This window comes from Amblyomma maculatum, chromosome 1 (assembly GCF_055883805.1).
Source record: "Amblyomma maculatum isolate TAMU_Amacu chromosome 1, ASM5588380v1, whole genome shotgun sequence".
NCBI classification, from domain to species: Eukaryota; Metazoa; Arthropoda; class Arachnida; order Ixodida; family Ixodidae; genus Amblyomma; species Amblyomma maculatum.
In genome coordinates this window covers 466,248,018-466,536,375 of record NC_139344.1, presented here as the reverse complement: position 1 = coordinate 466,536,375, position 288,358 = coordinate 466,248,018, and the positions used below count along the sequence as shown (strand labels likewise).

General features: G+C 47.3%; 2 protein-coding genes and 1 long non-coding RNA gene across 3 annotated transcripts; all 3 read left to right on the top strand.

The window, feature by feature from the left end:
• The first annotated feature begins 46,394 nt into the window (after positions 1-46,394).
• Positions 46,395-262,581, top strand: LOC146209871 (sodium-coupled monocarboxylate transporter 1-like). The gene is made up of 15 exons (XM_084581392.1): positions 46,395-46,736; positions 79,444-79,509; positions 81,165-81,216; positions 86,135-86,202; positions 116,915-117,072; positions 117,735-117,875; positions 150,815-150,944; positions 189,914-190,002; positions 195,866-195,975; positions 200,779-200,846; positions 201,619-201,705; positions 213,801-213,970; positions 222,181-222,284; positions 261,889-262,000; positions 262,266-262,581. The coding sequence occupies exons 1-15, from the start codon at positions 46,395-46,397 to the stop codon at positions 262,579-262,581; spliced, it is 2,013 nt and encodes a 670-aa protein (XP_084437518.1).
• On the top strand, positions 136,723-138,791 carry LOC146209873 (uncharacterized). Its single transcript, XR_014707700.1, has 3 exons — positions 136,723-136,875; positions 137,787-137,927; positions 138,663-138,791. It is a non-coding gene; the product is annotated as an uncharacterized LOC146209873 (long non-coding RNA).
• Positions 177,606-185,783, top strand: LOC146209872 (uncharacterized). Its single transcript, XM_084597731.1, has 2 exons — positions 177,606-178,529; positions 185,772-185,783. Exons 1-2 carry the CDS (start codon positions 177,606-177,608, stop codon positions 185,781-185,783), a joined length of 936 nt encoding a protein of 311 aa, XP_084453857.1.
• Positions 262,582-288,358: the final 25,777 nt, after the last annotated feature.

Below are 288,358 nucleotides of genomic sequence, written 5' to 3'. Positions count from 1 at the left end.
CGATATCCCCCCCCCCCGTCCTTCAGCAAATCTGTGGTTATCTGATCCTCTCCAGCTGATTTCCCCCTTTTCATAGTTTCTAGTGCTTTCTTGACCTCGTCCTTCGTCACTGGTGGAACGTCTGACTGTTTTTCCCTACCGCCAATCTCATTACGGTGCTGACTGTTTTGGCTACTGTAGAGATCTGTATAGAACTCCTCGGCTACCTTGACTATCTTGTCCATATTAGTGATGACGTTGCCCGCCTTGTCCCTTATCGCATACATCTGGCTTTTGCCTATGCCCAATTTCTTCTTTACCGCTTTAAGGCTTCCCCCGTTCTTTAAAGCATGCTCAATTTTCTCCATGGTATACTTCCTTATATCGGCCACCTTGTGCTTATTGATTAGCTTTGATATCTCGGCCAATTCGATCTGGTCTGTTGGATTGGAAGCTTTCATACTCTGGCGTTTCTTAATCAAATCTTTCGTCTCTTTAGACAGCTTACCGGTATCCTCTCTAACTATCCTACCGCCTACTTCTACCGCGCACTCAGTAATGATATCTCTGAAGTTATTGTTCCTTGCCTCTAGGGTAATGTCGCCATCCTCAGTTAGAGCTGAATACCTATTCTGTAGCGAGATCCTGAACCCTTCTGCCCTCCACCTCACCGCTAATTCGTTGATGGGTTCCTTTCTTACTAATCTATTGCGTTCCTTCTTCAGATTTAGGCTAATTCGGGACCTCACCATCCTGTGGTCACTACATCGCACTTTCCCGATTACCTCTACATCCTGCACAATGGCGGGGGTTGAACACGTTATGAAGTCGATTTCATTTTTAGTCTGTCTGTTAGGACTTTTCCATGTCCATTTCCGGTTCTTCCGTTTGCTGAAGAAGGTATTCATGATTCATGAGTTATTGCGCTCTGCAAACTCAACTAGTAACTCCCCCCTGCTATTCCTAGAACCAATGCCATAGTCGCCTACTGCCTTGTCCCCTGCCTGTTTTTTCCCTTCCTTGGCATTGAAGTCACCCATTAGTACAGTATACTGCGTCTTTACTTTTCGCATTGCCGATTCCACATCTTCATAGAAGCTTTCAACTGCCTGGTCATCATAACTACATGTAGGTGCATAGGCCTGTATAACCTTCAGTTTGTACCGCTTATTAAGCCTAATTACGATGCCTGCAAACCTCTCATTAATACTATAGAATTCGTCTATATTACCCGCTATATACTTATTGACAAGAAAACCTACTCCTAATTGTCGCCTCTCTGGTAAACCTCGATAACACAGTACATGCCCATCCTTCAGTACAGTATATGCCTCATTCGGCCTCCTAACCTCACTAAGCCCTATGACATCCCATTTCATGCCTTCTAGTTCCTCTAACAGCACTGCTAAACTAGCTTCACTAGCTAGGGTTCTAGCATTGGACGTTGCCAGGGTCAGTTTCCAATGGCGGCCTGTCCAGCGGAGCCAGGCTTTCTTAGCACCCCCTGCTGCGTCACAGGTCTGACCGCCGCCGTGGTCAGTTGTTCCGCAGCCGCTGGTGACTGAGGGCCGGGGTTTTATGGAGCTTATCATAGGAGGTTGTGGCCAATTACTGCACCAGGGTGGCCAACTCCTGTTCTGGTGAGGGAGTGCGTTGCCGGAGGTGTTCACCGGCATCAGGTCGCACCCCAAACCTGTATATGCAATTCCATCGACACGCGGACTTTTTTTTTTTTCATCCGGTGGAGAATTGCGCGGCACCGGGATTGGAACCCCGGTCCTCTTGCATGCGAGGCGGATGTTCTACCGCTACGCCACCACTGCCACCTACTTGTCGATCCTCATTAAAAAAAGTAATTTCTGGCAAAACCTAAAAAAAGTTTTCTTTGACGCCTATTTTTAATTTATACATAAATGATATCGTTAATCAATGTCCACGTGCTAGGTGTGTTATGTATGCAGACGACGTCTCACTGCTCTTCTCATCACGAGCATGTGAAGCTTTGATAAACGAGTAATTTAGAACACTAAGTACACTTCATCCGAGGTTCGTTGATAATCAGTTGAAAATTACTTACACTAAAACTAAGGCTATTATCACTAAACAAAAAAAATAAAAACATTATTATGCCATGCGATCCAGGTTTCGACCCAATAGAGGTTGTAGACAATGTTAAGATATTAGAGGTAATATCAACAGCCAGGTAAGCTGGGACAATCATGTTAACGCTGTCATCAGTAAGCTTTCCGGTCTCACAGGTATCATTAAGCGGTAACCTCACTTACTTCCATGCAAAGTTATACTTCTCCTTTAGAATTCACTTTTTTTGTCCCAAGCAAACAATGCGCACTTAGTTTGTCGGCAACTGCAGGTGCCAATAAAAATAAAATATACTTTGTACAGAAGAAAGCTTTGCGTGCAGTACTAAACGCAGATTCTGATGTGAACACATGCGATTTATTCCGCCAATTCAATAGCAGAAAGGTATCTGAAATGTATAATGGTAGGCTCGCTGAAATATATAAGAAGGATATAAGCAAAATTTGAGTTACTTGCGTGACACGTCTTTCGCTAATTGTAGAATTTTACCCTAGCAGGCACGGCGAACTGTGTCATATTCCAACATGCCGCACAATATACAATATATATACCTTAGCAAACATGTTATCCCGAATTTTGAACTAGTTCAATGCTGCAAAAGTTGATATATTTCGAGCATGCCGTAATGGTATACAAAATGTATGCGGCGCTTTTTAGATTTCACTATGCTTTCTTGGCTTATGTATCTTTTTCGTTTAATACAGTGTTGACTAGTTTTTTGTTAATGAAAGACTTGCTTTTCTGTGAACTGTACTTTTATTGCTTTTTCTTAATATTTTTTCTCTGCTCTTCATTTCCTTGCCATTTTTTTTCTGTTGTTAATTCTGTGTCAGCTGTTTTTTTTTACAACCTTATTTGCATTTCACAGTATTGCGTGTGTAAGTAATTTGAGTGTCGCCTGCTGCCATGCAATGTAGGAGCCCAGGGGCATGTCAAGGCACAATTTCTCGGTTTTTTGCTTCCGCCCTCACCGTGTTTACATGGGAAATAAATAAACTGAAAAACTGAAGACAAATAAAGCAGATAATGACTGTATTGGCCGGCAATGAGAAAGAAACGGGAGGGAAAGGTTAGCTTTCATGGTAGTAACACTACTACTGCGATGATAGTTGGAAAGCATGAAACGAAACCGCGGGTTTCAACGGAATTTGAGTACGAAATGACAGATTCGACCTCAGGGTTCCATACCGATGCCGCATAATCAAATTTAGGGCGGACCAATATTTTGTAAAGAAGTAAGTTTATTAAACTTGGTGCAGATAAGAAAATTTCTGCGAAGGTATCCAAGGACACGGTTGGCCTTATTTATTATGTAATCAACCAGGCTTTTCCAAGCAAAGTTAGAAGAGACGTGAACGCCAGATATTTATAAGATGACACCGTTTCAAAAGTGATGTCATTGATGTGGCAGATAGACTGTGTAGTAGATAGACGTGAAAGGAGACGAATACTTGCATTTTGTAATGTTTAGCTTCATATTCCACAGGTGACACGATTTCAGCACTTTGATAATTTCTGACTGAAAAACAGATACGTCATTATCATCAATAATTTCGCGGTAAATACACATTCATCGACAAAAAGACAAAAGGAAGACGATACAGTAGTGCGTAAGTCGTTTATATGAATGAGAAATAGGAGGGGCCCAAGAACAGATACCTCTGGTGTTTATACGAAGGAATAACGTTTATACGAAACATTCGTATAAACGTTATTGGCTGTTACGAACTGATTTCGGTTTGAAAGGAAAGAATGAAGCCATGCAACTAATGTGGAATCGATGTTAAGGCATTTATTTTAGGAAAACGAAGCTCACAAGAAACCTTTTCGAATGTTTTCGAAAAATCCATAAATGTGCAATCAGCCGGCGACCAAAAATCTAGAATGCAATTCAAGTCATTTGTGAAATATGACTTGCATTTCGCATGAAAAGGATTTACGGAAACTGTACTGGACATTATTGAAAAAGCGTTTGCAGTCTAAAAAGATAACAAAATGAGAACAGATGACATGTTTCATGATTTTGCATGGACTGATGGTGAGCGATACACGGCGAAAGTTATCAGGGCAATATGTTTATCGCCAGACTTCTGCAAAAGAATCACCTTCCCAATTTGCAGTTATTGGGAATAATAGAACCTATTTCCATAGACAGGTCAAATAGTTTGGTAAGGATCATTGAAGATTACATCTTTGTATAAAAAAGAAATTTGAAGTTAATGTTATCGACACCACAGCAAGAGGAAATCTTAAGGTCTTCAATTATTCTCAGAATACCAGTTGCGTCAAAAAGAATTGGATTCATGGGAAAAGCATCAAGAACAGGACACTCATGATTGATGCGGCAAATATTGCCAGAAAGAGCGCCAATAAAAAAACTATTAAGAATACTCGCACATTCGCTAGGTGAAAATGTAACACCATCAGTAAATTTAGGTAGTATTGATGAAGTATCTTTCTTGTTCACAGTGTTCCGAAACTGTTTAGGACTATTAACGAGCACAGCAGGCAAGGAGTGTTAAAAAAGAAGTGCTTAGTATATTTCAAAACTAGTTTGTATTCAGTGACCGCAGAAAGGTAAGCATTGCAACGTTTTTATCGAGTTCGATCATTTGGCCTAGTGAAACAAACGCCTTTTCTTGTTGGATGACCTTTTTAAAACGTTGCTAAAGCATGGATATTGGTTATTGCGCCACAAACGTCTTAGCGGCACAAATGCATTAGAGAGACAATCAACAGTGTCCCTAAATAATTGCCAGTTACTGTGGACAGAATGCATTTCTGTTTAAAAAAAGAGCTAGTTCATGATCAATGGCATCATAGTCGGCCCATTTGTAATTTCTAATAGACTTGAAATGGCTGCGGCGATTAGGAATATGAACTTTTACATTGAAGTGAAGCAAGAAGTGATCACTAAGACCAGGTAAATATGAGATAAACGAGATAAGATCCGGCGCGTTAGTTAGTACAAGGTCTGATACATTGAATGAGGATGGCGTGGCTCGAGTTGGTTTAGTAATCAACTGCAACATGTTGAAGTCGAAACAAATTAGCAAAAATGTATCGCATTCTGCAGAAAAAAGGCGAGGATAAGGCGGTATATTAGCCCACACCACACTGAGATAATTGAAGTCACCAGCTAGAAAAATTTGCGCACCCGGATAACGTTTTGAAACCATGTTAAGAGCATCATGCAAATAGTCAACGAAAGATGCGCATAAAGACGGGGAACGGTAGCATATTCCCAAGTTTTCTAAAATGGGCACAATGTTCAACCCAAGCAACTCTAAAGTGCTGTAAGAGTATTGGGAAAGACACGATATTATCTGCAATGGCTATAAGACAACTCTTCCACTTCTGTGATCTCTATCAGAACGATAAACATTGAAACGCTTCTTGCAATCAAACAGTTCCTTCCTCTCTACCTTAACAAAAAGCAAGGTTTCTGTCTATAATACAACAGTGGCATCATATGAATCAATGATAGAGTTTAGACCTTCCCGCGTAGGTACTGTTATCAGTTGTCGAAGTAAACTTCTATGAAAACTATTAGGGGGACACACTTAAGCTCAGCCCTTAAGGGTAGGACTCGATAGCAATTAACACGCGCGCAAGCACACGCACAACACGCGCACATGCACACGCGGATGACGTTTTTCGCTTTTATAAATATTGTAAGAATGGGGGGTTTATTCAGTAGACCAACAAGACTTGATCAGCAGGACTGAGCAGATCAGCGGCGAACACAGTCAGATCCAGCACACGCAGCGATCACGATGCCACTGACTGGCATGTTCCTTGTGCACTTCTTCCTCTTCACAATTACCCGCGGGACGAAGAGGAGACATCCTGGCGAATTACGGCGTGAGCAAGACGGCAGGGTCGTAATAGGGTTTGAGGCGCTGGACGTGAACAATCTCGCGTCCGCGCCGGCGTAGATCGTGGGACGGCGTAACAGGTTCCACCACGTAATTAACCGGAGAGGTGCGCTCCAGAACACGGTATGGGCCATGGTATTTAGCCAGAAATTTTGAAGATAGTCCAGGGGCGCTGGAAGGTATCCATTGCCACACAAGAGCGCCAGACGAGAAGTACAGTGTCGAGTGTTGGCTGTCATAGTTGGATTTATGGTGGTACTGGGTGTTAGCCGTGAATGCGCGGGCGATTTGTCGACAGTCTTCCGCATGCTGGGCTGCTTGAGACGCAGGTGTATACTCTGATATGTCTGGCTGATACGGGAGTATGGTGTCGATTGTAGCAGAGGGGTGACGGCCGTAGAGGTGAAAAAAAGGAGAGAAGCCAGTAGTAGACTGCGTTGCGGTATTGTATGCGTACGTGACATACGGAAGGACGAGGTCCCAGTTTGAGTGGTTGGAGGGACGTACATAGAGAGCATGTCGCCAAGGGTACGATTGAAACGCTCAGTGAGGCCATTAGTCTGGGGATGATATGCGGAGGTGGTTCTATGAATAATGTTGCACTTGGTGAGCAAGGCTTTCACAACGTCACTCAAGAAAACGCGTCCTCGGTCGCTGAGCAGCTCTCGAGGTGCGCCATGGCGAAGAACAAATCGCTGCAAAATGAAGGAAGCTACTTCTGACGCTGTGGCAGAAGGAAGTGCGGCGGTTTCTGCATACCTCGTCAGATGATCAACGGCTACGATAGCCCAGCGGTTGCCGGCCGCAGTATAGGGAAGCGGCCCGTACAAATCAATGCTGACGCGGTCGAAAGGACGTGGTGGGCTGGGTAACGGCAGCAACTCTCCAGCAGAACGTTGAGGAGATGGCTTGCGACGTTGACAGGTGAGGCATGAGCGAACGTACTTGAGTACAAAGGTGTACATACCCCGCCAGTAGTAACGCAGCTGGAGACGAGTGTATGTCTTGAAGACGCCCGCGTGACCGGATTGTGGGTCAGCGTGGAAATAGTCACAAATTTGCGAACGTAGCTGCCGGGGGATAACTAGCAACCACTTGCGGCCATCCGCGCAGTAGTTGCGGCGGTAGAGGAGGTTATCACGAATGGCGAAGTGGGAAGCATGGCGGCGGAGAGCACGCGATGGAGAAGCAGCTGTAGGATTGGAGGTAAAATCGAGGGTAGAGTTTATCCAAGGACCTTGCCGCTGCGCTGACGGCATGTCATTGATGTGAAGCGATGGCGGGGAATCGTCGGAAGGGGAAAGGCTCGCGACCTCAGCTGTAAGGGGGCAGCGGGAAAGTGCATCGGCGTCGTGATGTTTGCGGCCAGAGCGGTAAACAACGCGGACATCATATTCCTGAAGGCGAAGAGCCCATCTTGCCAGTTTGCCGGACGGGTCTTTCAGTGAGGAAAGCCAGCAAAGCGCATGGTGGTCCGTCACTACGTCAAAAGGGCGACCATAGAGGTAAGGGCGGAATTTAGTAAGAGCCCAAATAATCGCTAAGCATTCTTTTTCAGTGACAGACTAATTGGATTCAGCCTTCGTGAGTGTACGGCTAACATAGGCGACCACGTAATCAGTATGACCTGCTTTGCGCTGAGCGAGCACAGCGCCGAGACCAATACCACTGGCGTCTGTGTGGACCTCAGTAGGCGCTGTGGGGTCGAAGTGACGTAGGACAGGCGGTGCCGTGAGGATGTGTCGTAAAGCAGTGAAGGCATCGTCACACGCTGGAGACCACTACGAAAGGTCGGAACTGCCGGACAGAAGTTCTGTCAAGGGAGCAGCAATGGAAGCAAAATTCCTAATAAAGCGGCAAAAGTAAGAGCACAGCCCGAGGAAGCTACGTAGATCTTTGATGGAAGTCGGTTTGGGAAAGGCTGTTACGGCACGAAGTTTGGCAGGGTCTGGAGATACACCTTCTTTGGAAACAACGTGGCCGAGAATGGTGAGCTGGCGGGCGGCAAAACTACATTTTTTCAAATTCAGCTGCAGTCCGGCATCAGATAGGCAGGTCAAAACGTGCTTCAGACGGTAGAGGTGTGTGTCAAAGTCACGAGAAAAGACGACAATGTCATCGAGGTAGCAAAGGCATGTCTTCCACTTTAGGCCACGCAAAATGGTGTCCATCATCCGCTCAAATGTTGCCGGAGCATTACAAAGGCCAAACGGCATAACTGTGAACTCGTACAAGCCGTCGGGAGTTACAAAGGCGGTTTTGGGGCGATCAGCCGCTTCCAAGGGGACTTGCCAGTACCCGGAACGTAAATCTAGGGAAGAAAAGAGTTCGGCGCCTTGCAAACAATCGAGAGCGTCGTCGATGCGTGGGAGAGGATAGACGTCCTTTCGCGTAATCTTATTAAGGCGGCGATAATCGACACAGAAGCGGATAGAACCATCTTTCTTTTTTACAAGGACAACAGGTGAGGCCCAAGGGCTGCTTGAGGGCTGAATCACGCCATTCTGGATCATTAAGTCGACTTGCTCTTCAATAGCCTGGCGTTCGGTTGCAGACACACGATAGGGGCGCTGTCGTAGTGGTGCGTGGGTGCCGGTGTCGATGCGATGAGTGACTGTAGAAGTTTGACCCAAAGAACTTTGATGAGAGTCGAAGGAGGAGCGAAAGTGATGTAGTAGGTTCAAAAGTGAGTGCGCTGCTCTGGGGGAAGATCGGCATCGATGGAACGGAGGAACAAGTGTGTAGAGGGGGGAGCGGGCGCAGGTGAAGGGGTCTGAGCGCAGTCACGGCACTGTGCGGCACGTCGTCAGGTTCCTCAGAGATCAGAAGGGATGGGATTGGCTGGATACTTCCGAGGCATTCGCCATGGCGCAAAGCAGTAGGGGAGTTAAATGGGTTAGAGACCCATAACATGGAAAGGCCAGCGGAAATAGTGAGCACTGCGTAGGGCAATGGAAGACACTTGCGGCGCAGGAAAGTATGGGCTGGTGTGAAGAGAACGGTGTCATCGCTAATAGATGCACAAGCGACACGAACAAGCACTGAAGAGCAGGGAGGAAGGTCGATATCTTCGGCGACGAGGGCTGTAGCACTGGAATTTGATTGATCAGCGTCTGGTAAGGCATCGGGCATAGTCGAGAACCCCACTTCAGCTCGAGCACAATCAATAATAGCAGCATGGCGCGACAGGAAATCCCAGCCTAAAATTACAGAGTGCGAGCAACTTGGCAGCACGACGAACTCAATCGTATAAAGGGAATTCTGGATAACTACTCGAGCGGTGCACGCTGCTGAAGGCTTGATATGCTGAGCGCTGGCCGTTCGCAACGAAAGTCCCGCAATTGGCGTCTTCACTTTCTTTAAAGTGCGACATAGTTCTGCGTCCATTACCGAAATCGCAGCACCAGTGTCAATTAGAGCCATGACAGCAACACCCTCGACGAAAACTTCAATTAGGTTTGTCGGCGACAGATGAGGACTTGGGAAGTTCGACTGCGTCGCAGTTCTCGCCTCAGGAACTGCGGCCTCTAGTTTTCCTCATGTGAAGCGTTCTGTCGACGTCGCATCAGAGAGATAGAGCGGCGTCGCGGCGACGGTGAACGGCGGTCGGACATGGCTGAGCGGTCTGTGGAGAAATGAGGGCGGGCTGGAGGCTCAGTAGGCGAGGAATACTGAGGAGTCGGAGACCAGTATGCAGAACCATGAGTAGGTGGTGCCGACACCGGGAGACGGTTGCGGCAATAACGAGAAATGTGTCCAGCAAGCCCGCAAGTGTAACAAATTGGCCGGTTATCCGTCGTGCGCCAGGGATTACGTGGTCTTGGAGCCGGTCGCATAAACTGCGCAGGTTCTCGCGCAGGCGCAGGAGGCGGCTGAACGTAGGCAGGTGGCGGTGGAGCATATGTAGGCGGCGGTCGGGCCGCAACAGCCGCATATGTTAACGGCGCTGTAACAGGCATGGGTTGAGGGGCTGGAGGAAGAGATTCAGCTACCTGTTCTTGAATAATGTGGCGCAAACTGGGAGCTAGGTGCGGGGAAGGTTCTTGATGGCAGGATATAAGGGAGAGCTGTCGAGCAACTTCTTCCCTAATGAAGCTCTTAATTTGTGGCAGGAGAGTAGAATGTTCGCCTGCATCTGTCAGGCCAGCAAGGGACTCCGAGTGCATGGTGTTCGCGCGAGTTATGGCCCTTTGTTTTCGCAGTTCATCATAACTTTGACACAGTGTAACCACTTCCGCGACGGTGCGGATATCTCGAGCCGACAGCATCTGAAAGGCATCGTCATCGATGCCTTGCAGAATGTGCTTGATCTTCTCGGCCTCTGACATGTGTGGGTTAACGCGCTTGCACAAGTCGACGACGTCTTCGATATAGTTCGTGAAATTTTCGCCAACTTAATGAGACCGCGCACGCAAGCGCTGTTCAGCGCGGAGTTTCCTCACAGCTGGTCGGCCGAAAACTTCAGAGAAGCTAGCTTTAAACGCGGACCATGATGGAATGTCCGCTTCATGGTTTCGAAACCATAGGTTTGCTACGCCGATGAGATTGAAAATGACGTTGCTTAACTTTGTTTCCGCGTCCCATTTGTTGTAAACGCTCACTCGTTCATAGGATGTGAGCCAGTCCTCGACATCGTGGTCGTCAGTGCCGCTGAAGATGGCGGGGTCTCGCTGGCGGAGGGAGCCGGGACAGATGATGGCCGAGCCAACTTGTACGGCTTGGTGGTTGACGTCCTCAGGCATCGCAGGAGGTGGTAATGTACGGCTGCGGAGTTCCAGGGCGAGAGGATAGATCTTGACCGGCAGCTCCACCAAATGTAAGAATGGGGGGTTTATTCAGTAGACCAACAAGACTTGATCAGCAGGACTGAGCAGATCAGCGGCGAACACAGTCAGATCCAGCACACGCAGCGATCACGATGCCACTGACTGGCATGTTCCTTGTGCACTTCTTCCTCTTCACAATATTTATATTTTTTGATTGCCGTCCAAGAGATGAAATCCACTGTACGCTCGGTCACCGAATCTTGAAGCTTCATGCGTCCTAGTGCGCGTGCAGTGGAACGCACTGTTTTCGTTCTGTAGAGCCGCTAGAACTGCTGTTAGCGCGTCCAACCTTTAGCGCATTCTGTGCTGCTGGTGTGTGCAGACTAGATAGCACAGCGCGGATTGCATTCATTATGGACGTGAGAATGGCAATTACCTGTAGGTCTTGGCCATGTCCCACATCATGACTTTTCTCTAGCTCGGCAGTAGGTGCAGGAGATTCGGTTCGCGGCAGGTTTCCCGGCCCAGCGGACGCGGAAGGTTTTGGTAGCGGTAGCGGTAGCTCGAGGCCTTGCTATCAAAATTAACTGCTTTCTTAAATGATCTTCGGTGACGCGAACGACGCCGTCGCACCTCAGCAGCGGCCTCTCTGTGTGTAGATTGATCACGCACCATTTGCATCAGCACTGCCCGTTCTGTCTTTAAGCGGGGGCAGTCCTTTGAGGAGGAGTCATGACGGCCATGGCAGTTGACGCACTTCAGAACAATCGCCCGGCAAATGTCACCGCTATGCGACTCGGATCATCTAGGACACACGATGGAATTTTTTCAGGCCGCACTTACGTGCCCAATCTTCATACATTTTCTACATTGAAGCGGCTTGGGCACGAAAAGCCGGACCGGGTGTCGAAAATGTCCAACCTTCACATGCTATGTTATGCAGTCTCCCTTGAAAGTGAGCTGGATGCATTTCGATCTCCCGAGGCGCTGCACTTGCAGTATGGAGATGCTATTTGATGCTGGTTTGATTAAGATTGGTAGATCGGTGTCAGCGATGGCCTCGTCAACATTGTAGATGACGCCGGCTATAGTGCCGCTGTCCTGAAGGATATGGGAGCGCACAATGATGTCGCCGAGTTTGTTGATGGCGGTCAATCTCTCCAATGCGCTCCGCGTCATTACATCAATGGCAATTATGTTTTTGCAAGGATTCACTCTAACGTCTTTAATCTTTCCAAGGACGAGGCTTTCAAGGAACACAGACGTGACTTGCCTGTTGAGTTGGTTCAGATTGTCTGTTGGCGTCTCTGGCACAAACAAGAAAGTGTGTGTCGGAGGGCCTCACGTAGTGATGACCGTGGACGTGCTTGATGAGGACGAATCTTGTCGACGGTGCAGTCTTCGCTTTGCATTCTTACTAAGCACCGGCACGAACTCATCGTCGTCGGCAGAAGAGTCATCATTAGCAGGCGAGTACAGCATGGCGGCCTGGCTGCTTGCGTCACTCGAGTTGTTAGAGGCGCTTGCTCTGGGCGACCGCTGCCGACGCACCGGGTTCCACAGGAGTCCCATCAGTGTCCATTTGCATCGCCGTGCGAAAAGGGAGCGGCACCTCCCGGTTATGTCACAAATTCTAAAAAAACGTGCGTTAGGGTGTCTGAAAGCCCATTCATGATGAAAATAGCGCAAAAAGTACATGAAGGACGGAAGGACGACACGGACAAGCGCTTTCGTCCTTCCGTCCATCGTGTACGTTTTGCGCTAGTTTTCATCATGAACGTTCCCCAACTCGCCCAACGTTCGGCATTGCTTGAAAGCAATAAACGTAAGTGAGGTTGGAATGTTTGTGCGATACTTGCATGTATTGGCATTTTGAGATGTTTACCTCATCATCATCATCATCAGCCTGATTATACCCACTGCAGGGCGAAGGCCTCTCCAATATTTCTCCACTTAACCCGGCTCTGTGCTAGCTGCATCCACTTGACCCCTGCGAACTTCTTAATCTCATCCGCCCACCTTTCTGCCGCCCCCTGCTACGCTTTCCTTCCCTTGGAATCCAGTTTGTTACCCTCAGCGACCATCGGTTATCCTCTCTTCACACTACATGTCCTGCCCATGTCCATTTCTTCTTCTTAATTTCCACTAGAATGTCGGTAACTTGAGTTATTTCTCTGACCCACTCTGCACGCTTTCTATCTCTTAATGTTACCCGTACCATTTTTCGTTCCATAGCCCTCTGGGTTGTCCTCAACTTAAGTAGAACTCTCTTGGTTAGCCTCCACGTTTCAGGTCCATAGGTGAGTACAGGCAAGATGCAACTGTTGTATACTTTCCTCTTGAGCGATACCGGTAAGCTGCTAGTCATAATCTGCGAGTGCTTGCCAAATGCGCTCCATCCAAATCTTATTCTTCTTGTTATTTCCTTTTCATGGTCCGGATCTGCGGTTACTACCTGTCCTAAGTACACATATTCGCCTACTACTTCCAGTATTTCGCTACCTAATGTAAACTGCTGTTCCTTCCCGAGGCTGTTGAACATTACCTTAGTCTTCTGCATATTCATTTTCAAGCCTACCTTTCTACTTTTTCTGTCTAGGTGATCAATCATTATTTGCAGTTCATCCCCCGAGTTGCTTAGCAAGGCAATGTCATCAGCAAATCGCAGATTACAGAGGTATTCTCCTTCTACCCTTATCCCTAACTGCTCCCATTCCAAGTCTCTGAATACTTCCTCTAAACAAGCTGTGAATAGTACTGGGGAGATTGTGTCTCCTTGCCTAACACCTTTCTTTATGGGAATTTTGTTACTTTCTTTATGCAGAACTATGGTTCCTGTGCAGCCACTATATACGTATATCTTCCAGCACTTTCACGTACGGCTCGTCTACCCCCTGATTTTGCAATGCCTGCATCACCGCCGAGATTTCAACTGAGTCAAATGCTTTTTCGTAATCAATGAATGCTATGTATAAGGGCTGGTTATATTCCGAGAATTTCTCTATCACCTGGTTGATGGTATGGATATGATCGATAGTAGAGTACCGTTTCCGAAACCCTGCTTGATCCTTTGCTTGATTGCAGTCTAAGGTTGTCCTGATTCTATTAGCGATTACCTTAGTAAATACCTTATATGTAACAGACAGTAAGCTGATTGGTCTGTACTTTTTAAGGTCCTTAGAGTCCCCTTTCTTGTGAATGAGGATAATGTTTGCATTCTTCCATGGTTCCGGTACCGTCGATGACATTAGGCACTGCGTATACAGGGTAGCCAGTTTCTCTAGCACGATATCCCTCCGTCCTTTAGCAAATCTGTGGTTGTCTGATCCTCTCCAGCTGATTTCCCCCTTTTCATAGTTTCTAATGCTTTCTTGACCTCGTCCTTCGTCACTGGTGAAACGTCTGACTGTTTTTCCCTACCGCCAATCTCATTACGGTCCTGACTACTTTGGCTACTGTAGAGATATATATAGAACTCCTCGGCTACTTTGACTATCTTGTTCATATTAGTGATGACGTTGCCCGCCTTGTCCGTTATCGCATACATCTGTGTTTTGCCTATGCCCAATTTCTTCTTTACCGCTTTAAGGCTTCCCCCGTTCTTTACAGCATCCTCAATTTTCTCCATGTTATACTTCCTTATATCGGCCACCTTGCGCTTATTGATTAGCTTTGATATCTCGGCCAATTCGATCTGGTCTGTTGGACTGGAAGCTTTCATACTCTGGCGTTTCTTAATCAAACCTTTCGTCTCGTTAGACAGCTTACCGGTATCCTCTCTAACTATCCTACCGCCTACTTCTACCGCGCACTCAGTAATGATATCTCTGAAGTTATTGTTCCTTGCCTCTAGGGTAATGTCGCCATCCTCAGTTAGAGCTGAATTCCTATTTTTCAGCGAGATCCTGAACTCTTCTGCCCTCCCCCTCACCGCTAATTCGTTGATGGGTTGCTTTCTTACTAATCTGTTGCGTTCCTTCTTCAGATTTAGGCTAATTCGGGACCTCACCATCCTGTGGTCACTGCATCGCACTTCCCCGATTACCTCTACATCCTGCACAATGGCGGGGGTTGAACACATTATGAAGTCGATTTCATTTTTAGTCTCTCCGTTAGGACTTTTCCATGTCCATTTCCGGTTCTTCCGTTTGCTGAAGAAGGTATTCATGATTCGTAAGTTACTGCGCTCTGCAAACTCAACTAGTAACTCTCCCCTGCTATTCCTAGAACCAATGCCATAGACACCTACTGCCTTGTCTCCTGCCTGTTTTTTCCCTACCTTGGCATTGAAGTCGCCCATTAGTACAGTATACTGCGTCTTTACTTTTCGCATTGCCGATTCTACATCTTCATAGAAGCTTTCAACTGCCTGATCATAACTACATGTAGGTGCATAGGCCTGTACAACCTTCAGTTTATACCGCTTATTAAGCCTAATTACGATGCCTGCAATCCTCTGATTAGTACTATAGAATTCATCTATATTACCCGCTATGTATTTATTGACAAGGAAACCTACTCCTAGTTGTCGCCTCTCTGGTAAACCTCGATAACACAGTACATGCCCATCCTTCAGTACAGTATATGCCTCATTCGGCCTCCTAACCTCACTAAGCCCTATGACATCCCATTTCATGCCTTCTAGTTCCTCTAACAGCACTGCTAAACTAGCTTCACTAGCTAGGGTTCTAGTATTAAACGTTGCCAGGGTCAGTTTCCAATGGCGGCCTGCCCAGCGGAGCCAGGCTTTCTTAGCACCCCCTGCTGCGTCACAGGTCTGACCGCCGCCGTGGTCATTTGTTCCGCAGCCGCTGGTGACTGAGGGCCGGGGTTTGATGGAGCTTATCATAGGAGGTTGTGGCCAATTACTGCGCCAGGGTGGCCAACTCCTGTTCTGGTGAGGGAGTGCGTTGCCGGAGGTGTTCACCGGCATCAGGTCGCACCCCAAACCTGTTTATGCAATTCCATCGACACGCGGGTTTTTTTTTTTTGTTTTTTTTCATCCGGTGGAGAATTGCGTGGCACCGGTATTTGAACCCGGTCCTCTTGCATGCGGGGCAGATGTTCTACCGCTACGCCACCGCTGCACCTTTTTACCTGCATAATCCTAATCAGAGCACCATCGTTCAATTATGGTCAAGCCGTTCTGGAGTGAAAATTAATCCCTGTTAGTAGCAATGCGACAATAAAGAATGCTATCATCTGTAAAGAGGCGAATATTAGACGAAACACCATAGTGAAAACCATTTATGAAGATCGGAAAAAGAAGAGGGCCAAGGACCGACCCTTGGGGTACACCAGAGTGTACTTTAGCAGGGTCTGAAGGATGATTGTCGGTTATTGTGTACTGAGAACAATCTATTATAAAATTGTGAATCTATGCTAGCATTAGAGGGTCAATGGACAGATCGGAATATATTGACATAGAACGATGGTGGGGTACGCGATCGAAAGCCTTAGAAAGTCTAACGAAATGACGTCAGTTTGGTAGGAAGAGTCTAGATTTAAGTGAAGATCAGTAGTTTATTCAAAACGGTGAGTTTCCGTGGAGAGACTGGAGCGGAAACCATGCTGCTTAGTGAAAAATAAAGAGCTATGATCGAGATGCAATGCGACTCGCGAATAAATTACGTGTTTCAGAAGTTTACAGGCAATGTATGTCAGGAAAATGGAGTGAAAATTGGATAGATCATACCAGATACCAGCCTTGAACACTGCACAATGTTACTTATTTTCCAATCTTTAGGTAGTTCACCCGTTGATAGAGACTGTTGGAAGATTACTTTCGGGAATGCACTGGAAATGTCTTTAGTACCTTTAGGCAATTTTGCGGGTATCCCATCAGGCAAAGGTGCACTCGATGTTTTAAGATTATCGATTATTTTTACAATACTATCTGTTGTAAAGCAAAATTGAGGCATCTGAGAAAACTTTTAATCTGGAAATGGTCGCATGTCCAAGGGAGGTTCGTGTGTGAAAACGGATGAAAAATAATAATTCATGATGTCTGAATGGTCTTCAGCGATAACACATGATCCCGCTTGGTGGACAAAGTTAATGCTTTCTGAACGGCTGGTACTCAGGGTTCAGTAAGGTGCAAAATTTTTCTGGTTTGTGTGAATAATATTCAGAAGCTTCTAGTGGAAGAATTTTATTTTAGTGCTCCGTAGCAAACTTGTATATTGGCGAAGACATCTAAAACGCTTTTTTTTCATATTTGAAGGAAAATTTGAGCTTTTTGCCTCACGGGAGAGGCGTTTTTGTTTTTTGATAGTCTTCTTAGCGCACTAGTGTACCGCGGTCTTCGAGTATCACCATAAATACGAATGAGCAGAACAAAAGCAAGAAGAGATAAGAATTCCTTTCTGAACATACAGTGCCAAGCAGTTGAGGACAACAGCCAATTGAGGAACACAAGAGCTCTTTATAAGACAATCAAATATATCAAAGGAAGCTTCTATGTTAAGCTGGGCGTGATAAAGGACAAACGAGGCAGGGACCTCACTGTGAGCGTCAACAAGTGATAATAGTTTATTTTTATAAAGTAGCCAGTTTTCATCCACTGCCCGATTATTTGGCGATAATCGGAAGTGTGAATAAACTTGATTAGCCCGGTGTTGATCTTAGTGAAATTGGTTTTTTTTTAACTGCGCATGTATTTTATGGAAGGTTCACTGATAGGGACAGAAATCGAGAAATCGAAAAACAAGTTTTTATGATCCCTCAGGAAATCAACACTTCACGATGACTGAATGAATTTGGGATTTGAGGCAAAGATAAGGTCGAGAATATTTTGCTACGGGTTTTAGTTTTAACTGTTTGGACAAGGTTGATCGTAAGAGTCATATCAAGAAATTCGTTCGACTGATGAGAAGGTGCGTGCCGATTATTAAAATCAATGTCTGGGAAGTTGAAATTACCCCAAACCACGTGTTCTGCGTTTGGAAAGAGAAAATGCAAGTTCGAAAGGACACTGTGAAGCTCGTCAACCAAAGAATGATCACAATCAGGCGCGCCGTAGCAAGATGACTGTAATTGATGGCAGGGATATCTGGCTGCAATTATTTTGACATTCAATGAGGGTACACTACATTTAACAAAAACAAGCACTCTGCATCCCCTGCCCCCCTCCTTGTAAAGCCTATGAATGGTGAACACCACCATGAAGTATTTTGCGGTTTTCAATGCCTAAAATTAGCCATGATTCTGTAAAAATGGCAATGTTGGTGTTGTTGTCAAGCAGGAAGGATTCGATGCCTTCTCTTTTTGGTAAATAACTGCGGATGTTTGCGAGCATAACTGCCATGGGCTTATAAGCAGGCTTTTTATTCTGACCCGGTCAATAGAGAGGACGAGGGTAAAGCGTAGGCGTAGCATCCGGTGATAACCGCTATAACTTGGTGTCTTAAGTTTTTCTACAATGCCGAATCATATTCCGTTTGTTTTCGTCCATAAGAAGCTTATCGAATTGGATCTGGTACTTGCCATCTTGTTCCTGGGCAAAAGCGTACAGTTTATAACGGGCTAACCGAACACGTGCTGAGTAGTCTCCTCGAATTGAGAAGTCTGAATGTTCTAGCTTTTAGGTGGAGGACAAAATTTTTGTTTTGACTTTAAAGTTGCAAATCTAGCGATAATGGGCGGTTCTTTCCGAGTTTGAAATGGCCCACTCTGTGAGCGAGTTCAAGCGCACTCCCACTGATGTCTAGTTCCTTTGAGCAGACAAAGATTACATACGATTCCGATTGTGTCCATATTTCGTCACTGGCCTCAGGAATAACCAACAGCTGTATAAGCTATCTTGTAATATAATTTACTTAGCCAATGTTCAGCTAATAGAGATCGGCTGATGTATTCGCCGCTTTAACGGTCATCAACAAAGCAAAGATATGAAAAATGTAGTGCAGCTCTCTCCCGCATTTTGCGTAATACCTACATTGACCGCGTACCATAGCGCACAGTTTAACAAGCGGTAGCAGAGAAAAGAACATATGTTCGAAGGGAAACAAACAGCCTTCCCTGCATAAGCAGTAAGGCAGCCACAACCTGCCTAAACCGACTTCCTTAATATCCGCAGAAAAAAAATTATAGTGTTGACGGACACGCGCGCTCTTGCAGTCTGGCGGCAGTCACCGCAAATTCTAGCACAGACATATCTAAACATCTTAGACTTTTTGAAGTCAGTCGATGCCCTCAGAAGACAGCAGCGAGCAGGTCAGGACTGCAGTTTTTTAAAAAACCCTTAATGCGCAGTGTACACAACAGTGTACCAGAACAGAATTGATTTTACAGGGCTGCGCCTGCACCTTCTAGTGAGTGAATAATAAGGGGAAGGGTTCGGGAAATGCGCTTTGCCGTATCTAAAGGGGTCCGACGATATTTCCGCGAACTATTGTAGTCTTTATTAGTTGCTGCCAACAGCCTCTGGCATGCGGCTTTGTCGATTTTCGGTTAGTACCTAGAATAGTCTTGCTTGTACAGGCTAAGTACTGCCGAGACGCAGCTTAATTTCTTTTTTCAGCTGTTGATGATGATGATGCCTGGAACTGACGTAACTGCTCCAATATTATTCCATAGTGTTCTATGTTCCTTTGTTTGCATTATGTAGACCTGTTTGCACCTACTTTAAATTGAATGCTGCCGAATGCAGCTGGCATTCGTAATCTGAAGATCGCCGAGAACACTTGCTACTAGCGCCGCCGCTCAGGTAGTTCGTTTCCGGAAACAGGTAAGCTCAACAAATAGTTCGTTCAAGTGTAACGCAAGAGTCTTCGCTAACTGCCTTCTGAGTTGTCACCAACACGTGACATCTGGGGGAGTGTTGGCATTCATATTGTTACGGTACGCAGTGAAAGAGACGATGACGAAGTGCTGGGCTAGTGGAGAAAGACGACGCTACAATTGTAGTGTCAATCTCCCCTGAGTGTCACCACTTTTCATTTTATATTTCACTTATTCCCCGTTTTGTTTCCTTTGCTCTACCCCTCAAATCATTTTTTTTTGTGCAAGTATATTAAAAAAAAATTTCTTTGCTACCCAATTCTTGGCCGATCCCCCTCTGTGGGTATGTGCCATAAGTTATTTGGACAACAACAACAACAACAACAACGACGCTGCAGCTACGTCTGGTTCTCCTGTGAGTGTGTCCCTGACGGTGCACTGTTGCGGCTACGACGTACCAACGCCTCCTAACATCTGGACGTGCATTTTAACATCTTGGTGGAGCTGCTGGGTAAGACACCAATACCACAAGGTGGATCTCCGTAGTGGCCGCCAACTTGGTGCTAGCACTACGCAGTCCGACGCAGCTACCTCTACAGCGGCACAACCAGCGCCCACTGTCGTCTTTGCGCAGCCTCGTGATCCGGGAACCTTTTGCGGCACCGATGAGATCGACGTCGAAGACTGGCTCGCTATGTACGAGCGAGTCAGTAAGCACAACCGATGGAACGCAACGTTGATGCTTGCAAATGTCATTTTCTACCTGGCTGGTACGGCGCGCGTCTGGTTCGAGAAGCACGAAGAAGATCAAACATCCTGGGACATGTGCGAAGAAAAGCTTCGAGATCTCTTTGGCAAGCCGATCGGATGCAAGCTCGGCGCTAAAAAGGACCTGGCATCGCGAGCACAGTCGTCGACCGAATCATATCTGTCGTACATACAAGACGTACTAGCTCTATGCCGCAAAGTGAACAATGCCATGCCCGAGTGTGACAAGGTGGGTCACATCTTAAAGGGCATTGCTGACGACGCTTTCAACCTTCTATTTTGCAAAGATTGTACGACCGTTGACTCCGTCCTCGAGGTATGCCGGCGGTTTGAGCAAGATAAACATCGTCGTATTGCTCCTCGCTTCGACCGCTTGCCAAACACAGTTGCTACGTCTTCGTGCGAAGATCTGCCAACACTGCAGCAGCCGTCCCATGAGCCAAACTTGACCAGGATCGTTTGCAGAGAGCTGGAGGCAATGACCCCCGTCGCATTCACACCTCAGCCGGCGGATGCTACTATAGCACTGATCCAAGCTGTCGTTCGCCAAGAATTCGCGAACGTGGGCCTTAATGCGAGCGTAAACCTCAACTCTGGTGAGCCGTCCGCACAGCCATCTGTACAGGCCACCGTTCCGGCGGTAGCTGCTGCGGCTCCGACTGCGCCCTTTCCGATGCGATACCCCGAATCTACCCGACGCTACCGCAGCCCAGAAGAATGGCGGACCTTGGACAACCGACCTATCTCCTTCAACTGCTCACGTGCCGGCCACATTTCTCGCCATTGCCACAGCCGTTGGGTTCCGCCACCTCGACCTCGCTACTATCATGATCGCAGCACCGCCTACGGACCACACCCAACCTCTCTCTGTAATACGCCCTCTCGTGACTTTAACTCGCCATCCCCGCGCATGTCCAGCCGATCGCAGTCTCCCCAGACCCACCGTTCCCGCTCGCCCCTACCTCACCGTTCCTCGTCCCCTCACTTCTCTGGCCCGCTCCCGGAAAACTGATCAATGCAGCAGCTCCCGGAGGTGAAGCTGCATTGACGACCCGGCCCGAAAATCCTTTGCTGACCCTCGCTCATCGCCGCAACCTTCTAGATATCTGTGTAGATGGTGTGCCTGTTACCGCCCTCATTGACACTGGTGCCCAAATTTCCGTCCTCAGCTCTTCGTTTCGCCGCCGACTCAAAAGAGTTTTCACACCCGCCTCTTCATCAGCCGTTCGTGTCGCCGATGGAGGCGTCGCTGCCATCGTGGGACTTTGCACTGCGCGCGTGAGCATTTGTGGTCGAACTACCCCTGTGCTCTTCACTGTAATCGACCGCTGCCCTCATGATGTGATCCTCGGCATCGACTTCTTAATGGCGCACTCTGCCCAGATTGATTGTTCAAGTGGCCTCCTTCGCTTAGACCTGCCTTTCTGCTCCGACCGCACAAATATCAAGCCACGCCTCTCCTCCGTCGAGTTTGTTCGCCTACCGCCCGAAGCTGCCATGTATGTTCCTTTGGCCCCGTTTCCTGCTATTCCTGATGGTACATACGTCACTTGTCCAATCACCGATGTTGTTCTCCACCGTAACGTCATACTCCCTCACACTGTCCTGACCGTCACGGATAACAGAACCTGTCTTCCCGTCCTTAACCTTAGCCGCTCTGTCCAAGTTTTGCCCCATGGCATTGCACTCACTAACTTGCTTCCGTTGGCTGACTGCGAAGTTTCTGCCCTCAAGCCTGTGCCTCTGTCTGAACCCCCCGTATCAGCTCCTCGTTCGACCCTTTTTACTCCCATGATAGCACAGGATTTGACACCTCAGCAAGCCAGTGCTCTCTCCGACCTTTTGTTTTCGTACAGCGACATTTTTAATTTTGGCGACCGACCTTTGGCCCAGACATCTGTCGTTACCCATCGCATCAATACTGGTATGCCAGCCCTATTCACAGAAGGCGTTATCGAGTCTCTCTTGCTGAGCGCCACGTGATACAGAAGGAGGTAGACAAGACGTTTGCAAATAATATTATTGAGCCTTCCTGCAGTCCCTGGGCGTCTCCTGTCGTTTTAGTCAAAAAGAAAAAAACAAACTTGGAGATTCTGTGTAGATTACCGCCACCTCAATCAGATCACTAAAAAAGACGTTCATCCGCTCCCGAGAATTGACGACGCACTCGACTGCTGGCATGGTGCCAGCTATTTTTCCTCGATCGACATGCGTTCCGGCTGCTGGCAAATAGCTGTCGAAGAACGGGATCGAGAGAAAACCGCATTTGTCCCCCCTGACGGACTATACCAATTCAAGGTCATGCCATTTAGCCTCTGTAACGCTCCTGCGACCTTCGAGCGCATGATGGACTCGCTTCTCCGTGGCTTCAAGTGGACAACGTGCTTATGCTACTTGGATGACGTGGTCGTTTTCTCTCCCACGTTCACAAGTCACCTTGAATGGCTTTCTACGATACTGGCAGTCTTTCGCCGCGCCGGTATTCAACTCAACGCAAAAAAAAATGCAGCTTCGGCCGCCGCCAGATCAAAATCCTGGGACATTTGGTTGACGAAAATGGTGTGAGCCCGACCCTGATAAAGTTCGTGCAGTCCGCGAGTTCCCTACACCACGTAATACAAGTGATGTGCGAAGTTTTCTCGGGCTCTGCTCCTACTTCCGTCGCTTAATTGGGAACTTCGGTGACCTAGCACGTCCCCTTACCTCCCTTTCGCAGAAAAACGTGAATTTCTCGTGGAGCCGTGAACAAGCTCAGGCCTTCACAACGCTCATTTCCGCGCTCACCGCTCCTCCTGTACTGGCGCAGTTCGACCCGTCTGCGCCTACAGAACTGCGCACCGACGCTAGCGGACATGGTATTGGCGCCATCCTTGCCCAGTACCAGCACGGCCACTCTCGTGTGATTGCCTATGCCAGCCGCCTTCTATCTCAGTCCGAGAGCAATTATCCCATTACGGAGCGCGAATGCCTTGCACTTGTTTGGGCGTTGACTAAATTCCGCCCTTATTTGTTTGGGCGGCCCTTCAGCGTAGTGACGGACCATCATGCCTTGTGTTGGTTTTCATCACTTAAAGACCCTACTGGCCGCTTAGGCCGCTAGGCTTTGCGATTACAAGAATACACGTTTACTGTCGTGTACAAGTCAGGCCGCCTACATCAAGACGCCGACTGCTTGTCCCGCCACCCCGTTGACCCTTCTGAACTTCCTGACAATACTACTGACGACTGCGTTTTATCCATTTCAAACTTTCTCCACATCGGGGTCGAACAGAGTCGTGATCCTTCCCTGCGCCCCATTATTGATCACCTGCGCACCGACAGCACCGATCCGCCCATCAATATGTTTGTGCTGCTTAATAACACATTATACCGACGCAATATGCGCCCACATGGTGTAGACCTTTTGCTTGTTGTCCCGACACATCTACGCTCTGCTGTTCTTGCGCACTTTCATGATGCTCCTACAGCAGGGCACCTAGGAGTGTCCCGCACATACGACAATGTTCGACGGCGATTCTACTGGCCTGGCCTCTACCGCTCTGTTCGTCGCTGCGTCGCCGCCTGTGAGCTGTGCCAGCGCAGGAAGACCCCGTCTCTTCACCCTAGTGGGCCCCTGCAACCACTCACAGTTCCAACTGAGCCCTTTTCTCGAGTTGGTCTCGGCCTGCTGGGGCCATTTCCCACATTCACTTCAGGGAACAAATAGATTGCCGTAGCGACCGATTACGCCACCCGGTATGCCATAACCAGAGCTATCCCCACCTGCTGTGCCTCCGACGTTGCAGACTTTCTTTTGCATGACGTCATCTTGCTTCATGGTGCTCCTCGTCAACTGCTCATCGATCGCGGTCGCTGCTTCCTTTCTAAAGTTGTTAATGACCTTCTGCGCTCATGCGCTACGCGCCACAACTTCACAACGGCCTACCATCCACAAACGAACGGTCTTACTGAGCGCCTTATTCGTACCCTGACCGATATGAGGTCAATGTATGTTTCTGACCATCACCGTGACTGGGACATCTCTTTACCTTTCATAACATTCGCTTATAACTCCTCACGACATGATGCCGCCGGATACTCTCCCTCTTATCTACTCTTCGGCCGCGACCTTCTACTTCCCTTCGACACCTTACTGCCTCTTGACGACTCCTCCTGCAGTTACGCTTGTGATGCCATCGCCCGCACTGATGCCGCCCGTCATATTGCTCGAGACCGGCTTCGTGCGTCCCAGCGTTCTCAAAAGCACCGTTACGATCTCCAGCACCGTGACACTTACTACCCTCCTGGCTCCCTCGTACTTCTCTGGCTCCCTGCTCGACGTGTAGGCATGTGCGAGAAACTTCTGCCCCGCTACGTGGGCCCTTACCAGGTCTTGCGGCAACTTACCGACGTGACGTACGAGATTATCCCTGTGAACCGCCACTCTCCTGCAAACCATCATCCAGAAGTCGTGCATGTCGCCCGTCTCAAACCTTATATCTCGCGCTCACCTGTGTAGTCTACGCACCGGGACTGCGCTTCTTACGCGGGGGGGGGGGGGGGGGGGGAGGGGGGGTATTGTTACGGTACGCAGTGAAAGAGACGATGACGAAGTGCTGGGCTAGTGGAGAAAGACGACGCTGCAGCTACGTCTGGTTCTCCTGTGAGTGTGTCCCTGACGGTGAACTGTTGCGGCTACGACGTACCATCGCCTCCTAACATCTCGACGTGCCTCGTAACAATATTATGGACTTCCACTAGAAGTCGAGACAACAGCCTTCTTCCTGTGGGAGCGTAAGTCGAGGCTGCAAGTCACCGAGCGAGCTACCGAATTCAAGGTCTCCAGCCTAAAACATTGTATAATACCAGACCCCAAGCGACCTCCGAAAGAGCAGTAAACAAACATTGACGATGGCTTGTCCACAGTACCGGTTCTGTTTCCGATTCAGCAGCCCGGACAGCCAGAATTCAACGGCACCTCCGGAACAAGATCCAGAAGGATTTCTAGATCAATACGTATGAGTAGGGGTGATTAAAATCTGGGACAATCTATTGAAGCTACAGAACGCATCGCTCTTAGGATGACACTCTGTCATACATTCCAGTCGTGGACAACACTGCGCAGCAAGAAACCGCACAAGTGACGCCCTTTTCTCTACTGTAAGACTACGAGACAGTCGTAGTGTTGGAAGCCATGTTGTTACAGGACGATCATCGCCCCGAACATAGTAGAGGGGATTTAAACCTGCTTTCTGAAAAATCGCGAAGCATGCCTTAGTGCAAAAGTGGCTGCGAGATCGGGAAGTTCGGAATTTGTTCATGTTAAAAAATCAGCATTATAGGTGCTGTTATCACTTTTCAGCTACACAGCGGTTACCAAATGCTTATCAGTAATTGTTTCTATCACGTTGTCAGAGATTTTCACCGCTCCACCGTTTCACCAATAGCCATTAGACACGAGAAACGAAGCGACGCCGTGATTGACAAAGCTAAGCTGCCTAGGCAAATATACTTTATGTTTACTTCGCGGTTATTGCATTGCAGTCCCACGACTCGACAATAACGTGCTGAAGCGCCATCCTGTGGCATCAGTGCCTGAAATTCCGTACAAGTCATTCGCTTCCATCAATTGCCAAGAGAGGAATTTCTGTATGTCCAATCTTGGGAGTCACTGCAAAAAAGCTGAAAAGCATGCTCAGTTAAGCAATAAATACGACAATGTCAGTAATGAATCCTTGAAAATCGCTTACTGGTACGGTTGGAGTATCACGATAATAATAATGCACCGATGGTTCTGTTTTTAATTGGATAGCTAATAGCCCGAAAATGTTTTTATCTGACGCATTTCATGCTAGTCTTGGCGTCGTAAGCATGCGGGCAGATGTAAACACATGTGAGTAAGCATGAAAACTGTTTAACTATTGTGAATGTTTTGAAGCATCAGTTAAACCGTCTGCTGAGTTCGTAATAGACGGGCTGCATGACGACAGGAATACGTATACTCTCAAACTTGTTCGATACGTTTTGACAGTGCCATAATTCTTGTGTTGCTGTACTAGTCTGCCACAGGCGCAAAGTGCGCAGCGGTCAGGGAGAACAGTATAAGTGAACCCGCAGACCTAGGGCGATGTTCAGTACCCTATTCAGAACATTTTCCAAACATTTCACATTACCACATTGAATTATACATTTTTCCGAATAAAAACACAATATTTGAACACAGGAAAAGAAGCTTATGAGCGCTTCATATAATGTGAGTTCTCAAAGCGCGTTCGTATTTCGAGATTTTGTTATTAATGTCAATATGCAATTATTATACTAATGGGGTGCACTATGAGCAGCGAATAACGACATGCCATGAAAAAAAAAAACAAGAATTGCGTTCAATGGTGGAGAATGAGATTTTTGTTTTCCGGTGTGGCCCTTTAAAAAACGCCGGCTGTGTGGGATGCAGGAAGGGTTTCTAACTATACTATTTCCCATTACGCGAAAATTCATTTGTCGCCGTGATTGCTACATGGAACCAGCAAAAGATGGCTTCTTCAGATAGGCAGCCGGTACAGCAGGAGCAGGGAACGCAGCGCAAGTGCAATTCGCTATTGCAGCTGTCGGCGTAGTGAAACAGTATTTTTATTTATTTATTTATTTATTTACAATACTGCCAGTCTCTAGTTGAGACCATTGCAGGTGGGCATTGTATTCATAATATCGAAAAAATGATGATGACAAGAAATAAAGCAGCTCTACAAAGATACAGTATTAGGCAATTCTTAAAGCACAAAAAACTGAAAATGTGTTATCAAATTCGCACAAACAGCTCACAAAATAAAGAACACATACAGGTTCAAAAACGAAACAATGGGATAACAGGCTGTCGACTGCGTTAAACAAGCGAAAGAAAAAAGAAAGCGAAATTTGTAACCGAATAATGTCAGCTCACACCGTGGCCTGTAGTTTGGAACAAAAACTTGAAAATGAGTCAGCGTTATTAACAGATGAGTGCAGGCAATTCCATTCGCTTGTTGCCAACGGGAAGAAAGAATGTTTAAATGCATCACTGTGACATGAAAATTCGGTTAGCGTGAACGCGTGATGGTTTCTCAACTCTCGCTTATGTGACAATGAAACATACTGTGATAAGTCGATGTTAAAGGCGTTATGTAGTAGCTGATATAAGAATTTTAATCGCGCCAACTTTGCTCTTGCTGATAGCGTTTCGAGTCGAGATATTACAGCTAGTTCGGTTGGTGAATGCGTTCGCTTGTATTTGTTATGAATGAATCTTAGTGCTTTACGCTGTATTCTTTCAAGCCTCGAAATGTTAGTAAGAGACTGGGGAAACCAAACGGTGTTATCATATTCTAGTACTGGTCTAATAAAAGTCTTATAAGCTAAAAGTTTAATTCGTGCAGGGGCTAGGGGAATACATCTTCTAAGAAAAAATAACTTGCGCAATGCTGTAGCAGTGATGTTACTAATGTGTTCGTTCCATCTAAGGTCTGAAGTCTGTGTGACACCTAAAATTTGTGTTTGTTAACAAAGGTAAGTGGAATGTCATTCATTTTATACACGAAATTAGAAGGCTGTTTTTTCCTGGTTACTGCCATTGCTACGGATTTCTTTGTGTTGATTGACATCTGCCAGTATGGCGAGGTAAGGGCTTTGAAAGATGACCGGGACACCAACGGTGGATCGGGAGTAATGAAGAATAACAGAGTGATTGAAAACATGTCTGGTCGCGACGGCCGGAGGGACGTAGGTGGAGAGGAGGGAGGGGGGGGGGGGGGCAAAGCGGTTTTACGCTGGCGACGCACCGAATGGGTTTGATATGATAGGAGACAGGAGATTGTCAACGGGGTAGCACCGTCCTTCTGCCATGCAAGTTGTCTCTAGACAGTTATATGTGCGTGACGAAAGAAGCTATCGAGCTGCAAGGCGGCACGGGGCAGGTCTCGCTAGCTCAGACGAGGTAGCGATGACATTGAGAACCTAACGACTGCATTAATGCAGCCAGGGCTGCAAAGAGAGCAGTGCTCGCTGCCAAAATAGCGGTATCAGTGCGTCAAAACTGAACCTAATACGAGTACTGCCAGCAGCGGGAGACAGAGAGAAGGCGGCAAACGCGAGGCGAGGTCGAGGAGTACCGTAAACATGGAGGCAAAGGCTAAAGGCCAAAAATTAAGTTGATGAAGAACGCCGCCACGGAAGGTGCAGGCCAAACGCCGAAAGTGAGCAGAGGACGAAGAATACAAGCGAAAAATAAAAAAAAAAAAAGAATCTGTCTCGTGTAAATTTCCAGATGCATTGCGGCCGCAAAAATAATGCTTTCAGCTTCTCACACTTTAGCGGTTCTGAATGTGCCTACTAAATATTTTGATGCATAATACTTACTGCACAAGAAACCTTATCCGCGCTTGAAACCTTCGCCATGTATTTACGCTGGGTTTAGAAGGTACATTGATGTGTGCAAGCAACGAAATTTTTTTTTTTTCGAATAACTGGAAAGGTATTCTATTTGTTTTTCAGATAGGTTTGTGAAAATTATGCCTAAGTAACTGCCAAAACAAAGCTGTGATATTATTTTTCCAGGAAACTTTGTTATTCTTAAACTTCTTTCCAATATTCTTTTTTTTATTTTTGATGCTGTATTTGCCACATAATACCCGCTGCTTTCAGCCTTCCTTGTGTCCTCTTTACGCAGGAAACATTTCACAGCATGATGACCGGTGCGGGAACCCTGCTTTGTCTTTCCCTGTCGTGCATTCCCCGCAGTGTGCTGCGACATACCTATCTGAACGTCCTAAAGTATGTTATTTTCCTTTATCTGCAGTGTGCCCTAGGAGAGTCCATCAATGACCGTAGATTCTGGGCCGTCATCAAGAGCTGGTTCGTTGCTGCTCAGTTCGCAATGGGGCAGGAAAGAAAAAAATATTCGTCAAGCCAACAGAGAACTTTTACTTTAACTCAAATATAACAGAAAACCCAGAAAAAATAAAATGGTCTTTGAAATGTCTAACCGAAATACAAGAATTCATGAGAGGCACATTAAGGCCCTTGACGTGATCATAAAATGTATTGAATGAACCTGGAGATCTATATGCTAGTTATTTTGCCAAGTCTCGATTTATATTTATTGTTATTGTGGCTAGCTTCGAAACAAAAAACGCAGCCTTCTCTGTCGATGTTCAAGACGCCTGCCGAAGAAGGTGGCTTTCTTTGGGCCGCCGATTCCCCCTCACCCTAGCCGTCACGCAGCACAGGCCCTCATCAGGTAAAAAGGTCACAGTTCTAAGTCCTCACATCGCCACGTTCCAGGAAAGTGTTCCTCAAGGACGGCGCAGCGCCGACCGCGGATCATTCGCGTAACACGGCCGAAAGCGGCAACGAAGCAATGCGTCGTGCAATCAGCTAACGCTGACTGATCCGCTGACCTCTTAAACTCTACATATTTATTCCTTTCCACCATCGTCGACAAGCGCTTTCAGCTTGACGACGCCTTTAATTGCCATTTTTTAGGCGAAAACCTTTCTAGGCTCAAGGAACGAAATCCCATGCGCAAGATCTGTGCGCAGGATCTGCGCAAGGGATCTGTGCATTCCAGCTATGCGCTATTTCACATGCTTAACGGATGTATGAAGAGGGAAATTTGGAATGAAATCCATTGATGATGACTGTTAATGAATAGATGTATTCGATTGATATTGATGCAGTTAATGAATAATATAATGACAACAAAATGAGTAAAATGACTTCGGAACGACCAATATGTCAAGCGACAACTTGTAATGACCAGAACTTACTGGAAGTGAGTAAACATGATTCGCAGTCAGTAGTAATGACTGCAATGGCCTGACATGACTTGTCATGGACTACGAAACGACTGATATGCCGACGACGACTTGTAATGAACGCAACTGACTAGAAAGGAGTAATCATGCTTAGCTATGAGTGATAATAACTAAAATGACTAGGGACGACTAAGCATCCCTACGGAACGACTAGAATGTCAAACAATGACTTGTAATGTGATTAACTTACTAAAAGTTAACAAATATGCTCAGAGTTGAATGGCAATTACTAGGCATGACTTAGTATGAGTACGGAACAGCCAAGAAAACAGAAAGAGGTCACGAAAAAGAGTAAAACGATAACAGGCAACTAGTTAGAGGAGAAGAGAGAGAGGCAAATAGTAAGAGGAAGGGCAGGCTATCGCCGTTCTCCTCTTAAGAGATATCTTAGAGACCCTCTAATTGTTTTTGTTCCGAGGGAATGCTGGAACGCTACAGTGCGAAATTTAATTTTTCATCAGTGGCAGCAGTGTATGTATAGCACACACTCATAATATCTGTGCTATTTGTTGAAGCAAGTAAAAAGGTCTTGGCTTGACCTTGCCTCTTCGTCCTCTTTTCTTACCTTATTCAGGAATGTGATTCTTGGCGTGAAACATTGAAGGTAATGAAATCTCTACATTTTTTTAAAGTTACAAATGGCTGGGAGTATTCATCGTAATATGTTGAAAGGTTACGTAGGTTAACAGGCATATTTACAATACGAAATATTTTAACTACCCCACACGTCACAGCTACCGCTACACACGCATTTTTAGCACCAACAAAGGTGTACGCACAGCCGATGCTTGCCAGCTGCTGTGAGGACTGATTTACTGCTATAGGCAGAAAAAGCGGCTACGATGCCTCTCTTTTTTTACCGTCTCTCGCTGTTCGAACTAAACGGAAAAAACAAAACATGTCCTGAAGGGTTGGGGCGCCGCAAAACGATATGCGGCCAACCTGCCTCGAACTGGAACAGTAATGCAGAGCTCGACACGTCCTCGACAGTTGGAATAACGCAAACAAACCGGCCTGGAGTACAATTTTCTTTCTGAGGTGAGTACCACTATACCTACTTCGCTTGTTCGAAATATTAGCCGCAAAGACTGCTGTTCAAAACGTTATCACCGGCGTGAAAAGCCGCAATGCTTAGGGTGCGCCGTATGATTTGTCGTAATTCTCCATTACGCAAGTCTGGAAGTGTGGGGATTAGATCTGTGCAGACGCACACATACAATAATTAACACTGAGAGCTCCTAAGTGGAACGAATGCAACTGCAAGCGTGTCTGTACCTGGTCGAAGGAAGCTCGAGGACACGTATACGTACGGCACGGATTCTTTCTCGTGTCAATACCTAAACGCTTCAATGCAGCAGTGTACTAATTTGACGTTATTTGGACGCTCCTATGCCTACTCGTCCGATCGGGTATAGAGTAGTGAGGGAGAGTGTTGAATTATAATTTGCAATCGAATAGATGAATTTTCTTCTTCTGGATTTTCGTACGCTATCTCAGAGAAACGCCTCAGTAGCGGAAGAAAAAAACCCGCACCATTGTTTTCATGTAGAATAGTGTTTTCACTACTGTATCGTTTCAGAAGGGGGAAGGCAAATTCCCCCGAAATTACGAAGAAAGCCGTAAAGCCATGCCACTCTATGTCACCTGCACCGGTCTGCCTTTAAAAGAAACAGCCATCGAAGATAGCGGACGATCGGGCAGCGATGGTGGGAATTACGACTGAAGTCAAGATGGAATCGGTGATGTGGTGGCCAGGGCCAACATACCTCCGATACCTAAGTTAACAATGAACGAGACAGAAGTGAAGCAGGCAGCGTTCAGACAGCTTTCAAAGAAGCCATTAATATTTTCTTTTCTCCTGACGACACTCTTCGTCAAACAACTAGGACGTCTTCCAGTTGCCTTCCATGCTAAGCCGAGGAGCAGAGCACTCACAGGAAGTAATCAAGCGAGCAGCAGCCTTTTCACCTCTCTTCTGAACCCGTTTCGCACATGACGAGCGTTCTACCGCCTTTTTTTTCCCTTAGTACGCATCGCAGCCTTTTCTCTCGTCCATGCAGTATGTTTTGTTCACCCGACCGTAAACACGCGCAGGCTCTCCATGACGGGGCTGTGTTCATCCTCCTTCCCCTCCTCTCACCCTTCCGCACTAGGTAAGGTCAAAGGTAAAATCTGCTTTCGACATCGGGTTTTATTGCGAAGGCAATACTGGTCTAGGTTTCGAGCCTCCAGCGTAGCTCGGCGGTAGCCACGTCTTACCCACGTGACGCTGTGACGTCAAAGCCAACGTGACACTAGGGTGAGATACCAACTCAAGCGGTCGGCGTAGCGCGGCGGTAGCCACGCCTTACCCACATGACGCTGTGACTTCACACCCTTCGTGACACAAAAGCGAGAGATGGGCTCCCAACTCAAGCGGTCGGCCTGGCGCGGTCGTAGCCGCGGCTCAGTTAGCTGGAGCTGCCAACTTGGGTCTCTCGTTTCACATGTGACGGTTATGTCAGAATCAGCCTGCCAGGGCCCTGGCATTCACGTTACTCCTAGAGCCCAATAATTCACGTTCATACGCCTTGGTTAAAGTGGGGATGTATATGTGGGCTGGCTGGAGCTGCCAACTTGGGTCTCTCGTTTCACTTGTGACGGTTATGTCAGAATCAGCCTGCCAGGGCCCTGGTATTCACGTTACTCCTAGAGCCCATTAAGGCACGTTCATACGCCTTGGTTAAATAGGGGTTGTATATGTGGGCTAGCTGGAGCTGCCAACTTGGGTCTCTAGTTTTACATGTGACGGTTATATCAGAATCAGCCTGCCAGGACCCTGGCATTCACGTTAACGTTACTCCTAGAGCCCAATAAGGCACGTTCATGCGCCTTGATTAAAGAGGGGCTGTATATGTGGGCTGGCCGGAGCTGCCAACTTGGGTCTCTAGTTTTGCATGTGACGGTTATATCAGAATCAGCCTGCCAGGACCCTGGCATTCACGTTACACCTAGAGCCCAATAAGGCACGTTCATACGCCTTGGTTAAAGAGGGGATGTATATGTGGGCTAGCTGGAGCTGCCAACTTGGGTCTCTAGTTTTACATGTGACGGTTATATCAGAATCAGCCTGCCAGGACCCTGGCATTCACGTTCACGTTACTCCTAGAGCCCAATAAGGCACGTTCATACGCCTTGGTTAAAGAGGGGATGTATATGTGGGCTGGCTGGAGCTGCCAACTTGGGTCTCTCGTTTCACATGTGACGGTTATGTCAGAATCAACCTGCCAGGACCCTGGCATTCACATTACTCCTAGAGCCCAATAAGGCACGTTCATACGCCTTGGTTAAAGAGGGGATGTATATGTGGGCTGGCTGGAGCTGCCAACTTGGGTCTCTCGTTTCACTTGTGACGGTTATGTCAGAATCAGCCTGCCAGGGCCCTGGCATTCACGTTACTCCTAGAGCCCATTAAGGCACGTTCATACGCCTTGGTTAAATAGGGGATGTATATGTGGGCTGGCTGGAGCTGCTAACTTGGGTCTCTCGTTTCACACGTGACGGTTATATCAGAATCAGCCTGCCAGGACCCTGGCATTCACGTTACACCTAGAGCCCAATAAGGCACGTTCATATGCCTTGGTTAAAGAGGGGATGTATATGTGGGCTAGCTGGAGCTGCCAACTTGGGTCTCTAGTTTTACATGTGACGGTTATATCAGAATCAGCCTGCCAGGACCCTGGCCTTCACGTTAACGTTACTCCTAGAGCCCAATAAGGCACGTTCATACGCCTTGGTTAAAGAGGGGATGTATATGTGGGCTGGCTGGAGCTGCCAACTTGGGTCTCTCGTTTCACATGTGACGGTTATGTCAGAATCAGCCTGCCAGGGCCCTGGCATTCACCTTACTCCTAGAGCCCAATAAGGCACGTTCATGCGCCTTGATTAAAGAGGGGCTGTATATGTGGGCTGGCCGGAGCTGCCAACTTGGGTCTCTCGTTTCACATGTGACGATTACATCAGAATCAGCGTGCCATGATCCTGGCATTCACGTTACTCCTAGAGCCCAATAAGGCACGTTCATACGCCTTGGTTAAAGAGAGGCTGTATATGTGGGCTGGCTGAAGCTGCCAACTTGGGTCTCTCGTTTCACATGTGGTGGTTATGTCAGAATCAGCCTGCCAGGACCCTGGCATTCACGTTACTCCTAGAGCCTAATAAGGCACGTTCATACGCCTTGGTTAAAGAGGGGATGTATATGTGGGCTGGCTGGAGCTGCTAACTTGGGTCTCGTTTCACTTGTGACGGTTATGTAAGAATCAGCCTGCCAGGGCCCTGGCATTCACGTTACTCCTAGAGCCCAATAAGGCACGTTCATACGCCTTGGTTAAATAGGGGATGTATATGTGGGCTGGCTGGAGCTGCTAACTTGGGTCTCTCGTTTCACACGTGACGGTTATATCAGAATCAGCCTGCCAGGACCCTGGCATTCACGTTACACCTAGAGCCCAATAAGGCACGTTCATACGCCTTGGTTAAAGAGGGGATGTATATGTGGGCTAGCTGGAGCTGCCAACTTGGGTCTCTAGTTTTACATGTGACGGTTATATCAGAATCAGCCTGCCAGGACCCTGGCATTCACGTTCACGTTACTCCTAGAGCCCAATAAGGCACGTTCATACGCCTTGGTTAAAGAGGGGATGTATATGTGGGCTGGCTGGAGCTGCCAACTTGGGTCTCTCGTTTCACATGTGACGGTTATGTCAGAATCAGCCTGCCAGGGCCCTGGCATTCACGTTACTCCTAGAGCCCAATAAGGCACGTTCATGCGCCTTGATTAAAGAGGGGCTGTATATGTGGGCTGGCCGGAGCTGCCAACTTGGGTCTCTCGTTTCACATGTGACGGTTACATCAGAATCAGCGTGCCATGATCCTGGCATTCACGTTACTCCTAGAGCCCAATAAGGCACGTTCATACGCCTTGGTTAAAGAGGGGATGTATATGTGGGCTGGCCGGAGCTGCCAACTTGGGTCTCTCGTTTCACATGTGACGGTTATGTCAGAATCAGCCTGCCAGGACCCTGGCATTCACGTTAACGTTACTCCTAGAGCCCAATAAGGCACGTTCATGCGCCTTGATTAAAGAAGGGCTGTATATGTGGGCTGGCCGGAGCTGCCAACTTGGGTCTCTAGTTTTGCATGTGACGGTTATATCAGAATCAGCCTGCCAGGACCCTGGCATTCACGTTACACCTAGAGCCCAATAAGGCACGTTCATACGCCTTGGTTAAAGAGGGGATGTATATGTGGGCTAGCTGGAGCTGCCAACTTGGGTCTCTAGTTTTACATGTGACGGTTATATCAGAATCAGCCTGCCAGGACCCTGGCATTCACGTTCACGTTACTCCTAGAGCCCAATAAGGCACGTTCATACGCCTTGGTTAAAGAGGGGATGTATATGTGGGCTGGCTGGAGCTGCCAACTTGGGTCTCTCGTTTCACATGTGACGGTTATGTCAGAATCAACCTGCCAGGACCCTGGCATTCACTTTACTCCTAGAGCCCAATAAGGCACGTTCATACGCCTTGGTTAAAGAGGGGATGTATATGTGGGCTGGCTGGAGCTGCCAACTTGGGTCTCTCGTTTCACTTGTGACGGTTATGTCAGAATCAGCCTGCCAGGGCCCTGGCATTCACTTTACTCCTAGAGCCCATTAAGGCACGTTCATACGCCTTGGTTAAATAGGGGATGTATATGTGGGCTGGCTGGAGCTGCTAACTTGGGTCTCTCGTTTCACACGTGACGGTTATATCAGAATCAGCCTGCCAGGACCCTGGCATTCACGTTACACCTAGAGCCCAATAAGGCACGTTCATATGCCTTGGTTAAAGAGAGGATGTATATGTGGGCTAGCTGGAGCTGCCAACTTGGGTCTCTAGTTTTACATGTGACGGTTATATCAGAATCAGCCTGCCAGGACCCTGGCCTTCACGTTAACGTTACTCCTAGAGCCCAATAAGGCACGTTCATACGCCTTGGTTAAAGAGGGGATGTATATGTGGGCTGGCTGGAGCTGCCAACTTGGGTCTCTCGTTTCACATGTGACGGTTATGTCAGAATCAGCCTGCCAGGGCCCTGGCATTCACGTTACTCCTAGAGCCCAATAAGGCACGTTCATGCGCCTTGATTAAAGAGGGGCTGTATATGTGGGCTGGCCGGAGCTGCCAACTTGGGTCTCTCGTTTCACATGTGACGATTACATCAGAATCAGCGTGCCATGATCCTGGCATTCACGTTACTCCTAGAGCCCAATAAGGCACGTTCATACGCCTTGGTTAAAGAGAGGCTGTATATGTGGGCTGGCTGAAGCTGCCAACTTGGGTCTCTCGTTTCACATGTGGTGGTTATGTCAGAATCAGCCTGCCAGGACCCTGGCATTCACGTTACTCCTAGAGCCCAATAAGGCACGTTCATACGCCTTGGTTAAAGAGGGGATGTATATGTGGGCTGGCTGGAGCTGCTAACTTGGGTCTCTCGTTTCACTTGTGACGGTTATGTAAGAATCAGCCTGCCAGGGCCCTGGCATTCACGTTACTCCTAGAGCCCAATAAGGCACGTTCATACGCCTTGGTTAAATAGGGGATGTATATGTGGGCTGGCTGGAGCTGCTAACTTGGGTCTCTCGTTTCACACGTGACGGTTATATCAGAATCAGCCTGCCAGGACCCTGGCATTCACGTTACACCTAGAGCCCAATAAGGCACGTTCATACGCCTTGGTTAAAGAGGGGATGTATATGTGGGCTAGCTGGAGCTGCCAACTTGGGTCTCTAGTTTTACATGTGACGGTTATATCAGAATCAGCCTGTCAGGACCCTGGCATTCACGTTCACGTTACTCCTAGAGCCCAATAAGGCACGTTCATACGCCTTGGTTAAAGAGGGGATGTATATGTGGGCTGGCTGGAGCTGCCAACTTGGGTCTCTCGTTTCACATGACGGTTATGTCAGAATCAGCCTGCCAGGGCCCTGGCATTCACGTTACTCCTAGAGCCCAATAAGGCACGTTCATGCGCCTTGATTAAAGAGGGGCTGTATATGTGGGCTGGCCGGAGCTGCCAACTTGGGTCTCTCGTTTCACATGTGACGGTTACATCAGAATCAGCGTGCCATGATCCTGGCATTCACGTTACTCCTAGAGCCCAATAAGGCACGTTCATACGCCTTGGTTAAAGAGGGGCTGTATATGTGGGCTGGCTGAAGCTGCCAACTTGGGTCTCTCGTTTCACATGTGATGGTTATGTCAGAATCAGCCTGCCAGGACCCTGGCATTCACATTACTCCTAGAGCCCAATAAGGCACGTTCATACGCCTTGGTTAAAGTATATGTGTGCTGGCTGGAGCAGCCAACTGGGGTCTCTCGTTTCACATGTGACGGTTATGTCAGAATCAGCCTGCCAGGACCCTGGCATTCACGTTACCCCTATAGGCCACTAAGGCACGCTCATACGGCTTGGTTAAAGCGGGGATTTATATGTGGGCTGAGGAAGAAGAAAAAAAGGACGCTCGGTCACCCGCAGCTAATATTTTCGCTCAATATCTGGCTCAGCAGCGTTGAACTCTTACATTTTTTTAGGAGTTTGCGGGTAATAGTGCTGCAGCACTAAACTATATATTTCTGGCGCATCGGTGCCGCTCTGCTGGCTGTTTTTAGATTAATGTAATTTGACTCCTCCTTGTTGCACGCCTGTCGCTTAAACTACACCCGAGACGCTTTGCAACGCCATCCATCCGTGCAACCAGAGCTCAGATTTAACCGATGGTGGCTTCAATAAACTCTACAGGCAGTCTCTATTTCCCTCTTTCTGTGGAGCTGGAAGGACGGTTAGTGAATAAACTAGATGGACATTTTTCGGTGCTCATGGCAAAAAGCCACAATGGCTTGATTAGATGACCGCACGCATTCTTTGCAGCTGCCCAGGCAGCACATTTCATCGGCCCAATAATGGGGATTGATGGGGATTACTGGCCCACAAGTGGCCCAATGATGCCATTGAGCTACCAATAATGTGCAGCCACGCTATACCATAATCATTATTGGCCCAGTGAACTTCACCCATATCCGTTATTGGCATTCATTCGGCTAAGAGTGGTCAATAATGCCCATTCATATTGAACAGTTTGCCATTATTGTATACACAATGAGGCAGCCTGGTCATTATTGGCCAACCAGCTGCAATTGTTTGCCAATATTTTCCACACCATGGTATAACCTGGTAAATATTGTCCGGTCAATAACAACGGCTTCTCAATATTGAATATATCTAGGCATACAGTGGTCAATATTGTCCAACCAACTTTGGCGGCTTCCTAACATTGTAATATCTTGGTTTCTAGTGGTCGATATTGTCTAATGAGCCTTGATGGCTGACCAGCATTGCACATATCATGGCATAGCTTGGCTAATATTGTCCGGCCATTATGGTTGCCTCGTCAACATTGAATATATCTTGGCATACATTGGTCAATATTGCCCCACCAATTTGGTGGCATCCTAACATTGTATATATCTTGGATTATAGCGGTCAATATTGCCTAATGAGGTCTGATGGCTGGCCAGCATTGCACATATAATAGCATAAATAGGTTAATATTGTCCGGCCATTATTGTTGTCTTGTCAGCAATAAATAAATCATGGCATATATTGGTCAATAGTGACCCGCCTGTCATGGCGGCCTGCAACAATGTATACATATGCATTATATTGTTCAATATTGTTCGATGGACTCTGATGGCTAGCCAGCATTGCACCCTAATGGCATAGGTTGGGCAATAACGTTCTGCCAATATGATTGGCTTGTCAACATTGCATGTATCTTGACATAGATTGGTCAATATTGTCCAATCAGCTTTGATGGCATCCCAACATTGTATATATCGCGGTTTCTAGTGGTCGATATTGTCTAACGAGCTTTGATGGCTGGCCACTTTGCACATTTCAGGCTGCGGCGGCGCTAAAAAAACAGTAGAAGCAGCTCTGACCGACAGAGACATTTCTAATGCTTGCATCTCAATATGACAGTGTGTTGGGGCTAATTTCGTCGCAACTAAATTTTTCGCTGGCCCGGACGTCAGTTTACGTTCAACTGTAGAAGATATTCATATGCCATACGTAATTTGGGCCACCATATATATAATGTTTATTGGGATTAATGTATAGATTGTCCTAAAATTGTTTGGCTGAGCTGACCAGACAAAATGAACAGAAGTGCCCATCATGGAAAATGTAGAATATATTTTTCTGAATACATTTTTGCGATTCGGTAATTGTTGTGGGTGACCTGTGATTATACTTGACAATTTTGGTAGAGAACTCTTTTATTTACGACTTTAGGCACAATTAATTGTTATGTAAAATTCTGCATATAATATCTTCGAGACAATTCCTGCAGACTAGAGGCCCGGATGTCGATCACGCTTGGACGTAGCTAACACAGATAGTGTTCCAAACTTTAGCCAAGTGTTGAAAAAATTCTGACAGCACGTGGAATCTACACTGCAGAAATTAGCGAAGGCGAGATTAATGCTACTGCATACGGTGCATTACGTATCATTATCGTTATCAACTAAATGCAGCGTCATTACCATTGATTCTGTCATCATTGTCATTACCACTAATTGCAGCGTCATTCTCGTCGCTATCCTCACGGTAGACAATGAGAATTACGTATGGTGCTAGTTTCGCGATCCAGGGTTTAGCGCAGTTGGTTAAAGCGTTAACTAGGCTAGGAATTCGATTCCCGGTGGAGACGATTTGTTTTTCTGATCTCGTCAAATCAGGATGATTGAAAGTGATTGAAACATCAATGCACAGATCCGATGCACAGATATATCCATGCACAGATCTCGAACACATCTCGCGCACAACTCTCGCGCACGGGATTTCGTTCCATGGGCCTATTTATATGCATACGAGTACAAGCATACGCGCACGCTCGAGCACACATCTGATCTGACAAGCAAATATTTAATTGATGCGTGTCCTCGAAAAAAATCCTGCGCAGTCAAGAAACGCAAGGTACTCAAATGCAATGAACGCAACAGAACGTGTGAGTCGCTTGAACAAACACGTTTTGATTGTAAACGCAGAAATGATCGACGGTGAATCCACATCCTGTAAACGTTTGTCCATGATTGGAAACACGCACGCGTAGCACCATTATTTCCGCCTTTTTTTTTACGTGATGGAAAGAAACCCAACATGTTCAAGCTAAGCAGAGGTGGGAGAGATCGATCGCGCTAGCCGATCAAACACGCACTGCATGATTCGCCATTACCCTAGCTCTTTCCGGCATTCAGCATAAGCACCGACTATACCACGCCTCAGTACTAGCTGTTCTTATAGACAGATATGTTGGGCTGCTTTCAGGGCCTTCGAGTTCTAATATCTACTAAACACAAATTTGTACTGTACTTTTTGCGCTCTGCTGTGGGCTTCAGCAACAGACAAAGACTGAACGAGTTTGGCCATCGGTGCAGCAGCGCATAAAATATTTCAGCTGAAAGAAAAAATACAAGCAACATATATTCTACGTTATGTCTAGCTTATTCACTTGACAAGAAAACAAGTCTGAACTGTCCTGGAATGGTTCGTATTCTAATGCGACGTAAATCGCACACTGCCAAAAAGTAGTGTACATGTAAAAGATAATAAAAAAAAATCAACAGCACTGCATGGGGCAAGGCAAACGAAAAAAAAATAAAAATTTAAAACAATTACCTACAGTGTAATGAATGCGCGCACATGTGTCGCCAGCATATATGGTAACAAAATTGAAATTGCATAATAACGATGTTCTTTACGGCAGGTATTTTTGTTCGAAAGCTGTAATATATGGCTCATAATGATGCATTTGACCACAGCGTTTGACAGCGCTCTCCTAAACATTGTTCAGAAACTATTCTTCAAACATTCATTGCCTTATTATCCAACCATATAATCACCGCACCGAAGGCGTTTCCCTTCAGAGAACTAAATAATTCTATCCCATCATGTCAACCAGGCAGCTAATTGCAATTCATATATATTAAAAGTAATGTGAGTGCGTTACTTCAGCAGTTTTGAGGCATTTTTAGAGATCACCACTCTCGAAGAATTTAACACATGATTGAGAATTAGGGTTCCTTTGTGAAATATTCTGCTGCTTTCACAAGCGCTGCTTCCGCGGACTGAAAGATGATTCTACCGCGCTTCTTTCTGAGGACAACCTTGTCCCAAGTTCGTAGATATAGTTTCAATGTTGACCCTTGCTTTCTTTCTATTTTTTCATTACTGCAAATTTAGTTCTTCAGATCATAGCTCGTCGAGTATTTTGTATTTCTTGATATGCCCACGCTTAGTTCTACGCGGATTTTTTCTTGCTCTAAATGTCCACCTGATTTGAAAAAAATAAAAAATAAAAAGAATAACATGGGAATTTTTAACCTTGAAGTACTCGTAGTTATGGTCGTTTTCGCTTTTCTTTTCCTTAATAGGAATACAGCAAGTATACGGGCTGTTGCATCGCTCAGTTGCGCGTGATGACGTTTCAAGAGCACTCCGTCATGAACCGCGACCTGTGTGCCATCTTTAATAAAAAAAAAAATATGTCCATTTGTTCGAACCGAGGACGATTCCGGGAAAACTGAAGATTGTTTTACGCATGTGATTATTATTTGAAACTATGAGGTGAAAAGTATTTTGCATTAACAAAAAAATATAGCGAAATTATCATTCCACTGAAAATGTTACCGAGCCAACAGTCGAGACGACCAAAGAGCTCCGAACGCACTCCTCGTTGTTTTAGCGAAGCCAAGGGCAAAACTCTGCGCATTCCTCCTCACACGCTTGGCGCAAAGAACATATGGTTTCCATTCTCTCGTCCTTTTGTCGCCTCTCCGCCCGAGGGCCTTGACTAAAGCAATTCTCCAAACCGCTTTCAACTTCCCGTCTTGTAGCCTTTTCTCCCCGTTAAGCAGTCATCGCGGAAGGGCAGCGACCTTCACTGCCCTCTCTTTCCTCCCGGTTAGGCAGGCGTTGCTCACAATGCCCCCCACTCTACTCCCCCTCACTCTTCCCTTCCTTCCCGCCAACTTTCCTGGCCGGCAGCCTTCTGGGCTCACGTGGTCCTGCGGGACCTCTTTCATTTCTCTCACCCCCTTTCGAGCTTTATGCCTACTCTTTCGACAGATCTCAAGCAAAAAAAAAAAAAAAGAGGGAGAGAAAACACAACCATCCTTCTGCCCCCTTCCAACCGTGCCTCACAACTCGACACAAGCCGCTGATTCAGAGGCCTCTGGTCGGCCACACAATCCCCACCGGCTCGAGCTGCTCGAGCTCCCCCAGCTTTGGACAGCAGAACCGAAAAACCAAGCCTTCTGAAAGTTCCGATTCGTTTTAATGGCCATGCCTGAAAGAGGATATTTGTGAGTACCACCAGCATTTTTAAGTTGTTTGTTCATAACTGAGCTCTCTGAGATTATTTCTTGCTTTGTCTCCTTGTAAGATCGCTACTTTTTCTTACCAGGTGTATAAAGCATCAGATCCCTGGGATGTACTTTGCGTGGCAGCATTCATTTTGGATTGTTGCAACTGAGGTCTGCAAATCTGCGCTAGCCGTATGGTAAGATACTTTTTTTTTTTGCATTATTTGGTGCAGTATGTTGTCAGCCTTGATCATCATGTCAATAACCGATATGCTTGCGAGAACGGAAAGTCATTTATTTCGACCGCACCACGCCAGTCAGTTCTGAACTGTATTTTCAGCGCACTATTTTGTATGCATAAACTCTAGTAATAATGACAAAATTTACGGCGCAGAGGTGGCCAATTTGTACCGCAAAAGAAAAACGTGGTCCTGTAAAACATGACGTGTGTTTTGTGTGATTTTCAGGTTACAACTTCATCGCGCGTGTGTTGTGTGTCTGAAGTGGTCAGTTTCTTTTACAAACTATGTTCAAAACTCAGAGTTAAGCCTAGCTTTCTGAGACATGATTTTTAGTTGCGAGCGAATATTTAATATTGTAATTTGCCGTTGTGAATGCGCTATTGGAATGGTAAACGACGCGTAGCTTATTCACGTGTTTGATCTTTCTCTTGCGCTAATTCCGAGTAGTAGAAGTGTCATAAAATAGCCGCTTAAAATAGGTTATTTACAATTGCTACCATAGTTCTTATACTTTACCACACGTACAAACTTGTTCCCACAACAAACGTGATGCTAAGTTACGGAATTCTTTTTTTCAGTTCGAGTGTATCATACAAACCCCAAAGCATCTGTGTAGTACGTTGTTTTGGCTGCAGCTTTGACAACTTTTAAAACGTTCTGTTTGCAGTAATGATGCGGTGCACACTAAATTTAGCAGCCGCGGTCGGAGTGCGACTACCATTTTTTGTGTCTGTTTTTTTCCTTTGTAGTTTCTTTTTAGTTCTTGCGGCAATCTATTCAAAGGAAAGCTATTGATTTGAAGCTTCCAGTTATGACGGCGTCTTTCTTCTACAGGTGTTCGATCACAAAGGCACTACAAGTATAAGGGGGCAAGCACTGACTACCGTTTAACGAATAGATAACGGCAAATATCATTTTGTTTTATGTTTCCAGCGTCAACAACACATCCACATGGGAAGCCGTGCACTGCCAGATGTCGCAACCAATGTAGCCAAGTTAATATGGCCGGCGTCACTGAGCATGCAGCTTATTTCAACCTGAGTAAATCAGACAAGAAAGTTGCCTGAGGGCCAAAAGGTAGTGCTTTATTTTGCATTTTTACTCCATGGTCTAGCTGCGCTTCCACTTTCCAAAAATTTTCTGTCTTAATGGGATTTATGAATGTTGCTTTTATTTCCAGGTGCAATCTGCGAAAGGAAATACATTGTTATGCACGCTGTTCAAGTCCATATCTTTAAAGGCTGCATGGAGCTGCTGCCCCTACAACCGACCACAAAAGAAGCTGCGATGAACGTAGCGCCTTCCTCCAACCTGGGACCTGAGAACACCTTGCCAAGGGACGCAAAGACAGGAGGAGCGCTGAAGTCTAAGAGTTCTGCCTAAATGTTTCCATGCCCTGTAACACGTGCACACCTAATAAATCACCATGCAGTGAACCTTTCAGCTGTATTATTTTCTGTGCATGGATATCCTCAGTATGCTTTATTTAAATAAAAAGCTGCATGAAAAATATCTGCACTGCATAAGTAGGGGATGGCTTTGCAGGTGCCTATTAATCATAGCACGAAAAAGCAACTAGCCGGATTGCCAATCGCTCTGGCTGGATGCCAATAATGCAAAACCACTGGGCAAGATTGGATTGGAAATATTGGGTAGCCGATAAATCTGGCTGGATGCCAGTTGTGAATATCCAGTGAATAAGCATGGATACAAGATATTGGATGGCCAGTGAGCTTGGCGGGATGGCCGTAATATAACAACCAGTGAGTGAGCTTGGGTGGAAGATATTGAGTAGCCATTGAGTGCCGTTGAATGCCAGTAAACAAGGTAGTATGCCAATACTGGTTTTGATAGGAGAGCCGATCAAATTGGTTGGCATATATCTTGGCTCTTTGTGCGCCCCAATCAGACGCCAATATTGACCAATATTGGGACCAATATATCCCAATATTGGACCACTGGCGGTCCATTGACGGCGTGCTGCTTGGGTGTGTGACAAGCTATACATGCTCAACATGGATACATAAATCTTTAAAAGTACAGACAAGAAACGGGTAATAGAAGATGTCGCGGCATTTTTGAGCCATATGTAAGCAGACGTGTACAAGAGGAGAGAAAAACATAAACATAAAAGCACTTCGCACCGGGTTTTCAAGGAAACTTCGCAAATACTTGGGAGATGAGAGACAGTGGAGTGAGGTGTAGTGTCGGGCAATCTTGACATGGAATAGACAGACTACCTGTGCTGTCCGTCTCTTACGCTGTACAAACGTGATCCCCATATAAGCAGAGTATTATTTATATCCGCATCATTATTTTAGGTAAGAACACTGGGCACATGTATATACTGGCGTAGATTACACTGGAGAGACTAGAATCCGCATACGGAAGAGAATAAGATTAGCCCGAAATGTCCTCACAGAGCGCAGACTCAATGAAAGCCGTACCACAGAGCACAGCGGGGAAGTGTGGAAGAGTATTAGCGCGATGAATATTTTGGTGGAAGTGTCTTCTCGAAGGTAGACCTGGGAAAGAGTCGTCTGTCTTTCTTTTGCTTTTTTGGTATAAACACAGTCATCAAAGTATAAAAGCGACGCGGTAGCGCTTGATCTGAATGTAATAGTCAGATACAAACCAGTGATATGGTTTCTGCAGTTCAAATATTTTTTCCCCAATACTCTTAGTTCTTCCTCCAATGGGATCATGTCGAAGCGTACAGCCTTTGTAAAAAGTTCAGAGCTCATAGGGTTGGCTCTTAAGCCGTATATTATGACACTTTTCCGCGATTTACACGATGACATCTTTCCATCAGGACTTCCAAGATTGTTATAACAATCTTGAAAGTCCTGGCCATGGCCTCCAGCAATTTCGGAAACCTAGGATGCATTACGAGCGATACAGTATGGTTAAGAAGTAGACCCCCTGGGCTCTGAACTTTTGGCAAAGTCTGTAATTCTTTTTCTTTTCTATTTCATGCGAAAAAGAATTCTTGATGTTAGGGGAAGAATACTATCTAGAAAGTGACAAAAGCCGTTTCTGTTACTATGGAGCGCATAAAATGATACATCAGTGTATTATTTTAAGGATACTTGATACAGGCTTTACCAAGTTTGCTAACCTCTTCCCTGCAGCGCTGAGAAAAGAAAACAGAAAAAAATAACCGGGCGGGACGCTGAAGACAGTGAAATTTGGTAAGTAATCAAGAACTGACTAGAATTGCATCTGGCTGCTCCTTGTGCCGACACGCTTATTCTTGAACAATTCGGCACTGAGTAATACGATTCCCCTTATCGACTGAGTGGTCGATGGTTAAAACGGTTACGTTAAAGAACTGGAAAGATCCACACGGGATTATATCTTCACCCTCCATTACAACGCAGGTGCATCCTACACAGAGAGTAAACGCATTCGCGTAAGCCGGAACTTATCATTTCCATGTAACGTCCTCATCCGCACTGAGACATCCAGCGAACAAGGACGCCAGACGGCGCCCTCTATTCAGCGTATCAGCCTAGAATCTCACTGATCTTTCAGAGATGAGAGAAAATATTGCATGGCCTTTAAAAGTCCACGGTGGAAAGTTTTACGGCACATCTTTTCATTTGTCGCCCTTTCAGTGTTGACAATCGGGAAGGAGGAACAACTACAAGAGATTGAAAATACGTTGAAAATGGTTCGAGTTCTCGAATACATTTTATTTGCAAGGCTGGTTGTGGCGAATCTTTCGCTCGGCCTGTACTTCTCCTTCCGGAAGGCGAGTATCAGTGCCGGAAGTAGGGACACAGCAGAGGAAGTGTTCCTCGCCGGCCGGATGCTGAAGACACTTCCCCTCGCCGCATCCTCCGTGGCTTCGCTCTTCTCATCGACTGGGCTCGTAGGCCTCCCGGCTCACTACTACGCATACGGGTGGCACCTGGCCTGGGGATACTTGACATGCTTGGTGCTCCTGCCTTTCACCACCCACGTATTCGTGCCTGTGCTTTACCGTCTGCGCATCACATCGATATTTGAAGTGAGTATTTGGGAACAATATAACTAATGGCAACTTTCTTCTGAAATTTTATAATATGTCAGCTGATCTAGGTTGCGACTCTGAAGAGCTTTGTTAAACGCAGTTGAAAAACAGACGCACCGTGGGTTCTCGAAAGCTTCCTTAACCAACCTTCCACGGTAAACGGGACACAGTACACAGAGCCCGGAAAAATGGCGTACTGATAGTGGTACAATGAGCATGTAGAAAATATTCCCACACGCGGTATTGTTTTGCTATTTCTAACAGAGAGCTTCTCACGCATGTTTCGGTGTTATTCTGAAACTGACCATTAAATAATTAGCAGATGTTTGGCATAGTTAAACATGGTATTCAGCGAAAGCTTCACAACATGGTTACACTTGGTAGGACTTTTCATTTCAGGCTTGAGCAGTCGTTCTTCTCGCTGTTCCTGTGTCCCAGCAGCCCATTGACCTTGTCTGGCCTCGCTTTCTTTCGCCTGCATCTTCCAACAGTGAGCTATTTCAGCAAGAGCGCTAAGCGCAATGCCGTCTCCGGTGTCTCCCATGCCTAGCAGAGGAGTTGAGGCGCGACTACTAATAAACGATAATAAACGGCATTGTCTCGGATAGGTAAAGGCTGTGAATCGCTGCCGAACCACAAGAGGACCGTCCAACGAGTCAGCAACGAGAGGTCAAAGCTCAGCGAATGTGTTTCAATTTCATTTGTCATTAGTTTCTCCAATTCGGGCCGAAAAATTGCGAACCGCCATTGATCTTGTGTACCAAAGAGAGACCATCACGTCTTGATAATGTGTATCCAAAATTGAGGCAGCGGCAAACTACTTTACAGACCACCTATCTGTTTTCATGTCTATAAAGCCTAACATTGAATCCACGTGTGTTCTGCATGCATCAAAAACCGCGACTGTATCTCAATTGCTTAACCGTTGCTGCCTAGCCTATCGGATAGCCAAGTTCGACGAACCCAAACTAACCTTCTAACCTTTCGTTACTTAACTCCTGATTTAGCTGTGCTCAGCCACTGCAAATGTTTTCGCTCATGGTATACTGCTTTGGCCACGGTGAGCCGGCTGTCCTCGTATCCGGGACCGTTAGGGTATTGCGTAAAAATTGATGACAGGTCGTCCTCGTCGGCTAAAGCCAAACATCGGTTCTGAAGTAGTCACACTTTTCATTCATTCATGCCTTTTTCCTATTACCCTAAGCTTATTGCTGGGTTTAGTTTTAGTGGTACTTTGCCGTACCCTTTACACGTCTGTGGTGAATGGCCAGCTGGTAAATCCTACGGCCGCGCTGCCATGTTACCTGGCTGAGAATCTCTGCACCCTGTATGATGCCAGGCTTGTGCGCACAGGATAAAGTTATTGCTTCTCTATGCACCCTATTTCAAGCATTCACCCACACGGCGGGTATAACCATTGGATGAACAAGCTTATTTTGTTCTGAGAGAAACAATTGTGTGGTAATAATAAGGACATCGAATTGTCACGAGGTTTTGTTTTTGGAAAGTTGAGAGGATATATATAATGTTCAAGATAAAACCGAAAACCGAAACGAGATATCATAAGAAAAGAACTAGAGACGACAGATAGAAAATTTTATTTTGGAAATAAAAACGAAATGCTAGCACGTAAAGCATTGGAACTCCCAACTCTTAAGCGCCGTACTGCGGCATGCGTTCTTGCTAGACAACAAATCAGATGCACTTGTTCTGTATAATGCACAGTCTCATTATGTTTCTTTTCATAATTTGTTACTTTCAGCGACATAAATATTGCTGTGTTTTAACCCCGTTAAACACACGCCATGAAAGAGCTTCGTTTGGCTTGGTAACATTTCTTGTTAATCATCATCAAAATCGCTACTATTCAAATAATGAAAAATGCGCTGTCACTGCCATCGCTACTACCATTGGTATCACTATCACTAACGGCAGCGTCGTTCGCATCGCTGTACTATATATAGGCATCATCCATTATCCATAACTTTATCATCATATCATGGCTATTATCGTTATGGGGCGTTCCCAGGCGAAAATTTCCCATCAAAGTCAGGAGCAGCTCCAAGACACCAGTGCACACAGCAGCTTCAACTTGAGCGTCGTCGATTTTCCAGACAGCGTCCGAAACGTCGTGTCGTCTTCCGACACCCGAACCACAACCCCTCTTTGGACAAGCATACGCGCTCAAGGCGTGCAACGACAATTTAAATGGGTGAGGTAGGGATGTCGGAAATTGGTGACAAGTGGGTAGGGGTTGCAGATGGGAAATGAATATCCCGCTGGTGATTGTTGTAATGGCGTTTCTGGGCTGGCTGGGAAGCCGCCAAGCTATCCCGATCAATATTTCGGGCTGCGTCGGCGCGTTAATAGCATCAGAACTGCTGGCCCGGTCTTCAGTAGGCAGCGAACTGTCGAAAGACAGTAGAGAGTTGCGGCCAAAGGGGAGATAAAAGGCCGAATAGCTGGTTGTGTCTAGACGGAACGAATTGTACCCAAATGTTGCGAACGCCAAATTAATAACATCCCAGTCACGGTGGTGCTAAGAAACGTCCGATTAAGGCGTTTAGTAAGGCGATTCTTCTGCGGACGGTATGCCGTGGTGAAATTAAGGTCGGCAGAGCATGCAAAGAGCAAGTCGTTAGAACTTCAGAAATGAAGCAGAAGCCTCAGCCCTAAGCACGTGACGAGGAGCGCCATTAAGAAGGATGTCGTTGTGAAGAAGAAAATCAGCGACCTCGGTTGCACAGCTGGTCGGATAGCTCACGTGGTAGCGTAGCGGGTGGAGTAATCAGTGGCGATCGCAGTTGATCTGTTTCCGGAAGTCGATGTCGGAAAATGCCAGAGCAGGGCAAGACCAATGCCGGAAAATGGGCCAGGAAGAACTTCGATGGCTTGAAGACGTCAACTGGGCTGAAGGTAGGGCTTCCGACACTGTCACGGGTCACAAGCTACAACGTAGCGGTGAAAAGAGCGGCAAAGGCCTGCCAGAAAAACCACCGGAGCAAGCTGTGATGCGTGAGTGCCAGACCCAGGTGCCCTGCTTTAGGGGCGTCATGAAGTTCGGCCTAAACCGTCGAGTGGGGATGACTAGGGATGACGAGCAAGATGTCAGAATCATTTGGGCGCATGTTCTGTCCGAATAATGTATTATCATTGCGCAGCACGAACACGCTGACGGAAGGATTGGAGTCGTCAGTGCGGTGCTTGTCGATAATGGGTAATAGGAAAGGCCAATACACTGTTAGGCGCCGATGTGCAGAAGGTCCGTGATGGACAACACGTAGTCGTTAGCAGTAAGATCACGGAATTTAGGAGGATCGATGGGATGTTAAGATTCAGAGTCGTCATCTTGATGCAATTGGCCTGATTTGTAGACAATAATAAATCTGTATTCCTGTAAGCGCAAAACCCGGCGACATAGCGTGCTATAGGGTCTTTAAGTAACAACAAACATGAGGCATGGTGATTTGTCACTACATAGAAGAAGCTCCCAAACAAATACGGGCGGAATTTAGTCAACGCCCAAGCAAGATCGAGGCATACTATTTCGGTGATTGAATAGTTCTCGGATGGAGATATGAGGTGGCTGGCATAGACGATTCACAGGCGAGGTGCCATGCTGTGACTTGGCAAGAATAGCGCCAATACCATGACCCCTGGCGTCGTATCGAAGTTCAGTTCATGCCAAAGGTTTACAATGGACCTGGACAGGCGGAGCCACAAGGGCTGAAATCAGGGCTTGAAAGACGCAACCTTGATTAGAACGTAAGAGAAAGGCGCGTTCTTTCTGGGGAAAGTGTTGAGCGTGCGGGTAACGTCGGCGAAGTTCTACATGAAGCGTAGGAAACTGGAACGTAAGCTGAGAAATTTCCGCACATCATTTGTGGAACGCAGAGTAGGGAAATCACGGACGGCATAAACTTTACCAATGTCATGCATCAATCCTGTTTCGTCAGCTAAGTGGCTGATGGCTATTATCTGGCGTTGGCCGAAGCTGCCTTTTTTAATTCAACTGGTCACCAGCATGGCTGAAGACGGAAAGGATTGTAGAAAGACGGGCGAGAGGAGTTTCGAACGTCGGAGAGAATACTACAACGTCATCTAGGTAACATAAGCACGTGGTCCATTTGAAGCCACGCAGTAGAGAGTCCATCATACTATCGAAGGTCGCTGGAGCGTTGCAGAGACCAAAAGGCATAACTTAGAATTGGTATAGGTCTTCACGGGGAAACAAAGGCGGTTTTCTCGCGGTCACGTTCGTCTACAACTATTTTCCAGTATTCCGAACCTATATCAATTGATCAGAAATAGCTTAATCCTTGCAGGCAGTCCAGCACGTTGTCTATTTGGGGAAGAAGGTAAATGTCTTTCTTGGTGATTGTATTTAGGTTGTGGTAATCTTTATTTTTCACTAAGACGACAGGTGATGCCCATGGACAGCTGGAAGGCTTAATAATGTTGTTCGCCAGCATCTTGTCCATTCTGTCTGTATGATTTGGCACTCAAAAAGTGATACATGGTACGTCCGTTGGGGCAGAAATGCCGATGTGAATGCGGTGGCTCACAAAGGAAATTTAGGCAAGTGGACAGCTGCGGACATCGATGTCGTTGTAGAAATCCAACAGCTGAGAGAGGGCGCGGGCCTAGTCTGGTGGCAGGTCTGGAGCGATCATTGCATACGTAAGCTAGCAACGGGAATGGGGGTACATGACGATCAGGTTGGAGCTCAGATGCGACAGCAGAGCTTGACCAGAAGCTGGAGGTGGAAAGGAGCAGAAAAAGAAGAAAAAAGAAAAAGTGTAAGAAAAATGCGATGAAGAAGAACAAGTAAAAGAAGTAGAAGAGGAAGAAGACAGATAACTCGGTAGTTGGTAGAGGCGAACATCATCGATTGCTAGGAAAAAAGGTTCGTGCAAACGTTGTGACAGCGGCACAATAAATTCATGTGTCCCCGCAGATAAACTAACTCGCTGCAACACTCAAAACTTTTTGTCTACCACTAGGTTCAAGCCATGTTCAAACGCCCACAATTTTCTCCGGACGTCGATGACAGAGTGAACTGAATACAAACTTGAGCGCCAGTATCAATTAACGCAGTTATTGTACACCGTCCACATAAATATCGAGAAGGTAGCTTCGATCAGCCATGATCAGGAGAAAAGTTTAACAGTTTCGGTCGAGTTATCAATGCAGCGTCACCTGTGTGCGCTGAAGCAATTGTGTTGGTGTGCACTGGTGTCTCGGAGGTGTTCGTAGCTTTGAAGGGACACTCTTCGCTCGGGAACGCCCCGTAAAATAATTGTCCTCAGCAAGACAAGGGGAATTGCAATATCTTTTGCACCAGCCCTGCGTTGTGTACTGATTTGCGTTCTCCTCTGGGTATCACATTGATAGTGTTCGGTTTCCGGTGTAGAAAGAGTTTTCTTCACGGTCTTTCCCTAGGTTGGTCATATATATAGGTGAATCACCCAAGGGGGAGTAGATTTGCATTAAGGGAGTAGATACTGATTGATCCACCCAACATCCATCCTTAATGCTGCACTTCCAGCGGAAGGTAAAAGGCTAAGAATGGTGCGACACAATTTGGGTGGTGTATGGTCTTCGCCTATAGCCGCACCTTTCCCACTGGCTCAGTGCATGCAAGAGGGAACCGTCGTTAAAATTTCCCCGAGTGCGGGTCAATAAAGATTTCACTTCATAAAGGCTGTGCACGTGAGCGCGCATTTCCAATATTTTTTGAAGGTGACATCATCAGCCTGACCGGAACCAGTGCAGTGCAAAGGCTTCACCCATATGTCTCTATTACTTATATGAAGACTTCACCCCCTCTAGTACTTACAAAATGCCCGCCTTATCCGTCACAATTGAATATAACACGCCTACTAACGCTTTATTTTGTTGGCATTTTTATTCTAAAGTTTTCAAGACAAAGTTAATAATATTATTCTGTACAATTTTGCCGAGGTCAGGGCTGCAAGGTGTTTCCCTTCATTGCCATTATGCATTTGAAGCGAATGTTTGGGCGCCAAAATTGATGATTAGAGTGTGTTTCGAGTGCAGATAGAACGAAATGAATGACATTGAATGTTTAAATGACTCCAAGTTGTTAATACTGATGGTTAATGTCCATTTTATAGAACTTTATAATTTTCTAAATTATGGAAATCCGAGCGCTTTCTCGAGAAGCTCATCCTTGTGAGGCTAAAATTGTATAGAAATTAATTGCACATTTAACAATAATTTTCGTGAGATACTTATCAAAACAGAAGATCACTTCTCATCGTTTCGTTTTGTGTACGACAGTTTTTTTGGTAACATTTGTTCTGTTGCCCACCAAGGTTAGGATATGTGATGCTGATATTGGAACAATGATATATCAGTTGCAGAAATTTGTGAAACACTGATGACATTATTGAAGCACTTAGAACGAAGAGAATTCTAAACGTCGTGCGACTGTTTGATCTAGTTTCCTATACAGCCATCGTCACCTGCAAGAAGAGGTTTCAGGCCAAATCTCTCGCTGCGCACCTGCATGGCCAGCCAGTAATCTGCACTTTCCGGTGCACTGGCTTGTGCACAAGTGGTGAAGAGAAACACCCATTGCCTTAGGGCTTTTCCAGGAATAAAATAATGGAGCTATTGCTAGGGTGCATATGCAACGGCACTTCCTCGGCGCCTGAATTAGACTTGGACTTTCATATCCGGCGTTTTGTATTCATGGGAGAACCACTCAAGCATTAGTTTTGAGAATGCTGCCAAGGGGGGGGGGGGGGTTAGGAAAACGGGGCAAGCAGTGCGAGTAATGCCACACCACCTACCTAAAACTCAATAAAATATTTGCTTTTATTTTACCTTTGTTCTCATTTCTAAAGGGCTCATGAACGAACTTTCCCGCTCAGTGAGGTGGGCTAATTTTAAATTTCAATTCAGAAAACCCTAACTTTCAGCCACAGGCTAATTAGGACGAAAATCAAAGAACGGAATAAATCAGTTAATATCGTCACGACTCAAGTCACAGGGAGCCGTGAAGGTACACGTAGCCGAGGACCCGAGAATCAGGTTGGCTTCTAGTTCCGATCACAGAGTCCAGCACCAGGAAGTATCTTCCTGCTAAGGTGGCTTCATCGCTCCTCTGAAAATTCTTGCCGTTCCTGTAAGCACCTGTCCTGTCTCCAAAGAAGTAGATCTTCTATTTCCGAGGAAGCTCCAGACGTCCTCTCCGCGTCAGGTTGCGAGACCTCCGGCGCATGCTACTCATGCATGATTGCAGCTCAGGTCGGCACGGAGGCTAGGCCTAGTGCTGCCGCTGCCACGCTGGCAGAGGCAGCTTCGCCGGAGTTGCTCGCTGCAACTCCTGCCCTGCCGTCGACACCTCAACCTGACCATCGGCCTCAGGTCCAGCTTGGTGCTCCCGGTTCTTCAGCACCAGCGTCCATTCAGCCTTCCCAAAATGGACAACAGCCCGTAAGTGAACTGTTCTCTGGGCGGAGCACGGCTATGGCCACTCAGCTAACACGACGAGATGCACATCCAACAGTGCGTCCTGAGGAGACAAGCTCTTCAATGGACCTATCGGCTCCACCATCCGTATCAACGAGCACCCGTGCGCCTCACAAGCGTCCTTCGGAAGATAATCAACCGAATTCGTCCTCGGCAAGTGGTGGCTATCAAGGAAAGCGCTCCTGTTTAACTATCGAAAACCAGGTTGCACCTACACCGGGATCGTCATCTTATAAAGTGGCGATTAAATCTCTTGCCAACAAAAGCCTCACCGATATACCAAACAGGATCATCCAGGCCAACTTGGACGCGTGTCTCGGAACCAGAGGTTTTCGGGGCTTCACGGCAAGGAAGAAGTCAAACACTATAGCTGTGTGGCTCCCGACACTTACTGCGGTGGAACGTGTCCAAACGCTTAGTTACATTTCACTCACAAGTGAGATCTCAGTGCCTGTGCAAGTGTATCTAGTTGAAGGCTCCGACTTGCAGCGTTGCGTTGTTTACAACGTCGACATAAACGAAGATCAAACCACCCTTCAACGTGAGCTGTACTGCCCAACGCACCGAGTCATACAGGCCCGACACATAGGAAAGGGGCGTTCCTGCATGATCACCTTGCAAGGCCCTCCGACACTCCCAGCTTGTCTGTACTACTACGGCTGCATATTAAGGCCACGGCCGTATAAACCGAGTGTGGTTTACTGTTATAACTGTTTTCGGGCAGGGCACATGCGCAAATCTTGCCCCTTTGCTACTGCCGATGAAGGTGCGTCTGAAGGAAAAGTTACGTACCGATGCGGCCTCTGCAAATCGGACGACCACGAGATAACATCTCCAAGTTGTCCGACAAAGCAAAAGGCAACGCAGAAGGCTCGTCTTCGGAACACTAAGCGTTGGCCAATAGAGGACATGACGCCGGTGCAGACATCCAATCGCTTTGCAGCTCTTCAGTGGAATGATGACGAGTGGCCAGAGCTTCCTGAGCCCGCTTCGAATGCACCTCCAGCTAAGACAAAGTCTAATGATACGGTGCTCAAGAAACGCCGTCGACAACAGCCAATACAGCAGTGTACTGATCTACCAGACGACGATATGGCTGTAGTGGATGAGCAAATCAATCGTCTCTTAGCAGAGGTCTCTAAGCTCCGACAACACCGCGAAATGCTTGCTCGACGTCGGCGAGTTGCAGAAGTAACCGCCAAATCTAGTAATTGCCCAACACAACCGCCTTCATTCCGCGCAACAGGGCCATTTGCTGCCTCTTCCCAGTGTAGCACAACGCCCAATGATAACTCTGCAACATCGCTGCTCCGCTATATGGTCAACCAGTTATCCAACCTGACATCTGTGATACTACAGCGCTTGGACTAGCACACAAAAATGGCGAAATCCGGTCGTCCTGGTGTACTACAGTGGAACTGTAGAGGCATTTCCACGAAGGTTGCCGAGCTCAGGACCCGACTGCGATTTAACAAGCTTCGGGTGTGGGCTATGTTACTTCAGGAAACGAACGCCTTGCCATCTATTCCTGGCTTCAGCGGCTACGTGTCCCCTTCAATGACCGACCGTCGCGTGCAGACTGCTTCTCCCCCGGGAAAGGCGGCGATATATGTCGAAACGAGTATTCCTCATGTACGCCTTTCTCTCGAAAACTGGTGCACATCATACCAAGAGGTAGTAGCAGTTGCTGCGAAATTTCTGAAAGGAACAGTTGTTCTTGTTTCTTACTACGTTCGACCAGCTGGAGGCGCCTCTTCCCGTATTAATCTTGGCTGGTTATTAAGTGTTCGTCAGCAATACCCCGGGTGTCCAATTTTAGTCGGAGGCGACTTTAACGCCCCTCACCCAGATTGGGGGTATCCGACTGCAAGCCCTCGGGGTAGGCGTGTGCGGGACGCCTTCACTGATGCCCTGTTTGTTCTGCTTAATCACCCTGGGACAGCAACACGGCCTGTGCGTCACATACATAGTGCTGCTTATGCTCCAGACTTGACGTGGTGGTTGGGCGCAGGAACTCCCTCATGGCACATGGAGCCGGACTGCTGGGGAAGTGATCACCACCCTATCCTCATCGGTCTCCATCCCTCCCGCCTCCGCCCTTTACGCCGCAAATGTTCTGTGATAAACTGGGACAGCTTTCGCTCATGTCTCGACAGTATGTCTTCAGATTCGCCGTCACTCCTTGTTGACCGTATACAAAGAGCACTAAACAGCGCTACGACTACTACCTGGATTGATGTAGGTCGACCGGCACCAGATCTCGGCCTGCTTAACCTGTGGGCAGCCCGCCGTCAAGCTGAGCTGGCTGCTACACGAGACCCTACTTCGGGGCAGGCACGTACACGACTGAATTATCTCACCGCGAAGGCTCGGAGATATGAACGCGATCTATCGCGACGCCAGTGGCATGCATGGTGTGAACAATTTTCTGATAAATCATCGAATGCCTCACTATGGCGAACGTTTCGTGCAATGGAACATGGTCGTCGTTCTACTGACGCAGCAGCAACAGCATGCTTTGCGGCTAATCTGTCGCCGGGTGATTTCGCCAAAGAAGCTGCTCGAAAATTTTTCCCAAAATACGATATATTGCCTCCTTCAGCTGTAAACCTTAATTTGGCAGGTATCCCTGCAGACGCATGGAAATTACCATCTGCTGCCGACGCAGATGGAATTGCGAGCCCCTTTTCGATGTGCGAGCTGCTGGCTGCAATTGACGATGCGAAACGGAAAACAGCGCCCGGCCTGGACAAAATTCAGTATGAGGTTTACAAGAACCTCAGTACTGCTGCACTTCCTCAACTACTAGACACCATAAACAAAGTGTGGCTTGATGGTGTCGTACCCGAGAGCTGGAAAACCGCTGTCGTGATCCCTATTCCCAAACCTGGGAAGCCTCCAACGGACCTCGCCAACTTGCGACCAATCTCCTTAACATCAACGCTTTGCAAGCTTGCAGAGAAAATGCTAGCCACACGACTTTCTTGGTGGCTTGAACAGCACGGTTTTTATCACCCTGCTCAAATTGGATTTCGTCCATACATAGGTACAGAGGACGGGTTGGCTGTCTTGGCCTCAGCAGTTCTGTCATCTACCCGCAGCCGCGATGTACGTACCATATTAGCAATGGATGTTGAAAAGGCATATGACAACATCAGTCATGCTGCAATCCTGAATGCCATTGACATGCTCCATCTCCCTCCGAGAGTACGCACTTTTGTCGCATCATTTTTGGATGGACGAAAATTTGCAATACGTCTCAGCGGTGACACTGTTGGTTCATTCGTTTCACTACGTGGCGTGCCCCAGGGATCAGTATTGTCTCCGACGTTATTCAATATTACTTTCATCCCATTGGCGTGGCGCTTACATGATATCCCTGAAATCAAGTTTTTGCAGTACGCAGATGATATCACGGTATGGAGCACTCACCATGATCTTCTCACTCAAGAGGCCGCCCTTCAGTCAGCATTAGACGTAACCTCTGATTACGCCTCCTCCATTGGCCTTCAACTTTCTGTGTGTAAAACGTCATACACGTCAGTCGCCAACCGCTGGGGACGCCGTAAACTTGCCTCAAATCCAATTCGTCTCTCTCTATCAGGCACCCCAATACAAGAAAGTTCGAGCCTGAAAATTCTGGGCTTAACAATTCACCAATCAGGATCAGCGACTGCTTGGCTCTCTCAGGCAAAAAAGCAAGCACTTCAAACTATAAGTTTAATAAGAAGAATTGCACCTAAAACGGGTGGCGCTGGCTCGTCTGTTGCACGCCAGTTAGTGAGGGCGGTTCTGCAGCCCCGTATTGTTTATCAGGCCCAGTTCCAGCATCTTACAAGGGCACAATGGGATCGCCTTGAAGCCTTAAATCGAGAAGCTATGAGGACCATAACATGCCTTCCACGAATCACACCGGTCGTAGCGTTACAGGAGAATGCGCAGCTCAACACCATCGATGAATTGGTGCAGCAGCGCCGAGATGCTCGCAGACTCAAGGCCACTTTGTCACATTCCACGCAAGCACTGAGGGCGTATGCAACGTCACACATTATTCTTCAGCCACCTACGCCAGTTCTCCCTCCCTGGAAATTTATACAGTTAGGAGACAACAAGCCAACTGACATCCGCAGACCGACGTCTGCCAACTCTGCATCGTTGCTACGCCAGAGATTTGAAGAGCAAGATGCTAACCTGCCTCAGGATTCCGTAGTAGTGTACGTAGATGGAAGCCTGCAAGGCTGTGAAGCCAAAACGGCAATCCACTGTCCACGGAGGCCTAGCCTGAATCAGACAACTACGTTTCAGCTTTCGGAACCACTTACATCTTTCTGCGTTGAGCTTGTGGCAGTTCAAGAGGCACTCTGCTCCGTGACTTCTATAACCATGCTTCCTACAGCCCACATTGTAATCCGCACTGACGCACTTCAAGCAGTACGTCTGCTCCGACGTGTCAGCCGCTGCCCTAAAATTTGCCAGGACATCCACCAGCTTGCGGCGCGCATCCCACAGTCAATACGCATTGAGTGGGTCCCACGGGATCTGCTGCCTTCCCAAAGTCAAGCTGATTTTGCAACCCGCCTCGTGAACCAAGACGCATCAATCCCACAGCTTCTCGAAGTCGACGACGCTACCCTCCTTTTGTCAAGAAAGGAGCACCTCCGGCGCCGCACACGTGCACTTATCCCTCCGTGTGCGATATCCCTTCCCCGCGGTCTCACCCGTGCAGAGGAGGTTGCGCTTAGGAGGATCCGGGTCGGTGTTGCCCTTACACCAGCTGTAACTAGGACGTGGTCATACTTCCAACACTTATATCCTCGCCCAGGATGCCCGATCTGTAACAACGAAGATGTCGAGGCCGACATCCACCACTTGCTGTGGGACTGCCCAGCACTCAAGCCAACACGATTCCGGCACCTGAGAATAGCTGGCCTTTCAGCAACCAATCCTGCCTCATACGTCACTTGGACGCAGGGACCTCATCATCGCTCACTTCTGGACTTCATAAAATCAGCCAACCTTTTTCCATTCATTTAATCATTTATTCATCCTTCATCTCATAACCTACTGATGCCCTGAGGCAATAAATATCGACTTAAAAAAAAAAAAAAAAAAAAAAGAAGAGTCCAGCACCAGCGCGCCTCTCGAGCCAACAAACACTTCATCGTCGTCGGCACCAAGCACGGCAGTCGCGCGGCGCTAGGCACCTAGCAATATGAATGATATATTGCTTGAGGTGGCCAAATCGCAACTTTCGCCTGTAACAATCAAGATGCCACAGGCCTACAAGCCGTAGACCGACATCAAAGCCAATTTCTGACACATTGTTGTTCTGCAGGCATTCATTGGCAAATGCAATTGGTAGATAAAATTTTAGTGCAAAGCTTCTTGCATCAGGATGTGCTTCAGGAATCACATCAAAGCATTGTGGCAAATGCGCATCTGAGCCGAAGAATGGCTTCACATTCGCAAGCTCTCACGGCTCAAGTCTGCGTATTTTAAAGTGGATTTCTGGGTGGCAAGCACAAACGGATTAATTCTCGCCAAGCCCGCTATATCGATGAGCTCCGCTGTCTCCAAATACAACTTGTCCATATTTCTGAGCGTATATGCAGATGTGAATGCTGCACACGTCCGCTAACAAACCTTTTTTCGTAGCGCAATAAAAAAGCCTTCATTGGGTGACCAGAGATTGAATGATCACGAGAGATTATGGGATATTGATCGAACTGAATTGTAGGGCCCATGGACTTACAGTGCACCTAAACGGCGCCTGTAGATGAAATTGGCAGGATGATCTGGTTGCATGTTTTGATTAGGTGCTTGTGAGGTTGTGGGAAGGCATATATCGCCGGCTCTCTGTGGCACGTCCCCTCCTGGCTACGCCGTGGCTGCATGGGAGAGGCGCACAGCCTCTCCGATGGCTGTGGCTGTAGAAGCTCCGTTCTTTTGAACGTGTCCCCTGGCGCACCCGCCGATGCGGCTCGCGCTAGTATGTTCGCGCCGGGAACGCCCGGCCAGGTTCCGAAGCCCTTGCCCAGTGACAGTGGCTTCCAGGCCCAATCGCTCCGCCATGTAACAGGTGCGACCACCAATGCGGTTCGCCAAACGAGACTTAATACAGGCAAACCTGAATTACTCGTACAGCCATCGCCCGTCGGCGGCGGCTACTCCTCGTTCCTTTCACCGCTGTGTACGCAGGCTGGCCCGGTAGCCCAAATTGCGTTTACACCCGCCAATACGGCGAGTGCTCCCCGTCCTTTGACGGAGAGGCATGCAGCATATCCAGCATCCGGAGGTCCCGAGCTGCATAACAAGCTACCGTCCTTTGGCGAAGGCTTTATTCCTCCGGGCATTCAGTCGGGATGGCCCATTGACCCCGATTGGAAAACGCCCGCAATAGCGGCACGCGCATTACACCCGATGGCTGATGAGCATGCAAAATGTCACCCGGAGGAAGACGCCGCAAACGTCCTCGCATCGGCTTTGTAGCAGCTGTTGCAGCAGGCGCGCTCGCTTGGCCTTCGAATCGGCGTGTCGATACCGACATACAGCGGCTGCAGCGACACGCAGAGCGCTAATGATTTCCTGCTGGCCTTGTGCCGGTATGAGCTTGCGAGTGATCTGAGCGGGAGCGATATTCTAAGACGAGCTTTGCCAGTCACTCATGTAGATAAAGCCGCCCGGTGGTGCCGGTTGGTTGGCCACAAAGCGAGCACTAGCTATGTATGACTTTCAACGCTTGTTGAGGGAGGAGGTCCTTCCGCATGACTACAAGCAGCGAATGCGGCGATAACCGGAGCTGCGGACGCAGGCACCTGAAGAATGGCTTGTCGAGTTCGCACGAGCGATGCAGGAATCGTACGAGTACGACGAAACGGAAGCTTGGCATTCAGAGCGAGTGGAACGCGTTTTCCGCCATCGCCACACCACATTTGGCCTTAACTTGAGTAGCTGCCAATGCCGCGACTTGAACGAGCTTGCCATTGAAACTTGCCGAGTCCAGGCTCAGATTTCTGGGGCCCGTAAATACCTGCCCCCGCCACTGGCTCGAGAGTCCCTAAAGCCGAGGTGTGCCTGGAGCGGCGTCCAAACGGTAAGGAATGAGTGCACTCCTAAGGCAAGTGGGTTCACGAGCGAGCCGTTGCCGCTCGAAGTATTGGATCGCGCCCTGGATCCCCATGGGTACCGGTTGCGCAGTGCTGATTTCTACCCTCGTGAGTTCATCGGGGTTCAGCAGCGAAAGTCCGCACTTACTCAGAACGCACCCGCGGAGGGCCGCATACGGCCAGACGGTCGGGGTGCCTCTGAAAATGGCCGAGCATCGCAGCAACAAGCATGGCGATCGGTGTGCTGCTTTAGCTGTGGCCAAAGTAGTCACATAGCCAAACACTGCCCCTCGAGATCGGGAAACGAGGCAGGCCGCCGGTAGCAGCGCCGGCAAAGCTTAAAAAGCTTGAAAGCCTGTACCCGTCACGTCCGCATTCAAGGTTGGAAAGCCAGCTAACACGCCAACGCCTTTGGTGACCTCGCCATAGCGGAACCTACATTTACGGCGCTGCTTGACACGGGTGCAAGCATTTCGCTTACTGAAGACACGGTCGTTTCCCAGCTCCGACGGCGCTCCGTTCGGATGCGAAAGCGAAGAACGCCCCTCCTGCTCGCTAGCGGAGAGGTGCGCTCCTGCGGTGACATTCGCCTCGTAGTGCGCTTTGATAAGCGTGTACGCAGAATGCGTTTTGTTCACCTGCCTGGCCTGACAGTACCAATTATCTTAGGCCGAGAGTTCTTGGCTCTAACTGGAATGGTGATCGACATCGCCAATGGGGGTTATCGGAAGAGCCCGTGTGCCCCGCTCTGGCCATTCGCCGAACCGCCGGTTACTACGCCATCGTTGTTAACGCGCACAGCCGATCCCCTCGCAGACGGGAGGCATACTTCGCATGAGCGGCGCTCACCCCGCCAACCGAGCTCGGTTACGGCGGCCAGTCTCAATGCTCCCTCTCCACAGTCGGCGGAGAAAATGCATACAACCCCGGCCACTGCCGGCGGAGAGACAGTGGGTTTCCGTGTTATTTGCCGCGAACGGTAGCGGCAGCCTGTCAGCATGCTTTTCATCCGCAATCGGAAAAAAAATGCAGAGATTGCTGGCCGATGCCGGTGCGTTGACAGAGCCCCAATGTGACCGACTCTTGTCGTTGCTACACAACTTTGACGAGATGTTCACAGACCAGCCACGTTGTACCAATCTGGTGCAGCACTCATAAAAACAGGTGACGGGCTGCCCTGGAAATGTGACCCAAGGCCCGTCAGCACTGCTACAAGGCAAGAGATCGATGAGGCGCTACAGGAGTTGCTCGATGCTGGCCTTATATACCGTTCTGAAAGTCCATGGGGGTTCTCAGTGGCGCTTGTGCCAAAGAAAGATCTCTCTTGGCGCTTATGCGTGGGCTATCGGCGTCTGAATGAGGTCACGGAGAAAGTGCATATTCTTTTCCGAGAATAGACTTCCAATCTCGGCGGCGCTAAGTTCTTTTCGACACTTGACGCCAGCAAGGGGTATCTGCAGGTCGAAATGCGACCAGGCGATGAGTGCAAAGAGGCGATCTCATGTCACAGAGGACTTTTCCACTTCATGAGAATGCTCTTTGGATTGCCCGGCACTCCCAGCATATTCCAGAGGCTGATGGACCGCGTACCTAGCCATGCACGATGGCATCACGCCCTCGCCTACCTGGACGATGTGATCGTATATTCCCACAAATTCGAGGAACGCCTAGATCACCTCAGAGACGTTCTGGGAAAGCTCAGGTCCGCTGGCATCACGCTCAATCCCGCAACGGCGCAGATATGCCAGGCTCAGGTGAGCTTGCTTGGATATCGAGTTGAAAGGGGGCAGGTCTCTCCTAATCCAGAGAAACTTCGGGCGATCCTGGAGTTTCCCACGCCTACAAATGTCAGCGCTGATCGCCGATATCTCGGAATGGTGGAATACTACCGACAGTTTATTCCTAGCTGTGTGCGACTGCTAGCGCCCTTGGCACAATTGCTAAGAAAGTCTTCCCGTTGGGAATGGGGAGATCAGCAGGAAAGGAGCTTTTGACAGCTCTCGCACGCCATCGCTGAGACAGCAGCTCTAAAGCTGCCTGACTTAAAAAAGCCATTCGTTATCCAGACCGATGCCTGTGATATCGGAGTGGGCACTTTACTCCTCCCGATGGATGGGGATCAGCAGCGACCAGTGTCGTTTGCGAGCCGCGCACTGTCTCCGGCAGAACGCAATTACTCAGTGATGGAAAAGGAATGCTTGGCCATTATCTACGCACTCCATCGTTTCGAAGTGTATGTACAAAGAACAAGGTTCACGGTCGAGAACGACCACATGGCCTTGACATGGCTGAAACGCTTGCGTAAGCCCTGCGGTCGGCTTGCGCGGTGAGCCCTGACACTACAACGCGAGTTCGAAGTGCGTTACCGAAAAGAAACTGCCAGTGCATCGCGGACGCGTTGTCACAGGGCGCCGGTCATTGACGCCTAATCGGCAGGCGAAGACGAGGAGGAGATGGAAAGGCAGCTGTCTCCCCCTCTGCGGAGGGAGCGCGCAGCGGGGAGCGCCCCGCCTGCTGAGCCCCGAAAGCACTGGTCCCCCAGTGGTCCCCCTAGAGCAGTGGTCCCCCTAGAAGTTGCGTTCAGCAGAGAAGAGCTTCTCAGGGCTCCGCAGGAAGACGCGTGCTCTCAGGAGTCAATCAATTGACTTAGTGAGGAGACGGGTGCTCCGACAACTCAGGCCAATTTGCGCTGTGAAGCCACTGGTAGTGTGGTCGGCGCTAACTGTAGTGTAGCTGGTATTGCTATGAGTGAGTTGGAGAACTTTCTGCTGGACCGTAAGGAGCTTTGCTAAATTACGTGCCAGACAAAGAAGCCTGAAGTGAGTGCTTTAAAGTCGTGATTCCGCGCCAACTGCGCCGCTATGCGGCACTATAACGACGCCGACGGTCACGGGAGCGCCCCAAAGACATCGCGGAGTCTTTGTCGGTTCGATACCTGGCCCGAAATGAAGGCTGACGTATGTCGATACGCGAGAACATGTCACATCTGCTAAGAGAGAAAGCCTAGAGGTTGCAAACCACCTGGCTTACTCAAGTCCATCATAAGCACGAAGCCATCCTGGCGTGCGATTTGATGGGGCCGCTGCCGCGCAGCAAAGAGTAAAAATACGTGCTCGTCGTTACGTGCCATTTCAGCGCTTTCGCTGAATAGTACCCGCTGTGGAAATCTGCTGCCCGGGAGATGTTGGGAACGCTGTCGGAGGTGTTTTGTCATTTTTGCTTTCCAGAGCGACTGAGAACCGACAATGCAACATTTTAAAGTAAATGATGTTTCGTGATACGTCCGCGACAGTGGGTGTACGGACGCAGAAAGTCACGTGCTATCACCCACAGTCCAATTTGAGCGAGCGCCGAAATCGCGACATCAAGCCGCTCCTGGGCCCATATGCGCGGTCGCATAATTTTTGGAATGAGCACTTGGACGCCATATCCTTCGCTCTGCGCACGAGTGTAAATTTCTCGACCGGCTTCACGCCGGTTTTTATCATGTTTGTCAGGCAGCTGAACACGCCAACGGACACGGTCCTGACCCATAGGTTGGACGATGTTCGCAAGGCCTAGGGCAATGTCGACGACTATGCACAGCAGGAGGCGAGCCGCAGCCGTGAGAAGGTCCTTGAGTTCCAGTTGGGAGACACGGTTCTGATGCGAAATCTTGTTCTCAGCGATGCATCCGCGGGATTCGCGGCCGGCCTTGCGCCCCGATTGTTCAGGTCCCATGTGATCGCAGAGAAACAGTCGCGGCTGATTTAAGGCCGAATAAGCGAACCCATTCATGTGGGAGAGCTGAAGCAGTATTTCCAGAGAGATGCTCTGGAAGCCGAAACGCCTCTCGTTCAGGAGACCGCCGAGGTGGGCAATGCTGAGAGCAGTCTCTACCGGAATCGCTATAACAGCCGCAGCCAGCGAAATTGTTGAGGTCGCATGCGTGAAAGCGCACATGCAGGCCCCAAACGCGGTCCTTGTTTGCACGGTTCGCATCTGAGCCGTTGATATAGGAACACCAGACGCACGAGTTCGCGCGCGAGTGCATATAAGGAAAGACCGTCCTTTCCGCGAAGTTACATTGCGATTAGTAGGCGAAGTCGCCTAATGTCAACCACAAGGGCACGAGAGGTCTCATATTCATCTGGCGCGTGCCAGTACACAAGCCCGCAGTGCTCCTTTAAGCGGAGATTGTGCTGTGCACGAGCAGAGGGACCTAGCCCGTCGACTGGCCTTATTTAAGACACCGGCACTCCGGGCGCATGGGCCACGCTGTCTGCGCTGAGGCGGCGGGGAGCGGCAAACGGGATGTTTTGTCTACCAGCCCAATGGCTGCGCAGGCATACATTGGTCCCCGGAAAAGCTCAAATTCGAGCTCGTTATTGAAGAAGCTCGCATTCGAGCTAGAATGACTCACCAACGGGAAGGGGGGGGCGAAGAGATACCAGGGCACTTTGACCTCTCCCGCCGCCATCTGGGTTTTCTCGTACTCGAGTCCGCCTGTTCAGCCCTGGCTGGAAAAGATGAAGGAGCCCTGCCTCCTGCCCTGGTTGACAATCCCAAGGGCGTCGACGCTGCCTGAAGCGAGCGGCGCACTACGATTCCAGCTTTACAACTTCGCGCCTTCGCCCCGGCAGTACCGACCTCTGCCCCAGGTGCAGAGCCTGCCTCGCCAGGCACAGCCTAGTTCCAGCGGCATGGAACTGCTAAGAGCCAGAACAACGGCACTAAATGGTCGAGGCGACGCACGCTTGCAGACCCAGGCGGATGCCTCGATTGAGGTAGGAGGCGTGTGGGAAGGCATATATTGTCGGCTCTCTGTGACTGACTGATTTATAGGAAGGGCAAGGCATGGTAACACTCTCACTTGTTTTCTGTGGACACCTCGACCGCGCCGTAAGGGAAGGGAGAAAGGTGGTAGTGAAAGTGGAAAGAGACAGGAGCCGTAGTGGAGGGCTACGGAGTAATTTCGACCACCTGGGGATCTTTCAACGTGCGCTGACATCGCACAGCACACTGACTCCTCTTCGTTTTGCCTCCATCGAAACGTAGCCGCCGAGGTCGGGTTCGAACCCGGGTACTCCGGCACAGTAGTCGGGTGCCTTACCACTGCACCACCTCGGCGGGGCGCTCTCTGGGGGAGGGAGAGGCACACGGCCTCTGCTCTCCAGATCACGTGGCAGCCTCCTTCCCTCTCTGTTTTGACTGCTGTGGCGAGGAGGCGCGCGCTGTTTGTGTTGGCTGGGTGTGGCGTTTGCAGACGGGAGTGAATGAGTTAGTGCGCGTGCTGTGTGTGCACTGAGAGGAGTGCTGACTGGACGGACCATGCGATCGGACGCGTCTACAGCCAGAGGGACTGCTCAGGCACGGCAGCTCAATAGAAGCGCACCCAGTGCGTTTCCATCGAGCGGCCGTGGCTCCGGTAAGCCCAGCCGTTGCTTGATCGCGCGTGCGGCCGAGGAAGACCATTAAACGGTTAACCCTTTGGTCGTCGATGTTCGTGTTGTTCATTGGGGCTACCACTCTAGTCTGAGCTAGCGGAGCATTGTTTGCTCTGAGAGTGGAGCCGCAGTCCCGTAGAGAATCCCACATAGGCTTGCGCTGCTTACACCGAATAGTTCTTGTCTCATCGACAAGTTCTCTCTTCACGCTGTACCGCTGTGGCGAAGCCACTGTGCCTGGCGTGCGCTGACCAACTGACAACTACAATGGTGACATCCCACCGAAATCTTGGTTAATTTTGACCGCAACATATTGTTAAGGAAAGAACACAGTGGTAAACGCTAGTCCACTCTTAGACGCACACCACACACCGCACACCACAGAACGAAGTTAGCTAGGCCTGAGTGTCGTCTTCTTCACTACTTCGCATCAGCACGTCGTCGTCTTGATATACTGTGCTCCGTAACAGTTTTCCCCGCGCCGAAGAAGCACCGTCCCGGTGGGTCCTACACAGGAGAACTCGAATGATATGGTTTTAGACGGGCGACATGCACGAGTTCTGGATGAGGGGCTGTGGAAGGATTCTTGGGCTGTAAAGGGGCGATCTCATAGGTCACATCGGTGACTTGCCGCAAGATGGAGTAGGGGCCCACGTAACGAGGCAAAAGTTTTTCACACATACCGACACGGCAAGCCGGGTGCCAAAGAAGTACGAGGGAACCAGGAGGGTAGTGAACGTATCGGTGATAAAGGTCGCAACGACGTTTTTGAGAGCGCTGAGACGCTCCAAGACGCTCTCGAGCAATGTGGCGGGCAGCATCAGCGCGGGCGATGGCATCCGAAGCGTAGCTGCAGGAAGAGTCGTCAAGAGGCAGCAAGGTGTCGAATGGGAGTAAAGGGCCACGGCCGAAGAGTAGGTAAAAGGGAGAGTATCCGGCGGTGTCATGGCGTGAGGAGTTATAGGCGAACGTGACGAAAGGTAAGGAGACATCCCAGTCACGAGGATGATCGGACACATACATAGACAGCATGTTGGTCAGAGTGCGATTGAGGCGCTCAGTAAGACCATTCGTTTGCGGATGGTAGGCCGTGGTGAACTGGTGACGAGTAGCGCATGAGCGGAGAAGGTCATGAACCACTTGAGAGAGGAAACAGCGGCCACGATCTGTGAGCAGTTGACGTGGAGCGCCATGAATCAAGATGACATCATCAAGAAGAAAGTCGGCAATGTCGGAGGCGCAGCTGGTAGGGATAGCCCTGGTTACAGCATATCAGGTGGTATAATCAGTCGCCACAGCAATCCAGTTGTTTCCAAAAGTCGATGTCGGAAAAGGCCCAAGAAGATCGAGGCCCACACGAGAAAACGGCTCTGTCGGCACTGGAATTGTTTGCAGGGGCCCACTAGGTTGAAGCGAGGGTATCTTAAGACGCTGACACAGCTCACAAGCGGCGACGTAGCGACGGACAGAGGGGTAGAGACCAGGCCAGAAAAATCTGCGTCGCACACTGCCATACGTGCGTGTTACTCCCAAGTGCCCTGATGTAGGAACGTCGTGAAGTTGGGCGAGGACACTAGAGCGCAGATGAGCCGGAACGACCAGTGAAAGGTCCGCGCCATCTGGACGCATATTGCGTCTGTATAATGTCTCGCTGTGGAGTACAAACATGCTGGCCGAAGAATCGGGGATGTTGTGCAGCTGGTCAATAATTGGTTGCAGGGCAGGATCACGGCGCTGTTCGGAGGCGATATTGATAAAGTCCGAGATGGACAAAACATAGTCGTCAGCAGTATGGTCGGAAAAATCGGAAGGATCTACGGGATGGCGGGACAAGCAGTCAGCGTCTTGGTGTAAGTGGCCGGACTTGTACACCACAGTAAATTCATACTCTTGTATTCGTAAGGCCCAGCGACCTAAGCGGCAAGTGGGGTCCTTAAGTGAGGACAGCCAACACAAAGCATGATGATGGCTCAGAGGACGAAAGCAGGCGGCTAGCATAAGCAATGACGCGGGAGGAACCATGCTGGGACTGGGCAAGGATAGCACCAATGCCATGTCCGCTTGCGTCGGTGCGCAGTTCGATAGGTGCAGAAGGATCGAAGTGCGCCAGAACAGGTGGGGTGCTGAGGGCGGATACAAGTGTCGTGAAGGCATGCGCTTGGTCACAACCCCATGTGAAAGGTACGTTTTTTTTTGCAGAAGAAAGTTAAGTGGGCGAGCGATGTCGGCGAAGTTCCGAATGAAGCGGCGGAAGTAAGAACAAAGGCCAAGGTAGCTTCGCACGTCATTTGAGCTACGTGGGGTAGGGAAGTCGCGCACGGCTCGAACTTTGTCAGGGTCGGGCTGCACACCATTTGTGTCAACCAAATGACTCAAGACTTTGATTTGGCGCCGGCCGAAGCTGCATCTTTTGGCGTTCAATTGAAGACCGGCGCAGCGGAAAACGTCCAGGACCGTAGAAAGTCGATCAACGTGGGTTGCGAACGTGGAATAGAGAACGACGACGTCATCCAGGTAGCATAAACATGTTGTCCATTTAAAGCCACGGGGGAGTGAGTCCATCATGCGCTCGAATGTCCCAGGAACGTTACAGAGTCCAAATGGCATCACCATGAATTGATAGAGTCCGTCGGGGGTGACAAATACGGTTTTCTCGCGATCCCGTTCGTCGACTGCAATTTGCCAGTAGCCTGAACGCATGTCGATGGAAGAAAAATAGCTTGCACCATGCAAGCAGTCAAGCGCGTCATCAATTCGCGGCAGAGGGTAAACATCCTTCTTTGCTATTTGATTAAGGTGGCGATAGTCGACACAAAATCTCCAACTTCGGTCTTTCTTTTTGACCAATACGACAGGAGACGCCCAGGGACTGAAGGAAGGCTCAATAATATTTTGCACCAGCATCTTGTCCACTTCTTTCTGTATAACATGCCGCTCAGTAAGAGAAACACGATAAGGCCGTCTGTGGATGGGGTTGGCGTCACCCGTATTGATTCGATGGGTCACAACGGATGTTTGGCCCAATGGTCGGTCACCGAAATCAAATATATCACTGTACGACAGCAAAAGGTCGGAGAGAGCTCTGGCTTAGTCATCTGGCAGATCCGCGGCTATCATGCCTGAAAAGAGGTTTGAATGAGAAGAAGCCGACATATGCTGCTCCGACAGGTACTGAGGGGTTAGAGCCGCAACTTCACAGTCCGCCAAAGGAAACAGATCAGCGAGTGCGATACCATGGGGTAAAACTTGAGTGAACGGCTGAAGTTCAGTACGGGAAGATAGGTGCGGTTAGCAGTGACAATCACGACGGTATGGGGGAGTATGACGTTGTGACGGAGAACAACTTCAGTAATTGGGCAAGTGACGTATGTGCCGTCAGGAACTGCGGGGATCGGGGCCGGCGGGGCATAAATAGCAGCTTCTGGTGGTAGACGAACAAATTCGGCGGATCGAAGGCGGGGCTTGACACCGGTGTTTTCGGAGCAGTAGGGCAGGTCTAAGCGAAGAAGACCAGTTGAGCAATCGATCAGGGCAGAATGGGCCGTTAAAAAGTCGATGCCGAGGATCACGTCGTGAGGGCAGCAGTCGATAATAGTGAAGAGGACAGGGGTAGTGCGACCAGAAATACTCACGCGCGCAGTGCACAGTCCCACGACGGCAGCGACGCTTCCATCGGCAACGCGAACGGCGGATGAAGTGTCGGGTGTGACAACCGTTTTGAGACGGCGGTGAAAGGATGAGCTGAGGACTGAAATTTCGGCCCCAGTGTCAATGAGGGCAGTAACAGGGGCACCATTCACATAGATGCCTAGAAGGGTGCGGTGATGAGCGAGGGTCAGCAGAGGATTTTCGAGCAGGGTCGTCAATGCAGCGTCACCTCCGGGAGCTGCATTCGTTAGTTTTCCGGATGAGAGCCGGAGAAGTGGGGTGATGAGAAACGACGAGATTGGGGCGAGCGGGACCTCCGGGTCTGAGGAGACGGCGAGCGGCTGGGCATGCGCGGGGCTGGCGAGTTAGTCACGAGTGCGCTTATCACGGAAATAGGTTGGGTGTGAAACATATTCGGCGCTGCGATCAAAATAGTAGCAAAGTCGAGGTGGCGGAACCCAACGGCAATGGCGAGAAATGTGGCGGACACGTGAGCAGTTGAAGCAGATTGGTCGGTCATCCGAGGTTCGCCATTCGTCCGGGTTGCGGTAGCGGTAGGGATACCGCGTCTGAAAGGACGTGGTAGGACCCGCAGAAGCTACGACTGGAACATTAGGTTGAAGCGAGGGCTGTGCGGAAGGTTGGCCGGAGTAATCCCACGTTCGCGTTGACGACCACATTTGCGAACTCCTGGCGAACGACAGATTGGATTAAGGCTATAGTAGCATCCGCTGGTTGAGGAGCGAACGCAACGGGTGTCATAGCCTCTATCTCTCGACGAACAATCCTGGTCAAGTTGGAGGGATGAGATGGCTGCTGTAAGGTTGGACTATCTTCGCACGAGGACGTAGCAGCTGTGTTTGGCAAGTGTTCTAAGCGGTCGGTGAGTAATACGGCGGTGTTTTGCTTGTTGAAACTGGCGGCAAACTTGGATAACTGAGTCGACCGTTGGACAATCTTTGCAAAACAGCATATTATAAACATCGTCTGCAATTCCCTTTAATATGTGGCCCACCTTGTCTAATTCGGACATGGCGCTGTCCACGTTTCGGCATAGTGCTAGAATGTCTTGAATATAAGACAAGTACGATTCCGTCGGAAACTGGGCACGGGATGCTAGGTCTTTTTGTGCGCCAAGCTTGCGTCCGATGGGCTTGCCAAATAGGTCTCGAAGCTTCTTCTTGCACATCTCCCACGATGTGATATCGTCTTCATGCGTCTCGAACCAGACGCGCGCCGTACCTGTCAGATAGAAGATTACGTTGGCGACCATGAGGGTCGCATTCCAACGGTTGTGCTTGCTGACCCGCTAGTACATGGCGAGCCAGTCTTCTACGTCGATGTGGTCAGTGCCGCAAAAGGTGCCTGGATCGCGAGGCTGCGTCATGACGACGGTGGGAGCTGATGGTGCCGCTGGAGAAGGTGTCGCGTCGGAGTGCATAGTGATGGTACCAATCTGGCGGCCAATACGGAGATCCAGGTTTGGCGACTTACGTACTTCCAGCAATCCTCCACCAAATGTTAAGGAAAGAACACAGTTGTAAACGCTAGTTCACTCTTAGACGCACACCACACACCGCACACCACAGAACGAAGTTACCTAGGCCTGAGCGTCGTCTTCTTCACTAAGTACTTCACATCAGCACGTCGTCGTCTCGCTATACTGTGCTCCGTAACAATATTTTCACACGCACACAAATTGTCACGTGCGAGGCAGCGACCGTTGCGAAAGAAGTGGCTGTGGGTAAAAGAGGAGGCTGAGGAGTACGAGGGATGTTCTGTCTCGAGTTCATATCCCATCATCTGCGTTCATCTGTGAATAAACGCATCCCATCTGTAGCAATATTTGGTGGAAGTCGGATGGCTACGTCGCCCTAACTCCCCTGGGTGTTCGTCGCAGACGCCGTTTAGCTGATTTGCCACCTCTCCAGTCGGAAACCAACGTTACGTCAACTCAAGCTCATACACAATCTGCAGAACAACCGAGATCCTGGCCGCCCCCTCGGGAACTCTGCCCGTTTACAGGAGAATCTGATGATGTTGAAAACTGGCTGACTCATTGCCAACGAGTCAGCAAGTGCAATTGTTTTGAACCGATTGCTTAGTTCGGGAATGTCTTTTTTGCTCGCTAGGATCGCCTTTCTTTGGTTGTAAAATCACGCGGACACACTTATCACTTGGACCTGGTTCATGGATGAAATCACGAAGTGCTACGATACCACTACTGCCAATAAAAAGAGAGCAGAGCAGGCCTTTACAGAAAGAGCTCAGGCTCCAGGTGAGACATGCACGAAGTAAATAGAGGTCAGGATCAGACATTGTCGGCTTGTCAAGAGAAATATGTCTGAAGAGAATAAAGTAAGCCAGCTCTTGAATGGAATTGCGAAATAACTTTAGAACTTTGTCATCCCGAAATACAACTTGCCTCTACACCTCGTGTGATGGAGCATTGTCGCGCGTTTGAGGAACTTAGGTCAGGGCGAATTCCCCCAATTTTAGTCGGCTATCTAACTAACAAGTATCGCCAGCTTACACTTACCTGTTTCTGAAGACTTCGCCTAATGGTTCGGCAGATAGTGCACGAAGAGTTGACCTCAGGGCTGCAAGGTGCGGTCAATGATAAAGTGCACTACGCATGTTTGTCGCTCTAGCCAGGTATAGACCAGCCTACTACAAGGGCACAATGTACGTACAGTCGTGCGCAAAAGTGGAATATAACACTCAGCCGGTGGCGGAGCTCGAGAAAACTGCATGGCAACTTTATATTGCAACAGCTATCTAAGATCGAGGCGGTGCCCCATTTGCTTCACATGCATGCGTCGATGTCGCTGTTCATTAAACTGTCGCTAGTTGGCACTCCGATGCAGTTTTCCTGAGCGCTGTCACTGGCCGAGTGTTGTATACCAGTTCTGCTCTCGACTGTACAAACGACTAGCGGCAAACCAGCCATAGCGGACAGGATCGGCCTCTTCTTTCTGAAGTTTACGAATGCTGACATTGACGGTTCTCTATTCTTACGAACAATTTCTGTCTGAACCAACTCGACACATCCAAACGCATATTCTGGTTCGACGCGTAGTCATCCCTCCTATCCTTAAGGTAACAGAGAGGTGTTGGTCTGTTACATTTACGGACACATCTCCTGCTATTGCCGGCGTCGTCGAACAAGCCGTGCTTCCGCACGACGTTCATATCGATTTCAAGAATACGCGCCATGGTAGCCGCCTGCTTCTCTTCGCCAACCCTCTTTTTCCCATCCCGATTGCGCTGCGTCTTCTGCCTCTGAGCTCAGCATGACACCGCCTTCTATCCGGCCGCGGCGTTCACCGTTGTCTCGTCGCCGCCTCAGTCCACCATCCTTGGGAAACTAGCTGGTGAGACCGATGGTGTAAAGTTAGCCGACCGGTCAGCTTCGCCCGTACATCTTCCTATTGTCATGCTGAACAAGAATGCGCGCGTATAAACAATATTAGTACGACTAATTTGGTGGACAAAATTGCCACGGTGTCTATAGTGACACGTTCATTTCAAAATCGTTTCGGCCAGAAAGTTGTTTACGTGATACCGAGCGACCACATTTTGCAGCGTTGGGGTCCTAACTTTAAGTCCTGTCGGCGTTTGCCATGCCTTTGTTGAATTGTGTGGCAAAAGTGTCAGGACCGAATTAGTTTTGTTACCTGGCGCCATGCATGACTTAGTTCTAAACATCGACGTTTTGCGCGACTTTGGCGCAACAATCTATATAGAAGCCGGCGCAATTTGTGTGCGGCGACACATGCTGTCAGCCTTAGTCAAAATCCGTCTCCGAGTCGGGAAGATTTGGTTTTTCTCATGCAAGATGTGGTCTCGCCAGCTCAGACTGCCTCTTTTGTCAAGCTCAGTCTACCGGAATTCGACTGGGGCTTTGGCATCTTGTAATTGAACTGGACACCTGCGATATGTTGGAGAACAATGTGTTGGTCCCTCTAGTTGCCGACGCAGAAGACTGTTGTACGCACGTGTGGGCCCTGAACGTATTCGCACAGCCTTGTGCGCTTCCGGCTTGCTCTAAGCTCGCACGATTGCAACATTAAGTCACCGAAGCTGTCGCGGTCATTTCTGATTGCCCCTAAACTTCACCCGAGAAGCCGGATAATTGTGACTAGTTAAGACCGACAATTAGCAAGTTGCTGCCCTCAACCGATCGACGTGCACTGCCGGATGTTCTCGCGTTTCGTGCTTCTGTGTTTGACTTTACCAGCACAAGATTCTTCTTCTGTGCCTACTCTCGCTTGCAACATCCAATTAACACGAGAAATGCCAAACCTAGCCGACAGAAACCGTATCGAGTCTCTCAAGCCGAGCGCAAAACTATTCATAATTAAGTCCAAGAGATGCTGCAGAAAGAACTGATTCGGGAATGTTCCAGTCAGTGGGCCGCGGCCATAATGCAATGAGAAAAAGGACAATTCATGGCGATTTTGGATCAATTATCATCGCTTGAATGCGGGCAAGAAAAAGGACGTGTACTCAATGCCGCGCACTGACGAGGCTGTCGACTGTGCCCGCTTGACATCGTAATTCTCTTCGGTTCATCCCCGCTCCGCGAATTGGCAAACATCGATACGCCCGTACGACAAAGAAAAGACTACCTTAGTCACTCCTGACGGTTTGTATGAATTTAACATAATGCGGTTGTGCTTGTGTAATGTGCCTGCGCCGTTATAAAGTTTCAAGGATATGGTTCCTTATGGCATCAAATTGAATATTTGTATGTTTGGACGGAGTTTTTATTTTTTCAAGTCATTTGAAGATCACAATGAACGCCTTGGAATAGTGCTTGAGTGTATCAGCAAGGCTGTACTCATCATAAATACTAAGTCCCACTTTCAAGAACGAGAAACTATTGTCCTTGGCTACCTCGTGGATAAGTATGGCATTGGACCTCATTCGCAGAAGCTTGCTGCAGTGAGAGACTTTAGAAAGTCACGGAGTATCAGGAGTTTTCAGAGATTTCTAGGACAGTAGTTATATTTCTGCCGCCTTATCCCTGGCTCTGCGTGCCTTGGCATCCCCTAACTACCCTTCTACACAAGTACTCTCAGTTTGTTTTGGACACCTGACTGTGATTCGGTTTTCAACCAGCTGACATCGGCTCTCAACTCGGCACCCCTTTGCACCACTTTGATCCTGCTGCAGCCACGGAGATTCATACTGACGCTCTAGTAGCGTCAGCCTTGGGGCTGTGTTCGTACAGATTCATAGAGGTGTCAATCATGTAATTGCGTGCGCCAGCACTATCTTAACGACGTCTGCGAGCAATTGAATCGTAACTAAACTAATATGCCTAGCTGGGGTCTCGTGACCAATCATGGTTACTTATGCTAGATGATAGGTCTATGCGATCCATCTGGTCGTGTGGCGCGTTAGGCCTTACGCCTGTAGAAATATTACTTGTCTGTCACTTACAAAAGTGATCGTCGCCGTATTGATGCTGACTGCTTGTCGCGCCATCCGTTGGGAACAACTACCGGAGAGGCAGACTTCAAGGCATGTTTGGCCTTGCTTACCACACCATTTCCATACACAGAGACCTACCGTCGAGAGAAAATGACCTCACATTACAACCTTTCGTTGCTGCGGCCAACAAAGGAGCAGGTTCTACACCATTCATCATGCAAGGTGGGCTCATGTAAAAAACTATTCGGTTGATGGCGCAACCCTGCATTTGGTTGTCACAGAAAATTTCAACAATCAGGTGGTGCACGCTAAACTCAAGGACATCGCATCGGGTAACTTTGGGTTCTCACGTGAATTGCATAGACTTCGCCTTGCTTTTGCTGGTCGAAAATAAAAACACCACTCCACGTCTCCACCAATGTCAACGCCTCAAGTCCCGCACCACTCCTGCTGCAGGACTTCTCTATCCAGGAAGGCCGCCATCGGTGCCTTTTGAAAAGTTTTCATCGACTTGGTCAACCTATATTGCAAGTCTTCAGGAAGAAGCCGCTGCGATTATTTGACAAGATATTTGGAGCCTGAAGCGCTCGTATCCGCCAAGGCAAATGATATATCGCCGTTTACGTTGAACTCGATTGTTCTCTGTCATGGTGCTCCCCGAGCGACTGCGGATGGCAGTCCACTGCTGATATCGTAGATGAATTACTTTGGCTGTGCGGCTCCAGCTACCGTCACTTCACACCTTACCACCAACGGTCTAACTGGGCGCACAAGCTGCACCCTCACCAACATGCTGTACATGTTTGTCGTATTGGACCACCGGAACTGGGACACCGTATCGCCATTCGTGACATACGCGCATAACACCGTAAAACATTAGATCAGCACGTATTCCCCGTTCTATTTGCTATAAGTCAGAATGCCCCACACGTTTTAGATCCCATGTACCTCATCCGAACCCATTAAGACCCTTCATTATATCAAGGGGTATGCCGCGGTGAGGAAGATCGCCGCCTAGAAATCTTGCACACTTTGCCCTCATAGCTACACTCCAAGAAAGCTTTGACAAGCGCCATGTTGAGGCTACATACGATCCTGAAAGTTTCGTATGGATTTGAACACCTTTATTCAAGCGAGGGTTGCACAATACATTTTTGTTCAAGTCCGTACTGGCCTCTTCATCGTGACTGCTTAGCTTACCGAAGTGACCTATGTGATCTGTAGTTACGGCCAACAGTCGCCGCTCCTGCACCACCCAAGTAGCCCATGTGGTTCGTCTTAAGCGCTGCGCGCGTTGTACAATTTGCCTTGCTCGAGGATGAGTTTTGTCGGCAACGGGGGAAATTGTCACTCTCTTAGCAGCGACTAATATGAAAAAAGTGGAAGTTACTGGTTAGAAGAGGAATCTGAGGAAGTGCGAAGGACGTTAGCCTGGCTGCGTGATTTCGTTCTCTCAGCGATACGGTCCCGTTAATTCTTTCTCCTCACTGCTTATCTCTCAGAGAGTTTAACGGCGATTGTTGCTGAGAGGTTTCTCAGAAGGCAACCTAAAGGTAACATATGCACTCAATCAAGGCAGGAAAACGACTACAGTGAGGCTAAATGCATTGTGTCACATTTGCCATTCTTTCCGCTCCTAGCTCTGTTCACAGCTGGTTCTGCGTCTATTAATAATCGGAAACATCACATATTGCAACCCAATGGGGAATATATCCTAGGCATGATGTGAGTAAACTATTTCAGTGTTGTGAATTGTAAAAACAATTCAGAACAACCGGCACTTAGAGGAATCAATTAGATGTTTCAGTGTGGAAAGGGGTAGTGTTAAACCATTGCGCCACAGAAACGAACAGAACGGCGGGCTATAAATGCCTCTTAATCGTTTTCACCATTTTCCGCCATTTGTAGCCATGTGAAGCTGTGAAGATGACCCTACTGTTGTGAACGGAATACACGTCCTGGCAGCCTGTCTTGCCTCGAGTCTACCCCCCCCCCCCTCATCTGCCTTCATTTGTGAATAAGCGCGTCCCATCCGTAATAATATTGCCGCAATGTTAATTATTGGTGTCGCCGTGTGGTCGAGCTCGGGAAAGTAGCCCGAGTTCTACCATATGGGGGCCTCAGTAATTACCATTGCGGCAATAAATACAAAAGCCCTGCAACCCTTACTAGTTCCAGAGGTTTCACCATTTGATAATTTTAGCCGTTTTGGTTTTTTAGTCCATACGTTCTGGGAAATTTAGTCAATAAATTAAACGAAAACTCCAGCTTGACAGCGAGAGAAACTTCAACACATATGCTTGAAAACTGGTTGCACAAAGTAACGCTACTCTTTAAATCAAATTATCCTTTTAAATAGTACACGATTCGAACTCATCCTCGAATTTACCGGAACATACATGACAAAGATGGCGTCGAATCAGTAACGCCATTTGAAAATAGATCGCCACTTCCGTTGTAATATTCTCAACAAGGGACTACCTACTCTAAAAGCCCGAACTAAATCTATTTAGTCCGCTAAGTGCAGCCCGATGCTGCACGGTTCTCTGTACATTTTCCAAACATTGGTCTTGAGATTATATTGAAATTTTGCTTTAGACATGCAGCTGGACATCTACGAAGGCTGTGAAATGATATTGCATTTGAAGTATTTCCGCAACCCATACATTAATGCAGGATTTAATTACCGGCTACATTTTCAGCTCCAGCTTTCCGCCACAGTTCTGCACATCAAGACACAATGACATGCTGATGGGGCACAGTTACCATCAGATAATGTCGAGAAATTCTCGCTCTTTTTGGGCGCTTGAAAATGAGCTTACAAAAAGAAGGGCTTACAGTGGATTGGCTTTTTAATTTACCCTCAGAGTACTAATTTTGGGAATGCAAAAAGCACTTAATCATGCAAAGCCTTGAGTTCGGCGCTAAGAATTGCCGCCACTGCTCAATTTTCGGCACCTGTCGGACCAGTTGCGCCATCTTGCGCAGCAGTCGCGCCACACAATTTTGTTTAGATCGTGTTGATCGGACCAGAGTGTGCCTCCTGTCCAAACGTGGCCGCCTATAGTTCCTTCGTGTTAGTCGTATACAACAATAATCAGGTTCATCAGCTTGAACGACCATTTCTTTTATTACTTTTTCATATCTCACTCGTGCACTGCCAACTATGTAGATTATACGCTATGAGCTATGGTATTCTAATGAACCACTTCAAGCCACTACTCATAGTGCCTCTTGTATTGATTACGTCTTTGCACAGCACATCGATATAACAGACATGAATTATTTGTTACTTCACTTGCAACAGGCCGCTACTCGCTGTTTTGCGTGACTGCCCAGGAGCACACGTGTGACTAAAATTAAGTTTCCTCACAATATATACTTTGTGTGTGTGCACCGCCCATGGGTCAGCGCGCATACATCCCTACAATATAGTAATGTTGGCATACCACGTATTAGACGGCCAAGTGTATTATAGTTTAGTTCCATTAAAGGTATTTAAGTTTGAAGTATTTTTTCCTACTAGCTATTGTACTGTAGATGTATCGCGAAATATATTTTGATAGTGTTTCTCTTTTGCCGCAGTACATTCGGATGCGCTTCAACTCAAACATTTCTTTGACAGCGTGCCTGATCTACATATTCCTGACGGTAAGTAATGAAACAGCACAGAGTAATTTCATGCCAAATGACTGTTTAACTTTTTGAAGGTTACAATTTCACCTAGAGCCCTTAGGATGTTAGCATTCGAAAGACAATTCTGCTTTAAAGATAGCCAGAATACCAAGGCAAACAAATTACGCAAAGCATCTTATTAAATGATAATGTGTCGATGCGAACATGTGCGAGTTTGTCTAAGTATCCGCTTGCCAGGCTACCAAGCACCCCCCTCCCCCGCCAACAAGCTGCACATTACCTGAGATTTGATACGTGAAAGCACAATTGTACGGCATATGCCATGTATCTGTCAATGTAAACAGTAAACGAATTACAGTCATTACGTTTGTGCTATACAGATTACATAAAATGGCGCTCTGAGGCGAATACAGTACTGCACCGAGACGCTACACAATGACGCACCTTGTATCCTGAGCCACTTCGGGACGTGAAAACAGCAAAACTAAAAATCGAACATTCTTCACACGGGTAGTAGAATGAATATATAAATTTGTGGGCGGCATTTAACAGAACACGTTAAAGTTTTTCTCCGGCCTTGAAGCCGGAGAAGAATTGATGTAAGCTGCCGACCATGAGCAGAATAGCGGAAAAAAGTAGAGCATGGTAGGAAGCAGGGATGATCCCCCAACCAAAAAAATAATCTCCTCGAGTGCATATTACAATCGCAGAGCTCTTAGCGTCACAGGCAAACATACAAGGATATGAGAGCTAAAGGACTTCCAACAGTATCAGAACCGTATTAGGTGCTAGAATAGCATGTACTCCGTTCACCAGAGTTTTCGTTGTTGGAAAACGTCTGGAGGGGCCTAATATGGTTGAAGGTTATGACGACGTAAGTATAAAAACGCAGAGAGTTTTCGGCGATGTTCTTCAGAAAAAGAAGAATGCCAACTTTTAGAGCACAGGTACAGCTTCTCTTGACTCCTTTGTGCTCTATATATGTGCCAAAACAAGTACCAGCCCCAAGATTGGAGCTGTAAGTCCAACAATAGCTATGAGGTGTTCCACGAATATCGAAATCGTTTGCAGACATGATTCGACGAAGGATTCGTTCGTTAGACCTGAAAAAAGCTTCCTTCGGTCTTTTTTTCGATCATTTTTGCCAAATCAAGGCTTTGCAGCAGTCAGGGCAATGCTTGCAACTACTTACTAAACTGCGGCTACTGTGTTTTTGCCGAGACTAGACACCGCACTTCCCGCAGACTATGTCGATTTCCTGTTCTTGAGAAGAATATTGCAAACGAGACAAAGCCAGGTGTCCTTACACTCATGTGGACGAAAAAGATCTGGTTGCCAGAATATATCTGCAATTGTGTGTGTGTTCTTAAGAATTGCGTTTTTTCTCAGCTGATAACTTTCACTTTTGAAATTCTACTTCAACCACACTGTCATTACTTCACCATATCTACTTTTTCATTATTTGCCGAGTTAAAAAAGGAATTAAAAACAGCAATATCAGCAGGGAATCAGCAGGGAAGGCAGTCAGCCAAATTTTTGGCTGACTGCCTTCCCTGCTGATTCTACGAATAAATCGTGGATAGACATGGTAGACGTGAAATTGTTACAAAATTACATATTTATTACAGGAGTCCTGAACAAGTTTGTTTTGCGCTTTTTTTTTCTTTCAGCAAAGTGTCGGTGCAATCTCAATTTTTGCAGCATCACTCACCCTGGTCGCAGGTATAGTCGGTTTACGCTTTTGAAATTTCTTAAAGTTACATCCCTGAGCTGAATGTCAACTGCCTTGGAAGTAGATTTACCAGATGGCTGTCGGATGTGCCATTGAGAGTAGCACAGCGCAGCGAATGTCTGAGCTTTTCTTTTTCTTAGTGGAGGGGCCAACGGGACATTTTGGTGCAGATCTAAAAAAAAGCTGGTGAAAGATCTCTGGCAGAGTTAGGGATAATACTACAAAACTGGATTTCTGAATATTTCAATCGTGTTCACTTATTTTCTTCATCAATGAAAAGTACACATGCGAAAACACGAGAACATGCTTGAAAAGGCATTGAGACGCTCTTCATGCCGTGCATTTATTATTCATATACTAGTGCTCTATGAACTTCGGGAATTGTAATTTTATTGTAAGCTAGGTTATAGAAGTGTCACTGACAACTGTGTTTACCATCCAAAAAGTGCAGCACAGCATACCCGTTAAAAACGAACGCGTGTTCATGATTAAGTGCTCCAATTAGAAGAAAATGCAGAAGCTTTAAAACAGACTCTGTATGGAAGTCTTATTTTTAGTGCCATGAAGACAGAAGAGATTGTGCTATAGCAAACACAGAAGAAAGCTGGACCTATTGGCGTGTCGTGATTAATTAAAAAAAATAAACTAGCGCACGTACCCATTGAGATAGAGCACTTGAAAGAAAAAAACGACTGCTAAAATGCGCCCTCACGAACCGACTCAATACATCCCATCTACCACACCATATTATTATTGCCTACTCTAATTAAACGTATGTAAACCGGCTAAACGGACTCAGAGAACATCGACTCCGAGGCCATCGGCTCAGAGAGCATCAAGGATTTTCAATATATACTTGGTTCTATACACCCTCCTTTTTCACGATCGCGACGACGACAATCATGGGGGAGGGGGAGGTGGACGGTTGCTTACATTCAAGAAATTTAAAATGACGCCTCCCCCTCCCCTTGTTTTCGCGTCTATATTTATACGTGACAAGCGACAGCTAGTACTAATTATTTAGCAAATAAAGTTTGCAAACATCTTATGCAAACATAAATAAAGTTCGCTTAGACTTCAAGACTTCACCTATGGGGCTGAAACGTGGAGGCTAACGAATAGAGTTCTACTTAAGTTGAGGACAACGCAGAGGGCTAAGGAACGAAAAATGGTAGGGGTAACATTAAGAGACAAGATGCGTGCAGAGTGGGTCACAGAAATAACTGAAGTTACCGACATTCTAGCGGAAATTAAGAAGACATGGGCATGGGCAGGACATGTAGTGCGAAAAGAGGATAGCCGATGATCGCTTAGGGTAACAAACTGGATTCCAAGGAAAGGAAAGCGTAGCAGGGGACGACAGAAAGTTAGGTGGGCGGATGAGGTTAAGAAGTTCGCAGGGGTCAAGCGGATGCAGCTAACACAGAACCGGGCTAAGTGGAGAAATATGGGAGAGGCTTTCGCCCTTCAGTGGGCTGATGATGATGATGATGAGACTTCAAGCTGTAGGCGGCCCTTTACAAACTCATTCCGACTTCCGTTACGGCTGCGAAACAAGGGACGGCAAAACAAGAACGGACGCCCGTGATGCCTGTGAAGCTTGCCGAGCGCCGCCGATTGCAGGCGCACGGGATAACACGGTAAAAGAGGCATCAAGATCGCTTTCGGACTGTTTGCGGTAGACATTCTAGTTTGCGGCGTTAAGTGCAGTCATCATGCAGCGTCTGAACCAAAGAAGTGTAAAAAAAAACGCTTTAGCGAAGGGGACTCCCCTCAGCTGAAGCCGCGCGCCGCCATCTTGCCATAGGAAGCAAATGCGCCGGCTGCCGTGGTGCGTACTTCGTCCGATGAATTCTGAATGTTGCAGTGAAAAAATGGTTGCTCCGTGAGTTGCGGTGGGCTGTACAAATCGAGCGAAAAAGCGCTCCGGGATTACGTTTCACTTGCAAGTATAACTGTTTGAGCATCGCCTAGTCTGCCTCAACTTTTACATCTGACGGTCACAACGTTTTTCTAAACAGGTTTCCCAAAGACCCAAATGTGGGAATTATGTGGGATTGGGCTGTCCAGCGGGAAGGCTGACAGCCAAAAAACGTGAACATTTAGTTTTGACGCAATTCACGGTGGATTGCTTCCACCGGTCATTGTAGTCGATCATTGTAGTCAATACCACTCATCGCTAAGAATTTTTACTCGTTTCTGAACAGTCGCGGTGATTCCAAGTCGTCGTTTGACGTATTGGTCGTTTCGTCGTCATTAGCAGTCATGATGAGTCATAAGATTTATTTGTACTCATTGCCTCTACAATTTCAATTAAAACCTCTATTAATAATTGACTACCACCAACGGCCCCCATAACAATGGAAAATTCCGGTGGGGCAAAGTATCAAGTGCGGCGGGCGAGATGCGGCTCCCGTTTCTTGCCCATGGCAACCTGGCCGCAAGGCTTCACCTCCACCCACTGGTAGGTATAGGCGACCTCCGCTCCAGCAGATTTTTTTTTTAACCACAAAGCCACATGAAGCCGGAGCACACATCATGAACGCCGCGCCATCTTGGGACTTTACAGCTCTGGTTCGACGGCAGTCAGCAAGTAAACTTGGCTGACTTGGATACACGCACTTCGCTGCATAAAAGGGGTACTCAAATGGGCATGCGAACGCTTTTTGAAAGCAAAAATTGTGAGAATAAGGTGGTGCTTAAAATCGAGAGGTGTTCCACGAAAATGCGGTTTATCTCATTCTTCAGATGACAAAGCAAATTATTTTACAAACTGCAGGAAGCGCTAATGCACTTCCTTATTGGTGAGGGAAAGCAATGTTGAGGTAAGAAAGATGTTGTGTTGTGTTGTGTTTGTTGCGCCACATTTCTGAATACGAGGTAAGAAAGAGCAAGGAGACAACTCGAAGTGCATACGTGAGTGACATCAGTAGCCTTCGCCGACAAAGAAATTACTTTTCTAAACATCGCTGAGCACACATGCAAAGCAATTAACGCTTGGGTTATTTCTTGATCTATCACTTACCCATGTTTCCTCTGTATTAAATTTTTGTCTCTTCCCCTCTGAAGTGCCTGTATTGCCCAGAGGGTAAAAATTAATAAATAAATAAAATGCGAAGTGCGCGAGGTTAAGGCTGTCTGGCTTGCCGTGAATTGTTGCTGTGACGATTCGTAGAAGTGTAAGTTTTCTTTGTGTGAGGTTTTGTTGTTGGAAGTCGTTATCGGGCTTTTTAGAGGGATCCTCTTACGCGTTATTGCAGTTTGCAATGCACTAAATCAGTAACATATCAACTTGTGTCTCTTTCACCTCCCGTGAACCCGATAGCATGCAGCAGTAAACTATCATATTGTATAAAATCGTAATAAAGATATAATGCCGCTTTTAACGACGTCGTACGATGGTGCTTGCGTTGCATAGCGGTATAGCGTGCCTCAGTCGGGATCCGAGGGCCTCTGTTCAGTTCCAACTTCACCACTCGTAACACGTAATATCACGCAGGTCGTGTGGCTTTCTGGCATCAGGTAACACGTCGACCATTTTATGTCCGGGCCCATCATCTGACACTGTATGCGACTATGCGCGTGACTATTTTGCGCGGACAGCGCCGACGCCTATAGTTATCTGCACTATGAGAGTCTTAACGCTATCGTATTGCAAAAGTGTACTATCCCAGTGGAGCCAAGCAAGCACACGAAAGCACAAAAAGAAGGCAAGGAGACAAGAGAGTGCCATACTTGCAGCTAACCTTTGCCTCCTGGCCTCTGTCCTCTGCGCTGTTGTTCTTTACCTGTATGTCTGGTACACGATCACATAATAGTTTGGATCTCAACTGTACGCTTATAAAGATGTGCAAACGGGAAACCGAACCCGAAATTCTGTTACATCTAATTCGCACTTGGCCTCGTCTGAATCTTAGGACAGTAAACCACCGATAGTAGGCTGCTTGTGCTGCCAACTGAAGTCCGCCACTGATATCACAGTACATTACAAGGATCTTGTTACCATGTGCCCTGTATATGAAGAGAAAGTGTCAAAGCTATCAGAATTATTTATATGAGATCAGTTTAGTCTACGCTATGGAATCTAACTTGGAGCCTAATTCTATAGACCTAAAGAGCGTACATTTCTTAGAAACAGATTTAAAACTTTGTTTTCTGTCGCACGATTCCAATTCGATGCGAGCGCTTATTGTTGGCTTCTTGTAAGCAGGCTACCACTAGGTGCGCCACTTCCGCAAAAGCTGCTTTGGCTGGCTGAAACCACGACACAGTTATATTGTGAGGTGACACGTTCATGTCCGCGTTGAAAACGCAAAAACTGCGCTCCGATCGATTTTTGATTCGGTTGGCATTCTCCTTCTCTTTTAGTCGAATTAATTACCTAATATTCGCTACAAAACTTTGTTATGCTTCATCGAAGTTGCGGACCAGCACTTTTGGTGAATGCGTTGAAGATGATACTTACGCTTCCAATAATAGAAGAAAAGTTCGTTGCATCACTTGCAGCCATGGAGCGGGTGGAGCGTCACGCTAGTTACAACCAATGCAAGTTAGTTGGCGTTCCGCCTTCTGCAGCCCGCCGAGAGTGTTGTGCACAGCGTCGCCTCTGCAAGCTAAACAATGGTGAACCCAGGTATTCAAATCTGAGAAAGGATAAAACCTATTAGCGCAGCTAAGTTGCGTTTAGATGAACGAGGTAAATCGGCAGCCATTTTGCAAAGCATAGTACTGATGGAAGACTATAGAGGTTTTGTAATGTTTACCTGATTTTCTTTACTGTACAACCTGCGTGACTTCTTACACGTACAGCACATTACACCATGCATCGCGTTGACGAATTCCCTAGAGATGCTGAAATATGTGTTGAAAAATATCTTTGGACTTACGCAAAATTCTCACCTTTTGCAGCGTTTAAAGCACCCCTTTTCTGGTGTAACATGTTTATCGGACTCTCAGGAACTCTCTACACGACACTGGTAAGTGTTTGAAAAAAAAAAGAACTCTATTAGTTACCTGATCTACCGTTGGCTTTCACTGCATGTCACTGCACTTCATACTAATGACAGCATGTGGCCGCACTAGTTAAGGTTACGTGGTTACAAAAAGGTCAGCATATGGACGAGAACCAACAAAAACACAAACACTACTAGCCATTGGCATACGCAAGTGCATGCCATTTACCTGAAGCACACCTTCCGTTACAACCTCTTAGTGCACACGGGTTAAGCTTTTACACGCAGTTATGAAAAGTATTCGCGTGCAGTCGATAACGCGACGAAATTGCGTGAATGATTCAGTAGATTATTTCAGTACAGATCCTACCGCCAGGCCACGGTATATCGACCCGAGATATGTAGTAGACACTCACCAAACATTCAGGTTACATCTTCGGAAATACAGTCTAAATGCAGAGCAGGTAGCGTAGTACATACAGCTCCATTTCTTTTCTCGTTCATGATAAGAAATACGCATTGGGTCCTTGCAAGTGGCGCGTCTCCTAAGGCGTTCGATCACTTATCACTCGCGAAAACGAGTCAGTAGTACGGACATGGGCTAGCGGTGAGAACCATGCTGCATGTCGGGGACAAAAACGGACAAAGACCAGATCCGGAGGACTTGTCAGGAGACGGCGGCTTCGTTCCCCTGATCGCCGGCCGAGCGGCCACTCGCGGGTGTGTGTGCTTGTGCGCGCGTGTGTGTGTGCATGTGCACGCGCCGCAGGGCTTTTTCTGAAACGGCACGACTGCTCCTTGCTACTGGCGGCCGGTCGACCCTCAAAGCGTCCCACTCCACTGGCCCCGTCATAGACATAACCAATCTCGGCGGGCCTGAACCACATGTCGGCAGAAGGGGTTCTCGGAAACCCAATGGACACAACGATGGGCTGAACCTCGTCCATGCCACGGTGATAGGTTTCAGGCCTGGACATGTGGACCCGCTGGCGGCCTAACCAGACGCAGACGCCCGCCTGCAACCGCCTGCCCTGAAATTCGAGCCTACGAGGGGGCTGCGAGCCGGCACCAATAGGCGAGCAGATTCCTCTGTTACCGACACCGCCGAACGAGCGCCGCGACTGCCAGGCTCCAACTGCCTGTTATTTGTGATACGAAGAATAATACATCACAAAAACATAGGGTTACAATAAGAAGTTCACTAAAGATTCAGAAAAAATGCGAGGAAATTCAGAAGGAAACAATTAAATGAAAATAAAACGAAAATAATGAATAATTGCGTCTAACTTCTTGTCACATTGTCCGAACGAAGCAGTATCACCTCCTTGCTGTTGAGCGCCACGGATGGAACACTCACATATTCCCCTTCATCCCCCTAAATTATCTTGCATGCTTCGATAACTGTCTTTTAAAACTGTCTTTCGCGCATAAGAGTACCTTGGTTTCTGTGAACCTTGGTACACAATTGGTACCCAATGGGTACCCCTCAAATCCCGTTGATCGTCTTCCATTTTACAACGAGAGCAATGGGTCGCCAGGTATAACCATGGAGTGATGTAAACCGCAGAGCAAAGGCTTTTCAGTACGTTTGCAAGAGGGGCCCATACCAATCCGATAAAATACCAGAGGCAAACCACAAGGAGTAATCATTTCGCCTCTACTATTCAATATCGAAATGAAGTGGCTGGCAAGCGAGCTGGACAAAACTCCGAAAATTGGGTGTCTGATACGCTGATGAGATCATCGCCTGCACAGCTGTCACCCGCTAATATTTAGAAGGATTATTAACGATACGCCCTTAACGGTGCGCACATTCCCAGACACCCTTAGAGTGAATGGGGGTAGCTGTCCCGGTCGCAAAGGAGATGCCCTCGACTTTCGTGGCAAGCTCAGCGGGAATTCAACTATTTTGTAGTGACAGAAGGGGGTGGCCGTTTGGTGGCGAGCTTTCGGCGGTTCAAGCCAGAGTAAAGGTCGAAATCAGACGTAACAAACAAAACAAACTTTATACACAGCAAGAGACGATATAGAGGAATACACAAATACTGAAATTGCACAGACTAGAGGTTCACAGAAAAACAAACGCTAAGCATGCAACTACAGAGGTATTCCTTAACACAGAGGCTTCACAACACATATAAATCACGAAAGAGACATAACCAAACACCAAATTGTTCAAAAGGCACTGTTGTAGTGCGACGCCTCGAGAGTCACGATGTGGCCGCCATGCAAGATGAGCGCCGCTCCCTCGCAGGTCTGTGGGCTTGCCAGCAGCGGGTATCCCCGGGAAAGCAGTCGAAGCACTAGCGAACAAGCCTCAATCACTGACTGACTGACTGACTGACTGACTGACTGACTGACTGACTGACTGACTGACTGACTGACTGACTGACTGACTGACTGACTGACTGACTGACTGACTGACTGACTGACTGACTGACTGACTGACTGACTGACTGACTGACTGACTGACTGACTGACTGACTGACTGACTGACTGACTGACTGACTGACTGACTGACTGACTGACTGACTGACTGACTGACTGACTGACTGACTGACTGACTGACTGACTGACTGACTGACTGACTGACTGACTGACTGACTGACTGACTGACTGACTGACTGACTGACTGACTGACTGACTGACTGACTGACTGACTGACTGACTGACTGACTGACTGACTGACTGACTGACTGACTGACTGACTGACTGACTGACTGACTGACTGACTGACTGACTGACTGACTGACTGACTGACTGACTGACTGACTGACTGACTGACTGACTGACTGACTGACTGACTGACTGACTGACTGACTGACTGACTGACTGACTGACTGACTGACTGACTGACTGACTGACTGACTGACTGACTGACTGACTGACTGACTGACTGACTGACTGACTGACTGACTGACTGACTGACTGACTGACTGACTGACTGACTGACTGACTGACTGACTGACTGACTGACTGACTGACTGACTGACTGACTGACTGACTGACTGACTGACTGACTGACTGACTGACTGACTGACTGACTGACTGACTGACTGACTGACTGACTGACTGACTGACTGACTGACTGACTGACTGACTGACTGACTGACTGACTGACTGACTGACTGACTGACTGACTGACTGACTGACTGACTGACTGACTGACTGACTGACTGACTGACTGACTGACTGACTGACTGACTGACTGACTGACTGACTGACTGACTGACTGACTGACTGACTGACTGACTGACTGACTGACTGACTGAACTGAACTGAACTGAACTGAACTGACTGACTGACTGACTGACTGACTGACTGACTGACTGACTGACTGACTGACTCAAGCGACGCAGCCTCCATAAATAGGGCGCGCCGCGTCTCTGTTAAGGCGCGCTAAGGCTAGCGCGCACACACACTTAGCTTCGCTGGTTAGAGCGTTCCCTTTTCCTCCCGTCGAGCCGCGCGTCGTCATCAGCTAGGTCTCGTAGAATTTTCTGGAGACCTCTGGCATCTTCCAGACTGATGCGTCACCGTCATCGCCGGTTGATGAAAAAGAGGGCGACGGCGACGCGTACAGAGCTGCGGGTTCTCTCGCGCTAGAAAGGAGACTTTTCTCGAACATTGTAGATCCTTCGATGCGGTACAGTGCGGGCCTCGCGCCTCACCGGCTTGATAAAAATGTGCGCCGATTTCATGACAACAGCAAAAGGGGCCCTTTGGCCGGAATCTGGAAGCCCTAAAGAAGGTGATCGACAGGGTAGCTCAGCTTGCAAGCTTCCGCAGGTTGGAATGCTCTCCGAAGAAATTGGTAGTGATGAAAATCAACGGCGAAAGTCACATATCATCTGGAGAGGTTGACCTCTATCTTGCAGGCCATAGAATACCAGAGCTGGAGACTACCCGAGTCCTGTAAATGTGGATCGAATATTACACTCATATCTTCCAAACCTACTGGACAACCATCAAAGCAGCCGCAAGGATGATGGTTACACGCAACAAAACGGGCATGAGAGACAAATACAGTTATGACATAATTAATGAGTCACCTCACCAACAGCCACCTCAATCACCTCAACCATCCGAAATTCAGGACAATTGACAGCCTCCTCAGGGAAGCATATAAAACAACTCCCAGACTTCCAAAATATACATGCTCTGAGAGGGTCTTACGTTTTTGAATTTAAGATTTATTTTTGAATCTCAGGGAAGCACTATTCATCAGCCAAAAACAACGCTTTCTTGCGACCACGATGGGTAGAATGTTACCGTTTGATCTTCGCAAGTAGCAAGACCATCTAAGGTCACACGTTTTCACAACCACACGTCCGGGACAGTTTATCACTGTCGGCTGTACTGACCCATATGCACTACCCAAGACGTAAAAGCCGAAGGCACTGCAGGCGAGAGTAAAAGCTCAGAGAAAGAAACTGGACGAAAACCCGTACGTCCTGTATATGGACATTGGGACCTTACCCGAGCCAAACAGGTTTGCAGTGGTAGTTGTGAACTCGCAGCTCAACCCGCTCATACAAATACCAATCGGTGCGAATTACCAACAGGAGGCGAAGCCACTGCCGTAGTCCTGGTTGTTAGATATAGCGAAAAACAATACATCACCCCCCCCCCTATAATCAATGACTAACAGGCGGCTTGTATCTCAAGCAAGGCCGCGTTCGGGCGAGAATATCGGCTCTTTTCTGCTCCGTCGAATACAAACAAGATCATTATGCCATATGAATTCCTGGACACAAAAGCTCGAAGGACATGAGGTGGCCTATGCCCTTGCCCGAGAGTCAAGGGCATATACCTGGGAGGGTCAGCCTTACCTCATTTCTCTACACGGCATATGTGGAAATATTCTGAAACGTCAGACTCAGGTCAGAAGAAAATACCTCGTCCACACAAAAAACTGATAATTATCAGAGGCCAATGCATGGCGCCTGAGATTAAGGATACTTCCCACTCAGAGCAGCTCTATTATCTACTGATGTTGCGTCTGCCCTACTTTATTCCACATATCTTGGGAGTGTACAGCAAAACCACGAAACGTGCCGTACAGAGGAAACACGTAAGAGCAGTGGGAGGCGGCGCTTTCTTTCGAGTAATTGGTCAGTGATGCAGTGAAAGTGAGCACAGCTCTGGACTAAGGGAGCTGGCCAATTCGCGCGTCACTTCATGATTTACAATCCCCTACTCCCTTCGTAAAGCTTTAGTTCAACTCAGCGGGTGACCTGACGGCACACGCAACGAGGAGGCTGTCAGCCTAGGCCGTAAACCGCGCTTAGTATATCCATCTAAAACATTTTAAGGCGCCAAAATGCTCAACGGAGCAGTACACATATATTTGAAAACATTTTGGAGTCCACCCTACAAGCCATGCGTGAGTAAAGGACTAAAAAGACCACAAGCCACTCTACTATATCGCATTCGCAGGGGCTCTGCTTCTAGACCTGCGTGGATGCATAAGAATGGGTAAGCAAGTTCTCCGGTGTGTTCAACATATGTTGTTTGTGGGGATAAAACACTCTAAATTACCTTCTGTCAGGAAGCCGCCTTGCGTTCGGCAGGTACCAGGTTCGATCCCTGGTGCCGCCGGGAACCAACCGGTTTCTCAATGGGTGCAAGTTTTCCCCGGCCTGATGCTCGGCTCTTTGGAGCGAAATGTTTGGGAAAGGGGTCATAGGTCTCAAATAGTTGTTCCGATGTGGCAGTGATCAGTTCCGCCATCGGACAACAATAAGTCCGCCTTGCGCGGCAAAAGCTTATTATGTGGCCCTTTTTTTTCTCTCAACCCGACCTTTGCAGGTCATTAGTTTGTTCAAAGGTTTAAGCTCTCGAAGGAGCACAGCAGGGTTAGCAGAGCCTCTTCCAAACGCAGACCCCTGAGAGAGCCGGGCGCCGGGCCGAAGGACTCTTGTACCCATTTTACCGGTGGGTGTGCAGGCGGCGGGTTTTGAACTGACCACCTCCCGCAGCCGAGAAGGGCGCCCAAACCATTCGGCCACGACTGCGGTATATATATATATATATATATATATCTATATATATATATATATATATATATATATATATATATATATATATATATATATATATATATATATATATATATATATATATATATATATATATATATATATATATATATATATTCCAAGTTTATTTGGAGTCGACGTTTCGGCAGGAGCCCTGCCTTTCTAAAGACTGAGGGTACATGGTTCTTGTTTGTCTTGTTATAGTGTTGGCAAGAGGTGATACAAACAGAATATGGGCACATACAGGTGAACCGACTGGGCAAGCACAACACACACATACACTCACACGCGCGGAGAGCAGGGTAGGCCCAAAGGTTCATCCACCTAAGGCACCGGCCGCCGGGAGTCATCTGTATACAATACAGGCAGCCGCGAAACAACTTCGGAAAAGAAAAAAAAAGAACAGGTGGGGGAACGTGTTTGCTGCAAAGGGTGCAAAAATTTTGCGGTTCTCACTAAAAGATGGGAGCGCCAAGCGTGAAGGAGGTTTTTGTGAGAAGTGGTCGACTATCAATGTTTTTCTTTCCTTTTTCTCCTCCCTCTCCCTATCCCATTTTCGCTGTATCTGTTATCCTTCCCTCCTTTGCTCCGACCCGCAGCCCAACAGGATGAAAAGGAAAGAAAACACGACCGGGTAGACATTGCTGGTTAGAAGAACCTGACAGCAGCGAGTGAAGTTCGAGCCTGCTTAGAGCGGTAAACAATTTGCGACGAGAGATGAACCTCAAAGAAAGAAAAGAAAAAAAAAGAATCTGGGGGACAGAAGAATGATGAAATACTTTGGATTCTCGCTAAAAGATGTGAGCGCCAAGCATGAAGGAGGTTTTTACGAGAAGTGGGATATGGAGGGTATCAAAGAAGCGAAAAAAAGGGAGGGGGAAGATAACCCGAGGAAAACTGTTAAGGGACAATGATTGATATATGAGCTTAGCATTAAACGTGAAGGGCTCGTATAAAAGATATTGCCCCAATGTTTGCATTTATCCTATTATTAATTGTCCGAAAGTTATAAAGTATGACTCACGATGCTCCCGTTCTCGTGTATTATTGAATCCCTCCTGAAGAACTGTTAGTTTGACTGAGTCGAATGAGTGCTGTTTCTGGTTGATATGTTTTGAAAAAGGAAGGTTGGGCAGAGTGGGGACATGAGCACGGTGATTATTAAACCGCATTCGTAGAGAGGTAGCTGTCTGACCAATATACTGCATGCGGCATACACAGCATTCTAGGAGCTATAAAACGTTTGAGGCATCGCAATCAAATTTACCATCTGTTCTCCATTGGATTGGTAAAACGTTTATTCGGGGCCTGCAGTAGAACGCGCGCTCGCGCGCGCGAGCTTCGGACGGGACCTACGTCGTCCTCTGGGCACCGGCCGCGCGGCCTGGGTCCCCGCTCGCCGTGGCCTGCTCGCTGGTTCCCTGCCGGGCCAGCGCCTTGATGACCTGCTGGACGGCCCAGAGTTGTTCCTCTTGATTGTCGCTCCCTGTGGCTGCTTCCAGTCGCGGCGGGATCCTCCCAGACTTAGCTTCTTCCTGGTACTCGCTACAATTCCACAGCATGAGTGCGAAGCCGGCCGTCTCCGTTCGGCAGACTCTGCATTTGTCTGTCAGGTGCGTCTCGGGATACATTCTATGCATCAGCGACGGGCTGGGGAATGAGCCCCGTCTGTAGCTGTCTGAATAAAACGGCTTGCTCTCGACTGAGGCCCGAGCAAGGGCTATTCTCCAGTTAAAATTTGACGCTGTGCTTGTTGCGCAGCTTGATGTCTGCATGTGCCTGCACACCTGGCATCTACTCTTTTCGCGAGGCCGGCACTCCAACCGCGGGTTATTACTTATTTTTTAGTGAACTAGAATGTTGCGGATGTTTTTCGGTCGTCTGTAGACAACTTGGGGAGGAGTCGTGAAAATATTGGAGAGACGTTCGCTCTGTTCTAGAATGTTGAAATGTTTCTTTAGGATTTTGTTCACGTTGGGGGGGTTACTCGTGAAGGTGAGTACCAGGCTTGTTCGACGGTATATTTTTTCCTTTCGTGGACGTCCCTTCGGTATTTACTTTCGGTTGAGTTCATATGTCTTTTTTATGGCGTCGTCAACAATATCTGTCGGGTATCGTTGTTTAGTCAGCAAATCCCGCATACGGTTTGCGTTTCGTGTGAATTCCCGATCTTGGGAACAAATTCTTTTGAATCCATGAGCCTGAGAATATGGAATGCTTGTTTTTGAGTGATGAGGATGACAGCTTTGAAAATGTAAGTTTTGTTGCCGGTCCGTGGGTTTTCTGTATACGCTGATGGCAAGCGAACCTTCATGAAACGCTATTTCAATGCCCAGAAAATTAATATTGTATCGGGAATATGTATGCGTGAAGGATATGCTAGGATGGAGGAGATTGAAGTTTTCAATAAAATGTAAGAGTGATTGTTCTGTATCAGTCCAATTTAAGAAAATATCTTCCAAGTAGCTTTTGTATATGGTGGGCTTAATACGGGAAGTAAGTAAAAATTCAGATTCAATGCTATGCATGAAGATGTTAGCAAAAGTAGGGCCCATTTTTTACCCATGGCGGTGCCATTAATTTGTAAGTAGTGTTCAATGTCGAATACAAATTTGTATTTTTTATGCATTTTCGGAAGCATGTAGAATTTGCCCAGCGACGGGTACGAGGCGGTGGTGTGAGGGCTTTGCATAATCGCAGGGAGATGTCCCCACCTTTTGCGCTTAGCATTAAACTTGCAGGGCTCGTATGGAAGACATTGCCCCAATGTTTTCATTTATCCCATTAATAATTGTCCTAAACTTATAAATAAAGTATGACTCACGCTGCTCCCGTTCCCGTGTATTATTGAATCACCCCTGAAGATCTGTTAGTTTGACTGAGTTGAATGAGTGCTGTTTCTGGTTGATATGTTTTGAAAGAGGAAGGTTGGGCAGAGAGGGAACATGATCACGGTGATTATTAAACCGCATTCGTAGAGGGGTAGCTGTCTGACCAATATACTGCATGCGGCATACACAGCATTCTAGGAGCTATATAACGTTTGAGGCATCGCAATCAAATTTACCATCTGTTCTCCATTGAATTGGTAAAACGTTTATACTGCAGCATGCGGCATACACCGCATTCTACGAGATATATAACGTTAGAGGCATCGCAATAAAAGTTACCATCAATTCTCCCCTAAAACTTGACGCTGTGCTTGTTGCGCAGCGTGATGTCTGCATGCGCATGCACACCTGGCATCTACTCTTTCCGCGAGGCCTGCAACCCAACCGCGGGTTATTATCTATTTTTGACTAGTTTCGTCAATACCTCTAGGAATTCTGGAGTGGGGGATCCTTCCTTCCTATTCTGATTATAGGCCTCAATCAGAGCTTTGATTCCGTCGGAATGCGGGATATTATTATATAGGGAGACTACATTCAAGGTTTCAAGGAAGGCCCCCGGCGGAAGATTTAGACCAGCTATTTCGCGAAGGAAGTGGTTTGTATCACGTATGTGGGATGGGTGTGTTTCAGGTATGTGTCAAATTTCTGTGTCAATGTAACTGGAGATTGGTTCTGTGATTGTGCCGATGCCGGATACTATAGGGCGGCCAGGGTTGCCCCTTTTAAGAATTTTTGGAAGCATGTAGAATCGGCCCGGGGACGGGTGTGAAGCGGTCAGGGCTTTGCATAATCTCAGGGAGACGTCCTCACCTTTTGCGAGCTCATTTTGAGTCCCTGCTATGAAGTGTTGATGCTCTAGAGTGGGGTCCGCTTTTAGGTGTTTATACAATTTAGTGTTAGAGAGTTGTCTAATGCCTTCCTCAATATACTTGTCCTTGTCCATGACACGTTCCTTTTCACGTTCCTTTTTGGAAAGGTTTTGCTTCCCTGGTTTGTAGTCCTTATAAGCTCTGTTTACATCGTTCTGGACGGCACTAACGTACATGTCCAAATGTTTGTCTGTCCCCGTGTTCGGAGTCCGCTGGTGATTTTAAGGCTGAATTCTCTGCCATGTGCCGTGCTCTGTGTCCCTTCGAAGAAGTATTCTCTGAGTCTCAGAGTTCGCGCAAAGTTGTCAAGGTCCTTCAATACCGAAAATGGATTAAAATTTCCAGTAGTAAGGCAAAATGTAAGTCCTTTTGAGAGTACAGATCGTTCCTCTGCCATAAGGGGGGTGGATGAAAGGTTTATAATATTGTCTTTGGGATCAAAGCCTGAGATTTCAACCAGAGGGTAATCATGCGTAACTGCTGTTTTCGAGCTTGCTTCCGGTATTGGTAGGTTTGTGATCATAATGTGGGGAACACCGTCATAACACCATAACGACGTAATCAGAGCTTATAAGGACTACACACCAGGGAAGCAAAACCTTTCCAAAAAGGAACGTGACGCATTGAAGACGCTCAGTGGACGGAAAGATGTGGTCACAAAACCAGCAGATATAGGAGGCGGCATAGTGATCATGGACAAGGACAAGTATATTGAGGAAGGCATTAGACAGCTCTCTAACACTAAATTCTATAAACACCTAAAAGCGGACCTAACTCTAGAGCATCAAAACTTCATAGCAGGGACTCTAAATGAGCTCGCAAAAGGTGATGATATCTCCCTGCGAATATGGAAAGCCCTGAACGCCTCACACCCGTCGCCGGGCCGACTTTACATGCTTCCGAAATTTCTTAAAAGGGGTAACCCTGGCCGCCCTATAGTATCTGGCATCGGCACAATCACAGAACCAATCTCCAGTTACATTAACACATTAATTGGACACATACCTGAAACACACCCATCCCACATACGTGACACAAACCACTTCCTTCGCTAAATAGCAGGTCGAAATCTTCCTCAGGGGGCCTTCCTTGTAACCTTAGATGTAGTCCCCCTATATACAAATATCCAGCATTCCGACGGAATCAAAGCTCTGATTGAGGCCTATAATCTAAATAGGAAGGAATGATCCCCCCTCCTGAAGTCTTAGAGCTACTGACGAAACTAGTACCATAATACAGCTTTGAATTCGACAGTGAACACTACTTACAAATTAACGGCACCGTCTTGGGTACAAGAATGGCCCCTACGTATGCGAACATCTTCATGCATAGCATTGAATCTGAATTTTTACTTACTTCCCTTATTAAGCCCACCCTATACAAACGCTACTTGGATGATATTTTCTTAATTTCGACTGATACAGAACAATCACTTTTACATTTCATTGAAAACTTTACAATACAATAATACAATAATAAGTTTATTTCCAGGTTCAACTGGAGGGTTTCGCGGATAAAAGCTGCCTTCGCAGCTTGACAGTGTCCAGGAAACCCTTACAAGCAGCAGCAGACGAGTGGTGAAGGAAATCTCCAAATCTGTCATATATACAGTAGTCACATTCAATAACAAAACATTGAATACACACGGAAATTCACAATGAGCTTTAAAATAAATGGCACAAAGAGAAAAACAGTTGAAATGCGCAGCTTTTAAGGGAAAAATGTAAACTGGGCAAACATTCAGCAATCTACAAACAGAAGCATAAAATCACATTTGAACAAAATATTTGCGCAGCTCGGCTTTTGTGTATCCTATTGTATTTTGATAAGTGTTTAAAACATGGGGCAGGTTGTAAGACAGCATTTGTAATTTATAATCAGTGCGAAAACGTGGTACATTCCATGCATTAGTACTTCTTGTGTGCATGTTAGCACGATGCGTCTCCAAAGATGCTAAGGAAGAATAATATTCGGCAACAGATGCCTTCGAAAAATACATGATTTGTAGTAACCTATAATTATACAATTGATCAACACGGATAATACTATGAGCTTGGAATGCATATTTGGAGGTGGTCGCATAATCAACATTAGCTATTATTCTAACAATTTTCTTTTGCAATACGAGAAGCTTATTTATGTTTGTCTTGGTCATTGTGGCCCACACTAAACTACAGTAGTTAAGGTGAGAAAAAAATAATGCGTAATAAACTTGTAGTTTACACTTCATAGGTAGAGTTGCACGACATCGCGAGAGGGCTCCACAGGCAGAAGAGAGTTTTTTGCAGATATGTTCAACGTGAGCATTCCAGTTTAAATGAGATGAAAAATATACACCAAGGGATTTATGTTCCTCAACAATTTCTATTTGTTGGTTTTCAAACTTCAGTACACAGTTTGGTGTTGTCGGCTTATTTCTTGCGCGAAATATTACAGCCTTCGATTTTGTAGGATTTATCTTTAATTTGTTCATCATTGACTACTTAGATAATCTATCCAGTAGGTCGTTACCTTTCGCTATTACATCATTGAGATTATGGCCTGAAGGAAGTAATGTGCTATCATCGGCGTAAATTACAAAATGAATAGAAGGATCTATAGTTACAATGTCATTTATATAGGTATTAAACAAAAGGGGTCCAAGTACGCTCCCTTGCGGGACACCACAGCTAATAGGTAAAGGGGATGAAAGTTCATCATTTACAGATACTGACTGGCTTCTGTTTTGGAGGTAATCTTCAAGCAGTCTGAGTGGTTTACCACGGATTCCGTACATTTGAAGTTTACAAGCAAGGATCGCATGATTTAAGCAGTCAAATGCCTTACTAAAATCAAGGAAAAGGCCCACCGTATACAAGTTGTCATTAATATTGTTCAAGATAATTTCTTTCATTGCTATTAAGGCTGTTTCTGTTGATTTGCCTGTTCTGAAACCAAACTGCGACTCAGATATTACCTTATGTTTATCAAAAAACTTCGTTATTCTTGAAGAGATAACCTTTTCCAGTCCCTTAGAAAACACAGGGAGCACCGAAATCGGCCTATAGTTTCCTGGTAAGTTTCGGTCGCCCCCTTTATAAATTACCGACACTTTTGCAGTTTTCATTCCGTTGGGAAAAACCCCGGATTCAAGTGCCAGATTATAGATATGAGAAAGCAGGGGACAAATTATAGATATGACATATTTCAACGGTGTAATCTGCATGGCGTTTATATCTAAGGCTTTGCTATTACTAATTCCCATATACACGTTGTAAACTTCACTTGCATCAGTTGGCTCGAAGAATATAGTTTCGCTAACCTGACTAGGATAACCGGCGATAAGGGTGCCTGTCAGATCTTGAGATGAAGTAACACTATTAAGAAAATGTTTGTTGAAGTGTTGTGCGAGTGCTCTTCCCCTTACTTCGTTTCCACTGACAAGCATCGTTTTCGTAGCATGGTTATTTACACGGCGACCAAGGACATCATTTAAAGCTTTCCAGGTAATATCAGGTCTACTTGAACTGACGTTAGAAAAGAGCCGCTGATAATAGATATTTTTAGCTTTCCGTAGCTCCGCGTTCAGTCGGTTCCTTAACTTTTTGAAAGAAAGCAGCGCATCTTCTGTGCGTGTTCGAAGGAACATTTGATACCGACAATTTTTGTCCTTTATCATTTTGAACAATTTTTTTGTAACCCATGGCTTTCTTATCTTTTTGGGAGGGGTGTGTACTTCCAGCGGAAAGTGCTTCGAATAAAAACGAAGGAAATGGTGAAAAAATAGGTCGTACGCATCAGTGACGCTCGTTTTCTGCAACACACAAGACCAGTCAAAGTTCATAATATCGTGCTTAAAAGCTTCCAATGAGCTATCGTTGATGCGTTGCACACGTATGGACTGTTTCGCAATGTTTCGCTTAACATGCTCATTCCTAAAAACGACAAATACCGGACAGTGATCACTTACATCAGAAGCAATTGTACCGCAACAGAGTACACTGGTTTCAATATCCGTAATTAATAAATCAAGTGCAGTCGCACTAGTGCACGTGACACGTGTTGGTGTTTCTATTAAGTTTACAAAACCGCAGGACATAAGTTTCATGTTAAAATCACGTACAGTAGCATTCTGGTCAAGCATATTGATATTAAAATCACCACTGCACAAAAGCGAGCATTTGTTCAGTGACGCATATTCTAGAATCTGGTCAAAATAATCCGTAAAAGCCTTCATGTTGCCATTTGGGGGGCGATATACAACAGAGATCACTTGGTTTCGATTTTGCAGTGTTAAAACTTCATAATCTTCTGTAACCTCACTAAGATTAGGCAGAATGTGGCATCTTTTGCACGCGAGAGTATAGATAGCGACACCGCCGCCTCGTTTATTTGGTCTGTTAAGGAAGAAGGTTTCGTAACCGGGTAATTCCAACATCTTGCAGCCAGATTGATACCATGTTTCAGTGAGCATCAAAACCGTAAATTCAAAAGTGAACTGTCTTAACAAGAACGTGATTTCTTCTTCCTTGTTTCCTACTGAGCGGGCATTAAAGTGCAGGGCAGTTTCACACCTTCGGTCCTTTAGTTTCACCTGTTGTGGTAGTGCAAGTTCATGATAGGCCATTTTGTTTTTAATTGTTACGGATTACCAAGCAGAAGGACGCCCCATTTCAATTGCTAGGTGAGCTATGAATATCGCCTGTTTCTAACTCAGCACGACTGCTTTCCGACGAGAAGATCTTGATAAGGTCTTTCTCGCTGGTTATCGGCATAACCGCCGAGCCATCAGATTGCCTCATGAAAATTTTTCCATTTTGCGACCAGACAGACTTCCAATGATGCTCATACTTTTTTTTAACAGCGTATGCAAGCAGTTTCTTTTGTGCCGGGCAAAGGTGTTCGTTTACGTATATAGGGTCCGAAGTTTCTATCCCAACATCAGTGTTTGTCAGCCTCATTTTTTTGGCTTTCTGAAGTACCTTGTCGCGTTTGGCTTGAGACCGGAACTTAACCACAATATTCGACTTGTCTGCCTTACGTGTCGGCACTCTATGACAGGCTTCAATATCCCGTTCTTCAATAGGCTCACTAATTGCAGTTCCTATTTTTGAGACTATGTCAAACACATACTCGCTGACATTTTTGTTGACTCCTTGAATTTCTAGGTTGGCTCTTCTCGAGTATTGCTCAGAAAGAGTAAGTCGCTTCTCCAAGTCAACCATTTTACCTTCCAGACTCGTGTGCAATGACTGAAGGGTCTCATTTTCTTCAGCAAGGTTCTTGTTTTTAGCGATCTCTGCATTTAGCTTTTCCTCAAGCTCTCTGATAGAGTCATGTGCGAACTCGATGCTTTTAATTAAGCCTTGTTTTTCACTCTTCAGTTCTCTAATTTCGTTACGCATTTCTCGCTCCATCGATTCACGAAATGTTTTGATTTCAGCTTTAATTTCTTCTCGTAGCTTTGCGATATCAGCTTTAAACTCATCTTTCACTTTTACCGCCTCTTTCCCAGTCATTTTTGAAAATATGTCTCTCTGCAAAACACTCGATAGGCCTCAGCAAACAGACGGAGAACAGCACAAGTTTACAAAGCACTTTCCCTTAAAACCACTTTCACTTGAAAGCAAATAAAATGAACTGAAATGAAAACGCTTGGCAGCAGCGACGAGGGGCCAACAATAATGCTTAAGATCAATGTGTTGTTTTCACTAACCTGCGATGAATGCAGAAGTAGATTAGGACGTTTCCAACGCACTCGTCGCTACTGCCAAGTGCCGCGAACGTCGATGAAGGTGTTCCTTTTGTAGTGGCTGAGGTCACGTGGAAGCAAACGTAGCAGGTCACAACGCAGCCGACAACGACGCCTCCTTGAACCGGGTGGTGACCAGCGTAATCCGCGTTTTCACGATGGCGGCTTCCAGATGAAACAGTGTTGGCGCCTAGTACGGCTGCGCAGGTGTGCCCTGCGATGAATGCAGAAGTAGATTAGGACGTTTCCAACGCACTCGTCGCTACTGCCAAGTGCCGCGAACGTCGATGAAGGTGTTCCTTTTGTAGTGGCTGAGGTCACGTGGAAGCAAACGTAGCAGGTCACAACGCAGCCGACAACGACGCCTCCTTGAACCGGGTGGTGACCAGCGTAATCCGCGTTTTCACGATGGCGGCTTCCAGATGAAACAGTGTTGGCGCCTAGTACGGCTGCGCAGGTGTGCCCTGCGATGAATGCAGAAGTAGATTAGGACGTTTCCAACGCACTCGTCGCTACTGCCAAGTCAAATCTCCTCCATCCTAGTATATCCTTCAAGCACACATATTTCCGAAACGAAATTGATTTTCGGGACGTTGAAATTGCGGTTCATGAAGGTTCGATTACCACCAGCGTATACAGAAAACCTGCGGACCGGCAACAATACTTACATTTTCATAGCTGTCATCCTCATTACTCAAAAACAAGCATTCCATTTTTTCAGGCTCATCGATTACAAAGAATTTGTTCCCAAGATCAGGACTTCGCACGAAACGGAAGCGTATGCGGGAAGTCCTGACTAAACAACGATACCCGCCAGATATTGTTGGCGACGCCATAAAAAAGACATATGAACTCACCCGAGAGGAAATACTGGAGGGACGTCCACGAAAGGAAAAAATAGACCGCCGAGCAAGCCTGGTACTCTTCTTCACGAGTAACCCCCCCAACGTGAAAAAAATCCTAAAGAAACTTTTCAACATTCTAGAACAGAGCGAACGCCTTTACAATATAACCTAGACTGGAATAGCAGAAATTTACCCGCGAAAGTTAATATATAGAAGACTAAGGTAAACTTAAGCAGCCTCGGGAAAGAACAGCAGGTCGCAATAGGAGCGAAGTACTGGAAGTGGTATTCGAATATGTCTCTTAGGAAGGTAGTAACCGCCGATCCAGACAATGGAAGGATAATAATTAGGATAATCAGATTGGGGTTGAGCGCATTTGGCATGTATTCACAGATTGTGACTAGAAGCTTACCGGTATCGCCCAAGAGGAAAGTAGTTGCATCTTGCATCTTACCTGTAGTTGCATCTTGCATCTTAACAGTTGCATCTTACCTGTACTCACCTATGGTGCTGAAACGTGGAAATGGTTCTACTTAAGTTGAGGACAACGCAGAGGGCTGTGAAACAAAAAATAGTGGGCGAAGCCTTAGGAGACGAAACGTGCAGAGTGGGTCAGAGAAATAACTCAAGTTACATTCTAGTGGAAATCAGGACCTGTAGTGCGAAGAGACGACAGCCGATGGTTGCTCGAGTACCAAACTGGATTCGAAGGGAAGGAAACCCAGCAGGGGGCGGCAGAAAGTTAGGTGGGCGGATGAGTTTAAAACGTTGGCAGCGGTCAAGTGGATGGAGCTAGTACATGACCGGGCTAATTGGAAGAATATGGGAGAAGTTTTTGCCCTGCAGTGGTCCGGTTGAGGATGATAATGATTAGTTTGTCTGATGGCGGTAGCCATATGAAATTTCAATATACAGAAAGATACACTCGATTATATACGAAGACACATGTCCCTGTCCCGAGGGGAATCCCGCACAGCCTGTGAAGCCTTTCTGTGCAGAGATAACCCTCAAGAGCAGCGAAAACTGGTGAACAAGGCTGAAACTGCGCTAAAGGTGAATGTACTTCCGGACTAGAAGATCCACTTATCAGGGCTCCAAAATAGTCTTTTGTTAATAAAAGAGTTTTGTGCATTCATCGATGGGCCTCTCAGAGAACATCGATGCATTGCCCATAATCTCCTACGCCACGCTGGAGATGTGGGAGCCTACGCAGGTGATTTGACGCTCCGAAGACCAGCTTTGACTAAACGAAGGAACCAGCCGAGCAGCAAACGCAGTGGTTGTCTTGTGCTGAGGACGCATCCACGAGACCTCTCAATGCTTTTGAAGTTAAAAATTCCTGTCTCTCTCTCTCTCTATGATCTGTTTGATAGTATATATCATTGATAATAGTGAACCTTTTGAGAGAACCGGCTGCATATTTGGGCTGATTGAAGCCTAAGGTTGTCCTACCTCTATTAGCTAAATTATTTGAATGACCTGATCACCCTGCACGCAAGTAATGGTAAGCTTATGCATCTTCTTAAAGACTTCAACGTCGCCTTTCACATCGGTAACGATCCTTCAATGACTCCGGTACTGTGAAGGTCGTTAGGCGTTGCATATAACTGGTTGCCGGTTTTCCTAGCGCAATCTCTCTGCCATAGTTAAAATAATCTACAATAATTTCATCCTTCCCAGCCAACCGCACCCTTTAAATGCATTTAAGGGTTGATAGAAAATACTCAGGGATTTTCTCTTAAACCTTATCTCCTTGTTCCCGAACCTATAAAATCTTTCCTTAAATAAGCGGTGCATAACACTAGAGAGATCCTCTATCCCTGCATTTTACTATTAGTTGCAGAGATTTGGTTACGTTCTTTATGAAGAAGTATGACAGCTTTGCAGCCACTACATATATCTTACAATAGTTTCAGTATGGCTCTCCTTGCCCCGACTCGGCAGTACATGCCTGGATGCTTGGAGTGGACTCAGTCAAATGTTTTCTTGTAATCAATGCAGGTTTGTTTTGGGCATTTCTCTATCTTCGTAGATAGGGTGTATATGTATATTCTAGTGTAGACTGACCATTACGGAAGCCTGCCTGGTCGTTTAGTTGATTGAAACATATGAGTGTTCTCTTTTTCTATTAGTGATTGCATTAGTAAATACTTTGTAAGTAGCGGATGGTAAATTTTTCTCGCCTAAGTTTGCATGTCCTCGGATTTAGATATGAATTTAGATGATATTAGCGCTGCTTCATCATTCAACAAATCGTGAGGTCATAAGGTGTTGCGTATGAAGAATGGTGGCTTTTCCTAGCAGATTCCCTACACGCGTACTTCAGCAGATCTTTTTTACCTGGTGGTTACCAGCCTCTTTGCCAAGTTCTAAGGTTTTCCTGATTTGCTCTGTGGTAGTGGTTGGATATCTTACTCCTCTCCACTATCACTACTTTAATTGTCATCCGGACATTTTGCCCAATGCATTCATCAGTCTAGAACTTCTGGACGAGGTTGACTATGTTATCTATATTCGTAATGATAATGCGTGCTTTGTTTCAGATCTCGTATATCTCATTTTTGTTTCCACTTCATCATTTTCAAGCTACCTGTATTCTCCAAAGGTGCAGAGCCTGCAATATGCCAGAGTTAAAGCACGATATATCTGCTTTGGTTTCAGTTCTTCTATTTGAGCTTATCCATTTCCACTTCCAATTCTTCCGTACGCTAAAAAAGATACTGTTCCTTTGCGATTTACGTCATTCTGCTATCTCTGCCAGTAACTGACGCCTAATATTTCTATGGCCTATAATATAGTCGCTCAATTCAGGGCTTACCAACTTCTTACTTGCCTTTGCAATGTAGTCCATCAGTGGTGTATACTCTGTGTTAAAGCATAGAGCACTGTACGGGTACCAACTTTATTTATGATTCCCAATAAGCGCAATACGTCTCTGCCCTCTACTTGTTAATTTTTATTTGTCGCTAGCAGCTGCCGACCGCGGCCCGAACAGTATATTCGTAGCGCACAGAAGAATATTTTGCTATTGTTTGGTCACTATCAGTATCGCAAGAAGCAGCTTTGTCACTTTCATTGTTGCGCAAGATGCGCCTAGAGTTGTCTTCGATGATTGCAGCCAAGCTCAACTTCCTTTTTAATGCTCTAAACTCTTCTAATGCTTTCTGTCAGTTGGTCGAGATCGTTCTTCAAATACTTAAATTAAGCGCTGCTGGATGCAGTGAACATTCGTAATTCGATGAACGCCTAGAGCAATTGCTGCTATCGTCATCTGCGAGCGCATAATTCTTTGTGGGGAGAAGTCTTCTAAATAAAGCGCTTATGTAAGTGCAAACCCAGTCTCTTCGTTAGTTGCATTCGGCATTGTCGCCACCTACCGACAAGAAACTGTCCAGTGTACGTAGCCACACGCTTCAAGCGCTGCCGCCATATAATTGGCGGCTCCACTCCTGTTCTCAATTACCCTCCTCCACTCCACTGGACCTCTGGAGGAAGCCTTGGCATTGGCAATGTACCTGCCCATAGAAACACTTCCTGCTGTCATCCAGCCGCCCCGATTTTCGCACATTTGTGAAGGCTCGCCGGGCGAAGATGCCGAGGACTGGCTCAATCATTATAAACGTCTATAGCAGTCTTTAGCCATTGTGACGGTGTTTCGAAACTCCAGAAGAAATTTTTTTCAGTTGAAGGGGCGTATTGTGCGTGATATGAAACCCATGACTATAACCTAGCAAATGACAAGAGTTGAGGGAGAGCTAGGACCGGCGTTTACGAGCGTCATGATAATAGGAGGAGACTGAACGCTTTTGCGATATACGATCCAGCTCCAAACCAATCTATCTTCAGTCATGTTGAAAACGTAGGGGCCTCCTTTCTCCCTTTGACGCTTAAAAAAGCGATAAAGGAAACGTCACATTTTATTGCGAGATGTTAGAGAGCCACTTTTCTTAGGACGCCTGAGAAACCTGCTACAATGTATGGTCAGCATTGTTCAAGGATCGCTCATCATGGAGAAGACCATATAAGCCAGAGTGCGCCAGTACAATTCACCTTCTAAAGTATCCACAACAAGCCACTGCGACCGCATGTCGAAAATTGGACTATCAATGGTTCTGTTTTCGCGAAGCCCGCTGAAACATCTTAAATTGTCCCGATCGTTCGGGAAAGCGACTTGAGAGGATACGTAGCAGCGGTTCCACGTAGCAAGTTTTCACTAATGCTTATATCAACCATGTCTAGCAAATTTATCCATCCTCAAGATATTAGTAGACTTGTTGGACGGAAAAGCATAAACATGCGCTTGAAACTGCTGCACTGAAATTTCAGATCTATCGAATCAAAATGCGATGGTATATCTGCTTTAATGAAGAACTGCAACTTCCGTATTGATGTCATTTATTTTACTGAGACCTGGTATAATCAAAAGATCGGCTGTTTGGGCTTCCTGGTTATCACCACATCTATTTCATTCGTGAAGGAAAAATTTGCCGACGAATACGTTATTTCCTAATGCGACATTTGAGCGCCGCTCATCAGCCGTATCGCCTTTTTCGATAGATTGAGGCAGAGATTTCGAGCAAGGTTTACAGGCAACTATTTTATTTTTCGCACATATTCCTTCAAAAAACACTCCACTAACAGTTCGTGACTGTCATGAACGAAACTTTGTGTTCGGCGAAATAAAGAGAATAATTTGGTTATCGAGAGACCAAGATGCTGTGTTGGGCGAGTTGGTACTTAATCATTCTTAATTTAAACAGGGAGGCAGCGTGTAGGCCCATGCTTTTTTCAAAACACGAGCTAAGAGTGCACAAAACCCTGAGCCGGTACAAAATGTCGTCTACGTCGACGCCGCAGAAGACGCTGAAGACCCTAGCAAATATTCGATATGTGGAGTCACACAGCCCAATACTAACCCAGCGAGACTCGTTATGGCAGAGACTGTTTCCACATCCAGACCCCTAGTGGCGGAGGAGGCCGCCATCGCCGCGGCCATCGCTTTTACTAATGCAACACTCATAGTAGGCGACTCCAAACTGGCAATCAATAACTTTTCTAGAGGTAAAGTCTCTAAACCCGCCCCACAAATACTCAGTGAAATGAGAGAATCTCCTCTCGAGAGAGATATCGAATTAATATGGACCCCAGCTCATGCTGGGAATCCGGGAAATGAGGCTGCCCACCAGTACACGCGAGAATTATCCGGCCGAGCGGTGGCGCAAAATCAGGAACCGCAACCCTTCGGTGAGCCAGCCGTATCATACCACGAACTCACTGCACATTACAAAGAAATGAGAACACTCCCACCGCCCCATAAAACACTAACCATATAACAAGTAATATGGAGACAGCTACAGACGGAGACCCTCGCCAATCCAAACTACGTATCAAAATTCATAAATACGGATATGAATCCCTTCTGTCGGTTTTGCGGGGAGAAAGACAACTTCGAGCATATGATCTGGGCGTGCAAAGCCCATAAGCCTCCCTCAGAACTTTTGCCCGATCCCTCTAAAGAAGCTTGGGACAAGCTAAGGCCCAGCGAGGACCCTGGCATTCAGTTCAAGGCCGTCGAATGGGCCAAGTTGCCAAAAGTCTCCACGGCCGGCGGCACGCTAGCTGACTTTTCCTATTCCTGCCACTAATTGTGAATAAAGTTTGATCAGCCTCGGCCTCTGTGAGTGTATGAATTCTCGGTTACTGCACATGTTACCCTTGAGCGCGGTGCGGCCGGTCGAATTATTCATGAATTATTAATTTATGTGTGGTCCCGTCTTCCACTTGAGCTCTAAAGCGTGAATTTCATAAATGGTTCACAGGTATAGAAAGCGCAGTATCTGTCACACTTGTTTCTGTGGACACCTGAATTGCGCCATAATGAAAGGAAGGAAGGTTGGAGTGAAAGTGGAGCTTGTTACGAGGGAAAAAACCGATGGCGAAGACGACGCGAAACCGAGGAACAGGCGCCAAAAAGCCGCACAGAGGAGCGGATGTGTCCATACAAACCTTGCCATCTATTGTGCTCCAAGTGCTGTGCTTGTCCGTTCTGTTGTGCCTGGAGCAGTGCGCGCTAATGAATAGGCCCGCACCCCTCTTCGCGCTTTGCCGGGAGGACTCGCCGCCTGCCAGCGCTCAGCGGGACGCCCCCCACGGCGGGCTCCCTCACTCTCCTCTAGTTCTGGGAAACAAGCCCCATCCCCATCTCCGGCCTCCGTTCCCTCTGTTCTTCGCCCGCAGTTCGGCCTACACCTCGGCCGACGCTGGTCGCACCCTCGTATCTAGTGAATAAACGAAGTTAACAGTTTAACAGTAGCGCGCCCGTCTTTTCTACATCGACGACGCGCAAACACGACAGTGGCGACGAGGAAGTGGATTCGACCCGCGCTAATCAACGCTATTGACAAGCCACGGCTACGCGAGGGTTAATACCAGAATTCAACGGTTCATCTTGGTCATCGTGGGTTGGACGCCTCCAGTTCTACTTCGAGGCTAACAACATCACAGACCCAGCCTTGAAGAGGGCCAACCTGCTAACGCAGTGTGGGGAGCAGACTTTTGACACTGTCTGCGCCCTTATTCAGTCAAGCACACCGGCGGAAGTGCATTACGAAGAAATCGTTGCAGCACTGCAAAAGCACTACGACCCGAGGCCATCTGAAGTTTACAGCCGAGCCCGCTTCCAGCGACGAGATCAGCTAGAAGGCGAAACTGTGAGCGCCTACGTAGCAGCGCTCAAGAAGCTTGTAGCTGACTGCAATTTTGGGACGCTGACCAAAGCCAGGACAGCTACCGGGCAGCATGAAGACACAGCATCTGCTAACACCCCCATGCTTCCATTGGACGTCATGTTATGTGACAGATTTGTGTGCGGACTGAGTGACGAGCCACAACATCAGCGCCTGTTCGCTGAGAGGGACCTTACGTTTAAAAAAGCTTACGACATCGCCGTGCGAGCGGGGAGCGCCGGTCACCAGCAGAGAGAGATGCGCCGGAACACCGAGCCGGTACATCAAACAAGCAACCAGGTACGCAAACCTTCTGTTGTTGCAAAACCGGCCAAAAATGTACCACGCTGCTGGCGGTGTGACAGCCATCCCAACGCCCAGGGATGCCGATTCCAGTCAGCCACGTGTAATTATTGCCACAAGCAAGGGCATATTGAGAAAGCATGCATTACGAAGCGGAAGCTTGACAAGATAAAGTTGCCTTCTCAGCCTAACCACAGGGTAGACGCCTCAGAGAATAGGACGCCATCTGATGCCCACAGAGCAACATCAGCAGCATCATCAGTGTTGTACGACTTGAACACCGTGAATCTCGGCACGCGTCCGAAGATTTTTACCGAAGTTTCAGTAAATCACAAAATGATTAAGTTCGAGGTGGACTCAGGCGCAGCCTGCACTCTGATCAGGGAGGACACATTCCGAACTTCGTGGCCATCAGACGCACCACCCTTGCAACAAGACGACACGCACCTGCGAACGTGATCAGGACAAAACTTGCCGCTATTGGGCTCTGCCAACGTGCGAGTTTGTTACAACGGCCAGACTCATACGCTACCTCTCCTTGTTGTGAAGGGCTCATGATCAAACCTTCTAGAGAGAAACTGGTTTTCTCCATTAGGGGTGACGATATGCGGCATACACCAAACGCCGAGCCACAAAATCATTGAGCATTTGCAGGAGAAATACGAAAGAGTATTCTTTGAAGAGATTCCAGGAAATTAAGGGCCACCAGTCACACTGGAGTTGTTAAGCGGCGTGCAACCGAAGTTTTTTAAGGCCAGGCCGGTACCCTTAGCTCTCAGAGCTTCCGTTGAAAGGGAGTTGTACAAACTGGAGCAGCAAGGTGTCATCGAGCCGACACAACATTCGCAATGGGCCACACCACTGGTTGTAGTTCGCAAGAAGAACGGAACCATGCGCCTCTGCGGAGACTACCGGCGCACCGTAAATCTTGCGACTAAAGCGTCGTCTTACCCTTTGCCGACACCTGGAGAAGTGTTCAGTGTACTACGCGGCGCAAGAGTCTTCAGCACTTTAGACCTCACCCATGCCTATCAACAACTGAAGGTGAGCGAACCGACGTCATAATTACAATCAACACACTGAAAGGCCTGTACAAGGTCAAGAGATTGCCCATTGGCGTAGCTGCAGCCCCGGCCATATTTCAGAAGTTCATAGAGACAGTACTTCAAGAAATCCCAGGAATTTGTGCGTACCTAGACGATGTCATAATCAGTGGCGCGCCCACGGAGGAGCATGCAGAATGCCTGGAGCACGTTCTTGAAAGGCTAGCGAACGCAAATTTCCGTTTAAGCAAAGAAAAATGCTGTTTTGCGGTGTCAGATGTGCGATTTCTGGGGGCACCGAATTGATGCAGAAGGCATCCACCCGACCGAAGACAAAGTGCGAGCGATCATCGAAGTACGGGCACCAGCAAACAAGCCGGAGCAACAGGCGTTTCTCGGACTCTTAACATTCTACGACCGTTTCTTAGAACAAAGAGCTACTATGGCCAACGGCTTATACCAGCTGCTCCGGAAAGATGTCTTCAGAAGGTGAAGACCTTCTGAAGACATCTTTCCGGAGCAGCTGGCCAACACCTCTGTTGGACTTTGCCTCACAATCTAACCTCATCGAAGTCCTTGTGGGTGGTGTTCCTGACTCTGTCCTTATTGACACTGCTGCCCAACTCTCGGTTCTAAGTTCCTCGTTTCGTCATCGCCTGAAGAAACTCTTGACGCCAGCAGTTTCGCCCACCGTTCGTGTCGAGCCCTGCTGCCGTGCTTGGCATGTGTACCACCCGCGTAATCATTGCTGGTCGTCACATATCAGTCTTATTCACCGTGCTTCAGGAATGCCCCCATGACCTGACCCTTGGCCTTGACTTCTTGACCGCTCACTCAGCCTTCATAGATGGCTCAATATGAATTCTATGACAGAACCCTCCCCTCTGCACTGAAGACCTCTCCACGTCACCTCGCCTCCGCGCAGAAAAATTTTCCCGCCCGCCTCCTGAATCTGTTTACATTCCGATGTGCCCTTTTTTTGCACGTGCCCGATGCAGACTACCTGGTGTGCCAAATTACAGACGTCGTCCTGCAGTGTCACGTAATCCTCCCACATCTTATCGTACACGTATCTCTGAGTCGCACCACTCTCCCAGTCCTCAACTTCAGTTTGTCGACCCAAGTCCTCTCCGACGAAATTTCATTAGCTGAATTTCCCGCTGAGCAATTATGAAGCTTCATCCCTAACTACCGACCCTCCCTCTGCACCTTGTGCAGCCCCTACCGCTCCTATGTCATCTAATTACCACCGTGAGCCTGTTTCTAGCATGATAGCGGCCGACCTGAAATCCGATTCAGCCGGCCCGCTCTACAAGCTGTTGCTTTTATATAGCGACATTTTTATATTTTTGACCCGATCTTAGGCGAAAAGTCTATTTTAACCCACCGCATCGACACCGGCGATGCTCTTCCTGTTCACAAGCGACCATACTGCGTCTCTCTTTCCGACCGCCAGGTGATCCAACGTGAAGTCGACAAGATGCTGGCCGACGGCATCATTGAACCTTCAAACAGTCCCTGGGCGTCACCTGTTGTGCTAGTCCAGAAGAAAAATGGGAGCTGGAGATTCTGCGTCGACTATTGCCACCTCTACAAGTTGGCCAGTAAAGACGTCTACCCTCTTCCGCGCATCGACGATACATTTGATTGCTTACATGGTGCCAGCTACTTTTCCTCCATCGACCTTCGCTCTGGCTACTGGCAAATCATCGCCGATGAACGAGACCGCAAACAAACGGCATTTATTACTCGTGACGGCCTCTACAAATTTAAAGTCATGCCTTTTGGCCTATGTAACGCCCCTGCAACTTTCTAAAGGATGATGGACTCGTTGCTGCGCGACTTCAAGTGGACGAATTGCGTTTGTTACTTAGACGACATCATTGTTTTTCGTCCACTTTTGACAGCCACCTCTCTGCTTTTTGCCATTCTCGAGCTATACCACCGCGCCGGCCTTCTACTCAACTCCAAGAAATGCAGTTTCGGCAATCGGGAAATCACAGTTCAAGGCCACTTAGTGAATGTTGCTGGTGTTCATTCTGACTCCAATAAGATTCGCACAGTTCGTACTTCTCCTACACCCCATTTCAGTCCTTTCGTCCAGAACTTCGCAGCCCTTGCTCGCCCTCTCCCCGCCCAACTGAAAAAAGATGCACCTTTCTCTTGGGGCCCTGACCAAGCTGCAGCTTTCTCGGAACTTATCGCTACTTTCACTAATTCACCCGTCTTGGCCCATTTCAACCCTTCGGCCCCTGCCGAACTCCGCGCTGGCGCCAGTGGTCACGCCATTGGAGCTAGCTCCTAGCTCAGCAACACCATGGCTGCACCAGAGCGATTGCGTACGCCAGCCGCCTACTATCTAGGGCAGAACCAAATTACTCCATCACAGAGGGGGCGCCTAGCTCCTGTTTGGGCTATTGCGAACTTCTGCTCCTGTTTGTTTAGGCGACCCTTTACTGTTACCACGGACCACCATGCCTTGTGCTGGCTATCTTCACTCAAAGACCCTACATGACGTTTGGGACGCTGGGTGTTAAGGTAGCAAGCATCCACCTTTTCCGTGGTTTAAAAGTCTGTCGGCTTCACCAAGATGCAGACTGCTTGTCCCACCCCCGCCACCCTGTCGATCCTACCAGCTGTACGGCCTCTGACATTGACGCATGCGTCCAATCTTTATCGTATCGGCCTTTCCCCACATATCCGACGAACAACTCTTGGACTTCGCGCTCCGGTCTATCATCGACCGTCTGACCACAGGGCAGTCTCATCCTACCCTCGCCATGTTCCCACTACAAGGGGACGCACTATAACGCCTCAATATGCAACTTGATGGCGCTGAGCTCTTGCTCGTCGTTCCGAAACATCTGCGCTTCGCCATCCTGGAACAATTTCATGATGCTCCTACCGCTGGACATCTTGGCTTGTCCCGCACGTATGGCAGCGTGCGCCGACATTTTTACTGGCCGGGTCTCTATCGCTGAGTTCATCATTAGGTGGCCGCATGTGAGCTATGCCAGCGTGGGAAAAAACCATCTGTATTGCCATCAGGACACCTGCAGCCAATCTCCATCCTAACTGACAAGTTTTTCCGCGTTGTTGTTTATTTGCTCGGACCCTTCCCGGTCTCTGCTTCGGGCAACAAATGAATCGCCGTAACCACCGACTATGCTACGCGTTACGCTATTACCCGAGCGATCCCGAATAGCTGCGCTACAGACGTCGCTGATTTCCTCCTACAAAACGTTTTCTACAACACGGTTTTTCCCGTGAACTACTCACGGATCGTGGTCGCTGCTTCCTCTCTCCAGGGTGGTTGATGAGCTACTTCGTGTGTGCACCGTCCCCCACACATTTACCCCGCCTATCATCCTCAGGCCAACGGCCTCACAGAACGCCTCAACAGTACGCTCACAGAGAAGTTATCATTGTACGTCTCCGGCGACCATCGCGATTGGGAGATTAATCTATCCTTTGTACCATTCGCTTTTAACTCTTCTCCTCATGGTACCGCTGGCTACTCTCGTTTTTATCTGCTCTTTGGACAACGTCCATTACTCCCCTTTGATACATCGCTGCCCACTACTAACGCCGCCACTAGTACTTACGCTCGTGATGCCATCACCTGTGCTAATGATGCTCGCCCCATTGCTCGCGAGAGGCTCTTTGCCTCCCAAGGGTTCCAGAAATCCCATTAGGATGTCGTCACCACGATGTGCTATACGCCCCAGGCTCTCTCGTGCTGCTCTGGCTCCCATCCCGCCGGATGGGCTTGCGAGAAAAACTTCTACCACGCTGCACAGACCCCTACCATATCTTGCGCCGAGTCACTGACGTCACATACAAAATCGAACCTTTCAACCCGAAGTCTTCTGCACCACGAGCTTCCCACATTGTGCATGCGACACGACTCAAGCCGTATTATTCACGCCCTGCTTCGTTTACCTAGAACGCACTGGGACTGTGTTTCTGCGGCGGGGGTAATGTTATGTGATGCACCGTGCTGGCATTCAGTGATGAACGAGGTGTCAGGGTGTGTGGACGAAGACGACGCTGAGTGTTGACTTGTGCGGTTAAGCGGTACCCATCGATTTCAGAGTGGTATTGCCCATCGGTGGGTGATTTCCACTCGTAACCCTATAAACTGGAACCATATCGTTTCCGTGGAACATGCTCACAACTCATCCGATCATGTTTATCTCCCGCTCTCAAAACGTCGAGATTAATGAACACAAATCCCCTACACAAGCCCCACAAGGTAGCATTCTGAGTCCTGTCCTTTCTTTATTTGCTAATTGATCAATCATGCGGCTTTGTACCGGAAGCGATCTGGAATGTATTTTACCCCATGCAAGCTTAGTTTGCTTTAAAGTGCAGAAATGGGCCCAGAATAATGCTTTATTAATAAATGACTAAAAAACAAAATCGGTTCTATTTCGTGCAGTAGGGAAATCAGTTGAAGTGCCTGATAGCATTATTGTTGGTTCATACGTTAATTCATAGATTGATATGGTATAATACAAACTTGGCGTTGTTTTTCGGAATACATGCTTTGGAGCGCACACTTTGACCATGTTTACTCCAAAATGCGAAAACGGGTAGAAATCCTGAATAGAAATAGCCATTTATTTCCAGCAAAAATTAAAAGCTATTATATAACGCCTTGTTGCAGTGCCATCTTAGCTACTGGACACTGGTATGGAGAGAAACCACTTCAAAACATTCGAAATGACTAATTTTACCGCAATACTTCTGTTGGAGCAATAGAAAATGTAGCGTTTAAGAGCATACTGAACTTCTTTTCCAGAAAAATAAAATAGTAAAAGCTGTCAATAAGTACAAGTAAAAAATTGTAAGAAATTACTCTAGCGCAGTACAAGAAAATCTCAATTCTTTTAACACTAGCTAATCTACACAAACAGCATTATACGTACCCTCACGGTCGTCAACCACCATGGAAAATTTCTTGCGCACTAACTATGGCCATTACCGAATTGCTCACACAATTCCAAACACACTAAACGACTTCACAAAAAAAGACATAGCCGTAATGAAACGCAGCAAAAGCATATCTTTGAAATATTTCTTAAACAGCTTGCCTCAAAAATAAAAATTATCTAACCTGTATTTTTTTACTCATTGATGATCAGACTACAGTATTGCCGCGAACTGTTTAAACCTTTATTTGTTCCTGTTCGACAGCCGCTGGCATAAGGCCTTATCATTGTTATTCTGGCACACTTATCAATTTATTACACCGTGTTTGTTCATGCTCGTTGTCGCGATACGACGCGTTATCAATTTCTTTGTCGCGAACGATGCGCCCAGATCTGTCTCGAAGATTCCGATCACTCGCGTATGTTTCTGCAATGTTCCAGGTTGTGCTGCTATAGCAGTTTGCGGCATTATCTAGATTGCTCTCACCAGCCTTTAAATTGAGCGTTGACGAGTGCGATGGGCATTCTTTGTTCGTCGATCGACGAGCACGATTGTTGCTATCGCCGCCTCCGAGTTGCTTAGTTCTTTTGCAGGCGCAAGTCAGCCCAACAAAGAGTTTCTTCAGTGCAATCACCAACTCTTTATTTGTGTCATCGACCTTGTCACCACCACGTGACAATAATTGTTTTACTCATTGTATAACGTGCAATGTGTATTTTACGTACAATTATATAATATTTGTATGTTGTATATGTGTATGAAAGTGTAATATGATTTTTCTTTCTATTATCATTTAAGAAAATATACCAAACAGCGTGTCACTGTTGCCTGGGTAGCCGGAGCGTTGTCGGGTTGCTGCTCTTCGGTCTTTCTCCCGTCCCCATTTTTCACCATGTTCCCTTCGTAAAAATAAAATGTGTGTGAAAAAATGGTGATACCCTCATTGCACATATAGGGCATCTGTGCTGAAAATTGCACTTACAACAAAAATTGAAAAACTGAATACGCGCAATATATGAAGCATGAGATGTATGCAATGAACAAAAATCACGTGCTTAAGGCTATCAATCTGCCTCCGCGATAGTCTCGCGTGCGGAAACGGCACCTCACAGTCATCAAGCATAATCAATGAATCGCTAACACACACACACAAGTGTCTTTTTCTTAATAACATACGCCTCGCACATATCTCGTGTACGACGTCATTATGCCTGTGCAAAATCTTTCTCTCGTCTAGAAGCGGAGCGAAGTTGCCCTTCATGAAGTTGCCATTCATGCCACTCGAATAGTCTCATTTGAAGTGATATTGTGCGTGCCGCGTGCATTTGTCTCTTAATATTTCTCTCCAATTAGGGTGGCCTACGAGGTGTTGTTTGGACCGACTGTATGCAGTTCTTCTTCATTCTGTTCGCGCCAACTACCGTAGTGTCCAAGATTGTGGTTGATTCCCTGTCAGCGAACGCGACCGTGCCGCCTTTCAGTGGCTCCGACTTGAGAAACTATATAGGAAAGTAAGTATTTCTTTTTAAAGTTAGAGATGTACTGCTATATGAGGCAGCAGATGGCAGCACATAAAAATCTGAACTCGAAGTAATGCATATTTCCTAGATCAAGACAGGTCATTGTTTTATCGATAAAATCAATGTGTGCTTTTTAGCTCATTGTGCTTCACTGTGTGGTTTTAGACCTAGAAAACGTTCAGGGTAAATACAAAAATCAAATCTCAAAGGAACATTTCTTTAAAATCACCCTAAAAGATGGCATTACAGTATTTCTCATCTTAGAATCAAATATGTACGCAGCTTTGGAAAGGCATCGTATATATCTTTCGCCATTGTTCAGCATTTTTTGTTTAAGAGCAAAAGTGAAGGAAAAAATGAAATGCTTGATACGTATGTACTGTATTAGCAGACAATTTGCGTTAAAAATGTATTTTAGGCTTCGCACAGTGAGTGACAGAGAGCTGATAAATATAACGTTTCTGGCGCCAACCAGAGAGAGGTCGGAGAGGCACAAATATGCATATATGGGGTGATGTTTTTCTTTCGGAAATTGCAGAGAAAATATCATTTCATTAATTGCTCCTAATGGAAAACAATACAAAGTGGAAAAACCTAATATGTGTTATAAAACTGCAAACTTACTTCGTACAAAATATTCAAATTTTTTATAGCTATAGCTTCGACCTAACGAATGACGAGACCATTTGGGCCTGCTTTGTGGGTGCGAGTGCTTTGTCAATCTACCGAATCTGCTTGGACCAAGTCGTCGCCCAGAGGCTCCTGGCGTGCCGGACACTGGAACAAGCTAGAAGGTAATAGCTCTCCTACACATGTATTCCTTTGTTTGCATGTGATAGGCCACATAAACCTCATTCCAAATCAATGTTCTCTAGCCGTCATTCGGTACATCTGGTTCAATAGAAGCACCACTTTCCGATGTTAACTGACAGAAAACATAAAGTTCCTTCTCTTTCTGTTCACGCAAGTGTTCCCAAGGGTGAAGTTGCTGGTTATAATGAAAGTCTAGCTGGCGTTGCAGTTTGAAGCTTTATGCTGAAAATCAAGGAACATTCTGGTCAGCCGTTTGATCAGCCTGTTGAAACTCCAAAGCGACTCAGACGATCAGGGACGCCGAACAGGAGGGCTATGTACTATTCGTTCGCATGGGGTCATTTAACGCACACTTACATCGCATAATTCATTGGTGCCTTGGGTTCCGCCTGCACAAAGCGCGGTCACCGCGACCTGGATCACATCCAGCTACCGAGGCTCAATACATTAAAATGTCAAATTTACTTTGGGCGCGAAAAACACCACAAGACGCAATTTTTTTTCTCTTCGTTAGGCCAAAGAGGGAGCTGCAGTTGGATGCGGAGCGTAAGGCCGAAAATACCATTGGGTTTTATGTGCGCCTTGGCATCTATGAGGTTTGAGTGGAGAGAATCCCTTCAAAACTTTTAAAAGCACTGATCAAGATGTGCGGGAACAGCTTTCACTCGCAAGGCAGCGTTTGGAGAAGAGGAATGCGATATCATTAAAAATTAGTGAGGCGCGGCAATTTTTACTGCATTAAAGGAGGATAACGCATGCTTGAGAGGGGGTTTATTATAAAAGTGGTTGTTTCAGGAACATGCATGCATGGTACAAACTATGCCTACTTTGACGTAATGTGAAGTACAGTATGATAAACTGTCATGGGAACACCATGTTACTCACGTTGTCAAACAACTGGCTAGAGTAGTGGGCATGATTCGTTGCAGATGGCACACTCTTTCGACGTCACTCAAACTAACTCTTTATAACGCACTTTTTTATTCTCACGTAACTTATTGTCATCTTGTATTGGGAACTGCAACACATTCTTGTCTTCACAAAATACACATGTTGCAGAAAAGGGTCCTTCGCTACACCTTCAATGTTAGCTATGGGTCACCCAGCAAAGGTCTCTTTCTTGCAGCCGGTGTGGTCCAAATCTATGAATTATATCGATACCGGTTGAGCATTTCTTACAAAACAGAAATAAAAAATGGTACGAACTATATTCGAGGATTGGCAAACTTGCAAGCGAAAACCACAAATTACCCTTTCAGACAACCCGAACAATGGATGGTGCCAACAGCACGCCTACACTCCGGACAAGAACGTTCGCAATCCACACTCCCTTCCCTTCTGAACGCTTGTACATCTGCACATTTTGACTTATTCACTTGTACTCATAAGGTATCGCGTAGGATGTATATAGAAGGTAGCTCCGAACAATTTTCATCCTCAGTTGTGCCAAAATAAGTCTTTGCTTCCGTATCTTATATTTTACGTATGAGAGTGTGATATGTAATGACAATCTTTTTATCCTTGTGTTTACTCAGTACGCTTGAAGTGCTCTTGCGATGTATAGCATTACATTTTTGTTCTTTTGTTTCGTTTATACAACACCAGAAGTTGAGTCGTTCTTTTGTCTTCTGCTGTTGTCTGTAAATGGGGGCTGCGGCTTTGTCAAGCTGTATTTTTACAGCTTTTTCTGCAGCTCCTCTGTCCATATATCTTTGAGGCAGAAATAGAGTTTATTAATATTATTAAAGAAGATAAAGATACGATTTGTATTATGATAACAAAGACGCGCCACAATAGTAGAACCGATCAACGAGAAAAGAAAAATACCGTCGTCGCTCCGCACATGCATAGTACGAGCCATATTCCGAAAAAGATTGAAAGCAGGATTGGTGTCAGAGTTGTCTTCTCAGTGCCTGTTAAGCTTGGTAGATTATGTGCAAAGCTACAATCCGAAAAGGTGTCACCGAAGGGCTGCTACATAAAACACCATGAACCTTTTGTACCATGCGAGGTGGGAGTGGTTTACAGTATTTCACTATCTTTCGGCGAGAAATAAATTGGGCATATTGGAAGGTGTTTTAATGAGCAGCAGTTGCTTGAGCATCATAACAATTTGGAAAAATTTGCCATAAAAGGGCACACTGATGCGCATTGCAGAGGATGCAAAGCTTGTGCTCCCATATTTTGTGATGCACGTGTCATCCGTAAGCACAAAGATAAAGATACCAGAAAGATCCCTGAAGCATGTCTAACTGAAAAAACAGGTGAACATTGCGTCAGCACGTCTTCTAAATCACTGACGGAGAAAGGAATTTTGTGCCTGGTCCGAGCGCATACATTGATATCACAAGCTTGTCGTCACAGAGTAATGCCAAATGTTTCTTTTTCTTAGGGGGGGGGGGGGCTGTTCTCAACTCGCACCTTGCTATAAGAGGCGAGCTCGAGCAATAAACTTCAGTTGCAGTAGCGCCTTGTGCATGTTTATTTCTTTAATTCGTCCTGTTCATTTTGCGCCGTGTATCTACTCTTACGAAAACAAAAGGGTTCTACTTAAGTTGGGGACAACACATAGGGCTATGCAACACAAAATGCTAGTGGTAACGTTAAGAGATGGGAAGCGTGGAGAGTGGATTAGAGAAATAACTCAAGTTATTGACATTCTAGTAGAAAGCAAGAAGAAAACATGGTATGGGCAAGACATGTAGTGCGAAGAGCGAATAACAGATGGTCGCTTAGGGTAACAAACTAGATTCCAAAGGAAGCAACGTGCAGCGGGGTCGGCACAAAATTAGGAGGGCGAATGAGGTTAAGAAGTTGGCAGGGGTCAAGTGGATGCCGCTAGCACTGAACGGGGTGAAATGGAGGAATATTGGAGAGGCCTTGGCTCTGGAGTAGGTATAGTCCGGCTGGTGATGAATGATGAATGTGCTTTTATTAAGTATAATTAGGCCAACAGTCAAGCTGCGAACTGTGGCGCCAGGAGCGTGAGCACCAATTGGGGAACACGCGCGGTCGCCGTCACAGAGGACGAGGACAGGGGGGGGGGGGGGGTATACGCTGCGGCGAACAATGGGGGAAGAAGCTTCCAACAGCTTTGCGTGACCAAAGGCTGGTCACTTGACGCCATCGCTATGGGTTGTGACAATAAAAAGACGTGATACCCCTCTGGCATTTTTTTTTTCATGTTTTATATTAGCGGGCTTCGGGTGTCCGGCGGTTAAAGGCTGAGACATGAGCGAACATGATCGGGCCGCTGACTTGAAACTAGCTCAAAGCAGGTATATTACCATAAATATCATACCAACTAGTTAGGATGCGACTACGGAGCTCACAGTCACTGAGGTATACGGTTCCATTTGGGGAAAAATAGTGTATTGAAATGGAACGAAATTTGGAAGGCCAGAACTCGATTTCAGAATTTTCAATTACCTTCATGCTGTGTAAAAATAAAAAAATGTCGAGGACACTTTGACCACTAAAGTGATGAAGGCGACAACGGGAGTGTTACATTCTGCTACGCGACTGTTGCGCATGTAGCGATGAATGCTGCTACGAGTAAAGCGAGCGACTACTCTTTCGTATTCAGCGAGCGCATTTATTCAGTGAATTCTGCTTGGCAGCGACGAGATCGGGCGCCTTGTATATTCGAAGTTGTTCTATGTTTACCGTTGTGTGGTTGATTTTACCGAGTGGGCGGCATCAATTAGAAATTAGTTAATTAGTTTCGCAACTGACCCCGATTATAAATAATTATACATTACTTAGTAATTAGCAGTAGTGATTAGTTAATTAGTCGTTAATTATAAATTTATCATTGATTGGCATATGGCGATATAATGCATGCATTCGCGCATACAGTCGTGGGGCTCTGTGATTGGTCGAGACCTCCATGACGTCATGCCGTCTCGAGTAATCAGAGCCGCCACAAAAGAGTGACACTTTTGCTGACGTCACCGGTGAGGCAATAATGGCTTTCGCCTTAATAAGCATTTCCTCTCTCGAACTATTCATTTCTGTTTCTTCTTTGACGCATACATAATGTATTCTCTGGTGGGAGATCTTGATATTCCCGCCTATAAGCGTACATTTTGCGGTCAATCGTTTTCTAATAATGATATGTTTGCTTCTTAAGTAAGGTGCTCTCGTGACAGCACCTCATCCTGAGTGGCTGTAATGGATTAGCTCGAACGTAAATGATTGGGCCGCTAACTTGGAACTAGCATTAAAACATCAAGACACCGAGTTACGTCCTTCACTACTTTCGTGAGCTGAAAGCAGTTATATTAGCATAAATATTATACCAAGTAGTTAGCATGCAACTACGGAGCGCACAGTTACTTAGTTAAGGCTCCTTTTGGGGAAAAATACTGCACCGAAATGAAACGAAATTGCGAAGGCCAGGACTTGATTTCAAAATTTTCAATTGTTTTCATGCGGTGTAAACAAATAAACATCTCCTCTCTCAAACTATTTCTGTTTCTGCTTGGACGCATACATGATATATTCTCTCGTGGGGGATTTTGATATTCCCGCCTGTAAGCGTACATATTGTGGTCAATTATTTTATAATGATGATATGTTTGCTTCTTAAGTTAGATGCTCCGGTTACAGCACCCTCTTCCTGAGCGGCTGTAATAGATTAGCTAGGAAGCAATCTTAAAGTGAGCGCTGTAGTCAGAAGATGAGCTAATGTATACGTACAAGATCGGATGAGCAGCGACGGCGCTGGCGACTGCCCTACACAGCTGTGAAGAGAAACTTGCTTGTATCGCAGTTATCCTACCAGCATCTCGGTACGGGTCAGCGAACCTCAATAAGGGTTAATTTTGGCATTCCGTTATTCGTGCGCCTATTATTTAAAAAAGCAATAAATTTGAGTACGCTTTCTTGACGCTAGCGCAAGGAATCCACGGACAGCTTGCGGAAGGCGTGGCCGGCGCGGCATGTGGAGGCAATGCTGCATTCGGACAATGTTTGAGCGCGCTGTTGCCGCCCGAGCAGCACGGCAGTCCAGACATTTAGTTATAAATGACTAATGAAAATGCAGCTTCATTCTACCGGTCATATTCATTTCGTTTGCTGTACCTAATTGGTATTTGTTGATATAGCCGAGAAGGGCGGCGGGCTGTATAACAGTGAGCCGCTAATCGCGTTTTAATTCGGTATTCTCGGTTAAGTGTAACGACGGTGAATACAGCCGTGCAACAATGGTATTAACCTGATTAAGTGCTGGAACAATGACATAACAACCCGGACTTCAGTTGTGCTGATATCCCAATTGGCCGCAATCGCTGCCAATATTCTATTATTGTCATCAGCATGCAAATAATCGGTGCAAAACACAGCTGATTCCAAAGGCAAGATTTTTTTTTCTTTTCATGACAGAGGCCCACAGCACCGAAAATTCCTAACCTCTGGGAGACTATAAAGCACCATGTCGCCTGGACCACCAAAGTTCGCACAACAAAAAGCCGGGCTGATAGCCACCAGTTGCTTCACGCACTCACAGGAATGCTTGTTTTCTAACGACAAAAAAAAAAAAAAACAATTTTCGAACATTGAACGACGTTCATTTTACAACCGAGCAAAACAGGCTCACTAGTCGGAGAGCGTCGACCTGCGCGGAGCGCCACTCCGCAACAGCTGTGTATCTGCTGTTTGACCTCATGCGATCTTTGAACACGCGAAACCTTCAGCTCTGAATCATAGAACTGGAGAAAATAAACGGCACCAGCAGCAGACTGCGCTGATCCGCAGATCCCTAAAGCGCGGGATGGAGCGAAGCAGGCGTGCAAAACGCGGGGCCGGCGTTCTCAAATTGACGTCACAGCCGCTTGTTTCTCAGCTTCTACGCCCCGCCTCCGCCACTCCCGGCAGCGACGAGGGCGTGACCGCGGCGAGGTTTTAGCAAGCGAATTCTGTTTTTCTTACCAATAGAATAGAAAAAAAATTGACACACATGATTAACAATACTCCTTCTTTCCAACCATCGAATTTCATGCAATTTGAAAACCGCTTCAGCTTCCCTTGAACGGCGGGCGGACGCAATGATGTCAAACGTTTTTTTGCAGTATTTGTGCTGATTATCGCGTTCGTTAAATCAGACAACTTCGTAACAGAATACAAAACAGCATCCGTTTATGTTTGGTTACAGCAGACGACTGACGCCCCAGGCGTCTCTCCGCGGTTTTGTCTTTGAAGCCTTCTCGTCTTAAGATGTCTGCGGACTCGGAGCTGTCGTGTTTCGGTATCGGTTTCGCAACACATTCCCCTTGAAAATTACTTGTCATTTTTCTTCGTTTACGTGATCTCCGGGGGGTACAAGAGTTGGATTGGTCGCTTGAGCGATGATCCTCCAGGTAGCTTCAGCAGGTACGATCTCTACTTTCCGTCTCTTCCGGGAAAGTGTTTCTCAATTCTTGCAATCTTTCATTGTTGCCGTGGCTGCAGGCCATCACGAAGAAGTATCAGAGCCCCTTAAGTGTTTTTCCTTGGCATTCGTTCTTCTTTTGCTCATTTCGCAGTTCCTCGAGGTACTCTCTTGTCCATTTGAGCCAGAAGGCTTCTGTCGTCTGTGAACTGATACGTTGACCTCATCTGTTTCGATTTTCCCCACGCTAGGCCGTGATGTGAGGCGTCTTCCGGCCAAGAAGAAAGAAGTTTAAAGGGGTTCCGGTTCTCCGGGTTCGTCGTAGACGTGAGTTAAAGCTCGCGAATTTAAAACGGCTTCAATTTTTGCCAGTACAGTGGTTAGTTCATCGAAGGTCAGAAACTCGGATCCGATCACTTTCTTGATCGAAAGTTTGGCTGATCCGACGAGGTGCTCATAAAGGCCCCCCTTCCATGAGGCGCGCTCCACTACGAACTTCCATTCGATTCGTTCTTTTAGGACGTAGTAAAGAACCTCTGGTTTTCGGATAGAGCTCCACAGACAAAGGAGATCTCTGTTGACCTGCTTAAAGGAAACGCGTTGTAACTTATATGACCCAAGGTACACCTCTTCTTGAGATGAAACGCCTGAGGGTCATCAGAAAATACTCTGCGGACATATATTTTGCGAGCTCTAGGTGCACCGCTCTTGTTACAGCGCAGGGGAACAGTGTGATGTAGGACTTGCGCAGCGAGTTTCCTCCTTTCACCAGAAGTGGTCCCGCGAAGTCAACTCCTGTTACTCCAAGTGGCTGAGCCTCGTTCACTCGATCAGTTGGAAGCGGTGCTGTCACTTCAGCGGCTGGACGGGCATTGTAGTGCTGACAAGTTATGCACCCTTTGATGATTCTTTACACTAGCTGACGGGCTCGCACATCATAATACCTCTCTCACAACTGTACCAGAGTATCCCTTGCTCCACCGTAAAACACTTGCTGATGTGCTTGACGCACGAGTACTGCCTGTCGATGTCGGCTTTACAGTACAAAGGTCCCGGGTTTGGGTGGGGGGGGGGGGGGGATGTGTTGCGAATCATTGCGACGGCTCTCCTACAGTCCAGTGCAGGGCTATCATCGAGTCAGTCCAGAAATACGACTTCTGCGGTGGCTCTTTTAGGCTCTTCAGAATGTATTGAATCAGTCTGGCAGCCAAGAGGCACGGCATCGGTTCGAGTTTTGGAAGAGTCACTTGCTTAATCGAGGCGACCCTTGACTTGCTGATTAGGATGCTCGAAGTTGTAATTCCATCCGCATCTGTTACGCAAATGTAGGCCACTGCTCCGTATGCCACAGGGCTGGCGTCAGCAAACACGTGTAGGACTGTTTTGGTGGTAGGCTCGACAGTGTCGGATTTGTAGCACCGCTGCACTTAAACTCTTTCCAATTCGTTGAGTTCCTCACACCGCTGCACCCACTTAGTGTCCAGATCAGTCAGTAGGATATGATCCTATTCAACATTTCTCTGCCACAGCTCCTGGAATAAAGCCTTAACTCTGACGATGAATGGAGCTAGCCATCCAAGTGGGTCATAGAGTTTCGGCGTATTCTTGAGCACATACATTTTGGTGCTTGTATCTAGCTCGGGTGATCGCTGGCCATTGGGGTGAATGTCAGGTTATCTGTGCTTGGTTTCCGTGTCAATCCCAGCACTTTGAGAACTCCTGGGAGGTACCCGAGGTGCCTTGCTTCGCAGTCATCCGCCACAAAGCGCTCGTTCAATGCCGGATTGTTGCATGCCCACTTGGGCAATTTCATAGATGTCGCGCTGAATATTGTATTCGCTTCTTCATAGATCTTCAGCGCTTCGTCTTCGTTTTCTGCTCCCGTTAAGAGGTCATCCACATTCAAGCACTGCGCAGGTAGCGAAGCACTCTCCAGATAGCCTCGTTCCATTATCTTAAAATGATGCTGGAAAGTCGCTGTCAACAAGAAAGGACTTTCGGTGGTGCCGAAGGGAACTCGCTTCATTCGCCGAGTCTGTATCTCGCCTGTTGCTCCATTTGCATTCGGTTTTGCTTGGTTCCACCGAAAGCGCAATGCATTTCTGTCGTTCTCTCTGATCTCGATTTGCAAAAATGCATTTTCAATGTCGGCTACCAAAGCTATTCTGTAGCTTCTGAAATTTAGTAACAGTGCTACAAAGTCGGCTGTCAAATTCGGACCACTTTCGAAGTTTGACTCAGGGATTTTGCATTCTGTCCATGCGATGAACCGTCAAAAACTGCTAGCAATCTCGTTGTATTACTAGTTTCCCGAAAAACCGGCTGATGGGGCATGTAGTAGATAAGATTTCCCTCTTCCTCTTTTTCTACTATGGGTTCAACTATGCCTTCCATGCAATACTGTCTGATGACAGCGTCACACTTCTCCAAGAGATGAGTTTTTCGAAGGCGGTTTGTCAGTTGTGACAAGCGTTTCTCAGCAACTTCCTTGCTGTCACCTAAATCTATATTCTCCTTTCATGGAAGGGCTACCTCGTATCTAGAGCCACTGCGCCTGATATTCCCTTCGAAAAATCAAGCAGCTTGTGCTCCGCACAGCTGTCATTATCCGTGACTCCGATCGACTTGAGAGTCCAGAATCGTTCCAAGCAGTTTGCAGTTTCTCTCTCGGCAAGTGATACGTGAAAAGCAGTGATTTGCATGCATTGCGAGTCACAAGTCTTGTACCCTATACTTGGCCCTGAATGCACCACCCAAAGGGTGTCTCCACTGCTCGCAGTTTCCCGTTGAGCTTCTTCCCTTACAAAAATGGTCGTGAACAGTCTTTAGAATCTGTATTAACACCTTATTGACTCTATCAATATTGTACGTACTTTTAATCTGTATGAACATGCGTAAATACGAAGTTCATACACGGTTACTTTTGTGTATTTCAATCAGTTCATATAAAGTTTGTACATAGCAAGTTGTTAGGTAAATATACTTCTCTGTATATACTCCTATCAATATACAGCAGGGGCATAGCCAGGGCTCTGTTTCGATGTCAGAAACCCTTCCGAAAGCTTTTGAACTCCTTCTTTCGGCCTTTTTTGCAATTTTTTTTATCGATGCCGTATAACGCCCTCGAAAATTATTTCTGGTTATACCACTCATACACATCTATTAAAATATATTGAAGCAATTTGGCATGTCAGAAAAAATGTTCAGATCGAAAGTATATAGTATTAACTGACTGAGTGCATGCTATTCATTGCAACTCATATTTAAATAACCTTTTTATTATGAATAGCATCTGTTAAAAAAGAAATGGAAACGGAAAATTGATACGATCAATTTGCATGAATTATAGATAAAAACGTATAAGGTTATATTTTGAAAATTTAACTGGTTACAATTTCGCTCTTTCTCCATCGTGCATTTCTTAGTCAAGCGTCCGCTGTTGTTGAGGACGCACTGAGTCCTTTTATCGAGCTCGCTCGCACAATTAAATACAAAAACATCACAAATGGAAGGTAAACGCACCGCGCCGCCGACTTTACAGTGGAGAGTGCGCGCTGTGGGTGTTGTCGGGTTACATCACGCGATGCTGAGACGCACGCCCTGGACTCTCGGATCCACGTAGCTCATCCCTCAGAAGCTATATGGGCGAAACTTTAGAATTATATATTGGCATACACACAATGATTGGGTATATGCACATGTACAGTAAGCTACCGAACGAGCCCCCCCCCCCTTCTCCGCTTTCCTTCTCACGCGCCGAAATTACTGGAAAATGGAGGGTGCATTTCCCTAGCAAGGACCAAATTTTCATCCGAAAAAAAAAATGAATTTGTATTTTTTTTTTTTCTTTATCGACCCGATCGTGTTTAGAAGTGTGCTCCCAGACGCATCCGAGCCACCCCGCTGTGCATACGCCCCTGTCCACCACTTATGAAAACAAATCGGCGCCCGCCGCTGACATTTTCTCTCGCCGCGCTCAGTATGTTAGCGATTGTCTTATTCTCTTATTCACTTCTGCGCCGCCGCTTCCGTCAAGGCAGCGGCCATATCTTCGCCCATCTGTTCCTGACCGCGCGCATCGTATGTTTCGCTCGCGGAGGTTATCCGACACCACCCAGCAGCCTTTGGACATGTGCGTCAACCGAGCGAGCGCTCTACAGGTTCTGCTTTTGTTTGTTATGTTTTTGCTGGAGGTGGTGTCTGGGTGAGGTGCGAGCTTAGGGCAAGGGTAGGGTAAGGAAGCGCGCTAATGGTAAGGGAAGATGGGGGGGGGGAAGAGAAGGCGCGGTGGCTGGGGAGGGGGGGGCGGCGAACTAACACACATAACGGCACAGAATGCGCCAGCAGAAAAACGCATATTCGCTCGCAGCCTTCGCACAGCGTTCATGCAGCCTCGTGAACTATATCAGCGCGCAACCTGCGGTCCGCGGCACCGACCTCTGTAAATCAATTAAGCGCCCTTACGGCACAATTAACACGCACTTGACCCGAACCACGGAATATCGACCAGCTGTAGCTGAACATATTCATCCTTCCGCTGTGATCCATTGGGAACGTTATGCTAGTTCTAGTCGCAACCACCCTCTCGAGAGGTTGGCTGCAAGCTGTCCTTCAAATCCAATGCGCGTGAAGGATGCAAGGAGGCGCTTGGCCATCAGAGCGCGGCTTCGAGCTGGAGGAGGGGGGGCGTCTAGTCGCCCTGCGAGCAAAGCACACAGCAGTGCACACGCACGCACGCATTCTTTTTTTTTTTCCCCTAGAAGTGCGGGAGGTATGAAAGGAGAAGCGGGCAGGCTAGCCAACGTAGACAGCGCGTGGTATCAAACCTGTGACGGCTTCATTTACGCGCCCTTTAATCAATCAATCAATCAATTTTTTGTTTTCAAATCCAGAGGACGGGGGGGGGGGGGGGGGGACACTGCTTGAGAGTGCCGAGGACCCTCGCAAACATCAGCAGGTGACAGCTCAACAGGAAGCTAGTTTACATGGAACACATTACTGGCATAAACATTGTAGACATTACAGAGATGAACAGCAGCAAAAGCAAAAGAAGGAAAGAAAAGGAAAACAGACATGTGTTCACCGAATAACAGCGCAATTTCACGGTATTACCGCAGTGATGTCATCAATACAGCAAAAAGGATGGGTTTAAAGTTTCACAAAATATTCACAGAGCAAAGTTGTCTCCGAGTAACAGTAACGAAATCAGCAATCAGTTTTTCGTGTTTATTTAGCACAAATGTATGATGCTCTCAGTCTTGAGAGCTATTTCTTTTTCGCCTCTGCAAAGCTGCATGTGTGTGAGCGCGCGTGCGTGCAAATAACTCATGCGCAGGCACTCAATATGTGCGGCTCCGCATACGGTAAGAACTCAAGTTTTCATTACAATGAAGGAAGCAAACACACGATCGCTGAAGGGGGCTCGCCACTCCGAGTCTCTGCGTCGCCTCGAATACCAGCCACCCCACAAAACCACCGGAAGAAAAAGAACGAAAGCACAAGACTGACGCTCGCTCGGCGTTCCACTAATCCCGCCTTTCGTGTGAGCAGCGCGGCGCGACAGCGCGACTGGAAAAAAAAAAAAAAGAAAGCGAACTCGACAAGACACGTGATGGAGCAGCGCGGCGTGGTAGCGCGACTGGAAAAAAAAGAAAGAAAGAAAGAAAGCGAACTCCACAAAACACGTGATGCAGCTTCATGTGTCACGTGATTGCGCACCGAAGATCTGCAAAAACTCCCGTGACTGAGAGGCGGCGTTTGGCTGTTTGGCGACGTCGAGCGTGGAAAATAGTTCTTTCTGCCAGAAATCTTCAATGTAAGTTGACAAACTTTTTCATTCCTTTCTTATAAACGCTTTGCGCATACTCGCGGAAAGTTCTGTGTTTCAGAAGTGAGCAGTTTTTACATTACAAGCGTTTACCCATTTTTTACTTTGCTGCATACTGCACGACCAATGCTCTAGGAAGATTTTTTATTGTTTAGCGTTTTTATCACCTAGTTAAGTTTTAAAAAGTGATCCTCGATTGTCCGCGGCCTCTTTCCGATCATTTTGCAACATAGTTCAGATCTTTAAGGCGTTTTTTTTTTTTTGCGGAGTTATTACTAATTCTTCAAAGGCAAACAACCGCTTGGCCTCGCAGCCATAACCGTCAAATTTCAAATATTGAGAGAGGCCTTGTACTGCGTAAAAGCTATGTAGACGTATAAAACCTGTCATTTTTAAATTCCATCAGATGTGTGCGATCGCTCGCCACCTATCTGTTTTATTTATAGCGTTTCTTCGTTGAGCTATTTGCACATGGAGCCGGTTAAAGCGCTAACCGCATGAGGCGACAATTCGCGGCGACATGCCGCGCGACGCCGTCGCGCGACGGGTTGAGGGCCGCCAAAGCATTGCCGCTCGTCGCCGTCGCTCGGTTTCTGGGTTTTTAGAAAATTTCGCGTGTCGCCCGGAAGCAGCTCGCGAGGCAGCCAATCGCAGAGGGCTTTAGGGTGCTCAACTTCCGTTCTGGCTTTCTTTTTCTTTTTATTGCGTGTGAAGTTAGTTTTCCTAGTCCGGTTTGGGCGAAGAACCTGGTGCCTTCACGCGCTCACTTCGTCTGATCCGTGTATATATAAGTGCTACGAGATAATTCAGTAAAAAGCCTGGATGGGTAATAAAAGAAAGAAAAAGGTTAGCGTGGCTTGATATTGTTAATTTCCGAAAGGAGCAGGAGAAAGTCGCTGCTTGCAATGCAAGTCGGCATCGCAGTGTATAGTAACGCACAGCTGCGCTGTGACCCTTTAAAATACGATGCGTTACAAGAAATTTCATCAGTGTTTTATCGTACTTCATGCTGTTTAGTGTTAAAAATGGGATATAGCGTGATTGCATTCCCCTTGACCGAATGACGAGGCGGCGGTAACAGAGCACGCTGAAAACGCGCCTCTGTCGCTGAGCGCCGTCGCTCCGTGCGGTATGCACCAGCGACAACGACAGGCGTTGGCGGCGGCGTCGCGCGACGGATCGCTAGGGGTTGTCGCCTCATGCGGTTACCGCTTTATTGGAACAGTCCATAAGCAACGACTTTCCGCGTAAAATTAGGTGTTTAAGCTTTCCTTTAGAGTAAGCACAGATGGGGGGGGGGGGTGATATATAATTTTATTTATAACAATTCGCAGACTTCAAGGCAGTAATAGTTATATTTATATCCTTAGTAGGTAAGTACATATTATTTTAGTACAGGCCCAGTGTTCTTTTTAACGGAGGCGTGGCAAGTTATGTGGGTCAAGCTAACAATTGGCTGTGAATTAAGCGATTAGAGCTTTCAAACTTAGTCTTCTGTTTTGTTTAATTTCTAAGAACCTTTAAGCTTCACAGAGAAACAGCATATTTTGAAAAGTGAATTTCAACTATGGAAGTTCTTCGTTTATTAAAGTTTGACATTGCTGACAAGGGTCAAAATTGAAACAGATGATAGGATCGAGTTTTTTGGTAACTTATGGCATGTGACCTAGAGCTGCTAGGAATTCATTTTCTGAGACAGCTTTTCTTTAGGAGTGTAGGGAAAGTAATGGTATGTTATGGGTTTTGAGAAGCATGGATTTAATGAAGTCTTTCTTTTACTGCGTTTACGGCTTGTTTGGCAATAATGCTTGCAGTCCAGCTGATGCAATTGTATTGTCACACTGCTTTTGCAGCAGATTTCATCTGCCATCGAGGGAGTGCTGCCTGAATATGAAGCAGATAGCGTCATGAATCTGTTGAGGCAGTTTATTCTATCAGCCATGGGTGCCCTGCCATAAAGCATCCTTCCTGTAAATAAGACATTGAATTGGTAGGTATCACATGCTGATGTTTTTTGTATTCATGTGTTTGCTTTATAACTAAAATTTTTACTGGTTCATGCTTTGCATTTATTGTTTTCTTTTGAGAGTATAAAGGGCGGACGTGTAACAGGCTTCATTAAAGCAAAGCTTGAAACCAGCTCGGTGTTGTTATATGATTCTTGCTGTGTTTTTAGCGCAAGACTGACATGTTGGTGAATCTTGCTCATAGTCTGCACTAAAGAAAATTTTTCATGGCCTCTTCAGAGCTTTAAAACAGGAGATATACTTAGCTGTTTTATTGCAGTAGTACCTACTATTTCTAGTTGAGGCAAAATTGAGTAAACCTGTGTTTTAATAGCTCAGTGACAAACATGGTTTCATAATATAGCTGACTGCACTGTGCATATGTGTGCATGTTCATGCTGACATTCAGTTACTGTTTATTTAGACTGCCTCAGCATATGTACACATACAGTGATGTTTCACTTGAACAAAGTTCAAGGGACCTTAGGAAAAAGTTTGTTGAAATGAAAGTTCATTGGACTGAAATAAATGCGTGGAAGATTGTTTCCATTAGCTTCAAGAAATATCCAGTTCAGTCGTGTCCGACTCTTCGTGACCCTATGGACCATGTCACGCCACGCTTTCCGGTCTCTCACTATCTTTCTAACATCACATAACTTCATCTGCAGTGCCTCGAGGATACCATCTAACCATCGCTTTCGCTGCCTACCCCTTCTCCAGCGATCCTCAACCTTTCCCAACATCAAATCTTTCTCCAGCAACTCCTCTCTTCTCATCAGATGACCAAAGTAGCTGAGCTTTAACTTTAGAATTTGACCCTCCAATGAGCAGTCGGGGTTTATGGTCGACAATATCGACTGATTTGATCTTCTGGCAGTCCAAGGAACTCTCAAGAGTCTTCGCCAGCACCACAGTTCAAACACGTCAATTCTTCGGCGGTCAGCCTTTTTCACAGTCCAACTCTCGCATCCATACATCACAACTGGAAAGACCATAGCACGAGTTATACGGATCTTGGTTGGCAGACTAATGTCTCTGCTCTTTACTAGGCGGTCAAGGCTAACCATTGCTCTCTTTCCCAGAAGCAGGCGTCTCCTAATTTCATTGCTACAGTCTCCTTCCGAGGTAATCTTGGAGCCCAAGAAGAGAAAATCTGTCACAGATTTTTAGGTTGTTCAAATCTTATCTGAGCCCATTTATTTGTCACTGCGCTGATTTGCAAGTGAAGAATGCGTAACCTTTTGCAGCACTTTTGAAAGGACTACAGTGGTTCTGAACTCAATTACTGTGCAAGCTCCTGAGAATCTTGCCTATCACAACGGCCTGCTGAGGAGACAAGGCTTTCATTTTCTCCAAGCAGATCATGGTTAACCAAAATGCACACATTTGCAATTCTTGGAGCTAAAGTGCCTGGTAGGGCTGAAGATCTGGCTTTGACTGGCTATGACTGTACAGCTAATTAAGCGTGCAGACAGCTATGGATTCATCTGGTTACAAGCTAGTTTAGACAGCCAATTCACTTTAAAGCTAAATAACGGCCACTTTTCTTCACGCGATAATGAAGAGTGGTTCTTAACATAAAAATATGCTACAAAGAGTGCAGACTGTGCTTTTTTAAGCGCTCAGTATGACTTTGAAGACACAGGATAGCACCGCGAAAAATGTTCGTTGAACTGAAATGAGCAATAACTGAAGTTTGTTAAAATGAAGTGCGTTTGCATAGTGTTCAATAGAGCTTCAGTGGGGGGATTTAATAAAGTTCGTACAACTGAATACATCGTCGAAGTGACGTTCGTTCAAGTGGTATTCTGTTTTTCTGTGACTAAATGAGAACATTTACTTTGCTCAAAGCAACATATACACAAATATTTACTTTCTTGCTAGTCACCAAGATTTGCAATTAACTTCCGAACTCATTTTATTCACAGCCTAAATTAATGCATCGTTAACCCTAGAGCCAAATAGTTACTAGCAATAACAAAAGTAATATGTTGATATTTATCTGTTGGAGAACATTTTCTGTTTAATTGTTTTGTGTATTTTTGAGTTCTGCAAGCATGAGGAGGCTTGTTACAGAAGGGGTGGGCTGCAAGACGAAGGGAAGTATTAGTGTGGCGGCCCTTTTGTGTTTATGAAATAATAACGCATTCTAACATGTAAAACGAAGGCTTTTACAACCTGCTAAAAATCTTCTTTTTAAATTGCATGTTTGGGTTCTGCCTGGATAAACATAGATGGCAGAGAGAGATCTTTCTGCCATGGGGTGTGAACTGTAATTTGTGCAGAAAGCCAGAGGCTGTCGAACATGTGTTTATAGATTGTTGTGATTGGGTTTTTGGGGGCAATATCCTACAGTGAACTTTGCTCAAAGATGTCCCTTTAAACCCCCATGGAATTTGGTTCTCAGGTGTTGAAAATTACAACAGTGTTCTGTAAGATATGATAAGGCTATTAAGCTTGCATAGCGCATGGAAGCGCCGAATGGCTGTTCGCCATGCTGATCTTTATTATCAGACCTATCCAAGAGTATAATGAGGGTTTTGTCCGACAGATGATGCTTTGAAAGCTCAGCCATGTGTACCTGTGTTTATCAATGTATTTGAAAAAGTGATCAGTTTGAATGGGATAATTAGAGGTATTGTATCTAAACTAGCTCTCGGCCAGCCTGTAGTGCTTGTGAAAAGGCAACAGTGACAAGAAGGGTGTTTTGCTAGAGCTTTTAAAGCTCTTAAATCTGTGCAGCTCTGCTTTAGTACATGCATTGTCTCCTGTACATGGCTAGTTAGATGATTTCTGTTCATTTTATTACAAAAAGTCATTCTAAATCTTTAGATAAGCTTGCTCACCTCTATTGTTTGTTTGCATTGTGTTCACGCATGCTATAGCTGGAAATGATGCAGTATTAGTTACAAGTAAATAAATAAAAGGAGCAGCAACTACATTTCCTTCGTCTGCACATTTTTAAGAGAAACATACATGGGCTTATTAGATTTTAGTGTTATTTGCAACTGTGTTTGATAGTGAAAGATCTTCCTGTCATTGCATAGAAATCTTTCAGAAACTTCTGAAATAGTTTGATACCTGGTGATGTGGAGGTTGACTTCCCAGACAGTAATGTATTCATATAGTTCATACTGCACCAGCCAAAAGATGAGACACAGCAAAGAGGAGGACAGGACAAGGCTGGACTATCAACTGAATGTTATTGATAAGAAGAAAACAACGAAGACTCCTTCCGAATAGCTCGCGCACAACCCAACCGGTGGAATGGCAGGAAATTGGGAAGAAGATGATGAAGAAGAAAATTCAAAGCCAATTCCAAGTCAAGGCCTAACTAACGACTTTTCTAATAGATGAAATTCCTTACAATGAAGGCTAACCGACGCCTTAGCCACACACTTGTCCTCGGCTTTAGCAATGTAAAATGCTTCAACCAACTCTGCAGAGTTGATTACCATTGCTGTAAAGTACATCCGTATTATTGAAGTCAGATGCACAAAGGGACGGGTCATGCTCCGACTTACACTCCCGGGATTGCACATGTAGCGCAAGATTAGAACTCTCCTTCCCTCCCAGAGAATTGGAGTGCTCCGTCAGGCGCACATTTAGACATCTGCCTGTCTGCCCGTTGTATTTACAGCGAGAAACAAGATAGGAGCCTTGTGCGCTAGAGTTAGAAAGGGGCTCGACAGTGTACCTCGTGATAGTTTTCGTTGTGCAGTGTCACATAAGAAAAAGTTCACCACCTGCAGAAAGAATGCGGTCTACCACGTTCCGCTGAATTGTGGCCGGTGCTACTACGGGCAGACAGGCAGATGTCTAAACGTGCGCCTGACTGAGCACTCCAATTCTCTGGGAGGGAAGGCGAGTTCTAATCTAGCGCTACATGTGCAATCCCGAGAGTGTAAGTCGGAGCATGACCCGTCCCTTTGTGCGCCTGACTTCAATAATACGGGTGTAGTTTACAGCAATGGTAATCAACTCTGCAGAGAGTTCGTTGAAGCATTTTACATTGCTAAAGCCGAGGACAAGTGTGTGGCTAAGGCGTCTGTTAGCCTTCATTGTAAGGAACTTCATCTATTAGAAAAGTCGTTAGTTAGGCCTTGACTATGAATTGGCTTTGAATTTTCTTCATCTTCTTCCCAATTTCCTGCCATTCCACCGGTTGGGTTGTGCGCAAGCTATTCGGAAGGAGTCTTCGTTGTTTTCTTCTTATCAATAACATTCAGTTGATAGTCCAGCCTTGTCCTGTCCTCCTCTTTGCTGTGTCTCGTCTTTTGGCTGGTGCAGTATGAACCCATACCAACGTGCCCAGTCGTCAACCTTGTTGTATTCCTATAGTACCGTATGCATGCACAACAGATAAACGTAACCCCTAGCATATATCACTGAATCTTCCACTCTAGAAGAGAATTTTGTGCACAAGCATTTTATTGTAGTTTGCCTCTGTGGAGCATTGTATTTCTAATTATGTGCTTTTCTTTTTATGCTGTTACTCAGCAACATATAAAGTATTCCTTGTTTGTTTCTGTTACTTGTGCATTTGACTTTTCCTTTTTTTTATTGTTCGAAATAACTTTCTTCCTGCTGTTCTGACTAGTGTTTTCGTTGCATATGCAGTCCTCTTGATGCTTCATCGAGCCATATCTGGAGACTCCCTGTTGCCGTGGTCTGTGCCGACAAGTAAAAACTAGGCAACCTGACTTCCGGGACAAGTAGCAGTGGGACGTAGCTGCATGGTTTCTTCAGCATCCATGTGGATTTCTTATAAAAGACAGGTATTTCTCCTATATTTGGCTTTCATATGTCATCAAGATTTTACCTTGGTGACAAGCTCTTGAAGGAAAGGATGGACATTTATGGCACTTTCTAATTTCTTACTCTCAATACACTATTACGACTTGTTAACTGCATATGTAGCAAAAATTATGTGTGACTGCATATTCCAGCAGTAAGCTGCATGATTTTTTAAGGATGAAATAATTTAGCTCCTATTGTCGGTAGCCTACTATTGACGAGCCAAAGCAGGCAATATTAAGTACCAAAAAGTGATTATGCGGGGCCGGGTGGGTTTTAATGAGACAAGCTGTCCACGTTTTAAGCCTTTGTACAGGGCCAACGTGTCTCCCTGAATGTGTCTGGGACACATGCAAGTCTTGTATCCTCAAAAGGACGTTGTCAAAATTTAAATAAAAGTAGCGCCAACCTATTTTGAGTACGACCAGTTCAGCAGTAAGCTCAAAATTGAAGCAAAAAGGCATTCATGTCCTGTGCAATGTCAGTGCACGTTAAAGAGCCCCAGCTCGTCAAACGCTCTGAAGTCCTCCCCTACAGCATCTCTCATAGCCTGGGTTGCCTTGGGATGTTAAACCACATAAACCAAACCAGTCATTTTTTACCACCCCATCTGACTTGTCTTTCCACGTATCTCCAAAAGATAGTGCCTACATAAGACTTGCCACTATTCCTGAGATTACCTAGATTATTATGTATTTATGTATTTTATGATTATGTAATTTTCCTCAGTGGAGCATTGCGTTTTCAATTCTGGGCTTTTCATGCTGTCACTCAGCAACCATATAAAATACTCCTCCTATGTTTCTTATACTTGTGAATTTGACTTTTCCTTTATTATTCAAAAAATCTTTCTTCCTGCTGTTCTGACTAGTGTTCTCATATGTACATGCAGTCCTCTTGTTACTTCATTCGACCATATCTGGAGACACCCTGTTGCCGTGGTCTGTGCCGACAAGTAACAAGGCAACCTGACTTCCTGGACAAGTAGCAGTGGGACGTAGCAGCATTCATGTGGACTTTTTATAAAAGAAAGGTATTCTAAATTTTGCTTTCATATGTGACAAAGATTTTACCTTGGTGACAAGCTCTTGAAAGGAAAAGATGGGCATGAGTGGCACTTTCTTATTTTCTTACTCTCTGGGAATACACTATTGAGACTTGTTACCTGCATATGTAGCAAAAAGTATGTGTGACTGCATATTGTAGGCTAACTATAATATACTTCATCATTCCCTATTATCGCTCTTGTATTCCCCTAGGTGCTTGGTGTAGCTGGTCTCCTTCAGTAATTACTTATCTGTGTGCGTCATCTGCTATGGCAAACATAGCCATCACTCAGGAAAAATGGGAGCAAACAGGCATAGTGGCATCACTTGCTGGTAGCATGCACCAAAATGTATGTATACATACTGATACGTTGCCGCTCAACATGTGTGTTTGCTTGATGTAGCAAATGGCAGAGGAGAGAGTTTATCTGATGACCAAGCATACTGGCGTGTAAATTTCACTCCTTTGTTTCCTGGGCCCCTATTGTGATAAACTAATGTCGAATGATATAGAGGATCAAAAGGAATACAACTAAACACAGCAATAGTCTCTATCTCCTGAGGGTGCTTTGCAGGTACTAGTTTGTACAGAAAGTGGTTGGAAACCAGTTAGCATATTTTGAGGAAAAACAGGCATCTGAGTGAAGAGAGATGTGTGTGATGCTAGCACAAAGCGTGCGAAATTGGCAGAAAAATTTTGAGCATGTATATTTCTTTTCTAGGTGACACCATGATAAATTTTGATATGGCTGTTACATCAAACACACAATGTCGTTGCCGTCGGAAACCAAGTGTTTATGTGTCAAGGGTTTGTGCAATAAATGAAGGTATGAATTTGCATCTGTTTCTTTCGCCACTCTCACTTTTCACGAAATATTACATGCATGTGAATAGCGAGTAAAATACACGTTAATATTGGACACTTGAAATATAGTTAGCATAACACAAGGTATTAATACTTTGTATGAACACGATTCTTTAAAATAACGGTGGCCAATCATCGGAACACAGTCGTTACAGTGTCCATATACGCTATCAATAGGCTAATCATAAATACGTTCTATGTAAATACATTCTATTCAATCACGGTGGCCAATTATCGGAAGGGAGATCATACATAGATCATACGTGTTCTAAATACTTTCTTTTGATGGTCGATAGCGTCTATGATCATATTGTCTAAAGACATCGCATAAAGTGATCATAGACATTTTTGTAAGGGTTGCTTCTTCCCGTTACAAGTTCCCAGTAGTGCTCTGAGCCGATAAGCTGGTCTACGTCACCTCTTTCGTTATCGCAAGTCATGTCAGCAGCAGTCAGGGATCCAAGCAATTCTTTAATCTTGAGGTCAGGGATCGGGATCCTTTGCTCACAGATTATGTTTGTCTCAAGAACTTGGATCTGATACAGCTTCTTATTGCGCGCGGTTAGCGACACCAGTACTCTGTTAAAATCTCGTTCTGACTGGTGTCCGCCGAACACACCAATTCTTAGCGTTACTTTTCCAACAATTTTACAACCGAGGTTCGCTGATATGAATGACCGTTGGCTTCCGCTGTCATAGAGAGCACGCAAGTACAGAGCTTTACGTTTGCCGGCACACAATATTGTTGCGGTTTGTAGCAGTACTTCTCACTTTTTAGGCTCTTCTCACGTAGACTGCAAGTTCGCGGGGACAGCCGTCACATCGTTCACATTTGCCTCGGCTTTCGGATGGGTGATTTCCAGATCACACATGGTGGCAGCGTGTCGTCCTGCACAAATTGTGCATCTAATCATGCTTCTGCCCTCGTTAGCACGGTGATTCGGTTTCACGCATTGAAAGCTACGCCTTCCCGATCGTATCGTTTTCTTCTTTTCTTCTAATGGAATGCTAACACAGCAAGCGGCAGTTTCGTGGTTATTCTCCTTGCAAAAGAAACTACAATTTGGTTTTGCCGTTTGGTGAAGTGGAGCTGGTGATGATTTATATTTCGTTACAGGGCTGTTCTTGTTACTCTCTGCTGGGCTGAACATCTTTGGCTTTGACACCTGCTGTTTCCTGGTCATACTTTGCTGCGTAACCAGGTTTTCGCGGCTTTGCACTTCTATACTCAGAAAGTCAGCGAGCTTGGTAAGTAATGACAGCGTACCTTTTGAAGCTGTTTCTCTTTCTGTTGACTCTCCCGGTGCGTCGTCGTCCCGCACCGGAATTCTTCCTCCGGCAGGGCTCTGTGTTAAGGTTTCCGACGCCTCCTCCTTCGCCACGGTCCGACAGAAGTCGGGCAATAATTCTTTCTGCAGAGCGCGCTGTACAGCGGGGAAGAGTAGTGTTCCGTACGTTTCGTGCTCCTGGCCAAGCGCCTGCAGGCCGCGGATCCGAGAGACGAGGGTATCGTATAACCTCCGGAGGGAGCGTATGTTTACGGCGCTCCGCACAGGCTCGAGGTCCAAGAGCGCACGCATGTGCTCTTGAACGATGGCGTTCGCTTTTCCGAAACGTCTGGTGAGCAGCAATATGGCGTCGTCATAGCACTACGCTGTGGGAGGGAGGCCCTGTATCGTTCTCGCTGCTTCGCCTGTCACCACCGATTTTAGGTATCCGAATTTATCCAAGGTCTTCAGACAGTCGTTTTTGTGGATCATTTGTTTAACTGCTCCCAAACGTTTTGCCATGACACTTCTTTGCCGTCAAATTTTATGAGTTCTAACCTTGGAAGTTTCACCTGGCAGGCCCCGTTCGTCGTGGCTGCGCCGTTGGGTGGTGATGCTTCTTTCGGCTGCCTGTTTCCTTGAATTTCTTTAATTTCCTCTAGGAGCTTCGCGATGTAAGTAACGACCCCGTCGTAATACTCGATAGATTCCTCGTAGTCCTGCTGAGCGTCTTTCTATGGCACTAGAGTCTCGACAGAGGCGGTAACTTCGTTCAGCTGGGTGTGCAGAGCGCTAAGTCTCGCAACAAAACACTGAGTTTTTTAACATTGTCCATGCGGCTCTTCATGCAAGAGTCAATATCGGAAAAGAGGCGGGTCACGTGAGACCGAAGAGCCGTTCTCTTCGCTTTGTGTCGTTCCATGTCGCTGCACTCTTGTAGCACTGAGTGGCGGCTTCGGGGTAGAAATTGGCTTCTTCTTTGTTATTAGTCGCCTCCAGGACTAGCAGTTGTCTTCGTAAGGTCACGGCGTGCATCCCGGGTTTCGGCACCAACTTTACTTTATGTCGAGTTCGTTAAATCAGACAACTTCGTAAGAGAGCACAAACGACATCCTTTTATGTTTGGTTACAGCAGACGACTGACGCCCCAAGCGCCGCTCCGTGGTTTTGTCTTTGAAGCAAAATCGTCTTGACTTGTCTGTCGGCTCGGGGCAGTCGTGTTTCGGTTACGGTTTCGCAACACTAGTAGGACGTTGTCGTTTGCCGCCACGACGAAGTTTGCGCGCGTCTTTACTCTCTGCGTGCTGCTTGCGCCCGTTCACCTCATTCCATGGTGGCGTGGTGAGCGAGGAGGCAGCGAACAGAGGCGCGACGGCTACGCCACCAGACGAATCGGGCCGAATTTCAGCGGGAAGACTGCAATTTTCCACCGCTGTCTTGACAGCCAAAAGGCAGGCGAGCCTGGGGAATAAAGGGAAAACCTTTAGTCAAATTGCACTCCGTCCGCGCACAAACACACACACACACACACACAAATATATATATATATATATATATATATATATATATATATATATATATATATATATATATTATCACTCACAATTTAAATCTGTACATGTTCTTTTTTTTTCGAGAACCGCCAGCATGCGTCCGTATTACTCTAATCCTGTCATGCTTATCAATTCTGCGTTCTTTGTTTGATCATGCTCATCGCGAGACGCAGCTTTATCAGTTTCTTTGTCGGGTAAGATACTACAAGATGTTTCTCGAAGGTTCCAACCACTCGAGTGTATTTCTAAAATGTTCTAGGTTGTACTAGTCACAATTCGCGTTTTTATCCCGATCTTTCTTTGCAACCCTTTAATGAAGCGCTAACGCGTGAAACAGGCATTCGTAGATCGACGACCGCTGAGCAAGATTGTTGCTATCGCTGGAGCCGAATTGTTCAGTTCTTTCGCGGACGCAAGACAGCCCCAATAAAATCTTCATTTCAGTGAAGATCAAGCCTCCTCATTTGTTGTCGATGGCATTTACACCACCACGTGACACTGGTGGAAATGCTAAATCCTGACACCGTGACGTATCGCGGAGATTGCCCTGTCGAGGAGAAAGCTCCCTTGGTTTTGGTTCAACCCCGTCAGCCCCCCTCCTTCCAAGGACGACCGGACGAACATGCGGAAGACTGGGTCGACCTGTTCAATCGCGTGGCAAAATTCAACACCTGGATCAACGAAGCCAAACTAAGGCAAGTCGACTTTGCTGGTTATGGATCTACCCGTATATGGTCCGAAAATCACGCGGCAGCTTTGCAGGATTGGGAGAATTTCAAAAAAGAATTTTTTGCTGCCTTTGCCAGATCCGAAAGGAAAGAGCCCAGGCACTCCTTCAATCAAGACTTTCAACTCCAAACTTAGTCTCCCCTGCTCTACGTTGAGGAGATGAAGCACCTGTTTCACCGCACCGCCCTAACATAACCGTAGGGGAGGTGAGAGTTCTGATGAGAGGCGTTAAAGAGTCGCTTTTTGCAGGACTTGTCAGAAATTCACGAAGAACCGTGGCCGAACTTGAAAGCGAAGCGTCCAATATAGTGAAATCGATAGACACCCGGATGCGCCATTATAACCGACCACTACAGTAGGCCTGCGCAAGCCAATACAGCAGCCTATCCGCGTGCGGAGTCAGCCTTCGAGACATCATACGCGAAGTCGGCCGTGAAGCACTTCGCCGACCACTACTACCACCTCAACAGCACCAGTTGGCGACTCTTGCGGACATCGTCCGAGAGGAGGTACAGCAGGCCCTTGGTATGCCAAACGAGATAGCCGCTCTTGAGAAATCACCAGCCGTGAGCTACGCCGGCGCGTTACGTAGCTCGCTTCCGAGTCGTGCGACACCAGGCCCCCTTCGCTTCAATTCTGTTTCTTGGCTCCCGGCCGCCAAGCCTACGAGCAACGTCGAAGCCCGAGGAAATGCGACCGCTGGAGGACTTCCAAAAACCACCCACTGTGCTTCCATTGCGCTTAGACAGGACACATTCTACACCACTGCCATTACAGACGACTCGGCTTGCGCGGTTTCGCCATCGAATCAACTCGATTCCGTCCTGGCAAGCGACCGCAGAAAATCGACTGCCTTCTTGCGAAGGGTTGAGCACATGGCACCAATACGTATGTCCCGCTTCCCTTCGCGGTAAAACGCCCGATTTGTGTCGTCAGGCCATGATTAAGTGCAAGGAAGGGCCCCTAGCCCCCGTAAAACGCCCGAGGTGTGTCGTCAGGTCGCGGTTAAGTGCTAGGAAGGTCCCCTAGCCACCTTAGGGGAAACTAAAAAGAGCACCCTTTGGAGGTGAGGTTGCTTCACGACGAAAACACGAAGATCCTGCGCCGACGACGATGAGTGACGACGACATAGCCATCAATTGGCCGCTGCACACGACGACAACGTCGACGAGAACACGTCTAGACTCTAAGGTGACGCCGCTGCCCAGCGAAGTGACAACGATGTGCACCGGCCGCGACCTTAACAAACGACGAAGCCGAGATGAAAGACCGAAGCCAACATGCCATACGGGGGCACGAACAAGTGATCTCTAAATAGCTATCGGCGGTCGAATGGTTATCGCCTTAGTGGTAGCCCCAGTGCTAACGCCAATACCTCAAAGACCCCAGGAGTACGGGGTTTTACATGAGGGGTAGGCTTGACAGTATTGTCGAGATTAACAAAAAAGTTTTCAATGGCGGTTCTGAAATGGCTTAGGTTAGAGTGAGCGACGATGTCAGCGGGAACATCGTTCCAGTCGATGGCTGTCCTTACAAAAAATGAGTTGAGGTGCGTTGTCGTTCGGGCATGTGGCGGATAAACAGCCAAGGTGTGGCTGATGCGACTGGATGTTCGATGAATCGGCATGATGACTGCTCTGCTAGGTGATAAGGCATGATAAAATTTATGAAATAAACAAAATCTAGATATTTTACGGCGTGCTTGCAAGCTTGGGAGACCGGCATTAGCTTTTAGATTAGTGGCGCTAGTATTACGAGAATAGTCAGCGAAGATAAATCTAGCTGCACGGTTTTGTGTTAATTCAATGGTAGATATCAAGTTTTGAAAATGCGGGTCCCACAATGCGCATGCGTACTCCAATTTGGGCCTTATAAGGGTTACATAAGCTAGATGTTTAACAGAAGAAGGTGCCTGAGCTAGGTTACGCCGAAGAAAGCCAAGTGTGCGATTGGCATCAGTAACGGATGTAACGTAAAATGCCATGTAAGGTCACTGGAAATTGTGACACCTAAATATTACAAAAAAGATACCAAGGAGATATTAGTTCCGTTTATTAAGTAGTTGTAGAAATAATCGGCACATCACGTTAAGTAGTCCGTCGCCACTACTATCCATCTGTGCTCTGATGCGGACGTTGGGAAAGGGCCCAGAAGATCCATACCCACTTGCTGGAAAGGGGCTGTTGGCGGAGGCATCGGCTGAAGGAGCCCTGCAGGCTCCAGCGGAGGTGTCTTTCGCCGTTGGCAATCTCGGCATGTTCTCACGTAGTGCTGGACTGAAGGCAGCAACTTAGGCCAATAGTACTTTTGTCGAATGCGTGCTAATGTTCGCGTGACTCCTAAATGACCAGCCGAAGACTCATCGTGGCATGCGCGCAAGATTTCTGACCGGAGGTCGGATGGCACAACGAGAAGAAAGGATTCCTTGTTTGCTGAGAATTTCTCTTATATAGGACGCAATTGCAAATGCTGTAGGAGGATAAACCCCGTGCGAAAGCACGTGGGACAGCTACATCAAGGCCTTCGAGATGCTCAATAAGCGAGTGTAAACCGGGGTCAGCCCGCTGACGCTGGGACACGTCGGTGGTCGTGACGACAGCAAGAAACGGGAAGTCATCGTCTTCTCAGTCGGGAGGGGCAGCATCAACTGGTGCACGAGACAGGCAATCGGCGTCACTGTGCTTACGGCCGCTCGTGTATACAACCATAATGTCATATTCTTGGAGACGAAGGCTCCACCTTCCAAGCTGTCCAGAGGGGTCTTTGAGGTGGGCTAGCCAGCATAACGAATGGTGGTTGCTCACAGCCCTAAAAGGGTGGCCGTTAAGATAGGGTCGGAACTTAGTTATCGCCCAAACCACCGCGAGACATTTCTTTTCCGTGGTTGAAGTTTGCCTCTGCTTTTGAAAGAGAGCGACTCGCGTAAGCGACAACTTTCTCAGTGCCATTTTGCCACTGAAGAACGGCACCGAGTCCAATATTACTGGCATCGGTATGAATATCCGTAGCAGCTTTTTCATCAAAATGGGCAAGTATCGGAGCGGCCTGCAGTCGTCGGCGTAATTCGTTGAAGGCATCCGCTTGATTATCTTGCCACGCAAAAGGAACATTGCCTCGGGTAAGAAGCGTAATGGGCTCGGCAATTGCTGAAAAATTCTCGACGAAACGCCTGTAATAGGCAAAAAGTCCCAAAAACCTTCTAACGGACTTTTTGTGGGTTGGGCGCTGGAAAGTTTCCACAGCAGCAGTCTTGTAGGGATCCGATTTCACGCCCTCAGCACTAATAGCATGGCCAAGAAAGCGGAGCTCTTGGAGTCCGAAATGGCATTTCTGGGGTTTTATCGTCAGTTTGGCTGAACGCAGCACCTATAGTACCATTCGGAGCCGGTCGAGGTGCTCCTCAAAATTAGCCGCGAAAATGACATCGTCAAGATACACTAGGCACGCTTGCCACTTCAGTCCAGAGAGAACGGTGCCCATCATTCGTTGGAAGGTTGCTGGCGCAGAACATAGACCGAAAGGAAGCACTTTAAATTCATACAGGCCGTCAGGGGTGACGAACGCTGTTTTCTCTCGGTACCTTTCATCCACTTCTATCTGCCAGTAGCCACTCTTGAGGTCAAGCGATGAGAAATATTTGGCATTGCGTAACCGGTCCAATGCGTCGTCGATACGTAGGTGCGGGTATACGTCCCGTTTCGTTACCTGATTTAACTTAGGACAATCGACGCAAAAACACAAGCTGTAGTCTTTTTTTTTCACCAACACTACAGGCGAAGCCCAGGGGCTTCACGTCGTTGGTAAGCATTTCTTGCACCTGGTTCCGAATAGCCTCTCGTTCCGTTGGCGACACGCGGTATGGGTGTTGTGAAATCGGCTTGGTCTCCGCGTCAACCATAATGTGGTCTTTGGCTACTAGGGTGCGCCCAACTTTCGAAGACGATGCAAAGGATCCAGCAAAATCCTGAAGCAGCTCTAAGAGTCGCAGCCGCTAAACCACCGACAGATTAGGATTAATGTCCACAGTTAATAAAATGTCGGGTGCATCGCATCCGGCTGGCGACGGGGGCGCCAGAGTACAGACGTTCGCTGGCTCAATAAAGTCGGCAACATACGCAATGGCCGTTCCTTTCGCGTGCTGAAACTCGGTCCCAGAATTTATAATCCATAGCTTCGCACAACCGTCTCGCAAGCGAACCAGTTCTCTTGCAGCGCAGATCCCTTTCTCAAGAAGCAGGCCCACGTTCCTCTCTGCCAGTACGCCGCGGTCGCATGGCGAGTCACGTTCTACCAAGACCATAATGCTGCTCCTTGGCGGGACCGTAACGTCAGCAGCTATAATACGTAGAGCGGGCGTTGATGAATCGTCCACGCTAGATCTCACAATGGCTTGGCTCGGGAAAACGTCACACGTGATTCTCGCAAATTAATTATCGCACCGTTAGCCTGTAAGACGTCCATGCTGAGTATGACGTCTCGCGAACAGTGGGTAAGTACAACAAAGTAGACAAATCCGCCAATTGCAACTCTCGCAAAGCATCTTCCAGCCGGGGTAATAAGGTGTCCCCCTGCAGTGCAGCTCTGATGCGCAGTCCATTCGTTTAAAACTTTCTTCAATTTTCTGGCTAAACCACTGCTCATAACTGAATAGTCCGCTTCCCTATCAATTAATGCTGTAATGAGAAAATCGTCGATAGAAACCGGTATGTCCGAAGTTGCGCACTCAGGTTCATCGTCACATGACGCCGTCTGATAGCCGTTATCTTGTGCTAAACTTGATGGAGGATGTTCGACACTTCGCTCGTCAGCGGCCTCACCTCCGCAGGTCGCTGTTCCTAGTTTTCCCGACTGCTCAGGGAGCGGGGGCTCGGCGAGCGGCCAGTGCGGTATGTACATGGACGTGGACTTGGAGAACGACAACGGGAAGAGGTAATGACGCGGGACCCGGATTGTGGGACGTCTGGAGGATTCGTATGCGTCGCCAGGTACTCCTAGATTGCGGGTGGTCGTTCATCACTCCGAGGACATCGTGCACACGGATGAAAGCCACGAAGTCCGGCGCGGCGGTACGGACAGAACCTCAACATGTGACCGGCCTCACCACAGTGGTAACAAAGGGGCCGATTGTCAGGGGCACGCCAGACGTCAGTCCTTTGAAACCGTGCCTCACCTAGAAGAGGAGAACGGCGCGGGCTTGGATCGCGAGTAGGGGTGTCCACTCTGGCTCTGGGAGAATCGTACCCACTATGATGCTGGTTGGGATGAGGCACAGTGGGATTCACTCTTGGAGGATCTCAGAGGGTATGCTGCTGAAGCACGGACGCGTACGTTGGCACACTCGGTGGCGTTGGGTGCGCACCAGGCACAGACGGTTCCGGGATGGCTTGCCTAACTTCTTCGCGAACGTCCTCCGCGAGTGATGGAAGCTTCGACGACGACGTTAGACCCTGTAGCTGAATGTGTCTCAGCTCTTCTCTGACCACAAATAGAATAAGCTCCCTTAAAGCATCATCAGAACCGTTGAAGCCGGAGCCATAGACGACCGGTGACATGGCGGACACGTTACGGTTATAGTGCTGAGCCCTGTGTCGAAGTGTTTGTTCTATCATGGTGGCCTCCGTTAGAAAATATGATGCTATGTCAGGTGGATTGCGCACAAGCCCAGCAAATATTTCTTGTTTCACCCCGCGCGTTAGGTGGCGCACTTTCTTCTCCTCTGACATATTTGGATCAGCACGCCTAAAAAGGCGGAACATGTCCTCGTAGTACATTCCAATACTTTCTTTAGGGGCTTGGACGCGAGATTGCAGCGCCGACTCCGCACGCTCTCTTCGGTCGTTGGCGGTGTTAGGTAGCCAAGAACTGGCAACGGAAAAGGCCCCATGATGCCAATGTCGTTTCGTGGTTAACGAACCACGTCCGCGCTGAATCTTCGAGAGCAAAGTACACATTATAAAGCTTCCTTTGCTCATCCCAGCCGTTGTAATTGGCGACCCGTTAGAATTGGTCCAGCCAGTCTTCAGCGTCCTCATAAAGCTCGCCATGGAAGGAAGGTGGCGTTCGAGACTGGAGGACAACAACCTGGGGTGAAGATATTGTTAGCCGCGATGTTTGCATTAGATCTATGCATGTTGGCGACAGGCGTGCAGGAAAGGGGCCCGAACTCTGGCGACTGACCTCGAAGGCGGCGGCTGCAACTGCGATGGACCGGTGCCAAAACCGTGGAGGCTCTCGGTTGCCCTGAGGGGGGGGGGAACTCAGCAAAAATTGAAATCGTACCCGGCTGCTCCACCAGAAAATTGTAAACTTGTAAATTGTAAACTAATTGTAAACTAATTAACAGGCTAAAGGCTACAGGTATTGAGACTTACGTAATAGACTGGATAGCTGCGTATCTTTCAAACTGCACACAGTATGTTAAAATAGGTGAATGTGAATCTGAAGAATTAGATGTCTACTCCGGGGTTCCGAAGGGGTCAGTGCTGGGTCCCATTCTCTTCTTAATATTTGTTAATGAAATTCATTCTCATGTCGAACCTAATATAATGGTAAGGATGTTTGCAGATGACTGCGTCATCTACACTACAGTGCGCACTATTAACGACCAGATACGCCTTAATTCTTCCTTAACTAATATTTCCAGGTGGTGCCAAGAATGGGGAATGGAAATAAACATGAAAAAAACCGCTTCCATGAGTAAAACCCGAAAACGGGTGCCCTTAAAGTTTACTTATGATCTAATGGGAGTTCAAGTAGCAGAAGTCGACAGAGTTAAATATTTAGGGATTACCATCACAAACACAATGAAATGGGATGCACACATCAACGAAACGTGCATTAAGGCATACAGACAGCTTGCATTCCTTCGGAGGAAACTTGCACGAGAGCCAGCTAAAGTAAAGCTAGCAAGTTATAAGTCCCTCATACGACCAATCCTTGAGTACGGCAGTATAATTTGGAATCCACATCAAGCATACCTTAACAATCAATTAGAAGCGATGCAAAACAAAGCCCTTCGGTTTATTTTTTCGCAGTACTCGCGGCATGTCTCGGCAACCGCGCTGCGCAACAAAGCAGACGTCCAAACAATTTGAACAGCCGGCGACGCATTGCTTCTTTAAAATTTTTTTACCTTCTCTATCATGACTGTATTAATATCAACAAACAAGAATACTTAAAACCATCATACAAACATTCAGCCAGAACAAACCATGACAGGACGATCAGGCCATTTATCACCCGCTGTAACACGTTTAAACATTCCTTCTTTCCGTCCATCATAGAAGTCTGGAATAATCTGCCACTCGACATTGTCTCCTCCACATCTGCAAATGAATTCATCACCAAGGTGGAAATATTTTTTGCCCAGCAAACTGCAACAATGTGAGCAGAGGCATTTATGCGGATTGCCCTAGCAAATCACGGAGTGCTTTGAGTGTATTTCATGTGCATAGATTGTCGGTACGAAAATGTTCCTTGTTGTCCAATGTTCCTTGTTATTCCCTCGTTGTTGTTTTTTTTTTGTCTTCTAGGATATATTGTACACTGTCTGTGAAATTGTGACTTTTTTTTGTCCACTCCTGTATAAGCCTGTCAAAAGGCTTGCAGTATAAATAAATAAATAAATAAATAAATAAAATGTAACGAGTGATCATTGATCGGAACAGTTCCACGCACTACACTCAGTTTGGTCCTCTTTGTCCTCTTTTCAGAGAGGCACGCGGCAATATATATATTGTCATTCCTTGACTAAGGCCGGGCCTCGGCCGAAACGTCGGAAATAAACCATTGTTTTCGTTTTTGCGCCTCTACTTCATCTTAAACATAAGTCTAGATCCCGGAAGACGTTTATGAAACGTATATATACATATATATATATATATATATATGGTGTGTCCAATTCTATATTTTTTCAAGGGTCTACAAACTCCGGTGACACACAGAGCAGTCATATCAATTACAGCTGTTCATAGTCACCTATGCTAATCTGAAGTATGCTTTTCGTTCACTAACGTTAATAATTAGAAAATATTAATAAGCCATTTTTAATCATTGGTGTGAAAGAAAAAGTGTCAATGCAAAAGGTGCAGATCTGAAGCTAGCACTCTGTTAATTTATTTCTGTCAAGTTTCGTATAATACTTCAATTTAAAGGAGCTCTATGCACTGCTAAGAAAGTTCAGTGGGAAGACCACACTTTCAATGAAATACATCTGCGTTAGTGCTAATAAAGTATGTGTAAGCTCGGTGATATCCGTGCAGCTTACCAAATTCCTTGCGCAGCTACTACCATTTCAGGTAGTCTGTAGAAACAAATTCTGGAGGCAAAACAGAACTGGCAATATCAAGCTGGAGCAGTGCGTTTCGTACGTAGTAATTTAAGGATAGCTGGCATTGCAGTTACAAAGTAAGCCTCAAAGTAAGCGCCTCGCTCATGCACCTATTTCGTTTTCATTCCAGAACTGCTTGTACTAGCACAGTGCTGCTTTTTATGGTGTATTTGACTGGGCTGTTCTTAGGAATAGCTCTCACGCTCTGGTTCCGTGGCTGTGACCCTGAGTTATTGGGAACTATTCAGAGTATTGACCAGGTAAGCTTCACCTCACGATACGCTTATTTTTATGCATGATAAATGCATAAATGTGAAGTAATTTGCTGTTTCTGGCTCAAACAGGGAATAATGGCGAATATAAATATCGATATGGGGAACTTACAAACCACAAAGTTTATTCATGCATTTCACGTATTGTCTGTAGATACGCGTTCTACATTAACGGCTCTCCCTGACCTAATATATTACAACGCACCTGATATCTCTTGTGTTTGTCGTTTGCGCTGTTTTTCCATCCAATAAGACTTCAAAATGGCCAATCATTTGCAGTGACATCAAAAAAAGCTATGTTATCAGAAATACTGAGAACACTGCGAAATCTACACTGCAGCAATGCGAACGTCTAAGCGGTGCTGGTGCACACAGTACACCCTTTTACTCTCACCATTATCAACTAAATGCACTGCCATTATCATTTCTAATGTAATCATTTCCATTGCCACTAAATCCAGCGTCATGGTCATCGCTACTATCATCCTCACGATAGACAAGCAGAATTATGATGTACTACGTTTTACGATCCCACGCGTGGCGCAGTTGGTCAAAGCGCTCAGCTGGGGATCGAATAAGGTGATTATTAGATTCCCGGTGGATACAGGATTTATTTATTTTCAGCTATTTTCCTCACGGTAGACAACAAAAATTTTGAAGTGAGTTTTACTATTCCGGGCGTGACGGAATTGGTTAAAGCGCTCAAAAAGGTATCCTAGGGATCGAGGTTCAATTCCCAATTGAGACCGGATTATTGTCTTTCTGATGACGTCATCATAACATTATTCGATTGAAAGCTACAGTGTGACCGAACGTACAAACGCCGACAATATCAGCCAATAATCTATTTCGCCTTAATAAATGGAGAATATCCCGTACACTGTCGTTATGACTGCAGAAAAATATCTGGAACCTCGTATGCGATACAACTGTTGCCGCAACATGCTGCTGTCTTAAATAAAGGCTCTAGGCCGGAGACCCCAGGAGAGGAGGACGAGACCGCTGACACGGATCTAGTCCAAAAAAGAACATTATGAAGTGGCTTCACGTACCACCGCCAGCCGCCATCTTATTTTCTTTTTCCAGTGTCCGTGCATGCCTATGCTCTTGGCGCCGCCAGAGGAGGGCGTTGCAGGGCCCCCGCCTAGACTGTCAGTCGAAAGAAAACTGAAGGCCGGCCGCGCAGGAGGAGCCACGGGAAGTCGGAAACAGCGGACGGTAGGGTTGTAGGTGGCATATGGCACTGAACGATATTCGTCTGTGGTCTCCAGGTACGCCGGCTTAAGACGGTACGAGCTGACGTTTATGGATGGTCATTCTGCAGCAGAGTGGCAGTTTTCTTGGTGCGGAATGACCCGCTGCAGGTTGAGGTTAGCAGTCGTCGGATATCATCCCGTCGAAGAAAGAAGCGAGGAAGCGATGAAATCGGGGTGTACAAAAATGACATTCTGGCGGGAAGGGCGAGGCAAAACAGGCATGAGGTCGTTAACACGATCCACACGAAGCTGCAGGTACAGCAGCCCAAAGTTTTAACTGGTGCGTTGGTTTGGTTGGTTTGTGGGGTTTAACGTCCCAAAGCAACTCAGGCTATGAGAGACGCCGTAGTGGAGGACTCCGGAAATTTCGACCACCTGGGGTTCTTTAGCGTGCACTGACATCGCACAGCACACGGACGCCTTGCTTTTCGCCTCCACCGAAAAGCTGCCGCCGAGGCCGGGATGCGTGCGTGTGAACTGGTGCGTGTGACGGCCGCGCACGCCAATGCACATTTGGGCGGCAGTACAATTTAAGCTGGTTGGTAGCTACGCTGATGTGAAGAAGTGCCTAGGGAGACGCAGGGAAGTATCGCACATCAGCTCCGCTGTACAGAACTGTAGATCTGCTCAAAGGACAGCCCTTTAGCCCAGCAAACACAAGCGGCAAGACGCCAAACCAGTTCGAGCAACTGAGCCTGTCAGCTAGGGCGGCCTTCAATTAATGAAGACGTACCACCACGCTGTTGACGAAGGGTAGGACGCAGTGGTACGGCAATTCCTGCGCCGAGGTTTCGGTAGAGGGAATCAAACAGTGTGGGTTTAAACTGGCGCCCACGGTCTGTTGTGATGTTGCGGGGAAAACCAAAATGGGATACTCACGTAGAAACAAAGGTGTGCGAAGCTGCTTCAGCGGGGATATCACTGATACGAACAGCCTTTGGCCAATGTGTGAAATCGTCCACCATGGTGTGTAGATAACGATGACATTGATAAATAGGCAGAAAACCCATCATGTTGAGATGAACGTGTTTAACGCACGATCGCGTGGAAGGGAGGCCTGATGAGGCGTCTTGGTATGACAGGAAACGTTTGTCACCTGGCAAGGGAGACTGCGCGTCCGCGCTCGCCCATCACCGTTAATACCGGGTCAGGCACTGAGCTGGATGAGAAATCTCTCGACAGCCCGAACGCCTGGATATAAAATGGCGCGTAGTAATGAAGCTTGGACAAAGGGGAGGGGACTCTACTAAGTGGTCGCATCATAATGTTCAGGCGAACACGCATGGGACACAAAAAAAATTTGCCCACAATGACGTTACCGCCTAATACGAAATTTGAGCGCAGCTAATCAGCTGTTTCACCTTCTCGATAGATTGAGGCAAAGACTTCAAGCAAGACACGTATGTACAATTACTGACTTTTTTATTTTTCACATGTATTCTTTCAAGAAACACTCCACTAAGAGTGCTTGGCTGTCATAAATGAATCGTTGTGGTTGGAGAAATGAAGAAAGCAATTGAGTTATCGGGAGGTTGCGGGAGGTTGCGGGAGGCCGCGCGTGGACCCATAGGAACGTTGCACGACGAACAGATATCAGCGACTCACTGATGTCGCTGACCCCGCTAGCGAGTGAAGCGAGTGAGAATGGGATCCACGCACCATGATTCGCTGATGGCCAGCTGGCATTTCGGCAAACGGAGAGCACCCTTGCCGCCACGCAGGTGGCAGAGGGCGGACCCCCTCCTCCTCTTTCTGCATAGCAGCGACGGTGTTCTACACAGTCACGTTGTCTTGACTCGCTAGCGGCGTCAGCGGCATCAGTCAGTCACTGCTATATATCTGTTCGCCGCGCAGGCAGCGAACCAACCCCCCTCCCCCTTCTCCTTTCCTTGTGTTCTCCGGTCGCTGCGCGCACCCCCCCCCCCCCAGCCCTCTCTTCCTTGGAGGCTCCGGTTGCTGAAGCGCAGGCTCGAACTGGGGGGCTGGAAGGGGGCGGAGCTGGTTACGAGGCCGACGCGGCCGACGACGACGTCGACGACGCGAAACCCAGGAACGGGCGCCAAAGATCTGCGCTCTAAAAGCAGGTGAAGAAGCAGGGGTTCAGCATGCTGTCATCCTGCTATGTGGACGAGAATGCCGCCTAATCGATGGCTCAAGATGGAGAGTCAACCGCAGTTATGCGAGATGCGCAAAACGCCGCCACCTGTCGTCAAAACAGCAAAGCGTAGGTGGGCTCGGTCGGGCGCTGTTCATGTCAGCGTCTATGCGCGCGCGTCGTGTTTTTGATTTTGGTCGCGGTTTAACAGGTATAACGCCGTTGTCAACATTCAGCAATGTTTGGGAAAAATTGCTGCGTAGTTGTTTTTTCGAGAACACAAAACCTTGCCAGGAACACGTTTGTATAAGTTTCCAATTATGCTTCACGAGAACGACAACGGCCGTGAATCGCGGCTGTTCGACGCAGGAAGCAAGCAATTCCACCGAATGATATTTGTTCAGGTTAATGTCCTTTTTACGACGCGCTGCTACACGACCTAAGCTAATGCCATTTCCAAATCATGCTGCGATTGATATGCAAATGCTGGTGCGCCGTCAATATGTTGCGAAGATGCCTGCGCTGTAAACGAAGGCAGCCTTTAGATTGACATTCATGTCTTGTATGCCTTGTAACCAACCTATTAGGAGTATCAGTTACGAAGTTAGCGGCAGCGACGGCGGCGTTTGTTTACGCAAGGGAACGGAAGGTGCGTACGTCTGCGCTCGACTGCGAAGCGCGTATGAATTTAAACAACATAAACTTCGCGCAATAAAGCAAGTGTAAAGAGCAACACATAAAAGATGCAGTATCTAGTGTACTGTCCTACAGCACTTTTATAGAAACTCAGAGTATCGCCCTACGGCGCAGCATACTACAGCCCCGTTGACTCCCGTACGTTTTCGCCAGATCGTTCGCTCGGCGTGTTAAGGGCTGTCGAAAAATTCCCGAGCTTGCCCTCATCAAGAAAGCATACGGCAAATTCGTAACGCTGGCCACATCGGATACCGCGAGCTCACCGTAACGACGCTACCCGCGAAAGCGGCCTACGACGGAGCCTTGGCCGTGTGCTAGGCCCTAGTCGTCGCTAGGCCTAAACGGTTTCGCATTAAAGCCGTAGCTGGAAGCGCTTTGGAAATAGTATATTTCATATTCGTAAAACTGCCTTAGTATCAGTTCAATTGTCTCACAAATTGTCTTACAGTAAAAGGAGGGTGCAACTTCAGCGACAGCGTGCAGTGGTGCTAGGGAACGAAATCGAATGAGCTGCGTCTCATTAGCGGTAGCTGCTAATTTGAGCAGAAATTTGTTTGTATTGCGTTTATCACTTCTTCCAAAATCTCGTTACATAATATAGATCCTGAGTAAAAATCATTTTTTTTAAATTCCTTCGTCAAATTAAGCGCGTATTATTTAAAATAAACACAGTTGGCGAAAGAAATCCGCCGTGCCGGCGGCTCGGCGTCGACGGACCGCGGCGGACCGAGCTAGCTGTTCCACCTGCGCTGAGTGCGGTGGCTACGGGTTGGCTGGCAGCGGCGAGTGCGTTTTTTTTTTTTTTTTTTACTATGCTATTTGGCATTTTTCACATAGACGACCAGGTGTAAAATTATAGGAGCACAGTAGTATTTATTGCAGGTGGCACCACATGTCCACTATTATACAGTACGATGCCCTTGCGCACATTGTCAACGCGGAAGTGCCCGCGAGACGCGCACTAACGGCAGATCGCTCACGCGCACTGCGGCCACGCTTGCCGCATGAGACCCGCCTCGTGTTCCAACGGCCGCCGCTACGCGGCTTTCTGCGAGCCAGCGGCGCTGTTATCGGTTCTTTTCATGTCCTGATAACTAGGTCATCGGATTATCGGTCCCCGATAACTAGATGAGATGAACCTCATGCTAGCTTGGCATTAACATACGCTCCGCTAACGATGCTGATTGCCCTAAACGTAGTGAAGAGCATAGCTTACTACATGTAATAAAAGAGAAGCGGTGCTCAAAAGAAGGTGCATATGATCTTCTTAATCGGAAAAACGATTCATGCGCTAGGCATGCACGAGCTTTTTTGTTGACTTTAAGTCCTATTAGACCGCCTGAACTGTTACCACTGTAGCAAAAGCTTTCAGTAGTGTGATCGAACGAATGGTGAACACCTTTTCTTAGCCGCTGGCTCAAGTGGTTGCCATCCAATCTGTGTCACTATCGCCGTCATTTTCGGCAACATCTACATCTGTTTCAGGTTGTACAGCTGGTGTTAACCCTTCAACCCTACTGATATTTCCCAGGTGCCACCTAACATCTTATTTCCAGGAGTTTAGAAGCACATCAGCATTACAGATGTTGAAATGTCGTGTCCTGCGCAGAAGCGCCTTGCTTCCTCCCCACCGTCTAAATATAGTCCCCCAAGGGCGAATGATAAAAAAGCCCCCCCCCCCCCCCCCCAATCTTCTCCCCCAGACTGATATCCTAAAAGAGGCGGTTTCTCTCTCTATAATTGGACAATAATCATGGCAGGTATCAAATTCTTATAGTGAAATTGCCCCTGAGTACGTTATTCTAGACCGGCCCTACAACTCCTTATTCACAAACATAATCCTGATATTGGGCTTCTACAAGAAACGTGGTTACAACCCTGTAAATTATTTTAAATAAGAAATTTTCAAGTCTTCAGAGCAGATCGAAAATCTAAAATATATGTGATCAGGCATCTACCCTAAGAACATTGTACACCATGCATGCCTGAAAACTTTCACTGATTCGTATTTTACTTCCGCAGTGGGCTGATATAACAGTGGCTAATGTCTTTTTCCTTCAGCGTTACTCAGCGCAGACTTTGGCTTAGTCGCTGGCCAAAGCAGCGTAGTAATCGCAAAGCGTAGCAACATAGGAAGTCGGACGTATTCCTGTGGCCAGCTACTTTGGTCGTGGCTGTCTACAAATAATATGCTCTGTTGTGATTCCAATAGAAATTGCCTTCATGAGAGGGACCCGCTGAGTCATTGACCGAATATTAGTAGCAGCTAAGCTAGAGGTAAGGGATTGGTCTACAGATGATTCTGCCACTTCAAGTGATCACTTTACTATATTATTCACTATCCGGTTATCTCTGCTTCGAAACAGCGTTGTCACCCTAAAGTCTGTGAACCGAATTGTTTATAAAAGTGTTATGTCTGCCTCACTTGCCTGTATAGGAAGTACAAACCTTAATGTAAGGACTCAGCAGACAGTGCGAAATGCAGTAGATAACTCAAAATTCATTCTGCGCCAGCAGCCTCAAACGAACAGCTATCGCCTAGGTGGACCGAAGAATGTGAGAAAACCCATCCTCAGGAAATCTGCCTGGAGAAGGCTATGCCACAACCAGGGTTCAAATAATTGGTTAAATTATCAACTCGTTTCGTCATAGTCCAAACAAATAATTGCACAAGCTAAAAGGGATACCACTATAATTTAGGTGGATATTTTTCAAATACTTTTAATCACAAGGTTTCTATATATTCATAGAACGTGACAAAAGTTCCGCAGTCTCCCATCTCACTAAACGTTCAGTGTATTCGCCGTAAAAATGTAAGGAAGCCTTGGAGTGTATTACTCAGTGATTGGATCTATGATTTCAGACATGCTTAGAAATGTCTCTTCACACATTGTTTCACTATGTTTGTGTTACACTAAATTTGACAAGTCAGAGCTGATATAGTCCTGGCAACAATGCATCCTGCAGCAGGAGGCCAAGATCATGTCATAGCTGATATGAATAAAATTTTAGGCTAGGATATCACATGTGACCTGCTAGCTATATTTAATACTTCGTTAGAAAACAAATAAATTCCAAGCATTTAGAAACTGACAAAATTATTTTATTTTTGAAATATTCAGGAAACCGTTACGTCTTAGATAATATTTAGTCAATTGCATTTACTTCAAATTTAGTCAAATAATAAAACAAATGGTGCATAGTTACCTAACAAACATGTTTATGTTTATGATATAGCTTCGGAAGCCAATACAGATTGACTTTCGAAGCGGTTGCTCTCTATTCTACGCTGAAGTGGATCTAGACAGCAGAGTCCATCTCTCGCTTAGCAAAAGGGAGGTTTCAGCTTGGGTGAAATTTGATGTCGAAAAAGCCTACGACACCGTAGAACATACTATTTTACTTAACAGACTAGCTCAATGCACCCTTCAGCTTACATTTATGCATAGATAAGGGAATTTATTGATGATGTATATTTTTGCTGGACACAAGGAACCCTCTGTTCTAATGCATATCGTCAACCGAGAGGTGTGCCGGAAGGATAGGTACATCCACAACTAAACTACTTTTTCGCATTTTGATCAGACACATCCCCATTAGTCCAAATATTACACCTTGTGTGTACGAAGATATAGCTTTTCTCGCCTCGGCTAGGAATAATCATTCCCTTTACCTAATTCGAATGCATTTAAAGCCCGGTTGGATGGTATTGCTTTTCTCTCAATGTAAACAAATGGGGTGAACTGGTATTTTCACCGTCGACTCCTTTGCACATATCACTAGTCCGTAGCTCCCACAAGCTTACACCGGTGTATTCGGTTAAATATCTTGATATGCTTACCAACCAGCATCATATTGGAGCAATGTGTTTAAAGGAGATCGAGCTCTAGGCAGGCTCAAATGAATTTCCAATAAACATTAGGGATGCGTTGAGACACATAATTGCTGCTGTGCAAACCCTATGTGACACCTATACGTAAATTTTGATGTGCTGTTCTCTGGTAGCGCGAACTACAAGGTTCAACCACTAGTCTTACGGAAAATGCGCACTCTACGCATATGCATTGGTCTACATAATATGTTTCAAATGAAATGTTTTATTTGAAAGCCTGAATCCCTGATTTAAATTCCCGCTTCCATCTACTCATGGTGACCATTTTCATCAGGTCGTTTGACCCGGTTACTGATGTCGATACACTGTTTTTGTGTTTCAATCGTCCTTATTCTTTTGCAATCATTGGACACAGTATTAAATGCCACAAGTTACAAGAAGGCAGAACTTGTTTTACTCCGATTCGATTTAAGTTCCGTTCAGTGCAGAGGGTTGATGACTTCTAAGTGACATTGGAATTTATTTATGATTGCCTTTTCCCCTCTGCTGCGAAGCACATGTCCGCAAACTTTTTAATGGTCTTCTTTCCGAACATATAAACCAATAACCTCGCCATGCTGTTCAATCAACAGATGCTACCCTCAGCTACGAAAAAGCGGCAGTCGGCATTTTTTAGAGTATTCGGTTTGGGATTATTCTGTTCGCCTCCCTGATTACATTCTATAGTCCTTATGGAATATTTGGCTGATTACAAACTTTCATGTCAAGGGTCTCGTGTCATCATCCTCGTTGATCGTTTATCAGTTTTAGTCTTGCTTGACACTTCACGAAAACATCATTTCAGCCGTTTCTTTGATTTTGTTTTTTGCATGCACTGTCAGGAGGTCCGTTGTGCCTGAGCCCCGCCCAGCAGGTGTTCAATAAAATGAGGTGGCTGATTTCTTACGAACATCACCTCTTAATGCGTTAGTGACGTATGTATCTCTTCGATATTTTAAGCCTGCTGGCAATATCCAGGTTTCAGCGATTCCAGCTCATATCAACCAGTTACTTAATACTGCCTATTATCAATAGCTAGCATATAAGTGGAATGTCCTGGCATGTAATGTTCGGATGTCCGAGGTTTCAATAACGCCGATATGATGCATTTCCAGCTTGAATTTAAATCTGTGAAAATGTGTGTAGACACAAATACACCAATGTGGCTCATGCGGGGAAGTTTATTGTATAGATCATTTCCTCCTCTTATGCCAGAAGTCCGCACGTCAGGGAAACTTACCTGGAGGTCTTTCTCTCCAGGTTAGGTCTCCCTTTGCCTACCAGTGTTACTACCTCTATGTATTTTCCCACTCCCCTCTGTAATGCTGATAAATAAATAAATAACAGCCTCCTCCCCCGCCAGAAGAGTCACGGAGGGCGGCAGTCTCAGCTGCTGCATGAAGAGACGACTTAATGGCCTGCACATGAACGCTTCAAGCTCGCTGCTGCTTGTCGCGTTGTCTTGATTGTCGTAGGCCAAATTGCTTGAGCTGTCTCTGAAACTCAACCACATGTCTAAGCAAGCACTCGGCTCCCGTCTGAAGAGACCAGGTGAAAAGGAAACTGCCATCGTTGTCCGAGAAAAGCCCACACTCAAGACGTTCAGGACCCACGTATGCCTAGAAAACCAAACGTGCTGCTTTACATAGTCACACATTTACAAGCGCACGAAAAAAAGAAAGAACCTGAGTATCAATTTGGATACATGGTGAGGAGCACCTCGGACCGCTTAGAAACAGCGGCTAAGCGCGTCCGCATTCCCATCTAACCTCCCCTTTTTGTATGTTATTTCAAAATTGTACTGCTGTAAAATCAAGCTCCACCTCAGAAGGCGACTGTTCTTCGATGTCGCAGTTTGCAGCCAAGCCAGGCGACAATGGTCCGTCTCTACGGTGAATTTGGCCTCTCCAAGATAGCACTGCAATTTTTGAATGGCCCATACAATGCAAGCGCACTCTTTCTCTGGCGCGCAATAAGCCCTCTCTAGAACTCAGTTTTCTGCTCAGGTAGAGCACGGGGTGCTCATTACCGTCGTCATCTCTCTGGCAGAGAACAGCACCTAGCCCTCGATCACTTGCATCATACTGGACCGTGAATTCTCGGTCATAGTCTGGAGCTCGCAATACCGGACGGCCCATCATCAGCACAGCCTTCAGGTTTACGAAGGAGGCTTCCTTTTGTTCGTCCCAGACTACATTTGTCGGTTCTGTCTTGCGGAGAGCGTCGGTCAGAGGGCTAGCTAAAGCTGAATAGTTAGAGATGTAGTGATTGTAGTATCCCGTCAGCCCCAGCAATGCCCGAATTTCCGTCTTCGTGTTCGGCCGCGGGTAGTCTGCTACCGCAGAAATCTTAATCTCGCTGGGTTTCCTGAAACCTTGACCTACATTGTGACCAAAATAGTCCACGGTCGCCCTTGCCAGGCAACATTTCTCAGCCTTTACGGTTAGCCCAGCTTGACGCAAAAGGCTCAGTACAGCTCTTAGATGTACCATATGGTCCGCCCATGAGTCGGAAAAAACCGCAATGTCATCTAAATAAGGCACCGCGAATGTTTCACACCCGTATCCATGAGTCGGGAAAAACAAAATGGAGCAATTTTGAGCCCGAAACTCATCATTGTTGGCTGGTAGCTGCCCGTCGGAGTGACGAAAGACGCGTATCTGCTGGCGCGTTCAGTGAGCGGTACTTGCCAGTATCCTCGAGTAAGGTCCAGCGTAGTCACATAAGCCGCTCTACTGACCTGTTATACTCTCTCCTCGATATTCGGAATAGGATACACTTGATCCCTGGTGAGAGAATTCAGCTTTCGGTAGTCTACCACAGGCCTAGGGTCTTTACCTGGAGCTTCTACTAAGATCATAGGCGAAGCATAATCGCTTTCCGAGTATTTTATTACTCCCAATTCCAGCATGCGAGTTACTTCCCTATCCAGAATTTCTCTTTCCTTTGGAGAAAATCGGTAGCACCTTGATCGCACTGGCACGTCTGAAGTCAGCTCAATATCGTGCTCAGTCAAATCAGTCCTGCCTGGCCTGTCCACGAAGCAGGCCGCAAACTCTGTTATTATTTCGCCCGGATCGGACAGCTGGGATTTCTTTAGTTCTCCTCTCTGCTCCGTCTTTTTGAGAAGCTCCTGAGCTTTGCTTTCTTTTCCGCTGAGGCAAATCAAGTTGTCCCCCATATCCTCGGGAAGGTTTAACGTTAGATTTACCACGGCTTCCCTGTGCACATAAGGCTTCATAAGATTGCAATGATAAATGCGCACTTCTTTACGCCTAGCGGGGATTTTCACTGCGTAGTTAGTGTTAGAAAGCTTTGCAACGACTTCAGCAGGTCCTTCCCACTGTACTTCGAGCTTATTCTGCCTTGAACTTCTCAGCAACATCACCTGGCCCCCGATACGAAACGTCCTTCGACGGGCTGACGTGTCATAGTACACTTTGGAACGAGCCTGGGCTGACTTCATGCTGGCCTCAACAAGTTCCTTAGTGTTATGTAAGCGATTCAAGAGGTTCAGAATGAATTCTACTACTGTTGGGTCTTCTCCGCGCCCCTCCCAGGCTTCGCGCCAAATTCGCAAAGGTGAGCGCAGTGACCTTCCGTACACCAACTCGGCTGGGCTAAATCCAGTGGATTCGTGCGGCACTGACCGCAAAGCGAAAAGTGCTGCAGGCAGGCAGGTATCCCATTCGCGCTTATTTTCATAGCACAGTCCCCTCAGGACTCGTTTGAGAACAGAATGCCATCTTTCTACGCTCTTGCTCTGCGGATGGTGGATCGAGCTATGCACTACCTTAATGCCGCATCGCTCGAGAAATGAGGTGGTGAGGACACTTGTGAAAACGCTACCCTGATCACTTTGGACCTCGGAAGGGAATCCAACTCGGTCAAACACTGACAGCAGCGAATCCACTACACTCTCGGACGTCACCTCGCGCACCGGAACAGCTTCTGGAAACTTTGTGGCGGGGCATAACATAGTGAGGATATAACGGTACCCTGACTCTGTCACAGGAAGTGGCCCAATTACATCTATTACTAACCGGTGAAACGGCTCGGTAATGATTGGTACTAACACCATCGGAGCTTTCCACTTATCTTGCGCCTTTTCAACCCGCTGGCACGTGTCGCATGACCGTACAAAATTTTCCGTGTCCTTAAAACATCCAGGCCAATAGTATTCTTGCAACAGTCTCTGCTTTGTTTTCCTTGTTCCAAGGTGACATGACCACGAGCTGCCATGGGAAAGTCGCAGTAAGTCTTCGCGGTACTTTTGGGGAACGACTAATTGGTCCCGCTCTACTCCGCGCTTATCCTTGAATAAGCGATACAGCACTCCCTTTCTCATCTCGAAAGAAATATTCTTTGCTGTCTTAGTGGCGCGGTGTCGCTCCCTTATCTCCTGTATCTTGGGATTATTGGCTTGCTCTATAGCTAAGTCCTCTCGGGTTCCACTTAAAAGTCTCGTGAGATTACTAGACACTGGCGGCAAGAGGTTACTCTCAAGAACGTCCTCATTCCGCGTCTCATCAAGCTCACTTTCAAGTTGACTTATTTGAGATGCCTCGCTCTCAAAGTTTTCTGACCCGCTATCTTCCGCATCGACCACTGTTTTAACTGCCGTTTCCTCCGCTGTGGATTTTTCTGGACTGAGCAGTGTAGCTAGTTCTCGCGCCTTTGAACGTGTTAAGGATTGCACAACTCTGTCTCCGAAAAGGATGCCCCTCTTTCGCAGTAGCATGTCCGATTTGTTGGAAAACAAATACGGATAGCACTTAGGAAGCTTTCCTGAAACGGCAGCCTCGGTTGTTAACTCGCCGAAAGGGGCCCTCGATGACCACGTTCGCGATTGGCAAGCACACACTCTGTTCCTCCACTACCTGGCGGATCCCCGCACACTGTCCTGTATAGTCGGAAGGCGACACATACGCCGGATGGACAACATCCATCGTTGCGGCCGAATCGCGCAGTACCTTGCAAGGCTTCCCGTTGACTACTAGGTCATGCAGGTAGGGTTCCAAAAGCTGCATATTTTCATCGCAGTCACTGACATACTAGAAAGCAATCTTTTCTTTCCGGCAGTTGACGGCAATGTGACCCTGCTCATTACACCTAAAGCATGTGAGCGGCTTCCTAGCCTCAAGCTTATTCTTTGTGTTCTGCGCGTTGGTCACTTCCCCACTTTTCTCACTGCCGTCCTTTTTAGGGAGTTTGCCTGAAGAAGCCTTCCTTTCTTCGTTTCCAACTCTAGCAAAGTGCCTGTCCTGACGGTTATTCACACTCAACCTGGGATTGCGGGGCCTATCCACTGCTGGGTTGCTGAATTGTCGGCGCGAAGCATACTCCTCAATGAGTTCGGCAGCTTCAGTTGCCGACCTAATGTCGCCTCGGTCCTGTAACCAATTTCTTTCTTTTTCTGGGAGGCAGTTGTAAAACTGCTCCAAAAGAATTCGCTCGACTACAGCGTCCCTATCACTGTAGGAATCTGTCTCTTTAGCCACTCGCCCAAATTGACTCTTAAATTGTACAGGAATTCAGGGCAACTCTCGTCCCTGGACTTAGTAGCGTTCCGAAAACGTTGTCTGAACGCCTCGGCGCTAAGCCTATACTTTCTCAGAAGGCAAGCTTTGACCTTCTTGTAGTTGTCCGCGTCCTCCTTGCTTAGCCGCGTGACAACCTCCGCTGCCTCACAGGGCAGAACCGTCAATAATCTCTCAGACCAAGTGTCTCGCTGGAAGGACAGTTTTTCGCAGGTTCGCTTAAAGTTAGCCAGATACAGACCGATATCCCCTGAGATCACATATGGCTGCATGTACTTGACATCTTGAAATCTGCCTCCTTATTGAGAAGAGGTACCGCTAGCTGGGGTCAATTGCCCGACCTCTTGCTCAACTAGTTCAATTTCTTGCTCCAGCCTTTTTGCTTCTCTCTCAATTTCACGCCTCTTTTCCTCTTTTTCCCGCCCTTTCTGCTGTCTGAGTTGCTCCTCCTTTTTCTGTCCGATGAGGTTCCATGCTTCACTGATCTCCTCATCATCGGTTCCAAAATCAGTGGTTGCCTTTATAATCAAGGGTTTTCGTGCCAAACCACTTGTATCAATTCCCAATTCCTCACACAGTAGCAACAGTTCTGGTTTTGCATCCTTTGTAGGTCCATGATCGCTCCGAGTGTCGGCTACTTCCAAAACAACTGTGCAAACTACCAAACCTAAAGGCGTTTCAACACTCTTTACCAGTTCTAAAAGCTAAGCCTGTTCTAGAACCTGGTCCACATCAGAAGAAAAGCCAAGCACTTACCCACACATGCGATCGATGTTCCGAGCTGCTCCCTTTTAGGCCGATTGCTGCTCCTGCTTGTTGCTTGAGATGCCACCTCCGATCACCAGATGTTGTAGATTGTAGATTCTGATCCACCTCCGATCACCAGATGTTGTGGCTTATAGCTTCAGATCCCAACGCTGGTCACCAATTGTCGTGACGCTGGGGCTAAGTCGACCCGGCCTTCACTTGGTAGCATGCAGAGACTCCGGGATGAAGAAGGATTGAATCTTCGAAGTTGGTAAAATATATACAAGCAGGTTTAATGGCACTTTGAGAAAATTTATTTACATGAAAGAGAAGGGTATATCAGGAAAATGGCAAGCATTAAGAGTTCATAGCGAGAAGCGTCTGGATGAGCCGTTTACCCAGGGCTCAGAGCCTCATTTCGTGCTCTGCAACGTCCCTAAAACCCCCTATGTCCAGCCCCTCTCTGAAGATGCTGACCAACCAGTTCCAGGGCACGCCCCTCAGATATCGGCAAAAAATCGAACACATCACTGCACTGATGGTCTGATGCACTGACTGGTCCGGTATTGTTTCGTTGGGCGTGGTCACTTGTTGGCGGGTAGAGCTTGGGAACGGCGAAGAGGTACATTTCTATTCTTCAGCAAAGATCCGAGATGGTGGTTCCGGCAAGTGTATTTCCTTCTCAGAATCTGAAGTGCACGTGCGCGCCACATACTGCTCCCAGTATTGTCCCTTTCCGACAATTTTCAAATCTTTCCTGCATTCCCGGGAATTCCTCTAATGGCTATATTCGTCATGCTCCTTTCTTGTCCTGTTCGTCAGCGGACGTGTCACTCTGTCGTCTCCTTTGGACAATAGGCATTCCTCACTTGACAATAGCGCTTCTCGACGGGAAGGGTGAACAATTGAACAAAAGTACATCCGGCTATTTCTCACAGGGCGACGTTTCTTTGTATTTTCCTTGACGTACCCTTGACATGGCCAATTTGGCATTTGCAGGGTCTCGACAAAGCAAAACAGGCTCACACAAAAGGATTCATGGAAACAAGCTCACTTAGAGCCCTTGCACCAACAGCACATATCCACAGCACATATCCATGCCCACAAGCGAACAATAGAGCGCGCAAGTGCGGACCTTGCACGGTCATAACACCGTGTTTTACTTTTCGAAGGCCGCCAGTTCCCGCTCCATTCCTGGGTCGCACACCACTCATCACATTGACATCGGATATGCGCACGCTATTGCAAAAAACCGTACCATGTGGCGCCGTCCGAACGTAAGGTCATCAATGAGGAAGTTTGTAAAAGTTTGAAACGGGATGTCATTCAGGAGTCGTGCCGTTCTTCGGCGACTTCAGCAATTCTGGTGCGAAAGAATGATTGCACACTGCGATTTTGTGTAGGTTAGCGCCGCCCGAATTCAGTCACTAAAAGGTCGTGTACCCCTGCCCCTCATTGATAATGCCATTGAATGTTTGTGCACTGCAACATATGTTCCATCTGCCGTGCTGCGGTCGGAATGCTTGCAGATCCAAATACCCTTCGATTTGTATAATGCGCCTGCGAGAATTGAAGGATTCATGGATGCTATACTACGTGGACAAAAATAGGAGTTTTGTCCGTGCTATATGGATTTTGTAGTTAGTTTTGGCCGGGCATTCAAAGAGCACATCCACCTAGTGCTAGTGCTAGACTGCTTGCGCCAATATGGTCTCGTTCTTATTTTTTGTTTGTTTAATATACCGTAAGCATTAGAGAGAACCACTACACGAGTGCATGATCGTTATCAATTAAAAGTTATTCCTTCACAGTGACATCTGTATTAGGGGTAAAAGAAGAAAAATAGCAATCGGTAGAAGTAAAGGCCCGTTCATGGTGCTCTTGTTCCCTCGTTCAGGCCTCTAGGTGCTCTTTTCCAGCCGCTGCATAGTTCTGTGTAACAACTGTTGCGCATCTGATGGAGGTGCACGGTAAGCGTCCCGAACTGCGTACGCCTGCAAGGTAAAACAACTTGTCCTTCAGCGCCCAAGCCGCCGCCTCCGCAGTCAGTCGCCTGAATTCGGTGCTCACCACCCCGACGGGGACAACGAAGCCTCAACCGACGGTCCCACCAGGAATGACCACAGATAGCAGGTCCCCGGCGCCCATCCTCTACCACTTGCCGCGAACACCGCCATCATTCCACGGCGGCGTGTACGAAGATGCGGAAGACTGGTTGGACACCTTCTAGCGAGTCGCCCGCTACAACTGCTGGAGCGACAACCGTGAGCTCCATAACGTGTATTTTGCGCTGGAACACTGAGATAGGACTTCGTTCCTGAACCACGAAAACAGCTTGTCCACCTTGGAAACATTTCACTGAAATCTGGCTACGTTCCCCAAAGCACGCCGCCAGAAGAAACCTGAAGCGTCGCTTCATTCCCATAACCAGTTCCCATATCCGCATGTATGCGGAGGACATGACACGCCTTTTCAAGCGTGCCGAGCCCTCCATGGGGAAAGAGCGGAGAAGAAGCTTCGCCACCTCATTCGTGGGGTCAAGCAGGAGCTTGTTGCCGGTCTTGTGCGCAGTTGACCGCGTACTGATGTGGAGTTCCTCACTGGGGCAACCACCATGGAGACTACGCTCCTGCAGTGAGCCCGGCAATAGAATCGGGATGTAAGCACGCTTGGGCCCGCTGTTTCTTTGATTCCGCTCAGGAGTGATGTGGCCGTCTTACATGACCTGATAATGTATATCTTCAGGGAGAAATCGAAAGCCTTCCAGCCGCCATACAGCGCGCCTTCCATTACATCGCTGTCTGAAATCGCCAGGGACGAGGTGCGCCTGGCAGCGAAGCAACAACAAGTCTCTGAGGTTCGTAGGCAGCTGGACCTTAGACCTACGTACGCATCTGCTCTCCGCCAGGCACCAGCATCAGGCTACGACGTGAATACCGTGACTCAAGCAGTGCAGCAGCTTAGTCGTTCCCGTATGCTTGCTCAGCCTGTCTATCAACAACCACGGAAACGTAAATTGTGGTATGCACCGCACCGTGCGCGCCTCTGCTATCGCTGGGCTGAAGAGAGTCATCTTTAGGGGGCGTGCCTGCCCGTACCGCCTAGTGCGGCTGTATAGTTTCGCGCCCGACGACTTTTGTCCACGGAATGGTGAACGACTACTCGAGATCGAAGCTCGTCTGTCGGCCCGTCAGAGCTGTGGGACATACGACCGCTATGACTCCCGATCGTTGTCCCTTCTGCGTCACCGTCCCCCAAGCTATAGCCAAGCCGCCAGCTAACCTTAGCGGCGTTTCCCCAGTCCATGCTGGGAAACCTAATAACAGTGGTCTCCGAAGGCAAGACCGCTACCGTCAGTAAAACTGAAGGTCCTCCACCGCCGCTACACCGATACCATGATTTTTCACGGGGGCAGGGCAGCGACAGCATCCGATGCGCTACCTCTTATTTGTGAGTGACAATTGACGGAACCGACGCGGTCGCTTTACTTTATACTAGTGCAGACTATTCAGTGATGAGCCATGCCCTCGCCCAGAAATTGAGCAAAGTTTTGACGCCATATTCGAGACCTAGTGTTTGGATGGGTTGAAGTCACCTTACTACCCCAGCCAGCCGAAAGGTGCACAGCCCGAATCGGTATCCGTAGTTTCGTCTACATCCGTGAATTCGTCCTATTGTGCGAGTGTTCGACAGATTTGATCTATCGCCTCACTTTACTGCAGGCGAACGGTGCTGTCATCGACCTACCCGAAGCGCAAATCACGTTTTCAACGAAGCAAGCTGTTATCCACAGTGACACAGCAGATCCAGGAATGAATGTTCTGGGAATTGTCGAAGATGACTTAATGACGCCACTGTGGTCCAGGGTGCTGGTCTTAGTGAGGAAGGACTCGTTTCGCTACTACGAAGGTATTGCGGACAATCACCATTCACTGTTCGTGAAGGTAGCGGCTATCGCATGCTGTCTTGTCAAACTGAATGGTGGCTGTACGAGTGTTTCCTTGCCGAATTTCACCACCTCACAAACGCAATGGCTGTCGCCTTCTTCCACGACATAAATGGGCTGCCGGATCTGTGCTCCGTGGAGACGAATCTTCAAGACGGTGCCGCACTATGCAACGCCGCTAAGAAGGATAAAATCAACACAACCTGAACTTGTCATCTCATCAGCAGAATCTTCTGTTGCCCCTGCTAGCTGATTTTGAAGATTATTTCGTGACGAGTTCCAAGGTATGAATTACGCCTGTAGCCAAGCATCGCATCGTCACCGTTTCGGCCATGCCACAAGTTTACCGGCGTGAATACCTATTTTCGCCTAAAGGACGTAATGTTAGACTCGTGGTGTAATCTTGGATGCTTTTTCTCTCCGCTCTTCTATCGGAACTTAACAGCGCATCGGGCGATGCTCCCGAGGAAGGGCAGTGACACGTATATTCAAGGTAGAAGAAACATCGCAATCGGTTAAGTAGAGGACGTAGGAGTGTAGCCTGTTGCTGGTGCCCTTGTTCCCTCGCTCAGCGTTTTCGGTGTCCTCGTCAAGTCACTGCAGTAGTTATTCTGTGTAACAACAAAAATAAATCAATGCAATCATCTGTGTGCATCGGAAAATTGCTATGCGCTGCAGAACACTTGTTACATATGCATTTAGGAAAAAAAAACGAAAAATATTCCAGGACAATGAATCTTAGAAAACACGAGCTTTCAACCAATTTGTAAAGACGCTTATGGAGGAATACAATGACAGACTGTGGTAGTGCATCCCATTCAATAAATACTCGCGGAAAAAAGCTGCACTTTAATGCATCATCGCGAGTAACCGGTGGCTGTATGTACGAACTGCGCCTATGTCTAGAGTGTGGATCCGGTGATAAAGTATAGCATTACGATAAATTATTTTAACCTGGCTGTGAATATTAAACATGATTTTTAATCTCAACTAGAGACTGCCAGTATTGTAAATAAATACTTTAAGAATTGCCTAATACTGTATTTTTGAAAAGCTTCTTTAATTCTTGTCATCATCATTTTGTCGATATTATGAATGTAATGCCCACCTGCTATGGTCTCAACTAGAGACTGGCAGTATTGTAAATAAATAAAAATCTCTCAAACTTGGTCCGTAGTGCCAGAAGAGTTAGGTTTGCATGCTTGCGCAGTTCACTTGGAGAATGCGCACGCTGATATTTGTTAAATACGTGTCTAGAAGCCTGCTGCTGAACTCTATTCAATATATGGGGATTCGTGGCAGGGCCCTATACTATCTTTGCATATTCAAAAGTTGGTCTTATCATTTTATTGCGAGTCGTTTAACTTCACCTTAGGGGGTCGCACTGTAAAATGTTCTCCTGAGGCTCCATAGAAATTTATTTGCCCTACTGCAATCTAATTTATGTTGGCGTTCCACGTCAGGTCTGGATTAAATATTATATGTAAACGTATATGTTCTGTTGCCATTTTTATTTCGTGTGCACCAATGCAGTATTTATAATTCAAGACCAACTTCTTTCTTGTTATAGTCATGCAATCCGTTACAATGTTTAAATTCATTTGCCGCTGATTACACCAGTTGAGAACCGGTCCAATTTTTTCTCCAAGATAAGCTTATCTTGGAGAAATGACCCGCCTCTTGCGCCGCGCCGATCCGTACATGATCGAATAAAAACAGGGACATTTTTGACGCGAGGTATTTAAGACTCGCTTCTTGGTGTGTCGTCAGAGATCGGCCGAATATTTTGGCCGAATTAGGTATGGAAGCTTTTACCATCGAGAAGACAATGAAAGCTTACATGCGGCGCTTACATCGATCACTTGAAGCAGTGCATAGAAGCCTCTGCGATGGCACAACTGCAAGCGGATATATTCCGTGGGACCTTATATGTGAAGTCGTCCGAGAACTTTGCCGTCTATTACGATGACCCACAAAGCCTCAAGTAGGCATTCTTACTCACATTCTCCACGAACAGTACAGAAGGCGCTTGGTGCGATACCGACACCGACGACCGCTCTTCAAGGTTCACCGACCGTAATGCCGCCGCAATACATCATTAGGTCGGCCTGAGTCGTGGCGTGATCTTTTCAGCCACCCTCGATGCGAACAGCTGCTCATGAACGCTGCCTTTGGCTCTCGTCCATCAGGAATATGAACGACCTACCAGGGCGGAGAAATTCATTGCCTTGAAGACTTCAAACAATCGGCCGCTACGCATCCTCTGCGGTGAAGCCGGTCACATTCTACGCCACTGCTCATATAGACGTATCGGCCATCACAATTTCGCAGTAGAAGCCCACGACGTCATCCATGGTGAACGACCACAAGAAATAGACATCTCTCGGAGCCTAGGAGTTTGTTTCATTGAGCGGTCTGTACAGGTTCCTATGACGGTACACTCCCCGATTTGCATCACCGGGTCGCAACTACGATATAAGTCTGCGAGGAATATCCCCTACCCACCTTCAGGGAAACCGCAGAGAGCAACCTTAGCAGGTTAGGTTACTACACGGCAAAAATTAGGGTCCTCCGCAGCCGACCACGTACGAGCGACGATGCTGCACCCATTGCAGTGCCTTACCACACGATGACAACACGACCAGACTCCAAGCCGACACCGCTGGCCAGCGAAGTGACAATGGTGTATTCCGCGCGATGTTAGTGCACATAACCGAGATCGACATTAAGGCCCATGCGCAATGCTAGATCGCGAAAAAGCGACCCTGAAGTTGTGGTCGACGGTGGCACAATTGCTGCCTTAGTAGACACCGAAGTTGACTAATCAGTCATCGTTGGACCTGTTGCCATAAAGCTCAGGAAAGCAACAAGGGCTCTTAGATTCGCACTACGGGTGCTAACCCCATCACTCCGTCGGGGCGATGCACTGCAAGTGACCTTAAATGGACATACTTACCGTACAACCTTCGGGGTCCTACAAGAGAGTTCGTGCGATGTGATTTCGCGCATGCAATTTTTGAATGAACATCGGGCATCGACTTTCACCAAAGATCGTTAAGCTTTCTATAAATAAAGCCATATCAGCAAGTATGCCGCATCACTTACTCTAAACGTCCTCGACGAAGAGTTGAGTGTACCGTCCCAATCAGGCGTCGTTGTCGTCGTGGGCACCGAAGACACCGAAGTCATCCAAGTCGACATTGAAGGAAACACACATTTGCTACTGGATCGAGGTCTAAGAATTGCAAGAGGCATCGCACTTTTGATGAAAGAACACGTTTCGGTGCTGGCAATGAACTTCACATATCAGGTGGGGAAAAAACTGCGAACATTTTCTCTTGTTCTGACAGATATTTTGTGCGGTTTTTGACAACGGAGCTTTCTGTAGGGACATCCGATTTTTCTGTAGTTACAACAGAGAAAGTACTACAAACAACCCTAAGCTACTACAGAGAACACTACATAGCTGTAGAGATGTACCATAGAACTGCAGAAAACTCTGATGCTTACGGCAGAACTAAAGAATATTTTGTCGTATTTTCGACTCAGTTCTGTGCCTTTTTTTTTCGACTGGGTAGAAAAGCGCGTCTAAACAAGGGCGTTCGCTTTCTTCGAAAATTTAACAAACATCCGAGACGTCTTCGCCCTTCCCGACGAGCCCAGAAACGAACATGACCAAGGCATTCAGCCCCCCTCCGATGTCAATCCAGCACTACCCAAAGGAGACAAAACAGATAGAGAATCCTTCAAAGCCAGACTGAGCGCTTTCATCAGCATGGAAAGTGCGACCAACTACGCTGACCAAGCAGCGCATCGTCAAGGAACGCAGCCAACATTTCGCCGAAGCCGCTGCCATGTAATGCAGCGAGAATGCCAAGTCATCCGTGAGAAAGTTGACTAAATGCTTCCTGACGACGTGATTCAGCCTTCTAAGAGCCGCTGGGCAGCACCAATCGATATTTTCAAGAAGGCGGCGCACTTTTGCGTCAATTACCGGCGCTTGAGCAGCGTAATTATAAATTACGCCTACCCTCCCCCAGCCCTCCTCCTCGGCGACACACTGGACTTGTTATAAAGATATTGAGTTCGCTGAAAAAGATATCCAGAAGACCGTATTCGTCACACCGGACAGCCTATTCAATTCAGAGTAATGCCATGCGGCCTCCGCTCCACACCAGCGATGTTTAAAGTAATGGGTAGTGTTCTGTTGGGCTTTGGGGCAGATTTGTAAAGTATAAATAAACGACGTCGATTTCTTCTTCTCATGCTACGAAGACCATCTGAAAAGGCTTCCGACCATCTGGAGGCAGTCATGTAATTAGGAAGAAAAACACTTTATTTTGCGATGTTTATTACCTCGGGGCATAAAAGGATATGTTATGATGGATGAAGGTTATGGTCAAATAGAGAAAAATGTTACCTGATGTAACAAAGCCCAGGAGTGAACAATGATGCGTTCCCTGCGCCAAAGCGCTATATAACGACGCATAGAGAAGGGGGGGGGGGGGGGGGGGGGAGTTCAGCTGCCACAAGGGCCCGGATCCGCGTCGGCTGCAGCGCTGGAATTCCCGCTGCAAGTAGTGGATATCAGCTTCAGCATCTCGGGACTTGGACGGGGCATCCAGGGTGGAGATACAAATATCGATACTGAGGCCAATTTCGAGTATTGCAGGTGTTAGGGAAACACCAACTCTTATTCTCTGATGCGCGACTTCCTGTGTAAGGGTTAGATCACGGGGAAGGCTTACCGTACAGGAAGGTACGAGAGCACGCTCTCCTTTCATGTTAAAAGAACGGTAGGATTATCAGTTTAGGAGCTTTGGCGACAGCAAGCTTGGTGTGGAAAGGCGTATCGGAGAATCCGCACGGCTTTGACAGCTCAGAAGGTTAGGCGGAATCTATTCGATAGGAATTGGCTGCGAAATGGGTGCCAGTAGACAGTGTTTATTTTGGCATATTTCTGTGCAGCTACTGACTCGTCTAAGTAGATGTGCTACCTGAAGGGCATAGGTCTGTATGACAATAATGGCAGTGTGACGCATGGGAATAGCGGTCATGGAGCGAAGTGCCTCTTGAACAGCAAGCAGCTCCGCACAAAAAGAAAATGAAGTTTCCGGAATTGAAAACTTTGTCTTATGCAGTGCACACTTGCAAGGACAGTAACCTGGATACTTGCATAAAAGTAAATTACGACGGAACCTTGTGACAATCGGGCGTCTTGTTTCATAATACGGTCGTGAAATTAGCACGTCGATTTCTGTGCTTTGTGGCCAAAAATGCGGTGGCTTCGTGGCACCCAGCTTCATAAAACTCCGAAGAGGAAGAACTGACAGGGGCGACGGTAGTAGGGAATGCGAAAAAGCATAAGCCCTGAGAGCGCATTTCCTGAGAGAAGGTACGTGGCGTCATCCTTGTGAGCATCACGTCAATGCTGTAACGCTTTCCTGTTGTATTTGAGTGAGCTTTTTCTTGAAGCGCCGCAATTCAGGAATAAAACTTCGCCTACAAGGAGCTGCTGCTCATGGGTCATATCGTACGCAAGGAAGGCGTTTGCCCAGACCCGCAGACAACGAATGCGATAGCGCAGTTTGCACAGCCTGGGGACACGAACGATTTACGCCAATTCATTCGTCTCGGCGCGTACTATCCGAGATTTGTCGAGAACCCGCGGATCGCCGAGTCGTTGGCGCAACTTACAAAAGCTGGCGTGCCTTTTAAATGGGACGCGCCGTAAGCAAAAGCCTCCGACTAACTTTAAGCGCCACCTTCACTTCCCTCCTGTCTTAATCCACTTTGATGAAAACGTTGAGACTGAAATTCCCACTGACGAAAGCAGTGTGTTCAATGTAGTGCAGGGCAGGGAAACGTCATCGCGCGCGCTGGCAGGTCCCTTTCAAAAGCCGAAGCCAATTGCTCAGCGACCCAGAAGCTGTGCTTCGCGATCATCTTGGTACCTTATATGGTCAATCATTTATTGTTGTCGGTGATCACAGTGAGCTCTACTAGCTGGCCAACTGAAATACCTCCCCGGCTACATTCACTGATACACCCAATGTCTTCTAGAGTTTGATATATTAGGGGTCTACATGTGTGGTCACAAGGTTTCTAAAGCTAAAGGCTTATCCCGAGCTCCCGTCGACGCTCCCCTGAAACAGGATGACGACAACGCCTTCTTGGGACAGATAAGCTCCAACAGTTTTGTAAAAACCAGTGATCACAGCTTCAGTTGAAAGATCCAGCCGATTACATGTAGGAAGGCTTCTTCCCCTCCAGATGCGTTCAGGCGTCATTGCTTGTCGTTCGCCTTAAGCATTGTGATCCTCATGAGGAAGTTCGTTCAAATCAGGGCCGCACCACCTTCTGTGGTGCGGCCATCAAATTCAAATTAATTTGTTTCTGCTTTATAAAGTTACAGACAGATGAGGCGCTGACCAAGCTGTCAGATACAGCTTAAGCCTCAGCCCACTTTCTCTTGGCAGCGGCTTGCAGGAATGGTTATAAAATAAAGCAATCATGCAGCGTAATAAACAGATATACAATTTTGAACAGATGAAGAGGAATACGAAAAATTGCACAAAACTAAGTCATATCACAATATGCAAATGCGGATGCAGCAAAAAGAAATAGGAGATAGAAAAAAATCATATTAACGTACATACACGCAAAGATTTGGACACGAACTGAACAGGTCAAAATTATTATATCCATACTCATTCAAATGGATGGTAGAGTGAACTGCAGGTGTTGTCTAACCAAGTTTATTCAAAGGCAGTCGGTACTACACAAGTCTCTGCACGCCTTGTCGTGTCGCTTTTTTTCTAGGGCATATATTTCTGCAAGGTGGTGTACATAGTTTGTATTTTTTCTGCTTCTATTTTAAAATGGGTACTCAAACGATAATTATACAGGTCGTTGATCGTTAGCACACCACATTTTAATAAAGAGACCCGCGCTTGATGAGCACCAGGGGACATTCTGAGCGTGATGAAGGAACTTTTTCTGAAGAATATAGATATGCTGAAGACAGTTACCGGTGGCAGTGCCCCACACTAACTGGCAATAATGCAAAATAGGAGTAGAAGAGAGAATCGTAAAGAAGCAACTTCATTAGCCTTAAAATAATATTCTGACGGATGAGATGGTTTTAATACAGGTGCACGGACGCACACGGCTCAGAAAAAACTCGGATCAGTCTGCACGCGCCTCGCTTCCTTCACTTCTTCTGCTGCTTCTACTGTTTCTCAGTGCGCCGCTACGCGGCGTAACGATTCCCCCCGATTCGTCCTCGAGAAAATTAGGGTAGATCGAAGATGGCAGCGCTTCATGCGAGCCACGTGAACAACTTGTGTCTTGCGGGATCGGCGGTTATCCGTCGTGACTTTGGCGATAACGTAATTCACGTCATTCAGTTGGTGGGGCCATCGTACTTGCAGAAGAACTCCTCATATCATCCTTGCTTGCGAATAGGAGTCCAAAGCCAGACGTAGTCTCCAGGGTAGTAAGCAAATGCACGATGATGCAGATCGTAGTGTTCTTTCGAGCGGTTTTGAGAAGCCAGTGTGCGTAAGCGGTTTATACGACGGGCTTCTTCGGCACGGCATAGTATCTGGGAAACAGATGCATCGTCGTTGGGGGAAAATGGGAAGATGGTGTCTACGAAAACGTGGGGAGTTCTTGCATAGCGTAAATAGAAAGGAGAATAGCCCGTAACTTTATGATCTGCAGTGTTATAATCGTACGTCACATACGGTAGCACTGAATCCCAGTTGCGATGGTCAGACGAGATGTACATGGACAGCATGGTTGTCAAGGTGCAAGGTTGGTGCGCTCGGTGAGACCGTTGGTCTTCGGATGATACGGTGTTGAGTGTCGGTAGTGTGGACCACAAAGACGGAGCATTTCTTCCACGACATCAGCAGTGAATTCCCGACCACGATCACCTATAATAACACGGGGTGCGCCATGGCGAAGAATAACGGAATACAAAAGAAACGACGAAACATCAGCAGCTTTTGCGGTAGCGAGAGCAGGGGTCTCCGCGTATCTAGTAAGATAGTCAACGCAGACGATAACCCAGCGGCAGCCCTCCACAGTTTTTGGAAAAGGATGGAGCAGGTCAATTCCAATCTTTTCAAAAGGTGAGGTAGGTGGCTTGACGGGTTGTAAGGTCCGGCCAGCGTTGTGTTGCGTGCTTTAAGTCGTTGGCATTTTTCACATGTGGCGACGTATTGCCTGGTGGTCTTTATAAATTTGTGGCCAATAAAAACGCTGGCGAATTCGGTGCAGGGTACGACAGAAGCCTATACTTCCAGAGGTAATATTGTAGCATACGTTGACGACAAAGAAGCGCAGAAGTGTGAGAGGAAGAAGAAGTGTGCTAACCTCGAGCCTGAACTCTGACGCTGTTCGTAGAACCTTTGCCACGCCTTGGACCTCGGACGCAACTGTAAGGGTCGCTGTTTACGCGACATCTGGTGGAGCTGCCGGGTACGATTTTCATGAGCCGGACGCCCCCTACAAGCCCAGGACGCACCCCTAAGGTGGAGTCCCCAGTACACCAGAGCAGCCGCCGACTGCAAGGTCTGCCTCCCGAGTGTGGTCCTCTCCCTGACCACAGACCAACAAGGAGCGTTTCTGTCAGCGCGATGAATCCCCAGGTATCAACAACTCCTGTCCTGCTCCACCACCAGCGGGATCCACCACACTTCCACGGCCTGCCCCTTGAGGACGCTGAAGACTGGCTGGAGCAGTTCGACCGGGTAGCTGCCTTCAATGCCTGGAACGCTCACTCGAAGCTTCGCCACGTCTACTTCGCATTGGAGGATTCTGCGAGGACGTGGTTCGAAAATCAAGAAGCCGGACTCCGAACGTGGGACACATTCAAGGCAGAATTCTTGCGTATGTTTACCAACACGCTTCGCAAGGAAAAAGCGCAACTGCTTTTAAATAGCCGTATACAACATCCGAATGAAACTGTTACGGCCTACGCCGAAGAGATGAAGCGACTTTTTCGACGCGCGGACCCAACCATGTCGGAAGAGAAAAAAGTGCGCCTTTTGATGCAAGGTGTTAAAGAGCAGTTATTTGCAGGCCTGGTGAGAAGTCCACCAACAACTGTCGCCGAATTCATAAGTGAGGCGTCTACCATCGAGAAGGCACTTGACATGTGCGCCCGGCAATACCAGCGCACTACAGTGTCTATGAACGCCGCGAGTGCAGGTGAAGCCATACAGTTTTCGTCAGAATCGTTGCGTAATACGATCCGGGCGATAGTCCGGGAAGGGGTGGCCAAATACATGCGGATTCTTCCACAGCCACAGGTTGCCACAGTTTCCGATATCATCCGTGAGGAAGTACAACAGGCGCTGGCTGTTCCCGCACCCGTCACCGTGCCCGCACCCGTCGCCGCGCCTGAACCCGTCGTAGCTACACCGCTGCCCCAGACCCTGAGCTACGCCGCGGTCACCAGCCGCTACCTGCCGCCTTCGACAGCATCCTACGAGCCTCGCGCACCGGTCGCCCATGTTCCCCATGGTCGCCCCATTCACGGCCGAGCGTACGCCGCCGAAGGACCGATATCTGGCGAACGCCCGATCACCAACCGTTGTGCTACCATTGCGGCGAAGCTGGACACCTGTGTCGCCGCTGCCCCTACAGGGAACTCGGCCTCCGTGGGTTTTCTTTTGATGCCCGTCGTCCGTTGCCTGGCCAGCAGCCACGCGAAATCGCAGAATACATTTCGCGTTCCAACACAGGCCCAAGCCGCCTCCGATCGCCGTCGCCTCGCCGTTACAGCTCTCCTGGACGCCAGGAGCAACTCCAAAGTCCCCATAGAGGAAACTACATGCATCAGCCTCTGGAGGTGCGGCTGCTACAGTGTGAAAATTTCAAGATCCTCCACAGACCCACGACAGTTCTTTACTGCAAACTACAGTTCGTTACTTACGGCCACGAGCAGAATCGACGCCGCTACGAAATTTCGCTGATCCTCAACGTAACCACGACGCCGACATTCGCCCCACCACTCCTTCAGAGCATCGAAGTCGAGACCGAACCCCACGAAGCTGTCGCCGCCCGACACAACAAACTGCCGACTTGCAGATCTCCATTGATGGCGTAGACGTCACTGCTCTAGTCGACACTGGCGCTGATTATTCAATTCTAAGTGCACACTTCGCCAAAGCTCTCAGAAAGGTCACAACATCATGGGGTGGCCCGCAAATACGCACAGCTGGCGGACATTTAATTATGCCCACGGGAGCGTGCACGTCGAGGATCACTGTACAAGGGCAAACCTTTCTGGCGACGTTCATCGTATTGGCTCAGTGTTCCCGTGACGTCATCCTCGGTATGGACCTTTTAACCGAAAATGGCGCCATTATCGATCTGCAGAATAAGTCCGTAAGATTTTCAGTTGAGAATGCTATCGAATCCAACAGCATGCTCCCCGCTGCACTCCACATTATTGATGACCATGTTAGTGTGCCCCCACGTTCAAGCATCATGGTCTCCGTGGGTTCTCTGCCAATGCAAGATACAGAAGGTGTCGTCGAGACAAAACAGAAATTGCTTATTGAAAGAGGCATCGCCGTTGCCAGGGCAGTTGTTTTTGTCGAAAATGGTAAAGTTGATGTTCTTCTCATGAACTTCAGCAATGAATATCAACATCTGAACAGAGGGACAACTATCGCATATCTCGACGCCATAACTGACACTAGTTATGAATGCAATTTCACCAGCGCTTCAGCAACAGAACCCTCCGACAATACTGAACCTCTGTACGATATAAACCCGGCCTTACCTCGAAAGTATCAAGAGAAACTACGGCACCTGCTCCGTCGCTACTCTAGTGCATTTGCCAGATCATCACGCGTCGGTCGAACCCACCTTGCAAAGCACCGCGTCATTACAGACGAAGCTGTTCGACCACTCCGCCAGTCGCCTTATCGAGTTTCCCCTAAAGAACGTACTGCCATCCGAGACCAAGTGAAGGAAATGCTCGATAACGCTGTCATTCGCCCTTCCCGCAACCCCTGGGCTGCACCTGTGGTACTTGTGAAGAAAAAAGATGGCACACTTCGTTTCTGCGTAGACTATCGCCGACTGAACAACGTTACGAAAAAAGATGTTTACCCTTTGCCCAGAATAGATGACGCCTTAGATCGTCTGTGCAACACAAGATACTTCTCCTCCATGGATCTCAAGTCTGGATACTGGCAGATAGAGGTCGATGAGAGGGACCGCGAAAAGACTGCTTTCATTACACCTGACGGGCTATACGAATTCCAGGTCATGCCCTTCGGCCTTTGCTCCGCGCCCGCAACCTTTCAGAGACTCATGGACAGCGTTCTTGGAGATCTGAAGTGGACGACATGTCTTGTATACTTGGACGACGTAATTGTATTTGCCCTGAATTTCGAGGAGCACCTCCGTCGCCTAGACGCAGTACTAGACGCTATCCAAACGTCGGGCTTTACTCTGAAAGCCGAAAAATGCCATTTTGCTTATGAAGAGCTGAAGTTTTTGGGCCATGTCGTGAACCAAGCGGGAGTTCTGCCGGATCCTGAAAAAACAGTTGCCATCGCCAATTTTCCGACGCCGCGGGACCAGAAAGAGTTGCGACGCTTTCTTGGGCTATGTGCATATTATTGACGTTTCGTGAAAAACTTTTCTAAAATAGCCGCCCCCCTTACACTTCTTACTAAGGCTGATATGCCGTTCACATGGGGCGACCAGCAAATGGATGCATTTCAGGAGCTTCAACGTCGCCTGCAGTCACCTCCAGTTCTAGCACATTTCGATGAAACCGCAGACACCGAACTCCACACGGATGCAAGCGATGTTGGTTTGGGCGCTGTCCTAGTACAGATACGGAATAGTGAACAACGTGTGATCGCCTATGCTAGTCGGGCTTTGTCTAGGGCTGAGACAAACTACTTTGCCACTGAAAAGGAATGCCTGGCCATCGTGTGGTCTATTTCGAAGTTTCGACCATGCCTGTACGGCAGACCCTTCATCCATCACGCGGTTTGTTGGCTGAAAAGCATTAAAGACCCTTCTGCGCGTCTCGCCAGGTGGAGCCTACGACTTCAAGAATACGACATCACTGTAACCTACAGGTCAGGTCGTAAGCATTTAGACGCTGACTGCCTGTCTCGTGCTCCTGTACAACCAGCTTCGGACGCCTCAGGTGACGACGACGCATTTCTGAGTGCAATTAGTTCAGACAATTTTGCCGATGACCAACGGAATGATCCTGAACTTCGCCAGGTAATCGACTTTCTTCAAGGTGCTGGTAGCATGGTCCCTAACCCTTTCCGTCATACTTTGTCTTCTCTGTGTCTCCGTGATGGCGTTCTCGTCAAGAAGAATTTTACAGCCAACAGTCGCCAATACCTCCTCGTTGTACCAGCAAGCTTAAGGGATGAGATTTTTCAAGCCTGCCACGACGAACCCACATCCGGCCACCTGGGAGTCACTCGAACGATATCCAGAATTAAAGAACGGTATTAATGGCCTCGTTTGTCAAGCGATGTAACGCATTATGTTCGAACTTGCCGTGACTGCCAACGTCGAAAGGTTCCGCCTCTGAGACCAGCCGGTCTTTTAAAGCCCATTACGCCACCGTCCAGACCATTCCAGCTAATAGGGATGGACTTGCTCGGACCGTTCCCTACTTCCACCTGTGGGAACAGGCATATTATAGTAGCTACTGACTACCTGACCCGCTGCGCAGAAACCGCTGCTCTTGCTTGTGCTACCGCTTTTGAAGTTGCGAAATTTTTTGTTCTTCAAATTGTCCTGAGACATGGCGCACCAGAAGTACTCATTACTGACAGAGGAGCTGCATTTTCTGCAGAGCTCATCCAGCATATCCTTGTTCTTAGTCGTACCAATCATCGTCGCACGACTGCATACCACCCGCAAACAAACGGCCTGACAGAACGTTTGAACAAGACCATTGCCGATATGTTTTAAATGTATGTGGACGTCCATCACAAGACATGGGACGAAGTATTGCCGTATGTAACATTTGCATACAATACCGCCGTTCAGGAAACTACCAACATGACTCCATTCAGCCTAGTTTACGGCCGACAAGTGACGACCACGCTCGACGCCATGCTGGCCCACATAGACGAAAGTCCAAATGATGATGTCGCCTCTTTTCTACAGCGCGCCCAAGAGGCCCGCCAACTTGCACGGGTAAGAATACAGCAGCAGCAAGGCCGAGATGCACAACGCTACAACCTGCGGCGGCGGACTGCAGACTATCTGCCAGGTGACCTTGTCTGGGTTTGGTACCCCATTCGACGACGCGGACTCAGCCAAAAACTCTTCCGCCGTTATTTCGGCCCCTACCGCGTTCTTCGACGCGTTAGTGAACTGGACTATGAAGTCGTTCCGCACGAGGAACCAGAGCCCCGGCGTCCCAAGCGCTCTGAAGTGGTCCACGTGGTCCGCTTGAAGCCTTTTCATGCCAGATAGCAGCCCCTTTTACTCTGTCCCTCTTTCAATCTAGCATCGGGCGATGCTTTTCGCACGGGGAGTGGGGGGGGGGGGGGGGCTAATGTAGCATGCGTTGACGACAAAGAAGCGCAGAAGTGTGAGAGGAAGAAGAAGTGTGCTAACCTCGAGCCTGAACTCTGACGCTGTTCGTAGAACCTTTGCCACGCCTTGGACCTCGGACGCAACTGTAAGGGTCGCTGTTTACGCGACAATATCATCGTGCATGGCATGCAAAACTTGTGCACGGAGACTTTTTGGGACGACCAAAAGAATGGCAGCACCGTCAACTGAGTAGTTCTTCTTGAACAAAACACCATCTTCGATGGTAAACTGCGTTGACTCCGCTCTTCCTTCTGCCTCTTGTATAAGAGGCTGTTGCGACTGGTCGTTGCGTTTTTGTTGCCTAAAGGTCGCCATACTAAAAAACGTCGACGCTATTGATGCTAAACACCCGTCGAAGCCGTCTTCATCATTAACGGAAGTCGGCAATGGGTGCCGCGACAAGCAGTCTGCATCACTGTGACGTCGTCCACTCTAGTACGAGACACCAAAGTTGTATTCTTGCAGGCGTAATGCCCAGCGCGCCAGACGACCAGATGGATCGCGAAGTCCGATGAGCCAGCTAAGCGAATGGTGGTCAGTAACTATGGTGAAGTGGCGTCTATATAGGTATGGTCGGAACTTGTGCACAGTGAACACAACTGCGAGGCACTCCAATTCGGTAATTATGTAGTTCCGTTCACATTTTGTCAACGGGCGGCTGGCATATGCAACAATAGTGTTCAGCCCCACTATGCAGCTGCACAAGCACCGCCCCAAGACCGACACCACAGGCGTCAGTGTGGACCTCAGTCACAGCAGAAGGGTCGAAGTGGCGCAGCAGTGGTGCTGAAGTTGGAGAAGACTTGAGCCGATTGAAAGAGGATTCGAACTCTGGGGTCCACACAAATTGCGAATCGTTGTGCAGTAGAGAAGTAAGGGGGTGGGCAAGTTGCGCAAAACCAGCAATGAAGCGACGAAAATAAGGAGAGAGGCCAAGAAAGCTCCGAAGACCTTTCAGGGTGCGTGGAGTTTCCAAGTTGCGTACTGCAGCAATCTTCTGCGGATCCGGCCTGATACCATCCTCGTTGACGAAGAACCCAAGAACTAAAGTTTGTCGCTCTCCAAAATGGCACTTCTTCGGATTCACAATGAGGCCCGCTTTGCCAATGCTTTCAAGAACTTTATGGAGCCTCTCACTGTGCTCTTGGAAGGTCTTTCCAAAAATGATAAAATTATCAAAGTAACACATGCATATTTGCCATTTGAGGCCACGAAGGATAGTGTCCATAAATCGCTCGAATGTCGCGGGAGCGTTGCATGATCCAAAGGGCATTACATTAAATTCATATAAGCCATCTGGTGTTACAACAGCAGTCTTCTCACGGTCGGATGGATGTAGAGGCATTTGCCAATAACCAGATCGCAAATCAACCGAGGAGAAATATGACGCCGAATGCAGACCGTCGACAGCGTCCTCAATGCGAGGTAACGGTTATACATACGTCTTTCTTTGTTACCGCATTCAAACGACGGTGGTCTACACAAAATCGCCAAGAATTGTCTTTTTTTCGCACCATGATCACAGGTGCGGCCCACGCACTGGAATATTCTCGGATTATTCCTTTTTGCAGCATTTCATCCACCTGTTCTTGAGTTATCTTGCGCTCTGCCGGGGAGACTCTGTAAGGTTTTTGGCGAATAGGGGGTGCGCTTCCTGTGTTAATTTTGTGGTGTTGCCGAGAAGCTGGGAAATGACTACCCGATCCATTTGATGCAAAGTCGAACACTTGGGCATGAGTTGTCAAAATGTCTTGCAGAATACGACGTTCACTAGATGGGAGCGATTTGTTGACCTTGCCCTCAAACTCAGCACAATATTCAGACTTGTCTTTCGCGCCTCTTCTGCAATCGGAAATAATTCCAACGGTATGAGTCACATAATTCTCAAATCTCGCGAGTGTCAAACCAGAAGGAAGACGAACAGGCTCTTCTGACACGTTCACAGCCCAGTGCTATGCGCCACCATCCTCCGCCTCCACGACGGAGCGTGGCACCAAAACATTTTTTTTCGCCCCAATCGAGACATCTGGCTCGACGACTATTGAATGTTTACCCATGAAGGATTCAGATGACTTCGCGGGAAGAAACGTCGCCGTAATCGCAGGCAGCAGCACATCTTCCTTCAAGGCGAGAACTCCTTGATGACTCCGAGACATCTTATCTACTAATGCGGGAATAATGTTCGGCTGCAAACAAATTTCACCGGCACTAAAGTCTAAACTCGCACCACACTCGCGCAAAAAGTCAACACCCAAGATAACGTCATGCGTTCCACGTCTCAATACAACGAATTCTGTCCTATAGCACTCGTCACCAATTACCACTGAAACTGAGCACAGGCCAACCGGAACTAAAGTTTCACTCCCAACTCCACAAAACGTAGTGTTTTTCTCCCACACGAACATAACTTTCTGTCGAAGGAGGTTCTTAAATGAAAGGCTCATAACTGACACAGCGGCACCAGGGTCAACCAAAGCATCCGTTTTAACATTGTCTACACACACTGACACTTTGTTCTCTAGCATGACGATAGGCAGATGTATGCGTGGAATTGACCATCCGGCGACCTTACCTCCATCGGTCGCACAACCTAGTTTCCCAGCGGTGGAGAAACAAAGCGGCGACGTGGGGATGGCGAACGGGGTTGTCGCTGCGGTGGGGGAGTGATGCTGCGATCGGACACAGGGGAGTCATTCCGTGCGTGGCGTTGAGGGGAAGAGGGCCGATAGAAGGTAGCGGGTGGCTGCTGCTCCCACTGGGCACCATTCGTGAAGCGCGGTGCTCGTTGGACAGGAGGTCGAGTAAATTGACGACGCGGGCAAAAGCGGAAGATGTGTCCGCTGCCCCCCCAGCTGTAACATACGGGTGGCTAACGGCTCTGGTAGTTCACTTCCGGATTCCTTGGAGGCCGAGATGGGGCTACAGAAGCGCGACGAGGAGCACCACGAGGCACTTCATCCGGATGGGCTGGACGCTGCTGGAAATAAGGGTGCGATGTTGGTTGCGGGGTCCGCTCCACGCCGTTGTTGTAAGATGGCCGTTATTTTGTGCAGCCCATGGCGTAGGTTGTTCCCATACTGACCTCGATGTCGGGTGGTAGGATACATCGAAATTTGTACGTTGCTGCTGAATATCCAGCTCCTCGCGTATAATCCTCCTGACCATAGAAGCGATGTCTTCAGCCTCCGGAATGTCGATACCGGAAACAGTTGTCACATTTGAAAGACGGCCAAATTTGGGCGCTATGCGACGTGCCTTTAACGCCTGAAATGCCCGGCACTGCTTGATGACATCTGCAACTGTGGCAAGGGCGTCCCGCGAAATAAGGAAGTTGTACACATCCTCAGCAATTCCCTTGAGAAAGTGCCCTACCTTGTCTTCTGACATCTGCCGGTTTACAATGCGACAAAGTTTCAATATTTCTTCGATATAACGTGTGCATGTGTCACCGGGCAGCTTGGCTCTCTGGGAAAGTTAATGCTCAGCGCGTTCCTTCTTCGCAAGGGTATCCCCAAAGGACTTCGTAATTTCTTCAACAAATCGGTCCCAGGTCGTCAGGATTTCTTCGTGGTTATCAAACCACGTCAGAGCCGTGCCAGCGAGGAAGAAGACAACATTTTACAGACGTGCGATCGAATTCCAGCGGTTGTACTTGCTGCATCTTTCGTAATGTCGGAGCCATTCCCCAGCGTCATCTTCGTGCTCACCGTGAAACGTACGCGGCTCTCGCTGGTGGGGAAAGGCCATCGTCTCTTCTGAGTCTGCGTCGTGCGGGTAGTAGCCATTGAAATGTACTGTTGAGGAGATAAATGTGGCAAACCTGCTACACGTCGGCTGCGACGAGGTACTGGCGGATCCAGAACGTCTTTACCAGCGCCTAGCACCAAATGTGACGGATGAGATGGTTTTAATACAGGTGAACGGACGCACACGGCTCAGAAAAACCCGGAACAGTCTGCGCGCCTCGCTTCCTCAGCTTCTTCTTCTGCTGCTTCTACTGCTTCTCAGTGCGCCGCTACGCGGCGCAACAATATATTGTAGTCTACTCCAGTTATTTGACCCAATATTCTTCAAAACGATCGATTTGATGTTTCCAAGACATACTGGAGGAAAAACAGCTCTGAAGCATAGAAATTGTTCAACCTAGTTCTTACATTGTGATTTAGGTTTAATTTCAAGAGAGCAAGGAATACCTTTGTTTTAGGGAAGACATATAACAGCCTGTGTCTTTTTCTTGTTTTTTATGAGCATACATTTAGATTCTGACAATTTCTGTAACTCACTCAAGGTGTCATTGCATTCATTAACCAGAAGATGGAGATTATTTCCAGTGAAAATGATGTTGGTATAATCTGTGTAGATAATAAATTTTGCTTTCGTGTTAATGTTTGAAATGTCATTGAGATACATATTAAACAGTAGTGGCCCTAGTATACTGCTTTGTGGTTCTCTAGAAGTAAAATGATTCAGTTCTGATTTTATATTTTTTATATAAACAGCCTGCTTCGTGTGCACAATATATGATTTCAGGAGCATTTGAGCCTCTCAGCGAATACTATAACATTATGAGTTCTTTAGTAGTACACTGTGACTCGATCACTAATCAAATGCGTTTGAGAAGTCCGCAAAGACACCTATAATGAAAGCTTTCTTCTCAAACTTTGTTAATATATACTTTTGTATGAATAGAGCGAACTCGGCAGATTTATTTTTACGAAACCCCATCTGATTTGGAAAGAGAACATCATGCTTATTAATAAAGCGAGACTACTTTTATATGAAAGTTTTCTAAAGCTTTCGAGAAAATTGAGAGTATAAATACTGGTTTGCAATTTAATTGATCATTGCGGTCTCCCTTCTTAAACAGCACCGCTATTCTGGCTATTTGCATTTCATCAGGAAATACACCGGTAGTAAAATGTAAATTAAATATGTCTGCAAGAACAGGGGCAATAACTCCTACGACATGCTTCAGCGGCCTGACTTTTATACCAGCAGTATCACATGTATGACTATGAGATCGGGAAGAAAATTTTTAATACTTTGCACGATGAGCGCGCATCAGGGTGTCTCGAGTTGGCGTTCACGTTGCAGTGACTCCAAAAGTACTACTGAGTATGATTACCAGACGGCGTTGCATATAACATGAAAACTTGCCATTAGTGTCAGCTAGCAACGCACGACATCGCCATCGGGCCAGCTGAGCTACATAACCCGATACCTCCACCGACCATGCCCTTTCAACAAATTGGAATAAATCTCCTCGGCACCTTTACAACTTCTACGGGTAAGAAGAAGATCATTGTGTCCACTGACTCTCTTATCCGCTATGTTGAAGCGAAAGCCCTCTCTCATGGTAGCGCGACAGAAGTCACCACGTTATTTGTCGAACAAATTCTCTTGCGGCACGGTGCTGCAGCAGTGGTCATCACGGAGAGGGGAACAGCATTTACGGCGGAGCTGACGCAAGGCATCTTGCACTTCAGGCACATAAGCCACCGAAGAACAAAAGGTACTATCTGCACACAAACTCACTCAGCGCCTCCGCTTTATAGCGTCGGCGGGCGCTATATTCTGAACAAAGCTAGCACTGACATGCTTGCCATGTGCGTGGACGCCAAACATGAGACATGGGCTAACATACTGTCATACATGATCATCCCCTATAACACCGCCGTCCAGGAGACAAGATTGTCGATATCTTTTCATCTTGTAAACTGAAGGGAGCTCACCACGGCAATGCATGACGCGATGCTACGGTACGGGGCAGAAGAGGGCAGCGTCGACATCACCGTCTACCTTCCCAGTGCTGCGGAGGACCGACGATCGCCCAGCTGCGCATTGAAGTTCACTACTGAACCGGCGGCCGACTGTACAGTTTACGGCGACACAACGCTGAGTCCAAGCCGGGAGACCAAGTCTCAATTTGGAGCTATTGTGGACTCAGTGGACAGCTCCTGCATTGTTACTTCTGCCCATACAAAGTCAGTTGACGCATCGGGCAAGCGGAGTTCGAAGTCATCAACGAAGATACGACTACATCCCAGTGACGTGTGTGCTGCCAGAATAAGTTCTAAGCCCTATTACTCGTTAAAGGCAGTTGATGTTAGAAATTCTATTGTTTAAGCTTTCCTTTTGATTGCTTCGGGAAGTATTGAGATGATGAATTTTAAGAGCGGATTTCAACAGCACCTGGCATGCTGCCTTGTCACTGTGACTACAGCGCACAGTGACTTGTGCCCTCGTTTAATCCTGCTTGGAGTCGCGAAACATGGCTTTATCATATTCTTTTTAGCGTGAAGTGTGCAGAGATTAGTATCAAAGGATGGCAGATACGTGCAATTGATTCCGTAATATTCTAGAGTATTGCAATATCCATAAGCTGATTTATCTCGATGTTTCTGCGTCGCTTGCGGTGTCGTTTGCTACTATTGTACGAGTCAATAATCTCACATTTTCTCACACAGTCTCATTCAATTCACATAAGAAATCACAATCAAGTCGCATATTATTGCGTAAGATCGCATAGTTTCTTGCGCATTAACATAAATTATGGATGATATTTTATGATAATGATGTGCACCGTAAGAGAGTCTATGTGATTTGATGAGATTGTGTGAGGTTGTTGACCCGTAGAACGTTTAGTTTTTCATTGCCGCTGCCGAGTTTCTTCGTTCTTTTGTAAACGCAAGTCAGCCCAATATAGAGATTATGCTTGTCTGTGGCATATTCACCTGAAAGTGACATGTCTATTGAGACCTGAAATTGCAGCTTTTCATTGCGTTGTATCGCGTATGACTTCCATCAATCTGATGTGTCAACTGTTTATCAGTCAGTGATGGAAGGCATGTACAGGTGAACTCATGACCCCCTCTGGCTGGATCGCTGGATAAAGATAATCGCCATGCTGGAGAAGGTGTAAGGCAAAATACATTTATTCTCCGCACAATAGCGGCAATACCCATGTAGGACCTGCACGAGGAATGATTGTTGTAACACACGTATCTGAATAAATTTTTCAATAGGCGGCAAAGTACGCTAAAAGAACTGCGGAATTATTGAGGGAAGAAAAGAGGCAAAAATTCATGACGTAACGATTGATTAGCGAGCTATTTCGCCGTTTTCCGCTTCTCGCCAATTTTCTTTATAAGGAAGTTATTTATAAAACGTTTTTTGTCGTCTAATTTTATTTCAGATTCTGCCACACTATGTCAATACGCATCTCGTACATGTGCCCGGATTTACAGGGTTTTTTCTGGCTGGGGTCGTATGCGCAGCGACAAGGTATGCATTCTTTTGCATGTGTCCCTATATTGCTGTAGCAATATTTGGGGATTAAATTAATTAGATGGTCAAGATTTAGGTTTTTATTAGCTTAATTGGTAAAGCAAGTGGAGCACTGGCAAAGACGAGCCTAATATAAGCGTATATGCACCAATCGAGCACGGATAAATTCATTATTAATAAGCTTCATCCGAGTTTTATTTTCTGCAAGGTCTAATGCCAGTACGCAAACTAGCCAGAAGTGACGTGCCTTTGAATCACGCTGGTGCATTTCTCGTCGCATCGTTTACGGCGACTCACAGAATCTCCAATGCGCACGCGCAGCAGACGACAGAGCAGTGAGTGAATATTCTCCCTGCGAACGGGCTTTTTGGATGCATGATGGGCTGACTTTTAAAGGCTCAAACTTTGCAAAAGTCTGTCCTATGCTTCCTTATGGTAAGTTCTTTTAGTCCCACAACGACAGCATCTTACTCGCAATTTTAAAAAAGCGTAGTCAAAGGTTTGCTGCAGTGAAGAATCTACTACAAAGGAACACCTAACGCAAAAAATTAGAGGGACGCCTAAACCTCGCTCTGTATGTAGATGCGACAGGCCTTTAATTTTGACTTTCTGAAATAAAATACCAGTTGCTGGTCAGGGCCTGTGCTTTGTTGCTTTCGTTTTCCCAGCGCTGTTTCCACCATGAGTTCTGGTTTAGTTTATTCATGTGAAGTAAGGTTCGTCCGGTAAAAATTGGGATGTAGCCCCGGGAACACCAAAAAAGAGGTAATATTTTGAACTAATGAAGAGCTAGCAACCAGCATTACGGGAGTGTCAACAAAAAAATATAAAAACGCAGGGAGAGTTAATGTTCGTGCCAGCTGGCGAACTCTCCCCTTCAGCTGTGCCGGCGTCATGTCAAGAGGCGTTTAACCGCGCAGCTTCTCATAGTTCTGATGTGTGTTCCTTCCGTGATCTGCTGTCTGATCCCTTGCCTAAACAAAGTACTGCAATTAGATCTGGTCGGCACATGAATTACTGCCGAAAGAATATGTGAATATTTTACGCCGACGAAAGGCTGAACACCTTCCAGGTTTTAAGGGTAAACTGGTCCATGCTTGGATTATTCTACGCAATGAATAGAAGCAGAGTAATTGTCAAACAAAAAGTTATCTTATGCTTCGCATATTCTTATCGAATTTCGGTTTAAACGGTCATATATTTTTACGACTGAAATCTACTCTTGTAACCGCTTAGATCATGTTCAACTTTTCACCCGAACAGTTACGCGTATCTTATGGATGCGCTCCCGCTGAAGAATAAAAATAAATTTCATACTTTTAGCCAGTATTTCCATCCCAGGAAAATGTGCGCTAAGCCACTTGTCTTTAAAAGCCGAGCACTTTTGCTCAAGACCCCTGCAATACTTCAGCGATATACCTAATCCACTATGAGGTAAGCTACAAAATGACCAGTGTGGCTGCCCACCATATCAGGCTCAAGCTAACTGCAAATAACGACCTGTCCGGCCAGTAGCTTACGGAACCTCCATTGATAATTATAAAACCAAACGTCTGCGTTGATCTTTCGGAAAATGGAGGGAAGAGAAAATCCGGCTTTACAATTGATTTTGTTACGAGTAGCATTTGTTGCTTATCAAAATCAATCATATCACTTCTTCGCAAGGTAACATACTATTCGGCCGATTATTTCTCGCTAGGATTCATCGACGCAAACCTCGCTCAGTGCGCTCCAGACCTGGATGCGCCCATACTCAGCTGAGCGATACCCGCCTATGCTTCTAATAACGCTCCCGCAGGTGATTCAGGAGAATAGAGAGTTTTAGAATAGGGGCCCCCAAGGAGCTTGGGCCGTCGAAATGCGCATGCGCAGAACGTAAGCCGCGCTTGGGGCGGCCCCTATTTTTCGGAAATAGCGTTCGCCCCAAGCCGCCGTTGGGTCGCTTGGGTTACGGCAACATGGCGGCGTTCGGCCAAGCGGCTCCATGGTGTCACGCGTTCATGGAAAACGAAAGGCCAACGAAGCTTATACTATGTCTCATGATGCCCGCACAACCAAATTTTAGCGATAAAACGCACTATATTTTCAGATTGCTTCCGGATTTACCGAGCTGCTTGGCTTAGCGAGTTCGCCTCCTTTGGTTGCCATGGGACCAGACGCCGGAAAGCGCGGAAGTTTCAAATGAGGTTTCCCGGTCTCGGCCTGGATTTACAATTGGCCGATTTCGTGTTGTCTGACGAAAACGGTTTATATAACCGGTAGTCTTAAGATAGCGTTTGCACAATAATAGTAGTTTTTGACGAATAAGATAGCGTTGTTGGCTTTTATATATTAAAATGCTTTTCCTTGCCTACCGTCGTGGCGCTGCAATCGACGAAAGCAGGCCCGGCTCCGCTGCTTCAGGAAAACCCCTATTCTAAACGTCATCGCTCGGCAAGCACGTTGCGCTGCCGCGCACTATTTCCTTGGAGGCCCCGAGCCTTGGGTCCCCCTATTCTGAAACTCCCTAATGCCAGGAAGGTGCCCTGCGGGAAAAGGCCTCGCAAACCCGTTACAAACTTTTGTCCAACAGGCGGTCTGTTTTAAACACCTGATCGGTCGCAAAGAATCATAAGCGCGTGTGTCTGATGAAGTGTGCAATGTTAAGCGTCAAAGCAGTATCGTGTACCCTCGCGCAAGAAAATGAGACACTCAATCGGATCCGACTGCTCCTCCTCCAAGTACCACCGATCGTCAATGCTGTCCGCAACCAATGGCGAGATTTTACTCCGTGAAGTCACCAAATCAGCGCTTTACGCAATATAAATGAGTCTGGACCGTCATTAAAAACTGAAATTGCGGGCAGAAGTATAAAAGCCCTTAGGTCCCTTCTCAACATCGAATAAACGCGGCTATTAGGAATGGTGACTGGGAAGACTATTTTGCGCGCGAAAGTGTACGAAGCTGCGTCATGGTTGGGTCATGGCTTTTTGACAAAGCCCCGTGGAAGCCTCATTAAGAACCAGCTCATTCCATTTGACTGGGGTTTTGTGCTGCAAGCTTTTGCCCTGCGAGCTTTTAGCATTGCTAGAAATAACAGAAAATGACATCGTCGCAGTTACAAGTGTCTGTGCATCCGAACGCACGCAGAGCCGCGTTTTTTCGGGTGCACATGACTAAGTTAACATGCTTTGTACGTCCGCAGCGCAACCAAGGCAAGGAAGAGCGCACGCCGAAATCTGGCAATGAATGCCGTTTAGTGTTCTCAGGACGTCAAATGAGCGCGATTTCTCTCCTTGCTTTCCTTTTCTGCAGCAGACCCGCGGGGCCTCGGGGCGATTATGCCGGTGTATTACGCACAGCCGAACAAGTAGTTTCACAGATGTAAGCAATAAATACTCAACTTCAAATATCATGGCTGTCAGCCAATTTGTGTCCCTTTAATTGAACAGATAATTTTAATGTATTTATGGCAGAAAAGAAAGACCTCAGCTCGTTTAGTACAGATCGAGCAATAAAATAGGGAGTTTTAGAATAGGGGGACCAAAGGCTTGGGGCCCCCAAGAAAATAGCCTGCCGCGGCGCAACGTGCTGGCTGAGCGGTGAGATTTAGAATAGGGGTTTTTCCGACGTAGCGGAGCCGGGCTTGAATTCGTATATTGCAGTGAACCGACGGTAAACCATGGAAAAGCATTTAAATATACATGAAAAAGTGAATATTGTAAAAAACTATATTGCAACTACCAGTTATATAAACCGTTTTCATCAGACAAGAAGAAATCGGCCGATAGTCAAACCAGGCTGAGCCGGGAAACCTCATTTGAACCTTCTGCGCTTTCAGACATCTGGTCTTAGGACATAGGTTCTTGCGTCGCCACTGTTCTTAGTAACATATTTTTAGCCGCCATTGACCGTTCCTTAAACGACGAGTTTACAAGTCTGGGGGTATGTAAGTGTTTTAGATATGTGGACGATTTTTTTATTGTTTTATCCAAACAAATAACATTGACCCACACTAATTCAGTGAGTAGGATTTTAACTGCCTTTAGACAGTGTGGGCGAGGTTTGACCTTTACGCATGAACTTCCTTCTAATGGGTCGCTGAAAGTTTTAGATATTAACCTTAACCTCGGCGCACAACACGCCTGCTGGTACTACGCACCACGAGCAAAGAGAGAGTTGCTTCCGTTTGATTCCGCGCATTCGAAGGTAGTCAAAAGAGCAATTGCAAGCTCGTGTCTGGAATCCGCACTTACCAAGTCATGCCCGCATGCAATGCATATAAGTTTTAATAATCAAATTGAAAGGCTGCTTTCAGCCGGCTTCCCCTGCGACGCCATATCAGCCGTGGCCGAGAATCTTCTCATGAAGATAAAAAGTAGTCGAAGAAGTGTGGATGAGCCGCTTCCAAAAAAGAAGATCGTGGTGGTGCCATATATTCACAAAGTGGCGCACAATGTAAAAAAAGTGGCCAAGAGGCATGGCGTCCCTGTTGTTTTTTCTGCCCCACGGGAACTCGCAGCCTTGTGCCCGAGAACCGGGAACCAAGGAGCTAGAGGCAGTGGATGCGACATAAAGCATGCCGAAAAGTATGTAAAATGTGCCACTGGAGTGGTATATGAAATCCCACTCAAGTGTGGAGGCGCCTACGTGGGCCAGACAGGCCGATGCGTGAATGAACGCGCAGGGGAACATGCCCGGTCCATTCGGAATGAAGAAGGAGCAAACTTGCCTGCTCATTGCCTTGCTTGCAGTGGATGCGAGCCTTTGCTTAAAAAGATTCTAGGAAGAAGTAAAAATAAAACAGCGCGGGAGCTTTTGGAGGCCTATCACATAAAAGAAAACGGTGATAAGTGTGTAAGTGACACTTCTGTCAAACTGTATAACAAAGAAAACCATTTTCTGCGCACCTGTTGTTGACCAGGAGTTGATTGGCTGTACCCCCCTCTCTCATTCCCCTTGTTCTTTTGCTGTTATTCTGACTATATAAGACACTTTCACACAAATAAACTCAGTTGATAGTTTGCGCTCTGTCTGTCTCCTTGGCGTTTTCCTGTGGTTGTCTTTTTATAGCGCATTTTGGTTCCTTTAAAGCAATGCACCAACTCGCCCAACAAGAAGTTCTTCTAAACTACCTGGTCCCCAAGGTATGGCAACCAAACTAGGCGAACTCGCTAAGCCTAGCAGCTCGGTAAATCCAGAAGAAATGAGCAAAAATGGAACGTTTTGTCGATAAAATTTGGTGGTGCCGGCATCATGAGACATAACACCAGCTTTGCTGGCTTTTCGTTTACCGAGAACGCGTGAGACCGTAAGCGGTAACGGAATGTGTGCCGAGGCGAGCGGCCGCCGCTTGGCCGGACGCCGCCATGTTGCCATAACCCAAGCGACCCTAAGTGACTTGGGCGAAAACTATTCTCGAAGAATAGGGGCACCCCAAGCGTTAACCCAAGACCGCAAGCGTGCCTTATGTTCTGCGCATGCTCATTTCGACGCCCCAAGGGCCCCCTATTCTACATCTCTCTATTATCTCAAGGAACGAAGATTTCCAGTAAAGTTTGGCACTGAAAAATACGTAATTCCAACGCAGTCATCATCACTATAGTACCGTACATGACCGCACCTCTTTAAAATATCAGTTTTTTTTTACCTGCACAGTGTGGTTTATTCGTCTAGAGCTGCTCATGGAGTTTCTTGTGTTTTGCGCCCCTCGAATGTGTCAGTGCATAAAAAACACCATTCTTTTCGGATCGCCTGATGTCATCTTCCACCGCCGTTCACCTCAGCTGAGCAAGATTGAATTTCAGTGCTTTTAATGAAGTTATATATTTTATGTGCTTTCTTCCTAAGAGTTTGAATGTCATTTTCTAATCTTCCTTAGCACAGTATCGTCTACAATCAACTCACAGGCTGCGATCCTGTATGTGGACGTTATTGTTCCCCGGTTCAAAGGCGCGCAACAACATGTATTGTGGATAACACGTGGCACAGGTAAAAACAACGAGCTCACGTAATAATGGCCTCTTTTCTATATTTTCCTGTGGATATTTATCTTGTTTCTTTCCGCGCTCCCGAATTGCTCTTCGTATCCCTATAATATTTCGAAAGCGTTTACGTCCTAGAAATTTTATATTAACTTTGATTCCTTTCGCTGAACATCCCTGAAGTTTGTGAAAATTTACCCTTTCTTTGATCCAACATAAATCCGAAAGACGCTTGGTGTTGGCTCCGAGCGATTGAAAGATTTGTTGCTGATTCACTGAATAAATTCGTAATTATCATCATACCGCGCAATCTGGATATTATAATGATTATAGCCATCTGATCATCAGTTTTACTGACAAGGCTTGGAACGCAGACCAGAATAACTTTAAGTAATTGAGAAAGCACTTCAGAAAGCAAATAAACTAAACAATCTTACGGGGAAAGTAAGCGCAAACAAAGAGACAAACACAAGAGAGGAGACAAGACAACGCGCTTTGTCTTGTCTCCTCTCTTGTGTTTGTCTCTTTGTTTGCGCTTACTTTCCCCGTACGATCATGAACCAACTAGCCCAGCAACAAGTTCTAGTTAAACTAAACAATCTAAAATAAAAAATGAGTCAGAGAAAAAAAAATTACCGACGATTACGTTACTTCCTAATGCGAAATTTGAGCGCAGCAAATAAGCTGTTTCACCTTTTCGATAGATTGAGGCAATTCCGCCGCCACCGATCTGGCTCTCTGATTGCCACCGCACAGGGGTTGCATTGGAGGAGGAGCGAAGAATGGAATTAAGTTCGAGCCGGCGCTTTGACAACCGGAGACTCGCAGGAAGAGGGGGGAGGGGGGCGGCGTGTACACCCAGCGGCAAACGATGGGGGCAGGAGCGCGCGCAGCAAGCGGCAAACGCGATAAAGGGAGGAGGGAAGAGATAGCAGCGACTGACTGATGCTGCTGACGCCGATAGTGTCAACCCCAGCTGCGGAGTTGGTTTCAGGGACAACGCCGCCGATGCCGACGCAAACAATATGATACCCTCGCTTCCGCAGCGCCAAGAACCAGGTCTAGCCGTGGGAAGGTGGTCACGTATTCGTCCATGTGCCGGGGCCCACGTGAAATAACCGGCGTGTCGGCAACTGAAGAGCACCCTATCCGCCACACAGGAACAGGGGGGGGGGGGGTGACCCTCCCCTCCTCTTTCTGCATGGCGGCGACGGTGTTCTATGCAGTCACGTTATCTTGGCTCTCTAGCGGCGTCAGCGGCATCCAGCGGTATCAGTCGGTCGCTGCTAGCGCTCGGGGGTTGAAAGGGGGGCAAAGCTGGTTACGAGGCCGACGACGACGCCGACGCCGACGCGAAACCCAGGAACGGACGGAGCTGCGCTCTAAAAACACGTAAATGTAGCAGAAATTGTGGACAGCGCAGAATTCGCGTTTTCCACGGGTTCCTTCGCTATTTTCGCTCACCTCAACTGAAAAGACATATATTCTTTCACGTTGCCTTGATTATCAGGCTACCCCAGTTTATAAAAAAGCCTCTCCCAGTAGACCCTATATTATTAGCGCTACTGTGTCAATGCTACTTTTCTTCGAAAAAACCCGGGAACGGCATTGTCCTTTAAAGCTTGTGAGAGAAAAATGCCGAGTAAGCCTTTGACATATGCGGCAGTTTTCAAGGGGTGGCCTGTTGGGGCACCTATTGGTCGGCCTGTTGTCTGACGTCCCAAGTGCATGCGCTGACAGCCCTGGATGCTCCTTTTTATTCAGCCCAGTCTTCCTAGCCGAAACTTCTTCCGAGGTGGGCGTTACGAATGTCCAGGGTCTCGAGTCTACGTTTAGCAGTAGGCGCAATTTGCCAAGCCATCATCGTCTACCGCGTCACCTCGGCTTTTCTAACCTCGTCGGTTAGCTACTTTCTAGCAAGAATAACCCCGAGTTGCGAACGCTTACGTCGACCTCCTGCAGTGCGGAGATTTCTCTCCGCAGCACCGGCATACTACAGCACCTCAGCGGCTACGCTATCAAAAAAGGAATTGGTAAGCCTAAGCTTAACAGCTTAGCACATCAATCAGGTGAGCTGGTTCGCTTTTGGAGGCGAAATATAATTTTTAGCGATAGAAAGCTCCGGATTTCTATGCCTTCCTCTCCATCCCTCCTCTTTCCCACACATTAACGAAGTTAAGCAGTGTGAAAAGCATTTGTGGCCCGGTGATACGACGCGGCTGCTCAGCGGATTGTGTTACGGGCTTCACCAGTGGAAACCCTCGGTACGACCTCCCTATTAACGTACAAGGCTAACGGAATAATTGAGTGATTACTCTTACGCATCAACCCGATCAGAGCAGTATGGATACCAAGTAAAGCAACGCAGCGTTTTAACATAAGCGCAGAAGTTGAAAAAGCTTCATATCATTTCGTGTAGCCATATAGTTGCCATCGAGTGGATGGTAACGAGTTATTCTTGAGTACAAATTCCCACCTTGCAGATTTCCTTATAACAAATTTGGCAGTACATTGTGCGAACTCCACGGCATGTGAGCCGCGGCTGAGTCACATAAGGATCCTGGGAAGGGGCCACTATCAGACAGAGCGTGAACGTTTAGAGCCTTTGAGATTATTAAAATGAGAGATACGCGCGTGGGTGATACGTCGGCGAAACTCTGGAAGGCAGAAATCGAATTTTTTTAGCGCATTTTGTAACTGCTTCCGTTTTTGTATTATGCCTCTGTCTTTCTGTTATTGATATGTACTGCGCATATCTCCCTTTCCACATACAGTCGTGCCTCGTAATTTGAACACTTTGGTTTCCGCAAAAAACTGTCCATAAAGCTAGTCGTCTGTAATAACGCATCAAAACGTTTTTTGAAAACAAAAATACATTAAGGATAAGGTCTGCTTTAGACCATAACGTAGGCCAGCGAAGGTTCCACTATAGGAGCTACTACCACATTATCCGAGGCGCCTTTATGCTTCAAATGCGATGCAAGTGAAAGTATTTTGATGGAGCTGCGTATTGTTCTTGATGGCGTTTCATTAATAAATTACTTGACTTCTACTTTTCATCTCCCATGAACCCCTGCTACGTATCAGCATTCAGTCGGCTCAAAGTAGCTGAATCTTGCTTTCTACAAAGTACAAGCGGCTATCAAAGTTTTGTTCAAGTGAACTCATGCAATACAAAAAATCGCAACGCGCATCGACAGCGCAACTTCGCAGTGTAAAATATGAAATCACAAGCGAAAAGGGCAATCGATCAGTCGTGGGCACTACGTTAATGTTGTGCCTATCAACAAAATGTAGAAAAGAAATTATTTTCAAGCAGTGTAACGATTTGGTTTTCATAATTGTCCATATTTACGCCACAAAAATACATGAACTCTAATGGTATATGTGCCTGTTCTGCTTGTTCATTGTCTGGACAACGAGTTTCAATATTAACCAGAAGTAAATGCATAGAAAATGTTTGGTCCACAGAAACACTGTCCACAATTCGAGTCGTCCATATTCACGGATAACTGGGGTCGTATTAACGATGCACGACTGTATATTTGCCGCGGTTGTTGGAAATAAAGGGTTGGTGTAGTGGTTACGGCGCTCAAGAACTGTTCCCAAGGACGCGAGATCGAATCTCGGTCTCGGCGGCAGCTTTTTGCTGTGCGATGTCAGTGCACGTTAAAGAACCCCAGGTGCTCGAAATTTCCGGAGTCCTCCCCTACGGCGTCTCTCATAGCCTGAATTGCTTTGGGACGTTAAACCCCACAAACCAAACCAAACCAGATGATACTTAGCGCGTTCCTGTGTTATTTTTCGATTGTGTGTGTGTCTTCCTGCGCGCTGTTACCTCTACTCAAGTTGCAATGCACCATCTAGCCCATCTTCAAGTTTTGTTAGACAATTGCAGCCGCGACGCTAAGCGCCGAGGGATGCGCAGCATAGATTCAGTTGCAACCTTGAGTTAGTTGAAGGTTAGCAATGTTAGGGACCAAGAAGTGCATTTTGTTTGGGGTCAGGCCATGACTAAAAGCTTCCGTGGAGACAGTAAAGACTGCTTACGTGTTGGAAGGAGAAGGAGTTACATTCTGCTTCACCCTGTTTCTTAGAATACACTTTTTTTGCAATATTATTCCTCTATGTGGTTAGTTGCTCTCATGAAGACAGGGAAATATCGAGAACTTCCAGCTTCTCTGCAAAAGTAAGCAGCAGAATTTCTTCAGAGCCTCAACTGCCGCTCTCATCACACGCTGAGCTTCAGCTTCCATCTGCGTGCCTCGCCCTCTTTCTCAGTACTCTCTGGCAGCGACATCCCAACCTCTCTACTCTGGGGCGCCCTTGGCCTTCACAGTGCGGCTCTGCGCTGACGCCACACCACGTGATCATCGTGTTGCGCGCTTAAACTTCATGCAAGACGGGTGGCTCATTCGGCCTCAAGCCTCATTACACTTTGCGGCGCTGTCACTCTGCTCTGCCGGACGGCGGAGGGACGAGTCTTTTTGTGACCACCGCTCGAAAGAACACCTATGCTCCTGCGCACAATTTCGCCTGAAGAGCATAGTAAAGGTTTCGCGCTAAATACGATACGATAAGCTTTATTTTCCATCAAAGATACGATTGTCTCTCAAGCGATTATTCATAGGTTGGATTGCGATGAGGATGAGGGATCACCTTAACTGTCTTAAATACCCTTATTTAAAAAGAAAAATGAAACTCTTGCAAATATGCATGTTGGAGTATCAGGACATACAGCTGACAGTCAAGGTGACCACTTTAATTTCGTGATGAATAAACGATTCTTACTTTTGCAACCATTTTCCAGCTCTATTTCTGGGTATCACAGTGACAATATACAGCACGCTCTGCGAATACATGGGCTCGTTGACGAGAGTGAGTACCCTTGCCTTTTCATGTAGTCGATGTATACACACCGTGCACAAGAGGCAAAATATTATTATTATTGTAATCTTTGCTGATAGTATTATTAGAACCCATTATTAAAACGTTCTCATAATTCAACGCATCTGCCGCACACGTTCAAATGCAGTGAGTAACGGCAAGCTACTGGCAGGTGTTCATAAATAAAACACACCAGGATTGAGAATCATGATGTTTGCCTAATAGACAGTGCTCTTTGTGAGAAGACCTCAGGAGTCTTCTTTTTTTGTCGCCGTGAAAAAAATGTGCACTTATTTCGCTCATTCTCTTCCTCTTTTTCTCAAGGACGAAGTAGGCACTAGTGCGCAACCAATAATGACTGTTTTTATTTTATTCTGAATCACTGAAAACTTTTATAATCCACGGCACCAGTTCTGAGATACAAAATCATTAGAAACAAGGAGGATTGTTTGGGATCCTTGAAGTAGAGGCACGCGATATTTGAAATACACGAACACATGCTCGCGCATAATTCTTCTACTCATATTGCACTTCATGCTACGTATAAATACCGGCAGCAAACCTATTCTTCAAAAGGAGTAGATGTTGCCACTATACGCAGAAGGCTAGAAGTCAGAGACCTAAAAAGAGACAGGACAATTTCACTTCCCCGACGTTTGCTACTTACCATTAATATGCTTGTTTTGGCACTGATACTGCCATATCACATTGTATTCCGTTATCCAGAACTATTTAATAATCCTCAAATAATTTTTACTTTTAGATTTATTTGATGGTGTACAACGGAATCACGGCTGCATTCGTAGGCCTCTGCCTTCTGGCAGTGCTATTTCCTTTCGTCCACTCAAAGGTACGTCGGCAGGTGCACTATCATGTTTGCTGTTTGTCGCAATATACTTTTCCGAATCGTTACCTAAAGCGGTAGTGTTAAAGCAATTACTGTTCTACAAATATGAACGGTAACAAATTACTAGAGAGCCTTGCAATATTCCGGAACAGAGACATGACGAGACAATAACGTGCTGGACCGCTGCTGTAATGTCTGTTTTGCTTCCTGAGGAATCACTGTGGAAGTTTTGTATATAAAAATAAATACCTAGCAAAATAAATATTCTGCTCTTATTCCTGATATTGTACGCTCTTCAACTGCAGAAGGGTTTATGCCGTTGTCGTGTGATTGTGTGCGCCTTTTTTATGCATTGTAGTTTATTCAGTTGCGTGTTTCATCATGTTTGTTGACCAACTAGTTTAACGTTCTACTGTAAAATTGATACCACTGTACGCTATGTGCTATCAATTGTCTTTACGTATAAATACGCAGTAGCAAAGAACAAGCCCTTATACATACTCGCTACATCCGCTCGAAAATTGGCATTTAATGTGGCGGGCACCCAAGTAATAGAGGAAATAAGCTAGGTTGTGCCTCGAAGACTGAACCCAGACAGCACAAAGCTTGGGCCCAGTGTTGGTACTACGTCGGTAAAGCATGGTCCTACATTGACCCCAAAATTGCCAACACCATACTTAAACTGGGTCCAAGATTTGTGCTGTTGTGGAAAATTCTAATTTGAAGCTTCCTTCTGCCACCTGTTTGTTTCAACAGCACTCTTCGCTTTGTTTTCTATACACGGGTAATCGCTCATTCTTATACATACTTGTCAAAATTGAAAAATATATCATTGGCAACATTTTGCTACCTCTTGGCTTCTTAGGTGCAGACAGTCGCTTCATAACTACACAGTAAAATTAGTTATGGTGCCTTTATCTGACGATTTCTCTTAAGTTTTCTGAAATTTTATTTAAATGATTCTTACGACGCCTAGAGCAAACAAACATACATGGTCGTAGAAGTCAAGGCAACACTACACACGAGATATTATGTGCTCGGTGTGCTCCAGTGTTTTAATATTGCCAGGGGAGGGGGGGGGGGGAGGGCTCGGAGTGAAAAACGACGTTGAAGTGAATCGGCTCCGGACTCGCAGGACGTACCTAAACCTTGGACCGTGTAATTCTACCCGTACCGGCTCTGTTAACCTAGCCCCAGTCGCCAACACCGTGACAAATCTGGTGGAGGTCAGGTCTGATGTCCCGTACTCCCACGCTAAGCAGGAGTGCTGGTCATATATTCGAGGAAACGCCCGTTCACCGCACTAGCCGCAGGTAACGAGGCCTACCACCTGAGTTTTCCCTCTCGGGCATGACTACCAGTAGCCACGACGTCGTCGTAATGCCTGGCGCGACCCCCACCTACGTCACGTTGCAGAACCCCCGCGTCCCAAAGACCTTTCACGGGAACACCTATGAAGACGTCGACGACTGGTTGCAGCACTACGAAAGGGTAGCTACCTTCAACCTCTGGGATGACGCCGCCCGGCTTCGCAACGTCTACTTCAGCCTTGAAGATGGCGCTCGGACATGGTTCGAGAACCATGAAGACCAGCTGTCATCCTGGAGTGAGTTCAAGCGTCATCTTGCGGCTGCTTACGGTAGCTCAGATCGCCGCGAACGGGCCGAACGCGGTCTCCAATCTCGGGTTCAAATGCCCAGCGAGACGGTCGCGGCATATATCGAAGACATGACACACCTCTTCAAGCGGGCAGACCCTACAATGTCCGAGGACAAAAAGCTGCGCTACCTTATGCTTAGCGTTAAAGAGCAGCTTTTTGCTGGCCTGGTGCGCAGCCCACCGAAAACTGTCGCAGAATTCCTTGCGGAAACAACCAGAATAGAAAGAGTGCTTCAGCAGCGAGCTTCGGCACAGAATCGTACCGTCCACACCACCTCCGTCTCTGCCGAGTTACCATCATATGGCATGGACACATCAGCGCTACGGGAGCTCATACGCTCCGTTGTGCGCGACAAACTCCGGCTGATGTATGGCACACCTCAACCAGCTCCTTCCTCCATTGCCAGCGTTGTCCGCGACGAGGTGCAGCGAGCGCTCCGGCCTCCATTTCCAATCGGTGAACCTCGCCCTACTCCTCCTCTTACTCCACCAGAGTGTCACCGCCCTACATACTCCCAGGTGCTGCAATACTCTCCGCCCTCGTCGCCGTCGCTGATTCCTCCGAACGTAGCTGGGCCGAAAACAGCAGCCCCCGTGATCGAGTACGTCACAGATTCTCGACCACCTACACGGAAAGCAGACGAGTGGCGTACCCCCGACCGACGGCCGTTATGCTTTCACTGCGGCGAACCGGGTCATGTCTATCGGCGCTGTCCCTACTGTCGACTAGGTCTCGAAGGGTTTTCCGCCGATTCTCCGCGGCCTCACTACGGCGAACGGCCTCGAGCCGTTGAAGATTTCGTCAATGATCAGCGCCGGATCGTTCGGTCTCGTCGGCGGCCATCTAGATCACCGTCACCTAGGTCTCGCCCGTCGCCATCCGCTACGAGTTCCTCATGGGCAGCGCAGGGCCGCTCGCCCAGTCTCCAGAGGGAAAACTGAAACCAGCGACCTTCGGGGGTAGGCTCGCTGGACATCGCGACGCGGGAGACCCGCTATTGATGCGGACACGGAAAGACTACGCATCGACATTGGAAAAGTCAGCGGTTACCGATCATAACACCACCTCGACGCCACCCCGATGCAGCTGCAACGACGACGAATTGCCGGTGGAACTGACGACGAAACGACGCACCCGCAACGACGACGAATTGCCGGTGGAACAAACGACGCAACCACGCACCCGCAACGACGACGAATCGCCGGTGGTACATATGACGCAACAACGCACCCGCACCGACGACGAACTGCCGGTGGGACGGACGCTGCAACACCTGCAACGACGACGAATTGCAGGTGATGCAGACCCCGTACGCCGACGCAGAGCACTCAAAGACTCAGAAGCCTGACATTCGCGAGCAGATTTCGTTGGACATACCCGTAGTACTGGATGGTCGCCATGTTCGAGCTCTGTTGGATACTTGCGCTGATTATTCTATTTTGAACAGCCAGTTTGCCGCAGTTCTCAAGAAGGTTTTGACTCCATGGGCTGGCACAAACGTTCGCACCGCGGGTGGTCATCTGATTACTCCTCTGGGCATGTGCACGGACAGAGTTCAAATTCAAGAATCAACATTTGTGGTAAGCTGCCTTGTTCTGAGAAGCTGTTCGCGTGACCTGATTCTTGGCGTAGATTTTCTTCGTGAATATGGCGCAATTATTGACCTCCGGAATTCTAAGCTCTCGTTTTCTACTGAGAAAGCAGTGGCCCTCAGCGGTGCAAAACGACCACTCATTGTGCTTCGAGTTTATGAGGACAGTGTCACTCTGCCACCCCGAACCAGCACCTTCGTTAATGTCAAATGCAATGCCCTTAACGATGGTGACGAAATAGCCGAAACTAACGTATCGTTACTGTTGACAGAAGGAGTCTGTGTGGCCCGCAAGTTGATACATCTTCACCGTGGTCAGTCCAAGGTATTTGTTACAAATTTTTCGCATGAGTATCGGCACCTTTTTCGTGACACTTCCGTAGCTTTCTCCGAACGCATCTCTGATGTCTCCGAGTGCTTGTCCACAAAAACCGTGCCACCGCCCACATCTCTCGACAATCTCGATGTCAGGTCAGAGCTATCGGTCAGCCAGCGTGACCAGCTGTTTTCATTGTTACTCGAATTCAAAGACTGTTTTGCATCGTCGTCGAAAGTGAATCAAACTCCCATCGCCAAGCACCAGATCGTGACGTTCGATAATGTGTGCCCAATCCGCCAGCACCCCTACCGCGTCTCTTCGACCGAGCGCGATGTTATTAGGTCACAAGTTAAGGAAATGCTCGAAGATGATGTTATCCAGCCTTCCAATAGCCCGTGGTCCTCCCCGGTCGTTCTAGTTAAAAAGAAAGACGGCACGTTACGTTTTTGCGTCGATTACCCCAAACTGAACGCCGTAATCAAGAAGGATGTCTACCCCTTGCCGCGGATTGACGACTCTCTCGACCGCCTTCGGCGTGCTAAGTATTTTTCGTCCATCGATCTAAAAAGTGGCTGCTGGCAGATTGAGGTCGATGAGCAAGAGTGTGAGAAGACGGCCTTCGTCACACCCGACGGCCTTTACGAATTTAAAGTTCTACCTTTCGTCCTGTGTTCCGCGCCGGCCACATTTCAGCGGATGATGGACACTGTCCTCGCCGGCCTTAAATGGCAGTGTTGTCTAGTCTACCTAGATGACGTGGTGGTCTTCGCAGAATCATTTGCACAACATCTTAAGCGCCTGCGGTCAGTACTCGAAGCCCTTCGATCCGCTAACTTGACACTTAAGCCACAGAAATGCCACTTTGGCTACCGAGAGCTTAAATTTCTCGGTCATGTCGTCAGCGCCGCCGGCGTGAAGCCCGACCCTGACAAGATTGCTGCTGTTGCGGAATTTCCGATTCCACGTGACAAGAAAGCTGTTCACTGATTTCTCGGCTTGTGCAGTTGCTACCGGCGTTTTATCGATAACTTCGCTGATCTCGTTGAACCGCTGACTCAGCTCACCCGGGGAGACACCCCTTTTGTTTGGACTCACGAACAAGAAGCTGCTTTTGCCGAGCTGCGTCTCCGTCTCCAATCGCCGCCTGTTTTAGCCCATTACACACAGACGCCAGTAACATTGGCCTTGGTGCGGTTCTCTTGCAACGTCAAGAGGGTGTTGAACGAGTCATCCCCTATGCCAGCCGTACTTTATCCCGCGCCGAGACGAACTATTCAACTACTGAAAAGGAATGCCTCGCCATTATTTGGGCTGCTCGAAATTTCGCCCCTACCTTTATGGTCGCCCATTTAAAGTGGTCACTGACCACCATTCTTTGTGTTGGCTGGCCAACCTGCGCGACCCATGCGGCCGCCTGGCGCGATGGAGCCTTCGCCTACAGTAGTTCGATCTCACTATTGTTTATAAGTCCGGACATAAGCATGAAGATGCTGACACGCTCTCCCGCGCGCCTGTCAAGCTCGCTTCACCAGACACGGATGACGCTGGCAGTTTCCTCGGAGCTGTTGATGCTTCAGATATGTCACATCAGCAGCGTGCCGATCCAAATTTACGATCACTGATTGATTATTCAGAAGGTCAGCCAGCCACCATACCTAAGTGCTTTTTTCGGAGCCTCTCAACTTTCTGCCTAAGAGGTGGTGTGCTTTATAAGCAGAACTCTAGATCCGAGTCAAGAACCTACCTCCTCGTGGTATCCACAGCTCTGAGAGAGGAAATCCTTTCCGCGTGCCACGATGAACCAACATCTGGCCACTTGGGCTATTCTCGCACACTTGCTAGGATACGACAGGTATTATACTGGCCCTACCTTGCCACTTTTGTTAAGCGCTATGTGAAGAGCTGTCGGCAATGTCAGCGTCGGAAGGTTCCGCAATCAAAGCCTGCGGGCCTCCTCATGCCCATAATACCACCACGAGCACCATTTGATCAAGTCGGCATGGACCTTCTCGATCCTTTCCCTCGGTCCTCTGGTGGCAACCGTTGGATAATCATCGCCACAGGCTATCTGACTCGCTATGCCGAGACCAAAGCGTTCTGAAGTTGCCCATTTCTTTGTACACCAGATCATACAACGGCACGGTGCTCCTATAAACCTGTATTATTACTGATAGAGGGACTGCCTTTACTTTAAAAATGATGGGCGAAGTCTTTCATCTCAGCGGTATGGCGCATCGAAAAGCTACTGCTTACCATCCGCAGACCAATGGGCTGACGGAAAGGCTTAATAAGACCATCGCGGATATGCTGGCGATGTACGTCGACGCCCAGCACAAGACTTGGGATGCGATCGTACTATATGTGACGTTCGCATACAATACGGCAGTCCAAGAGACTGCACGTTTCACGCCGTTTCGCCTCGTTTACGGCAGGGAGGTTCGGACGATGCTGGACGCAATGCTCCTTTACCAAACAGATACCGAACTTTGTTCTGACGCCGAGCAGTTTGCCCAAGATGCTGAGCAAGCACGCCAACTAGCACGCGTCCACATCACCCAGCAACAGGACAGGGATTCACGCCGGTACAACCTCCGCCACAGACAAGCTTCCTACAATACCGGGGACCAGGTGTGGGTGTGGACTCCTGTTCAATGCCGCGGCCTTTCAGACAAGCTAATTTGCCGCTACTTCGGACCGTATAAAATCGTGCGACGCATCAGTAACGTCAATTACGAGGTGCTCCCAGATGGATCAGAGCACACAGGCCGTCGGCTACCTCGCCCAGAGACAGATCATGTCTTGCGATTGAAGCCGTACTTTGCACGGTGACTGACAAACTACATCTACAAACTTTTATTCTTGAGGGGGGGGGAGGTTGCTTTTGTACGCTTGTGTGCACATGGAACTGTGTGCGTTACGCTTAAGGAGGGAGGATTGTCAGGGGGTGCTCGGAGTGAAAAACGACGTTGAAGTGAATCGGCTCCGGACTCGCAGGACGTACCTAAACCTTGGACCGTGTAATTCTACCCGTACCGACTCTGTTAACCTAGCCCCAGTCGCCAACATCGTGACAATATTCTCTACATCTTCCCGGAACATTTCGTTGCGCTTCGAACACTGGCGGAGGCTACACTCCAGCAGGAATTCCTACACCACTGGGCATCATTTTGCCTGTAAGTGTATGGACATAGAAGATAGAACAGCACCCTCGGAGCAAAATACAGGGGAGAAGCGACTCCATTGGCAATAACACGTGATTAGTTCTTCATCCCGTTGAGGTCCGTAGCTTGTTGCATGTAGCAACGTAGAGGTCATACCAAGGAAGACAGGAATATAGCATCCTTGAGCCGCGCTGCGGAGTGCATGCAGTCATTCTATGTGTATAAAGATATGTCCGTCGTACCTATTTGATTCTCGATAAAGGTACGGTAGACGTCAATATTGGCCCATAGCTAAAGTTACGTTCAACATAAGTCCGCGTTCTGTTTTCTTAATACATGAAGGTCGATAAGCTTTCGCTACTCTCAAGGACGTGCTTATTAAGAAGCGTTCGCCCATTTTGAATTAGTTTCAATCTCACAATAACGCAAGTGCTTGTCTTTATATGCATGATTGTGTCTGGCGAGCACAGCTATCATGCACACAGGTTGCATGCAAGCGATGGCGGCAGGTGAGGCGATGTACAATATGTACACAAGCAGGGGATATGGCTATATGCAAATTCCCCACCAGATTTCGCTTCGCACTAAACTCTCACATCGATCTACCTGCAATGTAATCACTATATACTTAGCATTTACATTGTCTTTGCTCCTGCACCGACCTCTGCAGGTCGCCACATAGCGCGCACGCACACCAGTGTGCAGAACACCTGTTCGTCGCGTATGATATGCTATATGCACATGCTATGCTAGTTTTTCTTTACATCCAGATGGACGGGAGAGAACGTTTCTCAAGAAACCCTCCTTTCAGATTATATCCCACAGCCATGGCTAAAGGCATGTTGATTCTGCTAGAGGCCTGCGCTGGTACAGAAGCGATCACCATGCACCAAGCAGGCGATCCTGCCAACCATACAAGGGGACTGCACTGCATGACAATAATGTATATACACCGGAAAACCAGAACGGCGCCCGACTCGGTTCCCTAAGAAGTGCGATTTGAAGAGGGTATTCAGGGGAGGTCTCGACAATTAAATCATCAGCCTGCAACCTCATTTGTCTTCTCGTTAAGATTCGCGTGCATGGCGTTTAAACCCCCGTATGTTCGAGGTTAGGGTCAAGCAATCGATCAGCCCAGCTTCATCATCAGCCTGACTATACCTACTGCTGGGCGAAGGCCTCTCCCATATTTCTCCAATTAACCCAGTTCTGTACTAGCTGCATCCACTTGACCGCTGCGAACTTCTTAACCTCATCCGCCCACCTAACGTTCTGCCGCCCCCTGCTACGCTATCCTTCCCTTGGAATCCCATTTGTTACCCTAAGCGACCATCGACTATCCTCTCTTCGCACTACATGTCCTGCCCAAGCCCATTTCTTCTTCTTGGTTTCCACTATAATGTCGGTAACTTAGTTATTTCTCTGACCCACTCTGCACGCTTCCTATCTCTTAATGTTACCCCTACCATTTTTCGCTCCATAGCCCTCTGCGTTGTCCTCAACTTAAGTAGAACCCTCTTGGTTAGCTTCCACGTTTCAGCCCCTAGGTGAGTACAGGTAAGATGCAACTGTTGTATACTTTCCTCTTGAGCGATGCCAATAAGCTGCTAGTCATAATCTGCGAGTGCTTGCAAATTGCGCTCCATACCAATCTCATTCTTGTTATTTCCTTTTCATGGTCCGGATCTGCGGTTACTACCTGTCCTAAGTTGATATATTCGCCCTCTACTTCCAATGGTTCGCTACCAAACGTAAACTGCTGTTCCTTCCCGAGGCTGTTGAACATTACCTTAGTCTTCTGCTATTAATTTTCAAGCCTACCCTTCTGCTTTTCCTGTCTAGGTCATCCATCATTATCTGCAGTTCATCCCCCGAGTTATTTATCAAGGCAATGTCATCATCAAATCGCAAATTACTCAGGTATTCTCCATCTACCCTTATCCCTAACTGCCCCCATCCCAAGTCTCTGATTACTTCCTCTAAGCAAGCTGTGAATAGTACTGGGGAGATCATGTCTCCTTGCCTCACACCTTTCTTTATGGAAATTGCGTTACTTTCTTTATGCAGAAGAATGGTTGATGTGCAGCCACTATATATATCTTCCAGCACTTTCATGTACGGCTTGTCTACCCCCTGATTCCGCAATGCCTGCATCCCCACCGAGGTTTCTACTGAGTCAAATGCGTTTTCGTAATCAATGAATGCTTAGCCCAGCTTAGCCATCGTCAAATACAAGGGGGTAGTAAACCGCGCCGCTGTACTTTACGCGGTATAAAATAACATGTTTGAACAGAAATAACAAGGAAAAAATGTTCAGTTCAACACTGTCACCAATCGCCTTGTGTTGAGTATTGTACAATCGCGAAAGGCACCTTGCTTTTCACGCACGTAAATGTAGCAAAAATGGTGAAAAACAATTCATTTGCCCGAAGTATGCGCTCATTGAACGCCAACAATCGCCCATTTCGGGCAGTGTTAAACAAGAGACCCAATGGCTAAAACTAGGCACCGTGCGACTCACACTTGTGCAGGTCTGTCATCTTGGGCTTGCAATAAGTGCTACTATCAAAACATATATCTGTATACGTGGGATCGAACCTATGCGAATGCATCGTGTGATGCGACGGATATGTCGAACTGTGAAAGCCTATATACCCGAGAGTAAATTACTGGGTCCGTCTTACTTATATTTAGCCGTGGCATCAAAACACAGTTGTCGGGTGTGTCCGATGTGCACGGAAGAAAGTGTACTGGAAGCATTCCAGGTGCCTTTAGTCACATCCTTATTTATCTGAGCGAACAGTTGTTGGCGGTACACACACGGAACAGCAACAGAGATCTGTATTTGAAAGATGTTTTCGATCAACTCAGAAAATAACTAATTCCAATTGCTGCGAAGTTAATACGAGCAGCGCTGACGAGTACCCAGATCGGCAAGAAAGTGAGGAGCGAAATTCCGGCACCTGTTGTGGGCCGACAGAACACGCCAACCATTCAGCGGGTTCATATTTTCATGCTGTATAATATGGTAACAACAGAATATTTTGAAATCGCTCGTGAAGATAATTAATGTTTGAGCGCTAAAATTCTTATTATCTGCTAGTTATATTCATAAATATTTCGTAAGAGCATTATAGGAAAAATTGTTTTGTTCCTTGCTAAGCGTAGAAAGCTAGGCTAGTTGGTTTCTAGTAACATTGTGAGACATTAATCTAGCGCATGAAAAACACACGGACGAAAGTGGAAGAGATAACACGAACGCCGGACTTCAATTGAGGTTTATTCTAATAACAGGCGTATATGTACAAAAGGGGGCGCAAGGCGTCGAAAGTATTCCGCGACCAAATGAAAATATCTGCTATAAACTCATTAGGCACAAATGCCATGTCCCTTTTATTTTTTTCTTCTCTTCCCTTCCCATCAGCACACCAATTCTGTCACCTACCTGCTGACGCAACACATTCGCCTTCAGGTGATATGTTTCCTTTTTTTCACAGCGCCACAAAAGGGCCGCTGACGTAGTTCTCTCCTTCATTTATTATACTGAAGACTTCAAACATTTCTCGGCTCTTTTGAGTCTTAAACTGGCGCAACATACGTGTCCGATTCAAAAATGCGTTGCTTGCTGGCTTGTGTGAGCAACGGCGAATGTGGGCAGCTAATCACCAATCAGCAATAATCACCAATAGCGGTCGTTGACGAAACTCGACTATGATAAGGCCGTGTCTTCATAACCGTGGCCGGTCCTCCCATTGTGAAGCTGGTCGATTGATGTACTACGTCGTCGCTCCTTGGAACATCCTTCCGAGCCGACGAAGATGATGTATGCCCGTCCGCTATCAGGCCGCTTGTCAGTCTTCCGTGCACTCGAATGTCCAAACAGCCGCGTCTTCATAGACCGCCGATTTATGCGCCTTCGCCAATCCCCCCCCCCTCCCCCCCCCCCCCGGTTTGGCCGCCCCACTTTTTTTGACGCAGCCGCCGTTTCCCAGGGAACACGTCGGCGATCAGTGTCTCCTGAACACTAAAGAGTTGGCGGTTATGGTTCCTCTACCGCAAAGCGGCGCCGGCGGCTTCCAGATAACAGAGGGTGCGCAGGCGGCGTCAGGACCGCGAAGGAGCGGGAAACTAGCCGCTGCCGGAAGCACATGCGAGCCAGTAAAGCTTTTTTTCCGAACTGGGTGTCGGCGAGTAAGCAAGGACACCAGCATGCACACATAGTTCAGTCCTGCAGCAATCGGCGGTTCTAAATCTAACTCAGTCGGTTTGGCGCCAACTGTATGAAGCCCTTGTAAGAAGCAGCTTGAAATTTAAGATGCATAGAACACGACGCTGTTTTAATACACAGGGAGTCAAAAAGAACAAAGCGCTTTTTTGGGATGTAGGAAGGCCGACGAAAAAGGAATCACACTAGCTATACTGGTAGAATGCCATTCGCGTCCTTCGCATGTTCTGACTGTTTTGAATTCCTAACGCCCCGAACGCGTGAACTCTATTGGTAATTTGACACCTTTCCGCACTACCGTTTTTCATAGAAAACGAATATTATCTACTTTAGTTAGAACTTTGAGTACTCAGGAAATACAATATGCCAAAAATTATGTCGCTTAATATATTGGATTCTTGGCTACAATGGGCCAGAAGTACCGGGCAAGGAACTCGAAATTAAAGCAGAAATGGGAGCGGGTTTGTTTGGTTTGGATATATGTGTTTGCAAACTTGGATCCAAGACAGCGCAAAAAAGGGAGGCCACCAAAGAAGAAACGACGCAAAGAAAGCTGAACGAATGAACTTTACCCAGCACCATGTTTTTCGGTGTTTCTAAATTATTTGCGTAACGGCCATTTCTACAAATGTAGACAACAGAAGTACAACTTCCACTTTGTAAAGAGTGCTAAACACTGCGTCGACATATCAGCATCCTAAAAATGCGCATTTTTAACCGACTAACATCATGAAATTTTAGCAGGGTTGTATCAAACTTTCGTTCTCTTAAGTTCACAGTATGCGATAGAAGGGGGTATTTAACACCAAGAATTTCTGTATGAAGAATTCATCCGCCTTTAGGCTGTCAAATATTTCCCGCAGAAATATGACCTTATGTTTGGCAGGGTAGCACTTAGTAATTGCTGTCCACGATGCTTTTTGGTGACCTGCATTCTAATAAAATGAAAACATTCGCGAGTGTAGCCACTCCTTTTTTTTCTTATCATGTGCTATGCTTTTTGTTCATGTAAAAAAGTAAATATTTTGTCCGGAGACCAAGAATGGCAAAAACACATTCTAGCTTGCTCAATTTTCACATATTTAAAGCGTTGTTTAAAAAATAGTCACTCAGCACTCAGAGCCGATCTTGTATATGTGCAGGGAGCGGGTGTTGCCACACTCGCTGGGGTTGTGTACCAGCTGGCACACATCGCCGTAACGATTCGGAGTGGAAGAATGCCGCCTAGGATGGAAACAACGCTGGACTACTGCCCTTTAAACCAAAGTGACATCGTATCTGCAGTAAACGCCACTCTTGCCGTGACCAGAGAGTGAGTCAACTTACACATTACCCCAATCAATGCACGTGCTCAGTGCCCCGTTTCAAAAGTCGATTCACTAAAATGACCGCTTCAATGTCCCATCTCAACGAAACAGTCGACATCGGTGTTTTGTAGAAACACCCATGGCCTTTCCGAAAACCCTGGGTCACGCCGATGTTTGTCGGGAAGGTGATGTCGCGCGTCAATGTCTTGGTTGAAAATAACTTAAATTCGTTTCTTATAAGTGATGCTAATGTCCATAACATTGAAATATGACTGCATAATGTAGGATTATGACTATCATGGAGAATTATGTTGGGTTAGTGGTGGATAGCATATATTATGGGCTGTTTGTTGGATTAATGCCGACTGTGGTGTTCTAAAAGACTGTGGTTGATTACGAGGGAGAAAATATTGAATATTTTGTAAGATATGATGTATTGGAGTACACTAAAATTATTCACGGTATATTAAGAGCGAAATAGATACGAGAGGTAACTTTTATAACTATTTCCATGGGACGTGGTGCGGACTGGGTAAAAAGACACTTTTAGCAGCTTGACATTACATGATTCCCTAAGCATACAGCAGCGGGTCTCGCTAGACAACGTAAATAACCGCGACATAAACAGGACTAAATATATGGGAATCCTTTGAGGAATCCTGTCAACCTCCGCACTTGACCTCCTAGAACGTACCCCTTCAATCCACTGCGTGCGAGATTCGGCGCACTGCTGGCCGGCTTCTCGTCACGAATTACCCGACAGGACCAACACCCATCCCCGTATCTCGAGATACGATTACCTCAACGTTATCAGGCGACAAGCGTCACAGCTGACCAGAATATGAAGCCAGGTCACCCGGAAGCGCCTTTCAGTGAGCTCGGCAGCGCATCCATGGCTCCAGCTAACTCGCCTTTCACCTCCTTGATGAAGATATCTAACGGTTGTTTTTATGGACCATTTTTTAACCATCTCCCAAAATTATCGCCATTACACTAATTATTGTCATGTCTAACCACGCCTAATTTCAGTCTTAAAATAAGTGCATTACTACTACTACGTAGAATTTTCACCTGGCAGGTCCCGTTCGTCTTGACCGCGCCTTTTGGGGGTGATGCTTATTCCTTCGACTGACTCTTTCTTTGAACTTATTTAATCTCCTCTTGGAGCTTTGCTATGTATGTAACGATGTGGTCGTCATACTCGATAGATTCGATGCTCAGCTTCTTTCTTTGGCACTAATGTCTTGACAGAGGCGTTAACTTCGTTCTGATGGATCTGCAGAGCACTAAGTCTCGCCAACAAAGCACAGAGTTCTTTTTCATTGTCCATGCTGCTTTTCATGCAGCAGTCAATATTAGGAAAGAGTCCTAACTGAGACCAATGAGCTGCTCGCTTCGTTTTGTGTCGCTCCGTGTCGCTGCACTCTTGTATCAATGGGCGGTGATTTCAATGTTTGTTTGTTAGTAATCGCCGTCGAGTACAGTGTTGTCTTCATTTGGTCACAACGTACAACCCGGCTTTCGGCACCAGCTTATATTTATGTCACGTTCGTTACATTTAGACAACTTCGCTACAGAGTACAAACTACATTCTTTTCTTTCAGGTTACACACGACTGACGCCCCAGGCGTCGCTTGTTTACGCCTGCGGCGTCAGAAGAGTAAATGGAGTAGGCTCGTGTCAATTAGTTTTTAAACATAATAATTTGATGGTTTGAATTCGTAATTATTATATAATTCAAGTAAAAGACCACCGACCAAAAGAGTAAATTGAGTGCGGCAAGTGTCGATTAGTTTTTAAACCTATTCATAAGTGTATGCTTCGAATTCGTAATAATTCTATATTCAGTTAAAGTACCTCGCCTCATTTAAAAACGACGCAAAACGTTTTACGTGCTCTCCCAAAATACGGTTCGAAAACCTTCTTCTGAACTTTGGTACCTTGGATATTAGCTGCGGATGTGTACATTCATCTAAGTGCAAGCTAAAACGATTGGCTCACTGGAATGAGTCTGAAAGAATGCATCTTCGTGGAGTATACTGGTTGCTGAGTGAATAAAAACCGACGAAACATGGAAGTGCAGAAGCCAAACAAGAAATCTAATTTTCTCAATGCAGCATTGTATTTTGCTGTACACATTTCCGCAGCAAGAATGAAAACAAAGCGCCGGGAGCAAGCAAAGCAGAGTGAACATAAAAGGTTGGTTCATGAAGCACAGGTTCAAAACGAGCTAAAAATGCGCCTTAACTCGGCATTAACGTTGATGCTGCTGAGATGAAAGTTTGCTTAAAAAGTCCTTTTGCTCACACCGGTACGCTTTTTTTTTTGTACCATAATACATTTACGCCCTTCCGCGGTGGCGCAGTGGTTAGAGAATTCTACTGCTGTAAAGTTTGCGCGATCTAATCCTGGCGACAGTTGCCACTTTTCGATGGAAGAGTGTGATATGTGGGGTGTGTGATATCAGTATACGTTAAAGAACATTATGTGGTCAAACTTTCCGAGCCCTCCTTGGAGCCCTCTCATAGCCTGCTCCGCTTTTGGAGGTTAAACTCCATACACTAAACCAGGCCAAAAGTTGCCATTTTGAGCACATCTGCGGCCGTTATTTGGTCAAATCCTCAGCAGAGGGCTACCAAACCGAACCAAAAGTGCAGCGTGGAGCGCTGTCTGCGCATCAGGGACGCGTTGCACGTATGGGAAAGAAAACACAATAAAAAAGCAAGCGTAGCCCATTTTAAATGGAACTGAACGGTAGAACTCATCGTCGACCTGAACGCGGCTAAACCCTGTCTGCCAGGAAGGCCGAGCAAGTGCAGAATAGCTCGCGCGGCGGCGGAAAATTTGCACGCGCGGACTTTGTATCTACGAACACAGGGCTTTGTAGTTGGCGGATGCACGATTGTATAGGTAATAGCACGTCCTTCTTTCAAGGGTGAAGCAGCAGATCTCACGATTCCTTGTATTTTTTTCTCTGCATTTTGCGGCATTTTGGTAATACTGCGAAGTACTACTTGAAGACTGGCATTTTTTTTATGCATAAATTAATGTTGTAACTGCTAAAGTAGTTTCAATACATGAATGAATGTCCAGTGTTACAGGGAAACTACCCCAAACGCTGAGAAGCTTCCGCTGATTCAGTGACACATACTCTCATAAAGCTAGCCATAAGGCACCAAGAATGAGGGCGGGCATTCACACTTTTGATGTCTGCTGTCATGTTGTAGTAGCAAGTATATTCTATTGTTTTTGCGAATTTCTGACACAGGGTACTACTGTCTTCTTCGTTATCAGTTATTTTGTAGCTTCTAGTAAAACGGAATTCTAATCTCGCTTCACGGTAGAAATCTGAATTTTGAGTAAATATAAATAAATCCTTCACGATTTGCACTTACGTTTGTTATAAAAGTCGTGAATGTGCTTATTTTATCTTTTAATCGGCCCCAGTGTTCGCAATATGCATTTAGGTCGTCCATAGATGTAATTCTTATTTCTGTTTTTCCACATTCCAAAGAGTTAACTTTCTACTATTTTTAATTATAATGCTTGTAAAACGCTCAATTTCCACCTTCTCGCGTGCGTGAGTACGCAAGTACCTCCGCCTTTGCACGCCACGCAGGAACTGCTCTCTCAGGGTCATCATCATCATCACCAGCCTGACTATACCCACTGCAGGGCGAAGGCCTCTCCCATATTTCTCCACTTAACCCGGTTCTGTGGTTGAGGTGATGTACGAAGGCCGCGAATGACAGTCCAGATACATGACAATGATTTCCGTGGGTCGAGAGTTTCACAAAATATCCTCCGCTTCACTAGAGATGCAGTGAGGTCGACGTAGCCGAAGAATACTGCGCAAGAATAACATGACCTTCAAACACACTCGCGCCACAGCAGTGTAGTGATGTTCCGCCATCGAGGGATTCACGGATGGATCTACTGTTCACACTGGATGAACTTGACGCTGCTCTCGCTTGTTGTAAAAGGTCATCTTCGCCAGGGCCAGAAGGTGTGACGTACTCTGCGCTTGCCAATCTAGGCCAAGAGGCTCGACAGGCTCTCTCGCAGACATACAACAGGTCATGGAGCGACGGCAAAGATCCTAGTGAATGGAAGACAAGTCGTATCATTCCACTTCTAAAACCCGGAAAATCACCGCTCGATATTAAGTCATACCGCCCCATTGCGCCCTCCAGCTGCGTCGGCAAAGTAATGGAAAGGGTGCTATTAACAAGCATTGAGTGGTACTTAGAACGACACAAAAAATATCCAGATTTCATGTCTGGGTTTCGACGCGGCCGCTCCACTATAGATAATGTCGTAGACCTGGTTACGTCAGTCAATGTCCAAAAGAATCTGAAAAGATTGACTGCGGCATTGTTTTTAGACATTAACGCTGCCTACGACAATGTAACGCATGAAGCCATCCTAGATGCACTGGAAACTGCTGATATCGGAGGACGAACTTATAGCTGGATACGCAGTTATTTGTCAGACAGGTTACTGTTCATCCAGACAGAGGACGGACGAACATCCTCACATAGAACCTCTCGTGGAGTTCCGCAGGGTGGGGTACTGAGCCCCACTCTATTCACTCTTGTGCTCATCGGCCTAGACGACCTGCTTCCTCAGTCAGCTCAGATCTCCATATATGCGGATGATATTTGCATTTGGGACTCAAGCGTGACTCGACCCCAAGTTCATGCAAGACTACAAAAAGCGGCATCGATTGTGACGTCATATCTTCGTGTACAGGGTCTTACTATCTCAACAGAGAAGTGTTCTGTAGTGGCCTTCACACGAAAATCAATGTCACAATACGCAGTATACATAAATGGCAAAGCTATTCCTTATGAAAAGAGTCATCGCTTCCTTGGAGTCGTCATTGATAGGAACCTCTCGTGGAGTCCACATATCAGTGGTATAAAGCAAAGACTGACGGCGATTGCCCATGTTCTCTCCTTTCTAGGAGGCAAGTCCTGGGGCGCGTCAGTGCACACTATGCTGCAACTATACCGTTCACTTTTCCTGGGTTACATGCGGTACAGCTTTCCAATATTCAATAATATTAGGAAGACGAACATCGAGATCCTCCAAAGCGTGCAAACTCAAGCTCTCCGTATCTGCCTTGAACTGCCAAAATGCACCTCAACGGCAGCAACGGTTCTTCTCTCCCTAGAGCATCCCATAGCTACATATATTGCTGTTGAAACCATGAGGAACCATATACGACACGTCACCCGGGTTTCCCGTCACCACCTGGCAACTATCCCAACAATTAGACCACATACTGCATTTGCCAAAACCATAGCAGTTCATCGCACCTACCTTCCTTCACAGTTCACTCAAGCTTCAAGACCGAGTTTACCCATATGGAGCCTACATGAACCGAAAGTTTACCTATCTATTCTGGGAGTAAAAAAGAAAACCGGTGTACCATTGCCTGCCTTGACGCAAATGACGTTGGGTCACCTGTATTCTATGCACAATAATCGTGAACACGTCTACACCGATGGCTCAGCTGCTTCAACAAGCTCCGCGGGGTGCGTAGTGATACCGTCGAGGTCCATCGTGCTGAGGATCAAGACGACGTACCCCACCTCTTCAACTGGTGCGGAACTGGCTGCCTTACGTGCAGCTATTGAATACATCGGCCAGGAACTTCCAGATGTCTGGTCCATTTTTACGGACTGGAAAGCAGCGCTTCAAGGCGTTCAAGCTGCGCTACGTCGTGTATCACGTGAACAACTAACTGCAGAGATCCGCGTGCTATACTACGACGCTACATCAAAAGGCCATGATATAATTTTCCAGTGGCTACCTGGACATTGCGGTATTGAGGGAAACCACCAGGCAGATCAAGTTGCCCGTTCTGCACACAACGACGGAACTACAGTGAACATTCCTACATCTAGAGTTGACGCAGTTTGTCGACTTCGTTCCTTAGCGGCGGAGCTAACGCTTTCAGCCTAGAACAAAGAAGAATTTTCCAATCGACACCTCAGGGAACTAGACTCTGGGCTGCGCCTTCGTGTTCCCCCTAACAAATGGCGGCGCGAAACAACACTGATGTGCCGTATGTGGCTCGGTGTTGCATTCACCAAAAAATACGCTTATGTGATGAGAATCGCGGATAGCCCTAACCGTGAAAGATGCGGCTGCGAAGAGACCACACAGCATCTCCTTTGCGAGTGCCCTGCTTTTTCAAGCGAAAGATATGCGCTGCGTTCGGCTCTGGACCATCTTGACTGCCGTCCTTTCACAGAGGAGAAAATCCTCGGCCCACTTATGTGTTTTATGAGAGACACAAACTTGATTGAGAAACTGTGACTGTGCTCCTCGCCGCCTTACCTTTCCTATCATTCTCTTCTATCTTTCTCCTTTAAACTCCTCATTCCCCTTCCCAAGTGCAGAGTAGCAAACCGGAAGCTTTCCTGGTTAACCTCTCTGCCTTCTCTCTCTCTCTCTCTCTCTCTCTCTCTCTCCGGTTCTGTGCTAGCTGCATCCACTGGACCAATGTGAACTTCTTAACCTCATCCGCCCGCCTAACTTTCTGCCGCCCCCTGCTACGCTTTCTTTCCCTTCGAATCCAATTTGTTATCCTAAGCGACCATCGGTTATCCTCTCTTCGCACTACATGTCCTGCCAATGCCCATTTCTTCTTATTTTCCACTAGAATGTCGGTAACTTCAGATATTTCTCTTACCCACTCTGCACGCTTTCTATCTCTTAATGTTAGCCCTACCATTTTTCGTTCCATAGACCTCTGGGTTGTCCTCAACTTAAGTAGAACCCTCTTGGTTAGCTTCCACGGTTCAGCCCCATACGTGAGTACAGGTAAGAGGCAACTGTTGTTTGAGCGATACCGGTAACCTGCTAGTCATAATCTGCGATTGCTTGCCAAATGCTCTCCATCCCAATCTTATTCTTCTTGTTATTTCCTTTTCATGGTCCGGATCTGCGGTTACTACCTGTCCTAAGTAGACATATTCGCCTACTACTTCCAGTACTTCGCTACCTAATGGAAACTGCTGTTACTTCATGAGGCTGTTGAACATTACCTTAGTCTTCTGCATACTGATTTTCAAGCCTACCTTTCTACTTTTTCTGTCTAGGTCATCAATCATTATTTGCAGTTCATCCGCCGAGTTGCTTAGCAAGGCAATGTCATCCTCAGGGTAGGGCAGCGTAAATGTATTTCTCAGACACGCTATTGTAATCATAATTTGGTTGAAAAATTAGAACTGGGTTAATATATATGACGTGAAAATTGATCCAACTGCACTTTCAAAACACAAGACAGGTGCTTTAAGGACGGGCCAAGAATTCTAGGTGGTTCGAGCTAAATAAAGATTTAACTACTGTATTAGGGATGCGGACAGGAGGGACACCCTCAGGCAAATGCTCTCAAGGATTTATAAATGAGACTTCATACGTGATAATAAGTTTCGAATTTTTAAATGCACAGTATTTACGCGAGATGGTCAAAACGATGCTGCGCAAAAACGTCGCTTTTATCTATTTTGGAATGAGTAGTGTGTCGTGTTAGGATGAACTCATTGTTGCTTTAGGGCAGGGGCTGAACGACTTCCTGGTGGGTGCTCTTGTCCAAGCTCGCATGCGCTTTCAGTGCAATCGCTTGTTTTGTTGATGTGAGATTGAATTTGTTTGGCCACGTGCATGAAATGTCCATGCTTGTGCCTTTCTACGCGTGTGACTACAGAATTTGCTGTCAGCTGAGCTAGTCAGCAGGTTCGCACGTTTTCTTTGAAGCTTGCCTCTGGCACAAAAATAATACAGTGCTTTTGTTTCTGGAATTTTTCAGACCTACCACACCTGAAAGGTACCGCCGCTAATGCACCATTTTAAGCCAACTTTGATACCGTAGATGTCTTACACACGAATATTATGAGATCGCGTGAGATTATGAGAATGTCCAAATAAATTTATTCCGGTGGTTTTCACACAATATTTCTTCCTAGGCTGCCGGTGCATTGAGACATGCCCACTTGATGTTCCCCTGTTCCCTGTTCTGTTCGGCTTCGCCTTCAACACATATACATTTCTAAGTGAGCGCTCTTCTTCTGATTTATGGTTGAAAGCTGCATGCTAAAACTTCATAGGATTGTTCTATACGCAATGTAGAAACGGTGCATGTCGAGTATATAATTTAGTGATGGCGAAAACAATGCGCGTTTTTTCGTTCTTTTTTTTCAAGCTCGGAAGGGCCTCCCATCATATTTCGAATTTCGCATATGTGGGCGAGTTTCTTCGCAATTATAGGATGCGTTCTGATTGGAGTATTCGTCAGCGCATTGACAGGTGAGTATAACTTTTGCTTTCCATTTAGCGCGGGTGCCTGGCTTGAACCTCTCGAAGTTGTCCCGATTCAGGTCCGCTGCGGAGATACTGAGCTGAGTACTCCGGCATGAATTTGCCCTTGAGCACAATAATCTATATAGAAATAGAACCTATTATAGTGACTATCTAGGAAAAATATTCACGAATGGCTCGCAGTGGCTTGTAAACTTGCTCTCCTCACCGCTTGATGCGTCTTTCAGATACGAGAACTCGCACTATCAATCTAAACATCTGAAATCTTGTTACGCGCAGAACATTTATGTAATATTGTAGGCCATCCAATTTACCGCCCAACTCTTAGGATAAAACGTCCTCAATTATGAATTACAGCAGTGGGCGCGGCAGTATTCATGCTGATTCTCCATAATGAAAAATTTATGCGGCCTAAGTCGCGGATTAGCGTACGTACAGGTTTAACGGCCGACGGCCAGTGGGTTTTTCCTAGATCATTCACGTTCCGCAGACATCTGTGACACATGTCTCGCCTCTGCACACGCTAGGTATATCAGGCGTTGGAGCTCATTTCTTTCGCTGAAAATCCCTACGTGCTATAGGGTACTCAACTCCTTTCATGACCAGGAAACCTGCGAAAGGCTTTCTATTTGTTCTCAATTCAGTATATCAGTTTTATATTCAGGTTGTTAAGATACTAAGGTATTTGCACGTGAGAATGGTCCTTCGCCTATCCCTAATACAGAGGGCGAGTTATTGGGGCCTTGTGAATGCCCCGCAGCAGGGCTCGGAAACAGGCAATATGGCGTGGTAATATTTGACACACGCTGTACATGTGCAACATAAATGGATGACTCAAATAACTGTTCGTAGCGCACACAAAGCATTTTGTGTACTTGTCTTCTACCCACATATATTTAGTGCGTTGCCAATAATAGTTTCAAGCTCGAAAGCACACTTTGGTTGAGTTCATAAAGCGTTCAATTTCGAAATATATAAAACAAGTAGAGCGGCGGCTGCGCCAAGGCTGTGGTTCGATCCGGTGGCGGCGCTAACAGTTCAGCTTCGCTGGCCACTGCTAAGAACACGAGGTCCCTCCCACAGCCGGTAACACCTCAATGCAGCCTCTCTTCTCAGTTCCCGGCAGATGGATGAGAAATCCTTTCTGCCCATCTTCACTGCTCTGAAAAAAAATGATAGGCAACAAACGTCCTTAACCAAAACACGACGATAAGGTGAGGTTTACTTACTGTAGGAGAGTGTAAGCTGAGAGATGAATGTCCGAAGTCGCAGAGTTGCTCCGTTTATACAATACTTACCACCGCCGAATTCTGGCAATAGGTACCGAACTTCGTCTATATTAAATTTTGAGTGCAACGTTTCATTAGTTGCCAAGCAGCTATGACTTCCATGCAATGAATGGGACACCGTCGCGTAAGGGCCCCATCCTTCAGAAAATCTGACGTCGGCGTTGTGACCAAAACAAACGCACAAGGCTATGGACGATGGTAGTAGACAGTTGACATGACCATGCTTTGGCTAGACGTCGAGTTGTGCTACTCCAAGAGCCCATAGAGATTGCCGAGGTGAAGGTCGCTTTTGAGATGTGTGGCTTAGATCAGAAGCAAACCCTCCAGAACGCATGGATCCGTAATTATAAACGTTGCTCCTCTGGAATACCACACGCCATCGGTTTCCTAGGGCAGATAAAAGGAAGGAGGGTGGTTTAGCTCCAGTTACATCATTGGGAACGCGTCGTTCAAGCAGGCATGGAGGCTGTTCCGCAGCTTGGAACCATCGGTGGACAAGGTTGACCTTCTAGCGTATATGCAGAGTCAGTAACGAGGCTTCAGCTCAATGGTACAATATGTCAACATTGAAGTAAACGATGACGCCATAATTGGTGTAGTATGTCGTTCAGTTCAGTTCAGGTCAGTCATTCAGTCGTGTCCGACTCTTCGTGACCCTATGGACCATGTCACGCCATGCTTTTCGGTCTCTCACTATCTTCCTAACATCACATAACGTCATCTGCAGCGCCTCTAGGATGCCATCTAACCATCGCGTTCACTGCCTACCCCTTCTCCGGCGACCCTCAACCTTTCCCAACATCAAATCTTTCTCCAGCGACTCCTCTCTTCTCATCAGATCACCAAAGTAGCTGAGCTTTAACTTTAGAATTTGACCTTCCAATGAGCAGTCAGGGTTTATGGTCGACAATATCGACTGATTTGACCTTCTCGCAGTAGAAGGAACTCTCAAGAGTCTCCGCCAGCACCACAATTCAAATGCATCAATTCTTCGGCGGTCAGCCTTCTTCACAGTCCAACTCTCGCATCCATACATCACAACTGGAAAGACCATAGCACGAGTTATACGGATCTTGGTAGGCAGACTAATGTCTCTGCTCTTTACTAGGCGGTCAAGGCTAACCATGGCTCTCTTTCTCAGAAGCAGGCGTCTCCTATTTCATGGCTGCAGTCTCCTAACGGGGTAATCTTGGAGTTCAAGAAAAGAAAATCTGTCACAGCTTCCAATTCTTGTCCCTTGAGGCTCCAGGACTTGATAGGGCAAGACGCCATGATCTTTGTTCTTTTAATGTTCAGTTTAAGCCCAAACTTCTCACTCTCTTCTTGTACGCGCATGAAAAGTCTCTTGAGTTCCACTTCACTTTCTGCCATTAAAGTGGTATCATCCGCATATCTAAGGTTGTTGATACGTTTTCCAGCAATCTTTACCCCAGCTGAAGACTCGTCCAGAACGGCCTTCCTCATGGTGCACTCTGCATATAGGTTAATTAGGCAGGGCGACAGTATGCAGCCTTGCTTCACTCCTTTCTTAATCGGAACCCAATCATTAAGACAATGCCCAGTTCTGACTGTGGCCTCTTGCCCTTCATACACGTTCCTGAGGAGACAGACGAGGTGAATTGGAACTCCCATCTCTTAGAAAACTTGCCACAATCTGCTGTGATCTACGCAGTCAAACGCTTTTGCATAATCAATAAAGCAGAAGTAGATGGGTTTCTGGAACTCTCTTGCTTTTTCCATGATCCAGCGAAGGTTGGCAATTTGGTCTCTTGTTCCTCTGCCCTTGCGAAACCCAGCTTGCACGTCCGGACGCTCCCGATCCATATACTGCTGCAGCCTACCTTGGAGGATTTTCAACATCACCTTGCTAGCATGCGAAATAAGCGCGATCGTGCGGTAGTTCGAACAATCTTTGGCACTGCCTTTCTTTGGAATGGGGATGTAAACTGACCTCCTCCAATCCTGTGGCCACTGCAGTGTTGTCCAAATCTTCTGACATAATGTATGCAGACTGTTAACAGCGTCATAGTTGAGGTTTTGAAGCAACTCAGATGGAATGCCATCAATTCCGCTAGCTTTGTTCTTAGCAAGGCTGGCTAAGGCCCATTCAACTTCGCTCTTCAGGATGCCCGGCTCGAGATCAGTAATCACAACCGTCTTATTTTGGGTTTGCACATCCGGGTCATTCTTGTACAGTTCTGCGTATTTCTGCTGCCACCTCTTCTTTATCTCTGAGGCTTCAGTAAGGTCCTTGCCTCGGTTGTCCTTTATCATGCACAGCTTAGCACAGAAGCTTCTTTTGATATCTTTGATTGTTTTATACAGAGCTCTTGTGTCTCTTAATTAGCGGTTGTCCTCAACTGCTTGGCACTGTTCGTTCAGGAAGGCATTCTTATCTCTCCTTGCTATTTTCTGAAAATCTGCATTGAGAACCTTGTATATTTCTCTTTCCCTATACCTTTTGCCATCCTCCTTTCCTCAGCTGTTTGCAATGCCTCTTCAGATAACCAGTTTTCTTTCTTGCATTTATTTTGCTTTGGAACTACCTTAGTAGCAACTTCTTGTTTCATATCACAAACATCAGCCTACATCTCTTCAGGCTCTCTGTCTTCTAGATCTAATCCTGGAAATCGATTCCTCACTTCCACAGCATAGTCTGATGAAATTTGATCCAGATCATACCTGAAAGGCCTTCTAGGTTTCTGCATTTTCCTCAATCGAAGCTTAATTTGGCTACAAGAAGCTGATGATCGGTGCCACAATCGGCCGCAGGCCTTGTTTTTACTGCTTGTGTAGCGCTTCTCCAATCTACCGGCAAAGAATATAATCGATCTGATTCATGTACAGACCGTCTGGTGAAGTCTATGTGTACAGGCGCCTCATGTGCTTTTGAAAATGGCTATTCGCTATGGTCAGGTTGTTTTCTTGACAAAACTCTACTAGCCTCTGCCCAGATTCATTTGGCTCACCAAGACCTCACTTGCCTGTAATTCCGGATAATTCTTCACTCCCGACCTTAGCATTCCAGTCTCCTATGAGAAAAACGACGTCTGATGATGGAGTGCGGTCTAAAAGGCATTGCAGGTCCGCATAAAATCTCTCAATGTCAGGTTCTTCAGCAGTAGTGGTTGGTGCATAGACTTGGATAACTGTTATGTTGAAAGGGTGACCTTGGATCTGAAGTGAAACCATTCGGTCGTTTTTGGGGTGGTACCCTAGCACTGCTTTGCCCATTCTTCTGTTTCCTATGAGAGTGACCCCTTTCCTTCTCTTGGATTCGTGCCCACAATAAAAGACATAACGGTCGCCGGAGTTATACTCTTCCATTCTGGTCCACTTGAGCTCGCTGATATCCAAGATATCAATGTTCAATCTGTCCATTTCTCGCTTGACGACATCCAGTTTACCTTGCATCATAGATCTTACATTCCATGTTGCTATGTGATATATCTCCTTGCAACATCGGACTTTCCGGTCGCTTCCGGACACATCACACAACTGAGCGTCCTTTTTGCTTTAGCCCAGCCGCTTCATTCGTCCTGGAGCTACTAGGAATCGCCCTTTGTTCATCCCCAGTGACATGTGGGATGCCTTCCAACCTGGGGGACACATCTTCCGGCGCCATATCATTAATGCTATTCTGACTGGCCATAGGGTTTTCTTAGCAGGAAACACTGGAGTGGGTTGCCATTACCTTCTCCATTGAATCACATTTTGTCTGAACTCTCTGCCGTGACCTTTCTATCTTGGGTGGCCCTACACAGCAGAGCTCACGACTTCATCGAGTTTCACAAGCCCCTCCGCCACGACAAGGCAGTGATCCATGACGTGGGTAGTATGTCTTACCTTGAAATAAATGATGAAATCATCTGTGGTGTACTACATCGTACCTTGCAGGTAATGATGACATCAGTAGTGCACTGTGTCGTACATTGAAATAAATGATGACGTCATCACTGTTGTAGTATATTGTGCCTTGAAATGACTGTGACTATGACGTAATCACAAGGTGATGTCACGACAATTGATGACACCACCAGGTTAATCACGCTTATACGAATTAAGTTAACGATGAAGGGCGTTCGATACAGGCGTCCGTGCGGTGCCTTTCATTTGGCGCTTCTTCGAACGCCACAGCACACAGCACACAGAAGCAGGCGCAGTACAGCAGGCGTCAGCGGCGTATCAAATTGGTTTGCAGGAAAGAAAAGGTGCAGTATCTGTAACAATTTTCCGCGAATACCTTATTTGAGCCATAAAAAAAAGAGGCAAGCGCAAGTAAAAAGACAAAACAAGGTGCCGGTAGTGGAGGGCTTCAGATAACCGCGCAATAAATGTTTTCGCGTCACCACCTTTACTAGTCCGAAGTGTCCCCTAGAATTTTTGAAAGCGCAAAGCATTTGCGAAAGGATTTCACCAAGACGTCTGGCAGCTCGAAAGATCTGCGTACTATACCTTGGTGGTGGTGGTGGTTATTTATTGTATGTACAAAAGGAAAGAAAAGATGTTTGCCAGCCCTTGGGTCGTCGCATTCCTCTCTCCTGTGCCTGATGGTAAAATATAGCGATGCCTCACCAACAGGCTTACTTATTCACCATACTAAGCTGCTCCGAGTCAAAGCGGGCAAGTTAATGCGGCCCTGTTAAGTCAGGGACTAATATATGTTTCACTAATCTTAATTAGGACTACATGCTAGGGCTGTCGTAATATAGTAGAGGCACTATTAACACCACTTACGTTGCTCACATTACTAATTAGGCGTGAAGCAATGTGCGCACCCGGGCGGGAGGGTCTTTAATGCAAGCCACTAAACTGGAGCTATAAACGAATGAGCTGCTAAAGTGTCCGTACATTTTTTATTCCCACAATTGCATTTATTCGCTAGATTTCTCCTCATTTTACCAGCCCGTTGGTCCGTCCATTCTTAACGCCTCTAAAAGAATGTCTAAACCTGGACATAAAAATTAAGGAACAGGGCAAGATATTCTGATTGAGGCCAGAATTCTCAGGGTGGTTTCCGTCAAAGCACTTGAGGTGAAATAAATAATGCTTCTTGGAGCAGGGTGAGAATCTTTCCAGGGACCTGTGCAGTGCGAGATGGCCACACCACCCACAGGCACGTTGATTCAAGTTGAATAAAGAAGGACACGCTGGATGTAGTTATTTTCAAAACGTGCGAACGGCAGGTATTTCTTGCTGTTTCTTCCTCTGCCTTCGCTCGTACAGAGTGGTGTTGGCGACAGCCGCTGTGTGCGTGGCTCAGCGACACATTGAGTTGCAGAGATGAGAACTTCCCTTCTCAGACTGTACACATTTTTTTGCATATATTACGATTTATTTACAATAACATCGTCAGATGCGACATCAAAACATAAAGGGCTAACTGCAAATGGGTGAACATTCGGACGTCAGAGGCTAGCAGAATCATGCCTTGGCCTTCTGCTGCACTTTAGGCCAGAGTCCCTTGAGTCATCCGTCAGCCTAGCCTCCCTCCTTGAACAACCCGTCTGCCCTCGACTCTCGTCCGGACCCAACTCTCCTCCGAGCGCAACCATTCAACCCCGCTTTCTTACTGTTACCGAAATTCGAGTCTAGTCCGTTCACCAATCAACGACTATGTAGTCACTCTGTGGCCAATAACATGCAGTGTTTCAAAATGGGCTGGCCAATCACTGTGCCACAGCACGCACTAAGCAGCGTGTGGTTGCGCACGCAAACACATCCACTTGCGATTTACTCCCCCTCCAAAATCTTCCCACGCAAGGGGTGCTTTGCAGTCACAAAGGCAAACGGCGTCGACGGTTGCACTTCCTAAAACACAACCATATAAACACACACGCGCTAACATCACGCCCAAACACTCCGATCGCTGCCCTTGGTCGGTTGCGCGCGGGCGGCGAATTCAAAAGGACGTCCAGGCGTCTTCCCGAGAAGACGTGTCAACAGCGACTCCCTCTGCAGCGCAATCCCAGTCCCGTGCTTCGCCGCGTTTCGGGAATTATGGCCTCCGCGCCCTCTCCACTCAAACCGAGAGACATAGCAGTTAGCGCTCAACCCACAACCTTACGCTGTGCTCTCTAACTGCACTGTTTTGTCCCACTCGCGGCGCGGTCTAAGCGCGACTTTTTTGAGAATCGGGGCGGACAGAACCGGCAGCGTCGCCCGCTGCCATGTGTTCTGGCATCACTTCCAAAAAGGGACCGCCTGCGCGACTGTTCAGCCAGCGTCAAGCTGCCCCTTGACCTTGTCGCCATTTCGAAATCTCCCCCGCGACCGCGTACCCACGATGAACCCTTCGTTTCTGGTCGATGCCCGCAAACTTAACTGTCGTCTCATCCAAACCGCAGAGACCTGATAGCACAATCTATTTCCAGTCTCAAAAATATCTCTAAGACACTATACTTAAAATAAATATCGTTTGATAGGCACCTAAAGCAAGCGATCGCCTCCGCGTGCTTAGCGAGGCAGCAGCAATCTTCGCCGTCGCCTATGGATATGATACATGGACGATCCCTAAAAACATTAGCAGGGACTTTAGCGACTACAGTAGTGAAAGGCGAAAGCCTGAGTGCCGCATTGTTACGCAACTGGCACTGATTAGTGATGTTAAATACTTATTTAATAATAATAATATTAACTACCTAATTATATAACTAGTCATTGAGTAGGTAATTGATCAATCATTTAAGTAATTATTCGTCATTTAGGTAAATAAATAAACATTTTTCATTCATTACTAACGATTTTATCAATATAGTCATTAAATAATAATTGATCAATGATTGGCATATGGCCATATTGCCGATTTCTGGCTAAATGACGGGACGATGACAGCGACCGCAGGTCAGCAGGGCGGCAGCAGGAACCAGCACGACGGCGGGGATACCCAGAACACTGAAAAGATCGCCCGCATCAGCGTCTTCTTTCTTCACGGAACGCTCAAACTTCCTCTTGTTTGCTACGCTGCACCCCTCCGAAAAGATGCATCGTCCCGATGTTAACATAAATTAACCGTCGCGCAGAAGCACACACGGTCTCGGAACGTTTGCTTGTAGAAGGAAAGGTTCTCGGTGATCACTGTTAATATGACTTATGCCGCACTACGTGCACAATGTCCGGACGTGAGGAACGGCGTGAGAACGGTTGCGTTATACAGGGTAGCACCTCGTAATTAATTTCACCGACACTACAAACTGTGTACGGCCCGAAATACCGCTTCATGAGTTTTTCTGAAAGCCCTCGATGGCGAACCAGTGTCCACACCCACACCTTGTCTCCGGGACGGAAATTGACGTCACGTCTCTGGAGGTTGTAGTGACGAGCATCGGTACGCTGTTGCAGTCGTATGTAGAGTGTGGCCAGTTTCCGAGCCTCCTCCGCGCGTTCGCATACTAGCCGGGCATCATCAGCTACGTTGTCTGGCGAGGCAGCATAGCGACAAGCATAGTGGTGACTTGCCTTCCATGCACCAACTGGAAGCAGGACATACAGGTGGTATATCCTGGACTGAGCTATTATAAGCGAACGTGACATAGGGCAGTACCTCGTCCCACTTCCGATGGTCGACGTCCACGTACATGGCCATCACATCGGCTATAGTTCTTTTGTGCCTCTCCGTCAGTCCATTAGTTTGCGGATGATAAGCTGTGGTTCAGCGGTGGCTAGTGCAGCTTAGGCGCAAGTTCTGTTGAGTGAGTTGCGCCACAAACGCGGCGCCACGGTCAGTAATTGGCACTGCTGGGGCACCGTGCCGGAAGACAATGCTCTCGATAAAAAATTTGGCTGCCTCAGCAGCAGTTCCCGATGGAAGTGCACGGGATTCCGCCTAGCGCGTTAGATAGTCTGTCGCTATGATAATGTATTTGCTGCTTGATTGCGACGTCGGAAATGGGCCCAAAACATCCATTCCAATCGTATAAAATGGGGCACTCGGTAGTTCGGTTGGCTGGAGAAGACCCGCCGGTCGCGTAGGAGGTGCTTTTTGACTTTGGCACTTGCGACAGGTTCATGTATGTTGACGCACGTACTTTGCGAGTTTTGGCTAGTAATATTTTTCTGGAATGCGCGAAAGCGTTCTGGTGTATCCTAGATGACCAGCGGTAGGATCGTCATGGCACGCTTCAGTGACCTCACTGCGCAAGTCTTCCGGTACGACATGAAGCTACAATCTCAGGCTGCTGTCGAACTTCTTGTCCAAGACACCATTTCGGATCTTAAATGCAAGAATAATACGCAGAAAATCCCGAGATACCGCATCTTCGTCTCCTGCGAGATGCGCCATCAGTTGACGAAGCTGTGGATCATGTCATTGCCAATCTGCCATATCGTTAGGATTCACGATCCCAAGGAAGCCGTCTTTCTCATCATCTGCGCCTCTTGGCAATGGTCCCACATGTGCCCGAGGCAAGCAGTCAGCACCACGATGTTTTCTTCCAGATGTATGCACGATCGTTACTTCGTACTCCTGTAGCCGATGGCTCCACCTTGATAGCCGGCCCGCGGGATCCTTAGATATTGGCTAGCCAGCAGAGTGAATGGTGGTCGGTGACCACACGAAACGGGCGGCCGTACACATAAGGTCGAAACTTCCTTATGACCCTGATGACAGTGAGGCAGTCTTTTTCTGTTGTCGAGTTAGTGTCATCCGCCCTGAAAAGAGTTCAGCTTGCGTAAGCAATAATCCGCTCAACGCCATCCGGGAATCGTACAAGCACAGCCCCTAGTCGTTTGGTTTGTTGCTGGCGTCCGTGTGGAGTTCAGTGTCGGCATTTTGATCGAAGTGGCCTGATATAGGTGGTGACAAAAGCGCTTGCTTTAATTGTCTGAATGCTAACTATTGCTCTTCATTCTACACAAAGTCGGCGCTGTCTTTCGTAAGGTGGATTAGCGGCTCTACGATCTGGGCAAAGTTGCGAACGAAACGTCTGAAGTAAGCGCAGAAACCAAAAAAAGCTTGTGACGGTTTTCTTGTCCGACGGTGGTGGGAAGGACAATACGGCCGCTGCTTTCTCGGGATCTGGTTTCACGCCTTTGTGGCTGACTATATGTCCAAGAAACTTCAGCTCACCATATGCGAACGTGCATTTCGAAGGCTTGAGTGTGGGTCCGGTGTTCTGTATAGCACGAAGAACCGCATTGAGGCGCACCAAATGGTCAGCAAAGGGGCTTGAAAGGATAACGTCATCCCGATAAAATAGACACGTCTGCCACTTCAGCCCGGCGAGCACAGTGTCCTTGATGCATTGAAATGTTGCGGGCGCTGTACAAAGCCAAACGGCGTCACCTTGAACTCATAAAGGACATTCGGTGCTATAACGCAGTCTTATCTCAGTCTCGCTCATCTTCTTCGATCTGCCAGTATCCACTTTTTGAAGAAATAGACGAAAAATAGCAAACATGCCGGAGCTGATCGAGTGTGTCGTCGATTTGGGGCAGTGGATATACATCCTTTGTCACCATATTGAGTCGCCTGTAGTCCACACAGAACTTAAGCGTCCCGTCTTTTTTCTTTACTAGTACAACAGGTGCGGCCCACGGACTGTTTGAAGGCTGGATGACACCGTCTTGCCTGTATTGCTTCTCTTTCCTTCTTGTAAACTCGATACGGTGGTTGGCAATTCGGGTGGACCGCGCCATTGCAATAATTCTATGTTTCGCGACGGGCGTCTGGCGAACCCTGGATGTCGTTGAAAAACACCATCGGTAACGATACAAAAGTTGGAGTAATTCGCTTGTCTGGGATGACTCAAGGTTTTCTCCATGTCCAGTTGCAAGGGATTTTTCTTGTGTTGTTCGGGGGGAATATCCCTCTCAGGCAACACAAAAGTCTCACGAGCGTCGCTTATCTCTTCTATATGAGCTATAACTGCCTCCTTTGTCACGTGCTGCGGCTCGTTCCTAAAGTTCGCACGACGATGTTGGCACACCCTTCCTGAACATCGGCTATTCCTCTCGCAACACCAATTCCCTTCTAAAGTAACATTTTGCACATTTCCTTCCGGGAGGCCTTCTCCACATGCGGAGGTCTCGGCTCGAATAGGTAGAAATGCTGTATAGAGCAGTGGCAAGTTTACATGCTCAGTATGAACTTTAAGCGCAACTGGGGTGGCTCTACTAAATGTCGGCAATGGAGAACGTGCTCGGAGGGTCCACTTATTCTGCCATACATCGATGACTGCACCATATTCACGGAGAAAGTTCGTTCCGGGAATATCATCATTGGAGCAATGCTCTAAGATCATAAATTTGGCGGGGCATGTCTCATTGTGAGTTTCCACGCGGGCGGTGCATTTTCCAACAGGCAATATGAGGTGATCTCCTGCGGCTCGTATCGGAGACCCATTCAACTGGGTGGTCACCTTGCGAAGTCGGCGACATAACTTTCCGCTTAATACCGAGTAATCGGGGCCTGTTTCAACGAGTGCAATGACCGCGTGAACGTCGATTATAATGGTTATATTACCAGAGGCCGCAAAACCTTTTTCGTTTCCGCGTGTGCCGTTGTCCGTGGTGTCAGATGCTAAGGTACGGGGAGGCTATTTCTTTCGGCCGAATTCAGCAACGCCACCTCCAGGGATCGCCGTACTCAGTTTGCCCTGCGAGGAAGAAGAGACAAGCTCTCACGGCGAGACCCGTGAAGAGGCGTGGGAGGGCGGCGTTGCGAGTGCGAGCGGGATATACGGTTATCAGTTTGCATCGGCGATGAAGGGCGTGGAAGATATTCACGAACATCGGTTCGCACCGGGGATGAAGTGCATTGAAGGTACTCCTGGATATCTTGGGGTTGTTCACCGTAACGAAGTCGCCGGTAGCTCTTGATGATTTCTCGCAGGCCGAGATCTCAGTATGGGCAGCGGCGGTACATGTGGTCAAGTTCACTACAGTGCAAACACAACAGTCGGCTGTCCACAGTTCTCCAGATGTCGGCTTTTCGTCTTCTTCGTGCCAGGAATTCATAGCGTCGAGGCCTAGAATCCGTAAGTCATTGGAACTGGTGAGGTACGGGCGGAGGCCGACGGAGGACGGCAGCATAACTTTCAGCCGTTGTTCTGCAGCAGCAACCATTGGCCCAGTAGAGATGGCTTCCGGTGTGAGTGCCTGTCGCACTTCCCCACGATCGGCTATAGCGATGGATACTGGCGACGGCTGCTCAGGAGCTAGGAAAATCCCCCTGAGCACTCCGCGCACAACTTCGCGAATGCTTTAGCGGATGTCGGTGAGGCCAGCACCACTAGGGCCAAAGGAGGTAAAGCTCGAGACGTTGGGATAGGTTCCCAGTCGCTGATAGTGGTTTTTCCGCGTGGCCAATGCGCTCTCAATGTTAGTTGCGTCGGTCACAAAACTGGCTATTGTAATCGGCGGGTCGCGTATAAGTCCGCTAAAGACCTCGTTCGGATGTCCCGCCTCGAGGCACGCTCTTCTTTTTTACTCCATAGCCTGTGGGTGTGCGCGAGCATTTAGGCGCAGCACGTCCTCTATAAAGCTTCTCACACTTTCGGCAGGGCCCTGAATTCGAGTTTCAAGGAGATCTTCGGCGTGCTGTCACCGGTGCTGGTTCGCAAACGTGCGCACCAATTCGTTCTTGCAGAGCTCCAAAGAGGTCAGCGAGGCCTCGTGGTTCACGAACCAGTGCCGTGCCGTTGCCTCCAGAGAGAAGTAGATATTCTGAAGGAACTGATCGGGGGTCCACCCGTTGTGGCGCGCAACCCGCTCGTAATGTTGAACCTAATCTTCAACATCGTCCAGGCTATTGCTGCAAAATGGGGTGACAGTCCTTGGGGTCACCGGCACGTAGATGATCCGCGCAGCAGCCGCAGTATCGGTTTGCTGCGGTTGGAAGGCTGTGGTGACGTTACCCCTGGCGGTCTTCCCCTCGGGCAAGAGTCCGAATTCTGGAGCTTGGCCTTGTTGAATTCGACTGACGCAGCTTTCAGGTGCTGTAGTAGACTCTAAAAAAATTCGTCGGCCTGGACTTAAGACCGGGCTCGAATTACGTGTAGAAGTACGCTGCGCTGGGATTAGTACCCGGCGACTCCACCAAATGTCACGTCGCTGCCAAAGGCCGGGACGATGACAGTGACCGCAGGTCAGCAGCAGGAACCAGCGCTACGGTGGAGATACCCATAACGCCGAAGAGATCGCCCGGTGTCTTCTTTCTTCACGGAATGCTCGTACTTCCTCTTCTTCGGCTGCAATATAAGACACGCATTCGCGCATACTTTGGTGGTGCTCTGTGATTGGTCGAGACCTCTATGACGTCATCCTGCCTCGGCCATTCAGAGCCGCCGAAAATGCAGGACATTTTGTCCACGACAGCATGAGCCAGTAATGGCTCCCGCCTTAAAATTGTATTGGACTGTACGCAAGCCTTCCAAGACATCACAAACGACAGAATTTCCAAACTAGCGGCAGTCCTGCTCTCAAGAAAGGGCAAATCGCCTCCTTTTACCCGAAAACATTAAATCGTCCGGAGTATCGTACGCAATGACAGAGAAAGAAATTAGAGGGCAAACCCCACAGCTTGAGCACTAAGCAACCACTTGGATCTTATTCGTCACCTCAGGGTACTAATCCCAAATTGCACCGACCACCTAGAAAATCTTAGTCTAAAGAGAACATAACCCTACCTCACAAAAACTTTCCCGCGGAAGAAGTGATATCCTGGCAACAGATACAGACAAATGATATTCCAACATGACCACATATAATTTGTGTTACCTTGATCAATCCCCGAATACATGCTGTTCGGGAGGCAGTCGCCCAGCAGTCTTACACATATCATGAGACTGTAGGGGTAAATCACCACGTCTAACACCACAACGCAGCACTCATTGATAGATGAGTGAGAGACAACAGCCAAAAACCATTATTCAAGGGTCAGCTCAAATTCACCTATTGGGTCAGGATATATCAGCTGCAGCAATGGCATTCTCAGCTAAGAATGTCGACCACCGACTCGAAAAAAACCGTTGTTCCTGCTCTGAAATGCCTTGTTCAGTGCAAAATTTTCAGTCAAACAACAAATAAATCAATCATGAGGCTGCCGATAATATCGCCATGAATACGTTTCTCCATTAAAGCGGCAAAACGGCATTAAAACGTGGTGACTTGCACCATCCCAGGTAGCACAAAGTGGGCTCTGAAGGGGGGCCCCTGGTGGGTCCGATGTAGGCAATGCAGGACAGCCCCGGTGGGCTCAATGTGGTTGCTGCAATAGGGGCCGACGTAGGCCTGAAGGGGGCGGTCGACAAAGCCCCGATGGGCCCCACTAGGAACCGATGCAGGCGGCCCTTGCGGGGCTGCGCACATATTTCCCGGATTGCCAAAAGGGCACATCCCGCCAACTCCCCACAATGGTCCTACTTTGGAGAGATTCAAGCAGCCGCTCTAGATGAACATTTATTTTTTTATTTCGGTTAGCCCCTCAGATAATGACATAGAACCGATGCTGGCTCTATAGTGCAAGCCGCACTTGGGCTTGCCCACATTATTCTCATAGGGGTCCGACGCAGGAAATTGATGGGAAGCCCTTGTCCATGTTTTCCCAATCATTATCTATGCACATAATTAAGTAATTATTTTATACATGTCTGCCCTTTCTAAACAGCCACAATATAAATTTTACAATAATTCTTAACATTAATCTAGCCTAAATAACTTCGTGTACATCTTATTCGGGCTATGGAGATGTGTGTTCTAAACGGTAATTTTCGCCGAGTTTTGCAGGCTATCCACAGCAACCACATTAGGAGCAACAGTTAGCATTAAGTATGCTTTAGTATTTTTAGCGCAATTTGCATAAGCGCGAAAACTAAAACCACGTAATATTTCTAACCGACTAAACATGGCAACAACTCTTATACAAATCATTTATAATAGTAATATAGGGCAGCATCTAATACAAATAAATGTTGGAAAGAATCATTACACAATTGCACGCACGCCTTCTAGCCCCATTGCGGCCGATGTGGGACCTACAGCGATTTTGTGTGGGCAGCCCCAATTGGGGCTGGGTGTTGTTTCTGAACCTAAAGTCCACTTGCTGTTGCACGTGCCTTCCAATTCCCCTGGGACCGATTTTGGTATCATGCAGGCCTCCCCGCCTTCCAGCCCCATTACGGCCCATGTGGGATATAAAGCAGTTTTGTGCGGGCAGCCCCAATTGGGCTGGGTGTTGTTTTTGAACCTAGAGCCCACCTGTGGTTGCACGTGCCTTCAAATTTCCCACAAGGGACCGATTTTGATACCATGCGGGCACGCCCGGCTTCCAGTCCCATTACAGCCTATGTGGGACCTAAAGCGGTTTAGCTATGGCTGCCTCATTTGGGCTTCACGAGGGCTTGCCCAAATTGAGCTTTTATTCATATTTCACCTGCCTTCAAGTAACCTACAAGGGGCCGATTGGGGCAGCCTATGGGCTATCCATTTTTTCCCCACTACGGCCGATGTAGGTCCCACAAAGACTTTATGGGGGCGACCTCATTTCGGATCTATGAGGGCTTTCAAATAAAGAGCCCACATTTAGGTTGTATTGCCCTTAAACATCCGATAAGGGACCCTTGTTGTCTGGATGCAAGAATGTGCTCCGCTTTAGCCCGAGCAACGCCGCTATGGGACCCATGCAGAAGGAACAGGGGCAAGCTCAAATGGGGCTTGCCAACATTTGCCCAATCGGGGACCGATGCAGGTTTTATGATGGTTGCCCCAGCCCCACTTGCCTACATCAGACCTACTGGGGCCCCACATTATGTGCTACCAGGGATAGACGGAATAACTGCTGCCACGTGCTGACAAGTGGCGCAACGTAAAGGGCGCACAGATATTTATTTAGTGACAGCCTTCTTTGAGCTTTTTCTTACAAGTGCATGACATCGAAACACATATGCACATATTAAAGGAATGGGACAGTTTACAGCATGATACAAGTGTATTAAACGGCACTTTCCAGCATCCAGGAACAGCGCCGCACCAAAGACGGCACAGAAAGAGGCGCACAGCACAAACGAGCACTGCTAGATAGAGAGATTTATTTAACGAAAGGAAAGGCAGAGACGTCGGCTGGTGGCAAAAGTCCCTGGCCGGCTGTTCCGCGGTGGCGAAGGGGGAAAAAAGCACTAAAGGAGAATTTTCTCTGTGTGCTTTCGTTGCTGCTCCTCTGTTCTCGCTTATCATGCACCAGCTAGGCACCAGAATCTTATTAAGAGGCAGGTAATGCGAGTCTTCATACGCGGACCACCGCCTGTGTTCACAAAATAAACGCCTGCTCTCAAATATAAGAAAAGCGCATTCTTCTCGTTTGAGAATTTATAAAATGTTTAAGTGGAAAAACATTCCTTTGCATTGGGGTTTTAAAATAAAGCAGTGCTTTTGTCTAGTTCCAGTTATGTTTTTAACCAGGAGGCTCTTCGTGCAGTTCGTCTGTGCCTAAGCTCAGGTAAAATAAAGTTTCTGGTCAAAGATTCAGTTAGGATAAGCGAGCACCGCGGCAGAGCCGAGGTACCAATGCGCCCCGACAAACCTGTCTTGGACGTTTTTTATAACTCCGTATTTTTCGTAATGAAATTTCCTTCTTGCCCAGATTACGCGCAGATTTTTTTCCTTTAGTCCTCTGCCTTTACTCGGAACTCGGCGGATGAGGCTAACTGTTTGAGGTACATGCCGCTCAAGCCTCTTAAAAGTTTCTCCGTTGTAGCCATTATCTTGAAGAAGGAGACCTAATATACGGATCTGCGATACCTGGGGAACTTGATGTCCTTGTACCGAATTCTGTATATCCACTTTACGCTCGTTCCGCAGGCACCGTGGACTGTAAATTAAAAATTCTGATTTTTCCGGCGAGCATGTAAGTCCACGTTCTGCTACAAACCGCACGATCGTGTCCACCGCCTCTTGTAGCGTGTGTTCAATTACGGCATCGCTACACCGGCTGATCCAGTGTGATGTCGTCAGCATAAATACTAAAATTTTAATGAGGGTAACGTCGTAGTTGTTCTGGTAATTTTGCCATTGCTACGCTGAAGAGAAGAGGCGAGAGTACCGAGTCCTGAGGAGTACCCCTACTGCCCAGAGGGAAAAGTGATGATGTGCTATCGCGGAATTTAAAGCGGGCACTACGCCCACTCAAAAAGTTTTTGATATAGTTATACGTTTTTGTCCCTACATTCAATGCTGATAGGCCGTCCATGACTCCCTGGAGCGAGATATTATCAAATGCCTTCTTTAGATCGAGGCCAAGGAGGGCCTTAGCATCTTCACTCTTGGACCGGATAGTGTCATGTTCCAACTGGACCATGAGGTCCTGAGTCGAGAGATGAGAGCGGAAGCCTATCATTTCCCGCAGGAAAAGGTCGTGTCTATCAATATATTTGGTGAGCCTGGTTAAGATAACATGATCTAGTATCTTTCCCAAGCATGATGTTAGGAATATGGGCCGTAAATTGTCTATCCGAAGTGGCTTACCAGGCTTGGGTATGAGAATAATGTCAGCCGTTTTCCACTGCTGAGGTATTTCCCCTTTCTCCCAGCACTCCTGCATAAGCTGGGCTAGTGCGGCTACCGATTGGTCATATAGGTTTCGCAGTATTTTATTAGTGATACCATCTAGTCCCAGTGCCGTGTTGGTTCTAAGCCGAAAAATCTCTGCTCTTACTTCTGCCGTGCTAAAAATCTTCTGCGCGTAATCCAGGCAGTTATCATTAGTCGAATCAGCTATTCTACGCCATACTTACCCCTTAAGGCAGCAGAACGACAGAAATTAGAAAGCCTCATCCGCACAAGCATTAAAAGAGCCCTTGGACTACCGCGCTGTACTTCCACCGCTAGCATCCTGCAACTGGGCATCCACAACACATGGGATCAGATCGCGGAAGCGGTGCGCACATCACAGGTAGAACGGCTCCGCCTAACCGCCGCCGGCAGATCCATTCTAGAAAAACTGGGCATCGACACTTGGGGAGGCGCTCAGACAAAATCTGAAATAGACACGGCTGTACGGGACAGGCTACGGATACCTCCGCTGCCTAAAAACATGCATCCCGAACACCATACGGAAAAAAGAGCTCAAATGCTCAGTAAGTAATTTAGCCGCTTGCCGCCGGAGGAAGTAGCCTTTGTGGATGCTGCCGGAGGGGCAAGCCCCTTTATGGTTGCAGCGGTATCGAATGGGTCGAGTAGACCGATCACCGCGGTCAGCCTGAAAACTAGATCTCCTGAGGCCGCTGAGGAAGTGGCTGTAGCTCTAGCCTGCACCCAGGCAAAGGCGCGTTTCGTGATCTGCGACAGCAAAACTGCCATACGAAAAACAGTCGCGGGTTGATTGCTGCCCAAGCAATTCGAATATTACAGCAATCACCAATCTCGCGAACTATACAACTGATTTGGACTCTATCGCACACTGGCGTTTCCGGTAACGAATCCGCTCATGCCATCGGCAACATCAGCTGACTTTTTTACCAAGAACGGATCGTTAAAGGAAAGGCATTTAAGCTTAGCAAGAAGGAATCGGCTAACTTGGTATTGGTATTGGTTTTGTAAGAGCTTGCAACTGACGTCTTTAGCAAATGCAATCGATGCCAGTTCAAAGAATTCTTTAGCAGTATTTTTTATAGCAAAAACGCACAAACCTGATCTCCCGTTTAGGACTATTGTAAGTGAGAAGGGATCCTGGCAATACCAAGTCAGCCGATTCCTTCTTGCTAAGCTTAAATGCCTTTCCTTTAACGATCCGTTCTTGGTAAAAAAGTCAGCTGATGTTGCCGATTTTCTGCAAAATAGCGATCAGAAAAGGTTCTGCCTTCTCCGTGGATATTCAAGATTTGTTTTATTCCCTCCCACATGCTGACTTGTTGGCCTCTGTTAGATTCTATCGAAAGCTCGGAGGAGGTGGCGTTCCAGAACATAGCCGGCATTTCTACAGATAATGTCTTAAAGCGTTTAGAGTATTACCTGCATGTTACCTTTATCATTCCTGACAACCAGTTTTATCTGCAGTACAAAGGCATTTGCATAGGTTCATGTATTGCGCCCATTTTATGCGACATCTTTTTATCTTATATTTACCACTCATTGCAACTAATCCCAAGTCTTGGAAAGCAAACTAGCGCATTTCAAAACAAAGACACAGGAAGGGAACGACAACACAGCACTGACTTCAACTGGTTTTTTATTAGAGAGTGACACAAAATATATGTACGAAAAGTGGGCGTGAAAGAATTGATAACTGCTGAGTTTGCACGTGGCGTAAAACACAGAACGCAAAGTTAAAGGCGCACAATAACAATATAGGTCAAAGCAAGGCAGAACGGCAGGGCTATGAAAAATAAAGAAGCGAAGAAGGGGAAGGCCTATAGGTAAAAACAGTTAAAGAGGGCACGATCCGAAGATACGTAAACTAAAATCGAAAAAAGGCCAAAAGGGGCATTAAGAACGATAAAAGCCAAAGGGGGCAAAAGGGGGCATTAATGCCCCCTTTGGCTTTTATCGCTCTTCATGATGCGTCGAAACATCCGGATCGCGTTTGCAATTTTTATCGTGATTCTGTCGAGCATCGCCCCGTTGGACCCGTTGCTTTGGATGATTAATCCTTGAATTCGTACTTTTTCGACCGTGGGTATGCGATTTTCATCCCTGTCGTATAACTCTATGCATGCTCTATGCAGAGCAGCGAAGTCCCTTTGGGGCAAGATGGGCCTCGGTAACCGTGATGGCTTCTTGCATGCGAGCTTTCAATTTCGCATTGCTGCCACCGGTACTCCAGATGGTAACATCATCTGCATTTATGGTGTGCTCCACATCAGCAATTTCACCCAGTGCGCGAGAAAGCTTTGTCATCGCCAAGTTAAATAAGAGTGGTGAAAGTACTGAGCCTTGAGGTGTTCCCTTATCGCCCAGATTAAAGCTCTCCGAGACGGGCTCGCCTTTCAGGAGAGTGGCCGTTTGACCCTCCAGAAACGCCTTGACACTGGTAGAAGCGTGTTCCGAGATTGTGGTCAGATATGGCTTTGAGAATGGCTTGATGTTGGATGTTGTCAAAAGCTTGCTCCACATCCAGTCCCAGTAGCGCCTTGGTGTCTCGTGTGGGGCGACCCAGCAGACTTTTCTTGATTAGTAGCATAGCGTCTTGCGTTGAGAGACCTGGCCTGTAGGCAGTCATATTGTAGGCAAGTACTCCTTTTCTTCTACGTATTCCGATATTCTATTCAGGATTACGTGTTCGGTTAGCTTTCCTAGGCAGGACATCAGTGAGATCAGTCTTAGGTTGGGTAAGCCCAGCGGCTTGTCCGGTTTTGGGATGAGAAGCGCATTGGCATGTTTCCACTCTGCAGGTAGTTGGCCAGTTTTCCAAGCTTCAATAATTTGTTGCGTTAGGAACGTGACCGAGTCGTCCTCTAAGTTTCGTAGAGCCTGATTTGTGATACCATCGGGGCCTGCTGCAGAGTTACTGTTGAGTTCGTGAATTGCAAAGCGTACTTCGCTTTCTGTGAAGTCTGTATCTAGCTATGAGTTTGGGGCACCATCATAGCTCTTCCTTTGGTAAGTACCGTTTGGCAAAGGTCATCCAGAAGGGCTTCAGCGGTACTGGTTAGCTTCGCGCTGTGTACTAATTTACTTAGCCTGATCAGATGCATAATTTGGACTTTGTTCCGTGTTCGTCGAAGAGGTATTTTATGAGTCCCCACCCGCTTCCTCAGCGTATTTGCCCGTTGAGGGAGTTACAGACGTCGTCCCATTGTTGTTGGGAGAGAACCACACAGTATTGTTCAAGGTCTTGTTGAGTTAAGCAAGTTTCCTTCGTAGTCTTCTGTTAAGACGTTAACCCTTCCACCTGGCTGAAATGAAATGTTTGGCTTCGAGATGATTCATTAGGTCCATCTCTATCACAAACTCACTCCGGTCTTCCCAAGCACTGATTGGGAAGACTGGAGTGAGTTTGTGATAAAGGTGGATCTAATGAATTTGAGGGATGAAAGCAAGTGAAACATCAGAAAGGATAGTATTATGGAAGTCGTGACATTCGAAACGGAAAGAAAGGTGCCAGACGTTTGTGAGCACGAAAAAGCAAAACCAGAATGCCTATGTACACTCACACTAGTGGATGTTTAGCTCGAGACTGGTTATAACGCGAGAACGCACACGACCGGAGTTTGAATTTTTTGAAGGTTTAAAGTACGTAAACGGTTAACAAAACACGAATACAGAAGGAGGACCCAAAGTCAAGGACTGTGGACGGGATCTCCTATAATGAATATTGTAAAGAAATATATATTGCGCAGTTACAAAATTTATAGAATATTTCGCATCAGTGGGATGGGGTGAACGAAACGTGAAATTTTTACAGGCACTATTGCTGTAATGAAAACGGTTACACACCTAATCACACAATGAAAACATACGAAAAATTCATAAAAAGATATAAAGGATAAAACTGAAACAGTTTACCTCGAATAATGCGATTACTGTGATAACAAAAACTGACGAAGGGCGGATTTAAAGGCATAAATATTTAATGGTTGTTTGATATATACTGGTAAAGAATTCTGAACAGTGGTACCAGAGAATCGGACTGTTTGTTTCCCGTAATTAGTGTTTGGTTTAGAAAGCAAGAAGTTATTGTGGTTGGCGAAACGTGTGTGGGTACGACGCGGTATTTGATCATTGGTGGTTAGAGAAAATGGAAGTAGTTCTCTAACAGATTTATACATTAAGATCCATAAACTGTAGGCGATTATTTTGTTCACGGAAAGAATACTGCATGATTGAAGCAAACGAAGGGCATTTTCTGAGCGGTGAATACAAGTAGTAAGGCGTATAGCTTGATTTTGGATAATTTTAAGGGAAGATAATGCGAAGGGTACGCGTTTCCCCAAGATGAAATGCAGTACTGAATGTGAGTGTGGATGAACGAGTAATATAGAGAAATGCGCGTGGGAGTATCAAAATACGGGCGAAGTGTAATTAGTACTCTAATGCCATAACACATTTTGCGAGAAATAGATGTGATGTAAGTCCGAAATTTTACATGTTTATCAAGTTCCACACCTAAAAATGATACATGATCAGAAGCAATAATTGAGCCGATGTTAACAGACGGGGTTTCGCAGATAATTTTATGAGGTGAGTTGAAAACTATAAAACTACTTTTGGATGCATTAATGGACCGTGTATTATCCCCGCACCAGCTGAATACAATGTCTGCATCAGCATTCAGTTTTTCTACCTCCTTGTTTATGTGTGAACTCGAGGTTAAGATGGTCGTGTCATCTGCATAAAGAAAACAGAAATATTAAGGCACATAGGGAGGTCATTTATGTATAATAAAAATAAGAGAGGACCAAGAAGTGAACCTTGTGGAACTCCAATGTTAGTAGCCTTGTATTTTGAATATGTCTCTGATATGAATACCGCATGTTTTCTTTCGAATAAATAGCCTTTGATTAGAGTGAGGGCAGGCCCAGTTATTCCGATAGCGTCTAGCTTATTGAATAGAATAGTACTGTTAAGGGAATCAAATGTTTTGGAGAGGTCGATGAATAATCCACCAGTGATGAAAACGATCAGTGATGAAGACGCTCGACTGTTTAACCCGAGTAACCTTGTTCGAACCCGATCGGTTGGAATGAACCAGCTAAGCTGTTTTTTTATAATGTGGAAGCACTAAACGCGGTGGAGCTAAATCGCCACCAAAACGACCATAACTTTGTTTCACCTTGCGAGGCTTTGAACTTCATCTTGTCCCTATACTGAGATGTTCAAGGAGAACAAGGAGATGTGCCACCTGATAAGTAAAAATATGCGTGTGTTCACTCGGAGGCTCACGGAGACGACTAGCTGTGTTCTCGTGAAGATGTCAAACTCATTTGCTGACGCCCGGGAAGCATGGAAGCTGCAGCGCGGAGGGTAGAGCTTCCGCAGTAAAAGAAGTCTTACCCTTACCTAGTTAAATATGAGCGGTAAGTCGGCTGTGTCATTCTGACATTTCCTACGCTCGCACCCCAGCATGATTCTCCTAGCACGAACGTCGTTGAAGATTACAGTTAAAGACATTGAAGACCCGGCCTGTAGGAGTTCTTGCCGATCCTTATGTAGCTGGTGCGAGCCCTTCGCAGCCGCCACCCTCGCTTTTGCTACACCGCTGACAAATTTCTGGTTGTGCTTCAAGTACAACTTTTTCAACAACAAAGAGGAGCCTCGCTGGCTAGAGAAGGCCCCTCTGCATCAGTGGTGCGGCAGCGGCTGCGCCACCCGCGAGCACTGTTTGTGTCAAAGAACTTGCGCATTATAATACGCGCGCGCAAAATATCTTTCTTGTAGAGACTATTACATTGGACAGCAGTTGCAAAGCTAGGCTGCTGAACAAGTGGCATATTAACACGTGGCTACACGGCCCAGTGCAGCTATATAGCAACATGTTGAAGCAAAGACACAACTCCCACAATATCGCGCTGCAGTCGCTCATCCAATAAACCAAATAAATATAATTCGTTGCAAATATGTGTCTCATTCCCGGAAACTGCTAACAGCTAGACGACGGCAGAGCAAGCTCTGTGCAGCACCGCTTTTGCAGAATATTCGAATTATATCCCCGAGTTATATGCAATGCTGCGGGCAGTTTGTCTTGCTTCCGTGGCCGACCGCAGAGAGATCTTCGCTGAACTTTCTTTTTCAGTACTTACGTTCCAAGTGAGCAACCAACCTCTTGCCTAGGTGATGAGGAGAAGCATGCTTGCATCCGTTACAGTTACAAACATGCCCATATTTCATAATGGCCGTCTTTCTTGTGTGGTCGGTAACTGGAGACAGTAAGACGGGCACGCGCGGTTGAAGCTAGACGCATGCAAATCGGGCGCTCTTCGCTACAAAGCTAGTTTCTCAGTTTTCAATTTTTCAAGTCCTGGGCATGTTAACAATTTGTTCTGAAAAGATATTTGCTCTGTGTTCCAGCAAGTGAGAAATACTAATCATCTAGAGTACATGACCAGTAGGCGCTAAAAAAGGGACTGGTAAAAGAGCCACAAACATCACTTTCAAAGCCCATGTGTTGGCTCGGAATTCTCGTAATATCGCTTGCTGGCCCTTCCTTAAGAGCCTTGCGTTTCAATATTTCCAATGCATATGCGTTATTTGGTCAGTAGCGCTGCAAACAACTTGCAGAGTCAAAAACACATTCAAATTTTAGTAACAGCCAGGTTTGACTATTTGCCTTGCTCCAGCTGTCCTTGAGCAACTCAGATACAGAGGGAGATAAAGAACTAGGTCGACGCGTACCTTCGGTGAATTCAATGCGCCAAGGAATTGTAACGCACAGGTATTTTTCCTCTCAGTCAATAGACAGCCGACAGAGCAAAGTTGCCTAAAAAATTCGAGGGTCCTGTGGGATAGGCCACAGCAGTTAGAATCTATGTGCGAACTTAGCAGGAAGACACTTCTTCCTGCTAAGGTGGCTTCATCGCTCCTCTGAAAATTCTGGTTGTCCTGTAAGCACCTTTCCTGTCTCCAGAGAAGTGGATCCTCTACTTCCGAGGAAGCTCCGACATTCTCTCGGCGTCAGGTTGCAAGACCTCCAGCGCATGCTACCAATGCATGATTGCAGCTCATGTCGGCCCGGAGGCTAGGCCTAGTGCTGCCGCTGCCACGCTGGCAGAGGTAGCTTCGCCGGAGTTACCAAGGTACTTTGTTGGGCGAGTTGGTGCTTATTCATTATTCATATAAACAGCGCGAACACGAAAACAAGGGACAAGAAACAAGAAAGCCACAGAACATGCGCTGACTCACAACTAAGCCTAAGCCGTTTACTCCAAGGCCCAGAAATACAAACATGAAGAAAACGAAACAGTCACGTGAAAAACCCCTGGGTTCACCTGCTGCATAAAAATTACTTTTAAAAATCACTTAAAACAGACACCTCTTTGCTTGAAAGAGCAAGAGACGTCTTGCTGACACACTTATTGTCCTTTGAAATAAAATACGCTTCCACTATCTCTCTCGTTATCTTCTCTTTGTGGCGATATAAAATATTAACACTGTAAAACTTAGGAGTGCATTTCTTCTTCTCCTTCTTCGTTATTTCACATGACTGGCAATGGGATACTAGAAACGTTTTGTCCTTTCCAATTTCCAAGTTGTTACAGTGTTCCTGTAGTCTCTTATTTATACACCGTCCGGTTTGTCCTGTATAACTGGCTCCACGAGAGAGTGGAAGCCTATACACAACACCTGTCTTGCATCCAACATAGGGGTTTCTATGTTTCATTCCACATTCTTGCTTCTTCTCTTCTCTTTCCCTTTGAACAGCCGGGCAGATCCTCTTCATCTTGAGCGGGGCGGTCAGTGCGACGTCCACATTATACCTCTTGCCTACATTTTTGAGGCCATGCGAAATCCTGTGCACATACGGTACGACGGCAACCTTCCTCTTCCTCTCAGCCATGCTGGGCAGGGATTTCAGTCTGTGCGTTCTTTTAAGGTTCTTCAGTACCCGGCAACTGGCCTCAATAATAACTGACTCGCGATAACCGGCGTTTGCAATTCTCTTCACTTGTCTTTGAAAACTCTTGCCCATGCCGTGGTAACAAGATTTCGTCAACGCACTTAATAAGCAAGTGTTTATCATCCCATTCTTCACTAATTTGGAATGTCCTGAATTGGAGCCTAGCAACGGCTTCATCGATCTCGGGTTCTACCTCTGCTTCCACGGAAGAATTTGAACAAAGATCAGCAAGGCAAGGTATTGAATTTCGCTGATGAAGATATACCTCTAGGTATTGATAAGATGCTGAGGCTGGGTCCTAAACATGCTTTTGAACCTAGAGTTAATGAGGCTGAACAGGTGACCATGTCACGCTGTATTGCAAATAGAGTTGAAGATTCTGAAAGGTCGCGGTGCATCCATGAGTGCATGGAAGTGCTAGAGCACACAAAAGAAGGATTAAAGGGGAAACGGTGCCCTATTAACTATATTGCTAAATGGATGGCCTCAAGAGACCTCAGAGTTATACTATCAGATAAAGAAGGGTATTTTACTATTTTTTCTGAGAATCAGTTTCAAGAAAAAGCCGAGGCTGCTGTTGAGAAGAATTTCAAAAGGTTTCCTATGGAAGCGACCAAGATAAAAGAGAGGGCTATGGCTCTTCTAGATGTTCTGGGGCTTGAACGGATACGTGAACAGGTGAAGAAATGCAAGCAACTACATTTGGAAGTATTCTTTTCGGCAAAAACCCATAAACCAGATGTTCCGTTCAGAGCCATCGTATCTGAGAAGAGCACGTGGCAGCACCTGGTGTCCAAGTATTTGCAGAAGCACCTTTCCTCGTTGACTTTATCAGACCCTCTAAGGCTACCTAACTCTGAAGCCCTTGTCGTGTTCCTCAAAGAACACAACCCAAGAAATTGTGTCGGCTTCAGCATGGATGTCAAGGATTTATATTATAGCCTTCCCCATGACTGCCTCCTTAAGCGAGTACAAATGTGCATTACAGAAGACAATAATGAATGTGACTTCATTGACGCCTCAGGTGTTAGTGTTGAAGGTTTCCTTGAACTTTTGAGGTTCTACCTGGAATCCACCTTCATAGGATGGAAGAACAAGCTATATACGCAGAAGGCTGGAGTATGCATTGGATCGAGTGTTGCACCGGTCTTGAGTCACATCTTCTTAATGTACGTGGACAGACACCTGGAGGATAACTTGGAGGGCTTGCATTATTCCACCTTCAGGTATGTGGACGACTTTTTAGTATTAACAGACCGTGAGGGATTCAGTCAAAGAATGAAGGAAATTATGGATGTGTTTACTGAGTGTGGATCCGGCCTGGAATTTACTGTTGAGAAACCAGTGGACGATCAGTTACAGTATATAGATATTTTGATTCAATTCGGTGATGATCATGTTTGTTGGAAATACAACCCGAGATCGATGAAGCCGTTGCTGGGCTCCAATTCAGGACATTCCAAATTAGTGAAGAATGGGATGATAAACACTTGCTTATTAAGTGCGTTGACGAAATCTTGTTACCACGGCATGGGCAAGAGTTTTGAAAGACAAGTGAAGAGAATTGCAAAGGCCGGTTATCGCGAGTCAGTTATTATTGAAGCCAGTTGCCGGGTACTGAAGAACCTTAAAAGAACGCACAGACTGAAATCCCTGCCCAGCATGGGCGAGAGGAAGAGGAAGGTTGCCGTGGTATAGGACAAACCGGACGGTGTATAAATAAGAGACTACAGGAACACTGTAACAACTTGGAAATTGGAAAGGACAAAACGTTTCTAGTATCCCACTGCCAGTCATGTGAAATAATGAAGAAGGAGAAGAAGAAATGCACTCCTAAGTTTGACAGTGTTAAGATTTTATATCGCCACAAAGAGAAGATAACGAGAGAGATAGTGGAAGCGTATTTTATTTCAAAGGACAATAAGTGTGTCAGCAAGACGTCTCTTGCTCTTTCAAGCAAAGAGGTGTCTTTTTTAAGTGATTTTTTAAAGTAATTTTTATGCAGCAGGTGAACCCAGGGGTTTTTCAGGTGACTGTTTCGTTTTCTTCATGTTTGTTTTTCTGGGCCTTGGAGTAAACGGCTTAGGCTTAGTTGTGAGTCAGCGCATGTTCTGTGGCTTTCTTGTTTCTTGTCCCTTGTTTTCGTGTTCGCGCTGTTTATATGAATAATGAATTCGCCGGAGTTGCTGGCTGCAACTCCTGTCCTGCCGTCGACACCTCAACTTGACCATGGGCCTCAGGTCCAGCTTGGTGCTCCCGGTTCTTCAGCACCAGCGCCCATTCAGCCTTCCCAAAATGCACTTTGAACTGTTCTCTGGGCCGAGTACGGCTATGGCCACCCAGTTAACACGCCGAGATGGACATCCAACAGTGCGACCTGAGGAGACGTGCTCTCCAATGGACTTATCGGCTCCACCATCCGTGTCAACGAGCCCCCGTGCCCCTCACAAGCGTCCTTCGGAAGATAATCAACCGAATTCGTCCTCGGCAAGTGTTGGCTATCAAGGAAAGCGCTCCTGTGTAACTATCAAAAACCGGGTTGCACCTACACCGGGATCGTCATCTTATAAAGTGGCGATTAAATCTCTAGCCAACAAAACCCTCACCGATATACCAAACAGGATCATCCAGGCCAACTTGGACGCGTATCTCGGAACCAGAGGTTTCCGGGGCTTCACGTTGAGGAAGAAGTCAAACACTTTACCCAAATTTTCTAGGCATCAAAAAAGCTACGTTTGTATAGTATACGTGTAGAGCATGCTACCATAAAAATATAACCTTCTTGGCCCGAGAAGTTACGGCGCAAGCGGGACGCAAAAATCAGCATTTTTAGAACCGAAACTGGAAAAACAGGCGCCATTACCGCTCACCGGAAGTGACGCTTGTTTGAGACAGGAAATGTGCGTCGTCTGCTGAGGGCGGCTGTTTGCTTTTTTCTTTTGTACGACTATTATACGTAAACGAACACGCGATGCCGGCTGTGAGCACCTACATTCGGGTAAAATACCTGTGGCCTATGTACGACAGGTTTGAAAGCATTTCTCAGTGGCCAAAGTTCTCGCACTACACGTGTCACGCAGCTATATTCGCCTTAAAGTATTTAATTGGAGCTCATGCGGAGTTTGGATAACATTTAATTAATCAAGCATAATGCAATATAACCCAAGAGCAAATAGCCGATTGCTTCAAGTCATTTCTACAGGCAGACAGGGGTATTGCATGGCAAATCAGAACGGGGGTAAAAAACGCGAGGTGATTCAGTGACAGTACGGTGCGTCCAATCCGAATACATAAGAAGAATAGATGTCTTTTGTAAAGTGAACGAAGAAAGAGGAAAGTTTTACGTCTTTCAAAATCAGAATCTCCTCTTTATTCCACTAGCACTAATTGACGCTGTTGCCGTTGATGGGAAGGTATCGTACTTCGGAGCATCATACCGCTGTATAGAAATAACATAGTTTAGTAGGTACGGTATACAAAACGTGTCATATATGAAGCGACTTTATTAATGCACTTACCTAGGACCCCTTGAAGCCTGTGTACTCAACCGATGGGAATGTTTTCCATACCAGTGTTACGACACAGCTGGGTAAGAAGACGCGGTTCCCGGAGCCGAGCCGACCATACGCCCACCACGCAAACTGTCGGTACGCAGTGTACCTGTATCGACTGAGAAATAATGCAGAATATAGTAAAAATTACATTGTGTGCATTTGGACATAATCACTGAAATAGCTTACGCATTCACTTCAACGACGTTGCCCCGCCGGGGTGGCGCAGTGATTACGGCGCTCGACTACTGTGCCCAAGGAAGCGGGATCGAATCCCGGCCTCGGTGGCTGCGTTTCGTTGGAGGCGAAGCGGAGTGGCGTCCGTGTGCTGTACGATGTCAGTGCACGTTAAAGAACCCCAGGTGGTCGAAATTTCCGGAGGCCTCCACTACGGCGTCTCTCATAGCCTGAGTCGCTTTGGGACGTTAAGCCCCATAAACAAACCATAAACAAACAAAATCAACGACGTCGTGAAAGCGCGGGTGGTAATATTGTGGTTTCTTGTACTCTACCTCGAGAATGAATGACCTGAGGCAGTATGTCACGAATTCGGCGTTTTCAGTGACGCAAGTCTGGCCATTCATTATCTTTAACAGGACCTGGTGATCTTCGCGGTGACACACACATTCCGCGCAGGTTGGCATTACTATGCATCAGGCGCAGCTGCACCTGCGATAAGAGCGTGCACATGCATTTCCAACGAAGCAGTCCAACACACGCATGCATGAATACGTACCATGCCGTTCTCATAATCCTGTCTAAATTAGGGGGACTTGGAGCCAAAAGCGAGTGCTGTGAACTGCTGTTGTGCTCGGCGGAATCGCTTCTCGGCTCGAATTGATAGTTGCTTGCGCGCCAAACTTGCGGCGATGTCGGCTTTGAAGTGCGCCGAGCAAAGAACGCTTGTCTTGGTCGGCTTCCATCGGTCTCGCTTCAACACCAAGACACATAACTCGCGCAGCTTATCGCTCTTCGGACACCGATGAAGGCTGATCCCCAGAACCGAGTGCGTGTTGGAACAACCAACAGCGACGCATTTTGTTGGCATGGCGCCAAATATTCAGATATTGACGCCACAGTAGCCAAGTCAGCATTCGCAGCGAGACTACCGAGACGCTGCAGCGCAAAAGTAAATAGCACGCGAAGATAGCAAATCGAAAGGGCCGCTCGTTTACGGGTAGCGGCAGTGGTAGCGGAGCCGCGGAGCAGAGCGGCGTCTCAAATGTACGCAATTTCCGGTTTGATGCTTAGTTGCTTAGCACGCCTTTAGAGGGTTGCGTCGTCTGCTACCGAACATTTTAACCGCGTGTAACTATAATACCAAACGCTTTACAGCCTTAAAATCGCAGATTAGTAATGCTGGTTATATTGGCGATGCATTGGGAGCACAGTTAACCGGCGAGGATTTTCGATCAAGTAGGTGGAACGTATCTAAACGCTTAGTTGTATTTCAGTCACAAGTGTGATCTCAGTGCCTGTGCAAGTGTATCTAGTTGAAGGCTCCGACTTGCGGCGTTGCGTCGTTTACAACGTCGACATAAACGAAGATCAAACCACCCTTCAACGTGAGCTGTACTGCCCAACGCACCGAGTCATACAGGCCCGACATATGTGAAAGGGGCGTTCCTGCATGATCACCTTGCAAGGCCCTCCGACACTCCCAGCCTGTCTGTACTACTACGGCTGCATATTAAGGCCGCGTCCGTATAAACCGAGTGCGGTTTACTGTTACAACTGTTTCCGGGCAGGGCACATGCGCAAATCTTGCCCTTTTGCTACGTCCGATGAAGGTGCGTTGGAAGGAAAAGTTACGTACCGATGCGGCCTCTGCAAATCGGACGACCACGAGATAACATCTCCAAGTTGTCCGACAAAGCAAACGGCAACGCAAAAGGCTCGTCTTCAAAACGCTAAACATTGGCCCATAGAAGACATGGCATCAGTGCAGACATCCAATCGCTTTGCAGCTCTACATTTGAATGATGACGAGGGGCCAGAGCTTCCTGAGCCCGCTTCGAATACACCTTCAGCTAAGATAAAGTCTAACGATACGGTGCTCAAGAAACGCCGTCGACGACAGCCAATACAGCGGCGTACTGATCTACCAGACGACGATATGGCTGTATTGGATGAGCAAATCAATCGTCTCTTAGCAGAGGTCTCCTAGCTCCGACAACATCTAGTAATTGCCCAAAACCACCGCCGTCATCTCGCACAACACGGCCTATTGCTGCCTCTTCTTCCCAGTGTACCACAACGCCCAATGACAACTCTGCAACATCGCTGCTCCGCTATATGGTCAACCAGTTGTCCAACCTGACATCTGTGATACTGCAGCGCTTGGACTAGCACACGAAGATGGCGAAATCCGGTCGTCCTGGTGTAGTACATTGGAACTGTAGAGCCATTTCTACGAAGGTGGCCGAGCTCAAGACCCGACTGCGATTTACCAAGCTTCGGGTGTGGGCTATGTTACTTCAGGAAACGAACGCCTTGCCGTCAATTCCGGGCTTCAGCGGCTACATGTCTCCTTCAGTGACCGACCGTCGCGTGCGACTGCTTTTCCCCCGCGGAAAGGCGGCGGTATATGTTGAAACGCGTATTCCTCCATGTGCGCCTTTCTCTCGAAAACTGGTGCACATCATACCAAGAGGTAGTAGCAGTTGCTGCGAAATTTCTGAAAGGACCCGTTGTTCTTGTTTCATATTACGTTCGACCAGCTGGAGGCGCCTCTTCCCGTATTAATCTTGGCTGGTTATTAAGTGTTCGTCGGCAATATCCCGGGTGTCCAATTTTAGTTGATGGCAACTTTAACGCCCCTCACCCTGATTTGGGGCAACCGACTGCAAGCCCTCGTGGTAGGCGTGTGCGGGACGCCTTCACTGATGCCCTGTTTGTTCTGCTTAATCACCCTGGGACAGCAACACGGCCTGTGCGTCACATACGTAGTGCTTCATATGCTCCAGACTTTACGTGGTGGTTGGGCGCGGGAACTCCCTCATGGCACATGGAGCCAGACTGCTGGGGAAGTGATCACCACTCTATCATCATCGGTCTTCATCCCTCCTGTCTCCGCCCTTTACGTCGCAAATGTTCTATTATTAACTGGGACAGCCTTCGCTCATGTCTCGACAGTATGTCTTCAGATTCGCCGTCACCCCTTGTTGACCGTATACAAAGAGCACTAAACAGCGCTACAGCTACAACCTGGATTGATGTAGGTCGACCGGCACCAGATCTCGGCCTGCTTAACTTGTGGGCAGCCCGCCGTCAAGCTGTTCTGGCTGCTACTTCAGGGCAGGCACGTACACGACTGAATTATGTCACTGCGAACGCTCGGAGATATGAACGCGATCTCTCGCAACGCCAGTGGCATGCATGGTGTGAGCAATGTTCTCGTAAATCATCGAATGCCTCACTCTGGCGAACGTTTCGTGCAATGGAACACGTTCGTCGTTCTACTGACGCAGCAGCAACAGCATGCTTTGCGGCTATCTGTCACCGGGCGATTTCGCCAAAGAAGCTGCTCGAAAATGTTTCCCAAAATACGATATACTGCCTCCTTCAGCTGCAAATCTTCATTTGGCAGGTATTCCTGCAGACGCATGGAAACTACCATTTGCTGCCGACGATGATGGAATTGCGAGCCCCTTTTCGATGTCTGAGCTGCTGGCTGCAATTGAGGTTTACAAGAACCTCGGTACTGCTGCACTTCCTCAACTACTAGACACCATAAACAAAGTGTGGCTTGATGGTGTCGTACCCGAGAGCTGGAAAACCGCTGTCGTGATCCCTATTCCCAAACCTGGGAAGCCTCGAACAGACCTCGCCAACTTACGACCAATCTCCTTAACATCAACGCTTTGCAAGCTTGCAGAGAAAATGCTAGCCACACGACTTTCTTGGTGGCTTGAACAGCACGGTTTTTATCACCCTGCTCAAATTGGATTTCGTCAACACGTAGATACAGAGGACTGTTGGCTGTCTTGGCATCAGCAGTTCTATCATCTACCCGCAGCCGCAATTTACGTACCATATTAGAAATGGACGTTGAAAAGGCATATGACAACATCAGTCATGCTGCAATCCTGAATGCCATTGACAAGCTTCATCTCCGTCCGAGAGTACAAACTTTTGTCAAATCATTTTTGGACGGAAGAAAATTTGCAATACGCCTCAGTGGTTCATTCGTTTCACTACGTGGTGTTCCCCAGTGATCAGTATTGTCTCCGATATTGTTGAATATTACTTTCATCCCATTGGCGTGGCGCTTACATGATATCCCTGAAATCAAGTTTTTGCAATACGCAGATCATATCACGCTATGGAGCACTCACCATGATCTTCTCACTCAAGAGGCCGCCCTTCAGTCAGCATTAGACGTAACCTCTGATTACGCTTCCTCAATTGGCCTTCAACTTTCTGTGTGTAAAACTTCATACACGTCAGTCGCCAACCGCTGCGGACGCCGTAAACTTACCTCAAATCCAATTCGTCTCTCTCTATCAGGCACCCCAATACAAGAAAGATCGAGCCTGAAAATTCTGGGCTTAACAATTCACCAATCAGGATCAGCGACTGCTTGGCTTTCTTAGGCAAAAAAGCAAGCACTTCAAACTATGAGTTTAATAAGAAGAATTGCACATAAACCGGGTGGCGCTGGCTCGTTTGTTGCAAGCCAGTTAGTGAGGGCGGTTCTGCCGCCACGTATTGTTTATCAGGCCCAGTTCCAGCATCTTACAAGAGCACAATGGGTTCGCATTGAAGCCGTAAATCGAGAAGCTATGAGGACCATAACATGCCTTCCACGACTCATACCGGTCGTAGCGTTACAGGAGAATGCGCAGCTCAACACCATCGATGAACTGGTGCAGCAGCGCCGTGATGCTCGCAAACGGAAAGCCACTTTGTCACATTCCACGCAAGCACTGAGGGCGTATGCAATGTCACGCATTCTTCAGCCACCTGCGCCAGTTCTCCCTCCCTGAAAATTTATGCAGTTAGGAGACAACAAGCCAACTGACATCCGCAGACCAACGTCTGGCAACTCGGCATCGTTGCTTCGGCAGAAATCTGAAGAGCAAGATACTCACCTGCCTCAAGATTCCATGGTAGTGTACATGGATGGAAGCCTGCAAGGCTGTGAACCAAAACGGCAATATATTGTTCACGGAGACCTAGCCTGAGTCAGACCACTACGTTTCAGATTTCGAAACCACTTACATCTTTCTGCGCTGAGCTCGTGGCAGTTCAGGAGGCACTCTGCTCCGTGGCTTCCATAACCATGCTCCCTACAGCCCACATTGTCATCCGCACTGACGCACTTCAAGCAGTACGTCTGCTCGGAGCTGTCAGCCGCTACCCTAAAATTTGCCAAGACATCCACCAGCTTGCTGCGCGCATCCCACAGTCAATACGCATTGAGTGGGTCCCACGGGATCTGCTGCCTTCCCAAAGTCAAGCTGATTTTCCAACCAGCCTCATGAACCAAGACGCATCAATCTCACGGATCCTCGAAGTGGACGACGCTACCCTCCTTTTGTCAAGAAAGGGGCACCTCTGGCGCCGCACTCGTGCACTTATCCCTCCGTGTGCGATATCCCCCGCGGTCGCACCCGTGCAGAGGAGGTTGCGCTTAGGAGGATCCGGGTCGGTGTTGCCCTTACACCAGCTGTCACTAGGACATGGTCATGCTTCCAACACTTATATCCTCTCCCAAGGTGCCTGATCTGTAAAAACGAAGATGTTGAGGCCGACATCCACCACTTGCTGTGGGACTGCCCAGCACTCAAACCAACACGAATCCGGCACCTGAGCATAGCTGGCCTTTCAGCAATCATTCCTGCATCATACGTCATTTGGACGCAGGGACCTCATCATCGCTCGCTTCTAGACTTCGTAAAATCAGCCAACCTTTTTCCATTAATTTATTCTTCCTTTATCTCATACCCTACTGATGCCCTAAGGCAATAAATATCGATTAAAAAAAACTCCCGTTAGGTCGTCGTCCTTGTAAATGGGCTATAAATGGAAACGCACTTGATACCCTACATCCATCGCACATCTGAAATAGAGGGGCACCTGAAAGCACCACGCAAACGTATTCGCCAGCTGCTTCTACTTCGTTGCTAAGCCCCAAAAGCGCGCTTCGGTCACCTCGCAGTAGCGCCATCAGCTAAGTGTCATAAAAACCAGCATCCCTTCTCTCTGTCCGCTGCCATGATTTATGGTCGCTCGCGCAGGAAGCACGTGCGTTAGATGGTGGTAGAAATATTTACTGCCAATATTACAAAGGATGGGGGCGCTGCCCCTTCATGGCATTTGAGACCCCCCTTCATGTATGAAGGGCCCTCTTACAAAACAAAAGAAAGCCCTTGGAGGGCTATCTGAGCGAGAGCGCATGTAATGATCTTGCGCTGGTCCTTATAGGAGGTACTGGTGAGTAGCTTCTCCCAGTAATCTAGGGCCGCCTCTGGTGTAGGAGGTTGAGGGAATAAGGGGCAGGTGAGTAATATGTGTAGAAAGTCGCCAGGTTTGCCACAGAGCTAGCAGGAAGAAGAGAACTGGTCAGGAAAGCGGGCGTGGAGAAGGATGGGGTATGGGGCTGTGCGCGTTTGTAGCTTGCGCCAATGGGAAGCTTGTGTTATTGTAAGATTTGGGGCAGGGGGTGCGTAAGTCCTCCTATTTTCCCGGTGATAGGTAAGGATGTCACGAAAGGGCAGTGGGCACTCCCCGGCATCTGAGGAAGACTGTTCCTCCCCAGCCTGGAAAGGGAAATATCGGGCCAGGAAGTGAGTCTCCTCATTACCGGGAAGGCCCGCATGCACGGGTGTCCAAATAAGGATGACAGATTTTGGGGTTGCCAAAAACGCAAAAGGCGGTGGATGTTGGATGACACCAAAGCATTGGCAAAGTTCAGGATAGCTGTTTTGAAATCCCAAATTATTTTCGCAGCAGGTGTGGATGTCATGGCTAGCGCAATGGCTGCCTCCTCAGCCTCTGTTGTAGAATTGGTGAGAATTAAGCAAGCAGAGAGAAGTTTTGCATGATTATTAGTAACTGCTAATACCTTGCGATGGGTGTTTGCATAGGTGGCTGCATCTACATATGCTACACTGGGGTCTTCTCCATACTGTCTGTGTAAGGCTTGCACCCTGGCTGTTCTACGTTTCCCATCCTGTTCTGGGTTCATGTTTTTGCGAAGGGGAGGGGGGTACCAAAGTTTTGGAGCGAATTGCAGGAGGTAATGGGGTGCCTTTAGATGGGAGCCCTATTGGTGATATGGTATAGAGAAGAGAGCAGTGCGCGACCTGCCGATGTACGCGAAACGCGGGCCGTCTGGCCTGTGAGTGTGGCATCACGGAGTACTTAATACGTATTATGGGCCCCAAGTTTGAGTAAGCGGAGTGTTGAAGTGCCCGGGAGGAAGGCGCAGGGCCGCAGGAAGCGGAACCGCTTGTCCGTGTCTTACTTCCTTCCGTCCTTCATATACTTTCGCGCTATTTTCCATCATGCTTGCTCAAAATCTTTGCCTCAATTTATCGAAAAGGTGAAACAGCTGATGAGCTACGCTCAAATTTGGTATTAGGAAGTAACGTTATCGTGGGCATTTTTTTATTTCATTTTACTTTTCAGGTGAAATTAGAAATCAACAGCAGGATCGACTGTGCAGTGACTTAGCAGTTCGGTTCTGGCGGAAAACAAATCTATTTCCGAATGACGAAAACGCCAAGGTAGGAACATCCATCACATGTTTTTCTTTTTTTTCTGATATCAATCTGACTACTTTGAAATCTTTGTACCCTTCAGGACCTGGTACTCAAAGGAGCCATGACGGAGACACATAAAGGCGACATAGACGATCAAACACTTCTATCCCATGGATCTGAGACCACCATTTAAATATGTTATAATAAAGGGAGACGAGTAGCAATAAAAGCAGTTTGCACCAGTTGTCGAATTCGATTCTTCTTGAAATATAGTCCCCTCAGAGAGTATTTAGCGAGCAGAGCTCAGCTCCTTCATTGGCCTCTTTAAGGCTTAGCTATAAAAGATCCGCAAGAACTGTGCAGCTCTTCATGCTTGGTTCCAACCCCGATCATGGCGATGCACATTTGCGCACATTCAAACTATTATTCAAATCGGGAACAAAATCTAAAATCTGGTTAAACCGAATTTAGCTACATATGGTGAACATGTTGAAGTAGGGGATGTGGACACGAATGAACACAAACCACAATAAATGGTGTATACTCTAGCGCCCTCCGCAAACGGGGTTCAATGCACTACGCTAAATTTGGGGTAAAATTCCATGCACCAAAATACAGAGCATTTTCGGGTGGCAGTGGGGAATAGATTAGGAGTGAATTTTCACCCTGCAAAGAACGGAGTAATTGGGGTTAGACGCGGAAGCTGATACTAACGAAGAATAGTTGAAGTCGGCAACACTAGCAGCTATTCTAAGCAAAACTTCCCTCGATTTGCAGTTTTACGTGAAAGTTTCATCGCAGCCGTTGCTGATGCTAAAAGATTAAAATGCATTTCGCTATTAGAGAGAGCACACCACGGGCTCGAAGAATGTTTTTGTTGTTTCTGCCAAGTAAGTAGTACGTAGAGCATGGGTCCGGCGTCGTGTGCATAGCGGCATGATCTCGCCACTAACGTCCTAAAAGAGGTGAAGGCGTTGGTTGGACGCGCTTTCTCTCGGGATGGTCATCCTTTTCGCAAAATATAGGTGGGGCTTCGCTCGTAGTTGCTCGTTCAAAGATACCAGATGAGCAGCGTCACACACAAAAAAAAGCAAGAAAAGCAAATCTGAAGCGAAAGCCGTGGGGTGTGCACGGTTTTAACCCTGAGGAAGATTTAGAGGGCAAATTACTGTGTTAAGCCTGGAGGTCAGCCTATGACTTTGGGGCATGATCACGAAGGCCACCAAGTGGCCCGTGACCACTATCAAGGTCAATGCCACGTGACGAGTAGTCGCCATGTGATTTTGGAGCATAGTCACGTAGGCCCTTAAGTGGCCCGGGACCACTTAAAGGACAAGACTAAATGGGGCGTGACCACTACCAAGGCCAAGATGACGTGACCTGCTGATCGGCATGTGACTTTGGGGCATAAAAACGTAGGCCACCAAGTAGCACGTCATCACCATCATCATCAGCCTGATTATACCCACTGCAGGGCGAAGGCCTCTCCCATATTCCTCCATTAACCCAGTCCTCAGCTAGCTGCATGCTTTTTACTCCTCCGAACTTCTTAACATCGTCCACCCACCCAACTTTCTGCCACCTCTTACTTCACTTTGCTTCCCTTGGAATCCAGTTTGTTACCCTAAGTGACCATCGGCTATCCTGTCTTCGCCTTACATGTCCCGCCCATGCCCATTTCTTCTTGATTACCACTAGAATGTCCGTAGCTTGAGTTATTTCTCTGACTAACTCTGCACGCTTCTTATTTCTAAAATTTTTCGTTCCATAGCCCTCTGCATTGTCCTCAACCTAAGTAGAACCCTCTTCGTTAGCCTCCACGTTTCAGTATGACAGGTGAGTACAGGTAAGAGGCAACTGGTTTTTAATTTCCTCTTATGCATTATACCGGTAAGCTGCTAGTCATTATCTGCGAGAGCTTGCCAAATACTCTCCATCCCAGTCTTATTCTCCTTGTTATGGTCCTATTATGCACCTGTCCTAAGTAGATATATTGCTGCCGGTGTGAAGAAGACGAGGAAGAGAGGCAGAAGACGACGAAGTTCCCGTTTTCGCGCTAGGACCACTCGCCCCTGGAATTCGCCAACACTGGGTTTTGTTTCCTTTCCTCTATCCCTCAAATCATCTTTTTTTTTATGCAAGTATATTTTAAAAAAAATTATTCTTTGCTACCCAATTCTTGGCCGATCCCCCTCTGTGGGTATGTGCCATACGTTATTTGGACAACAACAACAACACTGGGTTCTTTGTGTTACCGGCTCAGCGGCCTTCACACGCCGTTTTGCGACGCGACATCTAGTGGAGAAGTGCTGGGCAGATCGTTCATGTACCGGACACCCCTTTTAAGCCACGACTGCACACAAGGACGCATTCCCAGGATAGAAACGCCTGTTCACCAGGGCAGCCGGCGACTACGTCGCCTATCCCCCGAATTCGGTCCCCTTCCTGATCTACGATCTACAAGTGCACAGACTATCGCTATTAGCACACAAGAGATTCCTGCCAATGTTCTACTTCACCTGCGAGACCCCCCTCGCTTTCATGGTCTTCCCCGTGAAGACGCCAAGGACTGGCTGGACCAGTTCGAACGGGTGGCCACCTTTAATGCCTGGGACACGAACGCGAAGATGCGCCATGTCTACTTTCCCCTGGAGGACTCTGCGAGGACCTGGTACGTCAATCATGAATCTCGCTTGCAAACATGGGACACCTTCAAAGCAGAATTTCGTCAGGCATTTATTAGCCCCTTCCGTAAAGAAAAAGCCGATCTTCTACTTCAGAATCGCATTCAGCATCCGAACGAAAGCGTGATGGTGTACGCGGAGGAGATGAAGCTCTTGTTCCGCCACGCAGATCATAACATGTCGGAATAGCAGCGGAAAGTGTGATTATTAATGAGTTGTGAAAGAACAGCTCTTCGCCGGCCACGTTCGCAGTCCGCCAGTGGCCGCAGATTCTTTTGTCACGGAAGCTACTTCCATCGAGAGATCGCGGGACATGCGGGCACGGCAGTACGAGCGCAAGGCCGTGTCGATGCTGTCCACATGTGCTGAGACGTCAACCGTGTCATCAGGAGACTCACTGCGTGAGACGATTCGAGCCATTGTGTATGAATTGCTGACGAAACTCTTGCATACGCCGGCGCAGCCGCAAGTTGCATATGTCACTGACGTTGTTTGCGAAGAAGTGCAACAAGCTTTGGGTGCCGCGCCGCTTGTTGCATGCCCTCCACAACCACCTACAATGAGTTAAGCCACCGTTGCAAGCCATTTTCTGCCGCCTTCAACACCACGTTACGAAGCGCCTGCGCCGGCCGCTCCCGAAATGCCACTGCCACCTTCCCAGCCGACCTTCTTCCAGCGACCCAGGCGCCGCAGAACTGCCATCTGGCGAATCGTGGACTGCCGGCCGCTGTGTTACCATCGTGGCGAAGCTGGGCATGTCTGGTGTCGCTTCCCGTACAAAGAGATGGGCCTTCGCGGATTCCCCTTCGGTGCTCGTTGTCCGCAGCCGGGAGAGCTTCCACGGTAGATTGCCGACTACCTTTCTAACCCAGACTCAGCCCAGCGCCACCAATCACCTTCGCCTCGCCGCTACAATTCGTTCAAGCCGCGGGAATAGTCTAGAAATCCCCGTAGGGGAAACTAGACGCAGCAGCCTCTTGAGGTGTGACTGCTCGACGAAGAAATGCAGCCACACCTCAAATGCAGCAAACCACTTCGCCGACGCCGAACAACCCAGAGACGACGACGATTACCGAGCCGCCCAAGTTAACGGCAAGTCGACAACCCTACCAACAGCGTAGCCCGACTCCTTCTCTACGACACCGCACCTCTTCGACGCACCGGAGCCGAGACGGGACACCTTGACATTACCGCAGTGAGACGTAACCGCCAGCCGATTTAAAGCTTTCAGTTGACGGAGTCGCCGTAACTGCTTTGGTGGATACTGGGGCCGATTATTCCATAATCAGTGGATCATTCGCCGCGGCACTCAAGAAGGTTACGACAGCTTGCGACGGCCCTCAGATACGTACCGCTGGAGTAGATTTGAATAAACCTAGAGGAACGGGCACAGGGCTAGTCACAGTTCAAGGGCGAACCTTCCTGGCAACGTTTGTTGTGCTAGCAGATTGCTCCAGAGACGTTATACTCGGTATGGACTTCCTTACGGAAAACGGCGCCATCATCGACCGGCAATCTCAGTCGGTTCAGTTTTCGACAGAGAATGCCCTCGAAGTTAACTGTGTTCTGCCGGTGCCGCTCCACATTCTCGACGAGTACGTGGCTGTTCCTCCCCGCTCCAGTGTAATGTTGACCGTCGGTGTACACACCCTCCGGGGAGTGGAAAGTGTCATCGAGAGTAAACCGCCTTTGCTTCTCGATCGCGGCATTGTTGTTGCTAGGGCTGTTGTCATCCTCGAAGATGGCGAAGTCGACTTACTTCTCACCAATTTCACCAACGAACAGCGGTATCTCAATAAGGGAACAACGGTCGCTTATATTGATGCCATCGCTGAAACTAGGTGCGTGCACAATTTAACTTGTGGTTCTCGACCGGAACAAGAGGGAGTCGCCGACCTAAAGTACGACATCAACCTGGCACTACCGCAGACGGAGCAAGATATCCTGAGGAACCTTCTCAATCGCTACAGAACTGTGTTCGCGTCGCTGCCGCGCGTCGGTCGCACACACATTGTAAAACATCGTATAATTACGGACGATATAGTACAACCACTTCGAGAGTCACCCTATCGTGTCTCATCTAAGGAGCGTGCCGCAATTACCACTCAACTTAAGGAAATCCTTGATCACGGTGTTATTCGACCATCTCAGAGCCCCTGGTCGGCACCTGTCGTTCTTGTCAAGAAGAAAGACGGCACCTTAGGGTTCTGTGTTGATTACCGACGATTCAGCAAAGTAACTAAAAATGATGTTTATCCCCTGCCCAGAATCGATGACGCTTTAGATCGCCTATGCAACACCAAGTATTTCTCTTCCATGGGCCTCAAACTGGGTGCTGGCAAATCGAGGTAGACAAGAGGGACCCCGTGAAGATTGCATTTATCACTCCAGACGGGCTGTACGAGTTTCAGGTTATGCCGTTCGACCTTTGCTCCGCGCCAGCGACTTTTCAAAGGCGTATGGACAGCGTCCTCGCGGACCTCTAATGGCAGACTTGGCTCGTATACCTTTAAGATGTGATCGTCTTCGCCCCTAGTTTTTCAGAGCACACTCGTCGCCTCGGGGCGGTGCTGCAAGCTTAAAAGTCCTCCCGTCTTACATTGAAGGCAGAACAATGCCACTTCGCCTATGAAGAATTGAAATTTTTAGGCCACGTCGTCAACAAGGAAGGGGCCTTCCTGATCCCCAGAAAATGGTTGCCATAGCGCATTTCCCGCCGTCACGGGACCAGAAGGAACTTCTGGATGTAGGGTTTTTTTTAGCACGACCAAAGACAAGGACAAGAAGGGGAGATGTAGACACACCCTTTTTCTTTGTTTGCGCTACAAAATCCCCTACATCAAGATGAACTACCAACTTGGCCAGCATGAAGTTTTAAAGAAGGAACTTCGGCGCTTCCTGGGGTTATTACTGGCCTCGTCTGGGACATGACGTTACAAATTATGTTCGCACTTGCCGTGACTGTCAGCGCCGAAAAATTCCTCCTGTCAAGCCAGCCGGCTTCCGAAAACCCATAAAGCCTCCTTCCCAGCCGTTTCAACAAATCGGGATGGATTTGTTAGGACCATTCCCTACCTCAAGCTCCGGACAAAAGTGGATAATAGTGGCCACCGACTACCTGACACGTTGTGCGGAGACAGCAGCCCTTCCGAGTAGAACCGCTATAGAAGTTGCAAAATTCTTTGTACTGCAAATCGTCCTGCGCAACGGTGCTCCCCATATAAAGTTTTTCACCACCACCACGGTGCTCCCCGGGTTGTGATCACGGGCCGAGGTGCTGCCTTTTCTGCTGAGCTTATGCAGCATATTCTTGACTTAAGTCACCGCAGGACTACTTCATACCATCCCCAAACAAACGGATTAACCGAACGTTTAAACAGAACGCTTGCCGACATGCGTTCAATGTATGTGGACGTTCAGCACAAAACGGCGGACGCAGTCCTACCTTACGTAACGTTCGCGTACAATACAGCCTTCCAAGAAACGACCAGTATGAAGCCGTTTAGCCTTGTTTATGGCCACCAAGTCACCAGAACACTCGATTCCATGCTGCCCCATGTCGACGACCACCCCAATGATGACGTTGCGTACTTTTTGCAACGTGCCGAAGAAGCCCGCCAGCTCGCTAAGCTGCGAATCCGTGAGCAGCAGGTGCAGGATGCGCGGCGCTACAACCTGCGGCACCGTGAGGTTGAATATCAGACGGATGATTTGTCTGGGTTTGGTCTCCAATTCAACGACGCGGACTTACCGAAAAGCTCTTGCGTCGCTACGTCGGCCCTTACAGAATTCTGCGCCGCGTTGGCACTCTCAACTACGAAGTCGTTCCTCACGAGGCCCCACGATCACGTTGTGCCGCACGCCCAGAGATGATCCAAGTTCTTCGCCTCAAACCTTATCACGCGAGGACGTCCTACCTGTGAGTTCGTGACTTGCTTCGAGCATCGCGTCGATGCTTTCTCGCCGGGGGAGCTAATTGTTGTTGTTGTTCTCCTCTAATGTGATGGCACATACCCACACAGGGGGATCGGCCAAGAATTGGGGTGCAGAGATATTAGGGGGGGGGGGGGGGGAGCTAATGCTGCCAGTGTGAAGAAGACGAGAAAGAGAGGCCGAAGACGACAAAGTTCCCGTTTTCGCGCTCGAACCGCTCGCCCCTGGAATTCGCCAACACCTGGTTCTCTGTGTTACCGGCTCTGCGGCCTTCATACGCCTTTTGCCAACGTGACAGTATTCGCCTACTACTTCCAGTGCTTCGCTACCTTACGTAAACTGCTTTTCCTTCCCGAGTCTGTTAAACCTTACCTTAGTCTTCTGCATATTAATTTTCAAGCCTACCTTTCTACTTTTCCTGTTTAGGTCATCAATCATTCTTTGCAGTTCATCCTCTGAGTTACTTAGCAAGGCAACGTCATCAGCAAATCGCAGATTGCTGAGATATTTTCCATCTGCCCTTATCCATAACTGCTCCCATTCCAAAACTCATAATACTTCCTCTAAGCAAGCTGTGAATAGTACTGAGGAGATCGTGTCTCCTTGCCTAACACCTTACTTTATATGAATCTTGTTATTTTCTTTATGCAGAAATATGGCTGCTATGCTACCACTATATTTAAGGTGTCCCAGCTAACTGGGACCAAGATTTTTAAAAATGCGGTTAGCCTTAGCACAGTGACACCAATTGAGTGCTGTTCAGTGTCGCCCATGTTAACCTGCAGTATTTTTTATTTCAATACAGTGGATTAATCAGTACAAAGTAACTAACTATTTTTGTAATTATCGGCTTCATAGATATAGTATCAATGCCAGAGCTGTAGATCTCGAAAAACAGGTAGCTACGTTGTTTCCATCAAACCAGTGTTTACGCAAAGTGGCATTATTACCAGCCGCAAACACCTGGCGCAAAAAAAAAAAATTTCCTCGTGACTGCAGCGTCACTCTGAAGCTTCCAGCCGCGCCCGAGATAACAAAATCTGCTTTTCTGGGCCTTGCTCTCTAAGATGAAGCAGGTTGTACGCACTTGGCGAATGATTAAAGTAACAGCTGTTCATGTGACAGCATTTTTTGAAGGCCTGTAAATAGGGCGGCGTAAGTCGAAGCGTGATGGAAGCAACTTATTTACCTGTTTTTCGAGAAGGTCTTCAACATTTATACTGGCGCTTTTGTCCATATTCCATATTCGTGATGATGCCGCTTGCCTTGTCCCTTAGCGTGTCCCTTAAGCGGAACGTCACCGCTGTCAAGGTCACGTGAGGTGCTGTTGGCTATCACCCGGTTTTCACCTTGAGGGAGATTCAAAGGATCAAACTGCTGTGTTACTTTAGGGCATAATAATGTAGGCCAGCAAGTGCCCCGTGACCACTGTCAAGGTCACGTGACCTGGTAGTCGCCATGGGACTTTGGGGCATAGTCAGGTAGGCCACCACTTGACCGCTGTCAGTCAAGTGAGGTGACGTGAGTGTCACGTGGAAGTAGATGGCGCTAGAGGGGCGACACGTGTATAAATCGGAGCCGTTGGGCTCCTGCCTAGGTTACAACACTGCGCGAGATGTAGGAAGACAAACCCTGCTGCAGTAGAGTGACGGAAGACGAAGAAGGCCCGTCGGAATGAGGTCCTGAATAAGTAGCGTGCCGAAGAAACTGGTTAAGAACGGGCTTTACGTTTAGAGAACCGCACAATGTGTTTAATGCAAGCTTCGCAATGAGCCTAGCTACGTTCTTAATGCTTTCGCTTCCCTCCAGGATTAACAAAACTTAAACCACCACCTAATTTTTTTTCTTTCCTCATGTCCTTCATTATTTGAAAGTTCCGTCAACCTTCGAATTTTGCTGCTGCCCCGTGTAAAACCCCTGAATAAACTAAAACTAGTGCCAACATGTGAAGATTACCGCCCACTTCCTTTCCGGCGCTTTCCTTCGGCGTTCGACCCTCCCATTGGCCGAGTGCTGTCACGTTTTTCCGCGCGCTTTTTTCTTGCTTGTTGTGTTGGCTTCCTCCTTTCCGCCGGTGTAAAAGAGAGCATGCGCGGCGCATATCGTCATGTGTTTTGCTACGGCTCGCCCCTCTTTCGCGCTGCTTAGGTTGCTTCGGTCGAAATGCCATGTTGCTGCGCGTTCAGGTGCAGCACACGTGGCTATGATGGCAATCATCATCATCATCATCATCAGCCTGATTATACCTACTGCAGGGCGAAGGCCTCTCCCATATTTCTCCACTTAACCCGGTTCTGTGCTAGCTGCATCCACATGACCCCTGCGAACTTCTTAATCTCATCCGCCCACCTAACTTTCTGCCGCCACCTGCTACGCTTTCCTTCCCTTGGAATCCAGTTTGTTACCCTCAGCGACCATCGGTTATCCTCTCTTCGCACTACATGTCCTGCCCATGTCCATTTCTTCTTCTTAATTTCTACTAGAATGTCGATAACTTGAGTTATTTCTCTGACCCACTCTGCACGCTTTCTATCTCTTAATGTTACCCCTACCATTTTTCGTTCCATAGCCCTCTCGGTTGTCGTCAACTTAAGTAGAACTCTCTTGGTTAGCCTCCACGTTTCAGCCCCATAGGTGAGTACAGGCAAGATGCAACTGTTGTATACTTTCCTCTTGAGCGATACCGGTAAGCTTCTAGTCATAATCTGCGAGTGCTTGCCAAATACGCTCCATCCCAATCTTACTCTTCTTGTTATTTCATTTTCATGGTCCGGATCTGCGGTTACTACCTGTCCTAAGTAGACATATTCGCCTACTATTTCCAGTATTTCGCTACCTAATGTAAACTGCTGTTCCTTCCCGAGGCTGTTGAACATTATCTTAGTCTTCTGCATATTGATTTTCAAGCCTACCTTTCTACTTTTCCTGTCTAAGTCATCAATCATTATTTGCAGTTCATCCCCCGAGTTGCTCAGCAAGGCAGTCATCAGCAAATCGCAGATTACTGAGGTATTCTCCATCTACCCTTATCCCTAACTGCTCCCATTCGAATTCTCTGAATACTTCCTCTAAACAAGCTGTGAATAGTACTGGGGAGATTGTGTCTCCTTGCCTAACACCTTTCCTTATGGGAATTTTGTTACTTGCTTTATGCAGAACTATGGTTGCTGTGCAGCCACTATATATATCTTCCAGCACTTTCACGTACGGCTCGTCTACCCCCTGATTTCGCAATGCCTGCATCACCGCCGAGGTTTCAACTGAGTCCAATGCTTTTTCGTAATCAATGAATGCTATGTATAAGGGCTTGTTATATTCCGAGCATTTTTCTATCACCTGATTGATGGTATGGATATGATCGATAGTAGAGTACCGTTTCCGAAACCCTGCTTGATCCTTTGCTTGATTGCAGTCTAAGGTTGTCCTGATTCTATTAGCGATTACCTTAGTAAATACCTTATACGTAACAGACAGCAAGCTGATTGGTCTGTAATTTTTAAGGTCCTTAGAGTCCCCTTTCTTGTGAATGAGGATAATGTTTGCATTCTTCCATGGTTCCGGTACCGTCGATGACACCAGGCACTGCGTATACAGGGTGGCCAGTTTTTCTAGCACGATATCCCCCCCGTCCTTCAGCAAATTTGTAGTTATCTGATCCTCTCCAACTGATTTCCCCCTTTTCATAGTTTCTAGCGCTTTCTTGACCTCGTCCTTCGTCACTGGTGGAACGTCTGACTGTTTTTCCCTACCGGCAATCTCATTACGGTCTTGACTACTTTGGCTACTGTAGAGATCTGTGTAAAACTCCTCGGCTACTTTGACTATCTTTTCCATATTAGTGATGACGTTGCCCGACGTGTCCCTTATCGCATACATATGATTTTTGCCTATGCCCAATTTCTTCTTTACCGCTTTAAGGCTTCCCCGTTCTTTACAGCATGCTCAATTTTCTCCATGTTATACTTCCTTATATCGGCCACCTTGCGCTTATTGATTAGCTTTGATATCTCGGCCAATTCGATCTGATCTGCTGGATTGGAAGCTTTCATACTATAGCGTTTCTTAATCAAAACTTTCGTCTCCTTAGACAGCTTACCGGTATCCTCTCTAACTATCCTACCGCCTACTTCTACCGCGCACTCAGTAATGAAATTTCTGAAATAATTGTTCCTTGCCTCTTGGGTAATGTCGCTATCCTCAGTTAGAGCTGAATACCTATTCTGTAGCGAGATCCTGGACTCTTCTGCCCTCCCCCTCACCGCTAATTCGTTGATGGGTTTCTTTCTTACTAATCTGTTGCGTTCCTGCTTCAGATTTAGGCTAATTCGGGACCTCACCATCCTGTGGTCACTGCATCGCACTTTCCCGATTACCTCTACATCTTGCATAATGGCGGGGGTTGAACACATTATGAAGTCGATTTCATTTTTAGTCTCTCCGTTAGGACTTTTCCGTGTCCATTTTCGGTTCTTCCGTTTGTTGAAGAAGGTATTCATGATTCGTAAGTTATTGCGCTCTGCAAACTCAACTAGTAACTCCCCCCTGCTATTCCTAGAACCAATGCCATAGTCACCTAGTGCCTAGTCTCCTGCCTGTTTTTTCTTACCTTGGCATTGAAGTTGCCCATTAGTAAAGTATTCTGCGTCTTTACTTTTCGCATTGCCGATTCTACATCTTCATAGAAGCTTTCAACTGCCTGATCATAACTACATGTAGGTGCATAGGCCTGTACAACCTTCAGTTTATACCGCTTATTAAGCCTAATTACGATGTCTGCAACCCTCTCATTAATACTATAGAATTCATCTATATTACCCGATATATACTTATTGACACGGAAACCTACTCCTAGTTGTCGCCTCTCTGGTAAACCTCGATAACACAGTACATGCCCATCCTTCAGTACAGTATATGCCTCATTCGGCCTCCTAACCTCACTAAGCCGTATGAAATCCCATTTCATGCCCTCTAGTTCCTCTAACAGCACTGCTAAACTAGCTTCACTAGCTAGGGTTCTAGCATTAAACGTTGCCAGGGTCAGTTTCCAATGGCGGCCTGTTTAGCGGAGCCAGGCTTTCTTAGCCCCCGCTGCTGAGTCACAGGTCTGACCGCCGCCGTGGTCAGTTGTTCCGCAGCCGCTGGTGACTGAGGGCCGGGGTTTTTTTGGAGCTTATCATAGGAGGTTGCGGCCAATTACTACACCAGGGTGGCCAACTCCTGTTCTGATGAGGGAGTGCGCTGCCGGACGTGTTCACCGGCATCAGGTCGCATCCCAAACCTGTGTATGCAATTCCATCGACACGCGGATTTTTTTTTTCATCCGGTGGAGAATTGCGCGGCACCGGGATTTGAATCCCGGTCCTCTTGCAAGCGAGGCAGATGTTCTACCGCTACGCCACCGCTGCACCTCTGATGGCTCTGATGGCAATCAGTTGTTTATAAAACCGTCCGCGATTCGAGATGTGGCGTGGAGGAAGGTTTTGCGGCAACGAATTGGCCGAGCGGACCAACTCAACGCTATGGTCGCGGCTCTCTGAATTAAGTGAGTAATTGCTCATCTCTAACCTAATATACCGGCTCGCACTTTGTACGGATTCGTTCATTTTTTTTCCTTGCCAAGTGCCGCATGCCCGCGCGTCATATGTTTTTACACTTTTCGCGTTAGACATCGATTGAGTATAGATCAACACCTATCTGTGACGTAAGCACGATGTGGTGGCGCTTCTATCGCAAGCGTGGGCCGACTGGGGATGAAAAGTAGGCTTAGCGCGCCCATAGGAATACATGGAAGCGAAATATTCCAAAGCAGTTTTCTAATTTCGCGGGTCGTCTGTGATGTCGTTATTCGGTACAGAGCAACCATGAATGCATTGGAACAGATTGTGGAAGTGTGAAATCTCATTACCGAAGCGAAGTATTTCTAAAACACCGCGAAACGTATGAGGGTGCGAGCTGAGAGGGCGATCCCATAGCAACACATGTAAACACAACTTACCGCAACATTTTGCTCGGTTCAGCAGCGTTGAACCCTCCTCATTTTTTTTGCTGAACGTCTTGTGCGACGCTCCGACGTCATGCTGCATGACAAACTACATTCTCTTGCAAGTAATGCAAGACTGACGACTTGCGGGACCGTTCACAACACGATAAACTGACCGCGCACAGTTACAGACGACCATGCTCCACTGGCGCTGTCGCTAGCAGATGCTCCGTAGCTGGAGGCGGCCGCGGTGGGTATCGCCAGCTGCGCTGTCGTCTGCTCCAATGCGCGAATGTCTTTTGGTCCATATTGTTGTATGGCGTTTGACAACTGCTTTTTAAATGTCATTCTGTTTAGGATGTATCACTGGAGTGACAGTATTATCAAGCTTATTTACGCTATGCGGCAGCATATCAGAGCGTAAGCAAATATGCGTGATTCGCTACACCCAGCTCGCCTTTTAGCGGCGTCTGGATTCATAACACAGGTTATTCGGGGAGTTTTGAAAGTAGACTGACTCCGTAATGACGCACCATACTTTTTCACACTCTTCTTCAAAGCGCTGGTCAACGTTTCCCGCCAGGCCACCATTTCTGATGGTATGCGAAATGAGAAAAATGTTCCGGTAAGTAGTGTTTACGTGTATTTTTACGGGTCTCCCTCCCAACCCGCACCCTCACATGTTTCGCGGTATGTTTAAAATACTTCGCCTATCGCCTAGGTAATGAGATTTTATATTTTCGCTATCTGTTCTAGGGTGTTCATGGTTGCTTTGTGTCGAATAACGACATCGTAGATGCCCCGTGAAAAGACAAAACTGCTTTGAAATATTTCGGTTCCATGTATTCCTACGGGCGCTAACCCTAATTTTCATCCCCAAGTGGGCTGCCGCGCCGTGTTTGTAAACACGGTGTTGGTCTATAGAATAAAGTCCTTGGTTCTTAGATACTGAGCCATGCTTTCTGAGGCGTTGTTAGCAACTGCATATTTTGAGTGTGTTGCAGCATGTAACGAAACAGTGACTGCTCTTAGGCAACCGGAAAAAGCCACATATTTCGGGCTTCGCTTTCGTTTGGTGGTCTAGTTCTTGATTTCGCACGCCACGCATACAAGCGCTGATAGATCTGCAGCTAAAGTTCAAACGACGTTGAAGACAACTGCTGCCACGCATCTCGAGTTTACTCCGCCGGAGTGGCGCAGTGGTTACAGCGCTCGACTACTGAGCCCAAGGACGCAGGATCGAATCCCGGCCTCGGCGACCGCCTTTTGATGCCAGGCGAAAAGCAAGGCGCCCGTATACTGTGCGATATCAGTGCACGTTAAAGAACCCCAGGTGGTCAAAATTTCTGAAGACCTCCACTAAAGCCTCTCATAGCCTGAGTCGCTTTGGGACGTTAAACCCCACGAAACCAACAGCATCTCAAGTCTGTCGGCAGCTCGCAAGCCAGTCAAAGCTGCACTGAAACTGTACACAGAGGTTCGCTAAATTGATCTGGTCTACCGCCTAGTTACAATTTTTTTAAAGCATGCCGCTCAGTTTGGCCAACGAGTGACAGAAATGGGACGCACTGATGTGAAGGCAAGTTGAACCGACGCCGAAATCGAGTACGTGTTGTGTAAGACACTGAAAGCTGAAACTATGTTAGCAGAAAATCCCTGTCGACGTTCTTCATTGATGTTTCAGCAGCGAGTAATATTTAATGTTAACACATTGCGACAAAATGCAAGCTGAAATGCTCTGGTGACACCCGGCTCCAGTGCGTTTACCGGCGCCAGCTCCGGAGAGCGTGCGCTAGCCGTGCACCGCGTAGGTGGAGCCAAGTTAGAATCGCGAGAGGAGGAATGGCGGCGTCGAAGGAGGAGATCAAGATTGCGCTTCTTTTAGTTTATTGAGGGTATAACGTTGAGGGGTTAGCTCTCCTCCTCACTAATTGCGTATCCCTGTGGTGAGGGGCGGTTCTCCGCTCGCTTTACTACACGAGCCGTTGCCCTTGGAAACGCGCTCATTCAGCGTTTTGCTTGTTTTCTTTTTTCGCGCCAAATTTCTCCTAGGCTCGGCAAGCGCATTTCTGCTCTTTAATGTGCAAACGCTATGCCATCCTTTGCGCGTATGGCTGCAGCAATCGGCCTGTACGCAGTGGCATAACGGGCAATCTCCGTGTGGGCGAGGTCGCACGAAGAGCCCACCAACAGCGATTGTGTGTTGATCTCCTTTTTCAGAGCAGACGCAGCTGGCAGGCTTCGCGCACTTTTACGGGAACACACACACTCCTTGAGGGATTCTGGCCAGTTTGCGAACTGCCGCTTAAAATCTCTGGACCCAGACCTGAAGCTCGGGCTTCCACCTCGCCTACCCCAACGTGAAGAATCTTTGCTGTGTCGCCTGCGGGTTAGTGTAGCATTTACAAACTTATTCTTTTGTGATAGTTGTGGCAAATAGCCCTGCATGTACAAATTTTGGGTGCGACGAGACTTAGGCCACATTCTTTGTGACTGCCCCATATACAGTGAGGAAAGACAGTGTCTATGCTGTGCGCTGGAGCGTCTAGATGCGCCCGCTGGCTGAAACTGAGATTCTAGGTCCCTGGTCACGGCGATCGTCTGCGTTGAAAGCCTTCAAGCACTGATGAGATTTATGAAAAACACAGGCCTGATCGAAAGGCTATAATTTTGCTGTTATGTAACGTAACATGACTATGGCGTGATGAGATGTGACATGTCTGTGATGTGACTAAAGGCCCGTTCACACTTGCGACTAGCAGCGGTCGCGCGACCGTTTTGGTCGAAAAGCGACAGTCGCAAATGGTCGCGTCGGTCGAAAAGCGACTGCCGCGGGCCGATCGGGGACTGCTCGATTTTCTAGTCGCGCGACTACTAGTCGCAAACCATTTCACCAATAAGCGAGGTCCCGGAGTACTCGATCGAGCACCTTCTCAATGCAATTAAAGAATACCTTTTCAACAAACTGCACCGGGAATTCAAAGGCAGCGAGAAGGATATGGCCTGGGAGGAGATTGGAAAGATATTCGGACTATCCGGTAAGTACCATGAACTTTTGAGAAATGGGTTTTTCACGCAGGCGCAACATTTTATATTGACACCACGGTTATTGACACCCTCTATTCGTCGTCGGCGTTCTCGTCTGAAAAAGCTGAAGTGTCTGGCAAGCGGCTGCTTCGCTGTCATCGCCCTGCAGCTCTCCTACTCCGAATTCGTTTTTCGAGAAAACGACAATCGCAAGTGTGAACATCGGTAGTGGCGAGCTCCTCTCCTCTGGTCGCAAGTGTGAATAGACATTTACTGACTTCACCCATCCCTCTCTTACTCGCAAATTTTATACCCTCTCACCCCTTTCCCCCAGTGCAGGGTGACAAACCGGTTTCTTTTACCGGTTAACCTCCCTTCCTTTCCTCCTCATCTTCCTCCTCCTCCTCCGGAACATGGCTATTCAGTCTTCATGATACCGCAAGAAAAGCGTGACGGCTTGCACAAAAAGCAAGCGCTTCCCAACATTGGTCGAAATTACTTTTTTTCCGAAACAGAACAGCGTTTGAAAGGTACGGCGCCTTTCTCACCGTTCGCCATAAAGCGCCACCTCACGCTGCGTTTCTTTATTCTTCATGCTTGGTCCTTAATGTTTTTGCTGTATCAATTTATGCCTTGCATAAAAAGAGGTTGTCCTCGTCATGTTGAATATTCTGCAGGGTTTATAGCCTGTAATGGCTCATGTTCATGGATCATGTCCGTCCGTAAAGCTGTCGTTAGTGGGGAAGCGGTAGCTGGCAGCTGACATGGCCGAGCACTAACTGGACGTTGGTCTTCCTGACATTACGTTTGGCAGGGGCTGCCATCTCGGGCCTCTCATTTCATTCGGGAGAGTGATAAAATTTTAGCCTGCTAAGACCTTTACATTCACCTTATCGCTAGGCCACGCAGGCACGTTCATGTGGCACGGTTAAAGTGGGGCTTTCTATGTTGGCTGAAAGCTTACACTATCGCGTCATGTGGCAAGGTACAGCCTCTCTATTGCACGTGCTTGTCTTAGTGAAAAACGAAATAGCGGCTTGTAAAGGATCTATTCTTTCCGGCTTGTCTTGGAAGTGAGCGTTGGTTGCATATGTGCATTGAATGCTGGTCCTGGAACCCGTACTGGCAAGTAAACCCGCTCTATCGCGAGTAATGAGTGCTAGCTAGTTCATATTGCGTTCTTAAAAATTCTTGAATGTGTCTTCGCATGGTTCCACGTGTGAGTGTGTAACGAATATTGTTCGGTGTTCTCAGGGGTACGGGCAATTTGCAGGGGTGTTCACGTTATTACACACGCTTTACTTTAATCATGACTGCTAAGTATTGGTCAGAAACCATCTTTCTGAGAGAGGGTGTTCTAAAAGTAAAATTCTGCCTTTTGTACTTTATAAAATTTTCTCATCAATGAAAAACCACCGGGAATAATTGCATAAATTTGCCGCAATTTCGAAGATTGAACAATCGATAATGATCATGGTTAAGACGTCGTAATAGGAGAATATTATGCAAGCAACAACATATTACCGAAACCTCCACTAGCCATTTTAATTGTATGCACGATTATTTTTTTTATCATTTATGAGCGGTTAACTCATTACTGCAATTTCGAGCTACATTTTACTGAAGGCTAGATTTATTTATTAGTTTATTTGCATGACACTTCACATCGCCCGAAGGTATTGTTGCAGGTGGGATGTAACACAAAGTGGAAAAAGCAAACACTGGCCATGGAAAAACCTAACATTATTAGGAGAATCACGGGCACACACCTAGGACGAAATTTCCGCAAGTCAAAAGCATTACAGAGCAAAGCTTCAGTATGATAAAACAAGTTGTTACTGACGAGCAATTCAACACTTACTACAAAACAAAGATGCACTGCAAAAGGCACGCCCCGCCCCAGCCTAACGACGCCCTATCATGGAGATAGTCCTGATAGCTTGCTGACACTACGGCCTGAGGCAGTTTATTCCTTACGGCAATACTGCGAGGAAAGGATGACAGCGTTTTTTTGTACGGCAAGTAATTTCGCGTATTTTTTTCTGTGGTCATTCCTTTGTGATATGAACGTAGTCGGTTTTAGGAGGACGTGGCAGTTGATGACGATACGATTCCGATCAGTCTGATTTAACAATGAACACCTAGGTACAGTACGGCGCGTAGCAAGCTTGTCTCAGTTCAGTATGCTCTTCAGGGCGATGACGTTATAGTGTTCTGATATGGGTTTGTTACAAAGCGTCCTTCATTATTTTTGGATAAGGGTTACGGACTCAGTCCCAGAATGCGGATGCATAGTCCATGATAGGGCGCTCGTTAGAAACCTATTAAACCTAACCAGGTAGCACAGAATGTGGGGCCCCAGTAGGTCCGATGTAGGCAAGTGGGGCTAGGGCAACCATCATAAAACCTGCATCGGTCCCCGATGGGGCAAAAGTGGGCAAGCCCCATTTGGGCTTGCCCCTGTTCCTCCTGCATGGGTCCCATAGCTGCATTGCTCGGGCTAATGCAGAGCACATTCCTGCATCCAGACCAGAAGGGTCCCTTGCTGGATATTTGAGGGCAATCCAACCTAAATGTGGGCTTTTTATGGGAAAGCCCTCATAGATCCGAAATGAGGCCGCCTCCATTAAATCTTTGTGGGACCAACATAGGCCGTAGTGGGCTAAGAAAACGGACATACCCACATGCTACCCCAATCGGCCCCTTGTAGGTTACTTGAGGGCAGGTGAAATATGAATAAAAGCTCAATTTGGGCAAGCCCCCGTGAAGCCCAAATGAGGCAGCCTTAGCTAAACCGCTTTAGGTCCCACATAGGCAGTAATTGGGCTGGAAGGCGGGCTTGCCCGCATGGTACCAAAATTGGTCCCTTGTGGGGACTTTGAAGGCACGTGCAGCAACAGGTAGGCTCTCGGTTCAAAAACAACACCCAGCCCAATTGGGGCTGCCCACATAAAACTGCTTTATATCCCACATGGGCCGTAATGGGGCTGGAAAGCGGTAGGGCCCGCATGATACCAAAATCGGTCCCTTGTGCAGAATTTAAAGGCACGTGCAACAGCAAGTGGGCTTTAGGTTCAAAACCAACCCCCGCCCAATTGGGGCTGCCCACACAATACCGCTGTCGGTCCCACATCGGCCGTAATGGGGCTTGAAGGCGTGCTTGCAATTGCGTAATCATTGTTTCCAACCTTTATTTGTATTAGATGTAGCCCTAAATTACTATTATAGCTGATTAGTATAACAGTTGTTGCCATGTTTAGTCGATTAGAAATTTACATAGCTTTAGATCTCGCGCTCCTGCAAATTGCGCTAAAAATACTTAAGCAAACTGACTGCTAACTGTTGCCCCTTATGTGGTTGCTGTGGGCAGCCTGCAACTCTCTGTACAATATTACTATTCAGAACACACATCTCCGTAGCCTGAACAAGATGTACATGAAGTTATTTAGGCTAGATGAATGTTATGAATTATTGTAAAATTTAATATTGTGGCTGTTTAGAAAGTGCAGACATGTATAAAATAATTACTTATGTGCCTAACTATTGATTGGGAAAACTTGGACTAGGGCTTTCCGTCAATTTCCTGCGTCGGACCCCTATGAGAATAATGTGGGCAAGCCCAAGTGCGGCTTGCGCTATAAAACCCGCACCGGTCCGATGTCATTGTCTGAGGGGCTAACCGAAATAAAAAAAAAATGTTCCTCCAGAGCGGCTGCCCAAATCTGTCCAAAGTAGGACCATCGGGGGGAGTTGGCGGGAAGTGCCCTTTTGGCAATGCCGGAAAAATGTGGGCAGTCCCGCAAGGGCTGCCTGCATCGGTCCCTAGTGGGGCCCATCGGGTGCTTTGTCGACAGCCCCCTTCAGGCCTACGTCGGCCCCTCTTGCAGCACCCACATTGAGCCCACCAGGGCTGTCCTGCATTGCCTACATCGGACCCACCGGGGCCCACCCTTCATAGCCCACTTTGTGCTACCTGGGTATTTGACTTGTCGCGATGCTTTCCTGAAGTTTCTTCTTAAGACATTAATTACGCGACTGCCTTTTGCTGTTTTGTATATAGTCTACTTGGCCATTCCAGGTTAGGATCGATGAAAATATGACTCCCGGGTATTTTGCTTCCTCAGTCAATACTATCTTCTGCTCATCTAAAAAGTTGTTCTTTCTTATAGGCTCACCTTTCCTACAGAACCGTAATTATTAGGACTTGGTAATGTTCATTATCATATGCCATTTACGACACAGCAATGCGATGTGGTCTAGATCTGCTTGCAAGGCAATTAGCCGCAAGTATTGTATTCAGTTTACAGACTGCCCGCAAAAGCCACTTTGACATTGACCAGAGAAACATATGAACCGATAATGCACTCATGACCAGTTTACTAGTCAAGCGGGCACAGTGTAAATGAGATCTACTGCATACAAGCGTACTGAAGCAAAAAAAAACTTTTCGAAGCAATTAAACTCCGTTAAGCCTAGTAGAGCATTAGCTCCGTTATTAGGTTTATATTTTGAGTCTGGCTACAATATTGCATTTATACCTCACCTTAGAATTCCATCTATAGTGGAATGTTTTGGTTTAACTACAATTCACTAACACTAATCAATTCATACCGTGAACTAGTACAGAGCATTTGCAGTAATCCTTGGGTTTTCAGCTTTATATGACGATCTTATAGCTGAAAGTGTGAGTTTATATGCAATTAAGTAAATAACGAGGAAGTATGCGGATGGTTAACTAGCACAGTGCATTTCGTTTGGCCTAAACTTTCCAACGGTATATTACTCGATCATCTTGGATAAAGCAGCGCAAAAAAAAACGGGAGGAAGGAAGAAAGACACACATGAGCGCTGACTAGCAACTGCTTGTATTCATTGCTGAGCGAGTAATTACACAAAGCGACAGATGCGCAGAAGCATAAAAGACGAAACAACAAAGTCAGGAACGGCACTTAAGCTTGTCACTCATGTGTTAAGGTATGCCAACTCGTGGCGGGACAATGACATGAATGTTTTGCTTGCACGTGAAGATCCTTTGTGGGCGATCGCAAGGGCTTCAAAGATTTCCCTCGTGCGCTGGTCTGGATAATGTTTGAGGATAGCGCACTGCTGAAAGAGCGGAACGCATCATTCGAACTATCGACAATGGAGAACTAGATTGTCTTTCTGGAACCACGGCGTAAAGGGACTAGACATGTTCACGGAGGCGATCATTCATGCATCATCCCGTCTGTCCAACACATCATGCACTGCAAGAAAACGGTACCTCGTAAACTACGTGGGCACGGCATGCAATAAAGCGTTTTTCATGCCTCTTGCCGCAAAATGCCCTTCGGGGTCCTGAAAAGTTTACTCTTCTGCACAGACGCTGCAGCTTGTCAGAAGCGCTGAACGAAACGTGTACTCCCATTAGATCTTGTGGGGAAAATTTTGAATGAAATGCTATTTACTAAATGCAAATTATTTTTGCTTGGCAATTGGTCAACATAAGTGTATAACTGACAATGTTAAAAAGCCGTCGATTATCACATGACATTTGCTATGCTTTGACACCTAGCTTGGCATTAACGAAATAGATGAAGTCCCGATTCGACATCGTATTTTGAGGTTCAAAGTACCAGCCTCAGTCATTTTCCGAGGTTTTACCTGTTTTTTTTTCCCTGGTGAGTAGAGTTAAGGCTTTAAAAAGCAAAAGCAGACAAAGTGAGGCAATACTAGATCAGGTGCACAAAGTTAAACATCTTATCATGTGACCTGAACAATGTCTGGATTAAGGAGCTCAGCTCATTGCTTAGTTCATTCAGCGTTCCCCATCTATACGGCTCTAGACGAGCCCAACATTTCATAAACGTTACTTTCGGAATTCTCAATGCTTTTATCGCAACTTTTCAAAACCTTGTGCCCTACTGGACCTGCAACCAAAAAAAAATGGCCGACGATTACGTTACTTCCTAATGCGAAATTTTAGCGCAGCTCATCAGCTGTTTCACCTTTTCGATCGATTGAGGCAAGGATTACGAGCAAGACATGTATGTACAATTACAGACAACCTTTTTAAATTGTTCAGACGTATTCTTTCGAGAAACACGGCTGTCATGAAAGACGTGTTGTGGTCGGAGACATGAACAGAGCAATTAAGTTATCGGGAGGTTGCGTGAGGCATCGCGTGGGCCCATAGGAACGTTGCGCGATCAACAGATAGCAGCGACTGACTGATGCAGCTTGTATCGTATGCGTGAGGGACAGCATGCGCAGTGCGGCCTCAAAATGTATAACTGATACGCAATAACCGATCCGCTGCTGTCCAAGCCATTTTTATAAATACGCGTTGCTCAAATAAAGCTGTGCTCTTTTCCCTCTGGCATTCGGTGTACCATGACTTCGTTACACAGCTGACGCCGCTAGCGAGTGAAGAGAAGACTCCGTTTCGGCTTGGGATGTACGCACATTGATCCGCTGATAGCGAGCTGGCGTTTCGGCAAACGGAGAAAACTGATTGATTTATAGGAAGGGAAAGGTGCGGTACTGTATCACTTGTTCTTTGTGGACACCTCAACCGCTCCGCAAGGGAAGGGAGGAAGGTGGGAGTGAAAGTGGAAAGAAAGAGGAGCAGTAGTGGAGGGATACGAAGTAATTTCGACCACCTGGGGTCGTTAACGTGCGCTGACATCGCACAGCACACGGACGCCCCTTCGTTTCTCCTCCATCGAAACGCAGCCGCCGAGGTCTGGTTGGAACCCGGGTACTCCGGCACAGTAGTCGGGCGTCTTACCACTGCACCACCCCGACGGGGCTGGGATCCTCCTTACTCGGCAGGTATTGTAAAGTAAAGAGGCGCTGCATCAGCGTATCAGATTTTCACTTAGCCCATTGGCCGGCCGGGCCACAGCCGTCTGATATTCAACGTTGTCTGCGCTAAATACCAGTCAACCCACGCTTTCTGACGCGCTAGGTGGTGATAGAAACATTTTATTGCCATTGAACAAACGGGGGGGGGGGGGGGGGGGGGGCGAAGCCCCCTTCATGGCACTTGGGTGCTCCCGTGCTATGTGGGGAGACACCCTTATAAGGCAAAAGAAAGTCCTTGAAGAGCAATCCTCCTCATAGCACTGGAGATAATCTTCCGTTGTTCTTGACTGGAAGTGCTCTTCATGATAAACTCCCAGGAGGACTCTGCGACGTTCGGTGATAGGGAATGAGGAAAGTTGGGGCATGTAAGAAGGATGTGTATGGAGTGTCCTAGTTTGCCGCAGAGTCTGCATGATGAGGAAAACTGGTCTGGGTATCGGCCATGTAGAAGTGTAAGGTATGGAGCCGTCCGAGTCTGCAAGCTTCGCCAGTGCACGGCCTGCGCTATGGGGAGAGAGGGGGCTGGGGGTGTATATTCCCTTCGTTTGTCCCAGTAGTACAAGAAAATATCATGGAAAGAGAAAAGGCGCTCCCCGGCCTGTAGGTAGGGCTCCATTTCACTAGCCCGGAATGTAATACCTCGGGCTATAGAATTAACCTCTTCGTTGCCAGGGAGGCCGCCATGTGCTGGCTTTCAAATGAGGCTTACGGTGTGCCGGGGCTGCCAGAAGCGTAATATGCGAGTAGCGGGGCGGGATATATAGCCGTTGGCATAATTTAGAATCGCAGATTTGTAGTCAGAGATAATGTTTGCGGCAGATGTAGAGATAAGAGCAAGCGAATGGCTGCCTCCTCTGCCTCTGTGGTAGAATTTGTGCATATAGAGCTGGAAGTAAGCAGCTTTGCTTGATTGTCGGCTACAGCCAGGACCATACGGGAGCCTTACGTATATTCTGCTGCGTCCACGTTGACTACCTCTTGGTCCTCGCTATATTGTCTGTGTAGAGCTGCTTTGGGGTTTATGCGCTTTGGAAGGCGGGTTGCGTAAGTATTGAGCCGAGACTCAACATCTATATAGCGATCAGAGAATTCTTGGGTTAGGACATCTAATCAATTGCGTTTTCTTGCGTTATGCGGATTACCAAATCTTTGAGTGTAGCACATTCCTGATTGATGTGTGTTATAGTTTCCTGCAGTTTTGCCTCAAATCGAACAGCCAATGACTCAAATATGGCTGGCAAGCCATCTAATGAGCTGGGGGTGGAGGGAGGGGTCGTTATACGCGGAGTAGTGTTTGTAGGGCGTTCCGTATCAGCTTCCTGTGGTAGTGAATCAGGACGGGAGTTAGCGTTTGAGAATTTGGACAAGGTATCGACGGTGGATACGTTAGGTGGGGAAGACTGAGATGTGGTAGTAGTGTGGGAAGGAGGAACTGGAGATGCAGTGGCGATGGCACTTATCTGGACTTCCAGTCTGGCGATGTGTGGACGAAGGGCATCGGCTTCTGCTCGCGCTGCTGTAGCTTCCAATTTCGCCGCCGCTGCCTCTTCCTGAGATTTCGCAAAAAGGTGTTGTAGACTGGTAGTCGGTGTCGCGGATGTTTGATTGGGTGAAGAGGCAGAGGAGTTCCAGGCTTGTTTTAACGGCACTGTCCTGGCCTGCTTATGCTGGTTGGGCTGGTTGAGTTGGGACAACTAAGGAAACTGGTCCTTGGGTGCGTCCGATGGTTGCTTGCGTGGTGTTCTTGGGGCTTGGGCATACGCCATGACGGTGACCTGGCTGTCTAAAGTTGGTGCAGGCGTCCGGGATGTCGCGGTATGGGGTGCAGCGATGGATGGCTCCCATGTATTTGATGGAACGCGGCACTGTGGTTGCGTCAAATGTGATTGACGCGTAAACCGCGAATCTTATATCATTTTTAAATAGTAACACTCCGTGCAGTTAAATTATTGTTTTTTTTTCCAGCAATTTATTTCAAGTGGTCAATTACGTCTGTGCAGAAAAGGCTACATGGCGAAGTGTTCTGCGACGATGTGACTGCTTCAATTTTTTTTGGCTGCACGACGGTGCGCATTTCTGCCTGGAATTTTGCGCTTGTCGCGATCTTCATGCTTGGTGTATTTTCTGCGGACATCTGTTGCAATTATTCGATTTAAGGCCGAATGGTTGCAAACTGAAGGGTGACGTAAGTAGCTCCAATAGCGTTAGGCCGAAGGATTCAACCAGCCTTGGTATGTTTCCAGACGAGAAGCAGCATATACCTTCCAAACAAAACGCGCTTTTTTTTAGCTTTCAACTACTACACCATCAGTGCCTTTTGACAGCGCCAGTAACTAAGCACGACACTTCATAGATTATGCTTAGTTTTGTTTGTAAGGTTTAACGCCCCAAAGTAACTTAGCACAATGATATGAAAGGCACTGAACAAGGGTTGAAGGGGAGCCTTAGTTCGCAAGCCAGCCAACGTTTCGACAAAAAGACATTAACGCGGAAAGCTCCAGACATTTCAACATCCTTTGTTGTTCCCCGCCGGAGTGATGCAGTGGTAAGATGCCCGAGTACTGTGCCGGTGTTCCCGGTTTCGAACCAGCGATGGAGGCGGAACGAACTGGCGTTCGTGTGCTGTGCGATGTCAGCGCACGTTAAAGATCCCCAGGTGGTCGAAATTACTCCGAAGCCCTCCACTACGGCCCCCCTTTCTCTCTATCCACTTTCACTCCCACCTTCATCCCTTCCCTTACGGTGTGATTCAGGTGCCCACCACCTTCATCCCTTCCATACGGTGTGGTTCAGGTGCCCACCACCTTCATCCCTTCCGCCCGACTACTGTGCCGGAGTACCCGGGCTCGAACCCGACCTCGGCGGCTGCGTTTCGATGAAGGCGAAACGAAGAGGCGTCGTGTGCTGTGCGATGTCAGCGCACGTTAAAGATCCCCAGGTGGTCGAAATTACTTCGTAGCCCTCCACTACGGCTCCTCTTTCTCTCTTTTCACTTTCACTCCCATCTTCCTCCCTTCCCCTAGGGCGCGGTTGCGGTGTCCCCAGAAACAAGTGAGACAGTTACCGCGCCTTTCCCTTCCTATAAATAAATCGGGTGCCCACGTAGCAACTGTGACAGATACTATACTTTTCCCTTCCTGTGAACCACTTATATTTGTTTTTTGTTCTTTTTTTATGTGTATTGATATTCATCAGTTCACGGACGCTTTGCTTTTCGTGCCAATCAAAAGCGGTAGAAGTAGCCGCGATTCGATTCCGCGTTCTTGGGCTGAGTAGTGAAGCGTCCTAGCCACTGAGCTACCACGGCGGAGGAAAGAGGATGTAGAAATATGCCTCCTCCACTGCAGCGTCTCTCATAGCCTGAGTCGCTTTGGGACGTTAAGCCCCACAAACCAAACCAACCAACCATAGAAACACTGCCCAATTAACTGTGAGCGGGTGTGCAAGATATTCGGATAATATAACGTCACCCTACCCTCCAGGCCTTATTTGTAGGCGAGTGTTCAGATGGCTTCGCAAAGATACGTTGAAAATTCAGCGACAACTTTGTATAAAAAACTCCTGTTGAAAATAACTGCGCCTAAAACAGTTTAAGAAAGCCGGATAAATTCACTGCAGCTTGAGTGAGTTTGTGTTATGGTGATAAAGTTAGATTAAAAGTAACGCAATTTTAGTCGATTAGTGTTCTGTAACTATCAGTCACCTTTATGGGACTGTAATTGACCGATTTAATCAGTCACATTTAAGATCAAATGATTGTAATTGTAATCGGTTACTCATTCTCTTTAAAGCATGGATGTCGGGCCATAGCGTGTGAGTTCTTCATCGCAGTTTCAGTTATGCGCATTCAGTAATACCACCAAACATTTCTTTGCTGTACATAATGCTGTGGATTTCCTGAGGCGCACACATGCACGGACGCGGACACGGGATAGTTATATACTTCCACGGTAATTGAAGAGGCAGCGTTCAGCTCTTCAAGAGCTTGGATGGGCTAGATGGATAAAAAGGGATGACGATAGAAGGCAGGGGTGTTAACCAAAAAAGGCTGCGGTTTTATACCCTACAGTGGAGAAAAGAGAATAAAAAGGGGAAAAGAAAGGGGATGTGGAGCACAGTCAGGGTTTGTCACTCAAGCCGGTGGCTGTTAAATAACTAAACAGTGCCCTGTACGCCTTAGGCGGTCGACTGCAGTGGCCACGGACGAAGGAGTTAATCCGCCGTTAAAGGGCGAGGATCGAGGCGGTCCAGCGCACAACGCAGCTTATGTCTTTCACTCACAAATGCAGGGCATTCATTTAAGAGGTGTTGGATTGTCTCTTCACAGCCACAATTTTCGCAGGCAGGGCTGTCGGCCGTTCCAATCCTGAAAGCATACTTGGTGGTGAACGCAGCATCGAGCCATCAGCAGCACAACAACGTTGCTTCTCAACAAGCAATCTGATGGGGAAGGCGGAGGTGCAGTTCAGGATCCAGTGCCCCGAGGCGGCTGTAGCAAAACTTCACCGTGTTCCACGCTGAAATTGTGATCTTCCTGGCCAAACAGCGAAGGGCATATGCGGCAACAACCCTCGATGATAGGTATTTTACAGGAACACCATCGCTGTGAGCAAAACGGGTAGCCTCATCCACCTGGTGGTTTACCTTGACGCCGTAGTGTCCTGACAGCCACTGAAAAATAATATTGTGACCTTTCAATACTGCGTCGTGGTATACAGCTGGTGGATCTCCCCAACGAGTTGTTCTTGTGACCCGTGGCGTAGTGCTGCTTGCAGGCTTTGAAGGGCGGCTTTAGAATCTGTAAACACTGTCCGTTATACTTTGTGGCACGGGCAGAGGCTCTTTATTTTTCTTTCTTTTTGCATGCCTCAGCATAATATATGTCCGGTAATGTTAGCCCGTTCTGCACGGGCAGAGGCTCTTTACTTTTCTTTCCTTTTGCTCGCCTCAGCATAATATATGTCCGGTAATGTCGGGCAGAGGCATATTATTTTACATTTTGTTTTGTAGCCTCACTATAATATATGTCCGGTAATGTGGAAGTTCTTTGTAAAGAATTCGATTCCTGCGCCTATCGGGTGGAGAGTTGCGAAACTGTTTGGGAGGGTACGACTGGTTCGTTATGAGCGGACGTGTGATGCATGAGCTCCATTGAAATTATATTTTGGCGGATTGGAGCAGTGCATCATCAAATATTCATGATCAGCGGGCTCCCTTCTGCACTCGGCATCGCCAGGAACCTCCAGCGAGCGTGTGAGTGACTTTATTTTCGGCGTTGAACCTGTTGGACTCCTCGTAAAGCGGGACAAGTGCTAATCCTAACAGCCGGGGAGACGCAGGGTAGCGACTGCGGATGCGCGGCGTGGAGTTCGCGCAAAGCTGAGCAGCGTTCGCTCAAAGCCAGCCTGTAGCTCTGCCAATGGAGCCTTCCTGGGCGTCTCGCGGCAGGGCTCGCAAAAGCAAGGCTGAGGTCACCACAGCCAGGAGAGCCCTGAGCGCGTGCCGCCCGGCGATTGAAGAGTGCTCCGATCTGCTTCAGCAGTTCCTTGTCGCTGCACAACGGAAGATGCTGGCGACCCAGTCAGCGGAGGCCGCCAAGAACGCAGTGCGCTCTTTGCGCTCGTCCAACATCCAGTCTGCTATCATCACGCGACACGGGCTCAGTGTATGTGCCCCCGATCAAGCCTCGCGCGGCGCACCAGAAACAGAAAAGGCACAACCAGACACTGTAGTTCCCACTTCAGTGCACAACATGGCGTCCCAAGACGAAGACGCAGGTTCCGCAATGGATACTTCCGTGTTGCGCAAGAGGCGGCGTTCGCCCAGCCCCAGACGAAGCGACACTGACAGTCTAGAGGCAGCAGGTGGCAAGAAGGAGGCCCACCGGCCCCCTGATTCTGGCTCCTTCTCCCGCTTTACCCCACCGGAGGGAATTTCAGGCCCAGTAGAAGCCGCTCCAGTCATGGGCATATCCAGCACCCTGCCTGCTAGCGATGCCTTTGGTGCAGCAGGAGCGACCGGCAACCTCCAGCACCTGCTCCACGGCGGAGACCAGCACAAAACGGCAGCCGCCTAGCGCGTGTGTCCAGGCAGCAGTGGACCCCACCAACCTGGTGCCTTGGACAATCAAGACAACCAAGGCCCAGCGGCGCCGTCAGGCGGCCCTCCGTAGGGCTGCGTCAGCTGTGGTGGCCCCCACCGCGCTGCCACACAAGACGTTGCTTTTCCGCCCTGCAGTCCGGGGTACTGGGTTCACCAGAGAACAAGGCTGGGACATGACGGAGGAGCTTCATCCACGTCCTGGCGTGCTAGCAGTGCGCGTGAACACGCGTCGCAACGTAGTGGCCGTGGACGTGGCCGACGAGGGCAATTTCAATGCCCTCTTGGCCACAACGGTCATCCGTGGCCTGCCCGTGCGGGCCAAGGAACCAGCCCCGCTCAACGAGTGCAGCGGGCTGGTATTTGGTGTCGACACCCGCCGCACGGCCGAACAGCTCCTTGAAGCGGTGGACTCTGCTGTGACAGTGAAAGCGGCCTCATTGGATGGCAGCACCCTGAG

What these genes read in the sequence shown, in the direction of transcription:
- LOC146209872 (XM_084597731.1), top strand. Translation starts at nt 177,606, where the DNA reads ATGAGCCGGACGCCCCCTACAAGCCCAGGACGCACCCCTAAGGTGGAG.
- LOC146209871 (XM_084581392.1), top strand. Translation starts at nt 46,395, where the DNA reads ATGGTTCGAGTTCTCGAATACATTTTATTTGCAAGGCTGGTTGTGGCG. An exon ending in TTGAGAAACTATATAGGAAA is followed by an intron (nt 117,073 to 117,734) that starts GTAAGTATTTCT and finishes AATTTTTTATAG; the next exon opens with CTATAGCTTCGACCTAACGA. An exon ending in TTCCTTTCGTCCACTCAAAG is followed by an intron (nt 201,706 to 213,800) that starts GTACGTCGGCAG and finishes GTATATGTGCAG; the next exon opens with GGAGCGGGTGTTGCCACACT.